General features: G+C 41.5%; 3 protein-coding genes across 3 annotated transcripts; 1 reads left to right on the top strand and 2 right to left on the bottom strand.

Moving 5' to 3' along the window:
- Window positions 1–1,116: 1,116 nt before the first annotated feature.
- c2cd3 (C2 domain containing 3 centriole elongation regulator) lies at window positions 1,117–129,944 on the bottom strand. The gene is made up of 33 exons (XM_080197550.1): window positions 129,704–129,944; window positions 124,749–125,018; window positions 118,047–118,204; window positions 109,465–109,694; window positions 103,348–103,529; window positions 93,112–93,247; window positions 89,849–90,004; window positions 89,019–89,166; window positions 86,600–86,778; window positions 84,850–85,059; window positions 81,172–81,287; window positions 80,314–80,432; window positions 74,499–74,633; window positions 72,638–73,141; window positions 72,029–72,180; window positions 65,229–65,472; window positions 64,177–64,354; window positions 59,526–59,709; window positions 57,159–57,328; window positions 56,029–56,164; window positions 44,256–44,524; window positions 43,224–43,316; window positions 41,723–42,331; window positions 40,726–41,046; window positions 25,638–25,776; window positions 24,042–24,106; window positions 23,217–23,419; window positions 22,099–22,226; window positions 21,703–21,843; window positions 18,584–18,795; window positions 15,598–16,651; window positions 13,805–13,913; window positions 1,117–3,306 (listed from the first exon to the last, which is right to left on the bottom strand). The coding sequence occupies exons 1-33, from the start codon at window positions 129,750–129,752 to the stop codon at window positions 3,166–3,168; spliced, it is 7,140 nt and encodes a 2,379-aa protein (XP_080053676.1). The 5' UTR covers window positions 129,753–129,944; the 3' UTR covers window positions 1,117–3,165.
- Window positions 129,945–137,183: 7,239 nt separating this feature from the next.
- On the top strand, window positions 137,184–182,232 carry ppme1 (protein phosphatase methylesterase 1). The gene is made up of 14 exons (XM_080197553.1): window positions 137,184–137,488; window positions 144,004–144,097; window positions 146,124–146,216; window positions 153,233–153,290; window positions 154,740–154,791; window positions 163,483–163,637; window positions 163,827–163,917; window positions 167,577–167,642; window positions 173,667–173,820; window positions 175,300–175,411; window positions 175,518–175,562; window positions 177,514–177,578; window positions 178,234–178,301; window positions 181,951–182,232. The coding sequence occupies exons 1-14, from the start codon at window positions 137,394–137,396 to the stop codon at window positions 181,967–181,969; spliced, it is 1,167 nt and encodes a 388-aa protein (XP_080053679.1). The 5' UTR covers window positions 137,184–137,393; the 3' UTR covers window positions 181,970–182,232.
- Window positions 182,233–192,812: 10,580 nt separating this feature from the next.
- p4ha3 (prolyl 4-hydroxylase, alpha polypeptide III) lies at window positions 192,813–267,272 on the bottom strand. The gene is made up of 13 exons (XM_080197552.1): window positions 266,878–267,272; window positions 255,120–255,274; window positions 250,095–250,318; window positions 244,614–244,763; window positions 242,996–243,047; window positions 240,233–240,396; window positions 237,984–238,160; window positions 214,514–214,578; window positions 211,635–211,794; window positions 210,838–210,900; window positions 206,379–206,447; window positions 199,923–200,019; window positions 192,813–193,371 (listed from the first exon to the last, which is right to left on the bottom strand). Exons 1-13 carry the CDS (start codon window positions 267,063–267,065, stop codon window positions 193,301–193,303), a joined length of 1,635 nt encoding a protein of 544 aa, XP_080053678.1. The 5' UTR covers window positions 267,066–267,272; the 3' UTR covers window positions 192,813–193,300.
- Window positions 267,273–270,307: the final 3,035 nt, after the last annotated feature.

The raw sequence follows: 270,307 nt of genomic DNA on the forward strand, positions 1-270,307 counted from the left end.
CAGCTCAAAAGAAATGATACATCTCTAATGATCCCTTTTCACATGAAGCACGGAGACTGTATTCCCTTTCCTTCACTGAGTGATGGGGCAACCCCGGATACAGTGAGGATGGAGTCAAGCAGTGGGTGGCAGTTTTAGATAAACTGAAGTTTATGGAGGTTGGAGGGAGAACAAGAGCAAAAGACAGTCTGTGAGCGACACAGGACTGGAGAAAGGCTTTGCTGGTGTGGTAGGGCAGAAGCACCTGATGTTGTGAAGAAAAGTGAGATTTTGATGGTGGGTAATGCTGTTTGTCTCTAAGACAGCACAGCAGAAGAGTCACTTGACTTGAGGAACAAATGGGAACTGTTCAAAGTGATCACACCACAGGGTGAAGTCGTCTTGGGCAGAATCAATCAACATAAAGACTGGAACACCACTCCAAGGCAGCCCTGGGACTACAAACCCCTTTAATTGCAGGATTGCTTCTTAAAATACTGCTTGCAGTGTGTGGATGGTGAAACAACAGAGCTCAAGTCTGCAGGATGGACAGAGAGTGCCCACTCAGGATTCTTTTTCTCAATCTTCTTCTATTCTCTCTGGCCTTGTGAAAGTTTAACACAAAGAAACTCAACACAAGATCTCCTCTCAAAAATTGACCAGTTATCCAATAACGGTCGTAGCAAGTCAATTCTAAGTTCATGCTTAGACATGATTAGATTATGGCTGAAAGAGTGCCCTACTTAAGTAGGTCCATTGTCAAAAATGACCATGTCTAATACAAGAACACAAGAAATAAGAGTGGGAGTGGATGCCATAAGGCTCACTATGCCCGCTCCACCATTCAATATGATCTTGAGCTTCAACTCAGCTTTTGTGCCCACACCTCCAATGCCCTGAATGCCTCAGTGAAATGTACAAGATGGGGCTAGGTCAACACATCCTCTGATTGCTCATTCAACTGGTTGTGGTAAAGCATCTCTTTTAAATACTTAAGATCAGAAACAAAAACAGATGACAGAAATCTAAACTGAAGATCAGAAATTCAACGTATGTGTCAATCTATATTTCATTATACTTGTTACAATGTCCTAGAGTGACAACAGTTCATCATCTGTGTGAATTAATTTGCTACACCATTGAATTAATTTGCTGCACTGTTATAAAGATTGGGTACTGTTGCAAAATAAAGGATGGAGCAATTAATTGCACACATTTAATAATAGACTTCAAAACAAACAATGCTGAACTGATGTCATCCTGTACAAACTTACTCGTCATTTACCCTAAGCATTAATAGGCAGTGAAAATGTGATATGTGCAACACAAAGTCACAACTTGTTATTTTACTGACATCATATCACAAAAATGAAACCAACAAGAACAGGGAGGGGTTCCAAAAGATGTCACACAACCAGGTGAACTGTTACAAACAAGAAATACCACAATGAAAAATAATTTATTACTGCACTGCAACATTTTTTTAAAAAACCACAGACATAATTCTGACTGATACAAAAGAATGTTAAAATTTAGTAGCTTACTTTACAAGATATAAATAATTTCATACAAATGAAAAATACATCAAAACAACATCAACAAAATGAAATCCTCCTATCCATGTACAGGAAGTCTATGCACAGCTGCCTTTTGATTTTTACTTTCTGTACTTTAAGACAACATGCATTACCAGACGGGATTATCTGGCCACGCTCACCCTGAAACTGGAATATCCTGCCAGAGTTAATGGACCTTTCCATGGTCTGCCCCTTACCCGCTATGATTCCCGAGATAGGTGGAATGGGAAAATTGGTTCGCAAATCTTATTTGAAAAGAACCTGTTAACAGTTTATTACTAATGGCACAATTTGCATTTTGTTAGCACTCCAAAACAATATTATCAAATGTGCATTTGAAAACTATTGAGTCATCTTTCCCTTTCCCCCATATAGTACTCAAATACCACACAAGTACAGTACAGATTAATTTTAGCATGAGTGTACATTGTTAAAAGCACAAGAAAGAGACATTCACAAACACATCGTTTGTGTGGGTTCAGAGGCCATGAGAGTCAGTAATCAATGACCTCACCTCAATGGTCCAATAAAACAATGTAAAAAAAAGACAACCTAACTGGCATTCGGACTTAAATAAATTAGCATCCATTTAAAATCTGGTCCATTTGATCTTGTACCCTGGTTTTTTACTGAAGATCAAACCGCAATTTTGAAACTGTCTCCAGGACCAATATATTTGTATTGCAAAGTGGATGAGAACAATTATTCAATGCTGGTTTCTGTCCACTCCATCCTGAAACTGGCAGACGTAATATGTTGGACAGTTTCATTTCTACATTGTACACCGGACTAATACCAAAACACTTATTTCAATGTTGTGCCATCTTTGCCCACTGGCAAGTTTTTTTTTAATTCAAACATTTAGGTGTACATGATCAGTACTTTTCAACCAGTTGCTGAGATTTTTGCCAATTTGAATGGGATTGTTTTCAGTTCAAGCAGAAGCCTGTATAGCCGAGGTCATGGACAACAAAAAGTAAAATCTCATTGTCAAGCATTGTTAGAGGAAAATTGGTTTCTTCTGTGATTTGGCCTCTGATGCTGATTATGCATGCCAGAACTACCATGATTAAAAAAAATACAAGTGGGTAATGAAATCATTGTATTGAAATAAATATTGCCATTTTATTATGGCAGTGCTTTACGGAGAATGTGAAAGAAGACACTATTTTGCAGATGTATGCTGTGTGCTTTACACTGCCCCAATATCTTCTGTTCTGGACTGTTGTGCACATCATTTATACTGCTGTGCGACAAGGAGGGTAACTTTCAATGAGTAATGTGGAAGGTAGAAACTCAAGTTTGTATTTTTATCTCAATCAATTTCTCCAGACTCACATCCATGAGAAACGAGGACTAATGGACCACATGGGCTAAATGAACATGTATTAATAGTTTATAGGTGCTAATCAATTATGTATTTTCTTCCCAGAAGCAAAAAGGTATCAGTGGTAATATACTTTATTGTACTTGTTGTTCAGGTCCTGGTAGTAAGTAGCCTGAGTCGACGTGCAGCATTAATTGTCAGGGCAATTTATGTGAACACTTCCAATTTTTGGTGTGAATTATGTTATTACTTCAAAAAGAGTAACAATTGTAAAATACTTCTTCAGCTTTCTTCTACAAAGTGTCCTGCAAAAATCTTAGCAATTCTTTCAGTTTCTTCTTTAGGTAGTTCCGTTGACGTTAATCTTGGTTTTTGACGATTGCTGCGACGGGGACCAGTTTGAGTCAAACTTGAAACATCACTCTGAAAAGGGAAATTTTGAAATATTTTTAAAGTGTGATTTCAAAACTGACAAAGGTATTTTTCTTCTCTCTGCAATTCTCACTAATAAAATTATTGCTGGAAAGCAAATCAAATTAATGCTTAGATCAAAGTCAACTACGGCAAGAGCTTTTCCAATTCCACAATTACCAGCTAGAAATTTTCCATCCGTCAAAGGAGATCGAAGGCTGCTGAGTACAGAAGTGAAAAAACCTGGGCCAGAACCTTTTAATGAAAATATTAGTATGTTATGCCATCTCTGCTCTGCAGGTCAGTGACTATTACGCTCCATAATGTTAAGTGTTCTACTGAAGCAGGTCAATTAACGTCACTTGGCTTCACATTGCGTTGTATGTGTTATACTGCTAATGATCACTGGAAAAAGTTCTTCTGTCAATTTGACTCCACTCAGTCTTCAGAGCACAAAGGCTAAAATCACTTCATCAGCAACAATATTGGCTGGTCAGCTGTTTTGGCCATCAAGTTTCTGGGATGTAGTTATTGCTCCTTGGAACAAACACCACACAGCAACAGGTAAGTGTTGGAAACAAATGCTTTGAGCTTTGTCAAAGACATAACTCTCTTCAGGGTCAGAGTGTTATTTTACACAAACACAGGGAATTGACAAGGTGATGGTTCAAGCAATACTCTTTTGACAAATGAGCAGCTTCTCATCTTTCATATTCTGCTTTAATACAGTTACAACATCTCAGAATTGCAAGAGAAGGGGAAGTTCAGGGGGAGTCTTCTGATGAGATATGCAGATGATGAAAAGGTTTAAGTAGGGGGCAAGACTTGGTAGGTAAATGGGTAAAGGTGCATTTTTGGCAGCAAAGGAGAAATTCCAGGAAGATTAACAATTCCACAGATTGGGACCTAGGCTGCTGAAGGCAGAGCCTCCGCTAGAACCATAGAAAATTTTTTTCTTTGGCCCTTCTTGTCTGTGCTGAATCATTTTTTGCCTAGTCTCACTAACCTACACTTGGACCATATCCCTCCACACCCCTCTCATCCATGTACCTGTCCAAGATTTTCTGAAATGTTAAATATGACCCTGCATTAACCACTTTATCCAGCAACTCATTCCACACTCCCACCACTCTCTGCGTGAAGAAGCCCCCCCCTTAATATTCCCTTTAAACTTTTCTCCTTTCACCCTTAACCCATGCCCTCTGTTTTTTTTTCTCCCCTAGCCTCAGTGGAAAAAGCCTGCTTGCATTCACTCTATCTATACCCAACAAAATCTTATACACTTCTATCAAATCTCCCCTCATTCTTCTATGCTTCAGGGAATAAGGTCCTAACCTATTCAATGTCTCTCTGTAACTCAGCTTCTCAAGTCCCAGCAACATCCTCGTGAACCTTCTCTGCACTCTTTCAACCTTATTTACATCCTTCCTGTAACTAGGTGACCAAAGCTACACAATATTTTAAATTCAGCCTCACCAATGTCTTATATAACCTTACCATAACACTCCAACTTTTATACTTGATACTCTGATTTATAAAGGCCAATGTACCAAAAGCATTCTTTACAACCCTATCCACCGGTGACGTCACTTTTAGGGAATTCTGTATCTGTATTCCTAGATCCCTCTGTTCAACTGCACTCTTCAGAGTCCTACCATTTACCCTGTACGTTCAACTTTGGTTTGTCCTTTCAAAGTGCAATACCTCACATTTGTCTGCATTGGAGAAAAATAAGGGAAAATGCACTAAAGGCCACAGTCAGAGTAGTAAGGAGTTTATGGAGCTTTCTGACTGGAAGAGGTTACAAAGGATAAGGACTGGAGGAGCCATGGAGAGACTTAAACACGAGGATGAGAATTTTTAAAGTTAAGCGGTTTCTGTGTTGGGAATCATTACAGGTGATTGAGAATAGAGGTGGCAATCAAAAAGTCATAGAGGTTTACAACATGGAAACAGGCCCTTCAGCCCAACTTATCCATGCTGCCCAGTTTTAACCATTAAGTTGGTCCCAATTGCCCATGTTTGGCTCATATCCCTATATACCAATCTTAACCATGCAATTGTCTAAATGCTTTTTAAAAGATAAAATTGTACCCGCCTTTACTACCACCTCAGGCAGCTTGTTCCAGACACTCACCACCCTCTATGTGAAAACAATTTCCCCCTGGACCCTTTTCTATCTCTCCCCTCTCACCTTAAACTTACGCCCTCTAGCTTTAGACTCCCCTACCTTCGGGGAAAGGTGTTGACTATCTATCTTATCTACGCCCCTCATTATTTTATAGACCTCTATATGATACCCCCTCGCCTCCTACAGTCCAGGGAAGGAAATCCCTGTCTACCCAGCTCTTTTTATAACTCCGGCCATCAAGTCCCAGTAGCAACCTAGTAAGTCTTTTCTGCACTCTTCCTAGATTAATAATATTGTTTCTGTTATAAGGTGACAGAACTGTACATAGTTCTATACATCTTTGATCCAAGTTTTAGTCAAAGTCAAGATGGTAATGCAACTATCCACAACAAGACCGAAAGGATCTTGCAGCCAAGCGAATGGGCATTTCAGACAAAAATGTGAAGAAGGGCTGTATTCATTCTTCTACAGATAGTGCCAAAGGGGCAGTAACGAATGGAACAGAAAGGTTTGACCCAACAGCAGGGTGAGAGGACAAGAGGATAGGCCTCCAAATATTACCATTTATTAGGATGCAGTAACAGGTAGAGAGACGCATCCATCGGAGCATATTGAGAGCATCGTCAAGGGTAACAACGTACTATTTAAGGCAATTCAAGCCTTTGAACAAAGGAAAGTACAGCCTAGGAACAGGTCCTTCGGCCCTCCCAGCCTGTGCTGATCATGCCACCTAACTATAAAAAAAACCTTCTGCCCTTACTCGGTCTGTATCCCACTATTCCCTCCCTATTCATGTATTCATCCAGATCCCTCTTAAATATTGCTAATATGCCTGCTTCCATAGCTATGCATGAAACACTTCCCCTGCACTTCTCCCTTAAGCTTTCCCCTCTCTCACCTCGAACCTTAGCCCCCTTGTAACTGAAACTTCCACCCTGGGAAAAAGCCTCTGACTATCCACCCTGTCTATGCCTCTCATAATCTTGTACACCGCTAACAGGTCTCCCTTCAGCGTCTGTCTTTCCAGTGAAAACAATCCTAGTCTATTCAACTTCCCCTCATAGTCAACACCCTTGAGACTAGGAAACATCCTGATGAATCTTCTTTGCACTCTCTCCAAAGCTTCCAGATCCTCTTGGTAGTGTGGTGACCAAAGCTGCACGCAATATTTCAAATGTGGTCTAACCAAGGTTTTAGAGCTGCAACATGATTTGCTAACTCTTGTACTCAATGCCCTGGCCAATGAAGGCAAGCATGCCATATGCTTTCTTAATCACCTTGAAAATCCATGTTGCCACATTTAGGGAACTGTGAACCTGCATGCCCAGATGCCTTTGATGGCAATAAGAGAGAAGGAAGACAGTGCTGTAATGAATTTGATTAGGCGTTGATGGGAGTAGGATGGGTGAAAAACATTTGAGAAAAATAAATGGTTGTTTGACTGAATGACAGAGTAGAGGGGACTTGGAGGTGAGAATAGTCATCGCCTGAGGGAGGCCAAAGAAAGACTTACAATATTTATTATCCTGAGTTTAGAATGCTAGCCAAATGCGTGTATGAATGGAACACAAATTAATTCTAGGTTATAACAGAGATTAGGCAAGTCACGTAGCAGTGATGATCACCATTTTCACAACTGACTTCCTCAGGTTAGGTAGGTTGATAAATCAGATGCAACGTAAGTACATATATTTTGAACCACAACACACTCAGTCATTGCCCTCTGGAACAAACTGCTGAGTACAAGATTGCCACAATTGTTTAAAAGGAAACGAGACAGATTTCTGGGAAAGGAGAATCTTTGCAAATAAAGTTGATGATTAGTTGAAATTGTGATGAGTCATGGGTAAATGTGGTCTCTGGAGCTTGCTTGACTGGAGTTGAAGAGGAATTCCTAATTTTATTCTGAATTCGCCACTATTATTTCTTGTTTGAAGAGGTAGTATTTTCACAGGAGGAGTAAATGGCATTTAAAGTTTCACCACCAAGTAAATGGAGTGGGTTTAGTGAGGAAATAGCTGATATTGAAAAAAGGTCTGAATTGGCCATTGGCTGAAGTGTTTGCAACCAGCTTTAGTCAGAAGTGGTGGGTAGATGGTTATTCATCTGCCCAATGTTCGGCCATTTGATTCACGTTGTGTGACATTAAGAAATAGCAGACGGCACTGAATACAAAGGGCTTGATATTACCATCGCATTGCACCCATTTTTGGGCGTAAAAACTTGGTAAATTGGTGTGTAAGGCAAGTAGCGTGATCTGTGCCCACGTCTGTGCTGATTCTCCCTTTACCAAGGCCCAAAAATGACCGCCAAAGGGGACCAGACCGCACACGAAATGGGCACGATGGCCATTTAAATGCATGCTCTTAAATTGACCCTAACGGCACTTCCCCCTTTACCACTGCGTTCACCATCCAGAATCCAGGTGCAGCAGGTGGTCAGGAAGGCGAATGGGATGCTGGCCTTCATAGCGAGGGGGATTGAATATAAAAGTAGGGAGGTCTTGCTGCAGCTGTATAGGGCATTGGTGAGGCCGCAGCTGGAGTACTGTGTGCAGTTTTGGGCGCCGCACCTGCGCAAGGATATTTTGGCCCTGGAGGGAGTGCAGAGGAGGTTTACTAGGCTGATGCCGGAGTTGAGGGGATTGAGCTATGAGGAGAGGCTGAATAAACTAGGCTTGTACTCGTTGGAGTTTAGAAGAATGAGGGGAGATCTCATTGAGACGTATAAGATGATGAATGGGATGGATAGGATAGAGGTGGAGAGACTCTTCCTGCTCAAAAAAGACAGTAGGACTAGGGGGCACAGCCTCAAGATAAAGGGGGGGCGGTTTAGAACGGAGTTGAGGAGGAACTTCTTCACTCAAAGGGTGGTGAATCTCTGGAATTCTCTGCCCGTTGAAGTGGTGGAGGCTGCCTCGCTAAATATTTTTAAGAAGCGGGTTGATGGGTTTTTGATAAGAGAGGGGATTAAGGGTTATGGGGAGAGGGCGGGAAAGTGGAACTGAGCCACAACAGATCAGCCATGATCTTATTGAATGGCGGGGCAGGCTCGAAGGGCTAGATGGCCTACTCCTGCTCCTATTTCTTATGTTCTTATGTTCTAGAATCGGCGCGAAACAGGTACGCTCCATACACATCTGATTCGGGCGCTCCATCAGTGAGGGTTAGTGAGGAAGTAAATGCCGAGTGTCCGTGGCTCTCTGCTTGATATAGGTTGGAGGTGGGGTGGAGAATGGGACAGGGAGGCAGGTGAGTCCGGTGGCTCTCTGCTTGAGATCGGTGGTGGTGGGGAGGGGGTTACAAACTGTAGCAAGAAACCATTTTTAAATTGAAAAGTCTCACTCATGTTTAGCTTGATATAGAGTTACAGCTAAAGGTGGGCACATATTTCTGTAAAATTTAAAATTTTCTCAAGATTTACTCTAAGTAAACTCAATATGATTTAAGACTAATACTATTTATAACATTTACAATTTCATTTTACATATACTGAATTACTAGCTTGCAGAACAGAAACTAGCAAGAGTCATCAGAAAACTGGGTTCTTTCCCTCCTCGATACGCCTGACTACCTTCCTGATCAGCTGACTTGCAAAAAAAAAGTTTGGCTTCAATCAGCAGAACAGCTGATGACATCTTAGCCTTCAAAACAAGCATATCTGGCTGCAACTGGTTTTAATTATCAACGTGTGACCTTTATGCCTGTAAAGGCTACAAAGTGAAACCCGATTAACAGGATGTCTATCCTCAAATCATGCGCAAACTCCGTTTTCTGCCACAAGTTAACTCAGCCATTTAAGCAATGAGGCGCAGTAACAGTTTCATAAAAGAAAATACAGTTTATCTTCTAGCAGAGGGTAAGAATGGAGGAAGATAACTTGCTCTGCTGGTGAATAAATATTGCTTCTTTAAGACTATTCCACCCCCTCCCTCCACAAGTTCTTTTTTATGCTCAAGGTGCTTAGGTAACAAATGGCAGAGGTGATTAGACGTGGGGAGGGCTCAAAAATCAACCTGGATCCTGTCCTTGTCCAATAACCACTAGGAGTGGGAACCCTGTCTAATTCCTCTCCTTCTATAGTCCCCATCATATTCAACTTGGCAGTGATGCCAGATGTAGTGCACCAACTGTCACTTTGAATGGAATTAGCTATTTAGGAACAAGTTTGTGATTTGAATGGGGTTTTTTTTGTATTGGTTATTAACACAAATATAGTCTTCTGCACATTGTTCATGATTGCCAACAGAAATAGTTTTTTAAAACTGCGAATGTTACAATCATTCTTTATTCATCAGTTCTTATTGCGGCACAGTGGAGTTACACATAGATTTGATTATTAAAGTTTTATGCAAATTTAATAATCCCATGTTCCTATAACTTCAAACAACTTAGCCAAGTTAAGACTTGTGCCTTATGTGGTTACACCTCAATATGTTTTTATTCACTGCAAAATTGGCAATTTTACACTGGATTTCTTGTTCAACACAGATTAACATAATAGAATTACCAATGGATCTCCTTTATAACATAGCTGGCACTAAGACATGGGAAGAAATGGATGGCTAGGTTTCCAAGCAAAAGTTAAAAGGGATGAAACTGGACGCACAATCTAGCATTGACCTAAGCACTGGAAATAACAACACTGTAAAGTTCTCCTTTCGAACATTTGGGGGTTGGTGCCAAAATTGGGAGAGCTGTTCCATAGTCCTGTCAAGCAACAGCCTTGCTGTGGATATGCCGGCATTGGGCTGGGGTAAACACAGTAAAAGGTCTGACAACACCAGGTGTCAGTCCAACCGATTTATTTGATAGTAAATTCACTAGCTTTCGGGTTAGCCCCTTCGTCAGGTCACCTGACACCTGACGAAGGGGCTAACCCGAAAGCTAGTGAATTTACTATCAAATAAATCGGTTGGACTGAAACCTGTGTTGTCAGACTTTTTACTGAAGCAACAGCCTGACATAGTCATACTTAATGAATCATCCCTTCAAACCACCATCACTGTCCCAGCGTAGGTTGTGTCCCAATGCAGGGCAGACTCACCAGGGATGATGGCAGAGTGGTATACATTGATTCTGGACCCCTTGAAATTTCGTGGCAACTGGTCAAATATGGGCAACAAAACCTCCTACTGATTACCACTAACTGCCCTCCATTAGCTGATGAATCAGCATCCCTTCGTGTTGAACACAAGTAGAAGAAGCATGGAGGGTGACAAGGGCATTACTGACCAAGCTAATTGAGTCCTGAAGGATATAGTTGCTGGACAAGATCTGCGGGAAGTATGAGGGAAACCAAGGAGGAAAAACCTACTAGACTACGTGCTCACCAACCTAACTGCAGCAGATGCACCTGTCCATGATGTATTGGCAGAGTGACCATAGCATTGTGCTTGTGAAGATGAAGTCCTGTCTTCACATTGAGGGCACCCTCCATCATGTTCTGTGGCATTACCACTGTGCTAAATCAAATAGATTTTGAAAAGATCTAGCAACCCAAGACTGGGCACGCACAAGCAGCAGAATTGCATTTAATCAAAACCTGTAACCTTATGGTCTGGCGTAACTCCCATTCTACCATTACCATCAAGCTGGGGGGGGAATCAAGCCTGGTTCAATGAAGACTTCAGCACAGCATGGTAGGAGTAACACCAGGTATACTGAAAAATGTTGTCAACTTGGTGAAACTTGAGTAAGAAATCTACTGGGAGAGTAAGCAGCTTAGAGAGCAGTTAGGCCACAAAGTACAGCAAAAGAAGGTCAGCAAAGAGCCAACAGTTAAAAGGCTATAAGTTGGAGTGAGAACTAATGAGGGCCATCTCACCATTGCATAGGTGCTGGAGCCTGTAACTATATAGCAACAGGCACTTATATACCTTGGAAACTTGTTATTATAAATGCTTACATATAATCTTATAACTGTAAGCATTCACATTAATTTATTAAAAGCTTTAAACTAAAGTTAGATTGGAATGCGATATTTTTAATTGTTGGCAACAGAAGTCTTTTTGTGGCTCAGCACCTTGTTAACATCTAAAATAAACAAAAAGAATGGAGTGCTAATAAAACATTTTGGAGAAACAAAGTATATTATCAACACTGCAGTGGGATGAAGATTTGCTTTATCGCATTGCCCTATTCTTGATCTCAGTTGTGGTGCTGCTGTGTTGCTACTCCGTGGCACCTGAACAAGTTAAAAATAACATTTGGAAAAGCAATGGAGTATTCCCACATATGTGCTGTCACCAGCTACTTGATCATAATTAGGAGTGGGAATACTAGCATCTGACCTCCATCCCATCCCTTTCAACCCAGGATTATTCAAGTCAGTTGTAGCACCTCAATCTGTAGCATGTCTCAAATCAATTAATATACCAAGAACTGTGGATAAAAACCACGGGTTTAAAACATTTATCCTTAAGTTGTGAGAATTAAATATCAGTGGAATTTAATACATGAGCAATATATACCAAATCATAAATGTAAACTTTAAAATAATGTATAAAAGTGATCTGTTTACTGTGTACTAAATACATATTGCCTGCTGTAGTTATCTCATAACAGATATGATTGCAGCATTGAGGCTTCAGGGCAGCCTGAATGAAGTAAACACTATTAATGGAACATTGTGTGTCAGAATACTGTAATAAGAATCCAGTTACGTAAGACAAGTGCATAATAATCTTCCTGCATAGCAGAAGGAGTCTGCCAAGAAGCATAAAAGGCCAGGTTATTTTGAGCACTTAGTTGGCACAAACATGTTTTTAATCCACAGTGCAAAGGAGCTCATCAGCCACTTAAGGAGAGACAAAATGTTCATGTTTAAGTTCTTGCTGGAGGTATTTCCCAGAAGGTACATTAAAAATAATTGCACTGAGGAAAGGCAATTGATTTTTCTTCTCCCTTAAAATGTCAGGGAATGGTGTGAATACTATTTAGATTTGAGCAACGATGGACAGAGAAAGACCCAACAGCCCATTTAGCAGTCCTGCACAATTGTGGTGGTTTCTGTATTCTCCCCACCTCATCGGAAAGTCATGCAATCTGTTGGGACAGAGAAAAACCCAGAAAATAATCCAGGCCAATTAGACAAAACAAATATGGAAAATTCAAAAATAGCCCAGGCAGCCACTCTGGCCTTGATTTAACAAAACAAGCCTATTAAATGACAATTAGTTTGCTTAAAGGTGCTACATTATGGGCGGCACAATTATCAGCACTGCTGCCTTACAGCACCAGGGACTCAAATTCAATTCCAGCTTTGTGTGACTGTCGGTGTGGAGTTTGCATGTTCTCCCTGTGTCTGTGTGGGTTTCCTCTAGGTGCTTTTGTTTCCTCCCACAGTCTGAAAAATGTGCTGGTTAGGTGCACTGGCCATGCTAAATTCTCCCTCAGAGTACCCGAACAGGTATTGGAATGTGGCGACTAGGGGATTTTCACAGTAACTTCATTGCATTGTTAATGTAAACCTACTTGCGACGCTAATAAATACATTTTAAACTTTACATTAACTTGATTTACAAAACAAATGGCACTATACAACTAAGAAAACAATGAACAGGTAGGCAAAGAGTAAGGAGCTAGAAGTATAGCAGGCAGGTTTGTACAAGTTGGTAGCACTTCAGTTGAATCCAGAACCCAAACTGTAGCTTCGGAATACAAAATGCATCTCTTCCCAAGGAATAAAAGTATTGAGGTACAGGCAGTAACTCAATTTGAAAAATAAGAAAGCACTCATGCGAGATCTAGGATCTGATGGAGGTGAAGTGTTGAGTGAAGTTCCAGAGAATCAATTAATGGGCTTTTTCTAATTGAAACCTCACACTGCTTTCACTGCTTCCCATTTAGTTTTCACTTCCATCTCCGACACATAAACAAAGTGTACTACCTCACATATTGCTCTATCTACTTGTAAAAGTCTAGCTGATAATTGTTTTTTCCTTTCCAATACTTTCTAACCTAGTCAAATATATGAACATACAGAAAGAATTTACAAGAAGGGTGATCAAGAATTCTCAGGCCTATCTGACCTGGTAAATAGCATGAACTTACAAAACATTCACCCACTACTTTGAAATGTGACCCTCGTTGCAGGTAAAATGAAAAGAACAGAACTGCAGCCAAATCAGGAGAATTTCTAGGAAATTCTCCAATTTTTTTAAGACAATTTATCTATCATCAGTACATATAGCTGCTTGAGAGAACAAACAGGTCTCCTTCATTATGTACGTACAATTGATTTTTAATGCCTGCCACCACAACTTTCACCTAGCCAATAAGATAATTTTGCTGTCATATAGTTAATATACAATTTTACATTAAAGTGGGTGCAATTTCTGACCAGTGTAACAAATGCAAGGTAATCTCTGTGACTTACTGGATTTGCTGCAGCTGTATGGAATGACTGTGCGACATTTAGCACCCGCATTGAAGCTTCTAAATGACTTGGTGGGAGAAAAAAGTTTGGAATTATAACTGGATTAGATCTGAATTAAGATGTTAAAGATTACTAACATCGGCGATCTTAAGAGCACAAAATACATAGCTTCTTCAGTATAACCTAATTTACAATGAGAACGTGCTACATTCTTCCCCAGCTCCAATCTTTGTGATCAGGCTGTCTACAGAATCACACTGTGCAACTGGGCGCCTTCAGCCCATTGCATCTGCACTGACATGTGAGGAAGCCCTGAGCTACCTACCTAATTCTATTTACCAGCACTGGCCAAAAACCTTGAATGTTATGATGTGCCAAGTAATCATCCAGGGACTTTTAAAAAGGATGTGAGGCAACTCACTTCTGACAGCACATTCTGGACGGCCACTACCCTCTGGGTAAAAAAAAACTTTTCTTTACATTTCCTACCCCTCATCTTGAACTTGTGTCTGCTCATGACTGACCCGTCGACTAAGGAAAACAGCTGCTCCTCTCCACTCTGTCCAAGCCCCTCAATCTTGTACACCTTGATGAGGTCGTTCCCCCAAACTTCTTTACTCCAACAAAAATAACCCGAGCCTATCCAACCCCTCTTCATAATTTAAATGTTCCATCCCAGGTAACATTCTGGTAAATCTTCTCTGCACCCCCTCCAGTGCAATCACATCCTTGCTATAATGAGGCAACCAGAACAATACACAGTACCCCAGTTGTGGCCTCACCAAAGTTCTACACAACTCCAACATGACCTTAACCAAAAACACAAAAATGCTGGAAAATCTCAGCAGGTCTGACAGCATCTATGGAGAGTACAGCCAACATTTTGAGTCTAGCTGACTCTTCATCAGAGCCAACATGACCTCCCTGCTTTTGTTATCTACGCTTCATTGGATAAAGGCAAGTGTCCCATTTATCTTTTCCACCACCCCACTAACACGCCCTTCCACCTTCAGAAATCAATGGACAAACACACCAACGTCTCTTTGTTCCTCAGAACATGCTTTTGTCATGTCATTCATTGAATATCTCCTTACCAATTACTCTTCCCAAAGTGCATCATTTCATACGTTTCAGGATTAAAGTCTATCTGCTACTGGTCTTCCCATTTGACCATCCAGTTTGAACATTCGTAAAGCTCAAGACACTCAATCTCAATGTTAACCACCCGGCCAATCTTTGTGTCATTCGCAAGCTTACTAATATCACCCCCCATATTGTTATCTATGTCATTTATATAAATGATGAATAATAGGGGCGCTGGGGTCAAATCCTGTGAGAATTGAAAAGTTGCTCACTTTGGTGCGACTGCACTTTCCAATTTCATTGTGTCATCAGGAGAGGGTACCTAATATCTTTGTGGTGGTGGTTATATTTTCTGTTCACATCAGGTTGCCCTTTTCTGTGCAGTTGGCTTTGCTGGTTCTAAGAATCACTGTCCTGCCAGTTTAAGAGCACAAACCCTGCACACTTTTTTTGTTGCTCCTAAATTATGAATATTCCAGGAGAAACCAGGCCAATGGGGCTGAACAGCTCCACACCGGTTTTCTGACCAGAAATGACATCGCCAAATTCTAGTAAGATTCTGTCCAAAGTGCCATGGTACTTGGCTAACTACACACAAATAATATTTCAGAAATGCTTTTCATAGCAGCTTTTCAATGGAAGATTGGAGGAACAAGTATGTGCCTGAATAAAAGTTCACTAAAAAAAAAGTTGTAGTTACAAAAGGATACAATCTGATTGAATGAGTATCTTCTGATGAATCTGTATCTTCACCCTCCACATGTCTCCTCTGAACACATTCCCCACCAGCTTTAGAGAACTGTGTGTCTTCATGGTTCTGCCTTTCGAATAACTCTTGGTTTTCATTTCCACTTTCTTTATTTCTGTTGTTGTGGTGGTAGCCTTCATGAATACTCTTTATTTTTAGGCCTCCTTTCTCTGTATCTGTAAATGAAGATTCTCCACTGGGAAGAATATCACATTCTGTAACAGCTCCATTTTCTTGCAAATCTTCTTCTTCACCAGGGTTTGAGGAAAACAAGTATTCATCATCTGAGGATTGTATTTCTGCTAAGACTGTTTCTGTGAATTGTTCACCTTGGAGAACTAAATTTCTGTCTGGCATATTGAGGTTTATTCCTTCATTTACTGATGATGCTCTTTCGGTATGTGGTGGCTCACCAGCTGCGATACTGCTAGGTAGATTATAATTTTTATTTTGCAATCTCTTAGTAAACAGCTCAATTTGTACATGGACAGGAATTGCTTGTTCTTCCTCAGCCAGATTTCCATTTCTAGTTGGCTCCGGGGTCTCTCTCACACCTTCACATTCAGGCTTACAACTCTCTTCTAAATCGGAGAAGATACTTGACCAAGGGCTGGTCCTGTCAGTCATAGCAGTCATGTCATTTAAGGTTCTTGGCAGTATCACATCTTCCTCATATCCTTCTTCACTACACTCTTCACTGCTATTGTCATTTTGCTGGTTTCCCATTTCTACATTGGATCCAATATTCTGGAAATCTATCTGCTCTTGATCAAAGTATTCATCAGATGTAATTTGTCTCAACTCTGAATTTCCTTGCATACAGATCTGAGGAATGTAGGTTTTCAGATTTTCCCTCTCTGGTGACTGCAAATATGGGAAAACTTCACTATAGCTTCTATTTTTTCCTTTTTCTAATTGCTGTGGCTCATCTTCAGCAATTTTCTCCCAATCTTTTTCTGTGCCTTGAGAAGACTTTGTTGGAGAAGTAATGTCAGCTTTGTTTTCTTTTTGCAGTCCTGTTGTATTTAAAGTGCAAACATGGGCATGAATACAAAAGTAATTTGGCCAATATTTTTCACTCATCAATAAGATTTTTTTGTTTACCTGTTAATATGGTATCTAAAGCCAATGCATAGATTTAGTATAGAATAGTATAGTATATAAATGTATCTGGTTGTTGGATTGAGATTGCATCTCAATATATCAAGAGATAATGCTAAAAACATGATTTATCCACAATGAAGCAGCTATATGCATCATAGCCACCCCACCCCAGAGTGGGAGGAAGGTGAGAGAATAAGGGTCTCATCAAAGTAGTAAGATTGGTGAATGAAATTATAATTAGGTTAATTCTCTCCTAATATAAAAAAAGCATGCGGAGGAAAAACTATTTAGGATTTCAGTCACTGCCTTTCAGCAAAGCAGATTACTCAGAGTAATACTCAAGTAGCTAAAACCAATACTTCAAACTCGTGAGAATGTGCAATATCACGTGGCACAACAGAGGAAACACAGAACCAGGGCAGAGGATATCGGACTGGAGAATAGAATGATATCCAGTAGCATTGGCCTGCAAAAAGCACATAATCATAAATTATTTGCAGATTATTGCAAATTAACTGGCTGAATAGAAGTTGGTGCTTATCCTGTTCCTCGTGAGAACATGCATTTTTAAAAATATCGTTATATGTAAATGACAAAAACATGTCAAATTCAGAGCTATGACAGCTAGTGACATACAAATCATTCTAACAAGGGTGGCACGGTGGTTAGCACTGCTGCCTCACAGCACCAGGGACCTGGGTTTGATTCCTGGTTTGGGTCACTGTCTGTGCAGAGTTTGCACTTTCTCCCCATGTCTGTCCTCCGGATGCTTCAGTTCCCTCCCAGTCTGAAAGATGTGCTGGTTAGGTATGTTGGCCATGCTAAATTCTCCCTCCAGATGCTGGAGTGTGGTGACTAGGGGATTTCCACAGTAACTTCATCGCTGTTGTGGTGTGGTTGTTAATGTATGCCTACTAGTGACACTAATAATCAAATAAATAACTGCTTTTTTGTGCATCTTCATGTGACAATGAAGACCATTTCAATTGCACTTCTTTTCTGTGGATATCAATTATAACACTTTAACTAGGTTGTGTGGAAATAAAGACACAAGGTGCAAAGACAAAACAGCTTTTGAACTATCAATTCTAGTTTAAAGAACCAGAGAGACAACCATCCAATGAAAAGACTGAAGAATCGTATTAAAAACGACTTTGATTAGCCTTTCAGAAAGTCTGTTCTGTAGGTTTTAGTACATATAAATCTGGAATAAAACACAACTGGAATGCTTTTAGCAGGATGTGCAATAGCAGTTTTTTGATTGCTGGAACAAAATATTTTGGGGGTCAAATTTGTCACCTGACTTATAAAATGAGAGGCTTGTTTTACTTCTAAAGAGCCTTGCTTGGTCAAAATACTATCCTCCTTTTAATTTCAAAACTCACATTGCCAGTATATGGAGGATCCCATTCATCTTGCAAAGTTTAGGTTAAAGTTATTTTCTACAGAAAACTTGCAAGTTTGATTAATTTAAAATTTTTAAAGTTTATTTATTATTCACAAGTAAGGCTTACATTAACACTGCAATTAAGTTACCGTGAAATTCCCCCTAGTCGCCACAGTCCGGCATTTGTTCGGGTCAATGCACCTAACCAGCACATCTTTCAGAATGTGGGAGGAAACTGAAGCACCCGGAGGAAACTCACGCAGACATGGGGAGAACATGCAAACACCACACGGACAGTGACCTGAGCTGGGAATGGGAATCAAACCTGGGTCCCTGGCACTCTGAACCAGCAGTGTTAACCACTGTGCCACCCAATCATCATCATCATTTGTGAAACTGGATAAGAAAATAAGCGCGCTGTAATCAAATAAATAACATAAGACTTGTTTCTGCTCACCACAGATGAAGTTGTGAGTTTCAGAGACCAGTTTGCTTGACTTCTTCAAGAGATTTTGTTCATCATCAGAATTTGATGATCTATGTTGATAGCTCACGGCATTTTCATTTGCTCTTTGCACTGAGGTGGGATTTATCATTTGAGAAAATGGGGATGTAGACAGCTTCTGACTGAAGTATCTTTGTATATCATCCAGCTCACTGAGATTCCTCCTGCACATATTAAAAAAAATCTCATGTGCAGTAAACAAAATCAATTTTATTTAGTTCAAGATGATATGCACATATATGAATGACACTTGACCTAAGAGTAAAACTACATAGCAGCTAAGTTGCTTTCAACCTTTTCTTTTAAAATTCATGCTAAGATTGTTATTAGAATGGTGCCTGATAGCCCGCCTCCACATTGAATGGAGAACATGTGACAATGTAATTATTTTTCTGAGAATTATTACCCCTCAAATCCTCTACCATTTGGTCTTGTTGAACCTTCATGGACAAGAGCACAAGGAGGTGACCCGTTACTTGATTTCAAACTTTGGTAACTGTTCACCACACCTGCTAGATCAATATGGCAGAGGTGGGTAGAAGAGTACATCATTGCAAAGAACTAATGTGGTGTATGTCGGCATTCTAATGCTATGCAAAAGACATACAAGATTACTTTTAACTTTCACGTGGTTTTTTTTTTAAGACAAAGTAATCTCAATTTGATAATCCTTTAGACACAGAAAGCTTTATAATTAGCCCCCTTCCACAGTGTAGTTATAGTTCAATTCACAGCTTGGGTCACTCTGTGCAGAATCTGCATATTCTCCCCATGTCTGCATGGGTTTCTTCCAGGTGCTTTGGTTTCCGCCCACAGTCCGAAAGACTTGACTTGCTGGTTAGATGCATTGGCAGTGCTAAATTCTCCCTCAGCATAACTGAACAGGTGCCAGAGTGTGGCGATTAGGGAATTTTTACAGTAACTTCATTGTCGTGTTAATGTAAGCCTGCTTATGACACTAATAAATAAACTTTAAACTTTAAGTTTAGTCACTATAGGCAGGTTAGTAAAAAATGATTAAAGATGCTAGATCCAATAAATCATGTTGGGTGGAATTCTCCCAAAAAATTTTGAAATGTTGAATTTGTGTAAAAATTGGAGTAAATCCTGAGAAGTAATAATTCTCAGAAAAATAATTACATTGTCACATGTTCTCCATTCAATATGGAGGTGGGCTATCAGGCACGATTCTAATAACAATCTTAACATGAATCTTAAAAGAAGAAAATTAAAAGCAACTTAGCTGCTATGTAGTTTTATTCTTGGATCAAGTGTCATTCACATATGCATGTATCATCACACTCTGCATCACATGTTCTGGGACATGCTAATGAGATTCTCAGGAAACTCCAGGCTACCACATTATGTACCCTTAACATCCTTACGACCTTGATGTACATACAACATGCTAGTGATGCAATCAAACACAGTACATGCTTACATTATGCTAGATTACAAGAGCAAAATAATCACATCACATAAACGGATCTCCTTAACCTGTCCATAAAAGGGGAGGATTTCAAGCATAATATTTTGCTACAGTATTTCGACAAACTGCTATCTCTAAACTAAAGAAAGTGTTAGATTTTCCAGAGAGACTCGGGTCCTTAAGGTCAGGATAACCAAAGAGCATTCTTCATGAATCAATAGTAAAAATAATAGTAGTCAAAATTAATAAATTCTTATTCTGTATATTATCACTAATTGGCTGCTACTGCATTCACCATCCTTAATAGCTCTTGATGTCCTGCAGCGCTGGAGCCTTGGTAACTCCTCACGGGGAAGGTGGGCACTACTGAGGCAGATAAGCAACTTGAAGGAAATTTCAACAAGGAGACATTCTCACTGGCCTTCACAGCAGCAAGTAAATAAACAGGAGCAAAGCTGGTAGATTCATTGGGATGAAGGGGGAACTCTTCTGCTGAAATTGGGCTCAGCTACTACTGAGTCCTATTATGCACATGCCTCTTCTTGATGGATATGGAGCTTCCAACTGCAATGACCACTGTCCAGCCAGCAGTCTCCATCAATCTGGCAACCTCCGCACCTAGCGGTGTGGCTCCTCCACCCACATAGCTGCAAAAATTGCTCCTAACTGGGGCCTTAATCACTTCCATTGGCTGCCTGTCGCTGTGGAGTGGGCAGCCGATCCTGTTCCCAGCCCATCCCTTGGAAATTTCCCTGGCAGCAAGTATGCTTCGTGGAGCCACCCAGTGGGGCTTCCACTAATTTCCTGGCCTCTCCCCTTACACCCCTTCCTCGAAATGCCTACCCAAGGGCCGGAGAAAAATGTAGCCCAAAGTCTCTAATACAATATAAATCTAGCTCAAAGATACATTTTCAGGCTTGAGCAATAAGAATGTTAGTATCTGGTGAACAATTAAATTCTGTGAAGAGACTATATCAAGGTTCTGAAGTGGTGATTACATATGGTATTTCTTTCAGGATGATTCAAGTCTTCTCTATTTGTCCTTGTTGAGTCAAATGAGATTAAACATTGACACAATGGTTATTTTGAAGACTGATGCTTAGAAGAGAATCAGATGAACAATTTTGGCATGGGATTGTACTTTTATCTGTCGTGACTGTCAAGGTATTAACTATTCTTAAAAAGGACAGTAGATTGAATTAAATATTGTGAATATTCCAATTGTGTAAAGATGAGTTGATATCATAGACTTAATGTAACCAGCAAAAGAACCAGAGGCGATATGAAAAAAAATAAATTTAGTATGCAAGTTGTTATGGTCTGTTATGCATTGCTCTAAAGGATGGTGGAAGCAAATTCAGTAATAAATGTCAAAAGGGAATTGAGTAAATACTCAAAGCAGTAACATCTGTAATATTACGGAGAAAGAACAGAGGAGTGGGACTAATTGGGACAAAGAGTTGGCACACATGCTGATCTCCTACTGTGTTATATCATTCTATGATTCTATGAATGAGAAGCTGTAGAACTATTTTAATAAGATTGGAAGGGTACTTGGGTGTTTTCAGGTCTCCATCATTTGCAGTACTTCGCTTTTATACAAATGTAATTACAAACTTTAACTTAAAAACAACTGGTTTACCTTAGAGCACTGAAAAGTGAAGTCCGTGAAGTTTGTGAAAGTGATTCTGTGTACCCAGCACTTTGCAAGGACTGATGGAATCTACGAATATTTTTCATATGTTCCTCGTGGCGGGAGGTTTGGATTTCTGTGTTGATTGATCTGTTGAGAAGTTGGAAACACCATTTCAATTATAGTTTGCATTAGCCCCATTTGATTAATTAAGTTAACATGAAAGATAACTGCACATGACTGAAACAAAGTTCACTGTTTAATCTCTCTACTTGTTAAGCCTGCCAAAATTTTCTAGTCAAAATAATTGTAACATCAGGCACAAATCTTTTCTTTTCCAAAATCAGCAGTTTACATTTTCTTTACCCTAACAATCTTATGTTTTAAAAAAGTACACTCGCGTACCTGTCATTGCCAGACAAAGCATCAGCATTCAGAGATGTGATGAGTTGTTCTGAATAGTTGGAGATATGACTGGGGAAAGATTTATACGTGGCACTCGTCCTATATGACAATGATTCAAGGGTAGGTGCCTGTAATATTAAAGTCAAATTATTATTTATACTATACTAAATCGCTTTCTTGGCATACCATTTGGAAAAAAATAAACTTTGCTACTATAAACACTTTATAAATGCCTCCTCCTGCATTCCCTCGTCTCCTTCTCATTCGGAACAGTATATAAATTTCTCTGCCATTTCCTGTTGATATATGCTTGAATGATACTAACCTGGTTGGGATTAAACAGATTAACTTTGTCAACAGGTGGAGAACAAGGTGAGACAATATTAATTGAATTCCCCAAGACTTATTTGCAGTCCTCTGCTGTTTATTGATTTACAAATCACACAAAGACAAATGCTTCCTGTAATGTCATGAAGAGTTTAAATAACAGCAGATCATTTAATAAATTTAAGGGAGATCGTGATGTTTGAATTTTGTCCAATTAAACAATGGGGACTCAGTGGTGTTGTGGTATTTTCACTGGACTAGTAATCCAGAGATCCAGGCTAATACCCTAGGGGACCTGGATTTGAATCCAACCATGGTAGGTGGTGAAATTAAAAGTCTAATGATGACCATGAAACCACTATCAATTGTTGTAAAAACCCATCTGGTTCACTAATGTTCTTAAGGGAAGGAAATCTGTCATCCTCAACTGCTTTGGGCTACGTTTGACTCCAAACCCACAGCAATGTGGTTGACTCTTATATGGCCTTACAAACCATTCAGTTAAGGACAATTAGCAGTGAGCAATAAATGCTGGCCCAACCAGCGATGCCCACATCCCCTGAATGAATAAAGAAAAACAAGTAGGCTAAGGATGACAAATGGGATTTTAATGCCAGTAAGTGCATCTTCTGCCAGTCTACAGTAACAATTTAATGATAATTTAATGCTAATTCATTGCACTACCTTTGGTGTTGAATGGAAATTATCTACATTCAGACCAATTATTTTTCGCAATGTACCTTCAGTGTCCAAGCTTTACTTTTTGCCACCAAATCAATAAAAATACTTACAGAACCAGCTGGTTGTTTGTGTCTTTTGATCCATCTCTTCTCTCTCAGATGATGGATATTCTCCAAAGGGGTGATTGCTACTTTGAGTTGTCCTTGGCACTGGCCACTAAAGTCAGTGATATTGTACCAGCCACAAATCGATAGGAATCCGGATAATAAAGCAGAAAGATCTACAGTGGCAAATCCTATAACCCGGTCAATATCTAGGACACAAATCGCAGCATTTAATAAGAACTGATAATGCACTGATGTGAACATAATGTGCCTTATGAATGTTATTATTTACATTTTATATTGCTTTCATTGGCCTTAGAAAGAACCTTTTCTTTCCAATGATTCAAGTTTGATGCATCAGTGTGTAGGTCAAGTGCACCATTTCAGTGCAACACTCAAGATCTGTTAACTCAACATGGCTGGAACTCAGGATTTTCTCAGCAAGTACTTTGTGGGGATGTATTGTTTTCAAATTCTGCAGAAGTGTTTTTCTTAAGGCTACTTCCTTTTATTAGTTTACTTCTCTTTCACATACACATTTTTTTTCCAGTTTACGATCAGATCAATGTATAAATCTAACTCAAGAGGGTGCATGATGAAATTCAATTAAGTTCACTGTGGGTAGAATTTGGCATCCACCCAACTTTACAGTATATATTACACTTGTAACATGTTCTGGTTAAGTAATTCACAGATTGAAAACAACACATTTACTTGTGTTGGTTTAATTTCTATTACATCCTAGGCATATCAGTACAATTATTAAGTTTTAAAGAAACAGAATAATTTAAACAGATAAACAGAATAAAACGACGTTTTTAAAACAGTTACCTGCTTTATGCCACACTTTGAAAACCAGAGTTTGCTGTGGGTCCAGTAATAACTCTTTGGGCAGCCTACAATTATATAAATGGAAGTCACTGCAAACAACAGAATTAATCATTGTTCTACTCACCATTTTAGTGTTAATTCCCCAGATAAATAAATGGCCCTCATCCCAACAGCAGAAATCAATGCTCTCTCTTTGACTCCCCCACACAGCTCACATTGTTCTCTGCCATCAACGCGCACAATGACTGCTCAATGCTCTTTTCAGTTTCCTAATTTCCTATTTTCTGGAAGTGAACAAGGTAACAGTGATATCTGCTGCTTTCCATGTTGAATGGAGCACATCTAAGTAATACGTCTGATGGGACATTTGATACAACTTGAAATAGAATAAACTTCTACCTCTAAAGCAAAGCCAAAATATTCTTCAATGAGTACTCTCATCTCTGCACGGCAGTCCCCTGAACTGAGAAAAGTTCAGATAAAAATGAAAATTATGGTCTTGATTCACTTTCACAAGTTGCTGGGCCATCCGAGAAGTCAATTAGAATTGGTCTTATGGTTCTGCTATTGTTTCTTATAAATTTCCAACATCTCAAGTGTTCCAAGGTGCTTCAAAGGAGCATCACCAAAATATGACACTGAGCCGCACAGAACAAACTGCTGACCAAAAGCTTGCTCAAAGAGGTAGGTTTTAAAGGAGTAGAGAGGCAGATAGGTTTAGGGAGGCAATTCCAGAGCTGGTGGTCTAGACAGATAAAGGCAAAGGGCTGAACAGGAGTTGGTGCACGTTAGGATGTGGATGAGCTAATTTAGTGAAGGTGCAAAATGAGGCTGGTCAGGAATGCATTGAAACCATTGAACAAAGTTACAGATTAGAATTTCAATAGCAGGACAGAGATATGCAATATTATTGACATGGGATAGGTAGTCTTGGTGATAGAGCAGATCAGGGTGTTGGAAATTCATCAAATTGGTCAAACAGATGCCAAAATATCTGGCTTTTCCTCAAACAGTGGCCAATATTTAGCTATGTAGAAACAGAAAATAGGAGTAGGAGAATGCCATTTGGCCTTCTGAGCCTGCTTTGCCATTCATTATGATCATGGCTGATCATCCATCATTCAGGCTGATCGACAGTCTGATCTTTCCCTCCAGATCCTGTGATCCCCTTTGCCTCAAGTGCTACATCTAACTATTTCTTGAAAACACACAATGTTTTGGCCTCAATTACTTCAGTGAATTCCACAGACTGGCTTGAATGTATGCAAGGCAGAGATGTAGAGTTATTCGATCTCTTTGAGAATCAAGGAATATGGGGAGTAAATGGGAAACTGGAGGGAGGCTCAAAGATCAACTATGATCATGTTGAATGCTGGAGCAGGTTTGATGGGCTGTATAGTCTACTCCTGTTCCACAAGAACATACAAGAACCAAGTTTTGTTTTGGAGTAATAATCCTGGTGAACAATAGGAGGTTAGTCCATTTACTCTGGAAGATTTGGAGAATTTACTACTCTTTCAAACTGCTGGTGCTCTTACTTCTCTTAAAAACCTGACTTAAGTTACATCTTCAAACATCATACAATACATACAATACCTTGTTTGCTGTTGGTGGTCCCACACAGGGCTGTACGCATTTTCTATCAGATGAGTTGTTATAGGAGTGGGACCGACTGGTGTAGCGTATGATACATAACAACTGGGTTTAACACCAGTTTGTTCTGTCAAGGGACATCCTTAAAAATAAAAAAACCATTATAAAAAAAGTTGCAGTTGAACAAATAAAATGAACTTGATAAATACTGTTGAGATTTTACAGAAATAAATGTCAACTAACATTGTAATATCAAAAGCAAATTTGTCCTCAATTCTGCATCAAACAACTGCCTGTAAAGGCTAAGATCCAAACGTGCCCAGTGTAGATACTATAGACATTCCACATTTTAACACACTTGCGCTCACATGAACAAATACAGGTCCCGAATATCTCATACACAGCAACTTCATTTCTAACATTTTTAGTAATCCTTGCTCCATGGCTGCTAAAACTTCACAGAGGTTATTGCAATGGGTTACATTTCTTATCAAATTCCCTTGTACTGACATAAAAACAAAAACTAGTGCAGGAAGAGTGGTGAGCATTTACACCTGAAAGTGAAAGACAGATTAGCTTTTATTCTTGAGACCAAATGCAGTCATTCTGGATTTCAAAATATTGTACTTTTTAGCTTTTCTTCCTTAAGAAAGCATCACAACATTGTGAAGAGATTCTGCTACAAATAACATCTAGCAGCACATAATCAAAATGAAAAACAAAAGTTTCTGGTCTTTCTGCAAATGGAGTAATATTACTCATACGAGATAAGATTCAATAGTCCAACTAACAAAGCTGCAACTCAAATGAAAGGATCAGGAAATATTTAATAGATATTCGTAGTACCACTTTAGAAAGTATAAAATAATGAAGGATGAGGATAGCTATTTGGGCCATTACAGTTAATCAATTCAGAAAAGTTCTAAACATCCCTTCCAACCACCACCCCAGTGATTGCAATCTCCAACTGTTCTCAAATTATACCACCACTTGTTTCAAGTTTTTAGGTGTCCAGATCACCAACAACCTGTCCTGGTCCCCTCCCCATGCTGACACGATAGTTAAGAAAGCCCACTAATGCCTCTACTTTCTTAGAAGACTAAGGAAATTTGGTATGTCAGCTACAACTCTCACCAACTTTTACAGGTGCACCATAGAAAGCATTCTTTCTGGTTGTATCATAGCTTGGTATGGCTCCCAAGACCGCAAGAAACTACAAAAGTCGTGAATGTAACCCAATCCATCACTCAAACCAGCCTCCCACCCACTAACTCTGTCTGCACTTGCCGCTGCCTTGGAAAAGCAGCCAGCATAATTAAGGACCCCACATAGCCCAGGCATTCTCTCTTCCACCTTCTTCCGTTGGGAAAAAGATACAAAAGAACAGCTTCTTCTCTGCTGCCATCAGACCTTTGAACGGGCCTATCCTAAAACTAAGTTGATCTTTCCTACACCCTAGTTATGACTGTAGCACTACATTCTGCACTCTCCCCTTTCCTTCTCTATGAACGGTATGCTTTGTCTGTATAGCATGCAAGAAACAATACTTTTCACTTCATACTAATACATGTGACAACAATAAATCAAATCAAACCACTTGACTGCAGCTCAGTCCTCATACAGGAAAAACAGCTTCCTGACAGTCATTATTCATCGTTTACTGTTTTGAACAAGTGGTCACTCCTCTATCTCCTGATCTAATTTGAAATAATTTTTTAGACTTGGCTTTCTAGACTATTCACTATCTTAAATACTTCTACGAGAACACTTCTCAGTTGCCTCTTTTTCAGACAGAAAATCTCAACTTTAACCAGTCTTTTCCCATAAATCAGTGGATTGACATTGACTCTTCTCTCCAGTGCCTGAATGCCTCTCTATGTGCCTTGATGACCTGAATTGGACACAATTATTCAATTTGTCAAATTTCACATAAAATGCAAATAGCCTAGAATAGTTTATTAAAATTGGACCATAATTCCCACAGTGTGTGAAGTGTAGATTTGCTGGAATTACAAGAGTTCAAGTGCACTGAGTACTCTGGAAGTGCTTAGTTCCATCCTCCACTGGCTGAAGCTGTTAACAACCTGCATCACAAGAGACCCCAAACGTCACAGCACAATATGAGCTCAGGCTGCACTGGTTGCTGTAAAGCAGATGGCTTTAAAGGGTCCAGTGAAACTATCAGGCCAGAGAAGTGTCCAGGTAAGTGAATGGAATTTGACTGGTTGGGTCTGCTGGCATGGAAGAGAGGGGGGAGCCCTGCGCAACTGGGGGAATCACAGTAAGAAGTCTCACAATACCAGGTTAAAGTCCAACAGGTTTATTTGGTAGCACAAGCCACAAGCTTTCGGAGCACTGCCCCTTCATTGGGTGAGTGGAAGTTCTGTTCACAAACAGGGCATATATAGATACAAACTCAATTTACAAGATAATGGTTGGAATGCAAGCCTTTACAGGTAATCAAGTCTTAAAGGTACAGACAATGTGAATGGAGAGAGGGTTATGCATAGGTTAAAGAGGTGTGTATTGTCTCCAGCCAGGACAGTTAGTGAGATTTTGCAAGTCCAGGCAAGTCGTGGGGGTTACAGATAGTGTGACATGAACCCAAGATCCCGGTTGAGGCCGTCGTCATGTGTGTGGAACTTGGCTATCAGTTTTTCCTCAGCGATTCTGCGTTATGTGTCGTGAAGGCTGCCTTGGAGAACGCTTACCTGAAGATCGGAGGCTGGAATGCTCATGACTCCACATCTCCACACCATAGCTAACTTTAACCTGGTGCTGTGAGACTTTTTACAGTGCTTACCCCAGTCCAATGCTGGCATCTCCACAACTAGGGGAAATCCATGGGAATGGTGGTGGTAGGTGTGACCTGGAGTGTGGACGGTGTCTTGTGTGGGGCTTAGTCTGGGTGTTTAAGATTGTTGTGCTGAAGTTAAAAGTGGTTTTATTTCTTCTAGCTCTTTCAGAATAACTATTGGTTAAAACCGGCAGAGCCATCCAAAGTTAGCGATTTAAATTGCTTTGTTGGATGGTTCCCAGTGCAGCACAAATGTTCAGGGAATGTCTGCCTCTGGACAACTACTGCATAAAGTCTGATCTGGGAACTTCCAAGATGGGTCCCCAAGGACACCTCGTTGGGGTACTCCCCAAATCCAATGCTGGGGAGGCAGGAAGTTCCAGGCATTAATTTTATATAATGCTCAGTGTGGTATTTTTCACATTGTTCAATTCAAGGGGGAAGAAAGGAGCCATCCCAATTAAATACTTGTCAACGCTAATGAGTCAGTTTCAGACTATGCAATTTCAGGTAATACAAACTGGATTCCAGGAATCATAATGTTGTCACGCAAACAGAAATAACATTCAATGTTTGACTGAGTCATAAAAGAACTGAAGGTAAAGATAATTTGTCAAGAACAAAAAGTTGAAAAAAAAAAATGAACATTTGGAATAAAAACAAAATACCACGGATGCTGGAATCTGAAACAAAAACAGAAAATGCTGGAAAATCTCAGCAGGTGTGACAACATCTGTGGGGAGAGAATAGGGCCAATGTTTCAAATATAAATCTGGTATAAATCTCTGCTGATTTTCTTTGATCCCAGTTCATACGAAGGTTCATCTAGGCTCAAAACATTGGCCCTATTCTCTCCCCACAGATTTTATCAGACCTGCTGAGATTTTTTAGCATTTTCTGTTTTTGCTTAACATTTGGAATACTCGTCAGCAATTTCTTTCCCAAAGACAGTTCATTAAGTTATAATTGGACCTCATTTCTAGGTTTAGCAGTTACAAACCCTTTGTTTAGATGCTCCTTTTCCATCAAAGTGTATTTTTCAATACAAACCTTTGTATGAATAATTTTGTACACAAGATTTTGCAATATTGAACATACACAACTTTTGATTATGGAGTATGGCACCATATTGCATGCTTAATATCTTGCTGAGCTCTCGGAACAGTTTTCCGACTAGCAAGCACCATCATTTTCAACAGTGTCACCTCCTCTACGGAGGAGACTTAACAGTTGCTACGTTATATACAGTACAAATCCTTTCATTACTATCAAACCATTGAATGTAAAGCGCCTCCTGAAACATTGCGAATGGCTCAAAGATCCATTGATGTCATGCCATTAATTAATACTAACCGTGGCGGACTCTGACGAAGGGTTATCTAGACTCGAAATGTTGGCTCAATTCTCTCTCCACAGATGCTGTCAGAACTGCTGAGATTTTCCAGCATTTTCTGTTTTTGTGTGGGGGCTCTTGTTCCCTGTATGTTATGATGCTGCCACCTTCAAAATTTTAGTTTCTTGTAATGCTGTTATTTATTATTCTTGCCAATTCAAGGGAACTCTTATGCCCATTTATATTTTACTAATAAAGTGCTAAACTGTGACATTAATGCATCAATAAAATTGCAAGGTTGGCTTTATGGCTTTTACAATCTGGCATGGTTTCAAATTATGAGTGGACAGTGTTTCGGTGAAAGCTAGCAGGAAGGGTCTTGGCACTGATAGCCACAGGAAGGTTTTTCACAAAACCTTTGAGCAATTTTACCTGCTCCCTTTCTTATTGGAAGCCATTCCTAATTTTTTGAATTGCAGTTTTAAAATTTTAGGTTTGGTGATTTTTAATTCTTACTTGATCAGTACGCCCCTGGCTGTACAGTTGTCACTTCTTGTTTGCACAGAACCATAGAAAAGTTACGAAAGAGGCCACTCAGCCCATCCTGTCTGCACCAGCCAAAAAAAAGAAAAGCTGCTCATTTTAATCCCAGTTTCTTGTAGCTGTTCCATAGTTTTGCATTGTACAATACTTCAGATGCAGTCTCAGGAACATTTTAAATGGGTTGCGTATTCCCACTTCAACCACCAATTTAGACAGTGAATTCTAGAAGCTCTCTAACCTCTGGGCAAAATACATTTTCGAACTATAAATATGTTTTTAAAAGAAACTAAAAAATGAAAATATTTGAATTCAGTTGCATGAATTGAAGTGGTTGCTGTATTTTTATACATGAGAATTTTTATAATGTTAATTGAGATTTAGTTTATCAATGTCATAGCAGAAGTCCTGTTTGCCAACATTTTTGAAGAAATAATGCAAGCATCACTAACGGCTATATTTTAGAGCAACAAAGCAACATTATATTCCCCTAAAAGTCCAGAATGTTAAGGAGATAGTAATACTACAGGAATCACCATCAATCCTTTACACTAGGATGTGGATCGCCTCAGCCAGAGGCACAGTGGTTAGCACTGCTGTCTCACAGCGCCAGGGATCCGTGGTCAAATCCTGGATTGGGTCACTGTCTGTGCAGAGTTTGCACATTCTCCCCGTGCCTGTGTGGATTTCCTGTGGGTGCTTTGATTTCCTCCCACAGTCTGAAAGACTGGTTAGGTTCATCGGCCATGCTAAATTCTCCCTCACGTACCTGAACAGGCGCTGGAGTGTGGCAACGAGGAGATTTTCACAGTAACTTCATTGCCATGTTAATGTAAGCCTACTTGTGACACTAACAAATAAGCTTTAACACCCATTATTACACGTTGAAAAGTGGAATGGCCTTAGTGAATGTTTTGTGCTGGCAGACATTCAAATGATTCCTGGTCTGCACCACACAGAACATAGAACAGTACAGCACAGTACAGGCCCTTCGGCCCGCGATGTTGTGCCAAGCTATGTCCGATCCCAAGATCAAGCTATCTCACTCCCTATCATTCTGGTGTGCTCCATGTGCCTATCCAATAACCGCTTGAAAGTTCCTAAAGTGTCTGACTCTACTATCACAGCAGGCAGTGCATTCCACACCCCAAACAGTCTGAGTAAAGAACCTACCTCGGACATCCCTCCTGTATCTCCCATCATGAACCTTATAGTTACGGTCCCTAGTAACAGCTACATCCACCTGAGGAAATAGCCTCTGAATGTCCACTCTATCTATCCCCCTCATCATCTTATAAACTTCTTTTAAGTCACCTCTCATCCTCCTCCGAGCTAAAGAGAAAAGCCTGAGCTCCCTCAACCTTTTCTCATAAGGCCTACCCTCCAAACCAGGCAGAATCCTGGTAAATCTCCTCTGCACTCTCTCCAATACTTCCACATCTTTCTTATAGTGAGGTGACTAGAACTGCACACAATATTCCAAATGTGGTCTCCCCAAGGTCCTGTATAGTTGCAGCATAATCCCACGACTCTTAAACGCAAACTCCCTGTTAATAAATGCTAACACACTATAAGTCTTCTTCACGGCCCTATCCACTTGAGTGGCAACCTTCAGAGGTCTGTGGATACGACCCCCAAGATCTCTATCTTCCTTCACATTCTTCAGAACCCTGCCGTTGACCCTGTAATCCACATTCAAGTTTGCCCAGGGCAGCACTGGTAATGTTTCTACTGTCGTCCATACTCAGGCTGTAGAAATAAAATATTAAGATAATGTTTTCATTGAGGACAGGCCTGGAGTAGACTTGGTTGCCAACAGACAATCTTCAGGCTCATGTGGTACTGGCAGGATGCTGCTGCCACTACTGACAGAACTGCACTACAGCATGGGTTATTCCCTGCACAATACTAGAGGGGTGAAAAGCTACTGGAAATTTGACAAAAAGAAAAAGAATTACTTAACTCTGATCTAACAGTTCCCATTAACTGTCTTGTTATTCAAATCTAAACCGTGGTTTATTTTTCACCCTCACTTTCTCACAGTATAAATGGATTGATTGCACAAAGCAGAAGATTGTGCTGCAAAATACACACAGATCCCGTTTCTCCTTTTGTACACAAGCACAAACAGCATGTGATGTGAGCCAGGGTTATTAGCTTATGCTCAACTGTTACAGAGTGGCAAAAGTACAGTTTCAATGAACATTGCGCACGTAAGACAACTGAATTTGGATCAGAAAAAGCTGACAAAAGACTGCTACAACCATCTGACGGTTCATAACTGAAAACAGCACATAAACCATTAATGTGTACATTACAAAGAGTGGCTCAATTTGCCTCAATTTATTCAGGTCAGCATGTGCACGGGAAACTGATTTTAGAAAAACGTGAATCATGTATTTGATTATTTATCCAACTCTTGAAAAAGTCGGATTCTTTCACTCGAGAATAGCATATTGGAAACAGATCGATAGATTTTGAGGAAACAGGTAGCATTATTTTAAGTATTAAATAAAAGCCATTAGGTACTTTCTAGAGGCATGTGCACCCATAAATAGATGAGCCAAACAAGGGCTCTGGGTCCTTTCCCAAAGGAGGAATAATTACAGAACTGGAAATATTTAAAATTCAGTTGCATGGCTGCTGTAATTTACACAAGAGAAATTATGTAATGTTACCCGAGACCCAGTTTACCATTGTGCAACTTTAGTGTTCACACAAAGGATGTATTTCATGTAGCTATCAGATGTCCTGTTTGCCAACATGTTTGAAGAAATGGTGCAAGTATTACTAACTGGATTTATGCAAACAAAGGAAACCACTCCCTGACCCAAGCATGAAGAGCTGGCCTGAATGGATGACCAAAGTTAGTTCTGGGTGATAGCGTCAACAAAGAATTGTGCTTTTTGAATAAATCAGTAAGGTATTTTGCTGTTGCATCCCAAAAATGGCTATCAGACTTGGAGCTAATTAAAGGACAGGAGGAGTGCATGTTCAGACAGGAAGGGTGCAACTTTCAAGTTTTTACAGTAGCAGTATGGAACACATGAAAATTGTTAATATTCACATTCTAGGCATTAAAGATCAGTTGATTTTTGAACTTTTAACAGCTCTTCATGTGCATGAATGGAATACAATAAATAACTGTTGTAATAGCAAGTTAGACCATCGCGTGGTCATTGAGCTTAATAAGTTCACAACAATCAGTATGATAAACTGCATGATAGGTATGGGAAAGTAACTGTATCTTGCAACTTAGTAGCTGCTGTTTAAATAGTATTCAGTATCAATAGCAGCGTGGTAAATGGTGTTGCTAACTTGAAAAAAAGGTATTATTTGATGAGATGTGGATGTCGCTGGCAAGGCTAGGGATCCAGGTGAGCAAATTACTAAACAATATTACAGGTCAGCAATTAAAAACACTAACAAAACACTGGGATTTATTACTTGGGATATAGAATTCAAAAGTAGGGAAGCTATGTAAAAATTGTATAGGGTCCTGGTCAGACTGCACTTCAAGTACTGTGCACAATTCTCAATTCTGGTTTCCATACTTTTAAAAAAAAACTAGAAGCTCGGAGAGATCACAGGTATTGGGAAAGTTGTGGCTTTTATCTTAAGAAATCAGAAGATCTTGAGGTGTTTAAATTAATAAATGGGCTGGACAGTTTAGATGTGGAGCAAACAGCTCCAGTTGTAAGAGAATCCAAATGGCATGGTATAAATATGAGATATTTACTAACACATTCAATAGGGAAATAAGGATAAACTTCTTTACTCAGAATGGTTAGAATGTGGAACCAACTACCGTGCAAAATGGTTTTGACGAACAGATTAGTTGATTTTAGAAAGGAAACCAGTGGTGTGCAAGGGAAACAGAAAGATATGCTCAAAGATTGAGCTCAGGTAGACAGAACTGGAGGAGACTCATACAAAAGCAAAATACCGCGGATGCCGGAAATATTCAGCTCGGCAGACAGCTCTATGGAAAAATGGTTTCTCTCTGCACAGATGCTGCTTGGCCTAATACAGCATTTTCTGTTTTCAATATTAGAGGAGGCTCACGTTGACCTTAAAAACCAACACAGACCAGTTGAGCAGGATGGACCGTTTTTGTACTTTATATTCCAAGTAATCCTTATGTTTCATTATTCTTCATGATAAATTCAGCATCCTGTTCTTCCCAGGATATTAGAAGGTTTGAAAGTGAGCAAGCGAGTGGAATTAAGCTTGATGGCTTGTTGAAATACTCAATACACACTGGATCATGTTACGGTTACAGTATAGAAACAAGCCATTCAATGATGAACACAACATTAATTTGAGCATAAATTAACCAAATCCAGACAGCATTAAAACAGATTGTGAGTAACAGATTGTGAGTTATGTAAATATATGAGAGCCCAAAATGCTGTTAACCATCAAACTACAATAAGGACAAATTATTTAAATTGGGCCAAAAATGGTTTTCTATCCAGGCTTCTCATCAACACCTCTATGTTTGACAAATTTACTGGAGTATTTTTGAGGATGTAACCAGTAGAATAAATAAGGGTGAACCAGTGGGTTTTAGAAATATTTTGATAAAGTTCCATATAAGAGGCTAGTGTGCAAAATCAAAGTGCATGGGATTGGGGGTAATATTAGCATGGATTAAGAATTTTGAGAATTGGTTAGCTAACCGGAAACAGAGTAGGAATTATAAGACCATAAGAAACAGGAGCAGGCGTAGGCCATCTAGCCCCTCGAGCCTGTCCCGCCATTCAATAAGATCATGGTTGATCTGAAGTGGCTCAGTTCCACTTTCTCCCCATAACCCTTAATCCCCTTGCCTACCAAAAACCTATCTACCTGTGTCTTAAATATATTTAGCGAGGTAGCCTCCACCACATCAACGGGCAGAGAATTTCAGAGATTCACCACCCTTTGAGTGAAGAAGTTCCTTCTCAACTCCGTTCTAAACTGCCCCCCACGTTATCTTGAGGCTGTGCCCTCTAGTCCTGCTGTCCTTTCTGAGCGGGAAGAACCTCTCCACCTCTACCCTATCCATCCCTTTCATCATCTTATACGTCTCAATAAGATCCCCCCTCATCCTTCTAAACTCTAATGAGTACAAGCCCAGTCTATTCAGCCTCTCTTCATAGTTCAACCCCCTCAACTCCGGTATCAGCCTGGTGTACCTCCTCTGCAGTCCCTCCAAGGCCAAAATATCCTTGTGCAAGTGCGGCAACCAAAACTGCACACAGTACTCCAGCTGCGGCCTCACCAGTGCCCTGTACAGTTGCAGAAAGACGAAGAACAAAATCAGCTCAGGAAACAGGCCCTTCGGCCCAACGAGCCCGCACCACCATCTCAACACCACCAGTCCACCTCGCTACTCATGAGCCCTATCTAAAGTTTTATGGCCATCCAGATTGAGGTAAACTGATTTAGGGACAATTTATTCCTGCCAATCAGCCTAACAGCACATCTTTGGGGTGTGGGAGGAAACCGGAGCACCCGGAGAAAACCCACGCAAGCACAGGGAGAATGCACAAACCCCCACAGACACCAGCCCAAATCCATGTGTCTGCACAGCAATCAGCGATAGTCACTGAGCTGTCGTCTTGCCCAGTATCTTGTCCAGTTTAGGCACACACTAACGACATGAAGCACTAGGCCAATCTCGAACAAGCAAGAGCAGCCCCAGTACGACCCATCACCTGTATGCCCCTCGTTGGACACGAGGTGGACCGACTTAAAACCTGTGAATGAAAGAGAAAAAAAAACATTATTATCATACTATACCCATTTACATTACCAGGGGCGCCCCAATGCTAATGACCCTTATTTAAAAGGTTCTCCTATATCCACCCATCTCCAACTCAGTCATGTGCCTGTCTAAGTTACTCTTAAAGGACTCTAGCGTGTTTGCCTCCACCACCTTACTTGGCAGAGCATTCCATACCCCCACTACCCTCTGTGTGAAAAACCTCCCTCTAATATCTGTGTTGTACCACTCCCCCCTCACCTTAAGTCCATGGCCCCTTGTCCTACGTGTCTCTATTATAGGAAATAGCTTACCTCTGTTTACTCTATCTATACCCTTCATAATCTTATATACCTCTATTAGATCCCCCCTCAGTCGGGGTCTTTCAAGGGAAAAGAGCCCCAATTTCTTCAATCTTTCCTCATACCCCAGTTCTATGAAGGCCAGCATCCCATTTGCCTTCCTGATCATCTGCTGCACCTGTAGGCTGGGTTTTTGGGACTCATGCACAAGGACCCTCAGGTCCCTCTGCACCGTAGCATGCTGCAGCTTTTCACCCTTTAAATAGTAGTCCCTCCTACTATTATTCCTGCCAACGTGGATAACCTCACACTTGCCAACATTGTATTCCATCTGCCAGGTCCTCGCCCACTCGCTCAATCTATCTAGATCCCTCTGCAGACTTTCTACACCCTCCGCACAATTTGCTTTTCCACTTATCTTTGTGTCATCAGCAAATTTCGACACCCTACACTCAGCTCCCTCCTCCAGATCATCTATATAAATGGTAAATAGCTGAGGCCCCAGCACCGATCCCTGCGGCACTCCACTAGTCACCAACCGCCAATCCGAATAGCACCCATTGACACCTACTCTCTGCCTCCTATTTGACAGCCAATCCTCTGTCCACGCTAACACCTTACCCCCAACTCCATGCCCCCTAACCTTCTGTAACAACCTTTTGTGCAGCACCTTATCAAACGCCTTCTGAAAATCGAGAAACACCACATCCACCGGTTCCCCTCTGTCCACTGCACTAGTCACATCCTCATAGAATTCCAATAAATTCGTCAGACATGACTTCCCCTTAACGAATCCGTGCTGCGTCTGCTCTACCAACAATTCTTCCCAAGATGCCTATTTCTTCTTTGATGACGGATTCAAGCATTTTTCCTACAACAGACATTAAACTAACCGGCCTATAATTCCCTGCCTTTTGCCTGCTACCCTTTTTAAACAGCGGTGTAACATTAGCTGTTTTCCAATCTTCCGGCACTTCCCCGGAATCCAGCGAGGTTTGGAAAATAATCACTAAGGCATCCACTGTCACCTCTGCCATTTCCTTCAGAACTCTGGGATGCATTCCATCCGGTCCTGGGGACTTGTCCACCATCAGTCCCACTTGTCTGTCGAGCACTACCTCTCTAGTGACAGTGATCTCATTCAGGTCCTCAACTCCTACCATCCCCCTATCTTTAATACCCGGCAAACTATTTGCGTCCTCCTCCGTGAAGACCGAGGCAAAAAACTTATTTAAGGCCTCAGCCATTTCCTCATCCCCCACCACTAAATCCCCCCTCCCATCCTCTAAGGGTCCAACATTCACCCTAGCCAGCCTCCTCCTCTTTATATATTTATAAAAACTCTTACTGTCCTTTTTTATATTTAGCGCTAGTTTAGCTTCATAGTCTATCCTTCCTTTCTTTATCAACTTCTTTGTCATTCTTTGTTGATTTTTAAACCTCTCCCAATCCTCTACTCGCCCACTACTTTTAGCCACTCTAAACGCATCAGCTCTTAATTTAATACTCTCCTTTATCTCCTTCGTTAACCACGGCTGATTATCCCTTCTCCTATGATCCTTCTTTACCATCGGAATAAATTTCTGCTGAGCACCAAGAAAGATCTCCTTAAAGATCCTCCACTGTTCCTCAGCAGTCCTACCGCCCAATCTGTGCCCCGAATCTACATTTGCCAATTCCTCTCTCATCCTATCGTACTCCCCTCTGTTCAAACAGAGGACACAGGTCCGGGATCCTACATTCTCATCCTCCATCTGCATCAAAAACTCCACCATACAATGATCACTCTTCCCAAGAGAATCCCTCACAACAAGGTCCCTAATTCTACCTGCCTCATTACATAACACCAGATCTAAGATAGCTCGCTCCCTCGTCGGCTCCAGCACACACTGTTCAAGGAAACTATCCCGGCAGCATTCCAAGAACTCTTCCTCAAGCCCACCGCTTCCAACATGGGTCGACCAATCAATATGTAGATTGAAATCCCCCATAATTATTGCTGTTCCATTTCTGCACGCATCATTTATTCAATGGGTCTTTTTTCAAATTGGCAGGCAATGACTAGCAGGGAACAGTGCTTGGGCCCCAACTATTCACAATATGCATCAGTGATTTGGATGAGGGAACCAAAAGTGATAGTTCTTAGTTTATCAATGACATGAAACTTGGTAGGAAGGTGAGTGGTAAGGAGGACGTTAAGAGGCTTCAAGGTGATTTAAACAAGTTGAGTGAGTGCGCAAATACTTGGCAGATGCGGTATAAAACCTGGATAAATGTGAAGTTATCCGCTTTGAATGGAGAAACAGAATGGCAAAGTATTACTTAAATGCTGATAGATTGGAAAATGTTGACGTGCAAAGGGTCCTGGGTACCCTGGTACACCAGCCACCGAAAGCAAGTAGTTAGTATAGAAAGCAGTTAGTACAGTAAATGATATGTTGGCCTTTATTGCAAGAAGACTTGAATATAGGAACAAGGATGTCTTACTGCAGCTGTCCAGGGCCTTTGTGAGACCACACCTGAAGTACTGTGTGCAGTTTTGGCTTCCTTATCTAAGATACACTTTCCGTGGAGGGATTGCAATAAAGGCTCACCAGACTGTTTCCTGGGCTGGCAGGATTATCATATAAGAGAAGAGATTGAGTCAATTGGGCCTGTATTCACTGGAACATTTGAAGAATCTGAGGGGATCTAATTGAAACATGTAAAGTTTGACAAAGTTGGACAGACTGAATGCAGGGACATTGTCTCCTCTGGCTACAGGGTTTAAAACAAGGCGTCACAGTCTCAGGATACAGAGTAGACCATTTACGAGTGGGGTGAGGAAATGTTTTCTCACGCAACAGGGTGGTGAACCGGCAGAATTCTCTACCACAGAAAGCTGTGGAGGCCAGATCACTGAATATCCTTAAGACGGAAACAGATAGATCTCTAGACCCTAAAGTTGGAGCATGGCATTGAGATAGGGGATCAGCCACGACCATGTTGAATGGCAGAGCACTCTCAAAAGGCTGTTTTCCACGTTTCTATGAAAAATTCGTACAGGACAAAACCCTCAGTTAGTCAGTAGATGAAAGGGATTATATCTTTGACTAAGATTATTATTTATAGCCTCTCTGCCATACCCTAATCAGAGTACATCAAAGTTGTGTTGTAATAGCAGTTCAAACCGCTATTACAAAGTTTGTGGTACATGAACTCTGAAATATGAGGCAGGATACTGTGAATTCCAATCCTTCTCAGTGATTTAACAGTTCAACACAGAATCAAAATGGATTTTGGACTTATTTCAATCCTATGCCCCAATCCATATTTTGATTGAAGGCTTTGATGTTGCAGTTGTCAGTAAGCAGGATGTTGTAAAGGTAGAAGCATACTATCTTAGTAATATTTTTCTAATATTTGATCTTCTGCATTCTATTTTCAGCTTATGTACTGGTAAATAAAATAAGAGCCGAGGGAGTCATACAAATAGAGACATGTGATAACCAGAGTGGGGCAACCTCAAAGAAACATCTCACAACATCAAGTTAAAGTCCAACAAGTTTCAGAGTGCCACTCCTTCATCAGGTGAGTGCAGGATTTGCTACCAGTGCAGCTCATGCTACCAAATAAACCTGTTGGACTTTAACCTAGTTTTGTGAGACTGCTTACTGCACCTGCCTACCCCAATCTAACGGCAGCAACTGCACATCAAAGAAACATGGGCAGCATTCCAAACGGAAGTCAAACAGATTTCCTAATTACCTGCTGAGAATGTAGTACTAATCAACAGTAATGGGCCAACAATTTAAAACAATGACTCCGAGAGGTATGGTCTGGAAATTTCAAAATTCTCAGATCACGATAGAAAGACTTGGAAGCTTAGATTACACCAACAAGTCTGCCTTAGCTGGAATAAAATAGAATCCAGAGCCTCATTACAAATTTAAAGCTGTCAGGTATTAAAAGAATACTGCAGTCAGCTACATCAGTTTCCGCTGAAAGGCATTAGCCGCCATTTTGTGCTTCATACAACCTCCTCCAGCTCTTGTTTAAAAAATTTCAAGGGGCTATTAAGAAACTGGGGTAGAACTGGTTATCCTCACTCACATTGGATGGAAGAAAATCCTTTCATTTATACCTTTTCCCCATATCAAAAGTGTTTCAGAACCATAGTATCAAAGTATCAAAGCAGCAGCAAAACCATAGAATGCTTAAAAAAAGAATCAACTCATATCATGCTACATTATAAATGAGATGCTCTATGCTCACTCTACTGTCGTTAATAAATTATCTGGGGCCTGGAGAAAATGATATTAATCACTGGCTGCAATTCAACATCATAAGAGATAGCATATATATGTATATGTAAGATGAAAAATTCTTACCTTTCAAGCTTAGATGCATAGCTCTCTCTACTACAACATTCACTGCAAATGTGTTAGCCAGGTCCACCTCAGAAATCTCATTCACCAGTTTTTTGCATTCAGTGTTAGAACCTGTGGACATTTCTTTATCAATGTGTGGTTCTGACGTTTGTTCTTTCTCAATAATAGGTGGAACATCTTCTTGATCATCCTCAATATCACTTATTCTCGGTGAAGCATAGTCATCAGTGGAAGGCAAATCATGAGGTAGTAGTGTGACATGGAACCTTACAGCAGCACCTGACAAGTCAGAAGCACCTCGCTTAAACAGCGGATAAACACCTGTAAAGAAAAGGATACATCAAATGGAGAAATATATTCATTTTGGAACTTCTCTGGCCCTTCCTTCACTATTATTATAAATTTGTAACATTTCTAACATCTCAACAACATGGACAAGCTGAAAACAATGTGAGCTTGCAAGTAATGAATGCATTTATCTCTCTACTTTGAAGCATTCATGTTTTTGTTATACTGATCCTTTTGTTGCCTGATGCATGCTTTCACTAACAAAATCCTTTTTCAAAGATGGACTGTACTTATATATACATACAGGGAAAAAATAGGCATATACAAGTTCTAACTTGCTGAGCAGCAAGTAATTTAAAATATTCTTTTGGCTTTGCAATGTTAGAAATATTAGGTGGTAGGTATTTTCAAAATGTTACTGATTTCCTCTGATTAAAAAAATGAACTAGTTTTCTTTCTCCATGAAAAATCATCTTGCAACTATAAAGTACTTTAAGCATCAGAAAGATTCCTAGGTTTCACTGATTGCACTCTGAAAAAGACAATACAAAGGCAAAAAAAGGTAGAATGTACTTCAGGGGCTAAAACAGCCGTTGAAGGCAAGTCTTTAGACAGCTTTTAAAAGCAGGCAAAGAAGAAGCAAGGCACAAAGATTTAGGGAAGATTCAGACTCCTCAAATTTTTAAATATTTAAACTAAATTGGCTTACCACTAACTGTAAGCTTTCTTGAAGGTTTCTCCGCTAAAGTCGACAGATCTATGAATGAATATCCAATTAGCTGATCAGTATCACAAGGTCTTAGAGTCTTGTTGTCTTTCCCATATGCCAGCCATGCTTGCACTTCTAGTCTTTCTTCCTTTAGGTACCAGATCAACGATTGGGTTCGTTTCAGATATATAGTCTTTGCTTCGTCGAAGTTCACTGTTACACGACTTTCGTTCTCAATCAGGACTGGTTTTTGAAGTGATGTGCAAATGGCCTCTCTATCATACAGTTTATACCGGAGATAACAGAAAGTGGATTTATCCAGATGTGCACGGCCAGCCAACACTACACAGTGCAATGGAAGCCATATCCGTGATACAGTTAGCATTATTGATATGCCACTTTCTGAGGATTGTCCCTCTTTACTTTCTTCCTCACTTGTTCCATACTTCCAATCTAACGTCTCAGCAGCCTTTATGACCTGCTGTCTATCACTGGGATGTGCAAAGTGGATTGAAATCTCGAGCCCACCACCCAAGTTCTGTAGAGATCCACAAGATTGAGCAGAAGCTGTAATTTCTGGAAGACTCACTGCATACCAACCAGAGATGCCTTAACATACAATACAAAATAAATATTTTGAGAGCCCATTCAATATACAGTTATAGGTTTTAGAAACATAATAGCATGTAAATCAAGAATATGTAATTCATTGACATATTGACAACATGGATATAGCAGTTTAGCGGTTAAAGTACTGGACAAACAACCTGGAGATCATAAATTCAAATTCTACCAAAAAAATTGAATTTTAAAAAAAATCTAGTATTTTTAGGAGAGTGCCCAGAAAATGACCATATAATTCACTCTTCCACGAATGTACTTTAGAAAAGGGAATTTGCTAGATTTGCTTAGTTCACTTGCACACTGTGTGGATGACTCAGAGCCTTGCCATTGTCCAAACTCAATGTTTCAAAGTTTCTGAATGCAAGATGGATTATTATCGCATTTCTTTGTAAAAGCTAAATCTGAAGTTGGAGGAACATCATATCTACACTAGGGAATTGGCACTCCAACTAAGATTTATTCTTTTCTGTTCTCTGTTCGGTCCTGTTTCCTAGCAAAGAGCAGGGAGGAGAGCTGTTCTGGTGTCCTGTTACTTTAACAAAACATGTCAATGTGTTTAGATTGAAATCACCCTCCAATGTTCCTTTCTTCTCACTCCATTCATTCTCTCTCAACTTGCTGAGTCAAATAATCACATTGTGAATCATTTTGGCAGGTCCCTTAAAGGTTGATGGTCTCATTTTTATGCAATTAGCATTTTTAAAAAAGTAGCCATTGTAGCTAAACTCATTTATTTAACCAAGCATTTTGAACAGCAAATAAAATCAAGTTACTCCTTTACAATTATTGAACTATCCAAATCTTCTACCTAGATCGCTAGATTCTATCTCCTAGTGGTAATAAACAAATACATTTATTGCATCAGATTCCTCATTACCTGTCCGCTTAGACAGCAGGTCTGCCAGTGGAATTCGTACAAATCCCAATAGAATGTCCCTTGATGAACCAATTAAAATTGTGCTTGGTTTAGCTGTCAACAGAAAGAATGAAGAAAACATTGAAGATTAGAATTATAAGGAAAATAACTAGCACTACTGCCTCAGTGTCAGTGACCAAGACCAGTTCTGGCCTTGGGTGAGTACATGTTTGTATGTTCTCCCAGTGTCTCTGTGGGTTTTCTTTGCGTACTCCAGCTTCCTCCCACAGTCCAAAAATGCGCAGATTAAGAGGATTGGCTATGCAAATTGCCGTTTCATGTCCAGGGATGTGTAGGTTAGGGGGATTACCCACGGTGGATGTGTGGGGTATACTAAGGTATACATTTGCGTACTAAGGTATACATTTTTCACCATGCCACAGCACGGTAGTGTACCAATATGCTACAGGGAATGATTGATGTTTGACCACAATTTTTCCAAATAAGTTCTGCATTTTAACTAGACTATGGGAGAGGAAAGGGTGCAGTGGTTAGTACTGCTGCCTCACGGTGCCAGAGACCAGGTTCAATTCCAGCTCAGGTCACTTTCACCCCATGCCTGTGTGAGTTTCCTCCAGGTGCTCAGATTTCCAAAGATGTGCAGGTTAGGTTGATTGGCCATATTAAATTGATCCTAGGCATCAGGGAGATTAGCTGGGTAAATGAGGGTTTAGGGAATGTGGTCTGGGTGTGATTGCGGTCAGTAGACTTGATGGGCTGAATTGCCTCCTTTTGTACTGTAGGGATTTTATGATTCCCACAAGGTAGGAAAGAAGCATCAATGAGAAATTTCTTCTGGGCCACCATGCTCACTTCATGATAATTAGTTACAGCAACACCAGCACTAGCCAGAAAGTAATTCACCTACCCATCAGCTGAGCCATGGAATTTTGCAGGTCGGTGAAAATCTAATCGTGAGGGGGTGGTGAGGAGAGGTCGGCAGTAAACAGCATCATGTACATTTAAAAAGATAAAAACAGAATGCATCGCTACCTGCTGTGGTAAACTGATGATAGATGGTAAACACGGCCTCTGAGGATTCAAGCAGTTCAGCCAAGCTGAAATGCTCCCCAGTGGATTTCTGGATGACGAGGTTGCATGGAAACTCAGAGCAATGATCAAATTCTGGGCAGAATGAACGGGCCACCACCTTAGTGCGTCGTTTTTCATTTTCCAGCAAAAATGAAATATGAATTGTAATGTAAGTATTCACACCGATTTCAGATTGGTATTTTAGTGTGTGGTTCCTTTCTGCTGCAGCCCTGCATTCAAAGAAACAGAGAAATGTTTCTCAACTTCCAAAGTTACACAACTACCAAAGAATTAGGTATGAAGTTTTTCAGAAATAGCAATTATGAAACTTCAGCCAATTCAGTAGCTCTATTTGTTAGCTTGACTTCAGAAAATTAGTTGATAAGTTCGGAAATTTTGCACCTACATCTGACATGTGCATCCAAATTGTCACTTAAGAAACCTCATGCAGATATAATATTGTATATCATTATGCAGAGGACATCAAAATCTCCTGTAAAAAAGGTGGAGATGCCGGCATTGGACTGGAGTGGGCACAGTAAGAAATCTCACAACACCAGGTTAATGTCCAACAGGTTTATTTGGAATGACAAGTTTTCAGAGCACTGCTCCTTCACCACTCACCTGATAAAGGAGCAGCGCTCCGAAAGTTTATGATTCCAAATAAACCCTTTGGACTTTAACCTGGTGTTGAGAGACTTCTTACTGTCTCTTGCAAAACATATTATACTGATTTATGATGTTGAAACAAAATGGAATGTCCTTATTTTTGTTAGAGCCCCAACAATTCATTGAATGTTCAGGATGGAGCCATTGCCAAGCTCAAGAAAAGTCTTAAACCTTTGGTCTGTGCCAAGTTATCTGCTTACTCACTTTCTCATTAATGAGTGAAAATTGTGTATTTTATTTACTTTTCATAAAGAGTTGATCCTTAATTGGGAATTTTGTAGGGGTAAAGAAAGGGAGAGATAAGATGAAATTATAAAGTGCCTTTCACACCTATGAGTCATCCCAATGTGTTTTATAGCCAGTTAATTATTTTAAAACATAGCCAGTGTTGCAATTAGAAGGAAACACAACCAACAACCTGCATGCAATAAGGTTCCACAAACAGAAACAAATGACCCATTTTATCATGATTTCAGTGACAACTATTGGCCAGGACACCAGGAGGCTTTCCTTATGCTTTGCACAGTTATAGGATTGTTTATTTCCACTTGAGAGGGCAGACAGACACAGATTCAGGTTTTATCTGAAAATTACAGCACTCTCAGTAGTGCAATTAAGTGTCAGCCTAGATTGTCAATGTCATGGAATGGGACAGAATGTAACCTCATATATGATCCCATAAAAACTAATGTGCCTCAAAATAGCTCATATTTTTAAATCAAAATGAGTGCGCTAATTATTCCAATTATTCTCAATGGGTTTGAACTAGTAAATTCTGTCATGAACGCCAGCAGATTAAAAGGCACCAGCATTTCCAAAGGTATTTCACAGAACGAGATTAGAAGCTTTAGGGACCAGATGAGAAACTCCAAGATATATCATGAAGTTAGCCTAGATCCTAAACTTTTTATTGATTTTGGCAATAGGACGAGCATTAAGTATTTTCTCCAGGTATGATTCAATTGACCCACCAGGAAGTTTTTATTAAAACAAAATTTAATAACACAGTTAGAATAAAACAAAAAGAATTAGCACAACTTTTACCAGTTAAAATACATAAACTTGAGAAAGTATAATTCTTAACAGCTATCTATCTCTATAGTTCCAATGTAAGCAGTATCCTCGCAGACATAAATCCCTTTTCAGAACCAGCACAAAAAAGATATGCTCATGTGGATGCTATGTTTCCAGTATTTTAATCCCTCTGGAAAGATAAAGAAAGAAACCTGGCTTCTGATTCGCATACAGCAATTTCCAGAGAAGGATATATCCTCAAACAGCAGAACTTCAGACAAATAAACCTAGTCTCTGGCAGATCCCAGTCTCCAGGGAGAAAAAGAACTAATTCTCTTTGCAGCTTCCAAGCAGCAACTGATTTGATTTTTCTGTATAAGTCTAGCTCCACCAAGTCACATGAACTTACTTGTCAATCAACCTAATCAAACCCTACTCTGCAAAACCCAGGAGAAAACACTAAAATAATTCTGCAAATGTCCAGATTAAAACAAGCACTTTAGCAATTAAGATCAATTATGCTGCTAAGGTAACAACAGTGACTGACAGAAGCAGACAAAACGGCACCAATAATAAAACAAACTGCTGAAACAGATCCTGCACAAGAAACAGACTCAAATACATTTCTTAAAGGCACAATATTGCCATAGAAGCCACCAGCATTTCAAAAGTGTTCCACAGGATAGGAATCCCAATCCCAGTTATAGACAGGCCAAAAAAAAAAATCACTCTGCTAACAGGAAAAACTTTGGGGTAGATGATGACACCATCCAGGGAAGACATATATATACTAATGTTAAAACGAACAAATGGGGCATCATGGTGGCAAGTGGTTAGCACTGCTGCCTCACAGTGCCAGGGGCCTGGGTTCAGTGTCTACGTGGGTTTCTTCTGAGTATTCCGGTTTCCTCCCATTGTCCAAAGATGTGCGGCACAGGAAGATTAACAAGATAGCTGAATGGGGTTGTAGGAGTGAGGTGGGAGGAGAGCCAGAGTAAGGTGTTGCATTGGTGCCGAATGGCCTCCTTCAGCACTGTAGGGATTCTATGATTCTAAGCTGAGGGGACAGGCAGCCAAATACAGAGAGAGATTATCTTCAGACGGAAACAATGATATAATTGGCAATCTTTTTGTGGAAGCAAGAGGCAGTATCCATCTAGCAGCTTGTAAGGTGGTGCTGGTTAGTAGCCATGTCAAAACCACAAGCTGCCGGCTCCAAGTGGAGAGGATCTCCAAGAAGGTCACACATATCAACACAGACATCAAGTTTCTACAAAGATGCAAGAAAGCTGATAAGATACTGAAAGGACTACAGATCACAAACCCACTCAGGTCAACCTATCACACAGACTACGCTGAGAGACTTTGCCGTCGCACGTCTCTCACACTCCTCAACCACCTCATACACCAGCTATATAGCAGACACCACAACCTGGAAGCCAAGATAGAGTCCATATTCTCAACTTGCACTCAGGACGCAGACCAGCTGTGAAACACTGCCAAGCAGACGAGACAACGGAACTACATCATCTACATGCACCCCAAAAACAGGAAACTTGAGGAACCCGGCATCATCACCAGCAGCATCCAAGCCTCCCCCAGTACCACAGTAGAAAACAATAGCACTGCAGGGATGTCCACTGTCAACGTGTCGGACGACACTCTTCAACCAGACGAAATCAAAGTTCTCCGCTGAGGGCTCAATTTCTGCCCCATCACCAAAATGGGTGATGGGGCAGAAATGGGGCATCACCAAAATCACCATCAGCCTCTCAGTGGACACAGAAGAATCCAACAGGCGAAGGAGGCTGTGGGAGTTCTTCAACAAACTCTAAGAGGCCAACAGTGAACACAACGAGACAGACAATGAGCCCGAACAGTCGACAGATCCGCAGAGCAGCAATCGAAGAGGGAAGATCGAATTGGACTCCTCCGGAAGGCCGCTGCCCTTGACTCGACACGTATGCCCATGCCATCAGGAGGGAAGTCAATGCCAGATTCATCAGCTGCAATCACAAGACAGCCCGAAGGTCATCCAAGCACAACTCAACGCCATCCGCATTCTCAAGACCAACTGCAACATTGTCATCAAACCAGCACGCATAGGAGGGGCCACCGTCACATTGAACAGAACGGATTACTTCAAAGAAGTGTACCAACAACTGAACAGCAAAGAATACAACAGAGCCGACCAAAGAACACACTGGTCAACTCAACAGACTGATCAAGACCTTTGACCCCGACCTTCAGAGCACCTTCTGTGCTCTCATCCAAGTACTCCACGCGTTGGAGATCTCTACTGTCTCCCAAAGATACACAAGGCCAACACATCTGGCCATCCCATCGTATCAAGCAACGTGACCCTGTGCAAGAACCTCTCCAGCTACGTCCAGGGCATCCTGAAACTCATTGTACAAAGAACCCCCAGCTTCTGTTGTGACACTATGGACTTCCCACAGAAACTCAGCATACATGGAGCAGTTAAACCAGGAGCATTCCTTGTCACAATGGATGCCTCAGCACTCTACACTTGCATCCCTCACGACAACAGCATTGCTGCAACTGCCTCAGTATTCAACGCCGACAACTGCCAATCTCCAGATGCAATTCTACAACTCATCTGCTTCATCCTGGACCACAACATCTTCACCTTCAACAACCAGTTCTTCATCCACACACGCAGAACAGTCATGGGGACTAAATTCTCACCTCAATATGCCAACATCTTCATGCACAGGTTCACACTATACACTAGGTACATCGATGACATTTTCTTCCTTTGGACTCATGGCGAACAATCACTGAAACAATTACATGATGACATCAACAAGTGTTCCATCCCACCATCAGACTCACTGTGGTCTGCTCTTCAGAATTAGTTGCATTCTTGGACACTCGCATCTCCATCAAGGACGGTCACCTCTGCACTTCACTGTACTGCAAACCCATGGATAACCTCACGATGCTCCACTTCTCCAGCTTCCACCCATCCCCTATAGAAGCCATCCCCTATAGACAAGCCCTCTGTATACACAGGATCTGCTCAGATGAGGAGGATTGCAATAGGACACCTACACTCACAAAGATGCTCTCATAAGAACAGAATATGATGCTCAACTCATCGATCGACAGTTCCGACGTGCCATAGCAAAAAACCACACTGACAAACACGGGACATGGTGGACAGAGTACCCTTCGTCGTCTAGTACTTCCCCACAGCAGAGAAGCTACGACATCTTCTCAGGAGTCTGCAACATGTCATCGATGAAACAAACATCTTGCCAAGGCCATCCCCACACCCCACTTCTTGCCTTCAAACAACTGCACAACCTCAAACAGACCACTGTCCGCAGCAAACCACCCAGCCTTAAACAGAACAGTGACACCACACAACCCTGCCACAGCAACCTCTGCAAGATGTGCCAGATCATTGACATAGATGCTATCGTCTCACATGGGAACATCATCTACCAGGTACATGGTACATACTCTTGTGGCTAGGCCAACGTTGTTTGTCTGATAAGCTGCAGGAAAGGATGTCCTGAGGCATGGTACATTGGGGAAACCATGCAGATGCTACAACAACGGATGAGTGGACACTGCTCGACAATCACCAAGCAACAGTGTTCTGTTCCTGTCAGGGCACACTTCAACAATCACAGGCTTTCAGCCTCTGATCTTCGATTAAGTATTCTCCAAGGCAGCCTTCACGACAATGTAGAATCGCTGAACAGAAACTGATAGCCAAATTCCGCACACACTATGGCCTCAAGTCACACTATCTGTAACCCCCACGACTTGCCTGGGCTTGCAAAATTTCACTAACTGTCCTGGCTGGAAACAATACATACCTCCTTAACCTGTGCTTAACCGTCTCTCCAGTCGCATTGTCTGTACCTTTAGGACTTGATTATCTGTAAAGGCTCACATTCCAAACATTATCTTGTATATTGAGTTTATGTCTATATATGCCCTGACTGTGAACACAACTCCCCTTCACCTGAAGAAGGAGTGACACTCAGAAAGCTTGCGCTACCAAATAAATCCTGAGACTACTTACGCTGGTTAGTAGACCAGAAGCAAGTGTGCAGAGTACCTTTTGTGGAGGCAGTTAAAACTCCATATCAGTGCTGAACTAAAAGACATTCCCCAGAATAACTACTCAATGGTAAACAGGGTGGTAACTATAAGCTGGCCTTTACATAAGAACATAAGAAATAGGAGCAGGAGTAGGCCATCTAGCCCTTCGAGCCTGCCCCGCCATTCAATAAGATCATGGCTGATCTGTCGTGGCTCAGTTCCACAGTGGAGGATCTTTAAGGAGATCTTTCTTGGTGCTCAGCAGAAATTTATTCCGATGGTTAAAAAGGACAGTAGGAAGAGAGGTAATAAGCCGAGGATAACGAAGGAGGTGAAGGAAAGTGTTAAATTAAAAGCGGAGGAATTTAGAGTAGCTAAGAGTAGTGGGCGAGAAGAGGATTGGGAAAGGTTTAAATGTCAACAAAGATTGACAAAGAAGTTGATAAAGGAGGGTAGGAGAAGCTATGAGGCTGGGCTAGCACTTAATATAAAAAAGGATAGCAAGAGTTTTTATAAATATATAAAAAGGAAGAGGCTGGCTAGGGTGAACGTTGGTCCTTTAGAGGATGAGAAAGGGGAGCTAGTGGTAGGGGATGGGGATATGGCTAAGGTATTGAATAACTTTTTTGTTTCTGTCTTCACGGAGGAGGACGTGAATAATTTGCCGGGTGTTAGCGATGGAAAGGTGGTAGGAATGGAGGGTCTTAATGACATTACTGTTACTAGAGAGGTGGTGCTCGACAGACTGGAGGGGCTGATTGTGGACAAGTCCCCAGGACCGGATGGAATGCATCCGAGGGTTCTGAAAGAAATGGCGGAGGTGATAGTGGATGCCTTGGTGGTTATTTTCCAGACGTCGCTGGATTCCGGGGAAGTGCCGGAAGATTGGAAAACGGCTAATGTTACGCCATTGTTTAAGAAGGGTGCCAGGCAAAAGGCGGGGAATTATAGGCCGGTTAGTTTAACGTCTGTGGTAGGTAAAATGTTAGAATCCGTCATTAAGGAGGAAATTGCGAGGCATCTTGAAGGGAATTGCTTGATAGGGCGGACGCAGCACGGTTTCATTAAAGGGAAGTCGTGTCTGACAAATTTACTGGAGTTCTATGAGGATGTGTCTAGGACAGTGGATAGAGGAGAGCCGGTGGATGTGGTCTTTCTGGATTTTCAGAAGGCGTTTGACAAGGTACCTCACAAGAGGTTATTGCAGAAGGTCAGGGGACATGGAGTTGGGGGTAGGGTGTTAGCGTGGATAGAGGATTGGTTGTCAAATAGGAGGCAGAGAGTGGGGGTCAATGGGTGCTATTCGGATTGGCGGTTGGTGACTAGTGGGGTGCCCCAGGGGTCGGTGCTGGGGCCTCAGCTATTTACCATTTATATAGATGATCTGGAGGAGGGAACCGAGTGCAGGGTGTCGAAATTTGCTGATGACACCAAGATTGGGGGAAAGGCAAATTGTGCGGAGGGTGTGGAGAGTCTGCAGAAGGATCTAGATAGGCTGGGCGAATGGGCCAGGAAATGGCAAATGGAATTTAATGTTGGCAAGTGTGAGGTGGTCCACTTTGGTAGGAAGAATGGTAGGAAGGACTATTACTTACGTGGCGAAAAACTGCAGCAGGCGACGGTGCAGAGGGACCTCGGGGTCCTTGTGCATAAGTCGCAAAAACCCAGCTTGCAGGTGCAGCAGGTGGTCAGGAAGGCGAATGGGATGCTGGCCTTCATAGCGAGGGGGATTGAATATAAAAGTAGGGAGGTCTTGCTGCAGCTGTATAGGGCATTGGTGAGGCCGCAGCTGGAGTACTGTGTGCAGTTTTGGGCGCCGCACCTGCGCAAGGATATTTTGGCCCTGGAGGGAGTGCAGAGGAGGTTTACTAGGCTGATACCGGAGTTGAGGGGATTGAGCTATGAGGAGAGGCTGAATAAACTGGGCTTGTACTCGTTAGAGTTTAGAAGAATGAGGGGAGATCTCATTGAGACGTATAAGGTGATGAATGGGATGGATAGGATAGAGGTGGAGAGACTCTTCCCGCTCAAAAAAGACAGTAGGACTAGGGGGCACAGCCTCAAGATAAAGGGGAGGCGGTTTAGAACGGAGTTGAGGAGGAACTTCTTCACTCAAAGGGTGGTGAATCTCTGGAATTCTCTGCCCGTTGAAGTGGTGGAGGCTGCCTCGCTAAATATTTTTAAGAAGCGGGTTGATGGGTTCTTGATAAGAGAGGGGATTAAGGGTTATGGGGAGAGGGCGGGATAGTGGAACTGAGCCACAACAGATCAGCCATGATCTTATTGAATGGCGGGGCAGGCTCGAAGGGCTAGATGGCCTACTCCTGCTCCTATTTCTTATGTTCTTATGTTCTCCCCATAACCCTTAATCCCCTCTCTTATCAAAAACCCATCAACCCGCGTCTTAAAAATATTTAGTGAGGCAGCCTCCACCACTTCAACGGGCAGAGAATTCCAGAGATTCACCACCCTTTGAGTGAAGAAGTTCCTCCTCAACTCCGTTTCTAAACCGCCCCCCCCCCCCCCCCCCCCCTTTATCTTGAGGCTGTGCCCCCTAGTCCTACTGTCTTTTTTGAGCGGGAAGAGTCTCTCCACCTCTATCCTATCCATCCCATTCATCATCTTATACGTCTCAATGAGATCTCCCCTCATTCTTCTAAACTCTAACGAGTACAAGCCTAGTTTATTCAGCCTCTCCTCATAGCTCAACCCCCTCAACTCCGGTATCAGCCTAGTAAACCTCCTCTGCACTCCCTCCAAGGCCAAAATATCTTTGCGCAGGTGCGGCGCCCAAAACTGCACACAGTACTCCAGCTGTGGCCTCACCAATGACCTGTACAGCTGCAGCAAGACCTCCCTACTTTTATATTCAATCCCCCTCGCTATGAAGGCCAGCATCCCATTCGCCTTCCTGACCACCTGCTGCACCTGCAAGCTGGGTTTTTGCGACTCATGCACAAGGACCCCGAGGTCCCGCTGCACCGTCGCCTGCTGCAGTTTTTCGCCACGTAAGTAATAATCCTTCCTACCATTATTCCTACCAAAGTGGACCACCTCACACTTGCCAACATTAAATTCCATTTGCCATTTCCTGGCCCATTCGCCCAGCCTATCTAGATCCTTCTGCAGACTCTCCACACCCTCCGCACAATTTGCCGTTCCCCCAATCTTGGTGTCATCAGCAAATTTCGACATCCTACACTCGGTTCCCTCCTCCAGATCATCTATATAAATGGTAAAAAGCTGAGGCCCCAGCACCGACCCCTGGGGCACTCCACTAGTCACCATCCGCCAATCCGAATAGCACCCGTTGACCCCCACTCTCTGCCTCCTGTTTGACAACCAATCCTCTATCCACGCTAACACCCTACCCCCAACTCCATGTCCCTCGACCTTCTGCAATAACCTCTTTATAGATCTATTGCATTGGATGTTGTTTGGGCAGTCGTAAAAGAGTTCAGATCTTATAAACGTACTTTGGATCAGAAGGTTAATTCCTGCTTAAATTGCATGGGTGCATTAAGTGGTCTTGTACTGTCTTAGATTATTATAGTCCTGTTTGTGTATATGTGTCTTTTATTCCTTGTGCTAAATAATCTTTATTAAGTGTTATACTACGACTTGGCTGGTTACTGTTCTCACTGGGTATCACATGTGGCCCCTTACACTGTTCCTGTAGACAAAACTATATACCATACTTGCAGTTAACACCAGCCAGGTTTATACCAATTCAATCAACATTTAAAAAAACTGGAATTGCTTTAAAGGAAAAGGAATTGGAGGCTGGAGAAAGTGTATTGTGTAGGCTGCAAGATTGGAGAAGAACGTTTTGCTGCACAGGCCTCATATTTAAAGGATAATAAACTGGTGTAGAGGTTACAAAGATAGGAAAATGCATAACACTATGCTGAATTTGAATGTAATATGTGCTCATTTTAAATGATTAGCCTGGTAAACAAGTGGATGCTCGTTTATTATTGAGCATATATGGCTCTTTAAAAGCTTTATTTTGTTTGAAATTGGTTTCTCATTAGTAGGGAAATCATTAATCCAAAAGGTTGTCTGATTTCAAGAAGAAATTACATACAGCTCTTGGTGCTAAAGAGATCAACGGATATGGGGCAGATCAGGATATTGAATTCGATGATCAAACATGATCATGATGAATGGTGGAGCAGGCACGAAGGGCTCAGTGGCCTAGTCCTGCTTCTGGTTTCAATGTTTCTATTAATGTTTTTGGAAGTCTCTACAAAAGGAGAAAACATGGGTGGGAGAGTTAATTCAGAATGTCACAGTCTGTTCAACCGAGCTCTTACTTCAATCATTTTTGAAAATAAAATGATTCTGTGCTGTTACTTTGTTGAGAGGTGCATGCATTTTAAAACCATAAGCATCATCTCTCAATAACTCAATTTGAATTGAAAAAGCTCACGAGTCCTTTAACATTTCCATGAAGTGCCATTCTACAGTGCTGAATGAGCCAGTACAGTGCACACGTGGACCCACTTTTATCATGCCACTCAGCAAAATGCCACACTCCTAGAACTTGTGGAACCAGATCTCAGAAAAAGTTATACCATACTATTCAAATAAGGGGTAAGAAAAAAAATAATGGTGGTAAAAGAAGACGAAAGCTCTGCCTTCATTAACCTGCAAATAGCTGCTGATAAAACAATACTCCAAATATCGGTTTTGAACCTACAGGCTGGCGGTGATTTGTCCCGACGGCGCACTGCTCGACAACTCTCACCATCCCGAAGGCTTATCACTTTTCAATTCTGTCCCTGAATTCTGGTATCAGTAACATCTCTGATATTTTTTCAAAAATTCAACTAAACACCAAAGCCAACGGTAAAGGATACGTTCCAAACTGGAAATAAGATTAAATAAATCAAAAAGCATTTGTTTACACATTTGCCTTCAGAAAGTTCAGAATGAAGTTCCAGACAATTTTGATTCACAACTTACTTAAGCATCAAACAGGTTGGATGACAGAAGGCAATTCTCTCCATAAGAATCTTGGAGCTATTGAACAACTTGCTGTACTAGGGAGTAAATATTCACTGCAAACTTTCAAAAGAAAACTGAATACCGACATTACAGCTTAAAGAAGATAGTTAGGAATGATGGAAATCAAGTTTTGTGAGAGTTGGACTCTGACAATATTGGACAAGTTTGATAGATCTTGTTTTCCTCTTCATTATTTTCCAAACATATCCAAATTACCCACCACCTTAAAAGTTACTTAAGGTAAAGCAGTCCATTTTCTAACAAGCTACTGTGTGAAATATTTTTTCTAATATTGTCATACATTCCTCTAGTGATTATTTCCCAATGTAACAATTCCTCCACTTCGAAGTACATCATTGGCTGTGAAATGATTTGGGATTATGAGATTATGAATGCCACTTAAACTAAAGGATATAATTTGAAAAGGCGTGCAGGAATGGACAGACTTGGGTACATATGTGCATAAATCTTAATCAATGCCCTAAGAATCCTCTTTTTATGGACTTTTCCATTTGTACTCCCACTTATAAAGCTCTAGGCATTTGAAATCTTACCAAAAAATGGCAGTGTTGTTTCCGGTGAGAAAATCAGTAGATCTTACTATCAAGAAAAAAATCAAGGTGGGTGAAATAGAATGCCCTCACAGGGCAGCGGGCCTCAACACCGTCAAACCCCCCCCACTGCTCAGAGATCAGGGTGCCATCTTTAAAAGGACACCCCGATCAGAACCTGAGTAAATTCCATCACTCCCCTCAGCTCACCATGGATGTCTCAGGAGTCCCTCCTCCCACTCCCGGATCAAAGTCGGCATTCCCCACACCCACCCCAACCCCAAACCCAAAATAGTCATTGCTGATTTTTAAAATGGGATTTGAATAATGAAGACCCCATTCTAAATTTAATATCAATAAATCAAAGAGATGAATTATCAGAACATGAAATATTACTTCATTTGCCTCACCTTGCTGCAGCTTGTAGCCCTGAAGCCCGGAGCAGCTGTACCGAAAGGTTCACAGCACGAGATGCTATTACACTTTTACTGGGATCCTCGGTTGTTTGCACTGAACATCTGTATCTTATACTAACATCCAATATGCCTGAAATAAAGGTGAAGGAATTACATCAAATTCAAGTTAAGCTACACTAATTTGATGCTGTAACATTGATCGTACAATGTTCAGAGTCTAATCAAGCTTTGTAATCTAGTCTAGGAAAAGAATGTGGGAAATTGGCATTGTATGATTATTTGATGTCACATTTTAACTTTTAGAAAATGTTAATTATTTTTAATTTGGACAATTTGTTTCACCACACATGGAACATTAACTACTTTCCTCAATAATAAACAAGATAACTTAGTATCACATCATAGGCCTATAATTAGAGCAATTCAAGCTGTTTATCTTTTTGGAGCACATTGTTAGCTTTATGAAGCTGTTTGTCAGATTATTTTCTAGGTTGGTATGTATCAACATTTTGCTGTAGCATTCCTATCTGAATAATGTAGTTCCACCAAGTGTTATCATAAAGAACATAAGAACATAAGAACATAAGAAATAGGAGCAGGAGTAGGCCATCTAGCCCTTCGAGCCTGCCCCGCCATTCAATAAGATCATGGCTGATCTGTCGTGGCTCAGTTCCACTTTCCCGCCCTCTCCCCATAACCCTTAATCCCTTCTCTTATCAAAAACCCATCAACCCGCTTCTTAAAAATATTTAGCGAGGCAGCCTCCACCACTTCAACGGGCAGAGAATTCCAGAGATTCACCACCCTTTGAGTGAAGAAGTTCCTCCTCAACTCCGTTCTAAACCGCCTCCCCTTTATCTTGAGGCTGTGCCCCCTAGTCCTACTGTCTTTTTTGAGCGGGAAGAGTCTCTCCACCTCTATCCTATCCATCCCATTCATCATCTTATACGTCTCAATGAGATCTCCCCTCATTCTTCTAAACTCTAACGAGTACAAGCCTAGTTTATTCAGCCTCTCCTCATAAACTAGGCTTGATAAAGAATAGTTATTGAATATGGATCAATTCAACTGTTTGCTTAATCTTCTCTGATGTAGATTAAAGAAATTAAAATTTTTTTATATACCAGCAGAACATGGAGGATGTCCTTCATTTTCTGTTCTAGGCATTAAGGGTATGCCGAATGTCTGCACTCCAACTTCTTTGTGGTGTTGCATAGTCACCATAGCACAAAGCTTAGACAAAGGGAGAACACCCCTGGCAACAACCTGGTCTCTCACATTCGGGTAATAGTACCTAAGAGAACAAAATGACAGTTATAATGTATTAATTCCTTAAATGTCTTTCCATCAGCATGGCAAAGGTCAAGAGTGTGACGGAATACTCAACACCATTCCAACTGATTAACATCCCATCTATCAACTTAAACATTCACCCCCACCACCACAGACACATTGTGGTAACAAGTGTGTACCACCTACAAAATGCACTGCAGCAACTCTCCAAGGCTCCTTTGATAGCACTGACCAAACATACAACCTCTACCATCTAGGACAAGGGCAGCAGATGCATGGGAACACCACGGCCTGCAGTTTCTCTTCCAAGCCACACAATATCGCGACATGTAACATATTGTTCACTGTTCCTTCATTTTCAGGTCAAAAACCTGGAATTCCCTTCTAATCAACATTGGGGTGTACCTATGTCACATAGACTGCAGTGATTCAAGAGTTAGCTCACCATATCTACTCAAGGGCAATTAGAGATGGGGAACAAATGTTGACCTTGCCAATGACGCTCAAATCCCATGAAAAAACTAAAGCAAATTGTACTTAACCACCAGTTTAAGACAATTGTAATAATTTAAGAGTTTGTTATGTTACACTTGTCCGAAGCAACATATATTCATATGCAGGGACTTACTGCTTGCAAACAAAAGGAATATGTTCAAGCATTGTACCTTTTCTGAATTACCAGGATGTTCATAGGCTCTATTGTTCCCAGATGCTTACTCCATGCCAAGACTCAGCCAGTCAGGATCAACTAACCAATCTATCCAACTAAGAAAGGAGGTCCAACAACAGCTTGCTCTCCCAGACCAACTCACCCAGAATCAACGCGCTAATTACTCTGTTGTAGGTAAAATAATACCTCAAAGACTGTCAGTGAGTCAAAATACAGTGGCTTTCATTCCAAAGCTTTGGGAGAGAACTGGTTCTGATTAAGGCTTACCAGACTTCTCTTCGAACACAAACACAAATGGGCATTTATACATTATGGGTCTTAGTGTTGCCCACGATACAAATCCTCAATTCTGGCCAGAAGTTTGGGTCTTCCTTCCTATGTCATGATGCAGGCCCAGAGTTAATCAGGAATCACAGTCCTGCAGTCAGGACACAGGCTTAATCTGGTCACAATTTAAAACCCCTTCTGCAGCAGTATTGGCACCCCTGTCTTTGAAGTTGCTGGTGCGAAAACGGCTGTTCCAGCAGGACTCTTCCTGTTCAAAGCCAGTATCGCGATCTGCCATCAGCAGCTGTTAAAAACCTGAATCGTAAACTACCATCTGTGTAACAATGTCCAACTAATATAAACAGGTAAGATTTGCAAAGTCTGCAAAATAATAATCACATTTAACTATCTGCTGTTATAAAAATGAGAGTTAAAGCATGTAAAACATGAACAAATAATTTACATTAATGCCAGGAGCAATATAAGCCAGGGAAGGTCAGCTATGATGAAGGGCTATGTTTGTGATATACTCTAGGTACAAAATTCATTAACTCTTTCCCTCCTTCAACTCAAAGCCAACACTGCTGATTGGGACACAGGTCTTGTATGACTAACACCAGATTCACAAAGCAATTGCTCTACTTGGACCTTGTTTGTGGCAAGAAACAGCAGGAATGCTTTAGGGATGTCCTCAAAACATCCTTCAAGAGATCAAACATTCCGCTAACTCATGAAAGATTCTTGTTTGTGACCAAACAAAATGGAGGAGGCTCATTCAAGAAGGCACCAAGCGCACAGGGACTTCATAAAAGCACATAGAGGCATTAGAGAGTGTACAAACCTCAAAATAGCCCATCTACCCAACCCTTCAAGCATACCTACTCCACTGGCAGAGTTAGCAGTTGTGCGGAGGACTTACTGGCAATTTCAAAGCCCATCGAAGCAGAATGGGCACAAGTCATCCTCTACCCCAAAGGATTGCCCAAGAAGACGAACAACCCTTTTATACTGTGGCATAAATTGCAGTGATCATTTCAAATTTGGCATTCATACGTTTGTCATCAAGAGTGAAAGACAAAAAGAATTTTGACATCACGTCTCTCCTTTCAACAATAAGCACAAATTCACATGTTCACCATAAAACAATTTTAAATTTGGTGCAGTTGATGACATATCTCATTTTGAACATCCACACACTTAAGTCTCCATCTTATTTCAGTACTGGTTGAGATCTATTTGTTTCTATGGTTTCAGCACTTACCTACACCAAACCTCAAACTGAATACCACCACTGCCTGCAAACTTTTCTTTTGAGCAGGCATTCAGCAATATTCTCTGAACTGGAAGGTCCAGTGGGATGAGAAAAGAGTGACTTTGACAGTCATTAAATAGGGGATCTGGTACACACAATGTTGTTGCTGTGCGAAAAGGCTTTAGGATGATGTCTGCAGCAAAACAACAAGTACAAAAGCAATTTAACACAATTATGCAAGAGCCAATCACTACTGCATTTAAAAACAAGAACTAGTTTAATAATCAAGGTTAATCTAAGTAGAAGACATTCCAGAACATCTGGCATGAGGTTTAAAAATCTTAACACTGGAAAAAATCCATAAGACATTTTAAAATGCAGTTTTATGCAATTAGTCCACATCTGACGTAATAAACATAGTAGAAACTTTTTATTTATTATTTTCCAGGGTACAGGCATTGGTGACAAGAAAATATTTATTGTTCATTCTTAGTTGCTCTGAGAGGATGCTAATGGTGGACTCTCTTTATGAACTGCTTCAACTTCAGTAGTTTGATGCAACTAAGCAGCTTACTAGGGTACTTCAAGGTCAGTTGGACACGCGCCCTTTGTTTGAACAGAGGGGAGTACGGTAGGATGAGAGAAGAATTGGCGAATGTTGACTGGGGGAGCACGTTGGAGGGAGGGTCTGCTGAGGAGCAGTGGAGGATCATTAAGGAGATCTTTCTTGGTGCTCAGCGGAAATTTATTCCGATGGTCAAAAAGGACCGTAGGAGGAGAGGTAATAAGCCGTGGATAACGAAGGAGGTGAAGGAAAGTGTTAAATTAAAAGCGGAGGAATTTAGAGTAGCTAAGAGTAGTGGGCGAGAAGAGGATTGGGAGAGGTTTAAATGTCAACAAAGATTGACAAAGAAGTTGATAAAGAAGGGTAGGAGAAACTATGAAGCTGGGCTAGCGCTTAATATAAAAAAGATAGCAAGAGTTTTTATAAATATATAAAAAGGAAGAGGCTGGCTAGGGTGAACGTTGGTCCTTTAGAGGATGAGAAAGGGGACCTAGTGGTAGGGGATGGGGATATGGCTAAGGTATTGAATAACTTTTTTGTTTCTGTCTTCACGGAGGAGGACGTGAATAATTTGCCGGGTGTTAGCGATGGAAAGGTGGTAGGACTGGAGGGTCTTAATGACATTGCTGTTACTAGAGAGGCAGTGCTCGACAGACTGGAGGGGCTGATTGTGGACAAGTCCCCAGGACCGGATGGAATGCATCCGAGGGTTCTGAAAGAAATGGCGGAGGTGATAGTGGATGCCTTGGTGGTTATTTTCCAGACGTCGCTGGATTCCGGGGAAGTGCCGGAAGATTGGAAAACGGCTAATGTTACGCCATTGTTTAAGAAGGGTGCCAGGCAAAAGGCGGGGAATTATAGGCCGGTTAGTTTAACGTCTGTGGTAGGTAAAATGTTAGAATCCGTCATTAAGGAGGAAATTGCGAGGCATCTTGAAGGGAATTGCTTGATAGAGCAGACGCAGCACGGTTTCATTAAAGGGAAGTCGTGTCTGACAAATTTACTGGAGTTCTATGAGGATGTGTCTAGGGCGGTGGATAGAGGAGAGCCGGTGGATGTGGTCTTTCTGGATTTTCAGAAGGCGTTTGACAAAGTACCTCACAAGAGGTTATTGCAGAAGGTCGAGGAACATGGAGTTGGGGGTAGGGTGTTAGCGTGGATAGAGGATTGGTTGTCAAATAGGAGGCAGAGAGTGGGGGTCAACGGGTGCTATTCGGATTGGCGGATGGTGACTAGTGGAGTGCCCCAGGGGTCGGTGCTGGGGCCTCAGCTTTTTACCATTTATATAGATGATCTGGAGGAGGGAACCGAGTGTAGGGTGTCGAAATTTGCTGATGACACCAAGATTGGGGGAACGGCAAATTGTGCGGAGGGTGTGGAGAGTCTGCAGAAGGATCTAGATAGGCTGGGCGAATGGGCCAGGGAATGGCAAATGGAATTTAATGTTGGCAAGTGTGAGGTGGTCCACTTTGGTAGGAATAATGGTAGGAAGGATTATTACTTACGTGGCGAAAAACTGCAGCAGGCGACGGTGCAGAGGGACCTCAGGGTCCTTGTGCATGAGTCGCAAAAACCCAGCTTGCAGGTGCAGCAGGTGGTCAGGAAGGCAAATGGGATGCTGGCCTTCATAGCGAGGGGGATTGAATATAAAAGTAGGGAGGTCTTGCTGCAGCTGTATAGGGCATTGGTGAGGCCGCAGCTGGAGTACTGTGTGCAGTTTTGGGCGCCGCACCTGCGCAAAGATATTTTGGCCTTGGAGGGAGTGCAGAGGAGGTTTACTAGGCTGATACCAGAGTTGAGGGGGTTGAGCTATGAGGAGAGGCTGAATAAACTAGGCTTGTACTTGTTAGAGTTTAGAAGAATGAGGGGAGATCTCATTGAGATGTATAAGATGATGAATGGGATGGATAGGATAGAGGTGGAGAGACTCTTCCCGCTCAAAAAAGACAGTAGGACTAGGGGGCACAGCCTCAAGATAAAGGGGGGGGCGGTTTAGAATGGAGTTGAGGAGGAACTTCTTCACTCAAAGGGTGGTGAATCTCTGGAATTCTCTGCCCGTTGAAGTGGTGGAGGCTGCCTCGCTAAATATTTTTAAGACGCGGGTTGATGGGTTTTTGATAAGAGAGGGGATTAAGGGTTATGGGGAGAGGGCGGGAAAGTGGAACTGAGCCACGACAGATCAGCCATGATCTTATTGAATGGCGGGGCAGGCTCGAAGGGCTAGATGGCCTACTCCTGCTCCTATTTCTTATGTTCTTATGTTAGAAGAGAGAAGACACGTAGCTGATTTTGCTTGTCCTCCATACAAAGCCATAATTCCACAATCACACCTGAGCTATTTTCATGCCATCAGGCCCAATTTTACCATTGCATTGTGCCTGTTTCTCGGGCGTGAAAACTTGGTAAAGTCAGGCGTGAGACGAATGAGACGATCCACACCTGCCCCTCACCGGTTACCCCTTTACCGAGGCCCAAAAATGGCCATGATTGGGACCGCGCCCAAAATGGGCACGAAAGCCATTTAAATGCATTTGCATGCATTTAAATTGACTTTATAGGCTGCACGCCCAACTTTACCGGCACTTCCCCCTTTACCACCTCGTTCGCCAATCCCGAATCGACGCGAAACAGACATACTCCATACAAGTCCAACTTGGGTGTTCTGTCAGCAAAGTTTAGCGAGGAGGTACGTGCCGAGTGTCCGACGTGTCTCTGCTTGAGATTGGTTGGGGTGGGGATCCACTGCCATTCTGCTTGAGATCAGTTTGGGGGGTGGGGGGTACCGTGATTGGTAATGTTGGGGGGGTGGGGCAATGTCTGTGGGGGGCAGGTGGGGTAGGTGTTATTTGGCCCAGGAGGGATGTGGCAGGGGTGCAGCATTCTATCCTTCTTTGTCTGCACATGTAGTTAGCGGCGCCGATCGGAGTGCAAGGTTTCGGGCACATTAAGCTCCACCCGCAGGCTTGTGCAGCACAATTCGGAATTGCTGATATTTTTGCAGGCAGAGTGCGTATGGGGATGCCTCAGAACGGATCTAAAAATCGGATCTGAAACACTCCCAGTTTCAAATCTGCCCAGCACTTAGAATCAAAATGCTATAATTGGGGCCATCATCTCTATTAGTGAAGATTGTTCCAACAACAATGAAGATTGAAGTTATCATTAAGGCCCCGATCACAAACTCTACACCCTTAACACCAATTCTTTCCCCTCCTTGGCCACTGTTTCAAATAATACGCATTTAAGTAGCATCTTCAATGTTAAAGAAAACTCACGGCACTTTACAGAATTATAATCTGACAAAAATGTACACCAGTGCAAAGATGGTGCTATTAAGAGGAGTGACCAAACCTTGGTCAAAAGTAGTGAGTTCCACAGAAGGCATAAAGCAAGGCAAGGGACTTAGAAAGAGCTTTAGGAAGGAAATTCTCATGTGGGTGACTGAAGACATAGCTTTCAATGACAGGATGAAAGTCGGATGGATGCACAAATGGTCAGTATTAAAGGCATGTAGAATGCATCTAGGGAACTATTGGAGAAGGTTGCAGAGTAGTGAGCAGCAAACCTCTGATGAAATTTAAGTAAGGGGATGGGTTTTTAAAAATTATGCAGTGGTGGGGACTGGAAGTTAACGTAGGTCAGCAAAGACGGGAGTGATATGTCAGTAGAATTTGATGATGATTAGATAGGCAAGTGCAAAACAAAATGAGGGCAATCCTATCAAACTAGAGAGTGTTGAAAAATGTACTGGAGGAGGAAGGAGGGGTTGGCTATGTTATTTAGTATATATAACTAATCTTAGTTCGTTATCATTGTCATACCTGTTTGGATTCATAAGTTATCCCAATTCCTTCTGATAGTCCATTTCCTGTTATACTGAAAGCTTTTTTTAAAAAACAGCTGCCAAGTTCATTTCTAGTTGACATTTTGTCTTTTGATGGTCTGTTTTACATTTTTGGAAATTCCTGTATTCTTTCCATTAATGCTAATTTCTTCTTTGAATTTACAATTTATTTACAAGAGCTATAAAATGATTATTGTATCATGTTATATGCAGATTGGAAAACAGGGTTCTAAAAATATAAAATAACTTACCATTTACAAACAGCAATGTCTCTATTATGGCATCTGCATCTTGAGTTGGGAAATAATATTGTATGTAGCAGTCTGCTTCACCCCAGACAGTGGATTGCAAAGGAGTCAATCCTTTAAGTTGCATCACATTTATCTCAAATGTGTGCTCCATCAGTGATTCTGTGTCACCTCTGCCCAACTGGGAAAACATACATTAGTGTATCAGAATGGTGTGGTTATATTTTTGAACCTTAAACCTTGCACACATTTAGTAAAATAAAACAGAGTTTACACCACACTAGTAGAATAGTGAATGGTTTCTGAAGAACGCAAGCAAGGTATTTCTCTGGAAATAATTATTTCAGCAATCTCAATGTAAACTAATATCTTGGTGCATTGGAAATAATTATCTCTAGTTTCTGGCTATGGGTTTTGGGACAGCACATCTGCTGCATTTTTCCATTGACATGAAGTGATTTCACCAGTACACAGAGACAGAAATGGTGACATAATACTGGAGGCAACTGTCTATCTAACTCCACAAGTCCAGCAGCACAACCACTTTGCCAGGATAATGTCTCACTGTCCAATCTGACATGAAGCTGGATTTAAAAGGTCAGGGGGATTTGCTAATTTCACAAACACTTTATATTCTTATCACAAGAAGTATTTTGATGTTATTAAAAAGTGGACAACACAATTGTTTTCTCCCAACAATGGGAGATGAGACACTGGTAAACCAAGTACTGCACCTGCACATAACCTCACGTGGCACAGCTTTCTCTTGGGGGCAGGGCAACTCACAAACAGATGAAACTCTTAATAATTTTCATGCTGTTAGCTACACATTGACCTATGGGTACTGATCAGGCTCTACTAATATATTATCACTACAACTTAAACTAGATGAAAGGTTTCAGAGACTGGCACCAATTAGCAAGCACCAAACCCTCATCTGGTTCCTCATGCAAATGAAAAGAGTGTGTTAGGAATGTACCTTTGTCTAGATCATTTAAACACATGCATTTCAACTGCATTAAAATACACATTTCACATTATAAATAATAACAAACCTTTGAAGGAACTGATGGCACTTGTTCCAGGAAATGAGGTGTCCACTGGAAGCCAGGGGCAGAAGTCCCCTCCTCATTTTTTAGTCTCTGAAGTTCTATTATTTGGTTTGCTTCACCCATTGCCAGTAAAACGCGAAGGCTGCCCCTTTGGCTGCCTGTGAAAACATCCATCATTGGCATGTAGCTGTCTACAGCAACCACAGGATATTGAGCTTGGAGCAGCAAATGTGAAATCTTAGGATCCCTTTTGATTTCCAGAAAAAAAAATCAATGTGTCAAATGGAAAGTGGTCACAATTTTCAGTCAATAACTTTTCCCCCTAAATGTTATTAGTTTTCATTTACCACACATAATTTAATTAAATAAAACTGAAAGCTTTTACACATTTCTTATCAGGTAGAAAATGGGTACAATTTTAACATGAAAAAAACCTATCCATGAAAACAAAAATTACCCATTTTCATCAAATCCCAAACTTACACAGGAACTATATTTAATCAAATGTTTTAATTGCATTTTAAAAATATTTTGCATTCCCGCTATCCAGAACTCCTGCCATTTCTCTATTTTTATGTTAACACCTAGCAACTACTTGACATTTCTTTTACTCAGACTGGGAACTAAAGCATGAATAATGAAGAGTACAACCTTTATCCTACCAGTCTATGGTAAATTCTGTGCGTTTGTCTGAAGAGGGTACACTCTCGAGAGACTAAACAGTTGCTTCTTAAATTTCACTGCAGCTATTTGGTATGCATTCTAGACTAAGGTTACAATGACTTTTATTTCTGCACAAAATACATTGACAGGTGGCATGACTTTTGAAGATGGTAATAAGATTAATATACTTTAATAACGGAACGTGGAGAAGTGTTTTAATGGAACGCAGAGGAGAAAAATGGCAATAGAAAACAAGTTTAAAAAAACCCATTCATCCTAATTGAGAAATTAGATCAGAAAACCAACAGAAACAGAAAACCTTCTAATATACCAGCACATTGACATAAAGGCCCTGACTTTCACAGATCACAGAGACTCAAAAATGACAGAAACAGCCTGGATTTTGAAGTCCCACCTGTTTCTGACTTCAAGTACTGAGTTCAAACAGACCCCATTTTCACTGAAGCAAGGCTTTTAACCTGCTGTGAGAAATATAGCTTTAGAGCAGTTGTAAATACATTTAGAAGCAGATAAGGTCTGTAAAACTGCTCAGTTATTTAAGTTCCCAGCTCTTTAAAAAATGTTAATACCAGTGAATTTAAAAATAATTCAAGATGTCAGGTTATTTAAATCTGCTGCCCTTTAAAAAAATAGGCAGCCCATTTCAGAGAGGAGTGAATGAATTATGTTCTTGTGGTTACAGTGGCCATTTGTTGACATAACCCCAAGGGCTAGCTTTATATCATTATTATTGATTAGCCGCTTTCTACAACCTATCATTATCACACTAGGGGCTTTTATATTCACAGGTGATTGAAAGAAAGCATTACTAGAGTGGCTATAGGATTATAAATGGAACTGTTTCTTTTATAAGGATTAAGTAACTGAAGAAATTTACATGTTCAAATGGACATTTTTAAAAATTCAGTAAAGAATGTAATAGATATTAGGAGCAGAAGTAGGCAATTCAGCCCTTCAAGCCTGCAATGTCATTCAATCAGATCATGGCTGATCTCTTCCTGGTTTCAAATCCACCTCCCTACATGTTCCATATATCCATTTAATGCTTAAAAATAATCAGAAATATATCTAGCCCCTTCTTGAAACCATTTAATAATTCAGACTCCACCGCATTATAGGGCAACAAATTCCACAAATTCACTATCCTCATCTCAGTTTTAATAGATATTTAAAATGTTATTTTGTTTAATCTTAACATGACTCCTGAGGTTTACCCATGGTGGATCTGGGCTGGTTTAACATAGATGGCTTAAGGGCAAAGGGTAATGGGTGAGTTGGCATGCATGGACATCTGGACTATAGGAGGCTTTGGAATGGGTAGATGGTATGGGTTGACTTGAGGAGCAGGTGGGGGAGTGAGGGCTAGAGAGCCTTATACCTAACAGAACAACTGGGACAAAGGATGCCTTTTAAACAGCCCACCTTGGCACTTGGCAGCCCACATCTGCCTCCAATCAGCAACTGGGGGCGATAGGCTCAAGTGAGATCTTGCCATTCAAGGGTCTTTCTTCTAAGTAGGTACAGCAAGCTTGGAAATTTCCTAATCCATGTTACCCAACTCTGATGCAATGATCTAGGCCAAAGTTTTCATTGTTGCACAGAGAAAATAATTTGCACAATGAAAATAATAAGAAACCCATGCTGGGTGATTAAATATTTAGAACTGTAAACATTTTGAAAAATAGAACATCATGTTCATTGTGGATTCAACTAAGTCATAAATTTGAATTCAACATGCTTTACCAAAGAAACAGGAGTACCCTGAATAAATTTGAATTTTAACTGACAGGCATTCATATAGTTACATCCAACACGTGCTTTTGGAATGTGATCACTAATGCAATGTAGGAATGTAGCACTAATTGATGCGCAGTAAACTCTCACGAACGGCAATATAATAATCATTGGATAATCTGTTTTTGTGACGTTGATTGAGGGATAAGTATTGGTCATAAAAACTGGAGATACTTCAAAATAGTGCCAGCTGCCAGATTTGGCGGATGGGGCCTCAGTTTAATAAATCACCCAACCATTTAGCACTCCCTCAGTACTGCACTTGTATGATGACCTTGATTTTTATGTTCAAGCCCTGTAGTGAACATTGTGAATCAGAGGCAAGATTATACCAACTGAGCCACAGCTGACATTGATTCTACAAAGTAGAGAAGTGGCTGCTTGATGATTTATGTTATTTGTTCATGACTAAAATTCAATAGCAAAATTTATCACTTAGTTGCAAATTCAATCTGAAAGCTTGTGCAGAACCATAAGAAGAGTGAAAGTAAGGAGCTTCACTTGAAAAGGCTCAGTTCTCTGATACTAGTGTTGTATGTAAGATCTGTACCAATTGTGTTTTCAACCTACATTAATTTCTGCACTCCCAAATTTCAATCTGAATCTCCTCACTTTCAAATTAATTGGTAGCCTTCAGCAAATGTGTTTTGGAAGAACACCATGTTGCGGGGCTTTCCACAGTTTGGTGGGGCACAGTGGTTAGTACCGCTGCCTCACAGTGCCAGGGACCCAGGTTCGATTCTTACTTGGGTCACTGTCTTTGTGGAGTTTGCACGTTCTCCCCGTATTTGTGTGGGTTTCCTCCGGGTGCTCCAGTTTTCTCCCACAGTCGGAAAGACATGCTGGTTAGGTGGATTGGCCATGCTAAATTCTCCCTCAGTGTACCCAAACAAGCGCCGGAGTGTGATGACTAAGGGATTTTCACAGTAACTTCATTGCAGTGTTAATATAAATGTACTTGTGGCACTAATAAACTTTAAACTAGTTCACTTCATTGAAAAAGTGAAGGAGATTGTCCCTTTCTGAATTTATTACGGTTGCTGATCATCATCACCACCAGACATGTAATCCTTAAATCTACATCTGATTACTTCACATAACGGACTTAGTTATTTAAAATGTGCATCAACAATTCTGCATTATTCTATGGTCAATTATAAAGTTCAGATTCGAAATTCAGTTTCAAAGGTAAATGGACATCATTCTACAGGAACGTATGTATGCCCATTCCTGTCTCCTTCTAGCCCTGCCAAGCCACTAACAACTGACATCTAACGGAAGCTGTTGCCTCAGTTTACAAATAATCTCAAATGAACAAGACAAGCATTTTGGCACTTATTATTATGCCATTGAAACAGTAACAGCAAAAGGCAGCTGCTCTTGAGTGGTGATGAAGAGGAATAAACAGGAAAAGACAACCAGGTTAGGAAGGTGGGATGACCAGGTCAGGATGTAATGGGGATGGCAGAAGCAGTGGTAATAGCATAAGGCAGTGGCGGGTGACAGGTAGCATTCTTTTGAGTGCAGTGTCAGGGCATACAATCCTATTGGAAGGCAAGGATAGTATCAAGGTGGTAGCAAGGGATGATATCGGAGCCAAAGAGCAGAACGTGGAATCGTTGTGGGTGGAGATTAGGAACAGCAAAGGGAGGAAGACGCTGGTGGGTGTCGTCTATAGGCCCCCGAATAATGATCTGGAGGTGGGGCGGGCTGTTAACACGCAAATAAGTGCGGCGTGCAGGAATGGGACGGCAGTAGTTATGGGAGATTTCAATCTGCATATTGTTTGGTCGACCCATGTTGGACGAGGTGGGCTCGAGGAGGAGTTCTTGGAATGCTGCCGGGATAATTTCCTTGAACAGTGTGTGTTGGAGCCGACGAGGGAGCGAGCTATCTTGGATCTGGTGCTATGTAATGAGGCGGGTAGAATTAAGGACCTTGCGGTGAAGGATCCTCTTGGAGAGAGTGATCATTGTATGGTGGAGTTTCTGGTGCAGATGGAGGAGGAGAAAGTGGGTTCCCGGACACGCGTCCTTTGTTTGAATAGAGGGGAGTATGGTAGGATGAGAGAAGAATTGGCAAATGTGGACTGGGGAGTGCGTTGGAAGGTAGGTCTGCTGAGGAGCAGTGGAGGATCTTTAAGGAGATCTTTCTTGGTGCTCAGCAGAAATTTATTCCGATGGTCAAAAAGGACAGTAGGAAGAGAGGTAATAAGCCGTGGATAACGAAGGAGGTGAAGGAAAGTGTTAAATTAAAAGCGGAGGAATTTAGAGTAGCTAAGAGCAGTGGGCGAGAAGAGGATTGGGAAAGGTTTAAATGTCAACAAAGATTGACAAAGAAGTTGATAAAGGAGGGTAGGAGAAGCTATGAGGCTGGGCTAGCACTTAATATAAAAAAGGATAGCAAGAGTTTTTACAAATATATAAAAAGGAAGAGGCTGGCTAGGGTGAACGTTGGTCCTTTAGAGGATGAGAAAGGGGAGCTAGTGGTAGGGGATGGGGATATGGCTAAGGTATTGAATAACTTTTTTGTTTCTGTCTTCACGGAGGAGGACGTGAATAATTTGCCGGGTGTTAGCGATGGAAAGGTGGTAGGAATGGAGGGTCTTAATGACATTACTGTTACTAGAGAGGTGGTGCTCGACAGACTGGAGGGGCTGATTGTGGACAAGTCCCCAGGACCGGATGGAATGCATCCGAGGGTTCTGAAAGAAATGGCGGAGGTGATAGTGGATGCCTTGGTGGTTATTTTCCAGACGTCGCTGGATTCCGGGGAAGTGCCGGAAGATTGGAAAACGGCTAATGTTACGCCATTGTTTAAGAAGGGTGCCAGGCAAAAGGCGGGGAATTATAGGCCGGTTAGTTTAACGTCTGTGGTAGGTAAAATGTTAGAATCCGTCATTAAAGGAGGAAATTGCGAGGCATCTTGAAGGGAATTGCTTGATAGGGCGGACGCAACACGGTTTCATTAAAGGGAAGTCGTGTCTGACAAATTTACTGGAGTTCTATGAGGATGTGTCTAGGGCAGTGGATAGAGGAGAGCCGGTGGATGTGGTCTTTCTGGATTTTCAGAAGGCGTTTGACAAGGTACCTCACAAGAGGTTATTGCAGAAGGTCAGGGGACATGGAGTTGGGGGTAGGGTGTTAGCGTGGATAGAGGATTGGTTGTCAAATAGGAGGCAGAGAGTGGGGGTCAATGGGTGCTATTCGGATTGGCGGTTGGTGACTAGTGGGGTGCCCCAGGGGTCGGTGCTGGGGCCTCAGCTATTTACCATTTATATAGATGATCTGGAGGAGGGAACCGAGTGCAGGGTGTCGAAATTTGCTGATGACACCAAGATTGGGGGAACGGCAAATTGTGCGGAGGGTGTGGAGAGTCTGCAGAAGGATCTAGATAGGCTGGGCGAATGGGCCAGGAAATGGCAAATGGAATTTAATGTTGGCAAGTGTGAGGTGGTCCACTTTGGTAGGAAGAATGGTAGGAAGGACTATTACTTACGTGGCGAAAAACTGCAGCAGGCGAAGGTGCAGAGGGACCTCGGGGTCCTTGTGCATGAGTTGCAAAAACCCAGCTTGCAGGTGCAGCAGGTGGTCAGGAAGGCGAATGGGATGCTGGCCTTCATAGCGAGGGGGATTGAATATAAAAGTAGGGAGGTCTTGCTGCAGCTGTATAGGGCATTGGTGAGGCCGCAGCTGGAGTACTGTGTGCAGTTTTGGGCGCCGCACCTGCGCAAGGATATTTTGGCCCTGGAGGGAGTGCAGAGGAGGTTTACTAGGCTGATACCGGAGTTGAGGGGATTGAGCTATGAGGAGAGGCTGAATAAACTAGGCTTGTACTCGTTAGAGTTTAGAAGAATGAGGGGAGATCTCATTGAGACGTATAAGATGATGAATGGGATGGATAGGATAGAGGTGGAGAGACTCTTCCCGCTCAAAAAAGACAGTAGGACTAGGGGGCACAGCCTCAAGATAAAGGGGAGGCGGTTTAGAACGGAGTTGAGGAGGAACTTCTTCACTCAAAGGGTGGTGAATCTCTGGAATTCTCTGCCCGTTGAAGTGGTGGAGGCTGCCTCGCTAAATATTTTTAAGAAGCGGGTTGATGGGTTCTTGATAAGAGAGGGGATTAAGGGTTATGGGGAGAGGGCGGGAAAGTGGAACTGAGCCACGACAGATCAGCCATGATCTTATTGAATGGCGGGGCAGGCTCGAGGGGCTAGATGGCCTACTCCTGCTCCTATTTCTTATGTTCTTATGTCTTAGATTGGCCAATCTATTTGTGGTTACATTTGAACGAATATGCCATTTCATCTGGTGAATGCTACTTACCTAAAAGATAAGTAAAATTGATGAAGAGGAAGCTTCACAAGGCCAAGTAGCTTTTCCTGCCCTGTGTTAATCACTTTATTCCAGATTTCGATTATCATCACGTTATTTTTCATCCTCTCTAGTAATCTGGAAGTCAATGTGACTGGAGCTACCTAGCAAAAAAACAAAAAAAAATCTACCTAATACTTGAAGTAATTCTGAAAGTGAATCCATCAATAATTAAATACAGTTCATATCACAGGCTGGGTTGTTCAATCAAAATTCATACTCTAATTTTTCTTTCTTACACCCTTTGCATGTAAATGGCACAGTTGTTGCAAAATTACATTTCTTTAAATTATGATTACACTGCTATACTGAAATGGACAAAATCTAGGATAAAATAAAAATTCTGCATGAAGAATTAGAATAGTTTTTAGGTCAATTTACAGTAATCAGAGCAACAGCTTTTCTTCTCCTGCAGCCACAGCACATTTTCGCCAATGGCCTATTGGCCATGTACATTTTTATAGCAATGAAAGAAACAAACATCTTCTTAATATCTTGTCCAAAATGTTAGTGTTTGTGATCTGTTAATATTTGCTGAATCTCTATATAAAAAAATCTTACCAATGAAAAGTTAAAAACTGGGCAGCTTGTGCTCCAGCTAACAGGGGACCTCGTCGCCTCATCTGTGCTGAAAAGCTTACACTTTAAGTAGATATTGTACTGTTGCTGCATCATGCCATCTCCCATGACAAAATCTTTTCCATTAGGCACCATCAGCAGAACATGCAATAAGAAACCCTCTTCTTCCTCTACCGAAGAACTGAGCTGTCCTATTAAATTTTGCACTGCAGGTACAGAGGAAGGACAGCAATGTTCTGACTGGTAAATTCTGGGTACATCTTGCACATGACTTTGCTTCAACTGAGCTTTGATCTTTTGTTTAGATGAATCAGGGGCATGAGGTCCAACAGGACTTGGATCCACTAGATGCACATCAACATCTTTGGGCTCTGGTGGCAAATTTGGTCCAGAGCTGGATACAACATAAGCAGTCTTAGGAGAAGCAGCTAATCTGGTATTAGCGCTGGTGAAATCTTTATCGTCAGCTCCAAGCTCCACAGACACCTACAAAACAAACCAAGTTATAACTTTAATGAATAAAGTATAAAGAAAATAAATCACTAAACCTTTGAGACTCAAGTATTAATATTTTCATTTCTCTGTTCTCTCAATTTCCTTCCCTGTCCCTCTCCTAAAATTGACTCTTTACTGGGCATCAAGTCATAATCCAGAACGTTCCTTGCCAAAATGACCATTGTTTATATGGGTTTAGATGAGCAGATTGGTAAACTATTTTACCTGAAAAGATTATCACAGCCTCACCTCAGCCCAAATTTTCATTGAGTCACGTGTGCAGAGTCAGGGGAATTCCCAGCCCTGTAAACCCAACCTTTAAAAAATAACTGGCTGCATTTGCAATTTTTAGTTGAGGGGAGGGTCTGTCAGGGGTTGGATGACTGGGATGGATAGAAAAAGCCCCTCAAAGCAATACTTCCCAAATCTTGGAGGAGACATCTCTGGGTTATCAGTCTAGTGTCAAAATTGTAAATGATGTCCAACTGTTAGCTAACCCAGTGGCCAAGACGCAATGGATGAATGTTGACAATGCTATGTTCATCATCCCATCCACTTGTCTTCTTGCCATCCATCTAACCAATGCACCACACTGTGGGCCTATTTAAATCCCTGATATCTGCAGAACAATATGGCATAATAGTCTGACTAAGAGGAATTAAACCAGTAGGGCTCAGTGGTTGCTGAGCACAGTATGCTAACTTGGAGTCACAACCACAACATACATGGCAACAAGCATTTGTGCAGAGCCATTCTCTTCACATCATAAGCAGTATTTCTTGATGAAATGTTGGAAGTGGTTAGTGCACATAGGCACAAGAAAGTGAATGACAGCAACGTAATCTGAATTACACATGACCATTTCACCTTACTTTCTCATGAACAGAATGTTCCACAGAGGAGCCACAGGGGAAAAGAGGGGACAGCGGTCTCATAATTCTCAGATCAGGACCAGCAAATCTTATTTATCATAGAATCCTACAGTGCAGAAAGAGGCCCTTCAGCCCATCAAGTCTGCACCGAACACAATCCCACCCAGCCGTACCTCCATATCCCTACATATTATACCCACTAATCCCGCTACCCTGGACATTAAGGGACAATTTCTTAGCATAGCCAATCAACCTAACCTGAACATCTTTGGACTGTGGGGGAAAACCAGAGTACCTGGAGGAAACCCACACAGACATGAGGAGAATGTGCAAACTCCACACAGACAGTGACTCCAGCCGAGAATCGAACCCAGGACCCTGGAGCTGTGAAGCAGCAGTGCTAACCACTGTGCTGGTAGCTGCACTGCAGCTTTCAATTCTCCCTCCCAAACCACTATACAAATTTGAACGCTTACCTTTAAAGGGCCAATCTGTTGCTGCTTCCCTTTATTGTCACACACCATTTCCACAGGCAATTCACTGGTTATAGTTAACAAATCTGACTGAATGACAGATCGAAGAGCAAGACTAGCTGTGCCAATCAAAACAGGCTTCAACGAAGAAAAGGAAAAATATAATTCGGTTAGAACAGCTGAAGCAAATTATTTCACACAAGATTATTTATACACATTATAAAATGCCTTTTGCTGCAATAAATGCACAGAGTTATTTGTGCATTTTAAATATGCATCTTTGATCACACTGTGCACATTAATAACAGTTTGCTCAGTTTTCAGGGAGAGAAGAAATCAGAATCTGGTTCCTCATCTGTTCACAGATGCCTCCTTGTGGTCAGCTCCTGATATGGCAGAAATCCGGAAGCAATTCAGGCTCCACTTCTTAGCTTTTGGTCATACTAATATCAACAGATGATCAGAGAACAAACAAAGTCACCAATAATGCATTAAGTTATATCCAGTGTACTAAAAAATGCTCCAGAGCACTGGTTTAGTCACAAATTTTGCTGAATTGACAATCCAAGCTATCCATTCCGATTATGGGAATATAGCAGCAGGAATAGACTATTCAGCATGCCGAGCCTCCTCTGCATTCAACTAGATTATAGCTGATTGTCTAACTCAATGCCATTCTGTCACCGATCCCTTGAGGTCATTAGTATCTAGAATTTCTATATCTTAACCATACTCAAGCTTCCACAGCCCTTTGAGGTAGAGAATTCCAAAAATTCATCACCTGCTGGGTGAAGAAATTCCACCTCATCTCAGTCCTAAATGGCTCGCTATTTATTCTGAGACTGTGTCCCTGGTTCTGGACTCACCAATCAAGAGAAACCTCCCTTAAGAGGTTTGTAAGTTTCTGCAGTAACTTGTTGCTGGACCATCCGTCACAACCTAATGTCTCAACTTGGCCATAAAAAGGCATTGTGATATTTAATATTCCTCTACTAGGAAGATGACCCAAAGTTAAAGATGACTCAAAGCATCTGCATTTGCATTGTTCTTCTCTGTACTGTACACAATTTTACACAGGGCACTCATCGAGGGCTTAGGATTGTGGTGATTTTGAACGAATGCAACTAAATGTGCGGGTTAGGTGGGCTGGCTATGCTAAATTGACTCTTAGTGCCAGGGAGATTAGTGGAGTAAATATATGGGGTTATGGGGATAAGGCCTGGGTGGGATTGTTATTGATGTAGACTCAGTGGGCCAAATGGCCTCCTTCTGCACTGTAGGGATTCTATGATCATCCAACTGTACTAAATCCTCAAATGAAATGTCCCCCTGGTTTTCATGGTATTGCTAAATTTCTCACTAGCTTGTAAATCTTTGCCCAGCACACACACACACACACACACACACACACAAGAATTTTTAGTCATCTGCAAGTCTGGTCACCAAAAAAATACCTTTCCACATATTTGGTCCAACCCCTGTTCGTGTTCATTAACTCACTAATAGTCCTGAACATAATCATGGTATTACTAGTTTGTTTTTCAAAGGTAACTCATCAACCCCCTAATCACACCTTTGACCACCGCTCACTTTGTAAACTAGCTACTACTTGGACTACTCATTGTGCAAATCTTCATCATGCCATGCTGAACCACAAATTTTTATTTCCTTTTTATTTTGCTATTTTCTCCTTGTTGCCAAAAATATGTGGTAACTTGGTCATAAAAAATGTAGTCAAATGTGTTGTGATATTCAAAATCTTTTACTTATAAAAACGTTGAGATACAATACAGCATGAACTCAGAATTGGAGGCAGCTAATTACACAGGACCCTCGTAGTTACGACTAAGCCCGCAAAAACCAGCATTACTGATGACACCACTCACACGTACTCATACCCACTAAAGATATCAGTATATACTTTAAAATAGGAAGATGCTTGCTATAACAGTCTATAACAATTTCAATTAGGTCGTACCTCATTCTCCTGAAAAAGATACAGGTTCAGTGTCCTCAATTTCTCTTCAAAGGCCAACCCTGCCATCTCAAGAATTAGTCTGGTGAACCTCTGCTGCACTCCCTCTATGCTAAGTACATCCATGCTTAGTTAAGAGGACCAAAATTGTATGTAATGTTCCACATGCGGTCTAACCAAAGTTCTATGCATCTGAAGAAAGACATTGTTATATATTGTATGTGTTACCTGGCTTGCCATACTTTACAAGCCAGTGCATTATTCAGCTGCTGGAGCAGTGAAGGACAGTTGCAATGTTAGTCACTTCCTGTGCTTCAAGTGTACTGACTGATTTGAAAGGATTGTACCAGAACCAATTACTGCCATACTCAAGTGTAACATACAAAGCCAAAATACCATTTGCAGTCCTAAGTGCCTGCTGCATCTGCATGCTAGCCTTCAGTGACTTCTGAACAAGGAAACCCAAGTCCCTTAGGATACCAACATTTCTTAATCTCTTACATTTAAGAAATATGCTGTACTTCCATCCCTCCTACCCAAGTGGATAACATTGTGCATCCACATTATATTCCATCTGCCACTTTCTTGCCAATCACCAAGTCTGTCAAAATTTACTTGAAGTTTTTTTGCACCATCCTTAACACATATCCCCATCTAGTTTTGTGTCATCCGCAAACTTGGGCATATTACATTTGGTCCCCATTTTCAAATCGTTGGTAAAAATTCTGAATAGCTGGGGCTCCAAGTACTGATTTAGCTTGTCTACCTGACAATGACCATTTATCCTTACTCTCTGTTTTTTGTCCATTAGCCCATCCATTCAAGTACATTACTCCCTATTCAATGTGTTCTAAATTTTATGTACTAAATTTTATAGTCCCTGTGTGAGACTATATTAAAAACCTTCTGAAAATCCAAATACACCAACTCCATTGCTTCTCCCTTATCACTTCCGCTGATAATGTCCTTAAAAAACCTTCAACATGTTTGTCAAACATGATCTCCCATTTGTAAATTAATTGTGATTCTGTTCAATTATCATTATTTTTTAAGGGTCCAGTTATCACATCCTTTATAGTAGATTTTAGTATTTTTCCCAGCTACTGACATCAGTCTAACAAGTCTATAGTTCCTTGTTCTCTTCTCCTTCTTTCCTAAAACAGTGGGGTTACATTTGTAACATTCAAAATGCATCCACCTCTTTCAATAGTTCGGGATGTAAAGTTTAAAGTTTTAAAGCCTAGTTTTTATTAGGCACAAGGAAGGCTTACCTTATTGCAATTAAGTTATGTGAAATTCCCCTAGTCGCCATATTCCGGCACCTGTTCAGGTCAATGCACCTAACCAGCACGTCTTTCGAACTGTGGGAGAAAACTGGAGCACCCAGAGGAAACCCACGCAGACACAGGGAGAATGTGCAAGCTCCGCATGGACACAGTGACCCAAGCTGGGAATCAAACCCGGGTTCCTAGTGTGGTGAGGCAGTAGTGCTAACCACTATGCCACCCCCATGTAGCTCATCTGGATCCTGGGGCATTTAACAATTTGCAGTCCATTAATTTCTCCAGTATTAAGAACATAAGAAATAGGAGCAGGAGTAGGCCATCTAGCCCTACGAGCCTGCCCCGCCATTCAATAAGATCATGGCTGATCTGTCGTGGCTCAGTTCCACTTTCCCGCCCTCTCCCCATAACCCTTAATCCCCTCTCTTATCAAAAACCCATCAACCCGCGTCTTAAAAATATTTAGCGAGGCAGCCTCCACCACTTCAACGGGCAGAGAATTCCAGAGATTCACCACCCTTTGAGTGAAGAAGTTCCTCCTCAACTCCGTTCTAAACCGCCCCCCTTTTATCTTGAGGCTGTGCCCCCTAGTCCTACTGTCTTTTTTGAGTGGGAAGAGTCTCTCCACCTCTATCCTATCCATCCCATTCATCATCTTATACGTCTCAATGAGATCTCCCCTCATTCTTCTAAACTCCAACGAGTACAAGCCCAGTTTATTCAGCCTCTCCTCATAGCTCAACCCCCTCAACTCCAGTATCAGCCTAGTAAACCTCCTCTGCACTCCCTCCAAGGCCAAAATATCTTTGCGCAGGTGCGGCGCCCAAAACTGCACACAGTACTCCAGCTGCGGCCTCACCAATGCCCTATACAGCTGCAGCAAGACCTCCCTACTTTTATATTCAATCCCCCTCGCTATGAAGGCCAGCATCCCATTCGCCTTCCTGACCACCTGCTGCACCTGCAAGCTGGGTTTTTGCAACTCATGCACAAGGACCCCAAGGTCCCTCTGCACCGTCGCCTGCTGCAGTTTTTCGCCACGTAAGTAATAGTCCTTCCTACCATTCTTCCTACCAAAGTGGACCACCTCACACTTGCCAACATTAAATTCCATTTGCCATTTCCTGGCCCATTCGCCCAGCCTATCTAGATCCTTCTGCAGACTCTCCACACCCTCCGCACAATTTGCCGTTCCCCCAATCTTGGTGTCATCAGCAAATTTCGACACCCTACACTCGGTTCCCTCCTCCAGATCATCTATATAAATGGTAAAAAGCTGAGCAGGAGCCAAACCAAGCCGTGGTACAACCAGAAAAGATGCTTTTTGTGCTGCATCTGTAAACATTAGCAAGAGTTGTAGCTGACATGCCAAATTTCCTTAGTCTTCTGAGAAAGTAGAGGCATTGGTGGGTGTTCCTAACTTTGGTCAGCATGGAGGGATTAGGACAGATTGTTGGTGATCTGGACACCTAAAACCTTGAAGCTCTCGACCATTTCTACCTCATCCCCATTGATGTAGATGGGGACATGTTCTCCACTGCACTTCCTGAAGCCGATGACAATCTCCTTTGTTTTGTTGGTATTGAGGGAGAGATTACTGTCGTCACACCAATTCACCACAGTGGTGTGGTCAGCAAACTTGGGGGCCAATTTGGCCACAGTCATAGATGTACAAGAAGTATAGTAGGGGCTGAGAACACAGCCTGTGGGGCACTAGTGTTGAGGATGATTGTGGACCGATGTTGAGGATGATCATAAATCATCATCTCGCTTTCAATCCTTTCAAAGTTTCTCCCTATCTGCTCTGTCCAGGCCCCTCATGAATTTAAATACCTCCATCAAATCTCATATTGACTATCTTGTCCCAAGGAAAACAGTCCTAGCTTTTCCGTTCTATCTTCATTTCTAAAGTTCCTCACCCCTGGAATCACTCTCGCAATTCTTTTCTTTTTGAACTGAGCCTCCTAATACCTTCACATCCTTCCTAAAGTGTGATACCCAGAACAGGTTGCAATATTCCAGCTGAAGCTGAACTAGTGATGAATAATAATACAATACAAACCTCTTTGCTCTTGTACACTGTGCCCTTATTAAGTCCAGCATACTTTATGTTTTATTATCTGCTAACTCAACATAGGTTTTATCCTACAAATATTTTAGGGGTAGGCAGGAAAATAGATTTGAAACAACAATCAGATCAACTACAATCTTATCAAATGGCACTGCAAGCTCAGGGCTGAATGGCCTACATCTGCTCCTAATTCTTGAGTTCTTATGAGTACACTGACAACTCTGCACTCTGGCATGGAGCAGGGCTGTCTTGGACAGAAATTTCTGGATCTGTTGTTGAATTATTCATTTGCAGATGCCAGAAGTGTCTGCCCAGTTGACCCCGTTATAGTGTTGTCAGTTTCACTGTTAATCTCATCATAAAATCTGACCCAATGTTGATTACGGGGTAAATTTCAAATTAGTTTGGCTTAAAAATTTTAAGAACATACCAGGTCACAAAATAAATATTTACATTATCAAGTCTTTTGAAACACAGTTGAAGTCTAACCTTTTTCTGCGTACTCTTCCTGGAGTAAATTTTGAACAGAAGATCTGAGTTCCACCATCGTTCTATCATTAAACCACTAAAACAGATAGGAAAAACAAAGCGCTGCTGGAACTTAACAGCTGTAGAAAATAGAAAACAATAATTTTTTAAAAAAGTAATTATAATCCCTAGTAATGAACCTTTAAATATCCACTGTTACCGCCTGCCACAATTAACTAACTCAGGACAACCTTAGCAATAATTTTCTCTTTTGCCATGGTCAAGGTGACCATTGAGTTTTTCTTCCATCATCCAAGCCAAAGATTCCTTGGTTCTACCCAGCATGAAGCTCACAAGAGCATGTTAGGAGACCTACTGTACTACATCTTTTCTTCCTCTTCCTCACAACAAAAATCAATTTCAATAACTTCAGGAAGAAGCTTCAGCTAATTTTTCTGAATGCTCAATTCAAAATCAATAAAATGTGGCTGCACTAACTATACTGTGACATTTACCATTGACTTGAATATTGTGCCTCAAATTAAGGTTTTTTCTAAATTACCAATTCAATATTTTATCCTACTCTAAGATTTCTCCAAGACTCATAAAATTCCCTATCCAGCAATGTGGAAAATACGTCCTCTTGTCAATTTTGAGATAGAAAGCAAGTTGGCAGCTCAGACAAATTCATTGTTTATTTTCTAGTAAGAACAGACGCCACAATAATTTCCTGCCTTTATTCATTACCACTGTCTCCAACTGACATGGATAAGAGCACAAAAATTTACCTAAAAACAGAACTATATTTTGGGATATAATGTTAACCATACACAATTTCTAATTAAATGCACCACCAACACATTTGTCTATTTGTCTTACCTTCTCTTGTAACTTTACTGGAGGCTACCCGTGTAATTTCAGAGGCCATTGACACACCTCTAGCTCCACCTCTTGAAGGTGTGGCTACAGGAAAGTTATACTCAACAAAGTAAGTGCTGTGGAATATCAAAAAAAAGGAATTGGGATTTAATTCTTGAAATAATTATATTCTTCAAATGAAGTCAATAAATTGTCTGCAGCTTTTTCATTAATCAATCTATTGAATCACAGAATCCCTACAGTGCATGAAGGGTTCCATGATTCTGCACCAACTCTTGAAAGAGCACCATATCCAGCCCCTCCCGCCCCGTCCCAATCCCCACACCTCTGCACATTCAGAACGCAAGAACTAGGAGCAGGAGTAGGTCATCTGGCCCCTACAGCCTGCTCCGCCATTCAATAAGATCATGGCTGTTCTTATTGTGGACTCAGCTCCAATCACCCACCCACTCACCATAACCCTTAATTCCTTTATTGTTCAAACATTTATCTATCCTTGCCTTAAAAAGCAATTAATGAGGTAGCTTCAACTGCTTCACTGGGCAGGGAATTCCACAGATTCACATTCCTTCATTGAAGAAGTTTGTCCGCAACTCAGTCCTAAATCTGCTTCCCCTTATTTTGAGGCCATGCCCCTTAGTTCTAGTTTCACCTGCTAGTGGAAACAACTTCCCTGCTTCTTACTTATCTAGTCTCTTCATAATCTTACTTGATTCTATAAGATCTCCCCTCATTCTCTGAATTCCGGTGAGTATAGTCCCAGTCTACTCAGTCTCTCCTCATAAGCCAACCCTCTCAATTCCAGAATCATCCTCTGCACCCGCTCCAGTGCCAATATATCCTTTCTCAAGTAAGGAGACCAAAACTGTACACACAGTGCTTCAGGTATGGCCTCACCAGCACGTTATACACCTGCAACATAACCTCGCTGTTTTAAACTCCATCCCTCTAGCAATGAAGGACAAAATTCCGTTTGCCTTCTTAATTACCTGCTGCACCTCCAAACCAACTTCTTGGGATTCTTGCACAAGGACACCCACTCCCCTCTGCACAGCAGCATTTACCCTGCTAATCCACCTAACCTACACATCTTTGGACACCAAGAGGCAACCCCCCAATCTGCATATCTTTGGACTATGGGAAGAAATCAGAGCACCCAGAGAAAATGCACACAGGCACGGGGAGAATGTGCAAATTCTGCACAGACAGAAGTCACATAAGGCTCGAACCTGGGTTCTTGGCAAAGTGAGGCACCAGTGCTAACCACTGTGCTGCCCTATATCCCCCAGCAACATACTTGGAGTCACCACTCAGCAGAAACTAAAAGTAACAAAGCCCATACAAATGGCTTCCAAAAAATGAAATACATTAATTTATATGGATCTGCTGCTGGAACTATTTTAATCACACTGACTAGTCTGCGACATTACACCCTCATATACTTGAGGGTCATCAAAATTGTTGCTAGCATTTTAACACACAACCAAGTCCCATTCTCCTATCACCTTGGGACCAGATCAGGAATTCCAAGGTATATTATGAAGTTAGCCCAGACCCCAACTTTTATGATTTTGGCATTAGATGAGCATAAGATATTCTGCTCCAGGTATGAATCAACTGACCCACTAGGAAGCTTTTATCAAAACAAATTGTATTTAAGAACACAGAATACAACAAAAAGAATCAGCATAACTTTTACCAATGCATATACTTAAACATGACAAATTATAATACTTAATAGCTAGCTATCTTTATAGTTCCAATGTAAGCAGTACTCCATAAACATTAATCCCTTCTTTAGAATCAGTTAGCACCAGATATGCTCACGTGGATGCTAGATTCCCAGCCTTTTAACACCTCTGGATAGAAATCCAGGCAGACACGTGTCTTCTGACTCTCATATAACCACCTCCAGTGAATTACAGAATCTCAGAAAAAGAAGCTTTTTTTTTAAAGCAGATTCTAGTCTCCAACTCGAGAAAGAAAAAGAGACACAGAGAAAGCAACCTCCTTCTAAAGATCCCAAGCAGCACACTGAACAGGATTTCTCTGTGTAAGCCTAGCTCCACCCAGTCACCTGATTTTTCTGTCAATCAACCTAATCAAGTCCTACTTTGCAAAACCCCAGGGGAAAAAAACATTTGAGTCATGTTGGCCTCAACATCAGTTGCGTGGCCCCAAGTTTTCTCCCTGCACCTCTTCACCATTCTACCTTCTGCTTTCCTCCCTTGAGACAGTTCCTAAAACATGTCTCTTTGACCAAGGTTTTTGGTTACCTGACCTAATATCTCCTTATATGGCTGGTTATCAAATTTTGTTTTGTAATGCTACTGTGAAGTGCTTTGGGACATTTTATTATGTTAATTGTAACGTACAAGTTGTTTTTGTTGATTTTCATGATCCCCTAACCGACTGAACTGACAACTGTCGACAGTAATCTCACCATCAGTGATAATGCTTGCTTGCATTTCAAAAAAAAATTTTACCGGGGAGGGCTATGGTTAATTTGTCCTCTCCAAAAGATACGTAATCACTGCATAACATTTTCTTATCTTTCCCTGTGCAATCATGTTACCCATTAGAACAAGGAGTAGGAGCAGGCTTGCTTTGTTATTCAACAAGACGTGGCCTTAACTCCATTTTTCTGCATGCCTCCACCATAACTCTCAATTCTCTTGTTAATCAACAATCTAACTCAGCCTTCAATATTCAACAACCCAGCTTCCACTGCTTGCTGGAGAAGAGAATTCCAAATACTAATCACTCTCTGAGAAGAAACTGTTTCTTGACTCAGTCTTAAGTGGAGACTTTTGCAGCCAAGTCATTTCAATGTGCAATTTTTTTTTATGTAGGGCTAAATTGCTTTTTTAACCAACCAAATCAATCACTTGGAGAGTGCAAGTAGATTCCCAGCCATTACTTCAGATCTCCTGCACACAACAGAAAGGAGACTGATAAAGCAATCCATAAAATGTTAATAAGACACAAATACAAAATTCAGATATGTCAGCCAAGAAACAAATGCATTTACACAATAGTGGGGTATGCTAGACCAGCCGATTCTAAGATGTGAAAGAAAGAACTTGCATTTATACACAGACTTTCAAAATGGTTGTCAGGTTGTTTGATAAAAGCCAACCAATGACCATCTCCAACAAGAGCTTTGCGAAAGTTTTCTCTTGACATACTTTAGCATTGCCATTACAGAATCCCCCCCAGTAATAGATCAGAAACCTAACTAAACCAGCCACAAGTATGCAGTGGCTACGAGACCAGATCAGGGGCTGGCGATTCTACACATTCTAGCCCACCACCTGACTCTCTAAAGCTTCTCCATTTTCTTTAAGATAGCCAGGAATAGCCTCCATTTGCCAGGATGAGTGCAGCCGCAACAATATTTTAGAAATTCAACACTATTCAGGACATAGCAGTCTGTTGATTGACAACACAGCCACCACACTGAACACCCACTCCCTTCACTACTAAAAAACGGCAACTGTGACAATGCAGCATGCATTTAGTTACACATCAAAACAAAAATCTACATGATGTATTGAAGTGAGTTTAAACCCACACCTGCTAATTCTGAGGCAAAAGTGCTGACAAATATGCCAATCTGCCATTTTAGAGGCAAGCTTAAGAACTGCACATGCTGTGCTGTGACATTTCAGAAATTACCATTTTTTTCCTGGAACAGGTCGAGGTGGCTTTCCACGACTGCCTTTTTGCTTTGGGGTTGTTTGAGTGCTATCTGGGGGAAGTTTTAGTGTTTCAATGATAACTCTGGCCAGATGAAGGCGACCCAGCAGTGTTAGTCTATCAACACTTAATTCGATAGCTTGCATCTCCTGCTCAGCTAATAGAGGGCCTTCTTGCACAGGGTAGGAGCTGTAGAGAAGAGACATTAAAATGATTAAACATGTGCAATTTATAAAAGCTAAGCAATTGCAGATCTTCACTCATCTTTATAAAGAGCAGATTGCGCTAGTGTGCTCAGGGGATAAATGCATGACATAATTCTGAGCTATAATATTTAAAGATTGCCAGATACAGTACCATGTATAACAAAACCCCAGGAAGAATTGGAAAGCCAGGATTCCCATTATTAACTGACACAAAATAAACGTTGGTTCATATATGAAATCTGACCAATTGGTGCAGTTCCAATGGGCTATGTGGCAATAACTTCAGACAAGAATCATAGAATTCCTACAGTACAGATGGAGGCCATTTGGCCCACTGGACCTGCGCCAACAACAGCTTCACCCAGGCCCTATCCCCATAACTCCACATATTTAACCTGCTAATCCCCCTGACACTAAGGGGCAATTTAGCATGGCCAATCCGTCACAAGTAGGCTTACATTCACACTGCAATGAAGTTACTGTGAAAATCTCGTAGTTGCCACACTCTGGTGTCTCTTCCGGAAGAATTTAGCATGGCTAATGCACCTAACCTGCACATCTTTGGCCTGTTGGAGGAAACTGGAACACCCGAAAGAAACCCACGCAGACACAGGGAGAACATGAAAACTCCACACAGACAGTGACCCAAGCCAAGAATCAAACCGGAGTCCCTGGCACTGAGGCAGCAGTGCTAACCACCGTGCTGTTAGGATTCAGGACCTGAACCCCAAGGTATTGTATGAAGCTAAATGAGACCTTAAGAATTTTTTTATTTTGGCATAAATGTGAGGATAGGATGTTCTGCTCCAGGAGTAACTCCACTGACAAATTAAAGATCTTTCATCAAAACAAGCTTTATTCATAATCCAGTCTAAATACAGCTCTAGCAAAATTAAACAGCTTAGCTTTTAACAGTTGAACAATAGTTTAAAAAAAACTCTAATTTCTAACTTAACACTATTTCAGTTCCAAATAAGCAACAGACCTCTTAAGACTCAAATGCTACTTTAAATACAGTTAGCTAACCCAGTATACTTGCTATAAATTGGGTTAACACCCTTGAAGCTTTCAGAAAGGTTTTGATTTTCAGGAGTAGCTTGCAGACTTCTGTCTTTAAACAACTTCAGCCAGAAACTGAACAGAAAGCCGTTTTTCTCTGTCTGCTACATACCTAGGTCCTCCTATTAACCACATCATCACATGACCCTGTATACCTAAACAAAAACCCCAGCTTCCATTCCTCTAATCAAGAAAACCCAGGGGACCTTTTCATTTGTGAACAAGAGCCGTTAGCCCTCTCCTAAGTAAACACGACATGGTTAAAATGAATAGTTATCCCGCTTTCCCAACATCGGAGCTGTATTGCTTCCACATACTGAACTGCCTGTATAACAAAAACTCAAATCTTAAACATTTCCCTTAAACCTAAAATATATCAATACCACAGTGTCATCACAATACTGTGCTACATATTGCTGCATATGAGTTCAGAATGGCTTAAATTCTGTAAAATAGTGTATTACCTGACATTCTTTGCTGTCTCATTTTGATTCAAATCAATAACATTGTGATCTGATGCAAGGCGGGACAATCCCTGCTGGTTACGGTTATCAGCTTTGTGAAGGGATTGTTGTCTCATTTTTGTCTTCGACGTATCCAACTCATCTTCACTAGTAAAATCACTTGCACTACTTTCATATTTCTACATAAAAATAAATAATGGATAAGAACTCAAATTAATACGTGTGAAGGATTAATTTCAGGATTGCAGTAACGTGCTATAGTTCACCTGATATCAAAAGTCAGCTTTTCCAGGCGTACAAAACTTGTATTAAAATCATTATCATGGGGCAGCAAGGTGACACAGTGATCAGCACGGCTGCCTCACAGCACCAGGGACCTGGATTCGATTCTTGACTTGGATACTTGGGTTGTGGAGTCCGCATGCGTTTCCTCCCAGTCCGAAAGACTTGCTGCTGAGGTGCATTGGCCATGCTAAATTCTCCCTCAGTGTACCCAAACAGGTGCTGGAGTGTGGCGACTATTCATTGCAGTGTTAATGCGAGCCTACTTGTGCCACGAATAAATAAACTTTAAAAAAACTATATTTCTATTGCAGAAATGGAAAATTAAGGAATACAGGGAACGTGATCATTTTCACTAATAGTTTAATATCACTTTCATTTGATTCTATTATTTCAGATAAAACGTAACAGGAATGGTCAACTTAGGAGTTTGGGCTAATCTTAGTGGAGGACTACATAAGGCCACAGCATACTGTGTTGCAGTTAGCTACATGCAAGTTCGGAATGGCTCACATTCTTTAAAATATTAATGAAGTGCACATCATTAGCTGCATCGAAAATATTTGTTGAACAACCGAGCTAATAATTTTGATGACTGCACTATTTCCATTTCACAATTAAAAGCTTATACAATTAAATGCCAGGCATATCAACATCTAACATCCTGATGCATATATCCTGATTAGGTTTGCTGTTGCAGGCCAAGTCCATTCTCAGTAGCTAAAATATTGATATCAGCTGAAAACTGGTAGCATACATGGAGATGCAGTGATATCTCACAAAAGTGGGTGCAGGTACAGAGAGCCCTGGGGGTATATGTACATAAATAATTGAAGGTGGTAAGGTAGGTCAAGAAAGTAGTTAAGGGGGAACATCAGATTCTGGCTCAATTTCACAAGCAAGAAAATCATGAGGCACCTTAATAAAGCACTGATTTGGCCCAAGCTGGAGTTATGTCCAATTCTGCTCACTTCATTTTAGAAAGATGTGAACTCTTTAGAAAGGGTGCACAAAAAACTTGAGGCTCGTTTCAGGGATAAAGGATTTCAGTTGTATGCATAGACTGGAAAAGCTGCGTTGTTCTCCTTAGATAAGTTTGAGAGGAGAGTTGATAAACGTGACCAAAATAATGAGACAGCTGGAGAGTAGATAGAGACAAGCTTTTCCTACTGGTGAAAGAGTCAAGAACGATTGGAAACAAAAACAGGGAATGCTGGAAAAACTCAGCAGGTCCGGCAGCATCCGCAAGGAGAGGAAGCAGACAGAATGCCCTGGACGAAGGTTCATCCAGACTCGAAACGTTGGCTCTATTCTCGCCCTACAGATGTTATCAGACCTGCTGAGTTTTTCCATCATTCTTGTTTTGGAGTTCAGCCTCTGTATTGTTTTGCTTATTTTAGAATGGGTGGACACCAATTTAAGAAGATTGGCAAAAAGTTCAATGGTGACATGAGAAAGAAAAAATTACGCAATGAGTTTGATATATTATTGTCACATGTATTGGTACCCAGTGAAAAGTATTATTGTTTGCATGCTATACAGTGGCAAGGGTCTGAAATGCTTTGATGTAATCAGGGGTTTCAACACAGAATTGGAGATGCACCCAAGGAGAAAATAAATTGCCCCAAAAGAGGAAAGGGCCAAGCATTAGGACTAGCTAAGTTATGCTTGCAGAGGGACGGCATGAACAAAGAACAGTATAGCACAGTAACAGGCCCTTCAGCCCACCAAGCCTGCACTACAAATGATGTCTTTCTAGACAGCATATTCAAATAGCACAGAAGTTTTGCATATTTATTGTGGTTCAGTTGTCAGTACCACAAAGGTAGTGGTTGAACAAATCTTGCGCTACTGCACTTTCCTGCACTGTGTTCCAGGGCGGAACTGGTAGCAACCAGGGAGCAGGTGCTTAACTGGCCTCTTAGTCTAAAGAAAAAGTATGGTTTTTCAGCATCATTTCCAGCTAACAGCATAGAGATGGAAGTCATCTGTTTTTAAACATTCCAAATCATTTCGCATTGGAGCATAAAGCACAAGTTTACAGTACATAAAATTATCCATGGCTATTATTAGCCAGAATCAGATGGTAATATGCTGACATTATTAGAAGTAGGATCTCTGGACCCTTATGACTCACAGGATTCTTGTAAAAGAGATGTTCCAAAAGGCTCTGATCATAATGAGGGTCATTCAGTTCACTTTCATCTAAAACACTACTTCCTGCAGATGGAGTTTCTGGAGGGGAGCCAATGCCATCCCAGTCATGGACAGGGAAAGAGTCAGTACTGTAGGCAAAATAAGAGCAGGTTAAAGTTGTACCAAACAGTAGCGTGTATTACTAATATACAGCAACTTGTCTTCAGTACTAATGGGAGTGAGGGCAGGGGCAGCTCTTGCTAACAGGGATTTCAGTGTGTCAGAGTGCCTGATCAGGAAAGCCGCACTCTCTCCCACCAACCCCCACATAGAGACTACCAGAGTTTGATGAGTGGCCTCTCCATGTGGCAGAAGCAGGGAAGAGTCCCTAAAATGGTACTTAATTGGCTAATGAAGAACCTCAATTGTCCTCTGTGGGAGGGGTGGTTAGAATGCTGCCTTTCCCACTGTTGATCAAATTCCATGGCATGGAACAGCAATGTTATGCCACCTCCACATTTTATTTTATACTGACCACAACCTACTTCCCAACCTCACCCCGAGACCCCAGTAATTTCTTCAGCATCTTGGTGAATTAGTTTAAATCCACTATTACAACACTGATTCTGATCAATATCCAATCCCAAACAAAGTCTGAATTTCATCTCAATTTGGGATCAATACGAAGGGCAGGCTGAACAGGGCCAACAAGCAAGGGATTCAATAGCTAAACCTTTCCCTTGGCATAAAAGTACCAGGTTTGCTGATGGAAACAAATGCAAAGTTACATGTACAAAGCAAATCAAAATGAAAACCACTCCCTACACTTACCTCCCTAGGAGTAACTTGATAGCTGTGGCTTCTGTGTTAGGATGAACTTCTTTTAATGGATGCTCAGGAGAAGGCTGTAAAGAATCTTGGGTTGGGAAAGTAGCTTCAGTTTCCAGCAAATTATGAAGCAACTTTCCAGATTGAGATTGGAGCATTCTGACGGAGAAAAAAAGAATGATTATTGTAGCTAAAAGACAGTTACAATATTTTAAGATGTAATGTTTGCAAATGTAGAGTGACCAGCAATTAGCAGAATACGCCCATGGCAGTTGAGGCATATAATATTCATCTACAGAAGTGTGACTGATCAGATAACTCAAGTAACAAGCTCATCAATAAATCCATTGGTACAAATATTTAGCATATCAAACTGCCGTCCAGGGAAGATTCTTTTTTAAAATAACTGGATAATTTCATATTAGAATTAAAAAATGTAGTCTGTTAAAAATAAGTTGTTTATTGATATTTCCGTGATGTGTTAAAATGGAAATAATACTTTCAAAATTATTTCCACTGAGTATTTTCTTTAAACCCAAATGCAGAAAGTTGACAATGAACAGATAGTAAGAGATGCACAGAAGAAATCTCACTACGTGGTTAATGTAATGAGAAATATTGACATCCGAAATAGCTGATTTACAAGGTCATTGGTACTCAAGGATTAACAATTATGATGCAATTACAAGTTAATGGTATACTTTGTATAGCATGCAAGAAACAATACTTTTCACTATACGCTAATTCTTGTGACAATAATAAGTCAAATAAATGATCTGCAATCAAGCTTGGAAATTAAATCGGTTACATATTCCATCTGTAAAAACAAATACTTTAGAAACTAGCTTGTAGGTTAGTACTCTCAACCTTCTAATGGTTCTGAAAACATATTTTCACTTCAAGCAACTTGCACTGCAGTATTGTTTTCTATTGACATTTGTTCAATATTCATAACTTTTATTCAATATTAACAAAGCAGACTGAACTTCAAATCAAAGATGGAATAAATGCAATCTTTCCACAAAAATCACACTCAGAACAGATTCAAAATTATTCAGGTTTAGTATGTACAATACACTGTCAGACCAAAGCAAATGATTCATGGTGCAGTGGAATAAATGCTGACTGTGCACTGCAGCACCATTCCTCTTCAATCTGCCTGCATGTATAAGTGTCCACCGAGGTCTCACACACCATAAGCAGAAAATTGATTTCAATGTAATTGGAATTGAATTTTTTTTTAAATGATACAACGAGAAACTCTCTCAATTTTCAACCATCTTTCAATAAAAGCTAGATCGCACATCAGACAGCATATCTCTCCTTTCATCTTTTGTTTGTACTGATCTGCAGTATATTCAATTTTAATGGACATTTAAGGACTGGTCTATTATCAATTACAAAGAGAGTGTATCAAGTGCAGACCTTTCACGATATTAACCTAACTTTTCCACCAAGAATTGATGGAATTATTCTGAACTTCCAGCATCTTGGTAATATTTCCTTACATTCACCTCAATTATTGGTTAAAATCATTGGGCTATACTTTGCTCTCAGAATAAGTGAGTTATTGCTATTCTCCATTATTTAGGCACAAACTGTACCTCAGCTTCAAGTATGAGATAGACATCAAAAACCCATAAGTTGCTGTCCGAGGTGTGGCATTCCAGCAACAGCATCCTGCTGCTTGCTTTATTATTGAGATTTATTGTAATGTGTTGTACTTGTGAGGTACATCTGAATTAAATCTTGTCCATTTCAGTCTAATTACACTTCTTATGATGTAGTGAATGTTAATTACTTCCAGTCAACCTCTCCGACACTGAAAATTAACCATTGTAAGAATGGAGACTCAGTCCTTCAGGTTTAAATTGTAGAATTACAATTTTCAAATAAGTTACTGTCATTTTTTTTAAATCTTTCTTAATCCAATCTTTCTTTCCCTCACTTTGTTTCTCTTTTATGTCTGACTTAGTATTCCATTCACTCACTTTAACTTATGCTTTGTCACCTAGGCCTTATGCAGCTGATTTCACAACGCTTCGATTTGGTTCTTTGAGACGTACAGCTTCACTCTGGTTCCAGGTGCTTAGTTTTCCTCACTGCAAGATTATCTCTCACTTCAACAGCTTGTCATCTTTTAATCTGCTAATGCAACAATAAGTCTGACTGTCAGATATCCTACCATTATAAAATATGATCCATTATTTATGACTCATTCTTAGTGGATTTGGTTGGTTATTTCCTTTCTAGTTTGCTCCTTTACTCACCTATAGGTGCTGAGTCTTGCTATCTCAAACTGCGTTCAGAACCAATTTAAAATCATTCCAGTCCAGTTCATATAAAGCCCTTACATAACTTCCATGGATGCTGGCAGTCTTATGACATGTTGCCCAGATGGCTATGCATCATGTGTGAGCTTAGAGAGCAAATGCTGACAAATGGTTTGATCATGCAGCCACTCACAATTAGGTCTTCATGCCACCCACACACCCCTTCCAAGAGTTCCTGTCAAATGGTCAGTGGAAAGCAACTAGGCAGATAGTTTTCTTTCAGTAGTGCAGGGATGGCAAGAGCACCTATACTACCTTACACATGTCCAGTGAAGATCAGTCCTCTCAGGTAGAAACTAAATCTGCCTTCGTAGAACCGGCGTCATCAGCTTCTAATTAGTAGTCTCACTCTTTATCATTATCTAGTTATTCCTATTAGAATACATCGTTTTAAATACAGATTCAGGACACAATCTAACAAGACTATGATGTACCTCACATCAAATTACCTAATGGAACATTGATACTTCACCCCAATGGCTATTTTTCAAGTACTGATGTCATCCATGGACAGGAGGGGAAAACTTTAGACGTTTATATTTTGTATCTATCTATCTCATCATAGAAACTTGAAGCAGGAGTGGGCCATTTGACACTTTGAGCCTGCTCTGCCATTCATTTTGATCATCAGATTCAATCTCACCTGCTTCCAATATCCTTTGATCCCTTTAGCCTCAAGAACTACGTCTAATGTCCTACTATAAGAGTATGAAACTAAAACCATAAATGCTATACATCAAAAGCAGAATTAGATGAGTTGGTAGTTTTAGCGAGTAGTGTGAAGAGTTCATTCCGACCACTCCTACTTTTCATGTTGCTACAAGAAAGTTGTCTTAATTCTTTTGGTTAGCTCTCAGGTTAAAAATGATGATTGCTTCAAATTCAAAGACACAAAAACAGCAGTTCAATTACTGAAAATTTCATCAAGCTTACTTTGATTTTGATATGCCAATGTCCTGGCATGGAGCCATGTAAGGACTGTCCTCCAATCCAGACACACCAATGGGAACTGTTTTCATAGCAGAAATCACCATTGCATTTCGCAATTTGCTCCCTCGGTCCAACAAAACTAGAAGCAAGAATACATAATGAACAGACAGGCAGCTTCAAAGACTGACTTCTCCTATAACAGCAATGTGCATTTATATAGCATTTTACATAGAAATGTCTCAAGGTGCCTAATCGAAGGGGTGGGTTTCAAGAACGGTATTAAATGAATGGAAAATTAGACAACTGAAAGCTCAGCAGTCAATGGTGAGGCAAATGGATGGGGACTGCACAGCAAGTCTTTTCTCGTAGTTGTACATTCTCTATACTTCCAATATCATGCTTACAAATTTTTTTTTTACATTTTCTCTAATGCTTCATATCCTTCTGGTAATATGACAACAGAACTGTATGTAGTACTCTAAGCATGTTTCAACACGTCTTGCTGCACAAAGGATGGAAACTTTATTGGTGGCGTTCAAACAAAGAAGTTGTGGGAGAAATGGGCATGGATCATGTTTATTGAAAGTGACAATGAAAGAAATGTCATAAACAGGTTAGTAATTGCAAGAACATAACAAATGTGGTCTACTTAGAGAACGGCATTGAGGAAAGGAGGACAGCAGAGAGGGACGGTGGGAATATGAGAGCAGAGAGGAAATGGAGGAGGGAATCAGAGAGGATGACATACTAACTTGTTACAAACAATTCATTTATGGCTCTTATTAAAAATGCACAGGAAAATACCAGTAATAATTCTGGAAAACGATAACAGGTCAAGTTTAGTTAGTCTATTGTATTAAGTGGTGTTTGCTGCCATCTGCTGGTAACTCAACTTAAAACGTAACATGTTGATGATAATTGACCAGAATGCGCTGGAAATGATGCACTTAAATATCCATCACTTTGTGGCAAGGCAATAATACCCCATCAGTTGTGTATGATCACAAATCACTGGATGTTTTGTGCTCCACTGTCTACCGTGGAAAGCAGCACTTCACCAACTTTCACAGAACTGCAGTCATTTTAATTAATCATGCATTAAACTTGCCATGTGAAGTTACAGCTGGTACTCAATAGCATAGGTACTTTTTTTAATAATGAGATTCACGTCACTGAAGTGTCATTCAACCCTTCCATCCCAGAAAGGGAACATGTGAAACTAAAAGAAATTAAGTATTGTTCTCAGACATTTAAAAAAATATTTTTTCCTTTCTGCCTCTTTTGTCTTTCCCTTAATCCAATGTTTCAGTATCTGATTTGATCTTAATGCATTCTATTTATTTCACTGTTGTTCCTGTTTCTTTCTCCTTAAATTACATTAGCTAAGGAGATAGATTGCTGGTCCCATTGCTCACCAAGATCACAGAAGCCCTGATGTCTTCACTGCACCATTATTAGTTTGAGCTTTCAGTAATTTGAGATTAAAAAGATTTTTGGACTGCAAGGTGAGAGAAGAAATCTAATGGAGTGTGCTGTGAACGATCTAATCCAGATAATTCTGGGCCAACACATCTAGTTAAATCTAATTCATCTTAAATCCTTAAGGCAAACAAATTGGTGCAAATTCAGCAATAATTTTCAAGGATATCTACATCCACTGCATTGTGCAATCTTGCGCTGAATCATACCTTCATGGATATGAAATGTTAGTTTCTGACAAGATGAAATTATAAAGAAAGACACAACTATCATGATTAAAGGGCAGGAAAAATGCATGGGTTCCATGTTCCAACTGGTGTAATATTTTATCTCCTCATTACTGCTCTGTTTCTGTTTCTATTCTTTGAAAAGCCCTCCAAATTTTTTAATTGCATTCTCAAAACTGACTTTTTAGTAAAAGTGCCCCCATCCTGAATATGAGGAAATGCCCTGGAAAACAAACCCAAGATACTTATTGGAACCCAACATTTCTTGTCAGATGGGAAAAAAATTGAGGACTTAGAAATACTTTATTAGTGAGCCATAGAGGTTCCATATGAAAAGGGGGGATTGTGAGAAGTAGTGTAATTTTTAAGGCTGCAAGAGCTAACAGTACAATCAGCAGTGATGGACGAGTTCAGCAGCATACAGAAAGGGGGAGGCACATGACAGACAGTTAACTAGGTTACACGAAACAGATAACCGCAGTGATGAGATTAAGCGCAAAATGGGAGTTGAGAGAGTGTTAATTGAAGGAATGACACAATACAAGCCATTTACAGTGTTTAAAGTTAACAAGGTTAACAGCCAAATAAGGGGGAATAACACAATACAAGCCATCACAATGTTTGAAAAACAGTATAAAATGTGCTGCAAATCTATGTAAGGTGTGCCTATTTTGACTAGACACCCGGTCTTGCAAGAACGACAAATAAAATCTTGCTCCTTCAGAACTTGACTTGACTAAATTGTTTAACTGTGAGCTGTGTTTCTCACAATTGGGGGCTCGTCCGGGATCCTAACATCCCTGGTAGGGAGGTTGCCGGTGACAACTGGGAAGACGCGTCCCGTTCCAAATTGAATGGTCCCAGGTGTTCATCGGTGGACTTCTCTGCCACTGACTGTTGAGAATCCTAGGAAAGTTGTTCTGAACGAGTAAGTGGGAAACGATAGGCACCGTCGTGTGGTCGGGCAATGCTGCGGACCAAGGTAAGAAAAGTGACTTTTAAGTATTGCCTTGGCGACCGGGTCGTGGTAGGTAAACCATGGGAAGTGGGGGTAGTAGGACAAAGTCCCCCGGGAAAGGTGCTGGGAATCCGCGGAGAAAGGGTGGGGCCCCAGGGAACATCCCTCCAGAAAGTCCTTTGGGACGGATGTTGGAAGAAGGGTGGGGCCCCAGGGAACATCCCTCCAGAAAGTCCGTTGGGAAGGATGTTGGAAGGTTTGGGCACTTGTACTAGGGATAAAAACAAGATGACAATGATGAAATATTGTGTTTTGTTTGGGTGAAGGAACCAATCAGGAGTCCGTCCGTCTTCTGGCCAAAGTACGGTTCGGTTGAGGATTGGGTTTGTCAGATTCTTAATAAATATGTGAGACAGAAGCAGCCGGCGTCCCAGGAAGGAATTGATCATGCAAGTTGCTGGATAATGTTAATTTAGGGGCTGCGGGGGAGGTTATGTGATGAGGGAGCAGAGGAAAGTCGAATAAGCGAGGTGCCCCTAGAGGCACTGGAGTTTGTGGATGGGTCACGAAGTATATAGATGGATCAGCATGAATGGGATGGACCTACAATTGGTCTGAGCAGAAAGAGGTAGAGAGAAGTATGTCAGTGGAACTGGGAACCCTGACATGGGCTTTTACTGAGGTGCGGGGAGAACGCTAATAGTGGTTATGTATTTGGAATTGTGCATGACTATATGACTGTTTGAGAGAGAAAGGGATTTGTCACGACATGAGGCACCCGAATCAAACATGGTCAAATTTATTAGAGGCCAGTGAGCTCCCATCAGTAAAGGGTTAAAAAGAGACAAGCAGGCTGACTCTGTATGGTACAGAGAGAGAGAGAGAGAGGGTGTAACTGTGTAATTGAGACCCTCATGTGATGTAATAGATATAGCCAATCAAAGTGAATTGCTTTAAGTTTTTAAGTTTACTAAATTATGTAGGGATCGGACAGAGATTTGAATTCTGCCAAGTGGGAAAGGTGGCATTATATTGCATTTTAAAGTTGTGAGGAGAGATAACCATTTAGGCACATAATAGATTTGATTTTGTACTTGCCTGTGTTGGTTACAAAGGCAGAGCTGTAGAAATAATTAAACATATAGATTGCACATTAGAATGCTTTCAGTATTTCTTCGTGCATCTGTGCTCCAAGTGATGTTTTGTTTTATTGTACCAGAATTGTAAGAAGGTGCAAGGGTCTTGATTTAGTGAGGATATTTAATGGTGATAAAAATAAATCTTATTTTGGATTTTCTGAATCAGGCTTTAGTTAATTAAACTGCTGTACTTTGACTCACAATTAGTCTCAGAGGTATCTTTACCTACAAGGATTGGTGCTGAAACCTGGGATCTGTTTACGGGTCCGGTTGAATGGCCACAACTGGAGCTCCGGAACAGATTACCAAATTTAAGGGAGTGAATCAAAGTACAGTAGGTGCTCATCTGTGATGAAAAAGTGTGAGTGTGTGTGAGAGGTCTGAGCTGAGCACGTACAGACAAGGAGGCATCTGTCTTTACACCTAGCCCTAGACCAGTTGTTAAGAGGGGTAGCCCCCTACGCAAAGCTCAGGAGTTTGAAGTGGGTGTAAAGGCTAGAGAAGGATGCCTGGGATGTGATGTTCAGACGTGAGTAAGAAAGAAAGCCGGCTTAATAGTGTGAGCTTAAAGGTGTAAGCTCACGAGTGTAAGCGGTGGTACGGAGGGGACTGATCACCCCTGATAGGTATCACCGGACTGTGATAAGAGCGACCTAGGGGTGGGATCCATTTCACCCACTAGATCAACAATGGAAATGATTGAAAAAAAAGGACAGAACTAAGAAAATTGGAATTCTCTTAGTTCGAATTAATTGAACAGGTTTAAACCAGATTAATTGAACACATCTCAGTCTTGGGTAAAAAAATATTGGGCTGACGACAAGGAGAAAATTAAAACGTCAGAATCACAGATTAGAGAGTTAGAAAAGAGAAACCAAACAAAGAAAATAGCAGTATTGTTAATACATCAGTTAGCTGGACTAATTGAACAAGTAGTCACTTCCACTAAGAAGTGGAGTGGGGATAAAAAAGATTAAGGAATTAGAATTCAGAGTAAGGGAACTGGAGAAACAAAACCAAGTGTTAGAAGACTACTGCAGAGGGACATCACCTCCCTACCCCGGCAGTATTAACAGACGGACAGGAACAGCAAATAGACCCGATAGTCTGGGCAGGGGAAGGAAACCGAGGGGGATTAGACGCTCCTCCTCTGCAAATAAATTTAAAAAAAGGAGAGACGGTGTGTGTTAAGCAATACCCTATACCTTTGCAAGGAAAAAAAGGATTACAGCCAGTAATTGAAGGATTGGTTAGAGATGGACTGTTAGAACCCTGCATGTCCCCTTATAATACCCCTATATTGCCTGTAAAGAAGCCTGAGGGAACGTACCGCCTGGTACAGGACCTAAGGGCCCTGAACCAGATAGTGACGATGCGACACCCCATTGTCCCTAATCCTTATATTTTATTAAGCAAGATTCCTCCTGATCACGGATGGTTCAGTGTAGTGGACCTAAAAGATGCATTTTGGACATGCCCACTGGTGGAAGAAAGTCGAGACTTATTTGCTTTTGAGTGGGAAAATCCTATCACAGGACTGAAACAGCAGTTCAGGTGGACAGTGCTCCCACAGGGGTTCACAGAGTCCCCAAATCTTTTCGGTCAAGTCTTAGAGCAGGTGTTAGAAAGATTTAAAAAGCCTGATGAAATTACGTTACTACAATATGTAGATGACCTACTAGTAACAGGAGGAGGAAAGGAAAAGGTAATAGAAGCCACAAATAGCTTATTGAATTATCTGGGACAACAGGGATTCAGGGTGTCAAAGAAAAAGCTGCAGTACGTAGAGAAGGAAGTTAAATACCTTGGACACCTAATCAGTGAGGGAAGGAGAAGAATAGATCCAGAAAGAATACAAGGAATCCTAGATCTAAATATACTATGGACTAAAAAGGAACTTAGGAGGTTCTTGGGATTAGTAGGATACTGTAGATTGTGGATCAAAGGGTACGCACAGAAAACTAAACAACTATATTTGAAGCTGTTAGAAGAAGAACCTAATGTTTTAAAGTGGACAGAGGATCTAAGCTGATAATAGAAACGAAACTCCCTTGGACTAAGTGCTTACCAAAAGCACTTTTTGCGTATTTGTACAGCTCCTCGAAAGGATTTGGGTTTATCCCCCTATGAAATGCTATTTGGACTACCTTATATGGGGGCAGTCGGGGAGTTACCGGTTCCTGAAATGAATGATCAATTTGTAAAGAAATATATACTGGGCCTGTCCTCCTCGATATCTTCCCTTAGGAAACAAGGATTATTGTCGCAGACTCCAGCCCTCGACTTCACGGTACATACAATTCAACCAGGAGATCGGGTCCTGGTAAAGTCATGGAAAGAAACTAAGCTGCAACCGGAATGGGAGGAACCATATCAAGCACTCCTAACAACTGAGACAGTAATCAGGACTGCTGAAAAGGGGTGGACACATCATACTATAATCAAGGGACTGGTAAAACCTCCAGATAATTCCAACACGTGGATGGTCAAACCGACTGAAGAACCTTTGAAGCTGAAATTTAAAAGACTCTAAATAATCAATTTTTAGTTGCGGCGTGAGCGCGGGAAAGGAACTGTTTTGAATTAAGTTCTCTCCTAAAAGGTAACGAGAAAGGGATAGAATGGAAGGGGTAACCTGGATAATGCCTTCCTTCCTCTTGTCCAAGAGAGTACTTACAAGTATGGGATATAATTCAGATAAGTTAGAAGAGGACAAGGGAAACACTATGAGCTCAGTTACGGTTCTGGATCTCACTACAACACAGGTAGTAGAGACAGACCTGTGTTCTTTGGTAATATGTGGGGATCTGGTGAGCCAGCAAAAATATTTGGTAGAATCCTTACAATTTTATGCCGACGGAAAGTATCCTTGGGGTAAACTCCCTTCCATAATATCCCTTCATCAGAAACATATGCAGCCAAGATCAGAATGCCTAGATAAGGAATACAATCTTATAGGGACCAAATGGACTGAAAAAAAAAATAAGCAGTCCAGTCTTAGATCCTAAGAACCTCTCCCGGTACTCCATAGCTGGTGGGCCCTTCTTTACAGGTAACTGGACCAGGGACCAACAATTGCACCAGGCAGTATTTGGAATTAGGGTAAAGGAGGGAGGAAAAGATAGCAAATTGAAATGTTGTTTCCGAATCTATGTAGATAAAAATTTGAAAACACCTGACTAGAATGATAAGGTTCCCCAAAACGACCCAAGGGCAGTAAGAGTGGTCGAAGTAAACAACCTAAAACAAATCCTTGAAATAGAGACTGGGTATGAGGAGACTAATGCCTGGGTAGAATGGGTCAAATACACTGTAAAAAGCTTAAATAAAAGCAATTGCTATGCCTGTGCGTCTGGGAAGCCAGTGGCCCAAATATTACCCTTCCCTCTGGGATGGAAACGCGACAGAAGAGGTATGGAGTGCATGTTAGCCCTGTATCAAGAAAAGGAAGCATGGGGCAACCCGAACTGCACATCCCTATCCCTGATGTTCCCTCCTGTGGAAGCAAAGAACTTAAAAACTCCCCCTCAGTTTCTCACTGCCGTTGTGAATCACACTTCATGTGTGAACCGACAAAGGGCAGAGTTAACTCATAATATGGGGGAGTTAGAATCATGCTCAGAGGTCAGGAGCATTACAGAGAATGGAATGGGAGGGAACTATTCATCATTGAAAATCCCCAGAGCAGATATATGGTGGTATTGTGGAGGAAGGGTACTGAGGCCAACTCTACCCCCTCAGTGGAAAGGTACATGTGCAATTGTCCAATTGGCTATACCATTTACCCTGGCATTTGAAAAATCAAAAGGATCAGGAAAAACAAGAGATCAGTGATAGGAATTTCTTTTGATGAAAAGATATATCTAGATCCCATAGGAGTGCCTCGGGGAGTTCCAGATGAATTTAAAGCTCGAAATCAGATTACAGCTGGGTTTGAATCCTTGTTTTGGTGGGTAACAATAAATAAGAACGTAGATTGGATAAATTATATAAGATTGGGACGAGCAAGTGAATAGTATGTTAGCCAAACTGGAACAACCTACTCGCGCATATCTGGACTAAACCTGGAAAAAGGGATGCTAGTGAAAAATTACAGACAGTAAAAAGAAAAGGGGGGATTGTGAGAAGTAGTGTAATTTTTAAGGCTGCAAGAGCTAACAGTACAATCAGCAGTGATGGACGAGTTCAGCAGCATACAGAAAGGGGGAGGCACATGACAGACAGTTAACTAGGTTACACGAAACAGATAACCGCAGTGATGAGATTAAGCGCAAAATGGGAGTTGAGAGAGTGTTAATTGAAGGAATGACACAATACAAGCCATTTACAGTGTTTAAAGTTAACAAGGTTAACAGCCAAATAAGGGGGAATAACACAATACAAGCCATCACAATGTTTGAAAAACAGTATAAAATGTGCTGCAAATCTATGTAAGGTGTGCCTATTTTGACTAGACACCCGGTCTTGCAAGAACGACAAATAAAATCTTGCTCCTTCAGAACTTGACTTGACTAAATTGTTTAACTGTGAGCTGTGTTTCTCACATTGGAACCCAACATTTCTTGTCAGATGGGAAAAAAATTGAGGACTTAGAAATACTTTATTAGTGAGCCATAAAGGTTCCATATGACATTTGATCCATTATGGTTAGAATAAGTATAATACGATGTGTTCAGGTATCCATGCCTTGGTAACTTTGACATCTTCCAGATCACACAGGAAATAAATGGCACTAAAAGGTGCAAGCCACTACATGACCCACAGATTGGTCAACTGACTGAGAATATACTTTCTTTGAACTTTTGTGCTCAACACATCTTTCCACAAAATCTCTGAGGGTAGAATTCTCCCATGCTCCACCAGCATGTTTAGTAGCAGGCATTGTGGGAGACCCGGAAATCGGTTTCACGGCAGCATAAATTTACAGCAGGATCTTTTGCTGGTGCCCGCCTTGGCAAAACTCGGCTGAGGGCAGCGTGAACCTCATTTGCATCTCGTTAATGGGATGCAAATGAAGGCCCAAGACCTCACGCCAGATTCTCTGCAGGGGCAGCGGGAGAAGGTGAAACAAGTTCAGGACAACATGTGTGGCGTGCAGTTGTCGGGACTCATCTAAACAATGCTTGGGGCTGCTTCGAGAGTTCAGGATAGAGGCCACCCACAACTCTGCAACACCACAGCAGTGGGTTGGGGGACATCTGCAGGTGGATCTTCCAGATTAGGTATCTTGAACAGGTCCATCTTCCTGATTAGGTGTCTTGGAATGTTCTAGAAGATTCATCTTCATTCTCAAGAGGTCCATTATCTTTTTTCCAATAATAAATCAGTGACATTGAATGCCTTTCAATATGGTGTTATCCAGGCCTGCTCCTACCACTGAATATGTCTTTAAACACCTGAGTACATAAGTAATGAGGCTGACACCTGGTGATTTGTAATGTTTTCCCGTCGGTCACCACAGCGATAACACTCCACAATCCTGCTCCCGCCATGACACTTAGTCTCAAAGTGGGAGAATTCCCCTCTTAGTTTCTTCTTCCAGGAAGGAACATGGGATCTTGGAAGTCATTAAAATGGTCAATATTCCTCAATTTGAGATTGCAACGCTTAACTAAGATGCATCAGAAAATTGTACTTAGAAACAAAGTATAGGACTGAAAAGCTCAGAGACCAACGAGCCAACACCAAGGCCAGTACTGTTCAAATCAGCCACTTGAAGTCATCTACCTGATTCTTCCTTGCATTTTCCATGCAATCTGCTTGTCCAGGGTAGTTGATTCCAAATATTCATCACCCATTGTGAAAAATTATGAAATATAAACTGTCTGTGCACTTTAACTCATCTAAGCTTGAGCTTCAGTCCTCTGTTCTACAGTTTTTCACATGTGAGCATATCATCAGGGTACAATTTATCTGTGCCATTAAGAATCCTGACTACATCTTCTGAAGCAATCAATCTCAAGTTCTCTACAACACTCTATATTCAAATACCTTCAGCTGGGTATCTCTTTAGTTGAAAAAGCAAAACACTGCATCCATTGGAAATCTAAAATACAAGAAAAACAGAAAATGCTGGAAGAACTCAGCATCTGTAGAGACAGAAACAGGATTAATATTTCAGATTTGTGACCTTTCATCATAATTGATCTAGTGAAAGGTCATAGACCTCAAACACTGGACCAAATAAGACAAGTAGTTGGATTCTCATGCCTTGGCTAAAAAGCAGAGGAGTGGAGGGAGGGTGTGTGTGTGTGTGTGTGTGTGTGTGTGTGTGTGTGTGTGTGTGTGCGCGTGTGTGGGAACAACAGGAGCAGGGTGCCCACTGGATTTAACATGCATGCCCCATGGGTGAATGTTAAATCCAGTACACTGACTTGCTGAGGATTTGCAGCATTTTCTGCCTCCACTTAAGAATTCTACCAAGTTAGCAATGTACCTGAAATAAGGTTTTTGGTAGTCTGGCTATCTGTTGACAGTACCCGTGCTTCAACTCGCTCGTCACCAGCCTCAAGAGTCGCTGCAGAAGCCAAGGGATCTGAACTGAGGGGCTGCTTATTCTCGGAGGAAACAGTCTTAGTCATTTTGGTGTTTTCCTGGAAGTACACATGGTCTCTTCCTCTAGGGAAAGAACAGAAAATTATAGATAGCTGAAAATTAATTGTTTTCTTACAGGTTTGGCTGCTTCGAATGAATTACATTGCAAGCTGTGCAATTTTACTTACTTCCATGTAATAAATAAATTGGGCTGCAATCTGCAATTTATAACCTGCAAGCAAAAATAATTATGCCCCTCCCTGAAAGCTTCCTGTGTCTTTCCCAGTCTTTAACATTTTCCCTCTCCTTTCTGTTTCTATCTCTGGTGTTTGCAACTTTCAAATGTTCACTGATTACTTTTCTTTCTTCATTTCAACAAGATTCTCCTGCCATCACTCTTTGTTGAAATTGAAATTTTGTTTGGCTTTCATTAATATTCCTTCACCAGTATACTCGATTTCTCCACTTTAACTTTTCTTTAAAGAACAGAATCAGCAACATGATGAGTAACAACATTCATCTGTCTGGTTTTGAGGGAGAAGTGTCAGAGAAGTGTGTCAAAATATATTTGGAGAGAGCAAATAGAGTTTGGAACGTGTGGCACTGGGGATGGGGGATGTAATGATGGCCACGAAGGGTCATCAATAGGTCTCCCTTCGGGCTTCGTGGAGTGCGAGCTGTCTTATCGAGCGAGCAGAGGCTCACCCAATAGGAAGCAGTCAGCAAGAGTTTTTAAGCCTGTTACTTTACCCGGACTGGAGTGGTAGGTCCCACAGTGAAGACCATCTAACTGTAAGCCGCAGGCCTGGCTCTTTCCTTTGGCGCACAATAAAGGATGTTGGTGACGAGAACCTGGCTCATGGCTGAATTATGCCATTGGTGACAAGGAGAACAAATTATTTTTTCCTCCAACTTTCCCTCAGGGCAGCCTCCAAAAATCAAGAATTTCACTGGCAAGGAAAAAGCCATTACACCTCTTTTTGGGGAAATTCAAGCCTATGACCCCTGTGGGGAAGACTGTGCCCAATACACTGAGTGCATGCGTTATTTCTTCCGTGCTAACAACATTGAAGGAGACTAGATACAAAAAGTGATATTGTTAACAGTAAACATTGTATTATGAAGTCTGACCTATTCGGATGTCCTCGACTCATTCAATGAGCTAGTAAACCTGGTTAAAAAACATAATTCGACCAGAAACCCCGTGTAATGTTCCAGACACATCACTTCAACATGCCTGAGAAACCTCCTGGGGAATCTGTCACTTGAGTTCTTGGATAAGTTGCAGAAATTAGCCAAGTACTGCAAATTTGGACTTCCTCTCAATTAAATATTGCTGGGACAGATTGATATGTGACATAAATGACCTAACCATGCAAAGGGGGGCAGGTGATGGCCTAGTGGTATTATCACTAGGCTATTAATGCAGAAATCAGCTAATGTTCTGGGGACTCACGTTCGAATGCTGCCACCACAGATGGTGGAATTTCAATTCAATAACAAAAATATCTGGAATTAACAATCTACTGGTAACCATGAAACCATTGACAATTGTCGGAAAAATCCATCTGGTTCACTAATGTCCTTTAGGGAAGGAAATCTGTCAGCCTCACCTGGTCTGGCCTACATGTGACTACAGAGCCACAACAATATGGTTGACTCTCTTGGCAACTAGGGATGGGCAATAAATGCTGGCCAACCAGCGAAGCCCAATGTCCCAGGAATAAAAAAAAAGTTGGCAGATCACCATTTGGACATTAAAAAAGCCTTGTCACTTGAGAACACAGAAAAAGGGGTTCAGAAATTACAAGGGGCATCCTCCAATTAGGGGAAGGAACCTTATATAATCAGTCTTCAATGGAGATTGTTTATGTATATCAGATGCTAAAGGGCCTCTATTGATATAGGAACCTTAATGTCATCACCAGACAGTAAAAGAAAGGCAGTGACAACTGCAGGACTATTGGAGAACATACTCCAGAAAGCTACAATTGCAAGCACTGTCAAAGGACACATGCCCTGAAGTTTCAAAGATTGGCAAAATGACGACTGCCTAGGACGAAAGCAGAGGCCAGTATCTGAGCATGTCAAGAAGGTTAACTCCTCTCCCAGGCTCATGACAACCCGAATCGTACTGTGACAATGAATGTTGTCCCAATAATGATGGAATTACAAGTGAACGGCCATCTCTTGAAGATGAAGGTGGACCCGGGAGCTGCAGCCTCTGTTATCAGAGAACAGATCTATAAACACCTCCGGCCAGGCACCCAATTCCTGAATTTGGAAGATAGAGGCCAGACTAGCCACCTACACAGGGGAACCTTTACAAATAAAAGGCACCACAGTGGCCCCAGTGACTTTTAGACAGCAATGAGCTCATCTCCCACTCACTGTTGTTTGGAGGCTTGAACCCAGCCTTGTGAGGAGAGATTGGCTAAAGCATATTTAATCTCACTGGAGATCTTCAGGCGTGGGGGATTATGCGCAGTTATCAGTTGATACCCTGGGGTTTTTCAGGAGGGCATGGGGAAAATGAAAGGAGCCAAGGACAAGTTCTACATCAATCACAATGTTATTCCTAGGTAATTCAGACCATAAGACATAGGAGCAGAATTAGGCCATATGGCCCATTGAGACTGCTCTGCCATTCAATCATGGCTGATATCTTTCTCATCCCCATTCTCCTGTCTTTTCCCCATAACTCCTGATCCCCTTATTAATCAAGAACCTAACTATCTATGTCTTAAAGACACTCAGTGATCTGGCCTACACGCCTTCTGTGGCAAAGAGTTCCACAGATTCACTACTCTCTGGCTGAAAAAATTCTATCTCATTTCTGTTTTAAAGGGTCGCCCCTTTAGCCTGAGATCATGCCCTCTGGTTCTAGCTTTTCCTAAAAGTGGAAACATCCAGTGTCTGTAAGTTTCAATAAGATCCCCCCTCATCATTCTAAACTCCAATGACTACAGACCCAGAGTCCTCTGCAAACCTCATACGACAAGTTCTTCATTCCAGGAATCATTCTTGTGAACCGCCTCTGGACCCATTTCAAGGCCAGCACATGCTTCCTTAAATTAGGAGCCCAAAACAATTCACAATATTCCAAATAGGTCTGATCAGAGCCTTATACAGCCTCAGAAGTACATCCCTGCTCTTGTATTCTAGCCGCCTCGATATGAATGCTAACATTGCATTTGCTTTCCTAACTGCCAACTGAACCTGCAGATTAACCTTAAGAGAATCTTGAACAAGGACTCCTAAGTCCCTTTATGTTTCTGATTTTCCCATTTAGAAAGTAGTCTATGCCCCCATTCCTCCTTACAAAGTGCATAACCTTACACTTTTCCACATCATATTCCATCTGCCACTTTTTGCCCACTCTCCTAACGTATCCAAGTCCTTCTGGAGCCACCCTGCTTCCTCAATTCTACCTGTCCCTCTACATATCTTTGTATCATCTGCAAACTTACCAACAGTACCTTTCAGTTGCTTCTTCCAAATCATTAATGTATATTGGACATAGGAAACATAGCTTTAAATTGAGGGGTGGTAATTATAGGACGGATGTCAGAGGTAGGTTCTTTACTCAGAGGGTAGTAAAGGCGTGGGATGCCCTGCCTGCAGCAGATGTGGACTCGCCAACTTTAAGGGTGTTCAAATGGTCAGTGGATCGGCATATGGATACCATTGGTTCCACTGGTTGGCGCAACATTGAGGCCAAAGGGCCTGTACTGGACTGTAATGTTCTATGTTCTATTGTGAAAAGTTGTGGTCCCAACACCGACCCCTGAGGCACACCACGAATCACAGGCTGCCATCCTGAAAAAGACCCCTTTATCCCCACTCTCTGCCTTCTGCCAGTCAGCCAATCCTCTATCCATGCCAGGATCTTACCATTAACACTATGGGCTCTTAGCTTATTTAACAGTCTCCTATGCGGCACCTTTCAGAGGCCTTTCGGAAATCTAAATAAATCACGTCCACTGGTTCTTCTTTATCTAACTTACTTGTTACCTCCTCAATGAACTCGAACAGATTTGTCAGACATGACCATCCCTTGATGAAGCCGTGCTGACTCAGTCCTATTTTATCATGCACTTCCAAATACTCCGCATTCTCATCTTTAATAATGGACTCTAAAATCTTGCCAATCAGGCTCACTGATCTATAATTTCCCATCTGCTGCCTCCCTCCCTTCTTAAACTGTGGTGTTACATTTGCTACTTTCCAGTCCGTTCAGGCCCTCCCTGCCTCCAGTGATTGCTGAAAGATCACCACCAATGCCTCCACAATTTTGTCAGCTATATTTTTTATAACCCTGAAGTGTATTCCGTCTGGTCCAGGTGACTTATCCATCTTCAGACCTTTCAGATTCCCCAAAACCTTCTCCTGAGTGATGGCCACTACATTCACCTGTGCCCCCTGATTCTCTGGAGCTTTGGCATCCCACTGGCGTCTTCCACCGTGAAGACTGATACAAAGTATTCAATTCCTCTGCCATTTCTTTGTTTCCGTTTATTACTTCTCCAGCCTCATTTTCCAATGGTCCAATGTCTATTTTTGCCTCTCTCTTACTTCTTATATATTGAAAAAGACTCTTCTGATCTTCTTTTATATTACTAGCTAGCTTACACTAACATTTCATCTTCTCCCCCTTATTGCTTTTTTAGTCTGCTCACTTTTAAAGGCTTCTCAATCCTCTGGCTTCCCACTATTCTTCACCACTTTGTATGCTTTTTCTTTTATGCCGTCCTCGACTTCCCTCATCAGCCATGGATGCCTCATCCTCTCCTTAGCAAGTTTTCTCCTCCTTGGGATGAATTTCTGTTGTGCCATCCGAATAACTCCCCAAAAGTCCTGCCATTGCTATTCCACTGTCTTCCCTGCTAAGATCCCTTTCCAATCAACTCTGGACAGCTCCTCCCTCATGTCTTTGTTTATTTAATGGTAATACCATTACAATTGATTCCAGCTTCTCCCTCTCAAACTGCAGAGTAAATTCTATCATATTGTGGTCACTGCTCTGTAAGAGTTCCTACACCTTAAGGTCCCTAATCAAGTCTGCCTCATTACACATCACCAAATCCAGAACTTCCTGTTCCCTAACAGGCTTTGTCATAAGTTGCTCCAAAAAAAAACCCATCTCTTAGACATTCCACAAATTCCTTTTTCTTGGGATCCACAACCTACATGTTCTTCCCAGTCCACCTGCATATTGAAATCTCCCATGATCACTGCAATATTGCCTTTTTTGTATGCCTTTTCTATCTCCAGATTTATTTTCTGACTACTGCTAGGGAGTCTGTACACAACTCCCATCGGGATCTTTTTAACCTTTGTGATTCCTTCAGAGCCAGGCCACTCCCTTACTTCTTGCTGGCAAAAGTGGAAACTGAACTAGGACATCTTGAAACCTTGGATAAAATAAAGCCTGAGCAATTGCAGAATGGGCCATGCCCATTGTCCCTGTTCTTAAGCCCAACAAATCAGTTTGTCTTTGTGGGGACTATAACTGTCAATCAGGTCTCCAAACTTAATAGGTACCCCACTGTACACTACGTTATCAGGCGGTTGGGAGGTTCAGAGTTCATCATTGCTCAGCAGCCCTGCTGCTTCCGAGAATGCACCCACCTCAGGATCACCGAAGGACACAGGTTGCAGGCATGTGCGAGATGTTGGGTGGGGGTGTGTGTGTGTGTGTGTGTGTGTGTGTGTGTGTGTGTGTGTGTGTGTGTGTGTGTGGTGGTGATCAACCATAAGGGCGAGGGAATGGGTCTCAGCAGGCAAACTCCTGGTGAGTTCTCTGCCTGCTGCTGGTGAATACAGCCTCAATTGCTGGCAAGACTAAATCAGGGTAGAGGTTGAAGACAATAGGATCCCCATTTGCCGCTCTCCCACCTGATCAAGTGCACCACTCACCACAAAGATGGGCACCAAATTCCACCCAATATGACCACTGGCAAATATTATTGAAAACATTGACTCAAAACAGAAGCAGATTTATTTTGCTGCCATTTACCTTGGAGTATTACAGGTGCTACTGGACAGTGACTCCTTTCCACTTGCACTGGTTATGGACGATTTACGAGGAGCAGAAAGTTCAACAAGGTTTTCAAAGGATCCTGTTTGTGGAGGATGCAGTACTGCAGAGCTTTGGACTAAAACAGCACCATCTACACTGGTGTCTGTATTTGGAACAGAACTGCTGCTGTCACAAGAGTCTGGCAGAGATTCCAGAGCAAGTGATACCTAAAATTTGTACCAATTACAGCAGTTAGTTTGAATGATCAGCAAAAATGAAGTATAACAATTTGTTGACATATTTTGTTAATTGCTTTAAAAATATGAAATGAAAAAACATGATACAACTTTGCACATACTTAATAGATCATACCTCTTAAGAACATAAGAAATAGGAGCAGGAGTAGGCCATCTAGCCCTTCGAGCCTGCCCGGCCATTCAACAAGATCATGGCTGATCTGTCACGGCTCAGTTCCACCTTCCCGCCCTCTCCCCATAACCCTTAATCCCCTCTCTTATCAAAAACCCATCAACCCGCATCTTAAAAATATTTAGCGAGGAACTGGCCCAATGTCCCTTTGTTATACTTGCGAACAAGCCTGAAAACCATGCTCAGTGCTAATCACGCAACAATGCAGTCTGCTTTAGGATAGCATCATGTATAAAAAAAAATCAAGTTTAAACCCTTGGAATAAAACATTGCAAGAATTAGGGGTATACACGATACAATACTGTATGCAAAGCCAGAGCACTTTACTTCATTTCAAACAAACTAGTTGTCAGTGTACTTATATCACAATAGCGAGAAATTATAATTTTGCTCGTGTCACTGGTATTAAGTGATGTATAATAAGAGGAATTCAGCTCTTTTGTCCATGTTTGGACTAGGATTATAATGAAGTCTGGAGATGAGCGATTGTCTCAGGACCCAAAATGAGCAACCTGATAGCACTGTCAATAACTCCTTACATCCCTTTACTAATCATCAAAAGTAGGCTGGTGGAGTAGTTATTGGCATTCTCCTGTCCACAAATGGGACAAACTTGGGAAATCTTCCACTTCATTGGATAGATACCAGTTCTTAACTGTGGTGTAATAGCTTGGTTTATGGCACAGCCAGTTCTGGAGCCCAAGTCTTCAGCATAGAGCCAACAGTGGGACCCATTTTTGTGGCACTGAATGCCTTCAGCTGTTTGACATCACGTGGAGTGAATTGAATTGATTAGTGCCTGGCTTCAATGGTGGTAGGGACTGCAAAAGGTGGCCAGGCTGGATCATTCACTCGGCACTGCTGGCTGAAGATGATTAAAGGTATTTCAGTTTTGTCCTTTGCACTTGTTGAGCTCCTCCATCCCAGAGGATGAGGCTGACCATAGTTTTTTCCTCCCAGTCATTATTTGATTTTCTACCAACATTGTCAACCGTACGTGGCAGAACTGTGAAGCTTTGATCTGATCTATTAGCTGTAGGATCGCTTAGCTGTCGATACGATGCTGACTTGCATACAATCCTGTGTTCTAGCTTCTCCAAATTGGCATTTCATTTCTATGTATGCTTGGTGCTATTCCTGGCAGACTCTTCAATACTACTCATTGAACCAAGGTTTGTCCCCTGGCTTGAGAGGAATGAGGGCTGTGGAGAGTGATGAAGTTATGGATTACAGTGGAATACAATCAACAACATTTATTTACGCTAAAGAGCTGTCAAAAAGGAAATTGCTGAGTGAAAAAAACTGTGGTGGAATTTTATTTTCCATTCAGAGAATCCAAAAACAGACTAGCAACCTGTACTGGGATTCAAACTCAAGTATTCCAGTTAACAGTTAAGCACAAACATTGTAAATGTTTTATATATGTGGAAGTGAAATTATCAATTCCGTTTTTCAAGCTTGATCTATAAACATCTTAAACACGTGGGAATACCTAAACATGAGGAGGTATTCTAAATCGTTATCCCTTCTGTAATCATCAGCGATTATTCCCACTTCTGACTTTATAGAGTCATAGAGGTTTACAGCATGGAAACAGACCCTTCAGCCCAACTTGTCCATGCTGTGCTTTTTTTTTAAACACATAAACTAAACCCAATTGCCCACATTTGGCCCATATCCCTCTATACCCATTTTACCCATGTAACCGTCTAAATGCTTTTTAAAAGACAAAATTGTAGCTGTCTCTACTACTACCTCTGGCAGCTTGTTCCAGACACTCACTATCCTCTGTGTGAAAAAACTACCCCTCTGGACATTTTTGTATCTCTCCCCTCTCACCTTAAACCAACGCCTTCTAGTTTTAGACTCCCTTACCTTTAGGAAAAGATACTGACTATCCAGCTGATCTGTGCCCCTCATTATTTTATAGATCTCTGTAAAATCACCCTCAGCCTTCTACACTCCAGAGAAAAAAGTCCCAGTCTATTCAGCCTCTCCTTATAACTCAATCCATTAAGACCATCAGGAAGTAGGCCGCGGGATGGCCTGGGAAGGTTTTTGCACATTAAATTTGAACAGGAAGGATTCCTGAGACACTACACTACACTCCCCCTTCCTCTAGCCTAAAAAAAAAGGTGAGAGCAGGTAAATAAAAACAATAAAGGATTGGGAGTAAGAGAGGCAGCAAGTGGAACTCGTGACTGCGCAGGCGCCTGGCGTCAGCCAGTAACATGCGGAAGGTTTAAAAAGCAGGCCATCCAGCGGGCAGCGGAGTGAGAGGGAGCAAAGTGTGACGGAGCAGAGTGGGACGGCTTTGGCATGAACAGGCAGAGGCGAGGGTAGGTTCCGGATTCTTCAGAGCAGAAAGAATGCCAGGTAGGATGTTGGAATGCTCCTCTTGCAGGATGTAGGAAGTCAGGGAGACCAGAGGTCTCCCTGACAATGACACCTGCAAGAGATGCATCCAGCTGTAGCTCCTAACAAACCGCGTTAGGGAACTGGAGCAGGAGCTGGATGACCTCCGAATCATTTGGGAGAATGAGAAGTTTATAGCTTCAGGGAGATTGTTACGCCAAAGGCATAGAGCACAGGTAATTGGGTTACCATCAGGCGAGGGAAGGGGAAAGGGCAGGCACAGCAGGGTTCCCCTGAGGCCATTCCCCTCCACTGTTTTGGATACTGTTGTGGAGGATGCCTTACCTGGGACAAGCTGCTGCAGCCGGATCTCTGGCACTCAGTTTGGTTCTGCAGCGCAGAAGGGAGAGGGGAAGAGGAGGAGAGCAGTAGTGATAGGGGACTTGATAGTCAGAGGTACTGACAGGAGGTTCTGTGGCCGTGACAGATACTCTTGGATGGTTTGTGGCCTCCTGGGTGCCAGGGTCAGGGATGTCTCTGATCGTATGCACAGCATTCTGAAGTGAGAGGGTGATCAGCCAAACGTCATGGTACACATTGATACCAATGACATAGGAAGGAAGAACATAGAGGTTCTGAAGAGTGAGTATAGAGAGCTTGGTAGGAAGTTAAAAAGCAGGAGCCCTAGGGTAGTAATCTCAGGATTGCCACCTGTGCCACGTGCCAGTGAGGGTAAGAATAGGATGCTCAGGCAGATGAACATGTGACTGAGAAACTGGTGCAGGGGGCAGGATTTCAGATTTCATTGGGACCTGTACAAGAGAGATGGGTTAGATTTGCAGGGGGATGAGAACCAGAGTGCCAGAGCAGATAGTGAAATGGGGGTGAAAATAAATGATGTTAATAGTTCATGCAAAAATCACAAATAGAAGGGTTGTGTATGGTGGTAATAGTCTTCTGAGGTGTGTCTATTTCAATGTCAGGAGTATTGTGGAGAAGGCAGACGAGTTGAGGGTGTGGATTGACACATGGAGTTATGACATTATAGCCATTAGTGAAACTTGGCTACAGGAGGGGCAGGACTGGCAGCTCAATGTTCCAGGGTTCCAATATTTCAGACATGATAGAGGCAGAGGGATGAAGGGTTGGGGGGGGCGGGTAGCATTGCTGGTCAGGAAAATATTGCAGCAGTGCTCAGGCAGGACACATTAAAGGGCTTGTCTACCAAAGCCGTATGGGTGGAGCTGAGAAACAGGAAAGGTATGACCACATTAATGGAGTTGTATTATAGACCACCCAATAGTCAGTGAGAATTGGAGCAGCAAATCTGCAGAGATAGCAGACAACTACCGAAAATATAAACTTGTGATAGTAGGGGATTTTAATTTTCCACATATAGATTGGGACTCCCATACTGTTAAAGGTCTAGACGGGGTGGAGTTTGTGAAATGTGTTCAGGAAAATTTTCTAAATCAACATAGAGGTACCAACTAGAGAGGATGCAATATTAGGTTTCCTATTAGGAAATGAGTTAGGGCAAGTGACCGAAGTGTGTGTAGGGGAACACTTTAATTCCAGTGATCATAACGCTATTAGTTTCAACTTGATCATGGATAAAGATAGATCTGGTCCTTGGGTTGAGGTTCTAAACTGGAAAAAGGCCAAATTTGATGAGATGAGAAAGGGTCTAAAAAGTGTGGATTGGAACAGGCTGTTCTCTGGCAAGGATGTGATTGGTAAGTGGGAGGCCTTCAATGGAGAAATTTTGAGAGTGCAGAGTTTGTAAGTTTCTGTCAGGATTAAAGACAAAGTGAATAAGAATAAGGAACCTTGGTTCTCGAGGGATATTGCAAGTCTGATAAAGAGAGAGATGTATGACATGTATAGGCAACAGGGAACAAATAAGATGCTTGAAGAGTATAAAAAGTGCAACAAACTACTTAAGAAGGAAATCAGGAGGGCTAAAAGAAGACATGAGGTTTGCTTTGGCGGTCAAGGTGAAGGATAATCCTAAGAGCTTCTACAGGTATTTTAACAGCAAAAGGATAGTAAGGGATAATATTGGCCCTCTTGAAGATCACAGTGGTCAGCTTTGTAGGGAACCAAAAGAAATGGGGGAGATATTAAATGGGTTTATTGCATCCGTATTTACTAAGGAAACTGGCATGGAGTCTACGGAAATAAGGCAAACAAGTAGGGAGGTCATGGAACTTATACAGATTAAAGGGGAGGAGATGCTTGCTGTCTTGAGGCAAATCAGAGTAGATAAATCCCCAGAACTGGACAGGGTATTCCCTTGGACCTTGAAGGAGACTAGTGTTGAAATTGCAGGGACCCTGGCAGATATATTTAAAATGTCAGTATCCACGGGTGAGGTGGCGGATGATTGGAGGATAGCTCATGTTGTTCCGTTGTTTAAAAAAGGCTCAAAACAAAAATCCGGGAAATTATAGTCCGGTAAGTTTGACATCAGTAGTAGCTAAATTATTGGAAGGACTACTAAGAGATAGGATCTATAAATACTTGGAATGGACAGGGACTTATTAGGGAGAGTCAACATGGTTTTGTGCGTAGTAGATCATGTTTAACCAATCTATTAAGAGTTTTTCGAGGAGGTTACCAGGAAAGTGGATGAAGGAAAGGCAGTGGATGTTGTCTACATGGATGCCGGTAAGGCCTTTGGCATGGGAGGTTAGTTAGGAAGGTTCAGTCGCTAGGTATACATGGAGAGGGAGTGAATTGGATTAGGCATTGGCTCAATGGAAGAAGCCAGCGAGTGGTAGTGGAGGATTGCTTCCATAAAACCACAGAACACTACAGCATAGAAACAGGCCTTTTGGCCCTTATTGGCTGTGCCGAACCATTTTTCTGCCTAGTCCCACTGACCTGCACCTGGACCACACCTCTCTCATCCATGTACCTGTCCAAGTTTTTCTTAAATGATAAAAGTGAGCCTGCTTTTACCACTTCATCTGGCAGCTCATTCCACACTCCCACGACTCTGTATGAAGAACCACTCCCCCAAATATTCCCTTCAAACTTTTCCCCCTTCACCCCCTTAACCCAAATCCTCTAGTTTTTTTTCTCTCCTAGCCTCAGTCGAAAAAGCCTGCTTGCATTCATTCTATCTATACCCATCATAATTTTATACACCTCTATCAAATCTCCCCTCATTCTTCTACGCTCCAGGGAATAAAGTGCTAACCTATTCAACCTTTCTCTTTAACTCAGTTTCTCAAGTCCCGGCAACATCCTTGTAAATCTTCTCTGCACTCTTTCAAACTTATTAATACCCTTCCTGTAATTAGGTGACCAAAACTGCACACAATACTCTAAATTCAGCCTCACCAATAGAACCATTGAAAATCCTCCAATGAACCAGGGTTGATCCCTTGACTTGATGATAATGGTTGAGTGGGGGATATACTAGGCCTTGAGGTTGCAGATTGTGCTGGAGTACAACTCTGCTGCTGATGGCCCACAGCGCCACATGGATCCCTAGGCTTGAGCTGCTAGATTGGTTCAAAGTCTGTCCCATTTAGCACAGTGATAGTACCACACAAAACAATGAAGGTTATTCTCAATGTGAAGATGGGACCTTGTCTCCACAAGGACCGTGTGGTGGTCACTCTTACCGATGGGCAGGTGCATCTGCAGCCAGCAAACTGGTAAGTATGAGGTCTAGGATGTTATTTCCTCTTGTTGGTTCCTACACCACCTGCTGCAGAACAGTCTAGTGGTTAGGAACCGACCAGCTCGATCAGTAGTGCTGCTGCCGAGCCACTCTTGGTGGTGGACATTGAAATCCCCCACCCAGAATACATTTTGTGCCCTTGCCACTCTCGGTGCTTCCTCCAAGTGTCAGTCAACATGGAAGAATACCGATTCAGCAACCGAAAGAGGACGGTAACCAGTAAGAGGTGTCCTTGCCCACGTTTAACCTGAAGCCATGAGACTTCGTAGGGTCCGGAGTTGATGTTAAGGACTCCCAGGACAACTCCCTCCCAGCTGCACACTACTGTACACCACCTCTGCTGAGTCTGTCCTGCCGGTGGGACAGGACATATCCAGGGATGGTAATCGCGGTGTCTGGGGTATTATCTGTAGGGTATGATCCCGTGAGAACGACTATGTCAGGCTGTTGCTTGACTAGTCTGTGAGACAGCTCTTTCAATTTTAGCACTGGCCCCCAGATGTTAATAAGCAGGACTTTGCAGGGTTGACAGGGCTGTTTGTTTTGCTGTTGATTTTTCTGATGCTTAGGTTGATGCCAGGAGGTCCGGCCGGTTTCATTTCTTTGTTGAGATTTTGTAGTGATTGTTACAACTGAGTGGCTTGCTAGGCCATTTCAGAGGGCAGCTCAGAGTCAACCACACTGCTGTGGCTCTAGGGTCACATGTGGGCCAGACCAGGTAAGGAAGGCAGATTTCCTTCCCTAAAGGACATTAATGAACCAGATGGGTTTTTCCGACAATCGACAATGGTTTCATGGTCCTCAGTAAACTCTTAATTCCAGATATTTTTATTGAATTCAAATTCCACATCTGCTGTGGTGGGATTCGAACCCAGGTCCCCAGAGCATTATCTGGGTTTCTGGATTAATAGTCGAGTGATAATACTACTAGGCCATCGCCTCCCATGGTGATGTATAGTCTGTTTTTTGGAATGGTATGAGGGGTCATGTGAAACCCCCATGAGAATAACCAGCCCAGTTATAGTGTAACAATTACTGAAAACAAGTCATTAACTAAAGAAATGACAAATACAGATGACTAGTATTCTCACACTTTTAAGACAATTACATACAAGAACTACTAAACACACAGTTTATGTAGAAATTACCTATTGTTCCAGAGATCTATGATCCAGGAACTCCTTTAAGATTTTCCCATTTCCAAACAACATCCAAATTAAATAAGTCAAATCCAGCTTATAGTACCACATAATACAAGAAGGACATTCGAGTATGGGATATGTCTTTTCCTGGTCCAGCAAAATATTTAGGTTTCTGCACTATCTTGGTTCTACGACGACTTAGATGTTAAAATGGCTTCTCAGGCTCTGAGCTTTAAAACCAGCCTCTCCAGCTCTTAGATGTTGCAATGCCTTCTTGGCTGTTAGGTGTTAAACTAGCCTCTCGGCTGAGAGATGTTAAACTAACCTGCCTGCTTCAGTAGGTGCTGGCCTGGTTTCTCTGTGATTTTCCCTTGTGTACTTGGGCTGTCTGTATCTCGCATTCTGTAACTTCCAAAATTAGCATCTGCAAACCTCCAGTGATTTCTTAGTCATCTAGGTAAGCCAGTTAATTTGTTTTTAGTAATGTTGACCTAGGGATGAAAATTGGACTGTCTGTTCGTTTTCAATATGCCACAGATTCTTTAACAGCCGGAATGTGCCTTGCTTCACTGTTTAATCCTAGACAAATGTTCTCACAATGCAACGTGCCGCAAGCACGGCTGAACCTAGAATATATGTTGAAATTCCTGCACGAGCTTGGGCCCACAGATGCATGACACTCCAGAGATGGTGCTAAGCAGTGACAGAAATCAACACTCATCGGATGTTATGCTTCCTAGTCTTATTGTAAAATTGGTAACTCAGCATGTAAAAAAACGTGAATAACAGCAAAGCTCCAGCCAAACTTTAAGCACGCTTATCAATTTCTACACGCCAGTTTATATGTATTTTGAAGCAATTAAAATTACCTATGAATATAATTTGTTTGGTTTATTCTAGTCAAGTTCCCAAAATAATGTTTGATTAGAACACAATTCAGTAAGCATGATATTTCTAACCTGTAGCTCTCCGAGTTTCTCCGAGGTTGGTGAAATCACTGTGAAGAACCCACTAATACCACAGTTTGGTGAAAGTTGTGATATTCCATTTATTTGAACTCGACCAATGGGAAGATGGTCTGGCTTCGCCATCACCTCCAATACCAACATTCCCATATCTATCACATTAAAAAAAGTACACATTTGAACATAGTTTAATACCAGCATTTAGGAACTCTTCTATTGGACAAACAAAGCAAAAGATACAGAGAAAAACAATGTGAAGTCGTGATTTTACTTTAAAAGGTTGTAAGCATGGTTGATTAATTTGTACACATCAGACTAGCTCTTCCAAACAAAAACTGACATAAATTCCAACAGTAGGCAAAATTCTTCCATATTTCAAATTAATTTCACCTCTTGCATAGTCAAAGTTACGGCAGTATCTTCCCATGTTTTCTTTTCAGATAAGTGCAGGGGCTCTGTGATGGTTATAGGGATGACATTTCATAGAATAAACAAAAGCACTTTCACCATTTTATTTTGTAACCCCTTAAGGCTCGAACCAGGTGAGTGTGTTTTAGGAATTTTGATTAAAGCAAATCTCAGTCACACACAAGCTTGGAGGAGGTTTGCAATTAAGGTTACAAACATACATAAAAGTAGTTACATAGAATCAAATTTTATTATTAAATTTACTGATCAAAATTAGGACTTGCAAGCCATATTTAAAAAAATGTAACAATCTTTTGTTTGAAATAATTGACTATAAATTTCCAAGTCAAGTCACTCTCATGAATATTTGTGTCTATTTCAAACACGAATAATCAACTTACAAAATAATTGTTATGTCCGGGGAAAAAACGATCTGCTATTAAAGCTTCTCATCTTGCACTCATCAGTATAGCTTTGCAGACAAATAGAAAAGGGAACAACAATTTATACCGCATGCGAAGAGTGTGTGCTGGTTGGTTGCCCAATGGGCTCTGACTAGTAGAGGCTTAATGATGTGGAGATGCCAGCATTGGACTGGGGTAAACACAGTAAGAAGTCTCATAACACCAGGTTAAAGTCCAACCAGTTTATTTGATATTAAACCCACAAGCTTTTGGAAACGCTGTTCCTTCGCCAGGTGTGTGGAAAGAACTATCAAATAAACTGGTTGGACTTTAACCTGGTGTTGAGAGACTTCTTACTGTGTAGTAGAAGCTTAACCACGGAGAATGCAACAGAGACAGTTAACTCTAAGCTTTTGTTTCAAATTATGCAAGTGAACTCTGACTGGTCAAAACATTGCTGTGGGCAATTAATCAGTGAATGGTGGCGAACCCACAAGCTTTTATTTAACTGGGAAAGGCATAATGCGTGGGCATGCTCATTCTGTTAGGGACAAGGCCCTGTGTGCTAGTACGTGTAGCTTCTAGAATGCATAACTGTCCCACTACAAGTCGTCTGTTAATCTTAAGTTAGTTTTCAGTGTAATTCTTAGCACAATCAGGATTGTTTAGCAAGTGATGTTCAATCATGAAATCACATCTTATATTGGACACTATGTTTTGAGTTTCGCAAGCACAAGCTTGTTGAGTACTATCAGTACTCTGCCTGTTGCAAACAGCTGAGAGAATATATGGTTTGACATGATGAATTGTTGGAACGCATGGCATAGATACCTGGCATCACGCTGCCACTAAAGTTCATATACTACATTATTTACTAGTGTGTTCGGTAGAATGGCAGCATTTTGTTAGTGGTGAATAGCACTTGTATTGCTACTGCATAGTAACAAAATGCAACAGATTTACTTGCTGCTTAAATTTCTGAGATATCTTAGCCTTCCAAGGTAATCTGAGGTAGACTGGGCATCCTCCAAAACTGAAAGTGATTGCCTCAGGCCACTCACAAGTCTGTTCAACATACAGCGAGAACATTGGATATAAGTCAGCCACTGAACAACATTTGCTCAACAACCCTGATTGTGCTAAAAATCAGTCGGACTCGCAGTGTGGCCAAAATAACATACATTCACACACATACACAGAGGGCCTGTCCTTTGCAGACAGAAGGATCATGTCCATGCATTACGCCTTCTCCAACAAAACAAGAGCTTGGGGGGAACCAACATTCCCTGGTTCATTCTCCATGACAATGCCTTGACCAGAGGTGACCTGCCTGAAATGAATCTGAAACAAAAGCTTGACGGTTAACTGCTTCCAACTGCATTTACCATGGCAACACTTCTACCAATCATAATCCACTTTCTAAATGATCAGCACTGTCTTCTCATGCAGTATACTTTTTTTTTACTGTTGGGTTTAGCTTGCGCAGCTGCCCTGATGAGTACAAGATGAGAAGCTTTGATAGCATGTCTCTTTTTTTCAAAAATACTCAAGTTCTATAGTACCAAACAACTATAAATTCCTGATACACACCCAAGTGACAGGATGTTAAACTTCACAGCATTTTAAAATCTAATCTTACAAAAATGCTTGTTTTCTATATGATAGTCAATACAAAATAAAGTATGATGTAACATTTGTTAAGATTCAAGTCATTTTTCATATGATTGATTTACAATTCAAGACATTGCCATGGGAATGAATAATGTTCAACAGTATTGACAATATGGTTGTACTGTAAATGCAATTACGTACTGATTCTTAATAAAATGCAAAATCAATTTGCTTTTAACGTCATTGGTAATAAACAAGCTCTGCACTTAATGTTTGAGATTCTATTCTATTCTGTCAATATTTGAATGACACAAAAGCTGTCTATCGATCTAGATAAATATTGCAAAACTAAATTTAAACTAACCCTTTTCATAACAATTTTTCTTTCCTCACAATAATTGCACCCTTGCCATAATTCTTTCATCATAAAAGATGCTCATGCATCTGCTTTTGTACTTTAAAAATAGGATGGCTTATCAAAAGAAACTTTATATTATTTTGGTACTATTATTTGTTACTAGTCAACACTAGAACACAACTTCATAATGCAAATGAGCACAGATTTTTGAATATTGGTCACAGATGCTGCAATTGTACTTAAAGAAAGGCTCAATAGAACAAAAAATTTAATCTTCATTACCTGAAGTACGTGGGCCTGGAAATTTAGGAGCATCCAATTTTTAGCCAGAATGGAGTGAGGGGGAACCCAAATATTAGGCCTCAAAACTCAATACCACGAGGACAGTGTTTTGCAAGGAGACTTGGAAAGATGGAACAAAGATCAGGCCAAAGTTAACATTGTAGCAACAGTCAGATAGATGTAGGATTGCAGACCTTGTCAACATGATCAATGGAGAAGAAAGAAGTCAGTGCTTATAGAGGAAATTAAGAAACAGACAGAGCTGGGGAGCATGGAGGCATGACACATTGGGAGGCTCAAGGCCAGCACAGTGTTTGCAGGTCAGGGAACTCAAAGCCAGCATTGATTAGGATGCTGCTTTACAGGCAAGAAACACACCACTTTCTGCCAGTGATTTATCGGGTTGATTTCCCTGAACACAGTCAGCAAATTTCACTGCACACTAATATTGCAGCAGGGAACTGAGGCAGAAGTTAGGCTCTTCAAGTCATGCAAAAAGCCTAAAAGGTTGGAAAAGCTGTGACTCTTCACTGTCCAGAGCCAATAAGGCTCCATGCCCATCACTTGAGAGGCCCGTACTTGAAGACCATACATACCTTTGTTCCAAGCACTTAGGAATAGGAGTAAGCCACTCAACTCTTTGAACCTGCTGTGCCATTTGATAAGAACATGCCTGATCACTTTGTGATCTCATCTCCACTTTCCTGGCTGCCCTCCATACCCCCTAACTCCCTTATCCATCAAAAATCTATTTAACTTATTCTCAAACTGTATCTTCCATAGTTCTCATCACCCTAGAACATAAGAACATAAGAAATAGGAGCAGGAGTAGGCCATCTAGCCCTTCGAGCCTGCCCCGCCATTCAATAAGATCATGGCTGATCTGAAGTGGCTCAGTTCCACTTTCCCGCTTTCTCCCCATAACCCTTAATTCCCTTGTCTGTCAAAAGCCTATCTACCCGTGTCTTAAATATATTTAGTGAGGTAGCCTCCACCACTTCAACGGGCAGAGAATTCCAGAGATTCACCACCCTTTGAGTGAAGAAGTTCCTCCTCAACTCCATTCTAAACTGCCTGCACCCCCCCCCTTATCTTGAGGCTGTGCCCTCTAGTCCTGCTGTCCTTTCTGAGCAGGAAGAATCTCTCTACCTCTACCCTATCCATCCCTTTCATTATCTTGTATGTCTCTATAAGATCCCCCCTCATCCTTCTAAACTCCAACAAGTACAGACCCAGTCTACTTAGTCTCTCTTCATAGTCTAATCCCCTCATCTCTGGAAGAAATATCCTCCTGATATCCACCCTGTTCAGCCCCATCAGGACCTTATATGTTTCAAGAAGATCAGTACTCTTTCTCCTATAATCCAATGGATATAGACCCAACCCTGTTCAACTTTTCTTTATAAGATAAACCCTTGCTATAAGGAATTAGTTGAGTGAATCTACTTTGAACTGTTTCCAATGCAATTATATGCTTTCTCAAATACGGAGACCTACAAGTGGGGAATTTTCCCATCCTGCCTGCCATGGGAATCATAGAGGGACAGACCATGGAAAAGTCCATTGACCTCAGGTGGGATTTTCTAGTTTTGGCGTGAATGCAGCTGGAAATCCCCGTCCCAGATCTCAACAAATCCTCCAACTGAGGTCTAACCAAGGTCCTCTATAGCTGCAGTAAAATTTCTCTGCTTCTGTATTCCATCCTCTGGGTACCAATGTTCCATTTGCCTTCTTAATCACTTGCATTTGGCTGTGTACTAACTTTTTGTGATTGTGATTCATGTCCCAGGACAAGCAGATCCCTCTGTAACTTGGAGTTCTCCATTTAAATAATATACTGCTTTTCTGTACTTCCTGCCAAAGTGGACAAATTCATATTGTGCCACATTATGCTTTATTGGCCAAATTTTTGCCCATTCACTTGACCCATCTATATTCCTTTACAGATTCTTTTAACAACCACAGTAACATTTAAGTAAAGTCACCATAGTCCCAGATGACCATTGACTCAAAGGGGAAAACTGACAGATGGTGATTTAACCTGAGAATCAATACACCTTAGGCGAGGGGCAAGTTTGAGAAGATGGGCCTGCATGAGTAGCTCAGCTTGTACAGGAATTGAACCCACATTATTGGCATTGCTCTTCAACACTGACTAGCTGTCCAGCCAACTGAGCTAAACTGACAACTAATTTTCCTTTTTATCTTGATGTTGTCAGCAAATTTAGCTACCATATATCCTTCACGTCAGTCACCGATGTATGCTGCAAATAGCTGAGGCCCCAGTACTGACCCTGTAGCTCTCCAGTAGTTACAGCTTGAAAACCTGAAAAACATACATTTATCCCTACTTTCTGCTTCCCATTCGCTAACCAATCCTTTATCAATGTTAATTTGTTACTGCCAAGTGCTCTTATCTTTTATAGTAACCTTTGATATGGTACCTTATTAAATGCCTTTCCGAAATACAACATCTACAGGCTCCCCTTTATCCATTTAGTTTGTTACTTCCTCAGAAAAACCTAATAAATTAAAACAATTTTCGCTTTCACAAAACAAAGTCGACACTGCCTGATTTCATTATAATGCTCTCACCTCCTTAATAACAGATTATAGCAATATTAGGCTAACTGGCCTATAATTTCTGGTTTTCTATCTTCCTCTTGAATAAAAGTTATTACACCTGCTATTTCCCACTCCACTAACATCCTTCTAGAATCTAAGGAATTTGGGGCTTTTTTAATCAATGCCATTCTATCGCTGTAGCCACTTCTTTTTAGATCCTCCAATTCAGGCCACCTGTCCTGAGTACTTGTCAGTCTTTAGGTCTAATACTTTCCTAGCACCTTTTTGCTGATGATGGTGATTGGTTTAAACTCCACCCTCTTTTTCATCTCTTATCATTGAGAAGTTTTCCAAGTCTTCTAAAATGAAGATAGACACAAAATGCCTCTGCCATTTCCCTGTTTTCCATTATCAATTTCCCCAGACACATTCTCTTGAGGACCAACACTGGAACGGACATTATGTGCCCCAACTTCCAAGCATGATGTCAAGACATTTTTATTAGAATGTTGCAATAGCCTGAGACCTTCAATATCAGATGTAGGTACAAATGTGGTGTTCAGGCCACAATCAGTCATGATTATACTGAATGGTACAGCAGGCTTGAGAGACCAAATGGCCTATGCCTGCTCCTAATGCAAATTCCGTAATAAACACAGCTTTAACTATAGTACAATCGATTTTAGGAATAGAAAGAAGTCGTTTGGCTCAAACTAGCTTATTTCTTCATTATAGATCAAGTTATCCTCGTACCTTTCAATCTTTCTATTTCCCAGAAATTCATAGTTATATTTTGAACACTATACTGTCTGCCTCAATTACTTTATTTGACAACTTAGGACCCTTTGGCTGAAAAGGCCTATTTGACTTCCTTCTTAATTCCTAACAACATCCCTGGCATTTAAATACAAGTGAAAATACAATTCAATCTGGTACATAACTCAATTTTGTTTGTTCTTTAAGCAATTGACTGCTAACACAGATCTTGATCTCATTACAGTAGTCAGTGCTCTGCAAGACAAACATGAAGGAAATCTCCTTATCCAAGATTGTTTAGATGCAACCAACCTGTGAGATACGAAGTGAACTGTTTTGGTCCACAGCGAACAGCATATCGTGCAGTAGTTTTCACAGACTTTTGTTCAGCATGTGAAGCATCTCTAGGGCAAAGGAGAGTGCCACTGGAGGTTTCGCCCCACCAGCGCAATCTAACGAGAGGGGATGCTGGAGGTCTGGAAACAATCCACAAGATTTTACTGACTGTTATCCTTAGAAAACATTGAACTTGGCCTTCAACAAGTGGCGGCAGACTAGTAGATGGCAAGACATCACTAATCCCTGTAACATGAATGTAACAAAATTAAAATTACAATGACTTTAAGGACCATTAATAATTAATGGTGTTAGCATTTGGGATTCTAAACGTTATATGTGTGCTGCATATTCAACATTAACAAATTCTCCCTACAAAAAAAGAACCAGTGATACAAGAACAATTTTACCTTTCCAAACTTGGATCTTGGCAAGTGAAGAGTGCTTTATGTTAAATATCTCAAGTATGGTCACTGGCAGGCATTTGAGGAATGGAATTAAAAGTTTTGCACAAAATTAAAACATATTGGTATATCAATATTGATTTAAATGCTCAAGTTCCCAAGAAAGGAGTATTTTTCCATTAAGCTGCTCATCAATTTGAGGCCTGCACTAATGTTAACCAAGAATCAACAAGTTCTTGAAACTTAGTTGAAATAAAATTTAAAGTTTTTCAGAATAGGCTAGGAAAAACAATGTGCTTCTCATCAATGCGATAATAACACTGGACTACATGATACTAGCAATAACAAAGGCTGGTGAAATGGACAGATTTGATTTGTCACATATAATGGAGTACAGTGAGAAGTATTGTTACTTGCGCACTCTACAGACAAGGCATACTGATCATAGAGTACACAGGGGAGAAGAATAGGATAGAGTGCAGACATAGTGATGCAACTACAAAAAGGGTGAAAAGAAAGATCAGGTCGATATAGGACAGGACCATTCAAAAGTCTGATGACAGCAGGGAATAAGCTTCAGTCGATAAGTATTCTCAGTCTTTTGTATCATTTTCCCAATGGAAGAAGGTGGAAGAGAGTATATCCGTGGTGCATGGGATCCTTGATTATGCTGGCTGTTTTCCCAAGACCGCGAGAAGTGTAGATGGAGTCAATGAATGGGTGGATGGTTTGCATGATGGGCTGGGCTACGTTCACAACCCTTTGTAGTTTCCTGTCGTCTTGGTCAGAGCAGGAACCATGCCAAGGTGTGATATATTCGGATAGGATGCTTCCTATGGTGCATCTCAAAAATTAAGAGTTACAGTGAAAGTGCCGAATTTCCTTACCTTTAAAGAGAAAGTAGAGGCATTAGTGGGCTTTCTCAACTATAGTGTCGGCATGGGGGCGGGGGAGCGAGGCGAGACTGGGACAGATTGTTGGTGATTTGAACACCTAGAAACTTGAAGCTCTCAACCATCTCCATTTCATCACCGTTAATGTAGACAAGGACACGTACTTCACTACATTTCCTGAAGTCGTTGATGATGAGCTCCTTTGTTTTACTGACATTGAGGGAAATTATTATCATCACACCAATTCACAAAATTCTCTCTCTTTTTCGTGTATTCTGTCTCGTCATTGCTCGAGATCCGGCCCACAACAGTGGTGTCATCAACAAACTTGGAAATGGAGTTTGAGCGGAGTTTAGCCATGCAGTCATAAATGTAAAAGGAATATAGAAAGGGGCTGGAGACACGGTCTTGAGTGGTCTTGGCATTGAGGATAAGCATGGAGGAGGTGTTCCTACCTATCCTGACTGAATGTGGTCTACGGGTTAGGAAGTCGAGCACCCAGTCGCAAAGGGAAGAGCAGAATCCTAGGCCACGGCGTTTGGAGATAAGTTTTCTTGGAATTATGGTGTTGAAGGCTGAGCTGTAATCAATAAATAGGCTCTGACAAAGGGTCAACTAGACTCAAAACAGTGGCTTAATTCTCTCTCCATAAGTGCTGTCAGACTTCCTGAGATTTTCCAGCATTTTTGTTTTTGTTTCAGATTCCAGCATCCATAGTATTTTGCATGTATCAATAAATAGGAGTCTAACATAACTGTCCTTGTTATCCAGATGTTCCAGGATTGAGTGTATGACTAGGGAGATAGCATCTGTTGTGGCGATAGGCGAACTGTTGTGCATCCAAGCAATCTAGGAAACCAGAGTTGATGTGTGCCCTTTTGAAGCACTTCACAATGACGGATGTTAGAGCCATCAGGTGGTAATCATTAAGGCATGCTGCCTGGTTTTTCTTTGGCACAGAGATGATGGTAATTTTCTTGAAGCAGGTAGGAACCTCAGATCAGAGGAAGGAGAGGTTAAAGATGTCTGTGAATGCCTCCACCAACTGATCTGGGCAGGATCCAGGTGCTAGTCTGGGAACCCCATCCAGGCCAGTTGCTTTCCGTGGGTTAACGTCTGCAATGGTGACTTCGGATACCAGTTTGACTGGGGCTGTTGGACAGGTGACGTCATCTTGCTGACCTCCTGCTCAAATCGAGCAGCAAATGTAGTGAGTTCATCAGGGAGGGATGCATATTGTTGCTGGTAATTCTACTTGTTTTCACCTTATAGCCTGTTACGTTATGTATCTTGCCACAATCGATGGGTGTTCATGTGGCTAGCCTGGTACTCTAGCTTGGACTGGTATTGTCTCTTGGCATCTCTGATGTTCTCCGTAGACCACATCTAGATTTCTTGTATAGGTCAGGGTACTCCGATTTGAATGCCTCAGACCGGGACTTCGGTAGGTATGGTTTCCAGATGGGAAACACTCGGATTAGCGTCTTTGATACACAGTCTTCTGCACACTTACTAACAAAGTCTGTTAGTGCAGTGGCATACTCATTTTGGTTGGTCGATGTGTTCTTGATTATCAACCAGTCCACTGACTTGAAGCAATCACATAGGATATCATCCATTGCCTCAGATCAACATTGCACGCCTTTCTTTATCAGGTTGTCCTGCTTCAGTTTTTGCTGGAACAGTTTTTCCAGGAACAGGAACATAGCCTTGTAGTCTGATTTGCCAAATTCAGGACAGGGGATAGAGCAGTAGGCATGTTTGATGTTAGTGTAGCAGTGGTCAAGCATGTTTGGGCCTCTGGTGGGACAGGAGATACGTTGATGGTTGATACGGGGCCAATAAAATTCAAAGCAAAAATGTGAGGAGTTTAAAATGCATGACAATATATGCTAAATGGTACAAATTTAAAGAGAGTACATGTGTAGAGAGGCCTGAAATGTTTGCATAATATTTTGAAGATGACAATATAAGTTAACAAGACAGTTAAAAAAGTAGGTACAATCTTGGGTTTTGTAAACAGAAATACAAAGTACAAAAACCATGAAGCAATGCTAAATCTATATAAAACTATAGTTTGGACTCAGCTACAGTATCATGCCTAATTCCAGACACCAGATTTCAGGATGGAAGTGAAGGCTTTGGAAAGCCTACAGAAGAAACTTATTAAAATAGCTTCACGGAAGGAGGATTATAATGACAAGAACAGACTAGAAAGCAAGGGCTGTTCCCCTTCGAGCATAAGAGGCTAAAAGAAAGTTTGATGGAGGTGATTAAAATCATGAAGGTTTAGATACAGTCACCAAAGAGAAACAGTTTCCCGTTGCTGAAGTATTTATACACTGTTGGCAAATTAACCAGAAATGACAACCATTAGGATCCTAAGTCTTTAAAGGCAGTCAAATAGATGCAAAGCAATTTCGCAGCTGGGCTATGTTCATCATGATCTGGCCGGTTGTACTGGAGCCTAGACTTGCAAACCAAAACTGATTAACCAAGCTTTGAAAGGATAGACCTTCTCAGGCCAGAATCAGGAATGTTTTCAAGTTCTGCAATTCAAGATTTCAGTTGTGCTCAATAATCCTAGAATTCTCTCCCTAACAGCACTGTGGATGTACCTGTGCCACATGGACTGCAACAATTGAAGAGGGCAGTTCACCATCACCTTCGCAAAGGCAATTAGGGATGGACAATAAATGTTGGCCTGACCAGCAGCGCCATTAAATGAACAAAAAGAGGGAGAAGGAATTAATGTTTCAAGTCCAACAGTACTGACAACGTCAGTAAAACGAAGGAGATCGTCATCTACTTCAGGAAGCGTAGTGGAGGATGTGTCCTTGTCTACATCAACAGGGATGAAGTGGAAATTGTCAAGAGCTTTGTGTTTCTAGGTGTTCAGATCACCAACAACCTGTCCAGGCCCCTCCACGCTGATGTTATAAGCAAATTTGGCAGGTCCGCTATGACCTTCACCAACTTTTACAGATGCTCCATAGAAAGCACCCTTTTTGGATGTATCACAGCTTGGTATGGTTCCTATTCTGACCAAGGCTGCAAGAAACCAGAAAGGGTTATGAACGAAGCTCAGTCCAACATGCAAACCAACCTATTCATTGACTCTGTCAACACATCTTGCTGCCTCAGAAAAGCAGCCAGTGCAATCAAGGACCCCACACACCCCGGAAATTCTATCGTCCACACTCTCCCGTTGGGAAAAAGATACAAAATCTGAGGTCATGCATCAACGACTCAAGAACAGCTTCTTCCCTGCTGCCATCAGACTCTTGAATGGACTTATTAATCTGATCTTTCTCTACACCCTAGTTATGACTATAACACTATATTATGTACCCTCTCTTTTCTTCTCTCCATGTACTCTACGAATGGTATGCTTGGTCTATAATAGCGCGCAAGAAACAATACTTTTCACTGTATACGAATACACGTGACAACAAAAAAAACAAAATAAAAAACATGACTCATTCGGAACTTCGTAATTCAACACTGTTTTTATTTCTTACATTTAATTTCTTTTGGCAGCAGTCACTGATACCCAGTTACAATTTACAAGGCGGCCTAAAGAAGCAACGTCCAAAAGACAACATTTAAAATATAAGGGGAAACGCGCTCTTACTTTTGTTTTTCTTTCCGAGTTTCACCGCTTTGGGTTTTTTAGTTTTCATTGTTTCCCTGCCCCTGTCCCGCACATGACGGTATTTGGAGTAACCTGGACCTCGCTTTGGTTAATCCTCCAGCAATCAATCTTCTCTACCGTTCAACCCCGCTCCGCGTCCCAGCGCCGGCGGCAGGGACACGACCAGCGCAGCACTCTGGGATACTGGAGGACCAACAGTGAAGACTGACTGATCAGTCTCTTTGTTTACTAAGCCCGCTCCCCCAGCAACGGACTCAGCTTTCAAACCCGCCGCCAATCAAAGGCCACATGGGATGGCGGAGGACCAGAGTCGCGCCGCACTGTGGGATAGCGGATGACCAGGATCGCGCTGCACTGTGGGATAGCGGAGGGTCAGAATCGCGCCGCACTATGGGATAGTGGATGACCAGAGTCGTTGAATAGTCCGATGGCCGAGCAGCAGTGTTGCGGCATCTTTGTTGGCGATTGCCGTCCTTTCCCTGTGACGAATATAACATTTTGGAAAACTAATGTCATCATGGGGAAGGGAAGGTTACGAATGTGAAATAAAACCCGTAAATGTTTAATTGCACAGGTACGCCGACCAATATTCTGAACGAGGAAGGGTTAATCACAGAATCCCTACAGTGCAGAAGGAAGCCATTTGTCCCGTCGAGTTTGCACCGAGCACAATCCCACCCAAGCCCTATTCCTGTAATCCCACAGACATTCCCTGCTAATCCCCTGACACTAGGGTCAGATTAGCATAGCCGATCAACCAATCCCGCACATTTTTGGACTGTGGGAGGAAACCAGAGCACCCGGAGGAAACCCACACAGATCCAGGGAGAATGTGCAGGCTTCGCAGACAGGTTAATGTTCAAGGTTGGAGACCTTCATCAGATAAGGTTGTGTTTTCGTAGAGAGACAACCAATTTATATATTCCATTCATTTTCTCATTACTTTGTATTTTTCCATGTTAAATATGCCATTTGTAAGTCAACAGTAAACAACTCTAAATCATTTATAGGTGCTGCGAGCAGTGATCTCAGTCCTGATCCTTATTACTAGGGCATTTTACTAGTGATTTATTTCAAATCTTTTTTCTCTGATTCAGTGGATTTGCAGTCTGCGTGAAAAACCTGCTCCTATTCCAAGCCTTTTTTTAAATCTTACAGGTTACCCTTTTTCAAAACAAGTAGTAAGGTTGCACTGGGCTGCCCTCATGACATCAACTAAAAACCTGACAAATCTGTTTTAAATGGGCACATTGAAGAACAGAACTTGAGCACAAGGGGAAAAAATGTTTATTCTCGCTGGCTGTTCCTGTTCTGCAGTCTTTTTATCTCCTTCAAAAATGTAGTGGGTAAGCCCAAATAATGCATATGTAGGTATATGCTAGTGTCTCATTATTCCTTCTTTCAGAATGCTGTTCTAATTCTTCACCCAAGATTGATATAAGGCTCGGTCTAGACTCCTAGACTGTTTATATGCACACTTTTGAATTTATGTTAAACTTGCTAATGGGGATATAAAGGCACTACTGTGTAGTGGTCAATAGGCATGTAGGGGATGGGGTGTAATCTTCTGTATCAAATGTTATATAGAGGTTCAGGAAGAGAAGGAGGGATACAGTGGATCTCATTCATTAATTTAGCTAGAGTATCCCTGGCACTAAGCAGGATAGAAATCAGACTGAAAAGATTTGAGCAAAGCTTTGTGAGAAAAGGTAACTGGATTTGCAGTTAGAGAGGAGGAGAAGGCCAAATTATAGAGCCCTGGCACAAAGTCCAGGCAAGCCCTTGAGAATATCTAGATCTCTAGATCAACCTAAAGTACTCTTGATTTGATTTACTATTGTCACGTGTATTAACGTACATTGTTTCTTGCATGCTATGTAGACAAAACATACCGTTCATAGAGAAGGAAACGAGAAAATATAGAATGTAGTGTTACAGTCATAGCAAGGATGTAGAGAAAGATCAACTTAATAGGCCGAAGGGCCTGTTCTGCGCTGTAATGTTCTATGTTCTATGTTAATACAAATAAGTCCATTCAATAAGTTCTTGAGTCAGTTGGTACATGACCTCAGACTTTTGTATCCTTTTCCCGATGGAAGAAGGTGGAAGAGAGAATGTCTGAGGTGTGTGGGGTCCTTAATTATGCTGGCTGCTTTGCCAAGGCAGCGGAAAGTGTAGACAGAGTCAGTGGATGGGAGGCTCGTTTGTGTGATGGATTGGGCTACATTCATGACCTTTTGTAGTTCCTTGCAGTCTTGGGCAGGAGCCAAGCTGTGATACAACCGGAAAGGATGCTTTCTATGGTCCATCTGTAAAAGTTGGTGAGAGTCGTAGTTGATGTGCCAAATTTCTTTAGTCTTCTGAGAAAGTAGAGGCGTTGGTGGGATTTTGTAGCTATAGTGTCGGCATGGAGGGACCAGGACAGGTTGTTGATGATGATCTGGACACCTAAAAACTCTCTCGACCCTTTCTACTTCATCCCCATTGATGTAGCCAGGGGCATGTTGTCCTTTATGCTTCCTGAAGTTGAGAGAATTTCCTTTGCTTTGTTGACATTGAGGAAGAGATTATTGTTGCCATGCCATTTTACCAGATTCTTCCACTGAGCAATCACTCAAAAAAGATCACATATGTGAAAAGGCAGTGTACAATTATTTTCAGGTGAGCTATCTTTTATTATGGGCGGCATGGTGGCATGTGGTTAGCACCAGGGTCCCTAGTTCAGTTTCAGCCTCAGGTTACTGTCTGTGTGGAGTTTGCATGTTCCCTACATCTGTGTGGGTTTCCTTCCATAGTCCAAAGCTGTGCAGGTTAAGTTGATTGGCCATGCTAAATTGACCCTAAGTGTCAGGGAATTAGCAAGGTAAATATGAGGGGTTATGGGAATAGGGCCTGGGTGGGATTATGGTTGGCGCAGACCTGAAGGGCCAAATGGCCTCCTTCTGCACCATAGGGATTCTATAATGTCTGCTAGATTGGCATGTGATTCAATAAGCAACTTTGGCCCAGAAACTACAGGTAAGGTACAAATGATGATAAGTTTCGGAAGAAATAAAACTATTTCCACATCTGAAGGGCATAAATTTAAGAGAGATCTAAAGGACAAGGGGAGTGCTTAGATTTTCTTTTGAATATCATTGTGCTGTGGAATGTGCTGCCAGTGATAATAATTAAAATATAGTTCATTAGAATGTTTACAATGGGAGTGGATAAACATTTGAAAAAAATTTATCAGAAAAGAAATGGGACTAATTGCTTACCCAGCAAACAAACAACCAATTTGAGTAAGTGTGTTAAAAATTCTTTGATCCTACTATATTTTCAAAATTTAAAGTTTAAAAAGTTCAAAGGTAATTATTTTTTTAAAATTACACAAAAGGTCCTGACTCATAAACTCACTTAGTTATGGTTTTGAAAGACATAGAAGACTGGCACATAGGTAGACAACCCACTGAATTCCAAGTAAGTAGTAGAGCCTACTCTTTGGCCAAATGCTTGTCAGTCTTTTAATTTGAAAGATTGGCAACAGAGTCGTTTAAAGCAACTAGCTGACATACTTGACTATTTAACTCCTTTTGTGAACTGTTCAAACTGTTATATGTTTTGACTTCCAATGCTTCCTTCTGTAAACACTGTCTACAAATAAAATGTTTGGTGTCATAATCAGTTGTGTAAGTGCCTGGTGTGATTCATTTTATTAATGCTCTGAAGAGACATTAGCTAGTTCTGACAGTACTAACTAAATCTAAAGACAACAAATGGGCTTTATTGTTCACTAAAGACAGTTTCACAGTTTAAAAAGAACAAAGAACAGCACAGGAAACAAGCCCTTCGGCCCTACAAGCCCACACCGCCCACTTTAACACTCAGTGAGTGCCCTATTCAAGTCTTTCTTCTGCCTATGACTTTTGTCTATCTCTAGTGGGCTCCACAATAAAGGGGTGCAAATTTAGGGAATTACATGTGCACCAGATTAAGGGAGATCCACTTTAGGGACAATTTATTGACACCAATCAGCACGTTTTTGGGGTATGGGAGGAAACTGGAGCACCCGGAGAAAACCCACACAAGCACAGGGAGAATGTGCAAACTCCCACAGACATTGACCCAAGCTGGAGATCTGACCCGTGTCCCTGCAAACAGTGATAGTCACTGAGCTGTCATGTTGCCCGTCAATTGGTCCAGTTTAAGTGTACACTAATGGACGTGAAGCACTTGGCAACTCTCGAAGCAACAACACGAGCAGCCCTCGCATGACCACCGCATGTATGCCCCTTGTTTACTTTGCATTTAAGGATTCAATTCATAACAATTGTCGGCTTATTTTTCTGAGTTGACTTGGTGTTAAGTATCAGAAAAAATACCCCGAAAGGCTGAAGTTTTAAGAAGTGTCTGTTAAAACATCCTAAATTACTTCATACAATAAATTACTTGAGGTAAGCAAATTAGCTGCACAATCTCAGACACAATAATGGATAAATTAATGGATAGTTAATCTGGTTTTGGGGTGTTAGTGATAGATCAAGAGTACATTATAAAGTATATAAATACAAGAGAGCAAATACAAGAGATTAGGTGGCCACTTTGCAGAACACCTGTTCAGTCTGCAAGTATGATTCCAATCTTCCAACATCATTTTAAGTTTACCTCCCACTGAACCTTGAGGCCTGCCACCACCACCAAATGTCAAAACTTTGCCATCACCACCGAACCTCAGGACCTCTTCCCCCTTACAACTCTCCACCGGAGATTTCCCCAACCCAAACACTCACCTCTTTTCTGACACCATTGTTGGTCCATGCCTGTTGGAAAGCTGCAGCACTATCACTTCTGATTTCAGTTGGCCCTTGAATTGGTGGGGAAAGATGGGAATGGGAAAAGAAGACTGCTGGAACTCATGTGGGTGCTGACAGTTGAAAACTGCACTGGATGGGAGTGGAGAAGAAAACTGCTACAAACAGAGAAGGCAGGGAGCTAGCTTGTCAAAGCATAAATGTTAAAACAGTGCTTTTTCTAAACTTAGAATGTTTGAAGCTATATAAATTCAGAAATGTGAAGAGCAAAATCTACAGTTGTGTAAGAATGCTTAAGGTAAATAATTTTGCTAATCGCAAATGTTTGGTTGGATGGCAATTGATAACAATACTGTCAGTTGATCACTATGTAGTATAGCTGCATGATTGCTTTTCGGTGCAATTAGTGTTAGGTGAGTGCAAGTGAATGCTGTTGAATTCAAGTTATGTCAAATGATATCAAAAGTTTTTTGGTAGGGAGTGGGCAGGAGGATGGAGGGATGCAGAACACCAATCAGGATCTTATTAAATGGCAGGTCAGGACTGAAAGCTGAAAGTGAGTATCCTGGAGGACTACATGTCCCAAAAAGTGAGGCACTGGTGCAACAACCATCTCCCTTGCCAGGGGAGTAGGTCATGTTTAGAAATAAAAATAGGACTTCAAAATAAATGTATTTCTGTGTCGCTCCTACTCCTGTTTGAGTAGAGCAAAATTTGCAACAACCATAATCTCTGCCAGACTGGGAATCATCATTTGGAAATTCCCCCTAACTATTCTGTGTCGAGGGGAGTGTTTTCCTGTACGGGCTGCTCCTGCACATTCTCACATCTACCCAGGCATGCCTTTGCATTCCATCTTGCTGCCCAGGAGAGGATGGTAGGGAGTTGATGGGTGAGGGGAAACCCAATAGAAAATGCACTATGATGGAACCCTTTCCCTGCACCACCAGGCATTTCAAGAATATGGGTGGTTTGTGTTGAAAGGGAAATGAGGGTGTGGAATAGAGCACGTGGCAGTCACGGGCGATAACATACTGTCTCGATTTGTTATGTGAGGTGTACAGCGGGTGGATAGAGGCTTTTTCCCAAGGTGGTAAAGTTTAAAGTTTATTGGTGTCACAAGTAGGCTTACATTAACAGTGCAATGAAGTTGTGAAAATCCCCTAGTCGTCACACTCAGCACCTGTTCAGTTTAAAGTTCAAAGTTTACAGTTTACACTGAGGGAGAATTTAGCATACCCAATGCATCTAACCAGCACATCTTTCGAACTGTGGGAGGAAACTTACCCAGACGGAATGTGCAGACTCTGCACAGGCAATGCCTAAGCCTGAAATTGAACCCAGGTCCTTGGTGCTGTGAGGCAACAGTGCTAACCACTGTGCTGCCCCCAATTACAAGAGGGCACAGGTTTAAGATGAGAGGGGGTAAAGTTTAGGGGAGACGTGCAGGGAAAGTTTTTCACATATAGAGTCGTGGGTGCCTGGAATGCACGATCAGTGGAGGCGATGGAAGCAGGCACATTAGCAATGTTCAAGGCGTAAAGATAAACAAGAGGTGAATGGAGGGATAGAAACAGCATATGGGCACAGGCTTGGTGGGCCGAAGGGCCTATTCCTATGCCACATTATTTTGATTTTGGTGATGAGTTTTGGTTTTCAAAATTGACCAACCAATGGGTGGCACGGTGGCACAGTGGTTAGCACTGCTGCCTCACAAGGTGAGAAGTTTTAAAGTTTATTTATTCGTGTCACAAGTGAGGCTTACATTAATACTGCACTGAAGTTACTGTGAAATTCCCCTAGTCATCACACTTCGTCACCTATTTGGGGTCAATGCACCTAACCAGCACATCTTTCAGACTGTGGCAGGGAATCGGAGCAACCAGAGGAAACACATGCAGACATGGGGAGAATGTGTAAACTCCACACAGAGAGGGCAAGAATCAACCCAGGTCCCTGGTGTAGTGTGGCAGCAGTGCTAACCACCAGAGACCTGGGTTCAATTCCAGCATTGGGTCAATGTTGTGAGTTTGCACAGTCTTCCTGTGTCTGCGTGGGTTTCCTCCCAAGTCCAAAGATGTGTGGATTAGGTTGGTTGGCCATGGCAAATTGTCCCTTTGTGTCCAAAGATGTGTAAATTAAGTAGATTGGCCATGCTAAATTGTCCCATAAGTATCCCAAGAGGGTTAGGGTGGTTAACGTGGTAAATGTGTTGGATTAGGAGGGTAGGGTGGGGCGGTAGGCCTGGGTAAAATACTTTGTTAGAGTCAATGCAGGCTCGATGGGCTGAATAGCCTCCTTCTGTATTGTAGGTATTCAATTTCTATGAATGTCTAAATTAGTCTGGCACCTCCTGAAACTTTAATTGCAGAAATATGTCCTGATCCAGCAGACAACCAGCTCCGAATGTGGAGCTGGAAAGCCCAAAAGTTTCCGTTAAAATTCAAACTGGTAACCAGGGCAACGGCGCGTGGGGATCCAAATATAAAACCTCGAGCTTCCAGAACACTGAGCAGACATCCGGTGCTGGCTAGGCATTACCTCATGCAGCGAGTGGCCTCATGGGGACTGTAGTTCTTGCCGCTTCCCGTTGTGCTGCCTGAGAGTTGACCGTCTACACCTGAAGGACTACAACTCCCAGCAAGCTAGGCGACCGGTGCGGCAACCGCCTCCCTCGCTGGAGGAGTAGGCCATCTTCAGGAATAGAGACAGGACTTTTAAAATACATTTAATTTCTGTGTTCACTATCGACGGAGGGTATTTTGATATTTATGTAGTGTCTACAAGTGCGAGGCTGGAGCAGCCGCTTCCGAAACAGCTGCGACGAGAAGCTGGGAAGATAATTAGTTTTCGATTTTTTTTGATGTATGTGAAACATGTCTTCTTTAGAGAAAGAGTTGTTCTTGAGCAAACTGCCTTCGCGACCACCAATGCCGGCAGGTCTTCAACCTGGATCAAAAATGAGAATGGGGTTAGTGTGCACGTTAAATCCGAACTCTGGTTTCTGTTTGTGTTTTTTTTTGCTTTCCCCTCTGACTGCTGAAAACCCCAGTTCAGCTTTTGAGGAGATTTTAAACCCAAATGAACTATGAATTATTTTTGTATTGGTTGATTTGAGATCAAAGATTCACTTACAATATCGTATGTAAATATTATCGTTGAATAAACTTAAACCTCTGTTATCAGCTGAACAGATGCTGCAAATGTAAGTTCGTTTTTTTAAAATTAGTTGCTTGTAGTAAGGACTTCAGTATGAGTGGCTGACAGATGCTTCCTCCTTTTAAATCAAAATGCGGTGATAATTATGCTGTTGACATGGAAAATTTAACATACCTTGCTTTTATCGGAACCATACATTATCATGCAGCATGCCATTAAACAAGCAGAGGAAAGATTTAACTCTCTTGACAAAAGCAAAATACTATGGATGTTGGACACCCAAAATAAAAACAAAATGCTGGAAATACTCAGGTCTGGCAGAATCTATGGAGTGAGAGTCAACATTTCAGGTCTGTGACCTTTTCATCAGTTTTATTTTCAGAATTAGAACTAGGGGGCACAGCTTCAGAATAAGGGGTCTCTCATTTAAGACTGAGATAAGGAGGAATTTCTTCTCTCAGAAGATCATTTATCTTTAGACTTCTGTCCCAGAGAATTCTGGAGGCTGAGTCATTGAACATGTTCAAGCTGATATGAGCAGACTAGAGAAGCATCCAGAGTTATTGGTGGGCAGGCATAGAACTGGAGTCGAGGCCAAGATCAGATAAAATATGTTGAGTGGTGGAGCAAGTTCAAGGGACTGTATGACCTACTCTTGTGTTATTTGGAAAAGGTGACTGAACAGATTTGTTAGGACTGTTTTTGCATCTTTTAGTTCATTTGTGCTTTGGTATCAGCTGGTTCTCTTGATAGTTAAGCACAATTAAGTTAAATCTTATGTCACTTCTAACTTTTATTATTGCATATTAATAATCCTCAATTTAAATAGACCATTATCTCAATTTCTGATTTTGCTATAGTATTATCATTCAGCATGGTGGCACAGTGGTTAGCAATGTTGCCTCACACCACCTGTGTTTGATTCCAGCCTTTGGTGATTGTCTGTCTGTGTGGAGTTTACACATTCACCCTGTGTCTGTGTGGGTTTCCTCTGGGAAGTCCAGTTTCCTCCCACAGTCTAAAGATGTGCAGGTTAGGGGATTAACCATATTAAATTGTGCCTTAGTGTCCAAAGATGTGTAGTTTAAGGGATTAGCAGTGTTTATAGGGATAGGGTGGGCCTGAGTAAGATGCTCTGTTGAAGAGTTGATGCAGACTCGATGAGCTAAATGGCCTCTTTCTGCACTTCTGGGATTCTGTGATTGGAGCAGTGTGCAGTTTGGAACTGTTTCAGCCAATATATAATGTGCTCATAAAAATTTTATCTTGCACTTTTGCTTACCACGGGAAGGTATGTGATTAGACCAATAATAACATTGTTGTTAGACTTTCTTTTACATTCTGATGCCAAGGCACAATGGAAAAGGTCTGTTGAACTTAATATACTTCTGGTGGAATTCATTACTTAAATTCTTCCCACCTGTGATGGGTCAAAAAGATCCTAGAATTTAAAATGCTGTTTCCAGGCAGAAGTGCCTTGGACAAAATCTACAAAATACTGCTGGATTTTATACAGTATACACTTTTCACCTGTCCTTGTTAATATAAAACATGAGATGCATCATTCTGCCAGAACTCAGACTCAATGCAGCTTTCAAGTTAACTTCCTTTTTTGTGTTTTAACTTTTCAGGAAGTATACATTTTTAAGTCACAGCTTTAAAATTCAGGACTTTACAAGGCTGTAGAGAGGTTACAGAATAGATTAACTGTTCATTCCTGTGCTGATAATGTGGAAAGGCTAGAGTAACAGGGGTTCCACAGAGGGCAAAGAAGATGAATGGAAGATTTCATAAGAAAAAAGCAAAATACTATGGATGCTGGAATCTGAAACAAAAATAGAAAATCCTAGAGAAATTTAGGTCTAACAGCATCTGTGGAGAAAGAAGAGAGCCAACGTTTCGAGTCTGGATGACCCTCTGACAACTAAAATTACAGCTTCCATATCAAAACAGTTCATGGATTCATTTACTGCACAGTGTGACTGCTTATCAGCTTTTAAACATCCCTTAGCTTTTGTTTTGCAATTGTTTTTCTTGTAACTTTAAGATATTGCTGGATTTGTTCAGTATTTAACAAAATAGGTAAAGAATAGCCTGCAAAACAGCCATGTTAGCATCTTCTGGTGTAAAAGAATTTGGTTTTGCAAGACTTAATGCAAAAGGGACATAGTAGCATTTGGATTTGAGATTAATGGGATGAAAATTAAATCAGTCAGCGCTCATACTTGACCCAGTACTAAGATATTTCTAAACCACAGGGAACAAAGTGGACGCATCCAAACACTTGATGGTTTGCAATCTCCTTGGAAATGAAAGACCATTGACTGCAATGCAAGAGGAAATATGAAAAATTAAATGCACTTTTATAAAGATACATTTGAAGAAGAGTAAGAACGTTCTTCTGTGTTCTTGCCAAAATGTATTTCTCAACCAATAGCTGAAATCATATTTTGTGATTATTTATTTGAGTGCCATTTATGGGACCTTAATGTATGTAAATTGACTGCCAAATTGCCTACAATGACAGTTATTACACTCGAAAAATACTTCATTGAATGTAAAGCACTTTGGCCATTGAGGCCATGAAAGCCCCTCTTGAAATGCAAGTTTTCTATATTTTGTTAGCTGAAAGAATTTTAAGTTCGAGCAAACATAAAAGAAAACTGACTTTGGAAAGCAAAACTAGTGAAAGCTACTGAAGAGTAGCAGAAAATACTATGAGTAGGGCATTAAAAGACAAACGTGCTGCATATTTTGAGAAGTGAAGAAATAAAGATCCAGAGAACAGTACAGCACAGGAATGGGCCCTTCAGCCCTCCAAGCCTGTGCTGATCATGTTTACCTATCTAGACCAACCGCTTATATCCCTCTATTCCCCATTTGTTCATGTGTCTATTAAGATAAGTCTTAAATGTGGCTAACGTAACTGCCTCAACCACCTCACTTAGCAGCGCATTCTGTAACTGTCATTTTTGCCCTGGGGAAAAAGCTTCCATCTATTCATCCTATCTATACCTTTTCATAAGTTTATAAACTTCCATTTGTCACCCCTCAGCCTCTGTTTTTCCAGGGAGAACAATCCAAGATCATTCAATCTCTCCTCACAGCTAATACCTCCATACCAGGCAACATCCTGGCAACTCCTCCAAAGCCTCCACACCCCTCTGGTAGTGTGGTGACCAGAACTGGACACAGCACTCCAAATGCGGCCCAACCAATCTTCCATCCAACTGCAACATAACCTGTCAACCTCTATATTCAATGCCCTGTAAGATCAAGGAAAACATATCACATGCATTTTCCACCTGTGCTGCCACTTCTAATGATCTGTGGACCTGTACTTCCAGATCTGTGTGTTTATGCTCCAGATGGTTCTGCCGTTTATTTTATAGTTGGAACATGTCCTGAATAGAGAGGGAAACCAATGATTAAACTGTTCCTACAGCAACCTATGGTTTAGATGGGAGGGTAGGTGGTGAAAAGGGAAATTGCTTTAGGTTTGGGAATAATGTCTGGTGAGATTTTCTGGTTTCAAATCTCCAAGCGTGCTGATTTCAAATATTCCCAGGAGAGCTAATGATCCATTGGATCCTCACTTTGTACTGTAGTTTTATATTCTAGATTTAGTTCAATGCATCTGTTAACTTGCACTTTATTTGACTCAATACCATAAAGAAAAGAGCCCCATATCATGTTTTATCTACATTTGAACATTCTCAGTTCTTTCCTTCTATCTTCATGGCTTATAATAAATGTGGGTGTTTGTTGCTCTCCTCTGTATGATTTCTGAATTACTAATTATTCTACAGCGTGACTAGCTGCTGCATCCTCATAGTATTACTCATATGAAGAATTCATACAGGATTCTTGGATTGCCAATTGTGTAGTGAACATTACTAATATATGACTCAAAATGCAGAGGTACTTTCAAAGATCTGTGTGTTTGTAATTATCCTTTTCTATTTTCAAATCATTAAGCTTCTTCATTCATGGTGTAACTTAATTTCTTAAGTTGCCTGAGCCCACAGTGCCTATTACACCAAATTTCTCCACATAAAATGTAAGTTCCAATCATTAGACCAAGTGTTGAGCCTTAGAATAATGTCATCTGCCTACTCGTTTTTGCCTTCCCACACAATTTTTGTGTCGTGAGTTAGCTCACAAATTCTGCAGTTGACACACGTTTTTTAATATTGCTTTTTGCTGGATTTTCTAAAACAGGAAAATTAAGAAATTGGATCTGGTAGTAAGGACAGGCTGATATTTTATGAATATCTTTGCTTTAAAGCATTGAGGAGAGGTTTTTTTTTTAACTGTATGGTATTTCATAAATTTTTCTATATAGATTTCAGGCCTTAGATGCCAATAACTTATTTTATTAGATGTACTCCCTTTTCTTTATATAAAATACAACCTACTAAGAAAGGTAATTAAGCAATTGCGTGGTGGTATAGTTTCATAGCACTTGGTAGTACTTCAGCTGTTGTAAGCTGTATATTGGATGAAAAAGCAATAATATGGTTGAGATATGGATTTCCTATGTAAATATTGGGCAATGGAAAAATTACAGCATTAAGCATGACCAAATTGCTATTAAGATTTTTATTCTACCCTAATTGTGATAGACATTGTTTCATTTACTATCATCGCTATGGCCTGAGTGAGATTGCCAAGCAATGGACAGTTTTCTCCTGTAGATCTAATCCCACAAAATTGACATTACCCAAATTTAGTTCACAAAGGATACTTATGGGAAAGACTTTCAGTGTGGGTTGAAACCAACAGTATGCTGATCCCATCCAGTCCCATATTAAATAATTTTAATATTTCATGGTCTGTTCTTTACTGTTATCAAGTGATTGGGTGATCTCAGATATGGACCATCATAATCAACCAACAAGAGTGTTAGTTTTTTTTTCCTGTCTTGACTGAAATTGAACTTCTGCATCAGCCATTGCTCAGCCGGCAACACTTTGGCTCTGAGTCTTACCCACCCCCTCACCTTACCACTCCCCAGTCTGCCATCTCAGTTGACAATAAAAGATCCCATGGTGCTATTATTGAAGAAGAGCAAAGAAATTATTCATTGTTTTCTGGCCAATATTTATGTTTCAATAGACATCACAAAAATAGGTTACGTGACCATTATCACAATTCTGCAAATTGGCTGCCACATTTCTAACATTGCAACCAGTGAATACACTTCCAAAAAGTACTTAATTGGCTGTAAATTCTAGTGGTAGTGAAATATGCCACATAAATCCATTTTTTTTCCTTCAGTACTGTGTGCAGTTTTGGGCGCCGCACCTGCGCAAGGATATTTTGGCCCTGGAGGGAGTGCAGAGGAGGTTTACTAGGCTGATACCGGAGTTGAGGGGATTGAGCTATGAGGAGAGGCTGAATAAACTAGGCTTGTACTTGTTAGAGTTTAGAAGAATGAGGGGAGATCTCATTGAGACGTATAAGATGATGAATGGGATGGATAGGATAGAGGTGGAGAGACCCTTCCCGCTCAAAAAAGACAGTAGGACTAGGGGGCACGGCCTCAAGATAAAGGGGAGGCGGTTTAGAACGGAGTTGAGGAGGAACTTCTTCACTCAAAGGGTGGTGAATCTCTGGAATTCTCTGCCCGTTGAAGTGGTGGAGGCTGCCTCGCTAAATATTTTTAAGAAGCGGGTTGATGGGTTCTTGATAAGAGAGGGGATTAAGGGTTATGGGGAGAGGGCGGGAAAGTGGAACTGAGCCACAACAGATCAGCCATGATCTTATTGAATGGCGGGGCAGGCTCGAAGGGCTAGATGGCCTACTCCTGCTCCTATTTCTTATGTTCTTAAGGTTTAACTATCGATCCATCGTATTGTGCCATACCTATTTAGCGTATTTTGATCTGTGCGCCATTTGCCAGCAATCCTTAACCATAATTCAACTAGTCCTCAACACGCTGACTAGGGGATATAGGAAAACTAAATTCAATTTTTTTTTTGTTTTTATTTTCTCCCTTCCCCCCTCAAAAGTTGTAAGTTTGAGATTAGCAACACATGTATTCCACCAGTCTGTGGTCTGCTGCACATAATACTGGGGAATTCAACCATTTTGCAGTGACTTTCTGAATTTGGAGGATAATGTGTAACAGTGATATTTTCTGTTAAATTTGATTCCCGGATATCTAGATGCTGTTTTCTACATCTAGATTATTCTCAGGATTCATTTGTAAATTTTTTTTTATGGCTGAATTGCAGGCATAGTCTTCAGAGAATTAAATATACCCTAAATTTTTATGTAGTTAGTGGAGACAATTTTTAATTGATGGTTTACGTTCCTTTGAAGCCCTGGAAGAAAACGGGATTTCTCTCCTGTGCCCTGGAACCATTATTTTGAAACCATGGAAGATGTCATAATTGCAGATGGAACAAATGAAGATATATCCTTTAAAACTCCTATGCAATGTGTAAAAGATTTGTACTGAATAACATTGTGCTTGATGAAGAATTTTGTTTCAAGGCACAGTGTTGTTTTGCTTTGTCTAACATTAGTAGCATTGCTAGATATACTTATTGTCCTACAACTTTTGGTAAAGGTTATAGTGACAGTGTTTCAATTAACGTAAGATTTTTGCATTTAAGAGATTCCAAAACTTCTTTTAAAATTTTTGAGCTTTTTCTGCATGTTTGGGATGTTCTCTTAAATTGATTTTTGTTTCACGAAATACTTTTGAGTTGCTCTGTATTTTAGATCACTTAATATAGTTTTTGAATTGATGAAGATATTGGAATTGTATGATGCAGTAGCTTTTTCTTTTAAACACTTGTCCACTTTTAACTCTCTTCCCTATTTGCTTGCTCAAGTTGAATCAGATGGTGTCCTGTTCAACACTAACCTGAACTTTAAATTCCATATTCTATAAATCATGAAGACATGTACTTCCGTAACACTACCCATTTTGCTCTTGGCTCACGTCCTCTGCAACTGAAACTTTCAACTATGTGTTTATTCACTAAAGATGGCATCAGGTTCATAAGCACCAAATTGTCCACAAGTCTCTTGCGTATTTCCTATCTTGCAAGTCATCAGGTTCTTGCTGACCTCTACTGACTCCCAACTTAAAATCATTCTCTCCAAGACCTACATTGCCCATCTGACCTTACAACATGAGCACCAGGATTAAATTTGAAAAAGAAAAGATTCACAATCGTCCAGCAAATTTATCTAATAACTATGGGATAGAATGTAACAGTCGTAGACTTCTAATAGAAGCTCACTTGGCTTGAGGGACTGAGTGGGTAGTCACCCCAGGCAGCTGAGGGCTTCTGGCCTCTACAGTTTTTCCTTGTTAATAAATACCTTTTCTGTTCCTAATTGAGTATGCATCATTACAAATGATGTTCAATATTTGTAATGGATAGATGTGTAATTCTAGCTTTTAAAATATTACCTGTAGGGAGCTAGCGTGCTGAAAAAATATGATACATGTGAAAAGATTGTAATCTAAAACTTGAAGATGCATGGATCGTGCAGTATGAGGCTGTGTGCATTCTAGGTGGAAACATAGGAAGGAACAGGACTAGGCCCTATTATTGATATTTTAACTCCATTTATCCATGTTAATTCTGTAACCCTTAATACCCTGAATTTTGAAATTTTCAGTTTACCGAGCCTCAACAGTGTTTTGGGAGAAAGATGTCCATTACCTTTCATGTGAAGTGCTTTCTAATATCATCCCTAAACAACCTAGCTCTAATTTTAAGATTATCAATTATTTTAAATTATAATCAAAAGATTATTCTAGACTCCCCTATCAGAGGAACTAGTTTACCCCTTTCTTTCCTAATGTTCATTTTAAACACCGATGTTAGAAATCTTAATCTTATATACTCAAGGGAATATAAACAAGCCTGTACAAGCTGTTTTTATAATTTTAACCCTCTGTTGTCAATCTGCTGCATCATCTTCAATATGCCTTCCTGAGGTAAGGTTTCAGAAATCAGTACAGCATCCATCTAGGATGTAACCAGTGCTGTTACAGTATAACTGTAACATAACTTTCACCCCTTTTGTATTGCATTAACTTTTAAAGTTTTTTGCACAATAGCTTCCAATGATTTCTGTATGCGAATGCCTTATTTCTCTATTTTTCCCCCATGGTTTGTAACTTCTCAACCATTCAGTAAATATTCTGATGTATCTTTTCTAAATCTAAATTTGAGTGATATCATGCTTTCCCACATTGATCGCCATCTGCCACAGTTTTGCCCACTCATTTACACCACGGTATGATGCGTTTGATTCGCATGTTATTAAAATGTTATTTTAAAAATCTAATGCTTTGAGAAGGTTGCAGATTTATGTTTGTTAACCTTAAGGCCATTTAAGTCCAATCTAGAACATGGACTATCATGTGCTCTGTCATGCAATTTTATGTATTGCAAGTATACCTTAACCACTTGTACTCTTTTCGAATCTACAAAAGTGGATCTGACGGGCCTGTTCTTTTATTATTACATGGTGGTGGCCATTCAGCTCTCTCCTGGGCAGTCTTCACTGTAAGTAATTGAACACTTTTAGAACAATGCAGTGCAGAAATTGCAGTATGAAATTTAGTTTGGTAGTACGTAACTTAAACATTGCTGAAAAAGACATTTTGTCGAAGATTTTTGTCTTGCACTGATCAGAACAATCACATGAATACCAATATCAGGGAAGTAACAACTTTTACATTGTATAAGAAGAGGGTGTTGATTGGTCAGCAGATGGACTCTGCTGGAGACATTGCCATGGAGAGTGCAGCATGGTTCATATCACAGGGCAATGTCTTGACCATTGGTGTCAAGCTGCCTGGTTTAAATTTCAAACTGCTTGGCAGTTAAACGTCAGTCACTATCAACTGCTGCATTCTCCATGGCAGCAGCTTCACCAATCAGAGTCCACTTGCCTACCAATCTGCACCCTCTTCTCATACAGTATAAAGTTGTTTCCCCTAACATTGAAATTCTTATGATTGTTCTGGTCAGTGCAACACAGCAAGAAATTTTTTGTATTTGGTCACTATTGAAACAATAACAAGATTCCAGTTGGTTCTCAAATCAACATGCTCCCTATTTCTAAAAGCATGTTTTCATTTTATTATTGTTTGTAAATATCAGATACAGGAAGGAATGAAAAATGCTTTGTTTTCACATCTGAACTTGGACATGCAAACCATTGAACTGTAATGCCATGTATTTGAAATACTTTCCACTGCTTTATTAAAATGGCGATTTATGCATCCATGACTTGACAAACTATCATTGAGAATCTTCTAAATTCGCTGCACAAAGAGACATGCGTGAATAGTAACATCGTTGGTTTAAGCAAAGGATCGTACATTCTGTGATGCCTTATTACAAGTTTATTTGTATTGTAGATGTATTAATATTTGATTTTCACATGTAGAAGGAGAGGATGACAAAATGGCTGTTCCATTCTGTTAATGTTAATGATCCCCATAATAACATCTTTCCTTTCTTGTAGTGATGTATCAATTAGAAACAAGGTACTCATTTTCTTTTCCTATCCTCCTCTCAAACCATTCCCAGCTGGGGACTAACTTGCAATCAGGTTCCATTCTTCTGTTAATGTTGCTTTTTGCTTTGCTGCAGAGATATAATTCATTCTCTAACTTTATACCCAAGGCCTGATAGAGATAAGAAAAAGCCTGTTGAGCCCAAATTATGTTCTTCATGTCCAGAGTTCTTAAGATGATGTCTGTATGCCAGAGCTCAAACTTGTGCAGAATAATAAACCTGTGATCAGAAAGCATAGAAAAAGTAATTAGTGCTTCCTTGCTGAAAAGCGTCTTTTCTTAAAAATAAAGTTATCATGTTTCTAAATGTTTGTTTTGGATTTTTTATTTTGGTGAAGTTTGGTTTTATAGACAGATCTATTTCTTTAATATGGTTTTAAAAGGAGTTTTTTCACGTCCCTTCCTTTCTCTTTAATTTTCTCATCTAATCTGATTTAAATCAGAGGCACTTTTGCTGATGCCAAATATAGATATTTTCATCTTATGGACTGTATTATTCCATCTCATTATTTGCAGGGGTGAGGTGGTGACCTCACATCTACATTTGTCCTAAAATTTAACCCACTAAGATACCTCATCTGTCTTTGTATTTACTCTCATCTTAACTGAGTCTGCCATCAAATGATGGCGTATGGTATCTAAATTTCTGACTGTGGCATTTATAAAACACAGTGCAAGTCACATTCAGAGTTGTGTGCCTAATAATGAAAATGCTGAGCTGCAGTGCTGAATAGTGCAACATATGGGCAAGTATTTTGACAGTGGGAATGGGGAATATAGCTGTAAATGTTCTTAATAGTAACTCTCACATGCACCATCTATCATGTTTTCAGTCTAGTATATGACTGGCTCTAATGGTGTAATTTATAGTTTGAGTTATTGAACTTTTGAATTCCTTGTAATCTTGCCACCCTCGGGTGTTACTGCGACTCAGGTTGTATGTCATAGAATCCCTAGAATGCAGAAAGAGGCTATTTGGCTCATCAAGTTAGCACTGACTCCATCAGAGCAGCCCACAGGCCCTATCCCTGTAACCCCACATATTTACCCTGCTAATCCCCCTAACATACACATCGTGAGACACAAAGGGGTAATTTAGCATGGCCCACCCAGCTAAATGGAATGAGCACCCAGATGAAACCCACGCAGACACGGGGAGAACATGCAAACTCCACACAGACTGCCACCCAAGGTCAGAATTGAACCTGGGTAACTGAAACAGTGAGTCAGCAGTGCTAATAACTGTGCCAAAGTGCCATATGGAGTGGTGACAGACTAATTCTTCAGTGCTGTAATACTAAATTGTTTGCTGGGTTATTGTAAGAGCCAAAGACAGTCATTCTGGTGTTTGTGTTTATAGGCATTATAGGTAGATGCACCATAGATTTTTGTAAAAGAAAATTCACACTTTGTGCTACAATTATTCTTATTGCAGAACACAAGTCTTAGCATTGCATTAAGCAATGCTACAGCAAAGCTATACCAGCCTCGTCACACTGGCCATGTACACAGGCTTCCTTTGAAATACAGAATAGCACTGGATAGACATACAAATCATGTGTCAAGTATGTTCAGTACCACTTCCAAATTAAGAGAGTCCAAGACTAGAGGCTGAATGAATCAGTGGATATGAAAAACATAATGTATCATGCTGTTGATCAACATGTGATACAATGATACAACAAGAAGGTATTGATTCAGGAAAGTAGTTAATATTATTATGTTAATTTTGCATGTTGCACTGTATCCATTTGTTATGATCTTGATGGAGACCAGTAACTGCTTTTATGAAAGGGTGGTACAGTGGTTAGCGCTGATGTCTCACAGCTATAGGGACCCAGGTTCGATTCCCAACTTCGGATAACCATCTGTGTGGAATTTGCACATTCTCTCTGTGTCTGCGTGAGTTTTCTCCAGGTGCTGCGGTTTCCTTCCATAGTCCAAAGATGTGCGGGTTCAGTTGATTGGCCATGCTAAATTGCCCCTTAGTGTTAGGGAGATTAACAGGGTAAATGTGTGGTGTTACAGGGAAAAGGCCTGGGTGGGATTGTTGTCAGTACAGGATTGATGGACGAAAAAGCCTCTATGTACTGTAAGTATTCTATGATTCCATAAAAAGAAACCTGAAGTCCTAGTTATTTAGGAACGGCAAATTGTGCGGAGGGTGTGGAGAGTCTGCAGAAGGATCTAGATAGGCTGGGCGAATGGGCCAGGAAATGGCAAATGGAATTTAATGTTGGCAAGTGTGAGGTGGTCCACTTTGGTAGGAAGAATGGTAGGAAGGACTATTACTTACGGGGCGAAAAACTGCAGCAGGCGACGGTGCAGAGGGACCTCGGGGTCCTTGTGCATGAGTCGCAAAAACCCAGCTTGCAGGTGCAGCAGGTGGTCAGGAAGGCGAATGGGATGCTGGCCTTCATAGCGAGGGGGATTGAATATAAAAGTAGGGAGGTCTTGCTGCAGCTGTATAGGGCATTGGTGAGGCCGCAGCTGGAGTACTGTGTGCAGTTTTGGGCGCCGCACCTGCGCAAAGATATTTTGGCTTTGGAGGGAGTGCAGAGGAGGTTTACTAGGCTGATACCGGAGTTGAGGGGGTTGAGCTATGAGAAGAGGCTGAATAAACTGGGCTTGTACTCGTTAGAGTTTAGAAGAATGAGGGGAGATCTCATTGAGACGTATAAGATGATGAATGGGATGGATAGGATAGAGGTGGAGAGACTCTTCCCGCTCAAAAAAGACAGTAGGACTAGGGGGCACAGCCTCAAGATAAAAGGGGGGCGGTTTAGAACGGAGTTGAGGAGGAACTTCTTCACTCAAAGGGTGGTGAATCTCTGGAATTCTCTGCCGTTGAAGCGGTGGAGGCTGCCTCGCTAAATATTTTTAAGACGCGGGTTGATGGGTTTTTGATAGGAGAGGGGATTAAGGGTTATGGGGAGAAAGCGGGAAAGTGGAACTGAGCAGCGACAGATCAGCCATGATCTTATTGAATGGCGGGGCAGGCTCGAAGGGCTAGATGGCCTACTCCTGCTCCTATTTCTTATGTTCTTAATTAAGTTTCGGAATTCCATGGTTTAAAAACAAAAGTATTTTTACTATACAAGAGTCAAACATAGCAAACTCCAAATACCATCTTTGCTAATGATCTATGCTACAAAACCCAGAATCAACATCAACAAACAATTTGCAGTTGATTGTAAATTATATCTTGCATAGATGCAAGATGCAATTAAGATAGATCTTGTGAATTGGCTTAGAAGGACAAGTTCTACGAAGAACTAGACGCCCTACTATCAGCAGTGAGCAGTACTGACAAGCTGATCTTGCTTGGCGATTTCAATGCAAGAGTAGGTTGTGACTCTGCAATCTGGCAGGGAGTCAAAGGGAAGCGTGGAGTGGGCAAGTGTAACAGTAACAACCTATTCTTACTGAAGACCTGTGCAGCACAGGACCTCCTCATCACCAACACAATCTTCCGTCTGCCTACCTGTAACATGACCTCCTGGATGCACTCCCGCTCTAAGCATTGGCATCTTATTGGCTATGTTATTGTCAGGAGAAAACATAGGCAGGATGTCAGAGTTACTAAGGCCATGTGTGGTGCTGACTGCTGGACAGATCACAGGCTCATTGTCTTCAAAATGAGGCTCTGCATCAGACCCAAGAGGCGACCACAAGGAAGCAAGATTATGAAAAGAATCAATGCGGCCAAGCTAAAGAACCCTAGCATAGCTTAAGCACTGGCTGAAGACTTAGAAGTCAACTTGCTGACCTACACCTTGCAGGCAGCACTGAGGATGACCGGGATCGCTTCAGGGATGCTATCTATACATCTGTGCTGAAGATGCTCAGGCCCTCTACCCGCAAGCAGCATGATTGGTTCGATGAGAATGATGAGGGGATACAGGCTCTACTTGTTGAAAAGCATCGTTTTCATTGGGCCTGTCAGAACGACCTATCTTCAGCTGCCAAGAAAAATGCTTTTACCAGTGCTTGCAGGACAGTCCAGAATAAACTGCGTAAAATGCAGGATGCCTGGCCAAGCACCAAGGCAGATGAAATACAGGGATACGCTGACCAAAAAAAGGACTTGAAACGGTTCTACGAAGCCCTCAACACTCTCTGTAGACCTCATTCTCTCGGGAGGTCCCCTCTCCTGAGTACAGATGGTACAGCTCTCATTTCAGAGAAGGTTCAGATCCTGCAAGATGGGCTGAACACTTTGAAGCCGTCCTCAATCAACCGTCATCTAACAATGAGACAATAGACAGGATTCCCTGGGTTGATATCAACAGCGCCACTAGTAGTAGCCAATGTCACGAAAGCTATCAGCCAGCTATCCACTGGCAAATCCCCAAGGGCAGATGCCACACCTGCAGAGATCTATAAAGCTGCTGGTCCTGCACTTATCGAGAAGCTCACCGAGTTGTTCCAGTCCTTTTGGAAGCAAGGATCCATTCCTCAGGAACTTAAAGATGTTTCCATCGTACACCTCTACAAGAGGAAGAGCAATCGGCAAGTATGCAACAATCACTGAGGAATCTCGCTGCTCTCCATCGCAGGAAAAACCCTTGCAAGAGTCCTGCTAAATCGTCTGGTCACTCACCTGGAGCTGGGCCTGCTTCCAGAGTCACAGTGTGGCTTCCGCAAAGGTTGTGGGATTACTGACGTGGTTTTTGCTGCGCGCCAACTTCAGGAGAAGTGTCAGGAGCAGAATCGTGAGCTCTACATGTGGAGTGGCCAAGCTTCCTGCTCTTGACAGTGACCTGTGATTGAGAAGTATTTATGGGCAAACTTTAGGTGAAGTCAGCGTTTTATTGTTTTGTTGTCTTCCCTCATCAGTTAACCAATTAAGTTTCATTATTTCAATTTGTACATGAAAAATGATCACTTGGGTAAGATACTTTACAGTGTACTGTAACAGTTGTGTATACAGAAGGGGGAATGTTGTGATCCTAATTGATATAACTGGATGGGAAGATTCCTGAATGGAACCCTGACTAAAAAGCATTTACCATTCCCCGTTTTTTAGAAAACATGGATGAACAGAGTCACAGGATTGCCAATTAGCTTTTACCAACAATAATAACATGTATTAAACAAGAAAAAATTGACAATACCGTACTCCATTCCCACTTATCTTCACAAAACAGTTTTTAGGTTAACCACCCCACTCTGAAACCTAGTGGCAGAGGCTACTAGTTAATTGCCTGTGGATATCTCCTCAAAATCTTCCCAGATTGTCACACAAGTATTTCCAAACTCAGTCTTTATATTAAAAAAATCATACTTTAAAATCTTACAAACAATACTTTCTATTAGCTGTTTTCATCAAGGAGCCACCTTCAGATTTTCTGACTCTCGTTTCAAGCAGGTTTTCTCTTAGCTGTTTTAGCAAGGATCTACATCCAGGTTTTCTAATGCTCCTTTCAGTTTTCCTGCATCTTGAATGCTATTACACAAATTCTTGAGATCCATTCACCAATCGCTCCACAGTTACTTCGGCTATAACTTCACAAACTATAAGTTTTCACAAACTTTAGAATCACTTCAGATACTTTTCTTGCTTCTCCTGAGCCAACTCCTCAGCTCTGCCTATGGTTTCAATGAATAGCAAGTACCCTGTTCCAGTTTCCTCTGTTCCCTTAACTTCATGCTTCCTGAAAATGTCTCTTCATTTCTCTGGTTTCCTAAATTAGCTGTCCTTTAGATTAATGACATTTGCTGGCTTGTTCCTTATTCCATTGTATGGCTTTTCTTCTAGCAAAGCTGTGAGAGATGTTCCCTCTCTCTCTCACTGCAAAGCTCCTTCTTCCCATCTCTGGTTGCAATGAGGAATTTCTCAACAAAACTAAATTACTTAGTCTTTTAAGTTTTGAAATTTGAACATGAATTGAACATTTTTGATCATGTCCTTTTTTCTAAAATGTATATGTGAAAATCACGATGCGATATATTGGTATATATGACTTAATGTTGATCTGTTCTTTCTGACCACAGTCCATGATTATCAGTCGAGTTCACTGTAGGGTTGTGGCAGTAGATCTACGAAGCCATGGTAAGGTTTTTATATTTTATTCTGGCTTAATAAATTTAAGAAAAAAGCATTAGTTTGATGGTCTTTAAACTGAAAAGGTACATGTGTTTATTTATGTGTCAGCATTTGTTTAAATATACAAGTAGAACCATTTGTCTTTTAGGAGCATTTGCTGGATTTGTATTGTACAAATTTTTTTTTTTGAGTATTTGCTACATTTTATCCATAGGTTTACCCAGTCACAGCTCGTCTCCAATTTATTGTGGTCAATTATCTAACCTCCACCTTTTCCTCCAGTTTTCAAACACCTGTTTTCCAGTGAAGTGGAAGTCCAGAATGCCCGTATGCTGCTCCCAGACACTGGGACATTTCACTATAGTTTCTAGATCTAATACCTCCCTCCAGTACTTTCTCTAGAGTATTTGTAGGTCTTGAGGTCCCCATCAAAGCTTGCTAGACTCCACTCCTAACTTGGGACTGTAAGCATTTGGGTCTTTTTCAATATAAATCTTTCCCACCCACAAAAAAATGTTTTGTGCTTTTGTGGATCAATTTTAACCTCACATGGCATTAAGAGTATCTGTGTGTCTGGATATCATAGAATCCCTATAGTGCTGAAGAAGGCCATTTGACTCATTGAGGCTGAACCAACAACCATCCCAACCAGGCCCTATCCCCGTAACTCCACACGTTGACCCTGCTGATCCCATTGACACTAAGGGGCAACTTAGCATGGCTGATCGACCTAACCAGCACATCTTTGGAATTTGGAAACCCATGCAGACATATGGAAATGTGCGAACTCCAAACAGACAATCACCTGAGGCCGGAATTGATTCCAGGTCTGTGAGGCAGCAGTGCTAACCATTGTGCCATCTTATTGCCCTCAAGGAATATAAAGGAAGAGTTGTGGTCATCTGCCCAATACAGCACCAAACTCTGTTTGGTAACAATGTTGAGGTGCTGGACTATGTTGTGTCTTATTTCTCACGTAATCTTGAGAAGCAAGTCTAAATGGGGGAAAAAAAACAATTTATTATCTTCTGAACAAAACAACAGATATAATAGTGATATATGTAAGATAGAGATCAAGATAGGTTAGCACTTAAGCTATTCCAACAATTCTTCTGGAATTTCTTGCCTCCAGCAAATCATATTGCTACCTGATAATGTAGCATTTTTGCGCTTCAATTTTTTGGGAATGTTGGAATACAAATTTCTTACATCAGCAATGGTTTGAATGCTGTGCATAAAATGGGCACAGACAATGAGTTCATAAATTGAATTTGTATTTCTGCTGCATACTAAAGTATGGAGTCTGATTTTGTCCTTGTTTTGTAGCGAAAGATAGATGTTTGTTCATGAAGCTGTAGTAGTTAGTGGACACTTGATTAAATCATAAATGATATGTAATATAAAGAATCTATCTGTTACGAAAACATCTAACTGATAGTTATATTTATTTTGCAGGTGATACAAAAGTCAAAAATCCTGATGATCTTTCAGCTGAAACCATGTCCAGGTATTTAGTAAATTAATTATTTTCAAACCATTGTAAATGATTCAGCAGCTTAAGTAATTTAGGTGTTAATCTACTCTCTTTTCTGCCACTTCGCTTTTGCCTCTGCATTACTGCAAGGTCGTTAGAGACTTCATAATTTCTCACAAATTTGTGGAATTCTCTTGTGATGTGGGCTGTTCCATCTGTTGGTAAGATCTCCCGGTGTGAGGTACATCCTGACTATCTTTTTTTAACACTAACATCCAGAACCTGAAATGTCTTGTGTTCTAAAAAGATGAGTGAATATCCTAGTGTTACAATTAACTATTATGTACATCCTCCGCTTGATCCAAGCTGCAAATGTAGTTTCTGTTAATTCTCCTGCAGCTGGAATTACGTTAATTCTTTCTGAACATTGATTCTTTGGATGCATTTGTTCCTTGAATTATTTAACCTAATTTATAAGTTTTGTGGCAATATGTATTTATTAATGAAAAGTGGAGGGAAATTATTACAGGTGAGGGATATTCAGTTCTTTCAGTATAGCACCTAGAATCATCTTGTGACAGCTTATGTGAATTTATAAGTGTCAGTACCTCAGCTCCTTTTTTCCTATGTGCCTCATACCCACTGATTCCCATGTGAAACACACTATCTGACTATTGAAAATTTTACTTGGCCTAGTGTCCATAGCCTTTTTGAGAGCAAGATCCAGGTTTCTAGTACACTTTGTGTGGAAGAAGTGTTTCCTGATTTCAAGTGGGCTAGCTATCATATTATGGGGGCAATTTTCCCAGCCCCTACACTGTTTTAGGCTCCAACTCTGACTCAGCAACCTACTGCTATTTTATTAATGACTATATTTGTGTAAGTACTCAATTTTTATCTCCTTTTCTGTCCCCAATAGCACAACTGAAATTTTAAATCTTTATAAATTATAGATTTTTTTTGGGGGGGGGGATGCTGTATTAATTTAGAGGAAGCTGGTGGCCAGGAAACTTGGGGTTTTCTATAGATTCAAAAGTATCATAGCTACAAAAATAGTTTGTTGATTTTAGCAATTTAGCTGCTACTACTGCTGTCTAAATGTCAAATGTATTTGACTAATTGGGTGGATATTCCTAATTTTTCATCTATTTTCTTGATCATTAAACATAGAATCACGCAGCGATCATGCCCTTCAGCCCACTGAGTCCACACTGACACATTAGAAACATCTGAACTCCCACCTAATCCCATCTGCCTGAACTTGACCTGTAGCCCTGAATGTTATGATGTGCCAAGTGCTCATTCAGATACTTTTTAAAGAATGTGAGGCAACCCATCTTTACCACTCTCCCAGGCAGCGCATTCCAGACTGTCATCACCCTCTGTGTAAAAACAAAAGCTTTTCCCCACCTTGGACCTACGTCTTTTCGTGACTGACCCTTCAACTGAGGAAACAGCTGCTCCTTATACACTCTCAATGCCTCTCATAATCTTTACATCTCGATCTGGTCGCCCCTCAGTCTTCTCTGCTCCAGCGAAAACAAACAAAACCTCTGCAGTCTCTCTTCGTAACTTAAATGTTCCATCCCAGGCAATGTCCTGGTGAATCTCCTCTGCACCCTGTCCAGTGCAATCACATCTTTCTGATAATGTGGCGACCAGAGCTGCACATGGTACTCCACCTGTGGCCTCACCAAAAGTACTATACAACTTCAACATGACTTTCCTGCTTTTGTAATCTATGCCTCAATTTGATAAAGGCAAGTATCCCATATGCCTTGTTCACCATCTACTAACGTGCCCTTCTGCTTTCAGAGATCTGTTGACAAACATGTCACGAACCCTTTGTTCCACAGAATGTCCTATTGTTCGTGGAGTACTTTCTTGTCAAATTACTTCTTCCAAAGTGCATCACCTCATACTTTTCAGAGTTAAGTTCCATGTGCCGCTTATCTGCCAGTTTGACCATTTCATCTATATCTTGTAGCCCAAGACAGACCACCTCACTGTTAATCACCCAGCCAATCTTTGCGTCATCCACAAATTTAATAATTTGTCCCCCACGTAGTCATCTCTGTTATTAATATAAACAACAAATAATAGGGAGCCCACCACAGATCCCTGTGGTACACCACTGCTTACTAGCTTCTAGTCAGTAAAGCAGTCTTCTGTCATCATCCTTGGTCTCCTACAACTGAGCCAATTTTGAATTCACTTTATCAAATTGCCTTATATCGCATGTGAATTTATTTTTTTTACAAGTCTCCCATGTGGGACGTTGTTAAAGGTTTTGCTGAAATCCATATAAACTACATTGACTGCACCACCCTCATCTACAAACCTGGTCACCTCCTTGAAAAATTCAGTCAAATTTGTTAGGCATGACCTCCCGCTGATGCAGCCATGCTGATGATCCCTAATCAAGCGGCATGGTGGCACAGTGGTTTGCACCGCTACCTCAAAGCACTGGGGACCTGGGTTTGATTCCTGTCTTGGGTCACTGTATGTGTGGAGTTTGCACATTCTCCCAGTGTCTGCTTGGGTTTCCTCTGGGTGCTCTGATTTCCTCCCACACTCCAAAGATATGTGGGTTAGGTTGATTGGTCATGCTAAATTGTCCCTGAGTGTCCCAGAATGTGTAGGTTAGAAGGATTAGCGGGGTGAATGTGTGGGGTTGTGGGGATAGGGCTAGGGTGGTATTGTTGGTATAGACTCAATGGGCTGAATGGCCTCCTGCACTGTCAGGTTTCTATGATTTTAAGCTTTGTCTCTTCAACTGGAGATGGATGTTTGGATCAGGCATTGGGTAGCTGATAGAAGACAGAGGGCAGTGGTTGTTGGGAAATATTCAACCTGGAGTTCAGTTACAAGTGGTGTACCTCAGGGATCTGTTTTGGGGCCGCTGTTTGTCATTTTTATAAATGGCCTAGATGAAGGTGTAGAAGGATGCGTTAGTAAATTTACTGACAACACCGAAGTCGGAGGAGTTGTAGACAGTGAAGATGGATGTTACAGTTTGCAGAGAGACATAGATAAGCTACAGAGCTGGGCTGAGAGGTGGCAAATGGAGTTTAATGTGGAAAAGTGTGAGGTGATTCACTTTGGTAAGAGTACAGAATATAGGGCTAATGAAAGGACTCTTGGTAGTGTCGACGAGCAGAGAGATCTTGGTGTACATGTGCATAGATCCCTGAAAGTTGGCACCCAGGTTGGTAAGGTTGTTAAGAAGGCGTACGGAGTGTTAGCTTTTATTGGTAGAGGGATTGAATTTCGGAGCCGTGAGGTCATGTTGCAACTGTACAAAACTCTGGTGCGGCCGCTCTTGGAGTATTGCATGCAGTTCTGGTCGCCGCATTATAAGAAGGATATGGAGGCATTGGAAAGGGTGCGGAGGAGGTTTACCAGGATGTTGCCTGGTATGGTGGGAAGGTCTTATGAGGAAAGGCTGAGGGACTTGAGGTTGTTTTCGTTAGAAAGAAGGTTGAGAGGTGACCTAATTGAGGCATACAAGATGATCAGAGGATTAGATAGGGTGGATAGTGAGAGCCTTTTTCCTTGGATGGTGATGGCTAACACGAGGGGACATAGCTTTAAATTAAGGGGTGGTAATTATAGGACGGATGTCAGAGGTAGGTTCTTTACTCAGAGGGTAGTAAGGGCGTGGAATGCCCTGCCTGCAGCAGTTGTGGACTCGCCAACTTTAAGGGCGCTCAAATGGTCAGTGGATAGGCATATGGATAACATTGGAATAGTTTAGGTTAGAGGGTCATTAGATTGGTTCCACTGGTCGGCGCAACATCGAGGGCTGAAGGGCCTGTACTGCGCTGTAATGTTCTATGTTCTCTTTCAGAAGTTTCTCTAATAGTTTCCCTACCACTGACGTGAGACTCGCTGGCCTGTAGAGCTCCCTGGAATATCTCTACAGCCCTTCTTAAGTAGCTGTTCTCTAGTCCTCTGGCATCTCCCCTGTGGCCAGAGTGGAATTGAAAATTTGCGTCAGAGCCTCTGCCATCTCCTCCCTTGCCTCCCACAGCAGCCTGGGGCTGAATTCATCTGGACCTGGAAATTTATCCATTATTAAGGCTGCTAACACCTCCAATACCTTATTCTTCCCTATGTCAGTTTGCTCAAGAACTTCACAGTCTCTTTCCCTGAATTCCATACCATCGTCCTCATTCTCTTGGGTGAAAAATGGATGTAAAACATTCATTCAGCGCAGTGACACTTTTGAGTGTATGAATTAGGTTAATTTGGGTAAATTTTAAAATATTCAGTATTGTTTGAACAGCTACAATGCAAAAATGAAATTTTGTAAGGAAAAACTGATGGCTATATGCCAGTGAAGTGTTGATAAATAATTAATGAAACATGAGGACGCAAAAGACAGGAGGTAGACCAAATAACAAAGAACAAAAACAGCCCGGGAAACAGGCCCAACGAGCCCGCGCCGCCATTTTAACATTACCAGTCCCCCCCTCCACCCATGACCCTTATCTGTTGTTTTATGGCAATCCACATTGAGGGAAACTAATTTAGGGACGATTTATTACTTCCAGTCAGCCTAATAGCACATCTTTGGGGTCTGGGAGAAAACCGGAGCACCCAGAGAAAACCCACGCAAGCACGGGGAGAATGTCTGTGGGAGTTTGCGCACTGGCCCAAATCCATGTGTCTGCACAGCAAGCAGTGATAGTCACTGAGCTGTCGTGTTGCCCAGCATCTGGTCCAGTTTAAGCACACACTAACAACATGAAGCACTCGGCCAATCTCGAACATTCAAGAGCAGCCCAAGTACGACCCATCGCGTGTATGCCCCTCGTTGGACAACAAGGCGGACCGACTTAAAACCTGTGAATTAAAAGAGAAAAAACATTATTATCATACCATATCCTTTTACGTTACCAGGGACGTCCCAATGCTAATGAACCTTATTTAAAACAATCTCCTATATCCTCCCATCTCCAACCCACTCATGTGCCTGTCTAAGTTACACTTAAACAACTCCAGCGTGCCTGCCTCCACCACCTTCCTTGGCAGAGCATTCCATACCCCCGCTACCATCTGTGTGGAAAAACCTCCCTCTAATATCTGTGTTATACCTCTCCCCCCTCACCTTAAGCCCATGGCCCCTTGTACTGTGTGCCTCTAACATAGGAAATAGCTTGCCTCTGTTTACTCTATGTATACGCTTCATAATCTTATATACCTCTATTAGATCCCCCCTCAGTCACCGTCTTTTAAGGGAAAACAGTCCCAATTTGCTCAATCTTTCCTCATAACCCAGTCCTTCCATACCAGGCAACATCCTGGTAAACCTCCTCTGCACTCTCTCCAGAGTCTCCACGTCCTTCCGGTAGTAAGGCGACCAGAACTGGACACAGTACTCTAAACGCAGCCTAACCAACGTTCTGTACAACTGCAACATTAGACTCCAGTTCTTATATACTATACCCCTTCCTATAAAGACTAACATACCATAGGCTTTCTTCACAACCTTCTCCACTTGTACTGCCACCTTCAAAGACTTGTGCACTTGCACTCCCAGGTCTCGCTGCGTTTCTATACTCCTTATGGGCTTACCCTTTATCGTATAACTCCCTCCTACGTTATTCCGGCCAAAACACATCACCTCACATTTATCCGGATTTAACTCCATTTGCCATATATCTGCCCAATATACCAGCCTATCAATATCCCGTTGTATTGCCAGACACTGCTTCTCACTGCCTGCCAATCCAGCCATCTTGGTGTCATCAGCAAATTTGCTGATCACAACACTCCAAGTCATTTATATATATTACAAAGAGAAGAGGTCCCAGTACTGAGCCCTGCGGCACAGCACTAGTGACAGACCTCCAGCTAGAAAAGGACCCCTCCACTACTACTCTGTCTCCTCTTAGCAAGCCAGTTCTCAACCCATCTAGATACCTGGCCTCGTATCCCATGAGCCTTAATCTTTTCTACCAACCCACCATGAGGCACTGTTGAACTTTCTCCATCATTCGATAAGATTGTGCTGGTCTTGGACTTCAATTGTGCTTTCCCTTTGTTCCCATATCTCTTTATTTCCTGAGAGACCAAACATCTATCTATCCCAATAAATATATTAGACAATGGAGCATCCGTGACCCTCTAGGGTAGAGAATTCCAAAATTTCAGAATCTTTTATGTTTTACTTCATCTTAATCCTAAATGATTGGCTCCTTACCCTGAAACTGCCCCATATTCTCAAATTCTCCTACCAGTGGAAGTAGCATCACAGTATCAACCCTTTTCAGGTTATATACAATATATCTTGGATATTTTTATGTTGTTGCATGACCTCTCATCCACCTTATTTTTCAAAACTCTAGAGAATAAGGCCAAATTTAATAATGGAAAATAAGGAGATGGCAGATGAATTGAACAGGTATTTTGAATTGGTCTTCATAGTGGAGGATTTCAAGGTGGTGAAAGGCTATCAGGAGTAGGTAGGAAGATGGAGTTGAGATGGCAATCAGCTTAGCTGTGATATTGAACGGTTGAGCAGACTCAAAGAGCCAAGTGGCGTACTCCTGCTCCAAGTTTGTATGCTTTCCTTGCGTGCCCTTCATTTCACAGCTCCAAGATCACACCTGAAAGAAGTGTGATATTCCTGACTAGCTCTTACATTTTTTTGACTCACTGATATTTTTCCATTCTGTCAGTCCCTTCTGTTGTATTCTCTCTTCCTCTTCATCCTCCATTTGTTTCTTTCTCTCACATTTCTTTGTTTAACTGACTTTCTCTCCTGTTGTCATTTTCTCTTATCACTGTTGTACTCCTGACTGGCACTGGTTTCAATTCATTATTTGCATCTTCGTTCAAGGCAGAATCAGTTGGTTATGTCATAAATAAATATTCTCCTAATTCCGCTCACTTGCGTTTTTACCCTTTTATGCAGCTGTTACCTAAAGAAACAGCTTAGTCAGAATCTTGGGAGCTGGCAACAAAATCATCCAAAAATTAATGTTGGATAGAGGGTAAGGCAGTAATGGTATTGTCATTGGACTAGTCTCCAGAGACCCAGGGTAATGTTCTGGGAACCTGGGTTCAAATCCCACCATGGCATTTGAAAACTTGTAACCATTGTCAAATATCCATCCCATTTGGTTCACCAAAGTCCCTGAGGGAAGGAAATCTGTCATCCTTACCTGGCCTGACCAATACGTGATTCCAGAGCCACAGCAATATAGTTGATTCTTAAATGGCCTAGCAAACCACCTAGTTGTATCAAAAATGCTATAAAGTCAATAAAAAGGAATGAAACCAAATGGACCACCCGACATTGACCTAGGTTCTGGGAATGATGATGGCAAATCCAGCCCTGTTGACTCTGAAAAGTCCTCCCTACTAACATCTGGGGACCAAAAATATGAGAGCTGTCCCTTATACTAGACAAACTACACCCTGACCTAGTCATCCTCACAGAATCATACCTTACCGATGATGTCTCAGACGTCACCATCACCATCCCTGGGTATGTCCTGTCCCGCCAGTAGGTGAGACCTAGCACAGATGGCAGCAGCAAACGGTATACATTAGGATGGAGTTGTTCTGGGAGCCCTCAACAGCGACTCTGAACCCTGTGAAGTCTCATGGTATCAGGTCAGACATGCACAAGGGGACTTCCTGCTGGTTACCACATACAAACCAACCCTCCGCCCACCACCACCTCTGCTGATTAATTAGTACTCCTTCATGTTGAATACAATTTAGAGGAAGTACTGAGTATGGCAAGAATGCTGAATGTATTCTCAGTGAGGGACCTCATTGTTCATCATCAAGAGAGTCTTGGTAGCACCACCATAGACTGAGCTGGCTGAGTCCTAAAGGACATTGCTACTAGATTCGGTCTATAGCAGGTGCTGAGGGAATAAATGGAAAGAAGACCATACTTGTTCTTATCCTCACCATGTTGCCTGCCATAGATGCATCTGTCCATGACCGTATTGGTTGGAGTGATCACTGCCCAGTCCTTGTGAAGACTAATTCCATCTTCAGATTGAGGATACCCTTCATCATTAAGGCAGAGCTCGATAGATTCTTAACAATGGGGTGAAAAGTTATTCGGGGTAGATGGGACTGTGGAATTGAGGTTACAGTTGGAGTAGCCATGATTGGATTGAATGATGGAGCAGGTTTGATGGACCGTTCTGTTTTGTGTTTCATTCGCCCTCGTGTAGGAAGGCCAATACCGACAGGGCTGGGAGGGTGGGGGAATGATGGTGGTGAGTTAGAAAGGTGACGGGCTGTACATTCTGCACCTTCCTGCCAAATTAAACACAGCGCCAAAGGCAGCATTTAGCCAAGCAAGCTGGTAAGTTACTTTAATCATCTAATCATAATTAAAATTAATTCAAGACAACTTTTTAAAAAAGTCCAGTTTTTTGCTATTGGCAGCTTTCAGGTAGTGGATTTGTGACACTGTACCTGTTCTATAGGATAAGTTAACATAGGATTATTGAAACCAAAGGGAAAATGCTAGAAAATCTCAGCAGGCCTGGCAGCATCTGTAAGGAGAGAAAAGAGTTAATGTTTCAAGTCCAGATGACCCTTTGTCAAAGTTGCTGTAGGGCTATTGAATCCATTTGCACCTCGATTAGATAATCTATTCAGACACAGTAAGCTTTAAACAGTCTGTAAGTCAACTTGGTTTGAACTTTGTTGCTGTATTTATTTAAAAACATATTTTTCTCTTTACAGAGATGTTGGTAATATAGTGGAAATGCTCTACGGTGAAAATGCTCCTCCTGTTCTGTTGATTGGCCATAGTATGGGTGGAGCAATAGCAGTTCACATTGCAGCACAAAACCTGGTGCCATCTCTCGTGGGCCTCTGTGTGATTGATGTAGTAGAAGGTGGGTTCTTTAAGTTGCTATATGTTTAAGATTTTTATTTTAGGTAAAAGAGGATATAATGGGATCTTGAGTAATACTTCTTATAAGTCACTAGGACTGAATAGTAACTTTGCCATGTCGATTACTGTACATATAAATGAAATTTCTCTTAGCATTTTGTAACTTTATTTTTAAAAAAATAATTTCTAGGCACAGCGATGGATGCTTTAAACAGCATGCAAACGTTTTTACGGAGTCGACCTAAACTATTCAACTCTATTGAAAGTGCCATAGAATGGAGGTGAGATTTCTTACCTTTCTGATTAAAAGTAACCCCTCCTCCATTTCTGTGGAACATCCTCTATAACAAGCCCTTTTCATTCAAAAGGACAAAAGAACCAGGATAATGAAGTCCACATTATCCCAACAGGAAGAGGAGTTGCTTTAGCACAAGCCAGCAATCTTATCTAAAATGCTGTATCTATCATAACATAGCAGTCCAATTATAGGCTTAGGCAAGAATTGATCGTTTTCTTTTCTAACCATGGTAAGTGCCATCTCTGGTTGGGAGTAGAGCACTTTGGGAGTTTCTTGAGCCTTGAGTCAAATTTGAATGAATCAAGATTTGGTTTTGTAAGTATGTAAAGGAAAATAGTGATTTCTAGCTTGGGAATAATTCTTTTGCCTCTATAAAATGAATGTTAAAGCACAAAGTCATTCTCTCGTGCATCTCTCCATCTCGCTGTCTCAGAATTTGCCTGTCAACACTCAAGTGTTTTATGACCCAAACACCCTTTTAAACAATTCTGGCGTCCCAACTGCCAAATCAGTCACAAAAATCATGGGTATGGGCAGCTTGGAGAATGAATTTCCAGTGATAGTTAGAAAAGATCATAAGTTGCTTTTGAACATCTTGGTTGTTGGAATTGACAGTAACCATTTGTTGACTCGGTAGAAATCCAGGGTGTTCTGGCAAATTTCTGGTAGGTTTAATGGGTTTGGTGCTTATACTGGAAAGGGAAGAGGATTTTATTAGCTTGCAGAGATTACAGCAGCAGAAATAAAAAGGAGGTAGCTTGCAGGAGACTTTATTTCACATGTTTAGGCCCAGAACCTCTTGCCTGTAATTCACTGGAGCTGGGAACATGTAGAAAATCCACTTTATCAGGTAGACAGATCCTTATAACCTTTAGCAGCACCTATTGTCAGCAGAGTCAGACGTATCTTTGCATGTAGGTGACAGTCACTATTGCCTTAAATTTTTGATTGCTTCTGATCATTCCAGTGTTTGCAAATGACATTTGCCACATCAGTCAATCACTTTTTCATATCTGCACTCAGCAGACTTCAAAATCACTGAGTTCCTGAAGAAGGAACTTGGGGTTTTCTAAGATTGCATGTTTGCCTCCAATTAGAGACACATTTCCTTACCTGCTCCAATAGGGAAAACTAGAATCTATATAAGTAGAAATTTCACTCACTAAGCATTCAACTGTTTTGCAGACATCCAAAATGCTTCTTGCAGATTTGTACCAGATCTTTTAGTAGCTGCTGTGGTGTTAATAGCTCTGCAACAGTTCTTAAGTATACTATCTTGCATTCGAGCATTGGATCAGAGGCTGGCTGCTTTCGTGCAAAGATTATTCTCCCCAAACTTGGCTAACGTTGCCTCTCAATACAAATGTGTACATACAGGATAAAATAAGTCACATGGCTCCACTTGATCTATGATAGAACAAACCTAACCCCTCCAGAAGCAGGGTTATTACTGCACGCTAGGTATATATGTTGCCTGCTTTACAGCTATCGGCGAATCTTCAGGGAATTGTTGACTGCACATCTTTTCCATCGAGAGGCCGATTAATTCAGTTGGAAGCAGAGGAACATTTGCAATTATAAACACTGAGGCTGTTGAGAAGAGCATGGTCCACCTATTCTGCCAGTTGCATGAGCTCTTCAGTGACTGCTCATCCAGAATTCTGACTAAAAACTTATAAAATAAAGTTAAAGTTTATTTATTAGTCACAAGTAGGCTTTCGTTAACATTGCAATGAAGTTACTGTGAAAATCCCCTATACGCCACACTCCAGCGCCTGTTCGAGTACACGGAGGGAGAATTTAGCGTGGCCAGTGCACCTAACCAGCGCGACTTTCAGACTGTGGGAGGAAACTGGAGCAGTTGGAAGAAACCCACATAGACATGGGGAGAACATGCAAACTCCACACAGTGACCCAAGCCAGGAATTGAACCTAGTTCCCTGGCGCTGTGAGGCAGCAGTGCTAACCACTGTGCCACCGTGCCGCTCATCACAATGCCCCTGAACCAACAGTTGTTCCCAAAACTAGTGCACGGAACTTGCATAATTTAGAACTGCATTGATCTTGAACTCAAGCGTACAGCTTTCAAACAAAACACGTTACATGGTTATTAATTAATTGAACAAACTCAGCAGTAGGAATTTTTAAAAACGATATCTAATATTTATATTTAAAATGATGAGCAGTAAATGACATTTTGACTGTCAGCTGCAACACAAAAGGGCTTCGGGATACTTGTGTATGAAACACAAAGCTAGCACACAGGTGCAGCAGGTAATCAGGAAGGCTAATGGAATGTTGGCCCTTATTTCAAGGGGGTTGGAGTATAAGAGTAGGGAAGTCTTGCTGCAATATGTATAAGGTATTAGTGGGACCACATCTATTGGAGTACTGAGAACAATTTTGGTCACCTTATTTAAATAAAGATATTTCATTGGAGGCAGTATAGAGAAGGTTTGATAGGATGATCCCTGATACAGAGGGGTTGTCTTATGAGGAAAGGTTAAATAGGTTGGGACTCTGCTCATTGGAATTTAGAAGAGTAAGAGGAGCTCATTGAGAAATAGAGGATCCTTAATGGGCTTGATAGGGTAAATGCTGACAGGATGTTCCCCATTATGGGAGAGGGGATAGTCTCAGAATAAAGGGGAATGAATTTACAATTCCATCAGGACTGCACCTTGCCCAACTGTTCAAATGTGAAGTTAGCCAATGCATATCAAGGTCAGTTTGTGAAGATGATAGCTAAGGGCAGTCCCATTTTACAAAAGATTCTTGAAAGGTGTATATTTTCCAATCGAACATATGATCAGTAGCAGTAACTCGCCTTCATTTTTCCTTCCCTAGTCTGGGGATGCTTGAGCTATCTATGGTGGCTCCATTATTGCCCTGTTGAGACCTGTTTGCTTAAAATCAATTAATCTTCCATGATTTGTACAGGCCAGTAGCAGCACATTGTGTCTTCAGAAAATATAATCCTTTTTCGTCTGTTATGGAGGTTTAATGGTCTCTTTTTTTTATTCATTTATGGGGCGTGGGTGTCACTATCTGGCCAGCATTTATTGCCCATCCCTAGTTGCTGAGGGCAGTTGAGAGTCGACCACATTGCTGTGGCTCTGGAGTCACATGTAGGCCAGACCAAGTAAGGATGGCAGATTTCCTTCCCTAAAGGACATCAGTGAACCAGATGGGTTTTTCTGACAATCGCCAACGGTTTGATGGTCATCGGCAGATTCTCAATTCCAGATTTTTAAAATTTGAATTCAAATTCCACCGTCTGCCATGACAGGATTTGAACCTTAGCTGAGTTTCTGGACTAATAGTCTAGTGATAATACCACTAGGCCATTGCCTCCCCATTAGAATCAAAGAATCCCTACAGTACAGACAGAGGCCATTCAGCCCATCGACCCTGCACCAACAACCATCTCTCACACAGACCGTGTTCCTGTAGCCCCATGCATTTATCCTGCTGATGCTGCATTTTTTTTTGGAAAATTCCTATTTATCCAATTCTGTCCCTTCTATGTTGCTTTGGGAATAATCAAAACCATTTGACTGATAAATATGGTGTTAAGCTAATGATGAATGTGACTCATCATAAATAAGAATTACTTTATTCAGGTATCCACCTTTTTTTCAGTGTGAAAAGCGGTCAGATACGAAATATAGAATCAGCAAAAGTCTCCATGGTTGGTCAAGTAAAACTGTAAGTTTTTGGTGGTTCCTTTCTTTCCAACTATCATACATTATTAGCAGGAAAGTAAATTTGTCTTATCCCAAGCAAACTTTGATTCTTTTGAGGTATTTTGCATCTCTTAATTGAATTGCCATTGAATTCTATCTTTAGTTTCTACAGGTAATTGTTATTTGCCATATTAACTTGAATTTATATACAACCTTGAATATAGAAAAAAGTGTTGAAGCATTTCATAGAAATGTAGGAAAAAATAGATGTTAAGGCAAGTGTGTGGGTCCTTGGCAGCTGTAGGCTGTGGCAGGATTTAAACATAAGAAGGAAAATCTTTTAGTTTTTAGGCACTGGGGGATGAAGAGTTTGTGCAGATCAGCAAAGAGAAGGAAGATGGACTAGTGAGATTTGGTTTGGCATAGGATAAGGGCAGCTGAGTGGGATGAGAAGACGTTTACAGATAGGAGACCATTGGGACAATCAGGATTAGAGATGACAAGGGGATAGATAAAACTGAAGTTGGTTTTGGGGTAGAGGCAGGTGAAGTTACAAAGGGGAAGTAGACAGTTTGTGTGATGGATAGGATTCAGGTCACTAGCTCAACACAAGTGCAGTTACAACACAGATTGCGAGTAGTCTGGTACAATTGAGACAGTGTCAGGAGGGAAATGGAGTCTCCGGAATGGTAAGAATTTTATGATGGGGTTGACGACAATTGCTTAATTGTCTTCCCTGTGTTTAATTGCAGCTCATCTACTGACGTAAAACAAAAATCAGATAGCATAGAGGCAATGGAAGGGCCAAGAAAGGAGGAGGTACAGCTAGACGTCATAACTTGCATATGGAAGTAGACCCCATCTTGTTGCCAAGGAGACATATAGATGTGGAAGACCTGTTGTAATTATCTTCACACTGAAATGTTCATTGTAGAACCCTTTTATTATTTTGTGCTTTTATTTTAATTGCCTATGACTGTTAAGAATTATGATTGCTTGTTTATTTATATCATTGTCACAGTTTGCCACCTTCCACCATGATGATTTTTCAATAAATCTATATAAAAGGGTTCAGGAGTGAAATTGGATAAGGGAGGCTGATGCCGAAGGTTCTCTAGTTATAAGTGAAAGTAGGGAATGCTGTTGCATTATTGGTGAAGAATGGTGTGATCAACCATGTGAAAGGCTGCAGAGAGTTTGAGGAGAGAGAAATGTATCACGCACACAGAATATTGCTTATGACATTGTATAAGGTTGTTTTGGTGCTGAGTGTGTTGTGGAACCCTGATTGAAGAGATTTTGTGAAAGAGGTGAGTGTGAATGTGGGAGACAATGATAAATGCAGGGAGATTGAAGATGGTGTGCTAGTTTGCAAGGAGAGAGGAGTCAAGAGTGAAGGAGAGTGGGCCGAGGGACTGGGTTAAGGAGCCAACTGGTACTGCATTGAAAAAGTAGGGGATTATTTTTGTTTTCTAGGATGATTCTAGAGCCCTATATCTTGAATTAGTACTTTGTGCCATTGTTTTCATAATGCTTCTTAAAATGGCTTCTCAATATACACCAAATTTGGGAGAAGCACGGTGGCACAGTGGTTAGCATGCTGCCTCACAGAGTCAAGGATCCAGGTTTGATTCCTGGCTTGGGTCATTGTCTGTGTGGAGTCTGCACGTTCTCCCCATGTCTGAGTGTGTTTCCTCCCACAGTCTAAAAGATGTGCTAGTTAGATGCATTGGCTATGCTAAATTCTCCTTCAGTGTACCCAGCAGGCGCTGGAGTGTGGCGACTAGGTGATTTTCACAGTAACTTCATTGCAATGTTAATGTAAGCCGCCTTGTGATAATAATAAATAAACTTTATTTATGCATGTATACATATATAAAGAACAAAAAGGTAGCCAGAGAGAGGATTGGGCCTCAAGGACAAGGGAGGGAATCTATGCATGGAGCCAGAGGAAATGGGCGTGATATTAAATGAGTACTTTGTGTCAGTATTCACCAAAGAGAAGGACTCAGTGAATGATAAATCTGGGAAAGGGTATGTAGATAGTTTGAGTCGTGTTGAGATCAAAAAGGAGGAGGTATTGAGTTTCTTGAGAAACATTAATGTAGACAAGTCCCCAGGGCCTGATGGGATATACCCTAATATACTGAGAAGGGCAAGGAAAGTAATTGCTGGGGCCTTGAGAGAAATTTTGTATCCTCACTGGCTACAGGGGAGGTCCCAAAGGATTGAAGAATAGCCAATTTTGTTCCTTTGTTTAAGAAGGGTAGCAAAAATAATCCAGGTAATTACAGGCCAGTGAGCCTTACATCAGTGGTAGGGAAATCATTAGGATTCTTCGAGACTGGATTTATTCCCACTTGGAAATAAGTGGACATATTAGTGAGAGGCAACATGGTCCTTTTGTGAAGTTGGCGGGGGGGAATGTATCTGACTAACGTGATCGAGGTTTTCGAGGAAGCGATGAAGATGATTGAGGATAGGGCAGTGGATATTGTCTACGTGGACTTCAGTAAGGCCTTTGACAAGGTCCCTCATGGTAGACTGGTGCAGAAGATGAAGTCGCATTGGATCAGAGGTGAGCTGGCAAGGTGGATACAAAACTGGCTCGGTCAAAGAAGACAGAATAGCAGTGGAAGAGTGCATTTCTGAATGGAGGGCTGTGACAAATGGCCTCAGGGATCAGTGCTGGGACCTTTGCTGTTTGTAATATATATTAAGTGATTTGGAGGAAAATGTAACTGGTTTGATTAGTAAGTTTGTGGATGACACAAAGGTTGGTGAATTTGCAGATAGCGATGAAGATCATCAGAGGATACAGCAGGATATAGATCGGTTGGAGACTTGGGCGGAGGGATAGCAGATGGAGATTAATCCAAACAAATGTGAGATAATGCATTTTGGAAGATCTAATACAGATAGGAAATATACAGAAAATGTCAGAACCCTTAAGAGTATCAGTAGGCAAGGGATCTGGGTGTTACAGGTACAGAGGTTACTGAAAGTAGCAATTCAGGTGAAAGGTAGTCAAGAAGGCATACAACATGCTTGCCTTCATTGGCCAGCACATTGAGTTTAAAAATTGGCAAGTTATATTGTAGCTTTATTGAACCTTAGTTAGGTCGCACTTGGAATATAGTGTTCAATTCTGGTCGCCACACTACCAGAAAGATGTGGAGGCTTTGGAGAGGGTACAGAAAAGATTTACGAGGATGTTGCCTGGTATGGAGGGCATTAGCTATGAGGAGAGGTTCGAGAAAATTGGTTCGTTCACACTGGAACGACGAAGGTTGCGGGGCGACCTGACAGAAGCCTACAAGATTATGAGAGGCATGGTCAGAGTGGATGGCCAGAAGCTTTTTCCCAGGGTGGAAGAGTCATTACTACGGAGCACAGGTTTAAGATGTGAGGAGCAAGGTTTAAAGGAGATATACGAGGCAAATATTTTACATAGAGGATATTGGATGCCTAGAGCTCACTGTTGGGGGGAGGTAGTGAAAGCGGATACGATCGTGACTTTTAAGGGGTGCCTTGACAAATACATGAATAGGATGGGAATAGAGGAATATGGTCCCCGGAAGGTTCGGGGGTTTTAGTTGAGGCAGGCAGCATGGTCAGCGCAAGCGTGGAGGGCTGAAGAGCCTGTTCCTGTGCTGTAATTTTCTTTGTTCTTTAAAATTCATAACTATAATGGGTCAATTTCCATTGTTTTAATGCAGTAACTCGATCTGGCAGATCTTTCAGTTTCTGGTTCAACTTGTGAAACTGTCCAAAATCATTTTGTTTTGTTGTATTGTCTGAAACACCTGTCTGAAGGTTTATAAATAGCTGCTATGAAGTGGGTAGGAGTGGCTTTCCCATTAGCTTTATTCACTTAGCACACATTCCTCTTTCCTCTTTGCAGTGAAACAATTGAGGTGATCTTGTGTGAAGTCTTTATGATCACAAACACTTGCTCATTATATTTTGGTTCAGCTAATTTCTGTGAAACACAGAAAATTTTCAGTTCAGACCATAAGAAATAGGAGCTGGAGTTGAAAATGGGGTCCACTGAGCCTGCTCTGCCATTCAATCTGATCATGACTGATCTTGAGCTCCATGTTTCCCTTAATTCCCTGAGAAATCAAAATCTGCCTATCCCAGCTTTAAATATTTTCAGTGATGGAGCATTCACCGTCCTCCGAGGTAGAGAATTCCAAAGATATGTAACTCTTTGCCTGAAGAAACTTCTCCTCTCAGTCCTAAATATCTGACTCTTTATCCTGAGACTGAGCCCCTGTATGTTAAATTCCCCCACCTAATAGACACGGTCCTTGTGTTCACCCTATCATATCCCTTCTGAATTTTGTAGGGTTAAATGAGATCACCCCTCTTTCTTCTAAAGTCCAGAGAATATAAGCCCAATTTATTAAACCTCTCATCATAGAACAACCCTCTCATCCCAGGGACCAATTTAGTGAACTTTCATTATACTATCTCCAGTGCAATTATATCCTTAAATGTGGAAAGCAAAACTGTGCAGTTACTTGAGGTGCGATCTCACATAACCCTGTACAATTGTTGAAGGGCTTTATTCTTGTGCTAAGAATTCTGCTGATGTTGGACGTGAGAGCATCCCTACACTCAGTAGGCTAACTTGGAATGCCGGTTTTTAAGCGTGTGTTTTTTAGTATGGTATAATGTGAGGAAAGATGTACAAACTGTAATAACTTGAGGCGACTCGGTGTGTTAAACAATTAACTGAAGGATTTATTGGTGAGAAGAACTATATACATGAAGGATTGAACAGCACAACCAATACAAGTCTACTCCTAACAATGTCCTGACTCCAGCTGAAGCCCCCCACTGCACAGTTCACCCTCACTCTCAACAGGCCCAGGTTCACACGTTTGTGCTCCATTGGCTCTGGCCCAGTCACATAACCCATGAAGCATCACCTCTTAAGAGGTTCATGCTACCACACTCTTCTCCCCTACCCCCACCCCCACACACACAGACAAACTTATGGGAATACCTATGATAAAACAAAAAGAAGACTGTTAACATGTAGGCAGCGAAATAACAGTATTACAAAAGTAACACCAGGGGAAAACAGTTCATAACATCAGCCAATCCGGAGACTTCCGTACCCTTGCTGAATGCCGCAACCGTCAGAGGTACTTCAGCACTGACAACGCAGGATCCCTGATGGGGTGGATGTGCTAACATCAGTGGGAGCATCAGTTGCTCCCATAACTGGATTCCACATTTTTTTTAAAGCTAGGAATATCCAATATGTAGTGATATAGTAACATTATCCGGGGCCATAACAGCATTCCCAGTTTTAAACGAACTTGATACTAATGTGTATGCTTTTCCTCCCTTCTGAAAGGTGAACTGATGGAAGTTAATGAGATAAAGTCCTCAAGGGTGAGAAAACACAAATCTGGTTTAATTTACAGATTTCATATAATCAATTAGAATTGTAAATCCTGAATTTGATCTTACTCTGTAATACACAATTCACGTAAACATTCTAGAATGACACTTTGTGGGCCAGCACACACCTTTCAAACTAGTACTCTTCCTGAAGAGACCTATATTCCTCTCGTGATCTTCCCTCTCATAGCTCAACTTAAAAGCTGCTCCAGCCTGTGTACTGTAATTCTCTTTTGGGTACAGATGGAACCAGCAACTTGATCTGTGATCTTCCTGTTGGACAGTAGGGCTGCCAATAAACTAACTGTCACCTCAAAGGTGGGATTTCCACTTGAAATGAATTCTTGCTGCTTCCAGAATAATCAGGCAATCTCAATAATAATAGGTGTAGATGATCACTGTGATGTTAATCAATTGTCCAATGTATCAAGTGATCCGGATAGATGCTGCATGTAGATTCTTAGTCCAAGTCTTCCAATTCTGTTGCTCTGTGAACTTAATCCATGGGAGCTAAATATAGTTTACAAGTGGCGTTTTAATAAACCTATATCAAAAGTCTAGCATGGGGAAATAGTCAGAAGTCCAGAAAAGTTACATACTTGCCCATTCTGAATTGTTTTCCTCGCAGGTATGAGGATGATAGCAACATTTCAGGGGGCTCGCAATCTGTTGTGGACACCGCTCTTAATGAAGAGGAGGAGGAGGAGGAGGTAGAAGGAGGAATAGTGAAGAAGGAGAAAGAGCCTGAACCAAGTAAAACAATCAATGTTAATAAAACTGAGGTGAGTGATCAGCTATTGAATTTAAGTGAAAATATGTCACCATCTATTTGTTTTTTTTATTCTTGTTTTCCTGATGATATTTTTGATACTTTTGGACCAAAGCCTATTTATTTTTTATTGCAAAAATATTTTATTTGTATCTGAAAGAATGGTACCAACATTTCAAATGGCCATCACACACTGCAACAATATTCAGGTTCTTGACATACATCATCTTGCATTCTAAGGTGCTTCAATACAATCAGATATTACAGATATTTCAAAATGAACTACAGTCTCTAACACATGCTGTGGTCCTTCCAAAGCATATCCCCAGCACCTTCAGGGTGTTTGATCTGACAGTGAAGGGAGCAAGGGATTTGTCAGTCCAATTCCCAAAGTATATGGCCTCACTCTTTCCACAATTTACCTTGGCGCCCAAGGCCAGTTAGAATTGCTTGCAGATATTGATCAGCCTGAGTACCAACAATGCATCCAAGGAGAAGAAGGTGACATTGTCCATGTACAGGGATGCTTTGACTTGAGCGCTTCCGGTGCCTAAAGATATTCCTGTTCTCAAAGTTGCATGCTTAATGTTTTTAAGTTGAAAATGCCCAGTAATGTGATTAACTCTTCAAATCATATTTTAAATTCAGTTTGCTTGCAAAATGTTTAAATATTAAGCTTACTAAATTTATTTAAGTGCAAGTAGTAACAAAATTTATTATTGAACTGCTTTTCTGGTCATGTGATGTTTGCAAGATATCGTATGTTTAACTTTAACATTTATTATAGGTTCAGATTTGATTCCAGAGCTCATTGATTTAACACAGTTACTTTCTCTTTTAAATTATTTAACTCTCCTTGCTTAATCATTCAATTTAAGGGTGATCACAATCATATTTCTGTCTCTGTTTGTATGTACTTTGTTCTCCCACTTGTCGTTCTTTCAACTCCTTACATTTAATCCTCCAGACTCTGAAGTCATTAAATTTTTACTGGATATGTTATTGCATGGTAATGCAGCACTTATGGTACTGTACTATATTAGTATTTCCTCAAAGATAATTTACCAGCACCTACCAAATTACTTTTTAACCAGCTCCAGTGCACCTTCATAGAAGCAAATGCATACAGCACAGATGGAGACCATTCAGCCCATTTGTGTTAGTTATTTGAATAAGTTATTCAATTATTCCCATTTGCCCCACTCTTTTCCCCACGGCCCTTTAAATTGATCTTTTTGGTAAATCGTATTAAACAGTAGTATTGTACTGTGTAATATCTATAAGCAGCAAATATAAGACTGCCTAAACAAATTCTAGATTTTAGTTCCTTTTGCCCTGTGTACCCCTATGTACACTATCTGAGAACTCATTATATTCACTGTGTTTATGGCTTGATGGATTATTTCTGTTCCATTCTCTGTCAAAGCTAAAATTTCTAGGCAGGTCTATGGCTGGTTAATCATATAATGTTATTTAATGCTTATTATTTCAGTACACTTGGCGTATTGAGCTGTCCAAAACTGAGAAATACTGGGAAGGGTGGTTCAAAGGACTATCCAACCTCTTTCTCAGTTGTCCAATCCCCAAACTACTATTACTAGCAGGTACCTATATTCTTAATTTAACATTTGTTCCTTTTTGTAAACGGTTTAAAAATCTTTTGTTGCCTGATTTCAATAATCCATATAACAGTGTATTTTTCTATTGCAGGTGTTGACCGATTAGATCGAGATCTTACAATTGGTCAAATGCAAGGTAATAATGTTAACTTAGTCATTTGGTAGTACAGAATTTGAGTATCGCTTAAAAATAAGAGGCATGTGGAAGCTTTTCACCATGCACTTATCAGAACACTTTGCAAGGATACCAATGATTTATACTATATAAGAGAATGATATTGGCAAGTGGATTCTGATTGGTGGGCTTTACCATGGCAAATGAAACAATTTATGATTGACAGTTAACTGCCAAGCATTGTTTAAAATTTAAATTTTTGGCCAAGGCATTGCCCTGGGGAAAGAGTCTGCAAATGGCTCTCACTTATTTTGTTTAGCTGAAACAGGTGCAGTGTGTATACAAGTTCTTTCTGTCTGTAAAGAGCAGTGACTTGTATGTTAATATATAAAATGTCCAGTACACAAAAATGCACCACACTGCGAGCCCAACTGACAATTTTAAATTGATTGTCAGTGTAATTCTTAGCACACTGAGGATCACTTAGCAATTTTTGTCCAGTCACAGAATCACATCTAATATTGGACATTGTGTTTTGAGTTTTGAATGTATGGGCTAGTTAGTTGCTATCTGCACCTTGGTTGTTACAACCAGTGGCTGGGACATGCTGTTTGATACAATCTGCTGCCAATCTTTGGGATGTACAACCTACATATCAAGTTACACTGATGCAGAAATTCGTATATTGCATTACTCATTTGTACGATAGGTACAACATCTTTTTGGATTGACAACAGCATTCTTTCAATGGTGGATACTACATGTGTGCTACTGCATGGTATCAGCTGGCTTCATCTGTTGCTCAAAGTTTTGAGATACTTTACCCTTCCACGGTAATCTGAAGTAGACTGAGCACTTTTCAGTGCTGAAAGTGATGGCTTTAGCTTCTTTCATGAGTTTGCACGATATACAGTGCGAAATGATCTGATCACATTAGCCATTATACCACAGGATCCCTGTGACCTGCCCTATTTCGGCATCAAATTTCCAGGATGAGCCAATGGCTTGGGCCCAATTCATAAGGGTACTGACAAGACCAATCTTAATAGTGTTAGGAACTGTAAGAATCACAACAGGTATATTAACCAGTGAAGGTAGGCTTGCAGTAAACCATGGTAGAAAACTCAATGACAGATTTCCCAACTAGTACACCAAGGAAGGGGAATTCATTTGACTGCTCGCTTTCAAAGGTGAATTTGAATGCAGATTAGAGCCCATTTAAGATATGTAACAAAATTATCACATGCATCTGCACTTATAATTATCAGTTATCTGTAAGTCACCATCAGTTGGTGCATTCTCCATGGTAAAAAGTCTGACAACACCAGGTTTTAGTCCAACCGATTTCGGTTGAATCGGTTGGACTAAAACCAGGTGTTGTCAGACTTTTTACTGTGTTTACCCCAGTCCAACGCCGGCACATCCACAGCATTCTCCATGGCAGTGCTTCTACCAATCAGAGTTTGCTTGCCAACCAATCAGCATTCTCTTGCTTTAATGTTTAAATTGTTGTTTACCCAATATAGAGGTACTCTTGTGAAGTGTTCTGATAAGTGAAAGATGAAAAGTTTCAACATGTCTGTTTTTACAGCAATAAATATTAACTTCTCATGTCTTGAATTATCAGCGACTTTACATTGTTCATCTTGGCAAGTTTTAACTTAAGTAACATGTGACACCTCATTCAAGGTTCCACATTAAAACTTCACTTTTAATGAAGCTTAATGCACAGTATTCTCATTTCCAGTTCCATCATTAATTACCTTTGATACTGATTTGCAATTTCATTCAATTAAAGTCTTGATCAAAATATAATTACAATTCCTTAGAGCAATTAGTATACTAGAAATAGTATTCTGGAGTTTTTAAGTTGCTGGATGCAAATAATAGCTTTTGCAATTTAAAAAAAAAAGTTTCAAATGACAGTGATGATTTCACTAATGTGGTTATGATTCCTATATGCATTTTTTAGGAAAATTCCAGATGCAAGTTCTTCCACAATGTGGCCATGCTGTACATGAAGATGCCCCAGATAAAGTAAGCATAAGACTTTATCCTCTATCAGAGAAAATCTCTTTGATTTCATTGAGATATTTGAATTTCTGCAAATCCTTAAACTGAAATTCGTAGAATCAGAATTAGACTTGAGAGTGACCAATAACAGCAATAACAAGAGTGTTTTGAGGCCTGGCTGGCTTAATAAGCAAACGACTCTCACTACAACCTGGCAACTTTATCGACTAAAAAAGTCCGTTGTGCTTTATTTTTGTAGCTGGTTTTGCATAAACAGCATAGAAATGTAAAATATGCTCCAACTTATTTTTGATGTTTGAATAACATGAATGTTTGATTTCTTGGAAAACTTTAGCCAACAGAATTGATCTATAAATGCTAGAAGCATGAAATAAAAACAAAATCTGCTGTCGGCATCTGCAAAGGGAAAAGGCACTACAGGTGAAAAGCCTCCCTCAAAACTGAGAGATCTGTTGTATCTTTCCAGTACTTTCTGGTCAACATTTGAGTAAATTTTAAATCATTCCAGGCTGTAGGTGAAATGTGTTTGATTTCTTCAAATTATTTTTAGATAGGTATTTTAAATGTTGATGCAGTGGTTGACTCTGGTTATATTGAGACATATCTAACTTTCATTTATTTTCAGTCAATTTTATAACAACTTTAAATATTTCTCTAGGTGGCAGAGGCAGTTGCAACATTCATGGTTCGCAATAAGTTTACAGAAGCAAAGGGTGAAATCCAAAGGTAAAATAATCTGTTTCGCATACTACATAAGATATTAGAACAACAGATTATCAAGCCGATACTGATATTTTTCTCCATTTGAGTCACCTAGTCTAATCCTACCCTCTTGTTTGCCCTCCATTCCCTTTATTTCCCATATTTCAAAGAAATTGTGACTCTTTAACAATGAACATCCATGGAAAGCATTCTGCTTTCAATTTTTCCTTTTTTAATTATTTTTTACGACTCTAATCTTGTGCCTGCTCCCACCTCATCAACTGCCAGTTTATTTTATCATTGCTCTTCAGAATCTTGAAGATCTATAGAAGGTCATCCTGCTATCTTCTACTCTAGTGTTTTGCTTATTACAATACCCTCTCATCTGTAGTATAGTATACAGAATCTGCACTGCATTATTACCATTTCATAGAGCCATAGAGGTTCACAGCATGGAAACAGGCCCTTTGGCCCAACTTGGCCATGCCACTTTTTTTTTAACTACTAAGCTAGTCCCAATTGCCTGCATTTGGCCCATATCCCTCTATACCCATCTTACCCATGTAACTATCTAAATGCTTTTTAAAAGACAAAATTGTACCAGCCTTTACTACTGCCTCTGGCAGCTTGTTCCAGACACTCACCACCCTCTGTGAAATAAATTTGGCCCCCTGGACCCTGTTGTATCTCTCCCCTCTTACCTTAAACCTGTACCTTTTGAGTTTTAGACTCCCCTACCTTTGAGAAAAAATGTTGACTATTTAGCTGATCTATGCCCCTTAATATTTTATAAACCTCTAAGTCTCCTGTGCTCTAGGGGAAAAAAAAGTCCCAGTCTGTCCAGCTTCCCCTTATAACTCAAACCATCAGGTCCCGGTAGCATCCTAGTTAATCTTTTCTGCACTCTTTCTAGTTTGATTTCTTCTATATTCTTTATAGAATCAGGTGTTAAAAAAGATATAGAAACATTCTTAACTATGACCTAGTTTTGATTTGTATGTACATCTTTCTGAAAATACATGTGTAGGCATTTGTTCAGTTTTACTGTGAAATAATATTTAATTTTGAATAATTCCACTTTGTTTTGAATTTTCTTTCCTCTTTTCTCCCTGTCCACATATACACGTGTGGATAACTTTATATGGACTGGACTAAACACAGAACGGATCAAATTTTTTTAATACACAATACCTACTGGTATAGCCCATTAATATGAACAGAAATAGCACATGCTTACAGTAGAGCATTGAGTAAACCAGAAGGGTTCCAATAAGTTCCAGAATTAATTTCACAATTGCAAGCCTGCAACACGCTCCTCCTGGCAGTGCTGACACATCTACAAACTGAAATTGAAATGGCCCTAAAGTCAGAATAGGAAGTTTTTTTTAAAAAGAGAGAATTTTCTTTTTCAAAATAGACCTGCCAGAAGATGAAATTGTCTGAAACTTCTACCTGATCTCTGCAGTAATCTATTGAAACTTTTAATAATGTAGTGTTGTGATCCTGGGCCAGACCTCCAAATGTTCATATGACCTGGTTAAGTAATTTTTTGTTTAAAGTTCGAGAATCAAGACACTTACAAAGAATAAAATCACAAGGTTCTCGTGAGTTTTGAACAAACAAAAATAATCTCTATATAAGGTAAAACAATTTACAATATCTATCTTGTATTCTATCATTCAGAGTAAATATGAAGTACACCTGAATTAACAAGTAAACCGGTCAAAGACAACACACTGTACAATAGAAGACAAATCCCACTGGTTCTTCCACAACCCACCTAGACATGAGTCAGCCAATGTCGTTATCTCTGTTTCCTTCTCCATGAACTCCAAACTTCACTTTCAAAGACCCAGCCTCTGAATTCCCTTAAAGCCACTCCAACCTGGACTGTTTGTAAGAACAACTGTGCAAAGGAACTTAAGTAACTGACTAGCATGTCTGTTTAACCTGTTAGCAACCCACTTCCAATCTCCCATTCTTCTAGCTGACTTTGGCATCTCTACTGCTGCTGTTTGTATATTAAAAAAAATCTGTTAATTCAGTCATGTCTAAAAGTGTCTGTTATAAATTATATTGATTTTTCAAGTAACTTGGGTACGCATTTGTAGGAATCCTTCATAAATTCACAAAACTGATCTATTCTTAGCCTAGGACATGATGTCCCAGGTTATTTTGAGCATTGATCCAATTCCCTCATCAAAAAAAAATGGTACTTTCTTATGGGAGCCGACTTTTAGGGTTATCCATCAGACAAGCATCTAGTGAGGACTCCAAGACTGACCATAAGACATAAGAGCAGAATTAGGCCACTCAGCCCATCGAGTTTGCTCGCCATTCAATCATGGCTGATTTTTTTTTTTCTCTCTCATCTCCCATTCTCCTGCCTTTTCCCCATATCCCCTGATCCCCTTATCAATCAAGAACCTATCTATCTCTGCCTTAAAGACACTCAATGACCTGGCCTCCACAGCCTTCTGCGGCAAAGAGTTCCACAGATTCAACATTCTCTGGCTGAAGAAATTCCTCCTCATCTCTGTTATAAGGGATCGTCCTTTAGCCTGAGATTATGCCCACTGGTTCTAGTTTTCCTACTAGTGGAAACATCCCCTTCATGTCCACTCTATCCAGGCCTCACAGTGTCCTGTAAGTTTCAATAAGAGCCCCCCGCCTCGTGCTTCTAAATTTCAGTGAGTACAGACCCAGAGTCCTCAACCTTCCTCATATGACAAGCTTTTCATTCCAGGGATCATTCTTGTGAACCTCCTCTGGACCCTTTCCACAACCAGCTCATCCATCCTTAGATATGGGGCCCAAAACTGCTCACAATACTCCAAATGTGGTCTGACCAGAGCCTTATACAGCCTCAAAAGTACATCCCTGCTGTTGTATTCTAGTACATTGCATTTGCCTTCCTAACTGTCAACTGAACCTGCACATTAACCTTGAGGGAATCTTGAACAATGATTCCCAAGTCCCTTTGTGTTTCTGATTTCCTAAGCATTTTCACATTTAGAAAATAGTCTATGCCTCCATTTCTCCTTCCAAGTACATAACCTCTCATTTCTCCACATTGTATTCCATCTGCCACTTCTTTGCCCACTCTCCTAACCTGCCCATGTCCTCTGCAGGCCCCCTCCCACCCAGGCGTCCTCCTCAATACTTGCTGTCCCTCTACGTATCTTTGTATCATCTGCAAACATATTATCTACAAACTTAGCAAAAGTGCCTTCAGTTCCTTTCTCCAAATCGTTAATGTATATGGGTTGGATTGACTGGTCTAGCCGACTAATTTTATATTGTATCCATTATTCAATGAAAACATAAATAAAGCTGAGAATCTTGGACTTGCAAAATGAACTAGAATCATAGAATCCTACAGTAGAAAAGGAGGTCATTCGGTCCATTGAGTCTGTGCCAACCACAATCCCACCCAGCCCTTATCCCCTAACCCCATGCATTTACCTTAGCTAGTCCCCCTGACACCTAAAGGGTCAATTTAGCATGGCAAATCCACCTAACTCGCACATCTTTGGACTAGATTAGACCAAATCAAGCTGTATATAGAGATAATGTAGACTGACCAGAAAGAATATTCACACTTTGCTTATATCACTAACAGTAAATTTGAACAGGTTCTCCATGTACTTACGTACTTTTTTTTTAATTTCAGCACTTACCCCAATTTTTAATCAATTCACCAGCCTTCAATCTTTACTGCAACTGTATAAAGATGCATCAGGGGCCACTGTGATGTATTCATGTATCGTCATCTGCCTAATCTGAGTAATACAGTGAAGCTTGAATGACAGAACTCCATAAGTCTACTTCACCCCACTATTAGCCTGCATCATTCATTGAATCCGCCATAGTGGGTGCTGCGGAAATGAGTGAAAAGTGCAACCTGTTTCTGATTCAAACATTAAAACAATTAAAGGGGATTGCTTACTCAAAAGTGTATTCTTTTTCTTGCACATGTTCTACTATAGACTCTGGAAGTGTTTTGTAACGTGCTAATTACTCGGGAGTTAAGATGTGCTCTGGAACTGAATGTGTTTGTGATGCTAATAATTTCTGTGGTTAAATCTAGGTCTGTTTTAGAACTGGGTTAGGTGATCCTTTACAAAAAAAAAGTCAAAGGAGAAAAATGAGCACAAATACGCAGAAAAACCCAACCAAATATATATCAAGTTGCTGGATTTGTTATTATCAAAATACAAACACTCCTAACTTGTACTGAGACTTAACCTAATTTAAACTGACATCGAAGTGTACTTCTGGGATCAAAGTTTATTGGCCTTAACTATTGGCGAACAAAAGATTTTGCACTTGCTTGATGACAAGATAAAATGTTTTTATTTTTATCCAGTCTGTTATCCAAACTGTCTATAAATAAAAATCAGTGTTTTGAACCATAGTTATATATACTATTGTTCCAAGACATTTGCTGATGAAAGACACAGGCAACAAGAGATAAATTCTACTGCAGTCTGCTGCTATCTGTAATGTGGAGTCTTGCCCACCAGGAAATGTCTTTGAATGTGTGGTTATTAATAAGCAAGGAACTGCAGCAACCAATTTCACTTATAGGTTTTAAAAAAAAAACTCAATGCTCTATTTCTAAAGTGTCTAATAGATCCAGTAGACTTGCCTCAGCACTTTTTAAATCCAGCTTCATACTGAAGTGGATATATCTTTCATGTAATGTGAAGCTTTAAGTGGTGTGACAAAGCCTGGACTCGATTTGAAATTGCTTATCTTTGATGTGCAAAATTGCTTTGCATCAATATGAAAATGGCAGCAAAACTGCAAAAGTACTGTGGATGTTGAAAATCTGAAATATAAATAGAAAATGGTGGGATTACTCAGCAGGCCAGGCAGTATCTGAGGAGGGAGAGAGTTAACATTGCAGGTCTGTGTTCTTTTGTTGGAACTTTGTATAACTGCAATCTTCGAGTTTTTTTTGTTCTTCACTGTGACCATTTATTGTTGCAGAGAATGGCAATCAGTAACAAAAGACAATTGAAGAAGAAATTAAATTTATTGAGAGATTACTAAAACTGTCTGGACTCATTATATATCTGAATAATTGTGACAGGCAATTGTTTCTACACATATTCCAGGAACAGAACAGTGAAGCAGGACGAGGGATTGGGAGAAGAGTTTGATTACAGGCGATTGCTGCCTAAATATTGTGTTCCCACCAACATTCCCTCCCCACTCTCCCTCCCCCACTTGAAGTATGTCAACAGTCAAGTTTGAAGCAGTGATGTTGAAGTGTCCAGGGCACTTAACTAAAGCAGATATTGGGCTCCTTGGATGTACTAATCTATACCTTCAGTGGCTATTTTAAGGCGCTGCATGTTTAGCAAATATATGGGCTGTACATTGTTAGTTTTTCCAGGTATATTGTCACCTCACCAATCTCACCTATCATTCTAGCATTAAACCAGTTCTTGATTAGGAGTAACCACAGACCTCCAGTTTCTCACGCGTAATTTTTATGCAGTTTAAAGCTCCACTTAATGCTTCTAATATTTTCGGGGTATATTTTCTTCCCATTGTACGGTGAAAGTAGAAAACTGGTTTGCCCCTGGTCATAACATCACAATACTAATGGCAATCTAATTGACCAATCTTATTACATTCATCCAGAGACATCCTACAGGACCTAATTTGTTCTCAAATAATTCCAGGATTTTCACTTCTATCATTTTCTCTGGCAGTTGATTCTACATATTTATTCTGCTGAAAGGTCATTTGGCCTGAAGCATTAACTCGCCCTCTCTCTCCACAGACTGCCTGACTTTTCTGTTTTTAGTCCATAAATATTTTGCTCTGTGGGACTTAGTGTTACAATTTCTCATCAGCTCTTTACTAGTTTTACCTGAGTCCCTTTTGTTTTCATTCAGTTTACTTTGAACTTTTTTTATTTTTTCATATCTTGTGTGTCTTAAGACTTTTCAGACTTGAAAGAAAACTTCTAAAGTTATTATGCTCAAAATATTGATTTTTATTTTAAACCAAGAAGAAAGTTTACCCCAATGTGTTTTCAGCCAATGATGGTACAAAATGATATTTTTATTGAAGGGGAAGAACAAATATATTTTAGAATTTAAAATTTGACAGTTAATATAAACAGACTGACCTCTGTGAGGTAATGGTGGCTTAAGAATTGTAAAAGCAAGTTGTATTATTTTTTTAAAATAAAAACCTTTTCAGAATTCAGCCCAAAAGCAAATCACTGTGGGCGCTGGAAGCTTGAATTAAAAACAGAAAATGCTGGAGATGCTCAGGCAGGTCAGGCAGCATCTGTGGAGAGAGAAAAACAGCCGATGAAAGCTCATTGACCTGAAACATTAAACTTTGGTTTCTTCCACCACCAATGCCACCTGACCTCCTGAGTACTTCTCCAGGTTTTTTTCCGTTTTAGACGCAGTGCATTTTAATTTGACTTGCTGAAACAAACTGCCCTAGATTTTTTATTTTTGTTTAGTTTTTACATTTTGTTTTGAAGCATTGTTGTTAACCCTTGCTTGTAACGTTTGGGTGCAGTTTTTTTTTACTGTAACATCATTGTGGATCCACAAGTGGCAGGATTTCAGGCTAACATCCCAAATCTGCTATTAAATATCTGGTGGCTTAATTTGCTGACTGATCTTTTGTTCAAGTTTGCAAGTCTAACTGATTAACTCCTCCATTTATGGATGGTTCACCAACAATGAAGACTTAAAAGGTGAGCAACATTGAAATTCATTCTGTGACTCTAAAGTTGGTATGAAGTTAAAGTAAAATTTATCTATTAGTTATAAGTAGGCTTACATTCACACTGTAATGAAGTTACTGTGAAAATCCCCTAGTCGCCACACTCTGGCACCTGTTCGAGTACACTGAGGGAGAATTTAGCATAGCCTCTACACCTAACCTGCACATCTTTGGACTGTGAGAGGAAAACGGAGCACCCTGAGGAAACCCATGCAGAGACAGGGAAAATGTGCAAACTCCACATAAACAGTGAACCGAGCCAGGAATAGAACCCAGGTCCTTGGCACTGTGAGGCACCAGGGCTAACCACTGCACTGCTGTGGCTAGTTTGAAATTTCTCCAATGCTGTGCTATCATTTTCAGAAATACATTAGGTAAAAAACTTAAAAGCCCATGCTGTAACTCCTATAAACACCACTCCTTCCCAGTGTGAATGGATGTCTGAATTAGTGCAGCAAAGATAAATGAAGAATACAGGTCATATGTAAGATGTTTTAGCTTTGGGTTGTTCAATTGTGACTGCTAAAATCTTTCTTGGTTTCAGAAACTGCTGTGACATTAAAACAAGTACAAATGGACAAATATCTCCAGAGTAAACTTGAATTTCTTATTTAAAAAAAGTGTAGAAAGACCTGAGTGCAAAAAGCATGTTTTAAATGCATAAAATATGTAGGTGGCATTCGATGCTGTGTACTTAACTCATTACTCCTTAAAAGTGGGTGTACAGATTTGCTGCCAGATTCCAAAGGGCAAGTAGGAATTTTGCACTTGATGAGTTAAAGATGCACACATACTTTGCTCACAAAACTAATTTAGTGATATGAGTTGAAACCATTTTCAGGCTGGGTGAAGATGTTTCCAAACAAACTTGAAGTGAGCTGAGCTATTAACTAGGTTTATGAAATCTGGGGTTTTGAGATGGGGCTAGATATTGTCCAGCACATGACATTCCCTTTGTCTATCTGCAGCATTAAACAGGAAGCATAGTGCCAATGCAATTAATTAAGTAGGAGTGTCTCAGGAAGCATAGCATGTCTACATTAATGGGAATGAAGTAGAAAAGGTTGAGAACTTCAAGCTTTCAGATGTCCAGATCACCAACAACCTGTCCTGGTTCCCCCCTCCCCTCTTCCCCCATGCCAACACTATAGTTATGAAAATCCACCAATGCCTCTACTTTCTCACAAGACTATGGAAATTTGGCTTGTCAGCTCCAACTCTCACCAACTTTTACAGATGCACTTAGAAAGCATTCTTTCTGGTTGTATCACAGCTTGGTATGGCTCCTGCTCTGTCCAATATTGCAAGAAACCACAGAAGGTTGTGAATGTGGCTCAATCCATCACGCAAACCAGCCTCCCAACCATTGACTCTGTCTACACTTTGCACTGCCTTGGCAAAGCAGCCAGCATTAGTAAGGACCCCATGCACTCTAAACATTCTCTTCCACCTTCTTCTGTCAAGAAAGAGATACAAAAGTGTGAGGTTGAATGAACCTACCTTGCATTAAGTTGATCTTTCTCTACACCCTACCTGATGAAGGAGCAGCACTCTGAAAGCTTGTGATTCTAAATAAACCTGTTGAACTTTAACCTAGTATTGTGAGACTTCTTACTGTGCCCACCCCAGTCCAACACCGGCATCTCCACACCATCTCAAAATAAACTGCAATGAACAGGCCATTTTTTGAATTGAGCTGACAGGAAGGCAGGTCTTGTTTCAGCATGACCGTGATTGGACCAGCCTTGATGTAGATAAAGTCCAAAGGCATCACTCAATCGACACATTAATAATGTATCGAAATCCATGTGATAAATTGAGTTGGAAACATAACGTGCCTGAATTGCACCACTATTAGTGCAGGTAACTATTTGAACATTGAGGCAACAATATCTTATTGAAAATGTTTTCAAAATTTTAGGCTTGAAACCCTTGATCTACAATTTGTTTGTTGTCAGTGCTTTCATTTGGTACCCTGGGTGTACTTTCTATAAAGTGTGACTGATACAGAAACACTTAATGAATATAGAGAACCACTTCAATTTACCACTATATAAAGGTTTCAAACAAGTACAGAACTCCAAGCTACTAAATTTCAGAGTAAGTTTAGTATAGGATTCCCAAGTTAAATTTGGACAAATCTGTAAGTATTATGGTATGAATGATGCACAACACTGATCGCTTCCTGGCCTTTTGGCTAAGATCAAGGGTAGTATTGACATGCTGTGCTTGGTTGAAGTCATTAGGTTACATTTTAGCTTCATTTGAAGCTATTTTTAAAAGTGGCATTTTGGCTAAGATGCAAATGAGATCAAGCCTTGGAGGAGGAGCTATGCCTACTCTAATCAACTTGGATCATGTAAATAAAGCTCAAGACAGGAGTTGAGAGCTCTGTCTTGTCAGCTTGGATGGGGAATGTTTCAACTTGTTGAGACTCTGAATTGGACTTGATTTGATTGAATTGGAATAAAAACAAAAAAAAACACTGATTAATTTCTATTTGATGACTATAAATTGAACAAAGTTGGTTTAATAGTCCTTTTATGTGAGAATCCTCAGACCTCCTTGGCATAGAATTACTTTAACATGAGTTTGAAGGATTTCAGAGTTGAATTTGTTCTGTTTTTAGGGAGGAAGTGCATGATGTCTAACATTTTGCATTAAAGGCTTTGGAATTGTACATCAGTGCTCAATTACAATACAACAGCATGCCCAATAGCTGATGCCACTCATTCTAGTCTATAGGAAAATAAATAATTTGTAAAACTCTATTCTTTATTTGTTAACTTCATTAAAAGTTAATGATTTTTCACACAAGGAATAGATCAAAAATTGGTGAGTTAAAATATACGAAAACTTTCCTAACAATTACAACCGCTTTTTTTCCTTCATTGAAAAGGATTGTGTAATTCCTTCCTTGGCCACTGGATGGAGTGTTGTCTCATTTAAACTGATTAAGGAAATTGATGGTGTTCTTGTGCCACAGAAATATTAGAGAAATCTTAAAAATCTGCAGCCCAGTTTAAAGATCAAGTATTACAATGTGTGCACAGGTGAAAGGATCTCGTAGATGGGTTGAAAAATATTTTGCTGTAATTAAAAACCTCTTCAATGCAGATAACCATCCATGTCTTCATTATCTCAAGGCTTAAATCCTGACCAGCTTCTCATTCCATAAACCTGAACTCTCCCCAAGTTCCATTCACCCATCACCCTTGCCTTTACTACCTCAGAGTCCTGCGGTGAAAGAATTCTTTGATTTCATTCATTTTCTACTCTCTCTCCTTGGGGCCCCTTCTCTATCTCTGCAATCTGCCGCACAACTATCTGAAATATTGAAATATTGAAATTTATTCTGGCCTTTTGAGCATCCCCAATTTTAATTACTCCACCATTGATGGCCCTGTCCCCTTCCCAAACATCTGCCTTACCCTTTCCCTCCCTATCCTTCTTTAAGGAACTCTTTGAAAACTACCTCTTTGACGAACTTTTACTCATAGAATCCTTACAGTGCAGAAGGAAGCCATTTGGCCTACCTCGTCCACACGTTATTAACTTGATGGCTATATACGGTATCTCTAAAGCTACCCAATTCCAAATCCCAACTTACATTTTCCTAGCTTAAATTGGGAAAATTTAAGAGTGAAAGTTCCCAAATAACATCCCAAGGACTTCAAGACTGTAGACATAATCCAGCAATGGTTACCACACTGGGTACTTGTATCCTTTGTGGTTGATTTTGACTTGGAACAAAACAACTGCCTTAAACAGATTTTTCTCCAAGCATAGCTTTTTGGGAGTTGACTCAGCTTCCTGTTGTGAGCTGAAGTCTCAAAAACAGCTAGCTTGCACAGGGGGTACCTGCCCTGGTGTCCCTTGCAATTTCTCTTATCTAAATTAACCTCAGATGTCACTCTTCATTACCTTCATAAATTTAGAATGTGCTCCAGTTTCCTCCCATAGTCCAAAGATGTGCTGGTTAGGAACACTGGCTGTCCTAAATTCTCCTGCTGTGTACCCGAAGAGGCGCTGGAGTATGGTGACTAGGGGCTTTTCACAATAACTTCATTGCAGTATTAATGTAAACCTACTTGTGACACCAATAAATAAACTTTAAAAGAATTTACAAACCGTAAGCTCATTGTTTCCCTGCTTAGTTTTTTTTGAGTTTTATAAATACAAACTGTTTACATAGTAACAAATTGGATCCACAATTTGACTTTTACATTTGACAATATAATATTTTACCCAAAGAGGTGTTAATAAAGGCAATGATATTCCAGTGGCTTGGATTAGGATTGTCAATACAGTAACAATATTTTTAATATGTTTAGTTAATTTCTGCCCTTTTTTAATATGGACTAAAGCAGTGGCACAGATCTTTGTGCCTATCGCTATGGATGTGATTTTTATTTATTTCCATACAGAGTAGGGGGCTAGTTAGTTAGCATGTGCTTTGGGAGAACAGTAAGATGTGGGGTTCTGCCCCTGTTGTGGCTGAGGTACACCTAGATCCTATCTCCTCACTTTACCCTGGAGCAGAAGCACAGTATATGTCATGGTTTGGTGACACTCAAACAAGGATGCTACCTGGAGAAAATAAGATACTGAAAATATCCTGACTATTCCCTATCAACTGGAAACATCTGGTAGCTGCATGCTATTTACTAAAAACATGCATGACTTTAGGTAGAAAAGAATCATAGAATCCCTACAGCACAGAAGGAGGTCATTAATAAAGGTTTATAAGATGATGAGAGGGATTGATAGAGTGGACGTGCAGAGACTACTTCCTCGGGTGGATGTAGCTGTTACTAGGGGGCATAACTATAAGGTTCATGGTGGGAGATAGAGAAGGGATGTCTGAGGTAGATTCTTTACTCCAAGAGAGTGGTTGGGGTGTGGAATAAACTGCCTGCTGTGATAGTGGAGTTTGACACTTTAGGAACTATCAAGTGGTTATTAGATAGGCACATGGAACACTCCAGAATTATAGGGAGGGGATAGCTTGATCTTGGGATTGGACATTGCTCGGCACAACATTGAGGGCCGAAAGCCCTGTACTGTGCTGTAATGTTCTATGTTTCTATATTTCTGTATGGCCCATTGGGTCTACATGGCTGTCTGATAGAGCATCTTACTCAGGCCATCTCCCCCGCTCTATCCATGTAACCCCATGTATTTACCCTGTTAATGCCCCTAACCTGCACATCTTTGAACACTAATGGGCAATTTAGCATGGCCAAAACCACCTAACCCACACATCTTTGGACTGTGGGAGGAAACCAGAGCACCCGGAGGAAAGCCACACACATGGGGAGAACGTGAAAACTCCACACAGTCACCCAAGGCTGGAATCAAATCTGGGTCCCTGGTGTTCTGAGGTAGCAGTGCTAACCATTGTGCCACTGTGCTGCCCTTCCTAATTTGTTGCTAAATGAATTTATTAACAAGCCACACAGGCCATCCAGAACTAAATTAACTTGCTTTGGATTTATGAGAATCCTTTAAAGGGAGCTTTCAGAGCAACTGATAGGGGAGGTAGTGGCATAGTGGTAATGTCACTGCGCCACTAATCTGGAGACCCAAGCTAATTCTTTGGGGCCACAGTTTCAGATCACACCACTGATAGAATTTGAATTAAATCAATATGCCTGAAATATAAAGCTAGTTTTAGTCATGGTGACCACAACAACTACTATTAATTGTTGCAAAAACCCATCTGGTTCATGAATTCCCTTTAGGGAAGGAAATCTGCCATCCTTACCTGGTCTGGTCTACGTGGGCTCCAGAGCCACAGCAAAGTGGTTGACTCTCAATTGCCCTCTGAAGTGGCCTTGGTAAGAAGCCACTCAGTTCAAGGGCAATTAGGGATGGGCACCAAATGCTGGCCTTGCCAGTGACACTCACATCCTATGAAAAGGAATTCCTTATACTTCCCTGTTTTGTTTTAGTAAACTATTGTAAAATTTTCTAAACTGATCAAATGCTGGTGCTATATTATTTTCAGTCAGTTGTGTCCAGCTTTCTGTCATGTATCAAATAGAAAACAAGATGCATAAAGTGGAGAATTTGAATGTTAAGCAATGGAAAATCCCCCAGCTTCATGAGTGGATACTGATACCAGTTTTTGTTTCAATTCCAGGTTTGTATTAGTGGTGCCCCTGTCCCCTTGCGATGCATTTTTTATTTCCCTGGCCCTTCCTGTTGCTTTTATTCCAAAATAGTCGCAAAACTTCAGAATTTATATTGTCGTAGGCCAATCAAACAGAAGGTAAGGAACAAAGAGACTCATTCATTGCAACTGCCTTTTGACATTTGGCCCTGGGCTGAAATGTTCCTGGTTCTGCAATTTGCCTGCTGTGTCTTGACAAATTGTGCCTGCCTGCTATTCCGACTGGAACTCTGAGGGGAATGTGAGAATCTAACTCAAACTAGTGTTTGATGTGAATTATCATTCATCCAGTAGTTATATTTTACAACATTGGCATGTTTAAATAACAATTTTCTTATCCATGTGTCACACTGCTAACTCAACATTGACTATAGCTGAAACTATCCTTCTCACCCTCAGCAGTTGTGTTTTCCATTCTATGGTATCTTTCCCCTGGGGTCTCACTAGAAGTGCCTGATGAATGGTTTTGTCAGCAATGCTATATATGTGTGTGTGAGAGGCAAGGAGACTATGGAGTTCTGCCTCAATGGGAGCCCAGACTACATTATTGGACAGCTTTTGTTTGCTTCCAAAACAGATGCTGTCAAACCTGCTGAGATTTTCCAGCATTTGCTGTTTCTGTTACAAGGACAGATTATGACTAATGCCTGGAGTGTGGGGCAAGGTCGTGCAATGAGAACTCACAGTTGGTAACCCAAAAATCATAGAATCCTTACAGTGCGAAAGGAGGCCATTCGGCCCATCAAGTCTGCACTGACCACAATCCCACCCAGGCCCTATCTCCATAACCTCATGCAATTACCCTATCTGGCCCCCCAATACTAAGGGGCAATTTAACATGGCCAATCCATCTTTGGACAGTGGGAGGAAACCCATGCAGACACGGGGAGAATGTGCAAACTCCACACAGATTGTGACCCAAGCCGGGAATCGAACTTGAGCCCCTGGCGCTGTGAGGCAACTGTTCTAACCACTGTGCCACCATGCTGCAACATGGAATCTAAACTTAACAATTAGGCTCAGAATTTAAATAAAAGATGGGTTTAACGCTAGTTTCAGGCAGCTGCCTGGACGGCACCATTAGGAACTCAGTTCCTAACAGCACTGTGGGTGTACCTACACTACATGGACTACAGCGTTTCAAGAAGGCAGCTTAACACCACCTTCTCAAGGGCAATTAAGAATGGGTAATAAATGCTGGCCTAGCCAGTGATGCCTACATCCTGCAAATGAAGAATAAAAAGAAATTTGAGCATATGGTGTCCATGTGGAGTGAGCCTGTGCATTCTGTACTTAGTGCTGTTATTGGACATGATTCCAATCTGTGTACATTCTGCCTATCAATAATCTACGTACTGTCACTGGACAGGTTGAAATAAAATGACCAGAACCTTCCGTGACTGGTGGGCACGGTGGAGCTGGGCTGCATCGTCACCCTGTGAATGACATTTTGATTAAGTTACCTCTTGATGTTTTATTTTTATTACAGTGCCCCACCGGGGGCTGTCACCCCTCCTGTAATTTTTATTTAATGTAATTATTATTTATTCCTTTAAAAAAAGACAATAAAAGCACCAGAACTGATCCGTGAGATTTTGTTCCTCTCGATTTCATTTTTTAAATTATTCAAGGAAATTCTCCTTAGAAAATGCACAATGCAACATAGCAATTTATTTCAGTCAGTTACTTTCAGAAGATGAACCATGCATGTCCTCATTTATCTGACGATAGTTTCTTTTCTGTTTTTCTTTGATCCAACATTTTCACAGTTTTCAGGGACTTATTATGGGGGCACGGTCAGTGATGAAGTGAATGGAAACTTGTGGCAATGTGTCCTGGTTCTGAAGGTGTATGTTTTCCACATATGAAGAGCTTTATCGTCGTGATGTAACGACCGTTCAGTTCCATTCCTCAGATCCAAGTCAGTGCTAAAGTGTGTCTGGCTTCAGGCCAGTGCTTCCTCACCCCTGTCGAGACAACATTTGGGCTTCCACTCATTATTTCAGAACCATATGGTGTCTACCCTTCTCCATGCGCAATGCAAGTTCTTGTGCTCCAAGAGGCCCCATGACAAAGACGTCACTTATTCATCTGGGTCAGCTCCACATTTCCTTTGAAATTCCTGCCCATGTTCACGGATCCACTTGTTAGCCACTGAAAGATTTTTTTACAAAGAAGAACAATTGTTAAACATCTTCGTGTTAAAGAACTGCACGTCTCCATTCCAGTTAAATAAACCGCCAGGTTGGAAATGCCAGCAATGACAATACTTAAGCATTTTTCATTGAAATTTAGTAAAAATAACAAATGTTATGAACTATTAAAAAAGCAAAGTATATATTCATTATATTCATTTTTCCCCATTACAAACTGCTTATCTTAATCCAAAATTGCTTAATTCAATTTACCATTTTTGTTATACATTTTAGCTACGTTACCATTTTGTTTGGGGCATTTCATTTTCAATGCCAAATTTAAATGATATCAGAAATAATGGGAGTGATGTCTAGGTAAAGGAAAGTTTATTTATTAGTCACAAGTCAGCTTACATTTACACTGCAATTAAGTTATGTGAATATTCCCTAACCACCACACTCTGGCACCTGTTCAGGAACACAGAGGGAGAATTTAGCATGGCCAAAGCATCTAACCAGCACATCTTTCAGACTGTGGGAGAAAACCAGAGCACCCAGAGGAAACCTATTCAGGCACGGGGAAAGCATGCAAACTCCACACAGACTGTGACCCAAGCTGGGAATTGAACGCAGGTTCCTAGCACTGTGAGGCAGCAGTGCTAACCACAGTGCCACTATGCCACCCTATGTGTCACAGTTAATGTATCACTTCATTCATTGACTCCCTGTTAATGCAGCTGCTTGTACATCCAGATAGATTTGAGAATTTGATTTATTATTGTCACATGTATTAGCATACAGTGAAAGGTATTGTTTCTTGTGCGCTTTACAGATAAAGCATACTGTTCATAGAAAAGGAAAGGATGAAGTGCAGAATGTAGTGTTACAGTTATAAAGAGACAGATCAACTTAATGGGAGATAGGTCCATTCAAAAGTCCAATGGCAGCAAGAAAGAAGCTGTTCTTGAGTCAGTTAGTTAGATAGAGTTGCAGGAATCAGTGCTTTTCCAATTCTGCTTGTGGTTGGAGAAGGAGTGACCTCAATGACCTCCTCCACTCCACAATCAGTGGGACCAATCACACTATCTCTCAGAATCCCCTGTGATTTAATCCCAGCCTCTACCCAGGAAATCTCTCATTCTCAACTCATGATCATTCGTGGACTTTAGCCCCATGATCTAACCCTCCCACCTCTCCAATCTGTTTTGATATTACCCTCCCCCCCCCTCCATTCCCCACACACATGTGACCACCTGTCTTCTTCAATGCCAGGGACTGTCTCCAGAAATCACCAGCTTATTTGCCAATGTGCTGACAGCTCCCACCACCCCGTCCACCCCGCAGTCTGGCTGGCTGCAAAGCACAAAATGGATTGCAACATTGCAGTGAGGTCTTGCAGTTAATTTTGGCAGGAACCCCATATTCCTGTAAACATCAGGGTTGGGAGTTGAGTTACTCACCGCAGGATTCTAGCCTCTGACTTGCACTTGTAGCCACAGTATTTATATGGATAGTCCAGCTCAGATTCTGGTTAAAGGTAACCCGCAGGATATTGCTATAGGTGGACTGAGCAATGGTAATGCCATTGAATTCAAACAGCAATGGATAGATTTTCCCTTGTTGAAGATGGTCATTGCCTGGCATTTGTGTGACATGAATATTACTTGTCATTTACCAGGCCAAGCCTGGATTTTGTCTAGGTCTTGCTGCATTTGGACCTGGACTGCCTCAGTATCCAAGGAGTCATGAATAGTGCTGAACATTGTGCAATCATCAGCTAATGTGTCTACTTCTTGCCTTATGATGGAGGGAAGATCATTGATGAAGCAGTTGAAGATAGTTGGGCCTAAGACACTGCCCTGAGAAACTCCTATCGTGTTCTGGAATTGAGATAATTCACCTCCAATGACCACAACCATCATGGTGTGACTCCAACCAGCAGAGGATTTTCTCTTTGATTCCTATTGGTTGCAATTTTGCCAGGGCTGCTTGGTGCCACACTTGGTCAACTGCTGTCTTGATGTCAAAGGCAGTAACCCACAGCTTAGCTCTGGAATTTAGCTCTTTTGTCCAAGTTTAAACCAAGACTGTGATGACTATGGGAGCTGAGAGGCCCTGATGGAAACTATGTGTCAGTGAGCAGGTCACTACTGAGTAAGTGTTGCTTGATAGCACTGTTGATGACCCCTTCTATCAATTTCATCCAATGGTAAAAGCTTATAGGTAAGCTAACTGGATTACAGTTATCTAGTTTACCATTATCTGCTTTTTGAACAGTGTAATATGGGCAACCTCCTAATTCTCTTGCCCAACTTTCATGTCCAGATTTGGTATTATATTTGCTGATTTCCCTCAAATGTTCAAATTCAGAGGCATGAAACAGGACCTGCTGCCTTTTTCACTTAAAGTTCAATCAATTTTTTCAGTATTTCATCCTTAACTATAGAGACCATAACTTCTCTATCCAATCACATTTTCCATTTTCATTCCAACATTTTCAGTGGAAACCAACATCTCATGTACTAATTCTGCCATCTCACGTACTAATTCTGCCATCTCACGTACTAACTCTGCCATCCACAGTAACATTTCCATTTTAATTGCTCTTGCCATCTGCAGTACAATTTCCGCTTCCACCTCTAATCAGCCCTCCTCTGTCTTTAACTCTTCTTTCAACCTTGGCATGATTACAAAGTCCTGTCCCACCACTATTCCAAACTGGAGAATCTCATTCATCTCCAAATTAAAATATCCTTTCAACAGTTTTTATAAACTGCTGTGTGTGGCAGATATTTTACTCCAGTAGAAATCACGAGACATCAGGCAGAGTGTGGAATGTGCACAGATAAATAGAAAGTCAACTGTTTGAGCCACTAAATCTACTGGATTGAAAACAGTGCCCTTGCAGTGTTTAACAGTAACCAGTTGTGAGTCTGTCTGTTTAAAGACCAACGCTTTTCCACTTTGAGTTGGGCATTGTATCAGCTTAATCTTTACTTGCTACATTCTAAAGCATTGAACTAATAGCACAAATAATGAAGAGTTTACTGCATTTACTGAAATCGACACTGGTTTAAAAGATTTCCTGTTCCCAGCTGTAATGGTAGTGTACAAAATGATCGTTTTCATTAAACTATAACGTGTGGATTTTCAGTCATTTGCTTCAATCTTTCTTTGCCACTTTTCTAGATTCTTCTCTGCCAGAGAAAGATTAGAGGGATGTGGGCCAAGCCTGAGCAATTGGGACTAGCTGGTCGCCATGAACTGGTTGGGCCAAAGGGCCCATTTCCATGCTGTTTTGCTCTCTGATTCTATGTACTCTACCTTGAGTTTCTGCCCATTTATACACTACCGATAAATTTTAAAAGTTCTGCCCTTGTAGTTTATTTTAAATCCTGTGGTTCCACTTACTCACACTCAAAGTAATTAATTAGAGGTAATTAAACTTTATGCAGAATTTTCATAATTATTAAATCAAACTTCAGAACTTAAGAGCTGGTCCCAATGACCTACTCACCTCTCATCTGTACACTGTTGGCAATTTTTAACATGTATTTATGGGATGTGGGCATTGCTGGCTGGGCCAACATTAATTGTCCACCCCTAGCTGCTCTTGAGAAGTTGGTGGTGAGCTGCCTTTTTGAGCTGTTGCAGTGGTGGGGGGTACATCCACAGCTGTTAGGGAGAGAATTCCAAGATTTTGACCCAGCTACAGTGAAGGAATAGCGATATTTTTCCAAGTCAGGATGGTGAGTGACTTGGAGGAAAACCTTCAGCTGGTGGTTTTTCCATGTACCTGCTGCCCTTGTCCTTCTAGATGGTAACAGTTGTGGGTTTGGAAGGTGCTGCTGAAGGATGGTAATACCATTGAATGACAAGGGACAATGGTTAGATCCTCTCTTGTTGGAGATTGTCTGGCACTTATGTGGCATGCATGTTGCTTGTCACTTGTCAGCCCAAGCCTGGACATTGTCCAGGTTTTGCTGTATTTCAACGTGGACTGCTTTAATATGTAAGGGGTCACAGATAGTGCTGAACATTGTGCAGTCATCAACAATTCTCCCCACTTCTGATCTTATGATGGAAGGAAGGTAATCGATGCAGCAGCTGAAGATGGTTGTGTCTAGGACACTAATCTTTTTAAAAATTAATTTACAGGATGTGAGCGTCACTGGCTGGGCCAGCATCTATTGACCATCCCTATTTGCCCTTAAGAAAGTGATGGTGAGCTGCTTTCTTGAAATGGTCCAGGTGGTGTGGGTACACCCACAGCGCTGTTAGGGAGAGAATTCCAGGATTTTAACCCAGCAATCCTGCAGTGAGATACTGGAATTGAGATGATTGACCTCCAAACACCACAACAATCTTCCATTGAGTAGATGTGACTCCAACCAGCAGTTGATTTATTTCCCCCAATTCCCATTGACTCCAGTGTTGCTAGGGGATCCTTGATGACAAATTTGGTCAAATGTTGTCTTGATGTCCCTATCACCTCACCCCTAGCATTCAGCTCTTTTGTCCATGTTTGAACCAAGGTTGCAATGATGTCAGGAGCTGAGTGACCCTGGTGGAAGCCAAATTGAGAGTCAGTAAACAGGTTATTGCTAAGCAAGTGCTGCTTGACAGCACTGTTAACAACCCCTTCCACTGTTTTAATAAGGATCAAGAGTAGACTGATGGTTGGTAATTGGGTGGGTTGGATTTATCTTGTTTCTTTTCTACAGGACACACCTGGGTAATTTTGCACATTGCTGGGTAAATGCCAGTGTTGTAACTGTACTGGAAAAGCTTGACTAGGGGTATGATTAGTGTCAGATTTTCATTGAATTCAGATTTCACCATCTGCCACGGTGGGATTCAAAGCCAGAATTCCAGAACATTACCCTGGGTCTCTGGAGACTAGTCCAGTGACAATACCACTATTGCCTCCCCCTCGAACAACAACTTTGCCAGCTCCCAAAACTTTGGTTAAATTGTTCCTTTAGGTAACAGCTGCATACAGGGTAAAACAACAAAAGAGTGGAGTTAAAAGAGTATTTATTTATAACACAACCAACTGACTCTGCCTTGAACAAAGATGCAAATAATGAATTGAAACCAGTGGCAGTCAGGAGTATAACAGTGATAAGAGAAAATGACAACAGGAGAGAAAGTCAGTCAGAAAAGGAAATGTGAGAGAAAGAAACAAATGGGGGATGAAGAAAGAGGATGAGAGAGCACAACAGAAGGGACTGACAGAATGGAAAAACATCAGCGAGGCAAAACATGTCAGAACTAGTCAGGAATATCACACTTCTTTCAGGTGTGATCTTGAAGCTGTGAAGAACACAAAAAGAAACATACAAACAAATGAATTTGAAGGAGGAGTAGGTCACTCAGCCCTTCAAGCCTGCTACACCACTCAATAAGATTGCAACCTTAACACCATCTTTCTGCACACCCCTAATAACTTTTCACCCCTTATAAAACAAGGATCTCTTTAGTTTGGCCTTGAAAGACTCTACTTCCACCCCCCTTTTAAGGAAGAGAGATCCAGAGACTCACTATCTTCTCAGAGAGAAAAACTCTCCTCATCTTTGTCCTAAATGAGCAATCTCTTATTTTTAAGCAGTGCTCCCTAGTTCTAGATTCTCCCACAAGAGGAAAGAGCCTTTTCACATCCACCCTGTCAAGACCCCTCAGGGTCTTACATGTTTACAATTAAGTTGCCTCTTACTCCTCCAAACTAACAGATACATGCCTAGTTTGCCCAACTGCTCCTACTAAGGCAACCTGCGTAATCCAAGTATTAAGTCAAGTAAACATTCTCTGAACTGCTTTCAATGTATTCCTTAAATAAGGAGACCAATACTTTACATAGTACTCCAGGTGTGGTTGCAACAATTCCCTGTATAACTGAAGAAAAACCTCCCTACTTTTGTATTCAATTTCCTTCACAATGAACAATAACATTCAATTAGTTTTCCCAATTACTTGCTGTGCCTGTATCCCAGCCTTTTGTGATTCATACACTAGGACAGCCAGATCCTTCTGTAACTCAGTAATGCCAAACAAAGGTCTCTGGAATAGAATACAGGAAGTGTGAGTGCTGTATACCAGAGACCTGTGTTTTGGCATTGATAAAACCATCAAGGATTGTGATAGAATTTATACAATAGACACAGGGATGAATTCATAGAAACATAGAAAATAGAAGCAGGAGGAGGCCATTCAGCCCTTTGACGCTGTTCCACCATTCATTGTGATCATGGCTGATCATCCAACTCAATAGTCTGATCCTACCTTCCCCCCAAATTCTTTAAATCTTCGCCTCAAGTGTTTTTGCAAAATAATTTTAATATTGGAAACATTTATATTACATCAGATGTTAACTATTTTTAAACTAAATGACAAGGCTGTGTCACCAGTCACATAACGAACATCTTTTTTGCTATCAGAATCGCCTTACATTTTAAATGCCTTTTTGCGTTTGACTTAGTTGTGGTACATTGGGCCCATCTATCTTGTGCACAGTCATTTTAAGGAATGTATTGAACAAATGATTCGCAATTGCTTTAATGGCACACCTACCCCATTTGTCTCCAACTAGCACTGGGCAGCCAGCATGGAGAGTGTCTGCATTGCCTTTCCCATTTTTGTGGAGGTTCCACCAAAACAGCGCTGCATTCTAAACAAAAATAAGGAGCAATTTATAGTTAATGCCCGTCAAATGTAAGTTTTGCGATATGAGGAGCGCTGTGGAATCTTTATGCAAACAGAATATATAATCAGATCTTTTGCATTCTTTTGGATTGTAAATTAGTCCTGACTAACATCATCAGTTGAACTGATTTTACTTATATTAACTGCAAATGTTATCGGTAAAACATCCTGTTAAAAAAAAACCAAAGAAACTATTCTGGAGGCTTACAAATTTTAGAATTTTGTTTGAAGTGCCATGACAATCTTCAAGGGCTTGACAAATGATGGTCACACATTCTTCAGGGGAGCAAGAACTTAATTTGCTGGGTTGTGATTGCCAAAGAATCTCAACCATCACTGGGGCTGACTTGAAGTAACCTGGTTGTGTTGGGGGAGGAGATGGGAGGTGGCGCAGCGGGGGGGGTGGGGGGGGGGGCGGGTGGTGTGTGGTTGGTGGGAGTCACTGCGCAGTAAGTTGTGGTCACAGGAACAGTCAAGGACACTTGGCACCTTACTCCAGAAACCAATGGGATACAACACAGCGGGGAATAAGTCTGCTATTGTGTTGTGCAGAATGGCATTTGTTCAAACTTACAGTCAAAGCTCTGCTGTCACTCAAACAGATAGGCAGCAATGGTCTTCAGAGTAATCCAGATATATGACACTGAGCATGGTTTAATTTGTAGTGTTTGGTAGGTACTAATCAAAGTCTTTGATTTAAGATAAAACGGAAGCAAGAACATTGTGACTTAAAAACCTTTCATTTGCAAGTTAAGGGAGATCTCATTTCGCTTTATTCCCCACATATTTGTTAATAAATTGTTTTAATTTCAAAGAAACCTCTAACTTCACACACCTGCATGTGTGCAGGATTTTTCCAATTCTTGGGTAAGTTACAAAAATGTGGGTAAATGCAAATATTTTGCACATCTCGGTAGTACAATGAGACTTGGGTAACTCACAGACCAATGCAGCCGTTGAGAAGGCTGCACCAGATCAGCATTTACTAAACTTTATACAATGTGTAGATATTTCAGTGTGTGAATATAGTCAATGTGAAGGGAAGGACACACCAGGCAGATCTGGGCAAATTATTTAAATTCAGTAATTCTGAGTGTACTTGCATTATTAACCTCTTTTTCACAAAGTTATTTTAATTTTATCATTTCATCCACTAACATAACAAGATCAAAGCAGAAAGGGGATTCCAGTAGTACTTGCAGTATAGTTTTCATTCAAGTTTTAAGGGTGCAGTTCGTTATTATCTTAGAGCATTTTATCACATGGTAAAATTCAACAAAGAATTTGGGATTAGGTTGAAGATGTGAACTTGATAGCTTTCACAAAAGGAGGTAATAGCAGCTACAAGGAAGATCTTTGCAGCATAGCACAAACGACTTCAGATTAGAGTATATTTCCACTGCATTCATTCACAGATTGGATAGCCAGACAGGCAGGATGATGACTTGTTAGACATAGTCCCACAGCACTTCCTAAACTGACCTGTTTGGCACTCCAGTGGTGGACTCGACCATGTATAATCCCAGAGTGTATTCACCAATATGTTTGAGGCAACCATACAATGAGATCACCCTGCCTGAAACATAACCCTCGCTGAGACAAATTAGATACAGATGAACTGTACAAAGCTGGCTCGCAGCGGACTGGAATGAAACTGAGCAGGACTGGGACACCCCCCTCTCAACAGCGATTCCCATGATCAGAATCCAGTCAGCAGAAATCACAGACGTTGTAGCTCATTAAAGATCAGCATTACTCCTGATCCAACTTTGGCATCTCACGCTGCCTGATCTTCTTAACAGAACTCCAGTACGCTGCAGTATTCAGGTGCTACAGTTAGCTGCTGTTCCTGATTCCTACTTTCTGTTAAATGTTACTCAGTGAAACTCAGCACAGCGCGAACAATCATATGTCGTCTTCTCTTTTTCTGTTTTGTTTTATGTACAAATGCCAAAACCTCGCCGCCGTTTATACCAGTGACATCTTACAGTCCCGCCGATGGAACATCCCCTGTGTGGGTTTCCAGTGGCGAGAAATGTCTTCAACAGGAAACCCCATTGGTAACGGCAGGACTGTAAGATCCCGCCGCCAGCAAGGGCCTTCCGCCATTGTGAAACACACCGTGTGGAGGAGGAAACTCCACCGTCTTGCTAGTTAAAGAGCATTTAGCAAATGCCAAATGATTCACATTTAATTTAGTTTTGTTTTACCTTTAAAAGAATTTCATTCTAACTAAAGTTAATTAAATTAACTTTTTATTTCAGATTTCTAGCTTCCGCAGTATTTTGTTCTTATTTACATTTAATAGTCACTTGGTAGTACAGAACTGTTGAAAAAGACACATGCTGTCAAAACTTTTTGTCTTGAACTCTTCAGGACAGATGCAAGAATGTCAAATTTCAAAGGGAAATACAATTTATATTGTATAAGAAAAAGGATTGCTGATTGGCAAGTTGGCATTGATTGGTTGAGACATTGCTATGGTAAATGAACAAGGGAACTCTTGTCCTTGTACCTTTATTCAAAAAGGTGCAATGTTTGGACAAATCACTTTTGCTCCATAGACCTCTGTAAAGTGTCCAGTCTGCCTGTAAATTACCCGAGAAGGATAAAGTGCCTCAAAACTTTGAGCAACAAGTGAATCTCGCTGTATCACACTGCTACTATGCAGTGGCAACACAAGTGACATCCTTCACTAACAGGATGCTGCTGTCAAGCCAGAATGACACTCTGTTTGCCACACAGATCAGTCATGTGGTGTATGTGCTTCAGTACCGGTGTGATGCCAGTATGCTGGCCTTCCAACTCAATGATGTGGATCATTTAAACTGCATTTCACTTTGACTGTTCCCAGCAGAGAAGTACTGACCTCCTTCAACCAACCTGTACTTGCAAAACTCAGAACATAACGTCTAACATTAGATGTGATTCCGTGGCTGGACAACATTAGCTAAACAATTCTAAACTTGTGCAAAGAAATACACTGTGTGGGATTTTCCTCCCTCTCTGCAGTGTGTTTTGCGGTGGCAGGAGGTGGTGTCATATCACCATTATCAACAGAGTTTCCTGTTGAGTGCAACCCTCACCGCTGGGCAACCCAGCATATCGTGAACACCAGCAAGATTTTGATGAGAAACAACCAATTTAAGAATGTCAGTTGAGCTTTCAATGTAAGTCACATACCCTTGCTAGAAGCTACATATATTTATATGCAATGACGTGTCTTCTGCAGGCACAAGGAAGAAGTCCAAACATTGCACTTTTTTTGAATAAGCAAAAGCATAAAGGCAATAGCTCCTTGATGTATTAACCATGACAATGAGTCAACCAATCAGAGCTGAATTTCCAACCAATCAGGACTTCCTTAATCATTTAGTGTAACTTGTTGCTCCCTTTGAAATTTAGCACTCTAACATCTGTCCTGATGAGTACAAGGCGATAAGCTTCGACAGCATGTCTCTTTTTCCAGAAATTCACATTTAAATTGTCTTCGTAACTTGCGGCACGTAAATTTGATCTTGCTACGTATTTACATATTCACAATCTTAAAGTCAAGGAATTCAGCCTGTAATTCTTATCAGACACATAACAAAAATGAAAAATGTTACAAGGAGATCTTTTGAAAGGAATTACTGCCAACTTAAACTGAATTTCACTTGCTCACATGAAATCTTTATTTCCCAATGGACTCTCTGCTCTGTCGCTGGTACTTTGATAATCTGTCAGTGCTACATGTTTTGTTTTGTTGCCAAAGCCTGAGGTGGGATGGTAAATGCTGCAGAAATAATCTGTGGTTTCGTTGTGGTTCTACCAGAGGCATGGAATTCCTAAGGCAGATGTGCAGGGATGGCTTAGACTAATCCCTGTAACTGGAGTAAGGATATTATGCTAGCTTGTTTGATTTGGCATGGATGTCCCATTTCCTTGCTTGCTGAGAAAGGAAACTTGAGCTGTTCAAAAGTGAGCAATAATAAAACAGAAATCTGCAGACTGGCTCATTCCCCACATATCTGTACCTCCGATTATATTAGTCACATGTTTGAATTTAAAATAAATTATATTCAGTGTGGGATTGATTTATTCAATCATTCTCGTTAAACTGATGGAAGAAGTGGAAATCTAAAATTAATATTTAACCAGATATTCATCCTTTTCCAAACATTTTTAAATATAATATCCTATAACAATATCAATAATTCAATTTAAAAAGATAGAATGCTGTGTGTAAAAAGTAACAGCCGGTAAAGATTTTTGAAGTGCTTTTAATTAATTGCAGATATTTTAGGTAGGATTACACAGGACATTTGGCACAGAAATGGGCCATTCAGCCCAGCCTGCCCTTGCTAGCACTGAACAACTGGTTGCCTGCCTGCACTTAGTGAAGAGATTCATTGAAAGAGTCAATTACTGTGACCTTAATAATGCAATGATGCCCTGGATTCACAAACTGCAGCATTTCTTATAGTTACCGTCCAAACCTAAACGATATGGTAGAATTTGAAAATTGTGGATATCTATTTAAATTTTAATGACAATAAGGAGAGATTCAAGCAGAAATGGGGATTATCAGAGCACCAGTTATAGGGTACAGTGCAGGTTCACCAGAAACAAATACCAGGCCTTAAAGGATTCAGTTGTGGGCATGGGTTGCATAAACATAGATAGTTGATCTACATATGCAACACAGAACCAGCAATCCAGGACAATCTTCAAAATCCACTGAATATGTCATTCGAGTCATAGCATCACCAAAGAATCATAGAATCTGTACAGTGCAGAAGGAGGCCATTCAGTCCATCAAGCCTGCACTGACAACCATCCCACCCAGACCCTATCCCTGTAATCGCATGTATTTACCCTCCTAATCCTGCTGACATTAAGGGATAATTTAGGATGACCAATCAGCCTAGCCTCCACTTCTTTGGAGTGCGGGAGGAAACTGGAGCACCTGGAGGAAACCCATGCAGGCATGGGGAGAATGTGCAAACTCCACACACAGTCACCCGAGACCAGAATCGAACCTGGGTCCCTGGCACTGCAAGGCAGCGATGCTAACTTCTATCCCACCATGTTACCCCTGCACATTTTTCTGGATAACTAAGAATGCTTTGACCATTGCAAGTTTTAACAGAACAGTGCAGTCTCTGATCTTACACCAATATCGACATGGGAAATCACTCGTTATCTTCATGGCAATTGGAGTCTGTGTTAATTGAAATTTTGCGAATCTTCATGAGATTAATCTAAGAGCTGGTGAGTGATTTCACAGTAGATCTCCCTTGAAAGGAGTTGTCTACACTCAACAGGACCCACAGTCTCCAGGCCAGGAAATCACAAGGGGACCTCAAGGACTGTCCACAGCCTGCAACTGTGTTTACCTGGATCAGGGTGTTCTCCCCATTGTGTAGCTTATAAAAAATTGCTGCAGGATTCAAGGCAATCCACCTAACAACACCCAGTGTGGTGACCTGGGGTGCCCAGTTTGAACATAGCACTGCTGCCTCACAGTGCCAGGGACCTGACTTTGATTCTTGGTTGGGTCACTTTCTGTACAGAGTCTGCACATTCTCCCCATGTCTGCGTGGGTTTTCTCCGGGTGCTCCGGTTTCCTCCCATAGTCTGAAAGACATGCTGGTTAGGTGCATTGGCCATGCTAAATTGCCCCTCAGTGTCAGGGGGATTTAGCAGAATAAATGTGTGGGGTTACGGGAAAAGAAGGAGAAGATGAACATGGGTTGTATTTCCTTGGCTTTATAAGGTTGAGAGATAATCTAACCAAGGTATTTAAAATAAGTAAGAGATTTGATGGGATAGATAGAGAAAAATGATTTCTTCTAGTGAAAGAATTAAGAACAAGGTGACACATATTAAACACTAAAGTTTGGCCATTTAGGACTGAAATTAGGCAGCATATTTCACACAAGGTTCAGTGGAAATTGACAACCTTTTTCTCCAAAAAGCAATGGATACTAGTCAAGTGAGATCTTGTGAACTGATGGGTTTGTTACCTAACTGTGTGACCATTAGTCATTTATGAACCTTGTCCTTGATTGCTGGCAGATCATTTGACTGTGGAGAGCATCACATACGAGCCACATCTAATCACTGCACATGATTTACAGGGATTACTGGATAATGATCATGGAACACTGTCTGATTTCCCAGTCCCCAACCCAGGAGGCCCAACATAAAACTGCCGCAAACTCCCTGGCTGAGGGAGATTGATCAGTACGTCACAGTTACAAATAGACATTTATCAACATATCTTTATTAATATAATGAATAGCAAACAACAAAAATGATAAAAGATTATATTCTCCTCACCTTGACGACAGGAACACTAAAGTTAGCATAAACGAAAGCAGTCGATCCTCCAGCTTCCACTGTACTCAGCTAAAACACAACACAAGGTTACTTGTTTAATAACTTCTTCGCCATTAGTGTTACGTTAGTTTCACAGTGATGTAAGTATAAGCGAACCCACCCATGTGGGATAATGTTGCTTTTTTCCCATCTTTATGTCATTACTGAAGTCATTATCAAACCAAATTGCACAGCTTGGTTTAAGCGACTAGTTGTGCCGGCTGTCTGATTGTGGGTCAAAGCAGTTTAATGCTTTGATCAAATGTTAACCCTTCACAGAGCTCAAAAAAATGGATACACAAGGCATGGGGAGATAGTGGTGTAGTGGTGATGCCACTGCACATCCAGAGGTAATGTTCTGGGGACATGGATTCCGATCCCACCAATTAATAAACCTGGAAATAGAAGATTATGGTGACTGTAAAACTATCGTCAGTTTGTCATTAAAGCCAATCTTGCTCCCTAATGGCCCTTTAGGGAAGGAAATCTAGCAACCTTACCCATCTGGCCAACATTTGTGACTCCAGATCTCAACTGTCCCAACAAGCCAGTCTGTTTAAGGGCATTTAGAGAAAGGCAATGCCTACATTAAAAAAAAATAAGGATATTCAGTTTAGATCACAATGTTGTTCAATTATTAATCTTTCAGAGCCATCTGGTGTTCGAATTGATATTGGGCGAAGTGTGTTGGCCTACATCAAATTTAGATGGCTGCAGGAATAAAAGATACCACTAAAGTTGATGTGATCTACTTCAGATCTAAATATATAACACGTTGGCACAAGTGGTTTCAGCTATTGCACTCAGAACGAATGCAAAAATCTTGGGCTTGAAAAAAGAACAGAAAATAACTTTGATGCTTGTGAATATATAATTATATGCAAATAAAGATATATGAACATTATTCCACCAGTATTTGATTTCTTTTTTAACTTAATCGGCAGGCTATGAAAGACCAATAGCTCTTGGGAACACCCCTTGCCAATGGTACACTGTAGACTATATTTAAACTGACTGGGTAACAATCAGAATTGACAGAAAATTGATTGCTGTCACAAAGATGTACTTTGGTGAATCTCCCATTTGTTTCTACACTGCTCTCTAATGGTGGATGTCATTTCTTCTGCTTCCTATACCCTAAATTCTATAATTTCCTCACTCAACCTCCTTGTTGCCTCTGTTCCTTCAATTTGCTCCTCTAGGTAGGATTTTCTCTCCGCACTCACCCCAAGGCTGGAAAATCCCACCCGAGGTCATCGGCCTTTTGCAGAGGCAGTGTCCCACCTTCTCAATTCCTTTGCCAGGCGGGATGGGAAAATCCTGTCTTATCTTTTTCACTAAGCTTTTAGTCACCTGTGTTGTAGTATGTCTTTAAGGGAAAGCAGCATTACATTACTTGAAGTGAAGTGTGTCATGTGATCCAGTCTTAGTCTCACTTTTGCTTTTGAGCAGAGCACACACTTACACTCAGCTCTGCTGCTGATATCCCCAAGCTTTCTACTGATGGATAAATGTTCCCATGTGCCTTGCTTAAATAAATGAACTCACAGCCTATTTAAACAATCCCTTATGAGCGATTGATGCTTATAGCGTAACAATTTGCCTCAGTATTTCTTTCTGTAGTTTGTCAATAATAGAAATTTGCAGCATGGAAGGGAGCCACTTGGTCCGTCACCTCCATGCTGGCTGACAAGTAGCCATCCAGCCTAATCCCACTTTCCAACTCTTGGCTTGTAACCTTGTAGATTACAGAACTTCAAGTGTTATTCCAAGTACTTTTTAAAATGTTATAAGCACATATGCTTCTAATATCTTTTCAGGCAGTGAGTTCTAGCATACCACATTTCTCTAGGAAAAAATAATTTTCTCTCTGGTCCCCCCTAAACCTACTATCTCTTACTCTAAGTCTATGCCTCCTGGTTATAGACCCCTCAAATTAGGAACTAGAGCTTTCCAACACACTCAATCTAGACTTCTCACAATTTGTCTGATAATCACTGCATGTTGTATGTTGTACAGTTGAATGTGTGGGAGTTTGGTTCAATTCAAACTGTGTTCCTATTGTGTTTAGAGAGGGTTATGGCATGAAGAGTAAATAGAGGTTGGCAGAAGTAGCAGTAGTTGCTTAGCAACTGAGGGCATTTTAAGGTAGAACAGGTTTTGAATGTAGTTTTTAGCTGAATTTGTGTGCAGTCGAAGACAGCATGCCAAGGAATGAACATTTCTCAACTCCACCAGGAGAAAGATTAGACAGGATAAGGGAATGGCAAAGAGGCAGACTTCGCGAAGAACCAGATACATTCCAGGGAATTAGGACTGAAGTAACATCTTAAGACTGAAGTTAAGCGAACAGAAAGCAACATATTATTCTGGAGAACTCATGGGAAAAATAAACAAACTGTTCTAAGTTAAAGAGGGAGTTGCAGTAACCAAATTTAAAGTGGGAAAGCAGACTTCAGAGCTAAATCAAACATTTGATGCCATTTTAATGCACTCTAGGAATCAATGGTTAAAGCAATTATGAACAGTTTGCACAGCAGTCAAAACAAATAAATTCTGAAGGGAGAGTTGTAAACCCAAGATACAGGATTCGTTGGTAGTGGTAGTTCAAGCTTTGTTTGAAAGAGTAATTTGAAAGACCCGGAACAGGTTTCGGAATGCAAACCACTGATGGAAAGCAGTGTTGTGAAAGAAGATTTTAAAGCATTTATTTGGGAGTGGAGTTTGGAAACTTCCATGTGACAATCATCTGGGAAGATTTTGAGGAGAGACCTACATTCACTTGAATTCAGACTAGAGTGTATTTGACCACAGCCAGTCTGTGTGCTTAAAGGGAATTTGTGCCACTGAAACAGGGGCACGGTGTCACAATGGTTAGCATTGCTGACTCACAGTGCCAGGGTCCCAGGTTCAAATCCTGACTAGGGTCACTGTCTATGTGGAGTTTGTACATTTTCCCTGTGTCTGTGTGGGTTTCCTCTGGATGCCCTGGTTCCCTCCCACAGTCCAAAGATGTGCAGGTTAGGTGGATTAGCCAAGCTAAAATTGCTGCTTAGTGTCAGGAGGCTGGTTGAGATAAATGCATGGTGTTATGAGGATAGGGCCTTGGTGGGATTGTGGTCAGTGGAGACTCAATGGGCTGAATGGTCTCCTTCTGCATTGTAGGATTCTATGACCATTGTAGCTTAAGATATACTTTGTAATCCTTGTTAGCCTTAAAATCTGTGTATATTTCTGAAGTTAATGGGGAGTAAAGGAGTGTCATATAATAATCCAACCTTTTATATTTACTAAATATTTTTGTTTTGTTGTTAGCATTGATTAGTGGTCTTGTGACTTTGTTCTTCCATGTTTTAAAAAAAGGTGAAAGTTATTGGCTGGAATTCTCTGTGTCCGTGATTGGAATTCCCCAGTCCCGCTGCTGTGAATGGAGATTTGACTGAGCGCCAACCTCTCCATTCTCGCTGGCACCGTTGGTGGGGTTCACAAGACTGGGGAATTCGGGCCGGGGTCTTTTCAGCCAATTAGAACATTGGCTGGGATCGTAACAATTCTTACTACAATATAGAGAACAAACTGAATGCAGTACACTTGATAAGCCAAGCCAAGAAGAACTTTGAATGGGCAGCATGGTAGCATAGTATTAGCACTGCTGCTTCACAGCTCCAAGGACCCAGGTTCAATTCTCAGCTTGGGTCACTGTCTGTGTGGAGTTTGCACATTCTCCCTGTGTCTGTGTGGGTTTCCTCCAAGTGTTCCAGTTTCCTCCCACATTCTGAAAGAAGTGCTGATTAGGTGCACTGAACAGGCGCCAGACTGTGGAGAATTTCACAGTAACTTCATTGCAGTGTTAATATAAGCCTTACTTGTGACTAATAAATAAACTTTAACTCACTTTTAACGTCATTTCCTTAGACTTATAAATCACACCCAACTGCACATCTCAGCACTGTATTTACTTCCTTGGCCTCACCCGAATATTGAACCCACAGCTTTAACAATTTCTGCACGGGATCTCTCTGATCTGTCTCTTGTTACTGCTACATTCCTTCAATCTGTGAAAGCTTCATGTTCTTACTTCTCCAACTTCACACTCATCCATATTGGACTCTCTCTTCCCGCCAACCCAGCTGCTTAGAGTTCTTTGCACATTGTTTAGGATTGTTAGCTGCCGTGCCCATTTTGATGTTATCTGTCAATTCGGACAGTATTCCTTTCTCTAATTATTAATAAAACATTATCAGCAAGAACAGCCCCTCTGAAGCTTCTCTGGGGACTAGCATACACTCTTACATTCTGGGAGATAATGCTGGGATTGGGGAGTGAAAATAAACTTCCACATTCCACAAAAGGGCAAAACATCACAAGTCTGTGAGAAAGTGTCATTTTCATCAAAGGAAACTCTCTGTTCCGTACTTACATATATCATGAACGTCGCCACCCTGTTTCCAGACTTCAGTTTATACAGTGGACTTTTCGGTGACTAATAAAAAATAAAAAGAAACACATTTTAAACAAATATTTTGACCTTTAATTGATGAGGTGAATGAATTATGTGCTACAAGGGGAGAATGAATCAAAGCAAAATGTTGAAGCCAGTTTTAGGAGCAGTGTATATCTTTCAGAATGATAAACTGCAGAAGCTTTGAGCTGTTCACAAAGAAGGTTGGTTTAAGTCCTCACCTCAGCCCAAGTAAAAGCACTTGACTCTTCCCCATCCCTAATCTTTTGACTCCCCAAGCTTCTAAATGAAGTGTACAGTGCTCACAGACCTTAAAGAGAGATCATCAGCAAGGCACACCAGATACCATTGAGCATTAATACAGAAGGCCTAACTGAAGGCCTCATAGAAAGGGGGACAAATCGACAGTAGCACGTGAGAGGAGTTTGCCACAAACCATACCATATGATGGCGTGGCTGCAACCCCATTGGAAACTGACAGCACAAATTCAGAAGTTGAGCCATGACAGACATGGAAACAGGGAGAGCTGAACCCTTGCTCACAAACCCCCTCCCTTCCTTCGGGGAGGTTTTGCTCTCTCTGCCCTACGACCTGTGACTCTGGGGTCAGCCTGTTGACTCACCTGAGGGCACACAAATCACAAAGCCTGGCGGACGTTGCCCTCATTTCGAGGGACTGACAACAACGACAACACAAAAAAAGGCAGCACACTGTTAGTAACACGTACCGCAGTGAAACAAACTCTAGTACTCACTGTCGCATGGTCAAAGTGCGGCTCATAGTGACCTCCAATCCCATAGTTGACTACCTGGAGATACTCTGCGTAAGGCTGTTGCAGATTTAATCCGGTAAGATGCGCAATTCGTTGATCCAGCTTTCTGATCACTGGATCCGCCGTGTCTTTGAGCCAAGCACTGGGAAAAAGATCATAGAAGAATATGGTCACTTTAAAGAATAAAAGCTAATGATATCTCCCCAAACATTGCCAGCACAGCAGTTAGTGAGAGAACCATGCTAAAGGAGTGAAAATGCTCAGGAGAAAAGTTTTAAAAGTTTTTCTGAAGTTAAAGTTTTAAAGTTTATTTATTGGTGTCACAAGTAGGCTTACATTAACACTGCAATGAAGTTACTGTGAAAATCCCCTGAATAAGGAAAATGGTAATAGATTTCTTCTCTGTAACTTCATTACAGTGTTATGTAAGGCTGGTTGTGACACTAATACTTAAACAGCTTTGTCTGCCACTTTCAAAATTCACCCTTACGAATCTCAGTTTGTACACCCACTTGAAAGTTGTATTATTTCGTATTGCCTCTCTTTATTCGCGGGAAAGTGGAACTGAGCCACGACAGATCAGCCATGATCTTACTGAATGGCGGGGCAGGCTCGAAGGGCTAGATGGCCTACTCCTGCTCCTATTTCTTATGTTCTTATGTTTACAAAAATGCATCACTTTATATTTATTTCCATTAAACTGCATCACCACACTCTGGCACCTGTTCAGGTACACAGAGGGAGAATTTAGCATGGCCAGTGGACCTTACTAGCACGTCTTTTGGACTATAAAGGACTATAAATAGTAATCCCAAAAACCAAAAACATACTCAAAGACATGAATTGTTAAAAGACATAATGGCCATCAATACTTATACCAGTAATCTAGCTCATGGTTAAAAAAACAGCCTGCATTTGAAGTACTTCACAGGCTGTTCATTACCATTGAAGACATACAGCTATATCTTATTCCAGATGTTTCAATCTTCAATTCTAACATTCTTGATGTCCTTCCTTTCCATTCCATGTTTTGCTGCAAAGGTTTCTGTTGTTTTGGTCCCACACTTTGGAATGATCTCCCTAAATCTACTTTCCTACCTCACTCCTCTCCTTCAGCAACCCTCCCCACACCTACATTTCTGATCAGGTTTTTTCTTCCCACTTCTTTCCCATCTCTGCTTGTGATCTCTATGGAGCACTTTGCGTTGTCACTTGCCTGTTTTTTTTTTCTGTTGTCACCGGCCATGTGGCTTTTCTCTACATTAAAATGAGCGGGAGCAAAATTGTGTGTTTCTAAGCCCAAGGTTCCCAAAGGCTTTTTTAACAGCCTTCTCAACTGGGTGGCACGGTGGCACCGTGGTTAGCACTGCTGCCTCACAGCACCAGAGACCTGGTTTGATTCCTGGCTTGGGTCACTGTCTGTGTGGAGTCCGCACATTCTACTCGTATCTGCGTGGGTTTCCTCCAAGTGCTCCAGTTTCCCCCCACAGTCCAAAGACATGCTGATTAGGTGCATTGGCCATGTTAAATTCTCCCTCAATGTACCTGAACAGGCTCTGTAGTATAGGAGATTTTCACAGTAACTTAATTGTAGTGTTAATGTAAGCCTACTTGTGACACAAGTACTCAAACAACTTGGTCTGCCATTTTCAAAGTTCACGCTTAGGAATCTCAGCTTGTACACCCATTTTAAAGTAGTATCATTTATTTCATATTGCCTCTCTCCATTCATCCTACAAAAATGTATCACTTTATATTTACTTCCAATAAACTGCATCTGCCCTGAGTCTGCCCCTTTCACCAGTCTCTTTGTTGGTGACAGCACTGTGCTAAAGGAGATGAAACTACTCAGTAAAGACTGAGGGAAAAACACATGAATTGTTGAAAGAGGTAACAGATCAAAATATATATCCCAGTGGCTAAAGAAAGTCATCCTATAATCTATTACTATCTTCCTTCTTCAGCCCCATAGAATGATCTACCTTAAAACGGACAGTGATTGTGAAAGAATAATTAATTCCTGAACTCTATTTTCCAGAGCTATACATTTTTAAAAATTTAAACATAGAAACATCAAATAAAGGAGCAGTAGGAGGCCATTTGATCCTTTGAGTCTGCTCCACCACTCATTATGATCATGGCTGATCATCCAACCCAAAGCCTGATCCCACCTTCCCCGCCCTATCCTTTGATCCTCTTCACCTTGCTTTGCTTTATTTATTAGTGTCACAAGTTACTGCAACAAAGTGACTGTGAAAATCCTCTAGTCACCACACTCCGGCACCTGTTCGGGTGCACTGAGGGAGATTTTAGTATGGCCAATGCACCTAACTACACGTCTTTCAGACTGTGGGAGGAGACCAGAGCACCCGGAGGAAACTGTCACAGAGAACATGCAGACTCCACACAGACAGTGACCCAAGTCAGAAATCAAACCCAGATCCCTGGCACTGTGAGACAGCAGTGCTAACCACTGTGCCGCCGTGCTGCCCCAAATTCTTCTTGAAAACATTCAATGTTTTGGCCTCAACTACTTTCCATGACAGCGAAAGTAATGAATAATGGAAAAATATGGGAAAGAGTTACAGCATTTCCAAGATAGTTTTTGACATGATGACTCGATGGGATTGAACTGCTGTGGTGTTCGTTACTCAGTCTGACCTCAGACAATTGGTGGAAAAAGAAATTGAGAAGGTTTTTTTTTAAATTCCTTCAGCTGGGATGACAATTTAGTTAAAGAAGACGGCTTTTCAGTCAAAGGCTAAGCTGAACTATCAGAGTGAAATCAGAGTTATGGCAAGACCAGACTGACCCGCTGATAGGTAATTATGTTGCCGCTCGGAAGATCATTGAGGGATTACCTTTTACTGATCCGATATTCCACGGCAGCCTGCTTCTCCCCCGAGGCCACCACTGATCTCTGCAGCTGCCAACCCAAGAAATCAAGTGTCAGTGTATTCATGTTCGCTGAGGCAAGGATCAACGTGAATAGTCTTCAATTACCTCAAACACATCGCCGCATCCAAACTACACAAGTGGCGAGTTTAAAAAATAATTTAATTATCAACATACTCTGCTTTAAAGTTTTTCATTTGTCTGTGTTCTCAATTTTGAGAAAGAAATTCAGATGTGAGTTCAGTTCCTGTTACTTTAGCCACTAATTCCTTCACAGTAAATGCACTGGGAACGCAACAAAAAATGAACAGAAAAGTAACAGCTGAACATTAATAATTGCTTCGATTTAAATGCTTTCCTTAACATAATGAATGTTCCAATGTTTTACAGAGGAGAAATGGGCACTGAGCACTGCTGGATGGAATTCTTTACATTCCGATCTTTCCCCTTTTTTCAAACTTATTCCTGCCAGGAGCGGGGAGTCCTGGTTTCAGCATCTTGTCAGCACTGCATTGTAACCAGGGATGAGAAGATCTGGCAGGAGATGAGGGACTAGAGGGAGATAGCGTAAGTTGGGAGATTCCCTGGCTCAGCCCACCTGTCTGGGGTAAAGGTGCCAACAAAGATGGTCTGAGGGGGTGAATGCTAACCGGAGTTAGGTCCATCACCCTTGGAAAGAGTACAGAGGTGAACAGAGGTGCTACTGAGTGCCAAAGCGGGCAGTTTAAAAATCCCACCTTTGATTTGATTTGATTTCATAGAATCATAGAGTGCAGAAGCAGGCCATTCAGCCCATTGAGTCTGCACTGACCACAATCCCACTCAGGCCCTATCCCCATAACCCCATGCATTTACCTTAGCCAGTCCCCCTGACACTAAGGGGCAATTTAGCATGGCCAATCCACCTAACCCGCATATCTTTGAGCTGTGAGAGAATCCGGAGGAAACCCACACAGACACTGGGAGAATGTGCAAACTCCACACAGACAAAACTGATTTAATATTGTCACATTTATTGGTGTAGAGTGAAAGTATTGTTTCTTGTGCATGATACATGCAGTTCATAGAGTACATAGGGGAGAAGGAAAGGAGAGGGTGCAGGATGTAGTTTACAGTCATAACTAGGGTACAGAGAAAGATCAGCTTAATATGTGGTAGGTCCATTCAAAAGTCTGATGGCAGCAGGGAAAAGCTGCTTTGGACAAGATTGAGGCTTTAGACAAGATTAAGCTTACTTTTGCCAAACCTGGTGGAGAGGTGTCATCAAGAAAAGCAGAATCATAGATACAATTCTGCAGAAAGAACGTTCAAAACCAGCGACCCAGTCCGTGTGAGCAACTTTGGGGATGGTCTCAGTTGGATTCCTGGGATCATAATGGAGAAAATGGGGCCCATGTCATCTAAGGCCCAAGTGCAGGGCCAGATTGTCAGGAAATATCAGCCATGATTGAATGGCAGAGCAGATTCAATGGGCCGAGTGGTCTAAATCTGCTGTTATGTCTTATGGTCTGATGGTCCTTTAAAAAGCATTTAGATAGTCACATGGTCAAGATGGGTATAGAGAGATATGGGCCAAATGGGGGCAATTGAGACTAGCTTAGTGGTAACAAAAAGGGCACCATGGACAAGTTGGGCCGAAGGGCCTGTTTCCAGGCTGTAAACCTCTACAACTCTACCTGGACCATCTCAGATGTAGGCAGCATGTGCCAATATAGGCCTCATTACCAGCCAAAGGGATGACCATTGCCAGTGTCAAGTCTTGAATAGCAGCTGCTCCTACGTCTGACCCTCTGGGTGAGGAGGACGGGGATTCTGTAAGTGGAAGAGACTGGCGCCCTCAATGAAGCGAGACCTCAAGAAGAATCAGAGTCAGTTCACTTCCCTTAGGAAGTGAAGGTCTCTGATCCGCTTCACATCCCCTGATCCTGTCCTCCCTTCAATATTCCCCAGGCCGATCACTAAGCAGTGATAAGGCCCCCACTATAGCAGTGATGGGGGAAAAGCACGAACATGAGGTGGGGGGAATGTTATGATGGCCACAGAGGATCATCAATAGATAGATCTCCCCCTGGGTCTCGTGGAATGGAAGCTCATCCAATAGGGAAGGAGAGCTGGGGGTGGGGTTTAAAACCAGCTGGCTTCACTCAGACTGGCTGGTGAAAGGCTCGGGGCTGACCTGTACTCTGTAGCTGCTGAATGGCATTTTGAACGTGCTGTAAATAAATGGGGATTGGTGATGGAAGACTGGCCTCAGAAAAATCATTGCAGTGACATTTCATGAAGGATATCAGTTTTGGAGAGGGAGGTGAAATGGAATACTTTTACATTTTGGAGACCCCTACAGGATTTTAAAGAATCCCAAATCAGGTGGGTTTAGAATAAGAACCCTCTATGCAAATCTCCAGTTTTTATCAACTCTCCGATTTGCATTTGGTTGAACAAATCTATTTTCCAGCCCCAGCTAACAAGTGAGTGAGTGAGTAGGTGAGTGGGTGTGTGAGTAAGTAAGTGGGTGGGTAAGTGAGTGGGTGAGTGGGTGAGGTGGTGAGTAGGTGAGTGAGTGAATGAGTAGTGAGTGAGTGAGTGAGTAAGTGAGAGAGTGAGTGAGTGCATGCGTGAGTGAGTGAGTGGGTAAGTGAGTGAGTGCGTGCGTGAGTGAGTGAGTAGTGAGTGAGTGAGTAGTGAATGAGTAGTAAGCGAGTGAGTAGTGAGTGAGTGAGTAGTGAATGAGTAGTGAGTGAGTAGTCAGTGAGTGAGTAGTGAGTGAGTAGTGAGCGAGTGAGTAGTGAGTGAGTGAGTATTGAGTGAGTGAATGAGTGATTGAGTGATTAAGTGAGTGAGTGAGCTGCTTTGATGCTGCCAGGGGGAAGATTGCTCCTTCCGTGGACAGCACTTACTGGGAACTGGTCTGAGTCGGTGAAGATATGTTTCACATCCCACCGAGACAGTCAGCAGAGTGAGGAAACTTTTAGCTCATCAGTTCCGAAGGGAACTGGATAGTGTGTGAACCCTAGCGCACCATCCAGCTCATTCTGAAGGCCGGGTGGTGGGTTTGCTTAATGGGTTCCAAATGTCAAGGCAGAGTGAAAACGAAATGAGTCTGGAAGTGATAAAAAGCAGACATGATTCACAAAACACAATTCACTCCAGTCAAATGTTTTTCTTTAGTTACAACGCAAAATTACGCAGCAGACATGGGGTGGGATATTCCCAGTCCCGCACACCGTGGAACCAGAAACACCCGGACAAAGTCAACGCACTTTTTGCCGGTCTATCAAACTAGTCGCCCTGCCTGCTACAACTCCCACAGTGTGTGGGAAAGGAAAATTTAACCCAAGATGGATGAAGAGAATAGAATAGAATCCCTACCGTGCTGAAGGAGGCCATTTGCCCACTGACAGTCCTTATCCCTATTATCCAACATATTTACCCTGCAAATCCCCCTGGCACTAAGGGTCATTTAGCACGGGCAATCGACCTAACCTGCATATCTTTGGACTGTGGGTGGAATTTGGAATGCGTTCTTTCAAATAAACTTTGAGGGCAAGATTTTCCGGCCGCCTTTGCCCTGAAACCGGAAAATCCCACCCGAGGACAAGGATCCTTTCCATGATCCGCTCCCCCCTGCCTGCTACGATTCCTGTGGTGGGTGGTCAGTGCCTGCCATCTTCATATCTCACATGCAGGTATACTTGCAGCAGTGGCTTGGCAAACCATTCTACCAGATACCCAGCATTGAAAGTATTTTTTTCAAACTTTATTATAACTTTCAGTATTTATTTTAAATTACTGGCCCAAGGCACACCATTTCGCCAAGCATATTCTCTTCATTATCTCAGGTCGAGATTATCTTGATCTCAACCACTTAGTAATTAATCTTGTATTTGCCACTATTCAATGCTGGCTGAACTCCTCTCTCACTATTACTGCAGGGCATCTATCACTTCTGACAAATTGCCATTTATAACTTTTAACTTACATTTTGTGACTTTTTTTCTGAGATCGTCCAAAGATGTGTGGGTTAGGTTGATTGGCCATGCCCAATTGCCCCTTAGTATCAGAGAGATCAGCAGTGTAAATATATGGGATTACGGGGATAGGGCCTGAGTGGGATTGTTGTCGGTGTAGACTTGTTGGGTCAAATGGACTTTTTCTGCACTGTAGGGATTCTATGATTCCATAACAATTGCTCAGACAGGAGGCAACTTGGGCAGGGTCACGGTTACAATTCTTAAAAGGATATTACTGTTCCTTGTTAAATCAACTTGTGAAATAGTTTACCAGATTTGTACGTGGAGTCTGGATCGTTGAATGGTTTCAAGATGGAGATAGACATATTTCTAGTAAAATTGGGAAAAAGGGAAATGGGAAACAGGTGGGGAAGTGGATTTGGGACCAGAGAGAGATCAGCCATGATCTGATTGAATGACGGAGCAGGCTCAGAGGGTTGAATTTGTCTACTTTGCTCATAATTCCTACGTTCCTATGTTATAGTTTTCAAATATTTGTGTGTCAGCAGCAGTTTATCCCTCAGCAGATAAAGCATCTGATAAAGCCAGAAAATCCCTGACAGGAGCCTCTGAAGCAGCCATGTGTCTGTAGGTTTGATTATACCAAGGTCCTCCTGGCAGTCCTCCCATAGAACAAAGAGAACAAAGAAAAGTACAGCAGAAGAACAGGCCCCTTGGCCCTTCAAGCCCCGTGCTGATCATGATGCCATAAATAAACTAAAGAAAATACCTTCTTCCCTTACTCGGACAGTATCCCTCTATTCCCTCCCTATTCATGTACCCATCCAGGTGCCTCTTAAATGTTGCTGATGTGCCTGCTTCCACCATCTCTTCTGGCAGCGCGTTCCAGGTATCCATCACTCTCTGTGGGAAAAACTTCCCCCACACATTTCCCTTAAACTTTCCCCCCCTCTCATCTTGTATCCGTGCCCCCTTGTAATTAACACTTCCACCCTGAAAAAAAGCCATCTTCCATCCAACAAGAATTTGATCTCATCCGAAACTCTGTTGTCTGTATCCTAACTCGTACCAAGTCACCATCACCCATCACCCCTGTGCTCGCTGACCTCCCAGTATGTCTTTGCCTCAATTTTAAAATTCTCATCCTTATCTCGTATCCCGCTAACTAAATGATCTCCTCCAGCAACAAAATCCTCCAAGGTCTTTGCACTCCTCCAATTCCAGCCTCTTTAGTATCCCCAATTTTAATCACTCCACCAGTTGACTGAGCCTTAAGCTCTGGAATTCCCTCTCTCTGCCTCTTCCTTCTCCTTCCAAGTGCTCTCTAAAACTTACCTTTGACCGGTTACCTGTCCTAATTTCTTGTTATGCAGCTCAGATTTTGCAATCCCACGAAGTGCATTGGCATTTTCAAAGCTTTTAAATAAAAGTTGTTGTGGATAACACTTTAAAACAGCAAGGAGGGAAATTAGAGTAAAGTGAACCTTAAATCAACAACTTGCACAAAAAGGCATCTGCCTTCAGTAGGAGACTGAGTAGACTGGGGCTATATCCATTAGAATTCAGAAGAATGAGGGGAGATCTTATAGAAACATATAAGAAGAGAATAGATAAGATAGAAGCAAGGAAGTTGTTTCCACTGGTAGGTGAAACTAGAACTAGGGGGCATGGCCTCGAAATAAGGGGGAGCAGATTTAGGACTGAGTTGAGGAGGAACTTCTTCACACAAAGGGTTGTGAATCTGTGGAATTCCCAGTGAAGCAGTTAAGGCTACCTCATTAATTGTTTTTAAGGCAAGGAGAGATAAATTTTTGAACAGTAAAGGAGTTAGGGTTATGGTGAGCAGGCGGGTAAGTGGAGCTGAGTCCACAAAAAGATCAGCCCTGATCTTACTGAATGGCAGAGCAGGCTCGAGGGGGCAGATGGCCCACTCCTGCTCCTAATTCTTAGTTTCTTATGTTCTTATGAGATTACTGATCTTTAATATCATTTGCACTGCTGCCTCACAGTGCCAGGAACACAGGTTCAATTTTTGGCTCGTGTCACTGTCTGAGCAGACTCTGCACATTCTCCCCCTGTCTGTGTGGATTTCATCTGGGTGTTCTGGTTTCCTCCCACTGTCTGAAAGATGAGCTGATTAGACAGATTGGTCATGCAAAATTCGCCCTCAGTGTACCTGAGCAGGCATCGGAGTGTGGTGGCAAGGAGATTTTTCACAGTAACTTACCTGCAGTGTTAATGTAAGCCTATTTGTGACACTAATAAATAAACTTAAACTTAAGTCAGTCCAAAGTGGACAATTTACAGTTTTAACACACCTTCTCAATTGTGCAGCTATAAACTGAGTGGTTACGAGAGACAGACCTACAAAGTGCCATAAAATTTTGCAATAAAGTATTAACGTATTTTTTGGTCTCTAACCAGATGATTTCTTGTATAACCTGGTGAGAAAATATTGATCAAATCCACTGCCCACTTTCAGCTAGAATCACAGCAATTGTTGCAGAGGCAGGAAGTCATATCTCACCGTTCATAAGTGCAGAAGTTGAGGAAGATACTTGGTACTCAAAAAAATGAATCTGATTTGTTTCATTTCAGTGATGTGAGCCAGTGGGGAAACGTACGTTTTGACTGTTTTTTCAAAAATATGGCCATTCAATGCCCTTGTTCCTAACTTGCTTTGAACATCAGCCCAACCATCTCATGTCAACCCTCTACCCTCCAGTCCTTTCCTGCCACACCTACTTCCTCTATATGGCCAAAAGGAATAAGCAACCATTGGATCGATTTAAACACACCTACTTTCTTACAAGGCTAAGGAAATTCAGCACGTCCTCCACGACTCTCACCAATTTTGACAGATGCACCATAGAAAGCATTCTTTCTGGTTGTATCACAGCTTGGTATGGCTCCTGCTCTGCCCAAGACAGCAAGAAACTACAAAGGGTTGAGAACGTAGCCCATCACGCAAACCAGCCTCCCATCTATTGACTCTGTCTACACTTCCCGTTGCCTCGGCAAAGCAGCCAGCATAATCACGGACCCTATGCACCCCGGACATTCTCTCTTCCTTCTTCTTCTGTCAGAAAAAAGATACAAAATTCTGAGGTTGCATAACAACTGATTCAAGAACAACTTTTCCCCTGCTGCCATCAGACTTTGAATGGACTCTACCTCGCATTAAGCTGACCTTTCTTTACACTCTAGCTATGACTGTAACACTCCATTTTACACTTTCTCCTTTCCTTCTCCCCTATGTTAACTATGAATGGTATGTTTTGTCTGTGTAGTATGCGAGAAACAATACTTTTCACTGTATCCTAGTACATGTGACAATAGTAAATCAAATCAAAAGCGCTGCAATAAAGCAATTTGACGCTATTTTTCAATGTTCATCAAAACATCATCACCAATGGACAGGAATACGGAGGGGGCGGGGAGTGAAAGACAAGCTGAATGATAAAACTTTTGTCTCCAGCTGCACTATATTAATATCACAGAGGTGTTGAAAGCTGAGAGTCAGCGAGAGAATGATCAGCTCACACTGTGCGAGCATCTGTGTTGAGGCATGACGAACGAGTTTAAGTGTGTCAGTGTTTGGAGTTATCTAGCAGGCAATCATTCATTTTCTCGTCTCTCTTTGGTGTCCATATGTGAAAAGGAGCTTTCCACAGAGGGGTTGTCCCCAGGGAGGGATCAATGGAACAGAATACATTGCATCCCTATTCCCAAATCCCAGGCAGAATTTTCAATCTCTGACCTTGAACCTACAGAAATCTTTATCTTGAGGACTTTACATTTCTTTAAAAGGCTTCCTGGAATGGAGAGTGCAAGTGGCCACACTGTGGATTAAGGGCAGTCCTCGGATTTCTGGGCTAAAGAATATTGTTGGGGTAGAGAATAGAGCAAACTTTATTCTGCGTCTGTACTTAACCACATAGAAAGAAAGAAAGCATGCTGGAAAGACAGAGGAAAGATAGATTCTTGAATATTGCTGACAAAAGAGACATGATGCCAAAATTTTTCCCTTGCACTCATCAGGACAAATGTAAGAATGCCAAATTTCAAATGACCACAACTTATACTACAAGAGAAAAGGGTGCCACCGGTTGGTTATCCATATAGAATGTGATTGGCCTAGGCATTGTCATGGAGAAAGCAATAGGGAACAAGGGCTCCCCAGGCTCCACTCAAAGCCTGATTGAAGGACCTGGCTATGGGAAGAGGCTTTAAAGGGTTAACATCAGAAGCATACATGATGCTGATGCACCAATGATGTCAAATCACACATCACAGAAGTAAGGAAGACTTGGAAGGAGGAACATCCAAAGGTTCAAACGCTTGTGGTAATGCAATAAATAAACAGTCATCATTTAAGAGACTATGGATTCGAGCAACATATATTAAGGGGACCAGACAATCCCCAAAACTCTGATTAAACGCTTATCACACAACAAAACAGGGTGGAGCTGCTGAAAGCCAGTCGCTACCTTACATTCGGCCCCATCCCTGTTCTTACCTCTCTGTCAGGATCCAGTGACGATCCCTGGTGAAAGTCCCTGTGTATTACCTACCAGCAGCAGTCACCAGCTCTTAGTCCAATGGGAGGCCCAGTGCTGTCTAGATAACTGCCTGTTTATCTGAGAATTGCATTGGGCCTCCAATTGAAAGGTGACGTGGATTTCCCACTGGTTCTCTAACCGCTGGGCAGGATCTCCATCACCACACCTAAACCCCGTCATACATTTCTCAGGAAGAAACCTTGCTCTTGTGTCTCAGGTGGATTTGTTTAGAACAGGACACTGATTTGTTTATTAACAAGATTTGGGAGCGATTTGTGCTGAATCTAGTGAGGCCTCACCTCCAGCTGTGATGGACAATATCAGCTTTCTAAGACATTCTCAACACATCCAGTCAATTTACAGGGAGATATTTCATTTTTTTCCTCATTATTTAACCTTCCATGGGCTGAAGGCATGGCTGGCAAGATCAGCATCTGTCGTCTATCACTAATTACCCTCATAAGGGTATAGAACACCCTTTTTATTGATTTATCTTTGTTGGTAGAGAGTTTGGGGAATAGCTATTGGGTGATTTAATGGCTGGCTGGTCTGATCTGTCCCAGGTCGACAGGCGGGAATGGTTCAATGTGCTCAATGGAGTTCTTTCTTTTTCCCTGCTTTATTTTAATGTTTATGTGTCAAAGAAATGGCTTCAAGTGAAAAATGACCTCTTAACCTGCCTAAAATCAGTCTCCCAGCCAGTCACCGTATAATGACTGATCATCCAGACACATGTACCAATGTCAAGAGTTGCTGCAATTTGCTTCCTGAGGAGACTTAGTGATTAAATAAATTACAAAATCAGGTTGCAATAAATCTGGGAAGTAGTCCATAGCTTTGGAGTGACAGCAAGTCCCGCATTTGTTAAATATAGAACATTCTTGGCAATAAGGTGAAGATTTTAGGCCCATTTTTGAAAAGGTCTTGAATAAAAAAGTCTGAAAAATGACTATGTGTGATTTGAAGGTTAAATTATTTTCATAATTGTTTTCATTTTCTTTAGCTAAGACCAACTTGTTCCACCTCAGGTGTATGGCTGTTGATGAAGTGCCAAGAAAAAGCAAGAAAATGAGCTAGGAAAGAAAGAATTCAAGTTAATTTATTTGTCACAAGCAGGCTTACACTAAAACTGCAATTAAGTTAGAGTGGAATTGCCCTAGTTGCCACACTCCAGCACTTGTTCGGGTACACAGAGGGAGAATTTAGCATGGCCAATGCGCCTAACCAGCACATCTTTCAGACTGTGGGAGGAAACCAGAGCACCCAGAGGAAGCCCATGCAAACACACGGGAAGAATGTGTAAATTACTCACAGTCACCCAAGTCGGGAATCTAATCCAGGTCCCTGGCACTATGAAGCAACAGTGCTAACCACGGTGTTACTCTGCCGCCCACGGAAGGCTTGCATCCGCACAACGCTTTAATGCACCTCTCGGAAACACCTCAAAGTGCGCCAACCACAAGAAGCTGTTGGCAAGGGCAGTGGTTGTTGACTGAGCAGCAAGACCCAATAAACAGCATCCAGACAAATGACCAGTTAGGTTATTTTTGGCGAGGTTGGCTGAGAAAGGAATGTGGCCAAAATACTGCTGAAATAGAACAGACTCTCTGTTGTTTTTCCAATAGTGTCAAGGCAGAAACATTTATATCCAAAGACCACCTTCTCCAGCAATGCAGCACCCTCTCAGATCTGCAACATTTGCCAAAGTTTTGTGCACAAGTCCTAGTCATAGGACTTGAAAATACAACCTCTGAACGTGAAGGCGTTAATGTTACCAATTGAGCCCATACATCGATGGAGCCATGCTTGAAGGTAGAGAACAATGGGTTAACGGAGCGGTCACACAAGGCCCCATCTTACTCTGCAAATTAGGTCCTGATGATAAAGTGCAAAGAAGGCTAATCTGTTGAATTTGTTCTTAATAACAGTGCACACCATCAATGGGCTTTTCCAACAATGGCCTCATGTTTATCTGTAGATTCTTAATTCCACACTTTTTTTATTGAATTCAAATTCCACCAAATGCCGTGGCGGGATTGAATAGGCTGAATGGAAACCATTCATCACAGAAATCTTTGTTAACAGGGCAATGACGGTTCAAGTTTGAGTGGTTTACACTGCAGACAGAAAATTGGCAGAGCAGCTAATCCCTTGGTAAACCATGGTAAACTAGCAGCTGTGACACAAAATGGACTCTCATCCCACAGAGCTTTGTTGTGTAGAACTGTTCCATTATCAATGTCGGAGCAGCTGTGAAAACAATGGCTTGTTTTCTCTGTTGTTACTAGCAACAGAATCTCCTATTGGCTGCCAATTGGCTGTTTTGCTAAAATTCATCCAATCTGCAAATTCTTTCTTGGTGATGGCATCCATAATACAGTTTTAACCCTGGTGTCTTCCTCCAATGCCCAGTTCGTGCTGTTCCTCTGTCCATTTTAACTAACATCTTTCATATGAACAAGGGCAACTAGGGTGGGCAGTACTCCTCACAACAGCATAAATTCAACACAAAACCATGCATATTTCAAATTCATTCTGCTTCATAATTGTTGCCATATCTTCACAGAGACTGATGATTCAGACCTTGTGTGGACTCCAGAGTGGAATCCACCTCCCAGAGTCCAATAGTGTTTGTGGGAGAGGTGATGGCTTCATGGTGTTATTGCTAGACTACTAATCCAGGTAAACCTAGTTAGTGTTCTGGGGACCTGGGTTCAAATCCCGCTATGGCAGATGGTGGAACTTGAATTCAATAAAAAAAACATGGAATTAAAAGTTTACTGATGAACATGAAACTATTGTCAGTTGTTGGGAAAACCTATCTGGTTCGCTAATCTCCTTTAGAGAAGGAAATCTGCCTCCTTACCTGATCTAGCCTAAATGCTGGCATTATCAGTGTTGCTCACATCCCATGAATTAATAAATAAAAATTGATCTTGAGGAAAGATTAACATTCTTAAATTTAAGATGAATCGTATGATTCTCAGTTTAACGAGATGTGAGGGAGGGGTGATTTTGCTCATACAGATTGAAGCTGTTTCAATTGCCATAGTCCCACATGACCAGTCTGTTCTTTGTTCTTTACATGTGACTCCACAGCAATGTGGTTAGCCCCCTGAACAAGGGCAGCTCCGCATGGACAATGAATGCTGTCAGTCAGCAATGCCCATGTCCCATGAATGAATTTTAATAAGTGGTATGGTATATGGGCCATTAAAACAGCTCTGTACCAAACCACTGGCTTTCAGGCCTCTGACTCTTCGTCAGGTGAGTGGAGAGTTCTGATCACAAACAGGGGATGTAAAGACACACACTCAGTTTCCAGAATACTGATTAGAATGTGTGTTTTTACAGCTAATCAAGTCTTAAAGGTGTATCTTTAAGACTTGATTAGCTGTAAAAACTCGCATTAAAGATACACCTTTAAAACTTGATTAGCTGTAAAAACTCGCATTAAAGATACACCTTTAAAACTTGATTAGCTGTAAAAACTCGCATTAAAGATACACCTTTAAGACTTGATTAGCTGTAAAAACTTGCATTCTAATCAGTATTCTGTAAACTGAGTGTGTGTCTTTACACCCCCTGTTTGTGATCAGAACTCTCCACTCACCTGACGAACGGTCAGAGGCCCGAAAGCTACTAGCTTTTGCTATCGAATAAAGCTGTTGGACTTTAACCTGGTGTTGTGAGATGTGTTTACCCCAGTCCAATGCCGGCATCTCCACATCCAAACCACTGGTACAAGCCTGGCCATTCAGACCTTTAAATAGCCAGATCAAACATGTTTGTGGCCATATTATATTTGCCATGTATAAATTCCACAGATACCTATGAAACGCTCAGTAACATTTCTTGCCTACAGGTATGAATGTTCACGGCTGTGCAGCGCCACTCCAAACTCTGGAGAAAGCCCAGACATGCAGCGTCGGAAAATATTACTGAAGGATTTGAACATTCATGTTAACATTCAACCACAAGAATGAGCAAATTGAACAGACAGTTCATTGCTGCTCCCACACTAGTAACACTGTGATTAGTGAGAAGGATCTATTTTTCCAGAGCTGCATGCTGCCAAGACTCAGTAATAGAGGCTAGCACTGCTGCCTCACAGCACCAGAGATCTGGGTTCAATTCCGGCCTTGGGTCATTATCTATGCAGAGTTTGCACATTCTCCCACTGTCTGTGTGGGTTTCCTCCGGCTGCTCTGGATTCCTCCCACACTCCAAAGATGCGCAGCCTAGGTTGATTGGCCATGCTAAATTGTCCCTTAGTGTCAGGGGGATTAGCAAGGTAAATATGTGAAGTTAATGGGATGGGACCTGAGTGGGACATGGTCATCACTGGCTGGCCAGTATTTATTGCCCATCCTTACATAAAAACATAAGAAATAGGAGCAGGAATAGGCCATCTAGCCCCTCGATCCTGCCCCGCCATTCAGTAAGATCGTGGCTGATCTGATAGTGGTTCAGTTCCACTTACCCGCCTGCTCCCCATAACCCTTATTCCCTTATTGGTCAAAAATCTATCTATCTGTGACTTAAACGCGTTTAACGAGGTAGCCTTCACTGCTTCAATGGGCAGAGAATTCAAAGATTCACTACCGCCTGGGAGAAGTTCCTCCTCAACTCTGTTCTAAATTGACTCCCCCTTATTTTGAGGCTGTGCCCTCTAGTTCTTGTTTCCATTCTAAGTGGAAATAATCTCTCTGCCTCTACCCTGTCTAGCCCCTTCATTATCTTATATGTCTCTATAAGATCTCCCCTCAGCCTTCTAAACTCCAATGAGTACAGGCCCAGTCTACTCAATCACTCCTCATAAGCTAACCCCCTCATCTCCGGAATCAGCCTGGTGAACGTTCTCTGCACCCCCTCCAAAACTAACGTATCCTTTCGCAAATAAGGGGACCAAAATTGCACACAGTACTCTAGGTGCAGCCTCACCAGTACCTTATACAATTGCAGCAAGATCTCCCTGCTTTTATACTCCATCCCTCTCACGATAAAGGCCAACATTCCATTTGCCAGTTGCCCTTGATCTGAGTGACTTGCTAAGTCAATTTAGAGGCCAGTAGAGAGTCAACCATCGCTGTGGTTCTGGAGTCACATGTAGGCCAGACCAGGTAAAAACAGCAGATTTCCTTCCCTAAAAGGACATTAGTGAACCAGATGGGTTTTTCCGACAATTGACAATGGTTTCACGGTCATCAGCAGATTCTTAATTCCAGATTTTGTTTCACTGAATATAAATTCCATCATCTGCCGTGGTGGGATTTGAACCCAGGTCCCCAGAACATTAATTAATTTTCTGGATTAATAGTCTAGTAATAATATCACTGGGCCTTTGTCTACCCAGATGATCCCATTCACACTCTATCAAGGTAATTATAGAATCCCTACAGTGCAGTAGGACGGCATTCGGCCCATCAAATCTGTACCAACTCTCCAACAGATCATCCCACCCAGATCCTATCCCCGTAACTCCATGGGTGAGATTCTTCGGCCATGCTCACCCGAGAACGGGAGAATCCCACTCAAGGTCAATGGACTCCTGTGTGGTCTGCCCCTCACCTGCTACAATTCCTGTGGTGGGCAGGACGGGAGAATTTCCCCCCCCAAGTATTTGCCTCACTAATCCCCCTAACCTACACATCTTTGGAGTGTGAGAGGAAACCGGAGCAACTGGAAGAAACCCACGCAGACATGGGGAGAACGTGCAGACTCCACATAGACATTGAACTAAGGTTGGAATCGAACCCAGGTCCTTAACCATTTCTGCTGTGCTTTGTTAGACAGTTTGCTTCCAGCGGACGGCACGGTGGCACGGTGGTTAGCACTACTCCCTCGCAGCTCCAGTGGCCCGGGTTCAATTCCTGGCTTGGGTCACTGTCTGTGCTGAGTCTGCACGTTCTCCCCATGTCTGTGTGGGTTTCCTCCAAGTGCTCCAGTTTCCTCCCACAAAGATGCGCGCGTTAGGTTGATTGGCCACACTAAATTGCATAGAGACCCGGGATGTGTAGGTTAGAGGGATTAGCTGGGTAAATGTGTGGGGTTGTAGGGATAGGCCTGGGGTTGTCGGTATAGACTCAAGGGGCCGAATGGCCTCCTTCTGCACTGGAGAGTTTCTATGATCTCTTAATGGCTTTGGAATTTCATACGTACAGTACTGCAAGTGTTCGGCTATCTTGAATCTCTCATTTCAAGTCACAAGAATGGTGCCTCAAGTCCCTCCTTAAAACTTCATCAGTAGTTTTCAGCTCGTAAATACAGAAAGCCATTTTGTATAAGCATAGCTTCACAACAACTGTAATTATCAAAGTAAATGGAAATCTGAATTTTATATCTTCACAGCAGAGTATATATTGGGATCTTGTGATGCCGCAGTGAGACCACACATTGACAGTTTTGATCATTGAAATACGAGGTAAAAGTTCCTGCCCTGGGGCCAAGGTAGAGAACAAGCTGAGGCCAGCATTACAGGGCTTGGTTATGAGGAATCCTTGATTCTACAGTCTGGTGAGGTGCAGCTGAGAGGGACACACACAGGAACAGCCGACAGTAAACTGTTAAGGGAAGGTGCCACCTCAGTGTTACTTTGAAGTAGATTGCGATACTTGAGCAAAGGTGCCCAGACTCAGAAAGGTGGAAGGCAGGTCACGGGCTGAGAAAAGGAAGCTTTTTCCGACAATGACTGTTCAACACTTGAAATAGGCTTTCAGATATGGACATTAAGATCCATGGGATGTGGTGCTCCAGTGAGTGCAGGGAGAGAGGACAGGGAAGGGGATCCTGACAGCTTTCCTCATCCATCTTATCATCTTGTGAAAAGTGAGGGAACAGTGGGCTAAACAGCTCATTTTGGGCAGTAGTGATTTAAATCAGACTTGTCAGCCCTCGGTGGGACTGATATGTTTTTGCAATTTATCACCATGGCATCTCTGAGGTTAATGAGGACTGCGAACGTAAAGGAATCAGTGTAAATATAGCTTGTAGTGCAGTTTAAACTAAGCTTCTAAGTGCAGCATAACTCCCTTGAGTGTTGCCATTGGACAAAAAGCATGACCACTGGTGGCTGGAGAGATTTAATTGTGCTTCCTGCCTTGCTGCAGGCCAGTGGAGGGGTCCAGCTCCTGCTGCCTTCTATCTGTAACTATTGTCAGAGTGGTAGCTGTTGGTAACTGTAAGATAATTGCACAAGTAGGAGAGGTGGTCCTCCTAACATCCCTACAGTGCAGAAGGAGCACTTCTGCCTCATCGAGTCTACATCGACTCTGCGGAAGAGCATCTTACCCAGGCCCACATCCTGCCCTATCCCCGTAACCCCGTGTCTCATGGTGCAGTGGGTGGCGTCCCTGTCTCAGAAGCCCAGGATTCGAATCCCACTCCAGGATTTGAAAGTCAAAGAAGGTGGGTTTAGAACGTGGACAACAGAGTATCTATTGATTTGTAAATCCTTCCAACGTATACCCATAGCAGGTGGTGAGAGCAGGAGAGAAATCAAAGTCAGAGCTGCTACCATTGCTATTAACAGCTTCAAGCTATACAACACTGCCATAGCACAGACTTTTCAGGGTGGGGCGGTGGTTGTGGGCTGATGGTTCAGTTTGCCAGTGTGGATCAGCTTGGCGCCAGCTGCATGAGGTTTGGCCTACATCCAGGCTGGGGTGGATTTGGGACCTGTCTCCATTCCCCGGCTGTTGAGACTGGTCATGGATCCATGGTTTGGACCTGCCTGCAGGCACAGAACTGGAGAAATGGCAGAGGTGCTTAATGAATACTTTACCTCGGTGTCCACGGTGGAAAGTGATCTGGGTGGTTGCAGTGCAGGTTTGTGGCGGACTGAAAAGATAGAGTATGTGGACGTTAAGAAAGAGGATGTGTTGGAATTTTTGAATAGCATCAAGATAGATAAGTCGCCAGGGCCAGATGGGATGTACCCCAGGTTACTGTGGGAGGTGAGGGAAGAGATTGCAGGGCCTCTGGCAATGATCTTTGCATTGTGAATGGAGATGGGAGAGGTTCCAGAAGATTGTGGATGTGGTTCCTATATTCAAGAAAGGGAACAGGGATTGCCCGGGAAATTACCAACCGGTGAGTCTGACCTCAGTGGTTGGTAAGTTGATGGAGAGGATCCTGAGAGACAGGATTTATGAACATTTAGAGAAGTTTAGTATGATCAAAAGTAGTCAGCACGGCTTTGTCAAGGGCAGGTCGTGCCTTACGAGCCTGGTTGAGTTCTTTGAAAATGTGACTAAACACATTGATGAAGGAAGGGCGGTGGATGTGGTTTATATGGACTTCAGCAAGGCGTTCGATAAGGTCCCCCATGCAAGACTTCTTGAGAAAGTGAGAGGGCATGGGATCCAAGGGGCTGTTGCCTTGTGGATCCAGAACTGGCTTGCCTGCAGAAGGCAGAGAGTGGTTGTGGATGGGTCTTTTTCTGCATGGAGGTCGGTCACCAGTGGAATGCCCCAGGGATCTGTGCTGGGACCCTTGCTGTTTGTAATTTTCATAAATGACCTGGATGAGGAAGTGGAGGGCTGGGTTGGTAAGTTTGCCGATGACACGAAGGTTGGTGGTGTTGTGGATAGTCTGGAGGGATGTCAGGAGTTGTAGCATGACATAGATAGGATGCAAGACTGGGCAGAGAAGTGGCAGATGGACTTCAACCCAGATAAATGTGTAATAGTCCGTTTTGGCAGGACCAATGGGATGAAGGAGTGTAAATATCAAGGGTAAGACTCTTAGCAGTGTAGAGGATCAGAAGGGGTCCGGGTCCATAGGACTCTTAAATCGGCCTCGCAGGTGGAGGATGTGGTCAAGAAGGCGTATGGTGTACTGGCCTTCATTAATCGAGGGATTGAGGTTAGGAGTCGGGAGGTAATGCTGCAACTTTATAAGACCCTTGTCAGACCCCACTTGAAGTCCTGTGCGCAGTTCTGGTCGCCTCATTACAAGAAAGATGTGGAAGCTATTGAAAGGGTGCAGAGGAGATTTACAAGGATGTTGCCTGGTTTGGATGGCATGTCTTATGAAGATAGGTTGAGGGAGCTAGGTTTTTTTTCCCTGGAGAGACGAAGGATGAGAGGTGACCTGATAGAGGTTTATAAGATGTTGAGAGGTATAGGTAGGGTGGATTCTCAGAGGCTTTTTCTAAGGGCTGGAATGATCACTACGAGAGGACACAGGTTTAAGGTGCTGGGGAGCAAGTACAGAGGAGATGTCAGGGGTAAGTTTTTCACTCAGAGGGTGATGAGTGAGTGGAATTGGCTGCCATCGGTGGTGGTAGAGGCGAACTCGCTGGGGTCTTTTAAGAGACTTCTGGATGAGTATATGGGATTTAATGGGATTGAGAGTTATAGATAGGCCTGGTAGGTAGGGATATGATCAGCGCAACTTGTGGGCCGAAGGGCCTGTTTGTGCTGTAGTTTTCTATGTTCTTTGTTCTAAATCATTTTAAGTTGACGCGGTCACTATGGAACACACCCTAAAAGTTTCGATGTCAACAGGATTGGGAACTGACACTGGAAAGCTGCCAGGGAAACAAGCTTAGACAGTAATTAGAGATCCATGGGGTGGGGTTTTCCATAAGGGCCTTGCTCCAAAGCTGGAAAATCCCACCCGAGGTCGACGGACCTTTGCATGTTCCTTGTCCTGCCCACTACGATTCCCATGGTGAGCGGGATGGGAAAATCAGCTGTGAGGCCAACAACCCCTGACCTTTCCTCTCCAATAGGATCTTTTTTCTTTCAAAGGCAGAGGCTACTCAAAGCGAACAAGTTCAATTTTGTTCCATTTGTGTAACAAGCAGAATAGTGCTATGGTTTTGATGTCCTCCAACAAGCTTATTATTAGATTCAGTTTAATTCACTGTAGAGACAGACTAACGGAGCCAACCAATGTGCAGTGTTGCATTTGATTCCAGCATGGCACGTTGTCAAATATTTTGATTGATAACCTGTTTCCTGTGTCTGCAGAAAGTATTATTTGCCTTTTCCAAGGGCTTCCAGGATTTCATCCAAACTTGGTCACAGAAAGAGGACTGACGTCAGCCCCAGAAACTGGAGCCCAAATGAGCTCCCACACACACAGAACGTCACAGCAAGAAAGTAGGGGTGAGAGGTCAAAGGTAAACACATGTTAAGTGAATAGGCCATGAAGGAAGGGAAGACGCCAACTCTATTCTTGCCACACTCGGCATTCCCAGCTCAGAGGCAATTCTCACACTTAGAAAGAGTAAACAGGAAAGTTAGCTTGTGTGTCCAGACTTGGAAAGCTGACTGTAAGTGCACGACATTCCTTATTCCTTTCTACCTCAGAAATAATTCAATCCAATTCAAATAATCCTTAGTTTTTTTTATGCTATTAACAGGATCAAAAATGCATTTATAGTAAAACCATAGAGTGGGATTCTCCCCAAAAAAATCAAATTTGCATAAAAACTGGAGTAAATCCTGCTGGTTTTTCAGTGGGAGTTTAAAAATGAATCTCCCACATTCTGCACTGCGGAGTGCACTTGTGTGATTCACTCCAAAAACCAGAGAGCTTTACCCGCTGGAGAGCATAGTGCTGGGCAGCACAGCGCTGAGCTGGCCACTGCACATGCACCGATCTGTCAGCGCTGAGATTGGTGTACACATTCGCAGTAGCCCCACACTGTCGGCCTCCCGATTCCTGGCCAGCCCCACAACTCCCGCATTGCTGGCCCCCTCTCCACACACCAACAGCACCCCCGCCCCACCCCCCCTCACCCCCACCCCCACCCCCACCCCCCCCCCCCATGGTGCAATTACTGGCCCAGTGGGGAGCCCACAAAACGGCCTCCACTTGAGTCTCCCGGCCAGTGCAGTGGGATGGGAGAATCGCCCCCATAATTGTATGGTTTGATTATAATATGAAAGTCAACACGGCTGCATTTAACCCTTCCAGCCTCCTTCTGCCCACATGTTCCTGGTGAGAGTGGGTAGGGGGGTACAGTCAAGGCAGCGCTGTCACCTCTGGTTTAGAAGTGCGATTACACCCACTGTCAGATTAACTGGCATGTTACAGACGGCCTGTTGGGGCTTCACTGCAGGCAAGTGAAGGCCGCATAATTATGCAATCAACGGTAACCAATGGCATTAAAAGGACCCCAACATAAATATGTTATACAAATAAAGACTGGGCTTGATACTGGTTGCCCCTTCTTGCACAAACAGCAAGTAGCAAATACCAAGAGTTTCACAAATTATGAAATGCATATGAATATGTCATAACTTGACTGAAGTAGAAAGAATATATCAGCTTTTTTTAACACTATGAAGGATATACCTTTAAAGCTATCATACTATGTATTTTTTTATTCATTCGAGGGACATGGGCATCGCTGACTGGGCCAGCATTTATTCACCATCCTTAGGTGCTCTTGTTCAGGGCAGTTGCAAGTCAACTACATCGCTGTGTCTCTGGAGTCACACATAGGCCAGACCAGGTGAGAATGGCAGATTTCCTTCCCTAAAGGACATTAGTGAACCAAATGGGTTTTTCCGACAATGGTTTCATGGTCATCAGCAGATTCATAATTCCAGATATTATTTTTGTTGAATTCAAATTCCACCATCTGTGTGGTGGGGCTCAACTCTGGGTTTTCAGATCATTAGCTGAGTTTCTGGATTAATAGTCCAGAGATAATACCACTAGGCCACCGCCTCCTTAACCATTGCAACATGTGAAGTGTCTGCTGCATTATATCCCCTGTCTTCTCTCAGGGTGAATCCTCCCATACTGGGTCTAATTCTCAAGGCAAGATGGAAACTAGAAGCGTTTCCTGTTACGGGACCAGTGGCAAAACTTGCCAAATTTTTGCACACTATTCCATGGTGGGGCAGGTCTGGTGGTGCGTAGTCCACCATCTTATATGGCCACCATTATGAAAAGGCGACAGTATCACTGACCCATTATTGAAGAAAGAAGGTGGACATCCTGAAAATGAAGGTAGATCACTGGGAGCAGTCTGAGACCAGATGGTGGACCACTTGAGAATGAAGATGGATCTCCAGGAACATGCTGAGGCTGGAAGGACACTAAATATGGAAGGTTCACCTGCAGCTGCTGCCTCCCACCCACTGTTGTGGTATTCCGGGATCCAGGGTGCCAATGGCCTCGATCCTGAACTTCGGAGATAGTGTCACACATTGTGACATCAGGAATCATAGTGGAGAGCATGCCCCTGTCTACATCAATGAGGATGAAGTAGAAATGGCCGAGAACGTCATGCTTTTAGGTGTCCAGGTCACCAACAACCTCTCCTGGTCCCCCCATGCCAACACTATAATTAAGAAAGCCGACGAATGCCTCCACTTTCTCAGAAAACTAAGGAAATTTGACATGTCCACTATGACTCTCACAAGTTTTTTTGGTGCACCATAGAAAGCATTCTTTCTGGTTGTATCTCAGCTTGGTTTGGCTCCTGCTCTGTCCAAGACCTGAAGGGACTACAAAGAGTTATGAACAAAGCCCAGTCCATCACTCAAACAAGTTTCCCACCCATTGACACATAATTAAGGACCCCACGCACCCTGGACATACTCTCTTCCACTTTCTTCCGTCGGGGAAAAGATACAGAAGTCTGAGCTCACATACCAATTGACTCAACAACAGCTTCTTCCCTGCTGCCAGCAGGCATTTGAATGGACCTACCTCGCATTACGTTGATCTTTCTCTACACCCTAGCTATGACTGTAACATTACACTCTGCGCTCTCTCATTTCCTTCTCAATGTATGGTATGCTTTGTCTGTATAGCTTGCAAGAAATAATACTTTTCACTACATACTAATAGATGGGATAATAATAAATCAAATCAAATCACACATCTGCATGCCATATTGTTCCAGGTGTGTTTCGCACCAATATGTACAATCCCTGTGGAGAATCGGGCCTGGGGGTGCAAATAAGTTTCACACTGGATTCCAGTGGTTTCCTGATCCACCATCAGGCACCAGTGGAAGATCATGCAGGAAATTCACATTGGCATAAAAATAATTGCCACTGAATTATTCCCCCACCCTACTCATCATGAAACCCACCAGGGAGGGGTTTGGGAGAACTCCACTGTTCAGCTTGCAGATGGCTGAATTAGAGTTTGAGTTAGTAAAACGCAGCCCAGATAATGACATTAATAGATTGTGATTATCCAGAATTACACACTGACTATGCTTAGATGTTCTGAACTGGCTGCCATCCTTAGACTTGTTAAATATAAGTCAGTGTCTTATGTGCCTCTACCAAGTTTGCCGGGAACCTTGAGTTGCTCTTGTGCCTGGTGTTTTCTGAATGCTAAAGATTCTTGAGAATAAGGAGACACCGGGAGTAGGATTTTCCAGCCCTTCTGCAGCGTGTTTTCCAGCAGCAGTGATGCTTGTTGGCAGGATGTCTATGATGTTTGGCGTGGCTCACCCATCTCTGCCAGGGAACCTGCCTTGGGGAAGAGGAGGGGGAGGATCACCTTGGGTGGGACCAGACAATACCACCCTGGGAATTAATCTGGTCAAAATGTTACCACACATCAACCATAATCCATCAGAGCAAACATAAAGATCAGCTCCTGAGCTCACCTAAGTTAAATATGAGAAAAAATAATATGTTTGAACTTGCTGTGCTTGAATGGGAATCAAAGTCTGTCCAAAGTATGGCTCTCAGTTCGGATCTATGCACTGGCTCCTCATGTTGTTAGCATGTTAGATCCATAGAATCTCATCATTCCTCTACATTCCTCACCTTTCCTCTCCACTGTAATCTTCATTATTCCCCTCTAATCCTCATTATTCCTTTACAACACTCATTGTTCCCCAGGGTGGCACAGTTGTACAAAGAGTGACATGATGGCACAGTGGTTAGCACTGCTGCCTCACAATGCTGGGGACTCGGGATTTGATTCCAGCCTTGGGTGTCTGCCTGGGTGGAGTTTGCGCGAATCTGTGTGGGTTTCCTCTGGGTGCTCTGGTTTCTTCTCACAGTCCAAAGACGCGCAGGTTAGGTGGATTGGCCAGGCTAAATTGCCTCTTTGTGTACAAAGATGAGTAAGTTATGTGGATTAGTCATGGTAAATTTGTGGGGTAACAGGGTGGGCCTGGGTAAGATGCTCTTTTGGAGAGTCGGTGCAAACTCACTGGTTTGAATGGCCTCCTTCTGCACAGTAGGGATTCCATGGTAACAGTACTGGCTGGAGATTGGAGTGTGTCCGTGAGTAGATACAAACTTTTAGCTGGACTTCAGTCAGGACTGACAAGGTAAAGGCATCCTCAGTGGGGAAACCCACTGGAAGCCAATATGAAATTTACTTGCAGCCTGTCAATGGGATGCAGATGAAGGCCCATCTGCATGGGTCTATAAAGGTCCCAAGTGAAAGAGATCTTTTCAGTCTGAACAAATAGAGTTGAGCAAAGCATCAAAATGTGATCTGGCAACAAAGTAGTAGTGTCACTGGAGGAAGCAGGAGATTAGTGAGTATTCGGATTACTGGGAGCGCCTTTGGGATATTCTTGGATGACTTGGTTTATATTCCCAAGCATCAGACAAAGAAAGTAATGGTCAGAGAGATGAGCCACCAATAAAATCTGGAAGATCTAAAGCTATGTGTATTCTGACCCAGCCATCAAGATGTTTTGGGGCTAATGGTGATTCTTACAGTAAACCAACATGAGGTGGACTTGCACCTTGAGGCTAAAGCGAAATCACAACCACTGGTTTAATTATACTTGGGGATAATTCATTAACCATTCATTAACTCCTTACACTTGAGGTACATTCACCATTTGCTAAGCATACCCCTTGTTGCATCATTTTATTGAAAGTCAGAAATGATCTGATCAGTAATATCAGTAACATTTTGAAAATGTGCAAAGATGCAAAAAGAAAGTTTACCGAAGGGCCAGCAATTTCCTTTATCCTCTTGGCTTCAGAATCGCTGATAAATTTGTGGTACAGTACGACATATGGCTTCTGGCTTAAAATCTCCCTCTTCACTGGTTGTAGAATCAGGTGTGGACTGAGGTTTGTCTCATAGGAACAATAAAGTCGCGAATCTTGATAATGCTTTGGCTAAAATTGAGAGACACAATATTAAGGAATATAGAGGATTAATGAAGAATACAGAGGATTAATGAAGAATATAGAGGAATAATGAAGAATACAGAGGAATAATGAAGAATACAGAGGAATAATGAAGAACACAGAGGGATAATGAAGAATATAGAGAAATAATGAAGAATATAGAGAAATAATGAAGAATATAGAGGAATAATGAAGAATACAGAGGAATAATGAAGAACACAGAGGGATAATGAAGAACACAGAGGGATAATGAAGAACACAGAGGGATAATGAAGAATATAGAGAAATAATGAAGAATATAGAGGAATAATAAAGAATACAGAAGAATAATGAAGAATACAGAGGAATAATGAAAAATATGGATGAATAATGAAGGATATAGAGGAATTATGAAGCATACTGGAGAATGTGAAGAGCGCAAAGGAATATGAAGAATACAGGAAAATAACAAAGAATGCAGAGGAATAGGAAGAATATAGATCTACACTGGGATACAATCAGGAATAATGAGGATAAGAGAGAAATAATAAGGAATTCTGTACAGAGGGGTGGTGAGGAATAATGAGAAACAGAGGAATAATGAAGAATACCGTATAGCTGAATGAAGAGGAATACAACAGAATAATGAGAAATAGAGCAGAATACGGAGGAATAAGAAGAAGCACTGTATGAGGAATGATGGGGAATGTCGAGGAACGAAGTGGGATGCTATGGAATAATGAGAAACAGAGGAACAGTGCGAAGTACAGGGGAATAATAAGGAATGTTGTACAGAGCAGTAGTGAGGAATACATGAGAATAATGAGGAATACAGACCAAAAAAATGTAGTTTTATGGAAGAATGAAGCCTTAACCATTAAAAATTACTTTCATAATCTCCATGCAAATAAACCACATTCAATTACTTCACAATATAACTATAGGGTGTTAGTGTAGTTCAGAAGTTAATGACGTAAGTGCTCAAGTTACAGTCTGAACTACCAAAGATTGTTGGCATACTAGCACAGGGATACATCTTCAGGGATATTGAGGCCATTCCTCTTTGTATTTAGATACAGAAGACTATACAGAGAACAGGGAGCAGTTCACATGCAATAACACAACAGATGAATGGAGAGAGCTGTGACTCACCCAGGTTCCACTCCCATTTTCAAGGGGCTCATAACAGGAAAGAGTAATATTTTCTTCTTAAACATGAAACAATACAATTTGTTTGAAGTTCACATGCAACACTTAAAAAAGTACTCTTTTTAAAAATACTGGGTCAATTTGAAGATTTGATGTTTTATGTAATGCAGCTAACTGTCAGATTTTCAGAATAAGGGGTTTACATTTAGGCTTGAGATACGAAGAGGAAAGTCTTCACTCAAGAAGTTATCGACTGTTGGAATTCTCTGCCCCAGTGAGGTACGGGTGCTCGGTTGTTGAACATATCCAAGTTTGAGATGGATAGGTTTTTCGATACTAATAGAAATGAAGAGATATGGGGAAATAATGCAGGAAAGTGGAATTGAAATAGAAGATCATAATGAAGGAAGGTGCAGGCTACAGTGACCGAAGGCTTACCCTGTTCCTATTTCCTACGTTCCTACAAATCTGAGAGTTAAACTGTTTTTTTTTCAACATTTATTTATTAGTGTCACAAGTCAGCTTACATTTACACTGCAATGAAGTTACTGTGAAAATCCCCTAGTTGCCACACTTCAGCGCCTGTTCGGGTACACTGACGGAGAATTTAGCATGGCCAATGCACCTAACCAGCACGTCTTTCAGACTGTGGCAGGAAACCAGAGCACCAGGAGGAAACCCACACAGACACTGGGAGAATGTGCAAACTCCCCACAGACAGTGACCCAAGTCAGGAATCAAACCCGGGTCCCTGGAACTGTGGGGCAGCAGTGCTAAGCACTGTGCCACTGTACTGCCCTTGGAACTATACTAGTAAGCTTCAAAGGAAAAAAGTAAATTTAAACATGGAAAATCCTCATGACTCAGAAAGTACTGAAAATGGCAATAAGCTCAAGTAAGTCCATATTAGGGCCAAGAGGCCATGCAGTTACCTGTGAACCCAGTCTTTGACACAATGATTCATAGGTGTCCCTTGTGAGTAGGTGAGTTACATTTGGTCTTTGGAGCACAACTTCCTTTGGCTCAGTATCTAAAGATGCTCGCAAAATTTTTTCATACTTCAGTATATTCCTGGCAACTCTCCTATTGTTTGAATCTGTTGACAAGAGATCAGCTAAACAGCTAGTCTTCAAATTGTACAAATATAGATGAGATGCACAAATCCTTACTTTAATATGAAGCAGAAGATCGATGCAGAACGAACAGTGGCTATCACAGTGAAATGCATTGATTTTTTTTTAAGTTAATGATTTACACATTGTGTGGTTGTGCCATTAATCCATTAAGTACCACAAGTTATTATCTGAACAAGGTTTCCTATCATAGAACAAGCAAAACCCTATTTATATATCATGGCTATATTGAAAGATAACCAGGCATGAAGCAGCATTGAATTACTTAGAGACCCGGACACGAAACCATTCGGGATTCTCAAGGCCGAATGGCACATTTAGTTGGGAGAAAATGTTCCTGTCTTAACAATTCAGCTCCAGCTCACAGTCACTGCTGCGTACTGCACAGAAAAGGCCCTTTGGCCCATCATGCCTGCACTGACAATAGTTACCACTAAAGTCGCGCTCATCCCACTTTCCAGCACTTGTCCCATATCCTTGAATGTTATGAGTGCTCGCCCAAATACTTTTTAAAGGTTGTAAGGTTTCCAGCCTCCAAAGCCTTGCCAGCTCACGGCCGATCGAATTTTGAACTTTTAGAAGTAAGAGAAGAGAGGTCTGATTTTCTCTTTGAAGATCACCGTCACCTCAATAACAAAGTACCCACACACAATGACAACACCAAACTTTTAAAACTGACTGGGGGGGAGGGACACTTAATAGTCACCAAAATAAAGTTCTGCTGCTTAATGGTTCCAGTTACAGTCACTTCAATGCCGGAATTTTACTCCCTCGTCTGCCCAAGGCCAATGGAGAATGCCATTCTGCAAACCTCGTCCATTAAGTCCATCTTTGATTTTGGGGTCGGCATGTCGGTAAAATTCCAGCATAAGTGTTTTTTCTGCTGTTCTTGTCACTATTTGGAATATTGTGTTGATTAACTTCAGACGCGTTCAGCTAATCTTTACCACACTCTCTCTCCCATGTATTAATTGGGCTCCATGTGGTTTATAGCACATAAAGCATTTGCAGCCACACAAAATACAGCCAAGTTAGTGATGGACTGTTCACCCCAACATCTGGAATTATAATGCAGATTTACTTGCGCTTCAGTGGGATTTCCACTGCATTTCCAACGTAACTTGGAGGAAATTCCAGGCTGATAGTTATTTTGCTTCACTTCACATAAAAAGTGTCTAATTCTGTGTCTCACACTTTGCTAGTGGAACACTATTGAATATTACAAAATAATGCAATTGGATTTCTTTTAATACAAATTTCTTGTTTGAAAATTGACTTTTGAAACTTGATTTTGAATGCTTTTGAGGTTTTCTGCAGACAAAAAATCTGTAGTCTTTTTTGCAAGAAAATCAAAGTTAAAACAAGGGTCCTCTAGTGTTGGGGAATACCCAAGACTATCAAGAGTGAAAGGGAAGGCAAAGTATTTATACATCAGAAAGTAGTGATTAGTGATTAAGTCAAGCTTGGCTTTTAAAGGTATGAAAGTTTAGGCCAGAGGAGGGGATGAGGAGGTGTGAGGAGTCTCACAGGTCTGGACTTGTGTGGAAGCTGGATTGAGAAAGTGCTGATTCCAACAGACATTAGTAAACCGGATGGGTTTTTTTTGACAAGCAACAATGGTTTCATGGTCTTCGATGAATTCTTAGTTTCAGATATTTGTTATTGAATTCAAATTCCACCCTCTGCCGTGGTGGGATTTGACCTCAAGTCCCCAGAATATTAGCTGAGTTTCTAGATTAATAGTCTAGCAATAATACCACTAGGTCTTCACCTCCCTTTGCACTGTTGGGATTCTGTGAAGATGGTATAATTTGGAACTGAGAAACACGCGATTAGAATTCAGATGATTGACCATAAAAATGTTGAGAGAATGAAAAAAGACAACAAACACTGGAATACAGAGGAAGATCACAGCCTATAGATGAGTGAAGGGTCTTGATCAAGCATGTGAGTTGTAATTGGACGGCTTTCTCAGATTTGGGAGCAATATTCATGTCAATATGAATGCAGGGGGGAAGACGGGATCAGGGTATTGAGTGGGATGATCAGCCATGGTCATAAGGAATGGTGAAGTAGGCTCGAAGGGCTGAACGGCCTAATTGAGCTCCTATTTTCTATGTTTCTATGTTTGTACTTTAGAGAGCACTGGAGAGAAAAAGTTGGAAATCCAGCTTTTTGAGTGCAGGTTTACCAATGGAGAGTTGTGAGACCAAAAATATCTAGAGATGGAGAAGATAGAAGGGCGAAGCCTTCAAAGGTAAGAAGTGGCAACCTTGGGTTGGTTTGCTGATTGATACGGAGAAATCACAGCAGGAATTTTCCAACCCCCCCACCCCCAACCCACAGCCAGTGATGGCCACGGCTCACCATTGGCCGTGAGTGGGATCTTCCAGTTCCGTTCAGGTCTATGGCATTTTGTATGGCTCACTCATCCCACTGCCGAGGAACTTGCTGTGGGGGTCACCTTCAGCGGGACTGGAAGACCCTGCCAGTGGGAAAGGCCAAAAATCCTGCCCTGTATCCCTGAAAAATTGAAGGAAATAAGATTTTAGCAGCACGTACCAAGCTGTAGTAGCTCTTTAGATAGAGTCACTGCGTAACCAACATTCCCTGTCTGAAAAATAAGACATGAGCAATATTACACCATTGTTCCTTTTGTAAATTTGGAACCATAAAAATATTACGTTACAGGAAGAAATTATTAGGGCACTGTATATATAGGCCAAAAATAGCAAAAAATTGAAACTATTCAAACAATTTTTCAGCTATTTCTGAAGTGATAACATATTAGGTTTTGAAGGTGTTCTGAAATACATCATGGAATAAAGAATTGTTATATCATTATGTTTTTAAAAAATGCCCATGTGACCTGAGTTTGTCATGGGGGTGAACAGCTAAGAGGCAAAGGGTAAATTGAAAGCTGATCACAATGAGGTTGGGTCAGCCTGTGTTTTCTGTTTGGCAGTTCTGAAGCCACTGAGAACTTGTGCAAAGAGGAAACAAGTAAGGCTCTCTCCAAATGGAACAGTTTTCTGTTTGGCAGTCTTGTAACAGTTAAAGCAGGTTTCTGAGAATAGAGCAGAGACTGGGTTACTCTGTGCTACACAGTTGGAAAGAGCAGAGGGCTGAAGATGGGAAGACCAAGGAATTGTGAATTGGACAAGACCCTTTGCTGTTGTTTCATTGTTTCCGGGTCTCACCTCGACCATTTAAAGGGGTTGCAGAAGGAAGTCTTTGGACATTCTGTGTCATCAGGGCTGTTGTTGCCTGAGTGACAGAGGATTCAGAAATGTGTAGCCCTGTCAGTGTTAACCATGATGTGGAGATGCCATCATTGGACAGCAAGAAGTCTCACAACACAAGGTTAAAGTCCAAAAATATAAAATTATTATATTGTAAATTGAGCTTGCGTCCTTATATGCCCTGTTTGTGAACTGAAATCCCACTCACCAAATGAAGGAGCAACACTTCAAAAGCTAGTGACTTTTGCTACCAAATAAACCTGTTGGACTTTAGCTTGGTATTGTGAGACTTCTTACAGTGTTAACCATGTCAGGGAACTTAAGATGAAAGCGGGTTGCTGGTGAATTGACAATCGACAATTTAATGGTCATCAGTAGGTTCTTAATTCCAAGTTTTTTTTTATTGAATTCAAATTTCACATCTACTGTGTTGGGATTCGAATTCCAGAAAATTAGCTGAGTTTCTGGATTAATAGTCTACCAATAAAAGCACTAGGCCACAGAGCATGATTCTAAATTATTACAACTGAAAACATATTAAACACTTGAAGAGTCAACAGAAACAACAAGTTGTAGTTAAATAGCATCTTGGACATATTGAGATGTCCTAAAGTGTCTTCTAGTTTTAAATCATTGGGATGGCAACTTTCTTTTCTGCGGTGAACACCGGAAAGTGTTCTTTGGAAAGCGTGTCCCAATATCTCAAACTATTTCATTTGTTGCCACTAGAAAGTCAAAACTCAGGAGCGTTCCAGTAAAAGGTGAGTTATGAACTTATCTTCAACAAACTCAGTACCCTCCCTGGTCAAATCCCTCATCAAAGAGTCACAGAGCCATCACTAATTGTTTCAATAATTTTACATGGCAATCAGTTATTATGTCCTTAACACTTGTCCTTTCTCATCAAGCAAATTCGACCATCAACATGTCCTGCTTACCATGTAATGGGAAAAGGCAAGGTGATCAAGAGCTTCCTCAAGACTTCCTTGGTCCTCTGTGTTCCAAATTCCTCGACTTTGTCGGAAAAGTGTGACTGCTTCTTCCAGCCAGGTAACTGAGTGATAGTAGTCACCTATATCATAGGCTACCTGGGAACAGAACATACATTTAAATATATGTTTTAAAATGGTGTCATAATGCCCAATGAATAGGTAGGTTATATAAGAATCCTTTTAAATACAATTGTGCAAAGGAATAGAAGAATATTTTATGGTCAATTAAATATGACTGTTTTGAAATGTAATATCACATTCGTAGTGTCAGGAAAAAGACACAAGTTTTTAAAAGGTTGGAGAGAGGGTCCCTCCATTTTGTAGCACCCTCTTCCTAACCCTAACCCTAACCCTAACCCTCTTCTACTGCAGCATTCTGCTCCTTTCAAGCTGCAAGTGACACACCAACTGACTCAAGAACAGCTTCTTCCCTGCAGCCATCAGACTTCTGAATGGCCCTAACTTATATTAAGTTGATCTTTCTCTACACCCTAGCTATGACTGTAACACTACATTCTGCACCCTTTCCTTTCTTTCCTTCTCTCCTGTGCACTCTATGAATGGTATGCTTTGTCTGTATGGCACGCAAGAAAAAATACTTTTCACTGTATATCAATACATGTGAAAATAATAAATCAAATTAAATCACAATGTTTATATAAGGCTGTATAAGAATGCTTTCTATATAAAGCTATATATGTGTAGATTTTATCTATATATAAAGTGCTTTTTGTATTCAAAAATATTATTTTTAAGTTGGCCTTTGTGGAATTCACTTGCATTTAGAGATCAAAGGTTATGGGGAAAAGGCAAGATTAGTCTATTGAGTTGGATGATCAGCCATGATCGCAGTGGATGATGGAGCAGGCTCGAACGGCCAGGTGGCCTTGTCCTGCTCCCATCTTCTATAGTTCCATTTTCTATTTCAAATTGGACAGAAACAATAAGAGAGACAAGCAAGGTTCTTCCCTTGGGGTAGGAAACAGAGTTCAAGAATGTAAGTGGATTTCTGATTTTGATGGCCCCCCCCCCCCCCCCCACTCCTTCATTGGTCTAGAGTGGGTTCTCAAAGCTGGAGGACCAATCAAAGAACTTGCAGCTTGAAAGGAGCAGAACACCGCAGTGGAAGGCAAGTGAGGGAGAAGGTGCTACGAAATGGAGGGACACACTCTCCAACCTTTTAAAAACTCAAAATGAATCTTGCAGGCCAGGCCACCTCAGTGTGGGGGTGGGTATTAGTTGTGGGGTGGAGGAGGTGGGGAACACTCACCTACAATGTTCCAGCACAGAGACTTGCCTGAAGCATTGGCCATCTAAACAGCTAATAGGAGACCAACACCAGGTTTTAAAATGGCCTCTGCCACCTGCCAGGACCTGGACGCTAACAGGAGAATCCCAATTGAACTCCTTTAATTGGCTTCATAGGTTCTTAAAGAGTCAAGCCAGCTACCTACTGTATGTGGGTGGGTAACCTTGCCAACTCCCATCACGCCACTGTAAAAATATCCTGGCCGTGGCACATCTGGGGAACTGGCACATGAGTCAGTGTTGCTATTTTCAGTGCCTATCTATCTCCAATCTGGGCCCTGACGAGGATAAAAATCAAACTTAAGTTTTCAAATAATTGCTCTGACTTCTCAGTGTATTTAATGGACAGAGAAGTGGGTCAGATCTGTTCACTGACTGTAATCAGTTCTCCAATAGATCTGCTGGAAGATAATAAGTACAAAACTCCTGACTCAGTTTACTCTGTACTAGCTGCTGCTATTTACACTCTTTATTAATCACAATATCGTTCCCTCTTCTGTATTAAGCCAAATGTCCGTGAAGGTTTGCGCCATTTGATGTAAAAGTGAGAGAATCTCGGGAAGTGAGCAGAATGAAAACCATTTCATCAAACGTGGCAGTAGTGTGCTATAAATTAGAAATGATGACTAACCCTTCGGTGAAGAACTTGATCATCTCCATGGTTACGCTGAACCAGAACAAGAAGCAACAGCAAAGCGATCTAATTTTGCAATAATTTTCTTTACTAAGTATTCCAGATCCAGTTAGTGCTGAGTGATATAAATGGGGGGAGAATTCAAGAAGCGCAAAGGGACTTGGGAATCCTAGTTCAGGATTCTCTTAAGGTTAACTTGCAGGTTGAGTTGGTAGTCAGGAAGGCAAATGCAGTGTTAGTATTCATTTCGAAAGGACTAAAATATAAAAGCAGAGATGTACTGAGGCTTTATAAGGCCACATTTGGAGTATCGTGAGCAATTTTGGGCCCTGTATCAAAGGAAGGATGCAGTGGCCTTGGACAGAGTCCAAGGGAGGTTCACGAGAATGATCCCAGGGATGAAAGGCTTGCTGTATGAGGAGCATTTGAGGACTCTGGATCTGTACTTGATAGAGCTTAGAAGGATAAAGGAGGACCTCATTGAAACTTACAGAGTACTGAAAGACCTGGATAAAGTGGATGTGGGGAGATGCTTCCATTAGTAGAAGAGACTAGCATTCGAGCACACAGCCTTAAAGTAAAGGGATGACCCTTTAGAACCAAGATGCGGAGGAATTCCTTCAGCCAGAGAGCGGTGAATCTATGGAATTCATTGCCACAGAAGGCTGTGGAGGCCAGATCATTGAGCATATTTAAGAAGAAATAGATAGGTTCTTGATTGATAAGGGGATCAGGGGTTATGAGGAAAAGGCGGGAGAATACAATTGAGAAACAGATCAGCCCAGATTGAATGGTGGAGCAGACTTGATGGGCCAAATGGCCTAATTCTGCCTCCATATTGTATGGTCTTATGTTCACACTACAGTGAACATAACCAATTTCAGTAGCACATGGTTCCACTGCATGCCCTTATTTTGAGAATAAAAAAAGTTCTGGTTTGTTGCAAAGTTCAGAGTTTCTTTACCTAATCAGAAAGCTTTTTGATTTGGGCATGATCCCAATTTGGGATTTGCTTGGATTTCAGATTGAGGTTACATGCACCTTCCTTTCGTTGAGGGGTTGCTAAAGAAAATGATAGCTCGGGTCAACCAAATGAAGGTCTAATTAAGTAAAAAGACAATACAATTCTATCTTCTTTTCTGACAGGGTATTTACGCAACTAAATTGAGCCTCCAAAACAGACACAATCCCCAAGTCTGTGATTAGGAACAGATGGATTCGCAATGAAAAACAAGCCACTAGTGTGAAGTTGGGAAGTTGGAAATCACTTCAGCTGGTTAAAACCAAGAAAGTACGTTTGTTATGGAGATATACTGGAAATTACTCAGCTCAAGAGCACTGAACTCAATTGACTCAAATCCTGCCAGAACCCATCATCGCTGGAACATCTTATGTCAAGCTGTGCAGCAAATCATTCTGGTTTGATGAATAGTTGGATGGAAACATTAACTAATTTAGGGGACAAAGTAGTGAGATGTGAACCCACCAATGGCAATGCAAAATATATGGTCAGGTATTAGTAACCGGTTTGAACTTGCTCAATTTTTCACTGAGATCAACCCTGCCATCTAAAGTGAATTAATAGCCTGGTGTCTGGAACCGAAAAAGCCTGGAGTAGGATTTTAACTTGCCAATTGGCTATAAAGCTGGTGTTGTGAATTAGTCAGCTACAATAGAAACTGTCTGATTTAAAGTTTAATTATTAGTCACAAATGGGCCACATTAACACTGCAATGAAGTTACTGTGAAAATCCCCTAATCGCCACATTTTGGCGTGTGTTTGGGTACACTGAGGGAAAATTTAGCATGGCTAATGAATCTAACCAGCACGGAGCACCCGGAGGAAACTCATGCAGACATGGGGAGAACGTGCAGACAGTGACCCAAGCTGGGAATCGAACCCGGTCCCTGGCACTGTGAGGCTCCCATTATTGTTGACGGTCAAAATTCTACCCCCATCTCTTGCAACATGACTAAAAACCAAACTCAAAAATGGTTTCAATAATCAGCTTCCTCTTTGTTGCACTTGAATGAAATTCATAGAATCATAGAATCCCTACAGTGCAGAAGGAGGCCATTTGACCCATCACCAAATCTCTCTGACATAGGAGCTTACCCAGGGTCTTTCCCACACCCTATGCCCATAACCCCTCTAATTTACCACGGCTAATCCATCTAATCAACACATCATGAGATACTGAGGGGCAATCTAGCATGGCCAATCCAGCTAACCTGCACATCTTTGGACTGTAGGAGGTAACCGGAGCACCCAGAGGAAACCCATGCAGACATGGGGAGAACGTGCAAACTCCACACAGTCACCCAAGGCCAGAATTGAACCTGGGTCCCTGGCACTGTGAGGCAACACAAGGTTGAGCCTCTTGAGGTAGACTTGGAGCTTGGCTCCTTGCTGTCGTTGCAGTAAAACAAAACTTTGCTACGGTTTAGTAAATAATCTCCGAGAAACTGCCCTCAGGGCAGAAACTGAAGAACAAGAGCACATTCGTTCTCAACTGTTTATACTTTCTGGATGAAGGCCCCGCCCTTCATTTCTGCTGATCAAAAATGATCTTCACAGAATCCCTATAGTGCGGACACAGGCCATTTGGCCCATTGAGTCTACACCAACACTCTCCGATAGAGCACCTTATCCAGACCCTATCCCCTTAACCCCACGTATTTATGCCGCTACTCCCCATGACCTATACATCTTGAGACACTAAGGGATAAATTAGCATGGCCAATCCATCTAACCCACAGGTCTTTGGACCGTGGGAAGAAACTGGAGCACCTGGAGGAAATCCTCAAAGACAGGGGGAGAATGTGCAGACTCCATACCTTCAGTCACCCAAGGCTGGAATTGAATCCGGGTCCCTGGCGCTGTGAGGCAGCAGTGCTAACCACTGTGCCACCATGCCAATATCTTATGCATTATATGATGTGTCAACACTTACAAGTCAATGGTAAGTGTACAATACCTGAAAAAAATGTGTAAACAATCTATACAGTCCTTAGTTTGGTTAGTTAATGTATGCGTGCAGAATGGGTAAACGGAAAAACAGTATGCTCAGCTGGTCTCCAATATCATTAACATATCTATGATGTGGAGATGGCAGCATTGGACTGGGGTGGGCTCAGTAAGAAGCCTCACGACATCAGGTTAAACGTCAACAGGTTTATTTGGAATCAAGAGCTTTTGGAGCACTGCTCCCCTATCAGACAAATGGTTGTGATGAAGGAGCAATGCTCTGAAAGATCGTGATTCCAAATAAACCTGTTGGACTTTAACCTGGTGTTGTGAGACTTCTTCCTAAGATATCCAGAGTAACAATACATGAATGTCAGAAAGTCTCATTTCAAAAATGCATCAGTGCCTTTTAAATGTATCCAACAGAAAGCACAGGCTCACATTATTTCTACAGAACCACCAAACTTAGAATTCTTTCTTTAAAAAAAACAACTTATTTTCACCAATGTTTACATACCTTTCCAACTTGAAAACAGTCATCTGCTGAAAGGGTACTGGAGAAAGTTGGCGTGTAGATAGTGGAAACATCACTTCCAGACACCTGTAGAAACTCCCCTTTGACTAATCCCTTTGTGCTTAGGGCGTACACATCCTGCAGCCTCATCAAAGCTTTGGCAGCTCCCTCTAGGTCCTCAGCTTTTGGGAGCTTTGCCTCGACTTTCTCATAACCATCCGTTAGTGCTAAATGCAGTGTTGGAAGCAGTGTCAGTTCACCTTTTTGGAGATCTTTGTCCACAGGATTTACATTTTACACTTGACACATTCCGCAGCTGGTGAAAATATGCAGCATTTATTGACAGTAGAGAGAGTGAAACCACATTTTTGGGGCTGGCTACACTAAACCACAAGTATTGAAAGCAAATAAGCAGATTCTGCCATGTGATAGGCAGCTACCAATATAAGTTCATCAAAATGGCAAATTTCAGTCTGCAATGCTATCTGCTTGAGAACGTTGATTAATTCATTCATTTTAAGACAGTTCTGTCTGATAAATTAATTGTTGCATTAATAATAAGGATTTTTTGGGGCATTTTCTTCCCACATTCTGATGCCTAAGTGCAGTTAATTATATTTCTCACCCAAATTTAGGGGCAGCACGGTGGCACAGTGGTTAGCACTGCTGCCTTACAGGGCCAGGGACATGGGTTCAATTCTGGCCTCGGGCGACTGTCCACGTGGAGTTTACACATTGTCTGCGTGGGTTTCCTCTGGGTGCTCCGCTTTCTTCCCACAGTCCAAAGATGTGCAGGTTAGGTTGTTTGGCCATGCTAAATTGCCCCTTAGTGTTGGGGGGATTAGCTGGGTAAATACATGGGGTTAGGGCCTGGGTGGAATTGTTATTGGTGCAGGCCATTCTGCACTGTAGGGATTAAATGATTCTATTCTATGAAATTTCACTCCTCTTCTCTGGAAGGTGCTGATGAATGCTGGAATATATTCTATGGGTGATACTCTGAAACTATTCCCAAAGTAGTCATTCCACACGCGTGAACCTACAGAGTGAAGGTAGCCTTTTTGACCCTTATTAGAATCACGGTCCTACCTGTCCTGTGGTGCTCCACACGGAAACCTCCACTAAATAATAAGAGGCAGCCATTTTCAGCACAAGCTCAGGAAAATAGACAATAGGCATGGCTGTATCAATGCTGCTGCAGTTGAGATTGGCCAACAGTCTGATCATCAGACCTTCCCAGTTTGTGGAAATCAACCTTACATTTGGCATTGCCCCCATTGACTGAATCTTGAGGCAGCCTAGAACACAGTAAATAGATCCCTCAAGCGTGGAGCTCCCTTTTTACATTGTAAGTTGCTGCATGGGTACTAAATATTTCAACTACAACTCGGATTCATGATCTCATTGCTTTCTGTACTCAATCAAAGTGTCAGTCAGTAGCACTCGGCAGCTCTATGTAATCCCCTGTGTGGTTAGCAGCCTGTTTTACTTTAGAAGGGCTGCACTCTTGACTCAGTGTCGATGGTCTGAGATTGTCCTTTTGCCCTGTATCCACTTCCTGAGCATAACTTCAGAAAAAAATTAACTGAATCACACACCTGAATTCCACTCGCTGATATAAAAAAATGATCAGTGGAAGGTGTCTGTCAGTCACAACTTGTGAAGGAAGAGTGACAGACTTCATGTACCTGCTTTTAAAGGATTGGGTTTTGAGTTAAAATCTATGTATAAATAGTCATTTGTTATTACACTCAAGCTGCATTCTTTTCCCCATAACCCTGCTAAATTTTTCCCCTCAAGCAATTATCTAATTTCATTTTTTTGCAATAATTATGTTGCGCAGGACTGTTTGATGAGGTGTATGACCTCATTGCATTGGCAGCGATTCCATTTTCACCATTAATATGCAAAGATATTGACAGATTTTCCAAGTGCACTGTGGTCTTTCAGTGGGTTCCTTTGCATCTAACTAATCATTGCAGACAAGGGGCGGTGTGTTGGCACAGTGGTTAGTACTGCTGCTTCACAACTCCAGGGGCCTGGGTTCGATTCCTGGCTTGGGTCACTGCCTATGTGGAGTTTGCACATTCTCCTCGTGTCTGCGTGGGTTTCCTCCAGGTGCTCCGGTTTCCTCCCACAATCCAAAGATGTGCGGGTTAGGTTGACTGGCAATGCTAAAATTGCCCTTTAGTGTCCTGAGTTGCGGGGAATTAGCGGGTAAATGTGTAGGGATAGGGCCTGGGTGGGATTGTGGTCAGTGCAGACTCAATGGGCCAGATGGCCTCTTTCTGCAGTGTAGGGTTTCTATGATTCTAAACTGCCCTTTAATGTCAGGGGAACTAGCTAGGGTATGTGGATAGGGCCTGGGTGGGATTGTGGCCGGTGCAGACATGATGGGCTGAATGGCCTCCTGTAGGATTCTATGATCTATGATTACAACCCTGATCATATTTATAATGATTGCCTAAATACACATTCTCTAACAATATGTAATGTGTACTTGTTGGGAGACTTAGTATGTTGAACTATTTCACTGTAAAATATTTGTGGGCGGCATGGTGGCACAGTGGTTAGCACTTCTGCCTCTCAGTGCCAGGGACCTGAGTTCAATTCCAGCCTTGGGTGAATGTCTATGTGGAGTTTACGCATATTCTCCCTGTGGGTTCCCTCTGGGTGTACGTCATAGCGATGTACATCATGGAAACAGGCCCTACAGTCCAACTCAGGGTCCCTCCCACAGTCCAAAGATGTGCAGGTTAGGTGGACTGGCCATAGTAAATTGGCCCTTAGTGTCCCAAGATATGTAGGTTAGATGGATTAGCCATGGTGAACGTGTGAGGTTACAAGGATAGGGTGGGGGACAGAGTCTGGGTAAGATACTCAGTCAGAGAGTGGGTGCCCCCTTTATGGGCCAAATGGTCTCTTCTGCACTGTAGGGAAGGTGGTGGTACAGTGGTATTGTCATTGGGCTAGTAAAGTGGTTGGGCTAGTTAGGCAAATTGATCCAAACAGGCGACTAGGTGAATTGCACAGTAATTTCATTGCAGTGTTAACGCAAGCCTTACTTGTGACTACTAAATAAACTTTAATCCTGAGGCCCAGGGTAATGCTCTGGGGAGCCGGGTTTGAATCCCACCATGGCAGATGGTGAACTCGGAATTTAATAAAAATCTGGAATTAAGAATCTACTGATGACCATGAAACCATTGTCAGTTGTCATAAAAACCCATCTGGTTCACTAATGTCCCTTAGGGAAGGAAATCTACCATCTTTACCTGGTCTGGCCTACTCCAGACCCACAGAAGGGTGATTGACCTTTTAAAACACCCTCAGGGATGGGCAATAAATACTAACTCAGTCAGCAATGCCCACATCCCATGAATGAATTTTAAAAATATTCACTGATATTGTTAACATTTTCTGTTCAGATACCTTAGATGAGAAGCTACAATTATGAGGGAAGATTTGATTTCTTGGCGTATTTTTGACTGGATTAAAGACTTAACAGAGGCTTCTTTGAATTGTAAAGGATTTTTTATCGGGTGAAAAGAAAAAAACGCTGTTTCTTCTTATCTAAATGCCACTGACAAGTGAGCACCGATATAAAATTGCCAACAAGGGATTGGGAAGATGAGGTTAGGATTATTTACTACAAGCATTAACTAAGACTGGTACTATTGCATCTTCTAAGTGAACAGCAGATAAATGCTTGAAGCAAGATAAAAGGTTAGTGAGATTTGATTTAGATTTCTCTAGCAGTTAGCCAGCCCAGAACTTGAAGTACAGGATGGAATCATTGGGTAGAATTTTACAGCCCCTCCCACCAGCAGGATTTTCCATTCCCGTTGCAATCAAGGGAGTTTTGAATAGCTCACCGCATTTTACACCCTTGCCCTTGCCGAGGTCGGGCCACAGAACTCCACCCCTATTTAATACTAAATTGGTCTCCACTTACTGAATTAATTTTGAAGGTTCTGTCCACAAATAAAGAGTGACACTCCAGAATAGTGCTTAATCAACTGACATGAGCTGTGGCGGTGATTTTGGTGTGGCCACCTAGTGGTTTTAGCACCAGCAGCCTGAAAAATCATGAGTTCAAATCCCACCAAAATAAGGTGCGGGTTCGAATCAGAAAAAGAGAACTGGCGGATTTTTGTAAAAATCCAACTGGTTAACTCGTGCCCCTCAGGGAAGGGAACCTGCCACGCCTGTCCCGTCTAAAGGACAAATGGTTGGCTTTTAGTGCCTTCCAGACAATTAACAGTGGGCGGCATGGTGGCACAGTAGTTAGTACTGCCACCTTCCAGGGATCCAGCTTTGATTCCCGGCTTGGGTCACTGTCTGTGCTGACTTTGCACATTCTCCCCATGTCTGTGTGGGTTTCCTCCGGGTGCTCCGGTTTTCTCCCACAGTCGAAAATATGTGTTGGTTAGGTGCACTGGCCATGCTGAGTTCTCCATCAGTGTACCTGAATAGAGCATGGCAACTAGGGGATTTTCACAGTAACTTCATTGCAGTGTTAATGTAAGAGTACTTGTGACACTAAGTAAATAATAAAAAAAGCAAGCTCCACAGCATGAAAACAAATTGAAAGAAGGATTTGGATTGGCTTACTGTATCGCACCGGCAATATTATCACCATAATTAAACGCAGCAATGTTCTAAAGCAAAAAAGGGATAAACTAGCCAGTAATGATTTTTCATATTTTCACTGCCTGGCCTGTGGGGAGATCGAGCAGAAATCTGGTTCCAGATCTGAAACCACAGGAGATGCTAGTTCATGGAGCATGAAAACCAAATATGTTCAAACCCACAGGGCTTTGAACTAATGGCCAAAGATGCAGTCAACGTGCTAATGCCTGGATGTAATGCAATGGATATGAAGAGGCAGAAATGAAAGCATGGAAAATTGTTTTTGTAGTAAATGATTTCAATTATGTTTTACCATTTAATAAAATAGTTATACGATTCTGATCGCTTTACATATGAGGTTTAAAAAAATGTTAACATTGAAGCTTAAGGATTTACCTTGGATATTCTCGATGGCTTCATTGCTGTGTACAATATTTTGCCAGTCAATCTGCAACCTCTTTATAAGGGTGTAGGCAAACAAAGGGTTTGATATTGCTTTCACAGGTTCCTGATAAATATTGCTGTGCAACGCTTTAACCTTTTCATAAAACCTGCAATGCAAAGAACATAGAACATAGAACATAGAACACTACAGCACAAACAGGCCCTTCGGCCCACGAGTTGCGCCGATCACATCAACACCTACCAATCTATAGACCTATCTATAACCCCCAATCCCATTAAACCCCATATACTCATCCAGAAGTCTTTTAAAAGACCCCAGCGAGTTCGCCTCCACCACCACTGACGGCAGCCGATTCCATTCACTCACCACCCTCTGAGTTAAAAACTTACCCCTAACATCACTTCTGCAAAGAGATTGACAAGACTGATAACAGGAAAAACAAAATAATTTGGAAGGGATAGTGAACAAATCGGATCGACCCCTTCTGTTGAAAATGAGCTGGAGAGTATTTTTAGAACAACCTGCACACAATGGTGAATTTAAAATATATATAATGAATATAAAATATATAGAATATAAAAGCAGGGAGGTCTTGCTGCAACTGTACAGGGCACTGGTGAGGCCGCAGCTGGAGTACTGTGTGCAGTTTTGGTCGCCGCACTTGTGCAAGGATATTTTGGCCTTGGAGGGAGTGCAGAGGAGGTTCACTAGGCTGATACCGGAGATGAGGGGGTTGAACTATGAAGAGAGACTAAATAGACTGGGTCTGTACTCGTTGGAGTTTAGAAGGATGAGGGGGGATCTTATAGAGATGTATAAGATAATGAAAGGGATGGATAGGGTAGAGGTAGAGAGATTCTTCTCGCTCAGAAAGGATAGCAGGACTCGAGGGCACAGCCTCAAGATAAGTGGGGGGCAGTTTAGATCGGAGTTGAGGAGGAACTTCTTCACTCAAAGGGTGGTGAATCTCTGGAATTCTCTGCCCGTTGAAGTGGTGGAGGCTACCACGCTAAATATATTTAAGTCACGGGTAGATAGGTTTTTGACAGACAAGCGAATTAAGGGTTATGGGGAGAAAGCGGGAAAGTGGAACTGATCCACTTCAGATCAGCCATGATCTTATTGAATGGCGGGGCAGGCTTGAAGGGCTAGATGGCCTACTCCTGCTCCTATTTCTTATGTTCTTATGTAATGGTAATGAAATGATGGACAAAACCGCAGTGCAATGCATGACAAGAAAGAACACCAACTTGTATTTCCATAACAAGAAAGAACACTAACTTGTATTTCCATAACAAAGTTAAAAAACAACACTTTGGAGCACTTCGCAATGCAAAGAGGTGAACGTATTGGGTGGAATTTCACTGAATGTCCGCCCAAGGTTCAAACGATCCTGCCCGGGACCAACAGAGAATGCTGTTCCCCGAGCCTCACCCACCACTGGAATCGGGGCGGGCGTGCCGGTAAAATTCCGGCCATTGTATGAGAATCAGGAATTTCATTGGGGTAGCTGAGATTGAAGTCACTGTTGAGTTGGGATGTTAGGAGCAAAAACAGAAACATGCTGGAAAATCTCAGCAGGTCTGACAGCATCTGTGAAGAGAGAGCAGAGCCAACGAAGTGAGTCTGGGTGACCCTTCATCAGAGCTAAGAGCAAAGAGAATCAGAAGAGATTTATACCATGAAGGTGGGGGGGGGGCGGGCGGGCTGTAATTGGACAATGGAAATGTAAATGATGATGATGAAAGCTGAGAGAGGTGCTAATCATGTCCTTAAGTGATCAGAATGTGTGAATGAAGAACAGAGGTACAGATAGTTAAGGGGCTTCCTGAGGAATGTGGCAGTTGCCCTGAAAAGGGATGAGGGAACAAGATGGAAAGCGAGAATGGAAAAGTATAAAATGAAAGTGAGAATGAAGAGTGATAAACAAAGAACAGTACAGCACAGGAACAGTCTGTGCCGACACAGATGCCTCTCTAATCTAATATTTTCTTGCATCTACCAGGTCTATATCCCCCTATTCCCTGTCTCTTCATGTGTCTATCCCGATGCCTCTTGAATGTTGTTATAGAATCTGCTTCCACTGCCTCCTCTGGCAGCGCGTTCCAGGCATTCACCACCCTCTCGAGAAAAACTTTCCCCTTACATCTCTTTTAAACTTTCCCCTTCTCACTCTCAACCTACACCCCCCCGCCCCGAGTAATTGACCCTTTGACCCTGGGAAAAAGACTGTGACTATACACTCCATCCAAACCTATCGTAATCTTGTAAACCTCTATCGGGTCTCCCTTCATCCTCCGACGCTCCAATGAAAACAATCCAACCTTTCTTCAAAGTCCATATCCTCCAAACCAAGCAACATCCTGGTAAATCTCTTTTGCACCCTTTCTAATATATCAACATCCTTCTGGCAGCGACCAGAACTATACACGATATTCCAAATGCAGCCAACCAAAGTCTTATGCAGCTGCAACATGATTTGCCAATTCCTAAACTCAATAAGGTCAGCATGCCATATGCCTTCTTGACCACCTTGTCCACCCTAGTTGCCACCTTCAGGGAACACTGGATCCCTCTGTTTGCTAATATTTCTAAGGGCTCTACCATTTGCTGTATACTTTCCTTCTGCAGTAGATCTTCCAAATCGCATCACATTTGTCTGGTTTAAATTCCAGCTGTTATCTTTTGGCCCAGACCTCCAGACAATTTATATCCGCTGACAATCCTCCTCACTATCTGCTACTCCCCCAATTTTTGTATCATCTGAAAATTTACTTATCAGACTACCTACGTATTCCTCAAAATCATTTATATATATATTACAAACAACAGAGGCCCCAGCACTGATCCTGGTGGAACACTGCTTGTCACAGGTCAACAGTTAAAACATATCCTTCCACTGCTACTTCTGCTTTCTATGTCCAAGCCAGTTTTGTATCCATTTTATCAGCTCACTTTGGATCCCATATGACTTCACTTTCTGTATCAGCCTGCCATGAGGAACCTTATCTTTACCTTATCTTACTAAAGTCCATGTACACACGATCCACTGCCCTGTCCTGGTCAATTCTTCTTGTCACTTCCTCATAGAACTCAATCAAGTTTGTGAGTCATGAGCTCCCCTTCACAAAACCATGCAGTCTATTGCTAATAAGCCCATTCTCTTCCAGATGTGAGTACATCCTGTCCCTAAGAATCATCTCCAATAATTTCCCCACCACTGATGTAAGGCTCACAGGCTTGTAATTTCCAAGATTGTCTCTTTTGCCCATCTTAAACAGAGGAACAATGTTAGCTACTCTCCAATCCCCAGGTACTTTGCCCGTGGCTAAATCGGATACATTGATTTTAGCCAAGGCTTCAGCAATTTCTTGCCTCACCCCTCTCGATAATAATGGATGAATGAGATGAAAAGAAGAACTGAAATAAAATAAATGGAAACGGGGTGAAATTAGAGGGGAGGGTTTATGCTCTGAAATTGTTGAACTCAGGGTTCAGCCTCGAAGGCTGTAAAGTGTCCGATCGAAAGATGAGGTGCTGCTGTTCCTCCAGTCTGCGTTGGCGTTCAGGAGACTTGGAGATAGAGGGAAATATTATTGTATGAGAACTCCAAAGTGCAGTGATTGAATGATTAGCTGGCCTATTATACTGGAGTTTAACTAATGGGAGGGGCAGTAATCCTGAGACACAGTGGGAGCAAATGCAGACAAACACATGTGACTGGAAAATAGATGGAAGGACTTGTAGATGAGGCAAAAGATGTCAATCGCCCAAGGACACAGTGAGCCAGAGAAGCTTGACAACGGAGTGATTAGTTCCAATCAGTTTGCACTGGAAAGGGCATTGGCACAGGGTTCTGGAGAGAAGGGAGCTGTATTTATGCACTGAATCCTGCAGGTGATGAAGGTGTGAGTTTGGATTTCAGCAGTAGAGGGAGGAGGGACTGGGTGTAGATCAGCAGTATCACAGCCGCAGGCCAGGTAAAGGGTGACAAACCTAACTCAAGGAGGAAAAGAACACTGAAATTCAATCAGAGAGCAATCCAAATGTTTGCTGAGATGGAATCCGATACTAATGGAAACCAAAAGCATGGTTTTGTTTCTGCCAATTTGGAGCTGGAAAAAATTTCAAATGATCCGTGACTTGAATTCAGACAGGAAGTGAGAAACTATTGTAACAATCTTAGAAACAGAGGTGATGACAGAAAAGTAGAATTTAATTCCATCTGCGTAAAAGTGGAGAATACAGGACACAGTGGTTAGCACTGATGCTTCACAGCACTAGGGACCCAGGTTTGATTCCCAGCCTGAGTGATTGTCTGTGCAGAGTATGCACATTCTCCCCGTGTCTGCGTGGGTTTTCTCCGGGTGCTCCGCTTTCCTCCCACAGTCCAAAGATCATAGAAACCCTACAGTACAGAAAGAGGCCATTGGGCCCATCGAGTCTGCACCTACCACAATTCCACCCAGGCCCTACCCCTGTATCCCTACATATTTTACCCACAAATCCCTCTAACCTACACATTTCAGAACACCAAGGGCAATTCTTTAGCATGGCCAATCAACCTAACCCGCACATCTTTGGACTGAGAGAGGAAACCGGAGCACCCGGAGGAAACCCACGCAGACACAAGGAGAATGTGCAAACTCCACACAGACAGTGACCCGAGCCGGGAATCGAACCCAGGTCCCAGGAGCTGTGAAGCAGCAGTGCTAACCACTGTGCCACCATGCTGCCCTGCAGATTAAGTGAATTGGCCATGCTAAATTGCCCCTTAATGTCAGGGGGACTAGCTAGGGTAAATGCATGGGGTTATGAGGATGGGGCCTGGGTGGGATTGTGGTTGGTGCAGGTTCGATGGGCCAAATGGCCTCCTTCTGCACCATAGGGATTCTATGATTAAAAGTTTATTTATATTTGCTGATTAAATTGTTGATGAATAATATGTAAATAATGAATATTGGATAGGGGAAAGAGGCAAGGACTAAGTTCTGGTGAACACCACAGATGACTGAGAAAAATGGGCGAAAAGGGTGGGATTTTCCAATTGTTTCAGACCCAAGAGCGGAAATTTCCACCCGAGGTCAATGGACCTTTAAACAGTCCATCAACTTTTCTGTCCCACTTGCGACATTTCCTGTGGTGAGTGGAGCCAGAAAATTCGGCCCATCGAGTCTGCACTGACCACAATCCCACTCAGGTCCTATCCCCATAACCCCATTTATTTACCCTAGCCGGTTCCCCTGACACTAAGGGACAATTTAAGCACAGCCAATCCACCTAACCCGCACATCTTTGGATTGTGGGAGGAAACCAGAGCACGCGGAAGAAACCCATGCAGACACAAGGAGAATGTGCAAACTCCACAGAAACAGTGACCCAAGCCAGGAATCAAACCTGGGTTGCTGTGCTAATCACTGTGCCATCGTGCCGGTGAATGTGAGTTAACAGGCAAACTGTGATTCAACACACTACAATGCAGAGTAAATAGAAAATCTGACTAAGACAGATCTAACAGAATTCTCAGCAACTGAGAATTCAGTTAGATGTCAGTGACCACTGTGAGTTACAAAGTCCCATTAAATCTCAGTTCTTCACTTTCAAAGATCTAGCCTCAAAATTCCCTCAAATGTTGTTCTGGCTCAGGCTGTTTCAATGACTTCTCACTTCCTGAGAGTTCAATCTCTTCTCCTGAGACTGTTTCTCACAACATTCACAAAGCTGCACTCCCATCTCTAATCATCAACAAAGTTCCAACAGACTGCTAGCTTCTCTAAACTGGCATTGCCCCTGGGTTTCTCTGCGCCAAGCTATACATGGCTCCCATGGCTTCTCCTGAGCCCTAACTCTTTCTAGCATGGAATCAGTGACCTTTTGTCACCTTGCCAGCTCCCCAAGACTTCTTCTGAGCTCTAACCAGACAGAACATCTCCCAGGGCTTCTTCAGGCCCTAGCTGCCTGGAGCCTGCTAACAGTAGCAGCCTTTCATCATAGTTTCTTCTCCTGCTGCAGAATAAAGTTTATTTATTAGTCACAAGTAAGGCTTACATTAACACTGCAATGAAGTTACTGTGAAATTCCCCTAGTCGCCACACCCCAGCGCCTGTTTGGGTCAATGCACCTAATCAGTATGTCTTTCAGACTGTGGCAGGAAACCGGAGCACCTGGAGGAAACCCACGCAGACTACGTGCAAACTCCACACAGGCAGTGACCCAAGCCAGGAATCGACCCCGGGTCCCTGGCGCTGTGAGGCAGCAGTGCTAACCACTGTGCCACCGTGCCACCCTTACTCAGATAAATTGAAACCAGGCAACCTGCTTCCGCTGTGCCCAAATCAATGACAATGCTATATTTTAGGGTACACTGAACACATTTAAACTAACTTAGTTCTTTCTCTCAAAGCCAAACAACTTTCTGGACTGCACTTCTTTGGAAGCAGACTGGACATCATATCACCAGTTCACCAGCTAAGTAAGCCAGCTGATGGTCTATGATCTTAACTTTCTAGCAGTTGGCTAACCCCTTAAATCAGCATGGCCTCAACCTTTTAACTGTAATAGACTCCGAACTGCATTTACCCCATTTTTTACAATTAAGCATTAATATCCCCAGCTGTATTAACAGTAACTATTAATGTCAACCATGAGTTAAATATTTATCACAATATTGGCATGGGGCTTTGCAGACTTATGTGCAAACAAGACAATAATGAATTCAATTTATTACACTGGAAACAATAGCAACAACTTGCTTTTTATACAGTATGGAGTTCTTGGAACCAAAGCTGTTTCATATCCAAGCAGAGACATTTAGAATTTGAACTGTACAAGCTGTTGAACATGAATCAAAGAACAAAGAAAATTACAGCACAGGAACAGGCCCTTCAGCCCTCCAAGCCTGCACTGACCATGCTGCCCGACTTAACTAAAACCCCCCATCCTTCCAAGAACTATATCCCTCTATTCCCATCCTATTTGTGTACTTGTCAAAACGCCCCTTAAAAGTCACTGTCGTATCCGCTTCCACTACCTCCCCCGGCAATGGGTTCTAGGCACCCACTACTCTCTGTGTAAAAAATCTGCCCCTTACATCTTCTTCAAACCTTGCCCCTCACACCTTAAACTTATGCCCACTAGTAATGGACTCTTCCACCCTGGGAAAAAGCTTCTGACTATCCATTCTGTCCCTGCCTCTCAGAATCTTATAGATTTCTATCAGGTCACCCCCCTCAACTTCCATTGTTCCAGTGAGAACAAACCAAGTTTCTCCAACCTCTCCTCATAGCTAATACCCTCCAGACCAGGCAACATCCTTATAAATCTTTTCTGTACTCTCTCCAAAGCCTCCACATCCTTCTGGTAGTGTGGCGATCAGAATTGAACACTATATTCCAAGAGAGGCCTAACTAAGGTTCTATAAAGCTCAACATGACTTGCCAATTTTTAAACTCAATACCCCGGCTGATGAAGGCAAGCATGCCAGATACCTCCTTAACTACCTTCTCCACCTGCACTGCCACTTTCAATGACCTGTGTACTTGTGCACCCAGATCCTTTGCCTATTAATACTCTTAAGGGTTCTGCATTTACTATATATTTCCTATCTGTATTAGACCTTCCAAAATGCATTACCACACATTTGTTTGGATTAAACTCTATGTGCCATCTCTACGCCCAAGTTTCCAACTGATCTATATCCTGCTGTACCCTCTGATGGTCCTCATCGCAATCCGCAAATCCACCAACCTTTGTGTCGTCCACAAACTTACTAATCAATCCAGTTACATTTTCCTCCAAATCGTTTATATATATATTACAAACAGCAAAGGTCCCAGCACTGATGCCTGAGGAACACCACTTGTCAACACCTTTGATAGCACCTTCCAAACTCTTAACCACCATCAACTAGAAAGACAAGGGCAGCAGATACAAGAGAACACCACTGCCTAGAAATTCCCCTCCAAGTTACTGAGGTTTCTAACTTTGAAATATATTGCCATGCCTTCACAGTTGCTGGATCAAAATCTTAATCTCCCTCCCTAACAGCACTGTGGGTGTACCTACACCATACATACTGTAGCTGTCCAAGAAGGCAGTTCATCGCCAAGGGATAGGCAATAAATGCTGGCCTAGCCAGCAACATTCACATCCCATGAATGAATTTTGAAAAACATCAAACCTGAATCTTCTTTTGCTGTGGGTCTACATGAAAATGTTAAGATCATATCATACACTGGGCTGGTGTCCTGGGATTGTCATAGAAAATGATTGAACCTACTTTTCACTCAGGTAAATGGGAGAGCTGAGGCATTGCAGCCAATAGAATCGGAAAGGTTAATAAAGATTGTGAGGCAGTAGTGCTAACCACTGTGCCACCATGCTGCCCATTTGGTTCCAACTTTACTGATTTGGCCAATAATATCTCTTGTGTTCTAGTCTCTTTATCTACATAATAAAGAGACTTTATTAGAACACAAGCGATATTACTGGAAAAATCAGTAAAGTTGGAACGAAACTGGTGGCATGGTGGCACAGTGGTTAGCACTGCTGCCTCATAGCGCCAGGGACACGGGTTCAATTCCAGCCTCGGGTCACTGTCTGTGTGAAGTTTGCACATTCTCCCCGTGTCTGTGTGGGTTTCCTCTGGGTGGCCCAGTTTCCTCCCACAGTCCAAAGATTCACAACTTACATTGATTGGCCATGCAAAGTAGACCCTGGTGTCGGATGGGGGGGTGGGGTTAGCACAGTCAATATGTGGGGTTATGGAAATAGGGCCTGGGTGGGATTGTTGTTGGTGCAGACTCAATGGGCCGAATGGCCTCCTTCTGCACTGTAGGGAATTTATGAACAAATTTAGTCCCATTTAAATTAGTTAACCAACCAGCCCGAAAACTATTACTTTGCAGAACTGTAGTTTAATGAAGGAGAACCTGCTTTGCCCAAATTGATCATATCACCCTCAATGTACTAGCTGTGAAGAGATCTATATCAGTGACTCTCGGACACCCATTGTGCTGATGTGTCCTTCAAAATTGTTGACATGTTTATTTGGCAGAAGGGCATTTTCCAAGTGTGATATGTATTGATCCATTAACTAGTTTAATCCACCCCCAAGTCTGTATGCGGTAAATAAACACCAGCGCAATAATTTGTCCTTCTCTGACCTAAATTTAAGAAAACCCTCAGCTCTTCACTGAAGGTATTTTGACATTGGTTTAAAGTGTGGAGGTGAGCAAAACAGATGCCACATGAATTGGTGCAGGACACTCTTCTGCAAGTCTATTTAAAATGGTTGGCAGCAATCTGCCTGTTAGCAACTGCTTTACCTGATATATTAAGGAGTACGGACAGCTCCTTTACAGATAAGCTGATGCACATTGCCTTCTCTGGCAAGGTTCAGTATTTCCAGTATAAAACTGGAGAAAGTTCCAGCTCATTCATGAGTTGATCAAACAAGTGATCAGACAGGTAAAGAATATTCTGCATATTTCAAGGCTGCTCCATTTGTTACATATTTCATGGAAACAGTAATTGTAAATAATTTAGATATTGATATTAATGTTTAACTTATTAGGAGTAATCCTACTTCTTTTGTTCTGCATCTTTGGTATGGTTAAGAGTCATCTGATTTTAAATTCAACTTCAGTTGTTTATGTCTGGAAACCAGGGCTGGTGGCTGAAATGGATCAGAGGAGATTAACAGCGTAGCAAGTTTACAAGCAGATTTCTTTGTTGCAGGCAACATGACAGACTTAATATAAAATGCACACTGACTGCTATGCCTGTTTTACAGAGATAAGCCGAGCCAGAGTGCCTTTATTGTTGGGCAGGAGTGTGGCACTCACCAAATTTGTATAAGTATTAAAATGATAGATGACAACAACCTTGCGGTATCTTGTCAAAGGCCTTGCTAAAGTCCATCTGGATAACATCAACTGCACTGCCCTCATCTACCTTCTTGGTTGGTCTGGCAGCAAATGTAAAGAGAGAAAAGAGCTGACTTTTTGAGTCCAGATGACCCTTCGCCAAAGCTAGCAAAGGGTCATCTGGACTTGAAACAACAGCTCCTTTCTCTCCTTACAGATGCTGCCAGGCTGTAAACCTCTATGACTTTATGACTCTATGACCTGCTAAGATTTTCCAGCTTTTTCTCTTTTAGACAGATTTAGAATTGAAAGTCAGGACATGTAATTCCCCCAATGACATTTGCTTTGCCATACAACCTGAAACCTTTAGTCACTCTGCTGGGGAGAGTGTTGCAAGTTTAGTTTATCACCGAGAATGGTGTAGCTGTAATGTCACTGGACAGTAATCCAGAGGCCCAGCATAATGGTCTGGGGAAACTGGTTCAAATCCCACCATGGCAGCAGGTGGAATTTAAATTCAATTAATAATCTCAGTAATCAATTGTCAAATGCCCTTTAGGGAAGGAAATCTGCCATCCTTACCTGGCCTGGCCTACATGTGGCTCTTATCTCATTTGGTAGCCACTTCACTTGAATTTTAACAGCAAATAATATGTCATCATTAAAAACAACCAGTGTCCTAAAATCTAAAATCCGTTTAAGGAAACTGAAGATTGATTCGAATCAGACTATAACTCAAACAAAATCAAATTAAAATTACTTTCAGAATGATGTTAATTAATACCTATTTGTTTCCTTAACCAGTTTTTTTGAAAAAAATTACTTATTAGTGTCACAGGTAGGCTTACATTAACACTTCAATGAAGTTACTGTGAAAATCCTCTAGCTGCCACACCCCTGTTTGGGTACATTGAGGGACAATTTAGCAAGGCCAATGCATCTAACCAGCACGTCTTTTGGACTGTGGGAGGAAACTGGAGTACTCGGGGGAAACCCACACAGACACGGGGAGAACATGCAAACTCCACACAGACAGCAACCCAAGCTGGGAATCAAACCCAAGACCCTGGCGCTGTGAGGCAGCAGTGCTAACCACTGTGCCACCTATTAACTATGGAAAGAGAAAGGACAAGAAATCAAGCTAAATTCATTGAAAATAAATAGTTTGGATTGAACAGAAATAAACCATCATCAGGACTGACTATGTCATCGGAATTGACAGTTTTAGGAATTTGCCAAGACCTTACATAGATCTGACAGTCTTGGATAGAATTGCAGTATTTGTAAATCTCACGGGCAAGAAAGCAATTCAAAAAGCTTTGACAAAAGGTTATCTGGACTTGAGAGGTCAGCTCTTTTCCCTCCTTACGGATGCTGCCAGACCTGCTGAGATTTTCCAGCGTTTTCTCTTCTGAAATCAAAAAGCTTCGTTTAAATGGCTGAAATCTCCGGGAGAAGTCCTGCATCAGGGCTACATATAATGATCTTACATGCGTAAATAAGTGAGTTTTTAATGGGTTAAAATTGAGTCCAGTATATTTCTCAGTTTGAATTGCAAAGGACTAGGTTACTTTTTTTCTGAAGAAAGTGCCTTGTTGCTGTTTGTTTTCCTACTTGTTTAAAGGAAGAACTATTGCAAAAGTGGTATGATAAGTGCCTAACGAAGGCTGAAAAAATAAACTCAACTCAGTTGAACGAACTAACTGAAAGGAGAGGGAAATATGAATTAAAATACTAGATGAAAATATAATTGATTTTCTTTAAGAAGTGTTCTCCAGGGAAACTGCTAAAACTTTTTCTAACTTTCAATTTCTAAAATGCTTTTTATTTCTAAATTAAATAAAGACAAATAGATTTAATTCCGAGCCACTTAAAGTCTTACCGTTTCAGATCGTCCATTCGGTAGATCTCGTTTTCAATGTAAGTCTGTAAGTGCTGCAAAAGCACCTTTTCCACGGCTATTTCGCCCTGGATGTTCAGCAGGGATGTGTACAGATCTCCTGGAGTCGCTGAGAGCGAGGAACTGCTCATCACCACGCACAGTAACAGTGAGGGCAGCAGCAATAACATTTTGTAATAATCTCTCAACCACTGCCCCGGGAATCTACCAATTTACCATAACGACAGTTTAAACCCAACATTCACCCACAAAGTTAGCGGGAATACACTTTGTTTTCCTTGTTCTGGTGAGAGTGGGATCGTGTTCCTTTCCAGAGGTTGAGACTGAATCCACTTTTCCCTGTTCCAGCATTCATATTCTCCACATTCCAATGAAGTGGATCATTTTTGCTGAGTTACTGCCCGGAGAGTGAAACAGCTGCATCAACGGAGACAGGGAGGGACCGGGAGCTATCTCAACGCCGGGGCAGGAGGAGTGATGTACAGTGTTCGGGGCGGGGGGGGGGGAGGATTGGCTGAGGGGGAAGGGGTTTGTGGAGCTTCTCCAGGGGAGGGTGGGGGAGGTTACTGCTTTGCCAGAGGACTCTTGCCCCTCACTCCCCTTCTTAGGGGAACTCGCTTCATGACGTTTGCTTCTTTCAAACAAGCAACCGAGTTTTAAAACTCACTTTTATACCAATGTCACTCTGTGCTGCTTTGAGGTTGAAATGTGGAAGCGAACTGGCCATTGTTTTAATAGAAGTGTTACTTTTACAGGAGTGTTGGACCATTGTCAATGGGGATGTGATTTGTAAATGACACACACACACACACACACACCAGGCTGTCTTTAAGCAACAATCATGTTGGATTTGTTAGAAACAGAATTGGAAACTAACCGCTGCATGACTGCAGTTTATGATTCTTTGAAAAGGTGTACCTGAGTCAGTAGCCAGAGGCACAGGGAAGGTCGGGTTAACTGTGTGTCTCCACCTGTTCTAAGAAAGTGGTTTGGTGAGTGCGGGGGACCCATTGCTATTCCTAATGGAGATGGTGCCCCCACTGGCACGTAGTAGAATTGCAAGTTGTTCACCAGGGGAGGAATAGAGAGACCAGTTCACATCAAGGATAATGTGTGACTTGGAGAGATTGGGGTCCCTACAGTTAGCATCAGTGGTTATGAACAGAGTGCCACACTTTCTCTTTCTGTGTAACAGTGACAGGACCCCTGGACATGGAACACCGTCCTTAGAGACTAAAAATCAGAAAATGCTGGAAAAGTGCAACAGGTCTGTGCAGCATCTGTGGAGAAAGAATCAGGGTTGACATTATGAGTCCAATATGACTTTTCTTTAGAATTCAGTCTGTGGCTGGTTCTGTTTTCAGATATACTTAACACTCTGTGTAGGTTTTTGTTCTTGTCGCCAGTGGTTATAATGGGCCCAATCTACCCCACTTCGTGATGGTTTGAGTGGAAGGGAGGAGAAAGACTGGAAATAGGCAGGAATTAATCACCTATAGTCCTAATTAAGGGCAATTTTGCAGCATTCGTGGCATTCCACCACCACCCCCCCCCCCCCGCAAAGTGTGGATGTCTCCACGTCATAGAATTCCTATAGTGCAAAAGAGGCCATTCAGCCCGTCAAGTCTGCACTGACTCTCTGGCAGAGTATTTTACCCAGGCTGTCTCTGTCATCTTACCCGTGTAACCCCCACACATTTACCATGGCTAATCCATTTAACCTACACATCTTGGGACACCTAGGGGCAATTTAGCATGGCCAATTCATTTAACCCATACATCTTTGGACTGTGGGAGGAAACCAGAACACCCAGAGGAAACCCACACAGACATGAGGAGAATGTGCAAACTCCACACAGAAAATCACCTGAAGTGAACCCAGGTCCCTGGCTCTGTGAGGCTGCAGTGCTAACCACTGTGCCAGGATGCTGCCCCAGTTCTATGGAGGCTACATTCCTCTGGCAGAACAGTGGCAATCAGAGCCAGGGGTGTGAAAGGCCATTCCCACAACCCAAATGGTGCATCTGGAGGGATTTCTCTGAGGCACCTAACCCCTCCCTTCCCTCTGATTTACTAACAATTTTACTCATCTGAGGATACCTCCAATTTGCCCTCATCAGCACCGAGCTCTCCTGGTGAGGCTGGCTTTCAGCTGACAACCATCGGGAGCCCTTCATAGGATGGTGAGTGTGGATTAGGAGGCTGCTTGTAAGAATATTGCCAATCCGGTCTCAGTGACGGCAAGTGGGAGCTTGGGATCCCCATTTGGCCCTGACGGTAGAATCCCGAAAACCACAGCAAAATCCTGCCCAACATATCAGAGGAGGAATGCTTAATGCATTCGTATGACATGCATTCGATTTACTGGTGACTGTGTGTAACAATGAATAAATTTCAGGGTTACTAGTCCTGTCCACATTGACTATCTGCCAATATTTCAATGACCTGGCTTATTAGAATGGCATTAAGATTTGTGAAGGTATGGCACAGGCTGCTATGTTCTATTCCCACTCTCAGTTGGGATCTGAGTTCACAGTAGGTACAATTGTGCCAAATGCAACAATTATATCTTATATACAGGGCAGAGATACAGCATAACAGTGGAATAACCTTTATTAGATTGAAGACCTTTATTGATGCACTAATGTTGTCAATTGAGATTGTTTCATTCTATCATATTATGTTCAACTGTGACGGATGTGCCCACTGTATCTTTATAATCCTGCTTGTTGACATCTTTATGAGGTTTAATTTGATTTGATTTATTATTGTGACATGTATTGGAATACAGTGAAAAGTATAATTTCTTGCACACTATACAGACAAAGCATACCATTCACAGAGTACATAGGGGAGAAGGAAAGGAGAGGGTGCAGAATGTAGTGTTACAATCATAGCTAGGGTGTAGAGAAAGATCAGCTTAATGTAAGGTAAGCCCATTCAAATGTCTGATGGCAGCAGTGAAAAAGCTGTTCTTGAGTTGGTTGGTACATGATCTCAGACATTTTCCTGACAGAAGAAGGTGGAGGAGAGTATGTCCAAGTATGTGGGTCCATGATTACACTGCTGCTTTCCCAAGGCAGCAGGAAGTGTAGACAGTATCAATGGATGGGAGGCTGGTTTGAGCTACATTCACAACATTCACAACCCAGTCACAATGGACTGGGCTACATTCACAACCCTTTGCAGTTTCTCGCAATCTTGATCAGAGCAGGAGCCATATCAAGCTGCTATATATCTGCAAAGGATACCTTCTATGGTAAAAACTGATGAAGGTCGTAGTGAACATTCTGAATTCCCTTAGCCTCCTGAGAAAGTGGGTGGGCTTTCTTAACTGTACCACCAGTGTGGAGGGACCAGGACAGATTGTTGATGATCTGGACACCTATATCCATTGGAATAATGGAAATAC

This window comes from Carcharhinus amblyrhynchos, chromosome 10 (assembly GCF_965287045.1).
Source record: "Carcharhinus amblyrhynchos chromosome 10, sCarAmb.v2.hapA, whole genome shotgun sequence".
Taxonomy (NCBI): Eukaryota; Metazoa; Chordata; class Chondrichthyes; order Carcharhiniformes; family Carcharhinidae; genus Carcharhinus; species Carcharhinus amblyrhynchos.

Excerpts from the sequence above, each read along its gene's own strand:
- c2cd3 (XM_080197550.1), bottom strand. The coding sequence starts at position 129,752 with ATGAAAACTAAAAAACCCAAAGCGGTGAAACTCGGAAAGAAAAACAAA. Across the intron at positions 41,047-41,722 it reads AAGAAAGCTTACAGTTAGTG|GTGTTTATCCGCTGTTTAAG; the intron begins GTAAGCCAATTT and ends TTTTCTTTACAG. Across the intron at positions 13,914-15,597 it reads GATACTCATTCAATCAGATT|ATCTAATCCAGTTATAATTC; the intron begins GTATCCTTTTGT and ends ATCTTAATTCAG.
- ppme1 (XM_080197553.1), top strand. The coding sequence starts at position 137,394 with ATGTCTTCTTTAGAGAAAGAGTTGTTCTTGAGCAAACTGCCTTCGCGA. Across the intron at positions 137,489-144,003 it reads GGATCAAAAATGAGAATGGG|CCCTGGAAGAAAACGGGATT; the intron begins GTTAGTGTGCAC and ends GTTCCTTTGAAG. Across the intron at positions 175,412-175,517 it reads CAAACTACTATTACTAGCAG|GTGTTGACCGATTAGATCGA; the intron begins GTACCTATATTC and ends TTTCTATTGCAG.
- p4ha3 (XM_080197552.1), bottom strand. The coding sequence starts at position 267,065 with ATGTTATTGCTGCTGCCCTCACTGTTACTGTGCGTGGTGATGAGCAGT. Across the intron at positions 244,764-250,094 it reads ACTGTTTTCAAGTTGGAAAG|GTAGCCTATGATATAGGTGA; the intron begins GTATGTAAACAT and ends TTCTGTTCCCAG. Across the intron at positions 211,795-214,513 it reads GAATATCGGATCAGTAAAAG|TGCTTGGCTCAAAGACACGG; the intron begins GTAATCCCTCAA and ends TCTTTTTCCCAG.